At 42.0% G+C, this 288,358-nt stretch overlaps 2 protein-coding genes across 6 annotated transcripts; one reads left to right on the forward strand and one right to left on the reverse strand.

The window, feature by feature from the left end:
- Positions 1–25,288: 25,288 nt before the first annotated feature.
- On the forward strand, positions 25,289–224,836 carry Usp6nl (USP6 N-terminal like). Of its 5 annotated transcripts, none has more exons than XM_045134851.1 (15): positions 25,289–25,347; positions 43,537–43,628; positions 130,225–130,292; positions 132,600–132,682; positions 141,426–141,465; positions 150,390–150,470; positions 181,088–181,195; positions 187,158–187,267; positions 189,983–190,031; positions 191,946–192,066; positions 194,765–194,859; positions 195,578–195,643; positions 195,737–195,836; positions 199,561–199,713; positions 221,601–224,836. In XM_045134851.1, exons 2-15 carry the CDS (start codon positions 43,625–43,627, stop codon positions 223,019–223,021), a joined length of 2,499 nt encoding a protein of 832 aa, XP_044990786.1. In that variant the 5' UTR covers positions 25,289–25,347; positions 43,537–43,624; the 3' UTR covers positions 223,022–224,836. The 5 variants fall into 5 exon arrangements, with proteins under 5 accessions (XP_044990786.1, XP_044990787.1, XP_004662433.1 ...); XM_045134852.1 differs by lacking the exon at positions 25,289–25,347 and adding an exon at positions 35,587–35,603; XM_004662376.3 differs by lacking the exons at positions 25,289–25,347; positions 43,537–43,628 and adding an exon at positions 69,077–69,272.
- LOC101605538 (cAMP-dependent protein kinase inhibitor gamma) lies at positions 74,853–75,634 on the reverse strand. The gene has a single exon (XM_045134855.1). It carries the CDS (start codon positions 75,436–75,438, stop codon positions 75,208–75,210), a length of 231 nt encoding a protein of 76 aa, XP_044990790.1. The 5' UTR covers positions 75,439–75,634; the 3' UTR covers positions 74,853–75,207.
- Positions 224,837–288,358: the final 63,522 nt, after the last annotated feature.

Consider the following 288,358-nt stretch of genomic DNA (forward strand, 5'->3'; position numbering starts at 1 on the left):
TCTGGCTAGCCTGTTGCTAACTGCCAGGGGTTATCCTCTACCTCAAGCAGCCCTGAAGTTTGCAATGTCCTGGCCACTTTTTGATTGTATTTTAAAAAAATACTTTATTTATTTATTTATTTATTTGACAGAGAAAGAGGGAGGGAGAAAGAGAGAGAGAGAATGGGCACGCCAAGGCCTCAAGCCACTGCAAACGAACTCTGGATGCGTGCGCCCCCTTTTGCATCTGGCTAATGTGGGTCCTGGGGAACCAAACCTGGGTCCTTTTGCTTTGTAGGCAAACACTTTAACTGCTAAGCCATCCCTTCAACTTTTGGGGGAAAGACTTTTGTGGAATCAAATCAAATAAAAGACAGCTTTGCAAGAGGGATATTCTAGGAAATTCCCAGACAGGTTAAATGGTGACAATTCTCTGGTGACAAGGCTTTGAGGGAGTTCAGTCCACTTCTGCCCTCACCAGTGGTTTCAGAACACTGCTTTTCAGTGTAATTGGGGATTGTTGTGTTTCAAGACTACCCGTGGAGATGGCGAGAGGAAGATGACTCTCTAGGCAAAGTTAAAACACTGCAAGACTCTCTTCTTATTACAGTGCAGGATTTTTTTTCTTTAATAAACACTTCTAGGGGCTGGAGAGATGGTTTAGCAGTTAAGGCATTTGCTCACAAAGCCAAAGGATCCAGGTTCAATTCTGCAGGACCCATGTAAGCCAGATGCACAAGGGGGGGCTCATGCATCTAGAGTTCATGGGCAGTGGCTGGAGGCCCTAGCATGCCCATTCTCTCCCTCTCTCTTTCCCTTTCTCTCTCTCTCTCTCTCTCTCTCTCTCTCTCTCTCTCTCTCTCTCTCTCTCCCTCTTTCTCTCTCTCAAAATAAATAAATAAAATATATATATATTTTAAAATAAACACTTCTCAACTACTGTAAGCTTTTAACTCTCAGAGTTCCAAAAATGTTGATTCCTCTGGTTTTTGCCAGTTCTCTTAGTGCTTTGCTAAAGGGGAGAAATTTTGTTGATTTTACCATTTCTACTGATGGTACCCAAAATTCTCTTTTTTTTCATTTTTACTTTTTATTATGAGAGAGAGGGAATTAGTGCACCAGTACCTCAAGCCACTGCAGTTGGACTTGCATGCCACTTTGTGCATATCTATGACCTTGTGCATCTGAGTTACGTGGGTTCTGGGGAGTCTAACCTGGTTCCTTAGGCTTTGCAGGCAAGTGCCTTAACCGCTAAGCCATCTCTCCAGCCCTTCTCCCCCATTTTTGTATATGGTAGGTGTACATGTGTGGTGCATGTTCATGTGTTTGTGGGTACATACATGTGTGTGCAGGCCAGAGGCTGATATTGAGTATCTCCTCTATAGCTTTCTACCTTGTTATTTATTTATTTATTTATGAGAGAGAGAGAAAATGGGCACACCAGGACCTCTAGCTACTGCAAATGAACTCCAAACACATGTACCACTGTGTACATCTGGCTTACATGAGATCTGGGGAATTGAACCTGGGTCCTTAGGCTTCACAGGCAAGTTCCTTATATGCTAAGCCATCTTTTCAGTCCATATCCACCTTGTTTTTCGAGACAGAGTCTTGCACTGAACTTACAGTTGGACTAGCTAATCCGCAAGACACACGGATCCTCCTATTTCTACCTCCCCAGCTCTGGGATTACAGCTTGTGCCAACTTTTATGTGGGTGCTGGGGATCGGGTCCTCTTTGCTCACTGCGCCATCTCCTCAACCCAGGATTTATTTTTATTAGCCTCAACGTCCTTCAAATGAAAGAGTCAAGTATTCTCTGAAGTTGTTCCACATGGCATTAAGGATATTGATTTCGGCATGCACTTATTCCTTCATCACTAAACAAAATGTTGCTAATTGTTCAGGCTTTGCATGAGATACAGCGATGGATCAGACACACACAGTCCCTGGTTCTTATCTCAGTGGTGCTTACACTCCAAGTGGAAGAAAAAGTAAAGTGGGAGACAATGAGGAAAGGTAGGGTGAGAGGTATTTAATAGAAAATATGAATTCAAGCCAGGCGTGGTGGTGCACGCCTTTAATCCCAGCACTCAGGAGGCAAAAGTAGGAGGATCACTGTGAGTTGGAGGCCACCCTGAGACTCCATAGTGAATTCCAGTTCAGCCTGGGCTAGAGTGAGACCCTACCTCAAAAATTAAAATAAAAATCAGTGTTGGTGCTATAAGGCAAGACAAATGGCTCCCAACTTGTGCTTGTTTGATTTGTGATTTTTTTGACTTTTTCAATGGTACCAAAGTAATACTCATTCAGTAGAAACTGTACTGTGTATATTCCAGCTAGAAATATGTGACAGGATAGTCTATCATGATGCTGAGTGGCATAGCCAGCTGCTGCTTGCAGTTGGCCACATGACCATGGACATCAACAACTGGTACTGGATTCTATAATGTGGTATACTTGATGAATTACATGAGATATACAGCTCTTTGCTCTCAAGTCGGCTTTGTGTCAGATGATTTTGCCCAACTGTGGTGGTTTGGATACAAATGTATGATATCCCTTATAGCCCGAGTTATTTTTTTTAATTTTTATTAGCATTTTCCATGATTATAAAAAAAATCCCATGGTAATTCCCTCCCTCCCCCAAACACTTTCCCCTTTGAAATTCCATTCTCCATCATATTACCTCCCCATCTCAATCATTGTACTTACATATATACAATATCAACCTATTAAGTTCCCTCAGCCCGAGTTATTTTTGATTTAACTTGCAACTTAAGTGTCCAGCAGCCGACTGGAGGCAGTGTCACTGGGGCGTGGGTCTTCTGGCCCAGCCCTGTGGTGTTTAGAGAGCAGTGTGAGCTCTGGCTGTTTGTGTTTGCTGGCTGTGGGTGGTGCCTCTCTGCTACGGCTCTACGGAAGGGAGCCAGCTTCTGCTGCCATGATGGAACTTCCGCTGGGTTCTGTAAGCCTGAAATAGTCCCTTTCCTGTTGTAAGATGTTTTTGATCCAGTGTCTGTCCCAGCAATGAGAAAATAACTGCAACACCCACCGCAGGCTAGTATAAGTATCTGAGCGTGTTTAAGGTTCAGCTATGATAGGTTGAAGGCTGTGGTAGATTAGATGTATTATATACATTTTCAACCTACAGTATTTCAAAGTTATAATGAGTTTATTGGGATATTACCACATTGTCAATAAAGAAGCATTCCTGTTTGGTTTGGGGGTGGGGGAGGCATGGGAGGAGGGTCTAGCCTCAAGAATGAACTCAGTTTTGCCATGATTAGGGGGAGGAGAAAGTTTCAGACAGAGGGAAGGTATGTGAGGAGGTGTGAGAGCTGAGCTCCGAGTTTAATACGGTGAGGATGTCGGGTTGACTAGCAATGATGAGTGGCTGTAACCAGCGCCACCGAATGAACACTTATAACAGTATCCTGGGAGCAAAGAGAAGTGTCTCCTCAGAGCAGCACTGCGCCTTTTATGTCTACTGTCCCTCACCTGCTCAAGGAAAAGCACTTCACCTGTTTTTGGAAACTGTCCTACCTACTACTTCTTCCCTTGTGGCTCTGGGGAAGCTTTGAACATTCATACTGCAAAAGATGGCACTGGACATAGCAAAGAAATATTCAAACAATAAAGATTTAAACAGGGCAAACATCAAACTTCTAAGTTTTAAATCCAACAACTCTAGTCAGTGAAAAGTCTCCAAGTCTGATAATTCTAACCAGCAACAAGTCTCTGAAGTTCCAATTCCGCCCCTCCGGCTAGGCTACTCACAGTCCTGGAAAACTTCATCTGGAGTTGGCAGCTCTCCTTAGCAGCCATCTTATGGTCCCGGCATCTCCACTGGGTCTCCACTGCAGCCCCACGGTTCATCCTCATGGCCCCATGGGGTCTCCATTCAGGTGACCAGCAAACCTGCTTCACACTGCCCATGGCTGTTTCCAAAACACAAGACTGTGTTGCAAACTCAATGCTCTTCTCATTCCTGAATTTCTTATACTCTACAATACCAGGTAGGGTGCCGGTTTGTTAATCCAGGGGGAAATAAAGCAGACTTTGCAGAACAGTGCACTCCTTGAACAATCAGTCCCCTTCAAAAGAGTCTACATTCTGCCTGTGGCCCCAGTAAAGGTCAGTTGGCCCAATCTCAAAGGTTGCAATCTCTCAATTGCAGCTGAACAGGCAGCAGTTCATCCAAAGATTTTTCTTTCTGGGTCATATCCCTCTGCTCATCCCAGTTCATTTTTATGCAAAGCAACCCTGTACAACTTCTCAGGACACAGGCATAACAGCAAGTTTTTCACATAAACTACCTTTAGCCCAGTCTAAGCAAAGCTCTTTTTCACCCTCATAAGCCAAATCTCACAGTTTATAGTTCTTACTGCATTCAGGTCTTTCAACTCTGACCAGAATAGTCCTTCAAGCTGCACTTATAGCATTTCAAGGCATTTCTTAGGCCAAGGTTTCAAATCCTTCCACATTCCTCTTGAAAATCAGCTCCAAAAGGCCAAAGCCATACAGAAAGGTCTTTAGCAGCAACCCCACTCCTGGTACCACTTTAATGTTGCAGTCAGGTTCACATTGCTGGTAGAAATTATCCAATCAAGAGCTTGTGGGAAAAGGTGGTTTATTTTGGCTTCAAGGCTCGAGGAGGAAGCTTCACAATGACAGGAGAAAATGATGGCATGAGCAAAGGGTGGACATCACCTCCTGGCCTACATAAAGTAGACAACAGGAACAGGAGAGTGTGCCAAACACTAGCAAACGGGAAGCTGGCTATAACACCCGTAAGCTTGCCCCCAACAATACACCACCTCCAGAATGTTTTAGTTTCTAATTGCCATCAGCTGAGAACTTAGCATTCAGAATACCTAAGTTTATGGGGGACACCTGAATTAAACCACCACAATGTGTGACACCAACATCAATTCATTTCTCAATAGATGGAAAAATGTTCTTCAACAAAGAAAAGTTTAAACTCTGCCTTTTCAAATATTGCAAAATCTTATTTCATTTCTACTATGTCAATGGATTAAAATATAGCAAAATTTTCTCTGACAGAGTTAAAATAGCCATTGATATAATAGATAAGGCTAGTGAGAATCTTCACATTGTATTCTTTTCTAAAAACTTAGTCATTAAAACAAAACTTTTTCATTGACAGCTTCCATAATTATAGACATAATAATTGTAGACATGATATCAACCATAATAATTCCCTCCCCCTCCCCTCTTCCCCCTTACAAATCTACCTTAAGAATGTAAGAGCCAGCCAGGCATGGTGGTGCACGCCTTTAATCCCAGCACTCGGGAGGCAGAGGTAGGAGGATTGCCATGAGTTTGAGGCCACCCTGAGACTCTATGGTGAATTCCAGATCAGCCTGGGCTAGAGTGAGACCCTACCTCGAAAAACAACCAAACAAACAAAAAAAAAAAAAAAGAAGAAGAAGAAGAATGTAAGAGCCAAAGAAAGGGGAGGACTGCTTACAACACAATCTTCCAGAAAGACAAAAATAGTCTGGATATCCATGACCTCAAAGAGCTTGGCACTACCTACACAAGATCCTCATAATAGGAAGAAGAGAGGATCACATTGGATTCTTTTTTTTTTTTTTTTTTCTTTTTTGGTTTCTTGAGGTAGGGTCTCACTCTGGCCCAGGCTGACCTGGAATTTTACTATGTAGTCTCAGGGTGGCCTCGAACTCATGGTGACCCTTCTGCCTCTGCCTCCTGAGTGCTGGGATTAAAGGCATACACCACCACTCCTGGCTCACAATGGATTCTTACGTGGGCAATGCAGAAGCTGCAAGTAACATTAAAGAAGGTATATACAAAAGAAAACCCCTAACTGTATTGAGGTTACAAAGATGTCCACATTTATTTCAGCAGTGTTTTTAATGTTGGAGTTACTGCTGTCCTTCCTTAAAATCTACAATATATTGGGCTGGGTAGATAGCTCAGCAGTTAAAAGAGCTTGCTTGCAAACCCTGACTGCTAGTGCCCACATAAAGCCATTTACACAGATGGCATAAATGTCTGCAGTTCATTTGCAGTGGCAGGAAGCTTTGGCATGCTCATGCTTACTCTCTGTCTTTCTCAAATAAACAAATAAAACCTTCAAAATAAAATATTACTCTGAAAAGCTATTTTAACCAAACATTTGAACCACAAGTTTTTAAATAAGAAGGTATTTAATTTAAACTAATTTATTTATTTATGTGTCAGAGAAAGGGGTGAAGAGAGAGAGAGCTTGAGAATGGGCACACTAGGGCCTTCAGCCACTACAAAAGAACTCCAGACACATGTGCCCCCTTGTGAATCTGGCTAATGTGGGTCCTGGGGAAATTGAACCTGGGTCCTTTGGCTTTGCAGGCAAATGCCATAACTGCTAAGCCATTCCTCCAGCCCAAGAAGGTATTTAATTTAAAAAGTACACGTAGACATGCTTAAACATACACCTAAACCTAAAGATACCATACTCCTCATTTTTAAGAGATTAGTGATGAGAACAAGACATGGAAATTGGAGAACTTGCCTGTGTCACCTGAATTTCTTTCCCCTTGGGCTTTCCTTCATGGGTGTGTTCATTATCAGTACTGTTCAGCAACCGCTCCAATTTTCTGTCTTCCAGACAGAGGCTAGGATCACTTGCTGAGCCCCTTGGGTTGGGGATGTCATTCTGGCTTTTCTATTGTGAACAGAATGTGGCATATGTCACTTCTGTGTAGAACACTGAACTGCTGATGTGAGACTATCCGGACATATCCAGAACACAATGGCCAGTCCTGCTCCAGACCACGTCACCTCCATCGGCTCCAATTACCATCCGATGCACAGCAGAAAACCCCAGTTATCCTGTAGTGAAAGTGTCCTGAAATGTAACATAACATAGCAAAGACCTAATCTTCTTATTTATTTATTTACTTATTTGAGACAGAGAGAGAGAGAGGAGAGACAGAGAAAGAGAGAATGGGTGCACCAGGGCCTTTAGTCACCGCAAACATACTCCAGATGCACGCACCACCATGTGCATCTGGCTTACATGGGTCCTGGGGAATTGAAACCTGGGTCCTTTGGCTTCACAAGCAAATCCCTTCACTGCTAACTCATCTCTCTAGCCCTCTTTTTTTTTTTTTAATTTATTTATTTATCTGTAAGAAGAGAGATGTGGAAGGGAGACAAAGAGAATGGGCATGGGCCCTCCAGCTACTGCAAGTGGGTTCCAGATGCATGTGCCATTTTGTGCATCTGGCTTTATATGGGAACTGGGGAATCAAACTTGGGTCTTTAGGCATTGCCAGTAAGCGCCTGAACTGCTGACCAATCTCTGTAGCCCCAGCCCTCTTGTTTTTTAACCAATAAAATTTAGGTTTGTTTGTTAGAGCAGCAAAAATCTAACCCATTCTGACTGAAACAGTATGAGTCTTACAATTGCCAACATCATGATCTGTATTCCTAACCTTGCCCACTACTGAGATTCTAACAGTGATGAAAAATTTCTTAGGTTGCTGTTGTCGGAGCTGGTTCAGAAATGACATCAACAGAGTTGGGAAAACAACTCAGTTGGTAAAGTGCATGCCATACAAGCATGGAGACCTGACTTAAAATCCCCAGCACCCATATAAAGGTTGGGCATGGTAGTATGTACTTACAATGCCAGCACTGAGGAAATAAAGCAAGAGGATCCCTAAGGCAAGTTGGCCAATTTCTGAAATATATTTCTGCAATTATACACTATGTATTTATGCCAAGTGGCATCCTAGAGCATTGATGATTGTAAAATCAAAATATGAAGAAAATGAAAAATGTCGATGATCTTGCAGTGTCAAGTATTCAACCAAACTTTAGTTCTTTATGTAAAAAGAAAAATCTCCAGCTCATTAACATGTAAATTTACTTGAATTTTTAAACAAGTGATGTAAGTGTATGCATACTGTTGTAGACAGCTTCATGCTGCTGGGATGAAACAAGGCGCAGTTTATGGGAGGAAGGGTTATGTTGTGAGCTTACAGATCTGAGGAAGGTCCATCAATGGCAGAAGAAGCTGGTTCCAAACATGCAAGCAGGGAAACAACCAAACATCCAGCAAAAAACCAAAGCAGCAGCTCAAACGGGCAGCAAACAGGGACGCGGGCAGGGCTCGGGCCTCTCTGCATACCTCTGGGGCTCAAAGTCAGATCTTCCCCCAACACACCTTAGGGCTGGGCCCCAGGAGCCACCCCCAGTGACACCTCCTCCAACCAGGCGGCTGGAAACCTAGGTTATAAGCTTTAATTAAACACCTGAGTCTATGAGGGATATACTACCACACATACTAAGGAATTCTTTGAAAAATCCACATCATTAATTTACTACCAGTAAATGTTTGGTTTGTAGACCTGCTTTATATACCTACTTAATTAGGGTCATGTACAGATTTCTCAGGCAAATGAGGTAGAAAACATTTGAAAAGCCCAGCTCTAGCTCCTTTCCTTCCCCCCTCCCCTTTCTAAGCCCTCTTCTGTCTTTTCCCTTTCTTTCCCTCATTCCTCTCTCCTCTTCTTCTGCCCCTTTCTCTTCCTCTTTTTCTTCCCTTGCTTTTCCTAACCTGTTGGCTTTATTCTTTCACATTAATTTTCTCCATTAAGCCACATCCCGAAGTCCAACCTCTGTGCCATTATGGAATTTTGGAGGGACTTTTTGGTATCATGGCCCAGTTAAAAGACCTTGGATTATGGGGATATTTGAACATCATTTGGATTGATTTAAAAAAAAATGTGGAGACTTTTAAAAGTAGATAAATGCATTGCATTTTACATCATGTATGGTTATCAGTTTATGGGGACTGGAGGTGGAATGTGGTAGTTTGATTCAGGTGTCCCCCATAAACTTAGATGTTCTGGATGGTACATTCCCCAGCTCATGGCAATTGGAAAAGTGAAACCTCCTGGAAATGCTGTCTTGTTGGGGGCAAGCTTATGGGTGTTACAGCCAGCTCCCCATTTGCTAGTGTTTGGCACTCTCCTGTTCCTGTTGTCCACCTTGTGTGGGCCAGGGGGTGATGTCCACTCTTTGCTCATGCCATTGTTTTCTCTCACTATTGTGGAGCTTCCCCTTCAGCCCATAAACCAAAATAAACCACTTTTTCCCACAAGCTGCTCTTGGTTGGGTGATTTCTACCAGCAACACACATATGTCTGCCATTGGCATTTCTTCTCAGCTTATCAACAATAATGCCACACTGAAATCTATTAAAGAGAGTTGATGACAGCTATTTTCTCTTCCTTGTCAGCATAGCCTGTGACTTTATTATCAAAAAAAAATAAGTTTCTCCTGTACAGCCTGTTCAAAACTCCACAATCTCCCCTCAGTACTTATTTTTTTTTTCTCTTTTGGCTATTTGGAAATGTGTTATTTCATGAATTATTGTAGTATTTCCTAGGTAGCAAAGTTAAATAGCTGATATGTAATAGCCACTACTATCTTTTATTTTCTACCTAAAAAAAAAAATTGCCCCTTTCCTAGTCTTGGATATTATGAGCCTTCTATAAATTCTACAAATAATAAAAGTGAGCTTATAATATACAACAATTGCCAGATGGAAAAAAATGCAAAGTTGTAATACATCACAGAACTTGGAAAGAGCACTGAGGGCAAGAGACACCACCTGTTTTGAGTCTTTGCTGGAGACCAACAGACATTAGGTTAATATTTGTGTGGGTGTATGTTGTCTGTCACTCTGTGTGCGTGTGTGTGTGTGTGTGTGTGTGCGTGTGTGTGTGTGCACATGCATGCATGCTACTGAGAGAAAGAGAGTGTGTGGGGGGCGGGGGAACAACCAGGTATGGATATCAGGGCACCCACATTTGGGGTTCTCTCTCTGGGTCTCATTCTGCTGCTGTTGCTCTCTTCGACACTCTGGGAAATCCCCCCATTTCTGCCTCCCGTCTCCCCAGCAGCATGTCTGCCACAGCTTCCAGCTTTTCATGTGGGGTTAGGTACTCAAGCCTGAGCAACCCGGCAGACAAGAGTAGCTTTCACTGCTTGATAGAAACATCTAGAAGCAAGCCTGGGATTAGGTTATTGTATCAGGGATTATTAGTCCAAAACTGTCATTGCTTGGGAGAGCACTGAAAATCTCATTCAAAATTTAATTGTCCATTTATTCAGTCAGTCATTTATTGAGTGCTTAATATTAGCTTTATTTTGTAGCTCTGAATGGGCAGGTAAATGACCCACCTAAGGCCAAATGTACAAAGGGGCATATGCATCTGGAGTTCATTTGCAGTCGCACTAGGCTTTGGTGTACCCATCCCCCCCCTTTATCATTCTCTCTCTCCCTTTGCACAGAAGTAAGCAAATGTATTTTTAAGTGAAATTGCAAGTAGTCGTATACTTTTCTTATTGAGATCTTTATTGTGTGAACATATTGCCTGGTGCTCATATTCCCTTTGGGTTATACTCATATGTTTCCTGACCCCTGCCCCATTCCACGGAGGGCCTTTCTCTGTGGGGTTATCAGTATTTACTGTAGGGTCAGGAATGCACCAGTCTCTGTGGTGGTGGTGGGGAACAATACCTTAGAATATACCTTCCCGCGCTGTAGCTCTTACAGTCTTTCTACCTTCCCTCTCTCAATGTTCCCTGAGCCTTGGAGGGAGTGTTATAGGTCTCCTTTAGTGTTGAGCTCTTGGCAGCCTCTTATTACCTGCTGTGGTGAGCTTTGAGTCTCCTCAGTGTCTACCGCCATCTCCATGGAGGAGGTTCTCATAGCCACGTAACTTTTTAAAAGTCAGGTAAAAGTCTTTCCATTGTTGACAGATGTATGTGGATGTGTGTGCACACGTGTGCATGTGGGCACTGAGGACTGAAGCTAGGGCTTCATGCATTCTCTGAACATGCACGCTCCAGTTGAGCTTTACCCCAGCTCCAAGACAGGCAAATTTTTAATGGAAAAGAATTCTATTAGACAGACTGCTGTAACCAACCCTTTATTAACAATTACTTTGCTTCCAGTTTCTCATTTTTAAACAAAGCAGTGGTGAATGTAGATGAATAGGTCTTTTGAAAATTATCTCTTTGAGAAATATTCCCCAGTGTAGGGAGTTGGCTCAATGGCAAAAGTGCTTGCCAGGCAAGGATGAGAGCCGGAGGGGGACGGATTTTCCCTGAGTTCAGCTTCTCAGTACTCACATAAACAGCTAGGTATGGCCATGCAGACAGATCTGTAACCACAGCCCAGTGGGGGACAGAGAATTGCTGGGGTTCGTGAAAAGGGTTCCTGAAAAGCTCTAGGTTCAGAGAACAACTTAGTCTCAAGGAAACGCGTGGGTGAGTGATATGGAAAGACACTGGACCTTCGCCCCTGGACTCAGTGTGTGCACACGGGCACACGCATGCAGGAGGCGGGTTTGTTGACCATGTCTTGGAGGCTTTCCTACCCTGTGTCATCCCCAGCAGTTCAGCTGATGTTCCAACAGACCAGAATTTAACTAACGTTTTTCAAAGTGGCTGAAGCATGAGGCTCTGGTGCCACATCAGTTCTTCCTAGCTGCTCATGGAGGTGACAACGTCTCTGTCTTATTCACCCCTTAATTACCAGCTACTGCCAGTCCAATGTTTGCACCACTGAGTACTTGATAAATAAAACTTGATTGAATGAGCAAATGAACAAACATCTATACATTAATAGTCCCAAGACCGAGAATTAAATTAATTTAAAAAACACATTTTATTTATTTATTTATTTTAGATAGGGTCTCACTGTAGCTCAGGCTGACCTGAAATTCACTATGTAGTCTCAGGGTGGCCTTGAACTCATTGCAATCCTCCTACCTCTGCCTCCCAGAGTGCTGAGATTAAGGCGTGCGCCACCACAAGCGGCTAAAAAAAATACTTTTTATCAGTTTTAGAGAACTGTTTTTCTTGACAGTAAATCATGATCTTTTTCTGCTTTCTGCCTGGTGAGCTAAATCCAAACTCCTTAGTCAGGTATTCGGAGCCTTTCACAGTATGTTCTCAAGTTACCCATGCCTGGGGTTACTCTTTTCTACCTGACACCAGTGGTCCAGCTAGAATGGCTTCTCATCTTTACGAAATACACCTTCCAGGTCTTATGTTATGTAAGCCCCTCTGAACCAGGGCATCCCATTGACATGACCCTGGAGAGCACCACACTGGCTCTCCTGGTATGTTTTCTCCTCTCTGTCACTTCACCGAGTGATGCTCCCCACGTGGAAGAAGCCACCTGCATCACTGTTGCTTTTGATGTTGGTACAGGGATGGGTGTCAGTTCATACTAGGGCCTGAGACAGAGCCCGATATTTGCTAGTTGCCGGCAGCCTTCTTGGGTGGGTGGAGCTGGCACAGTGCAGGCAGAGGAAGCATCTGCTCGGGCCACATCCGAACCCCACAAAGCCATCTTCTGCAAGGCTGGCCGTGATGTTTACCAACAACCATCTTTGTGACTTAGGCAAATTTGAGGAGGGTTGGTTTGACTTACGGCTGTACTGAGTATCTTCTCATTATATAGTGGTTCAGTGCCCTTGTCACTTTCTGTGCCTCTTACCAAAATATAAATTGGTGGAGGAACTTGTATAGTGATTTGTCCACAGTCTCGGTTACAAACTTATTCATTAGAGAGAGAGAGAGGAAAAAAAAAAAGAGTGCCAAAGCTAGATAAATGTCAGTGGTTACAGAGTTAACCTGGGTGAGTGAATTTAACTTATATATGGAAATTTTATAACACAGTTTAAAAATCTTATATTAACAAAAGAACCAAAATAATAAAACTTAGGAGAGAATATAAGGATATTTATGTCTGTGGATTTGCCACTACACAAGTAGAAGTGGCATTAAAAGCACAACAAGGGAAAACATTAAATAAATTGGACTTCATAAAAATTACACAATTTTGTATACCAAAGTACATTATTAATATAATAAAATGGTAAACTGTTGAATGGGAGAAAATATTTGTAAAGTACATGTATGAGAAGAGAATCAACAAAGAACTCTTACAACTCAATACTCTAAAGAACCCAATTAACAATGAGCAAAGACTTGAATAGACATTTTTCCCAAGAACTTATTCAAATTGCTAATATACACATGAAAGATGCTCAACATTATTTGTTATTAGGGAAATGCAAATCAAACCACAAGATACCACTTTGTACGCACAAGGATGGCTATAATCATGAAAACAGGAAATAACAAGTATTTACTGGGGATCTGGAGAAACTGGAACCTTCGTGCACAGTTGGTGGGGATGTAAGATGGTTCAGCCACTGTGAAAGCAGGGGGCGCTTCCTTAGAAAGTTAAACCAGACTGGGGCTGTGGCTCAGCAGTTATGAGCGCTTGCCCCCTTAAGCAGTAGGGTCTGGGAGGGCCCGAGACCACTCCAGTTCAATTCTTCCAGAAACCACATAAAAAGCTGAGTGTAGGAATCTGGGCATGGTCACACACATCTGTAACCCTAGCCTGGGGGGTGGAGGATGGGTGGAAACCCGATCACTGGGGCTTGCTGATCAAAGACAGCAGTTCCAGAATGAGGGAGACACCCTGTATCAAGGAAGAAAGTGTGTGGTTAGGAGATGGAGAACAGCAGCCCTTCTTCCTCTGGCCTCCATGCGTTTGGTACATGCATCTACACATGTGTGTGCATGTACCACACACACACACATTCATACCCCACACAAATGCAAAAAAATCCAAACAAACAAACAGAATTACCACATGAAACAGCAACTTGATTCCCAAGCACGACGCTGAAATAATTACAGTTAAACAAGTACATATACACAAATCTGTAGTCGCATTATCATAACAGCCCCAAAGTGAAAAAAACCCAAGTGTTCATCAACACATGAATAAACTAATTGTGGCATATATATTTACATGTATACGCATAATAGAATATTATCTAACCATAAAAGTCAGTATTGATAGAATGCTTGTGAGCCCCCAAACATGTTCTGTGAAAGAATATAGGCCCACAAATTATGTGGCTCTGTTTGTGTGCAATATTTGGGTTCAATCCATACAGACAAAGATTAGTGGTTGCCAGAGCCTGAATTTGGGTGGGAAATGAAAATAATTGCTAGTAGTTATGGGATTTTCTTCGGGGGTGATGAAAATCTTTTAGAACTAGATAGCACAAGGAGTTATACAACAATGTGAGTGCAATGCTCTTGAATTGTTCACTTGAAAATTGATTTTATGTTATGTGAATTTCAATTCCATGACAATAGCAAAATCTTACATGAATAAGTCAGAGGCAGAAGAACGTACTGACACACACTTAATGCTCAGCTACCCAGTAGTTTCCCAAATTGAATTAATAAATACTCATATCCTCACCTAAGCTTTCAAAATCTGATATGGCAGGAATGTCACCTAGTGTCAGATGTGGTTTACTGATGATAGGGAAGATAGGCAAGGCTTCAAAATACCATTGCCTCACACAGTGGCAAGGTTGACTTTTCATAGATTTTTATTACCTCTTTGGTCCTGGTAAATATATCAGCGGGTGAGGCTCAGTTGGTATTAGCAAGTCTAGCTTCAGGTTCAGAGCCCCCTATAATCTGGTTCTCATTTTGTTGACTTTTGTGTGTTCATTTTTGCTTTTATTTTCCATTTATGCTACCAGAAGTGTGTGTGTACATGCATGCATGCGTGTCTATGCATGTATAGGTCAGAGGTTGAGGCTGGGTGTCTTTCTCACTTCTTCCCCCTACTTTGTTTTTTTGACACAGCCTCTCACTGAATGTAGGGCTCACTGACTCAACTAGATAAGCTTCTAGCAGGACCCCTGAATTCTCTTGTTTCCATCTTGCCCATGCTGGGATTACAGGTGCACACATCAAGCCCTTTCATGTGGGCATTGGGAATCTGAATTCAGATCTTTAAGTTTGTGTGGTAAGCTCTTTACCAACTGAGCCATCTCCCCAGCCCTGCATTATTCTTTAGATATTGTTGCAAATTTTCCTCTGTATTTACATATAGGTATGAGTCAACTCAAAGAAAAACACTAAATAGATAATATAAAATACTATGAGGGGCTGGAGAGATGCCTTAGTGGTTAAGGTGCTTGCCTATTAAGCTGGAGGACCCAGGTTCCATTCTCCAGGTCCCACATAAGCCTGGAGTACAAGGTGGCACAAGTGTCTGGAGTTTGTTTGCAGTGGCTAGAGGCCCTGGCACACCCATTCTCTCTCTCATTCTCCCCATCTCTGTCTTAAATAAAATTTAAAAAAAGAAAAAATATATATTATGTAGATTTGAGGGGAAAAGAACTCAAAATATCAAACTGGACAGCCTAGCATAAAGAAACACACCCCATGTTTGGACGGTAGGGTCCCTAGTCTCTCACTGCTACCCCTGTAGCCCTGGACCCATCAGCAAGCTCCTCTGAGCTGCAGTTGCTGCCTACCTCACTCATAGAGGTTTGCCACACTGGGGCCTGGGAATGTGTTTTACCTAACGTGTAAGAGACCCTGGGTTCAACCCTAGCACTGCCCAAAAGTGCTATATCATATGAGACACTTGCCTTCTTACTGTGACAAAACACCTGATTAGAAAGCAAAGGACGCCAGGCATGGTGGCACACGCCTTTAATCCCAGCACTCAGGAGGCAGAGGTAGGAGGACCACTGTGAGTTTGAGGCCACCCTGAGATGACATAATGAATTCTAGGTCATCCTGGGCTAGAGTAAGACCCTACCTTGAAAAACAAAAACAAACAAACAAAAAATCAAGCTTATGGTTAGAAGGAATGCAGCCCCTCATGGCAGAGAAAGGATTGCAGAAGAAACATGAGGCACCTGGACGTATTCAGATTTTTTAAATTTAATTTATTTTATTTTATTTATTTATTTATTTATTTTTACTTTTTAGAGAGAGAGAGAGAGGGAGGGAGAGAATGGGCACATCAGGGCCTCCAGCCACTGCTAACGAACTCCAGATGCATGCACCACCTTGTGCATCTGGCTTACGTGGGTCCTGGGGAATCGAACAGAGGTCCTTTGGCTTTGCAGGCAAGTGCCTTAACCGCTAAGCCATCTCTCCAGCCACCCCGCTCCTGGTCATGTTCAACCTACAGTCAGGAAGCAGAAAGCAATGAATGCTGGAGCTCTGAATTCAATCCAGGACCCCAGGCCATGAAATGGTGCCACCTACGGTTAGGGTGGGTCTTCCCGACTCAAATGACCTAATCTAGAAACTCTTTCACAGGCATGGCCAGAGATTTGTCTCCTAGGCAATGCTGAACCTCATCAAGTTGATACTTGCTATTGACCGTCATGGATATCACTGGGCATTGTTACTACACAGTGACTGTTTGGGTTGGGTATCATGTGTGTCACTGAGGCTGGGCCCAGTGGAGCTGCATTTCCTGGGGTTCCTTGACAGTATAATTCTGATAAGGCAGAGGTTGTGCCAGGTTGCCCGTATAGGATCAGGAAGCCATCAAATATGTCACTTTCCTTGCAGCAGCTGACATGAGCAGTTTGACCAGCACAAGCTTTTGCAGTGAGGCCAAGTGGCCTCCAAAGGTCATTCCTGACAGCCGCCAGCTTGTGACTCGCAGGCCAGTGATGACACAACGCCCACTGTGACGCTCTGTCATTTTCTCCAACTTCCGATCTCGCCTGCAGCAACTTCCTGACATTGGAACCACAGCTCGTGTGGAATCACTTGGAAGTGCTGGTTTGTGTCAACCCTCAACCCACTTACACTTTCCAGCAACTTTGAACGTCTCTGATTCCCTATATTGATTATATGTCTGCTGGTAGTATGCTGGATATATTTTTCTTGACTAATTATTCCTTGTAATACTATTTTCTTTGAATTTAGAATAGTCAAATGTGGTGGTCTGAATTGGGAAGCCCCTATAAACTCATGTGGTTTTGTAAAAAAAAAAATTAAACATATTTAAAAAATTTTTTTACTTATTTATTGGAGACAGAGAGAGGTAGAGAGAGAGAAAGTGAGAATGGGTGCACCAGAGCATCTAGCCACTGCAAACAAACTCCAGACACATGTACCACTATGTGCATCTGGCTTACGAGGGACCTGGAGAATCAAACCTGGGTCCTTAGGCTTCACAGGCAAGTGCCTTAACCACTAAGCCATCTCTCCAGCCCCAAAATGTTTTATTTTTATTTATTTATCTGAGAGAGAGAAAAAGAGGGGGGAAGAGGGAGAGAGAGAGAGAGAGAGAGAGCGCACAAGTGAGCTACAGGGCCTCTGGCCACTGCAAACAAACTCTAGACGCATTTGCCACTTTGTGCATCAGGCTTACGCAGGTCCTGGAGCCTCGAACTGAGTTCCTTTGGCTTTGAAGGTAAGTGCCTTAACCACTAAGCCATATCTCCAGCCCAACTCATGTGTTTTGACTGCTTGGTCTGAGCTGATGGCAATTTGGCAGGTGGAGCCTTGCTGGAGGAGATGTGTTGATGGGGGTGGACTTAGGGGTGTCAAAGCCGGTTCCCCCTCACCAGAGATCAGCTCAGTGCCTTGCTGCTGTTGTCCACCTGCTGTGGCAGAGGTGACGTCTGGCCTCTATTTGTGCCATGCTTTTCCCTACCATCAGGGAACTCCTCTAGAAACTGTAAGCCAAAATAAACCCGTTCCTCCTTTCATCTTCTTTTGTTTTGGTGTTTTGTCCCAGCAACAAGAAGGTCACTACATCATAACTGTCCATGCTTGTTGAGGGGTGAGACTAACAAGCAGCTAGTGTTAAACACTTTGCAAGCCTAATTGCACCTAGTCCTCTATAAAGACCCTGAGAAGCAGTTTCTATCACTAACCTCATTTGGCAGAGGAATGAACTTTGCCAGGGCATCACATAGGCACCCACATCTCAGAGTTGGCAAGTAGCTGAGGGCCAGGTTTTGAACTCAGGTGACCTGATTTCAAAGAGCGTCTGATTATTCCCACCACCCCTTCTGCACAGTGAAGTTTGTGTTGGGTCTGTAGTACGGTCTCCTTCGAAGGAGGCGATGCAACTTATGGGGTGGCATATGCCTGGTTGGGGATGACATTTAGGAATTCAACACATCAAAAGCCTTGCAGCAAAGTGCATGTCCATGCTAAATGAGACTTTAAAAAAGAAAAACTGGGCGTGGTGGCACATGCCTGTAATTCCAGCACCCAGGGGGCTGAGACAGTAGGTTTGCTGCCAGTTTGAGATCAACCTGGGCTACGTAGTGAAAACCAAAACCTAACTAACCAAACAAATGAAAAATCATGAGTAGCCAGAGAAAAGTTCAGTTGCTACTAAAGGACTTTTAAATTCAAATTTACAGAAAAAAAAAATGGATTTGTGTTAGGAGCTTTGTGGATTTCAAAACTGCAGAATTAGAAGTGTGAACCTATAATTTGTATGAAGTATTAGCAAACATAAGACACAATCTAGATAGATCAAAAGTATAGTTTTTTCTTTGGGCATTTTAGTCTGGTTATTAGCAAATATAAAACACAAGCTAAATAGATCAAAAATAGTTTTTTTTTTTCATGTATAGTCTCATTTTCATTGACTTCTTAGCTTGGCCGCTTATATCTTTTCGTTTTTAGCCATAGTATGCGGGTCTGATTTCATGTGAAAGTCCTATGTAATTGCAAGTGCCATGTATTTAGTTTGAGCAAAGTCATTGTGTTGCTTCCCTAAGCCCAGTAATGTGTCATTCCCCCCTTAAAGGAAAGAGCCAGACAAAATTAGAATCTCAGTAAAAGATGTCCTTGAATAGCCTAGAATCTGCTGCAGCTTTCCCTGGTTCCTCTGCAGTCTGACCTTGTGCACAGCACTTCCGAGATTTTGATGATACAATTTAGTTTAACATTTTAGGTGAAATATAGCTAGATATAGTTTAACACTTTATCTTAACTCATCCCAGCTTCTTGTATGTATGCAACAAACCGCACTAAAGGCAGTGGCTGCAGCCTGCGCTCACCAGAAAGGCTCCCACTTAGGGTCCACTAAGGGGGTGGCCCAGTCGGGACTCCAGGCACCTGAAAAGTGGGCTGTGGGCTCATCGGAGATCGTGCATCCATCACGGCCTCTACAAATGGCTTGGGCTTTCTCCTGGTAGTGTCTGAATTCCCACAGGAAGTACACTAAGAATTTCAGGAACCCAGGTGGAAGCTTTTATATTCTCACCTTAGCAGTCACTCAACATCATTTCCACTCTAGTCAGTTTTGGGGTCAAAAGAGAGCTACAGGGCCAGCCTAACAAGCGAGGGTGACATAAAAGGGTGTGAATAATGAGAGGCTGGGTTCCTTGGAAGGCAACCTGGGAAAACTAGCAAAACACACAGCCAATATAAACTTATGTTCACCAGAGTTTAAAAGTTAATTCAAAAATCACGTACATGGAGGCAAATGTTTTATCATCCTAAAATAGAGACAATAATACCATGAAATTGGACCAAAATTTTCAGTATCTTATATTGTTTTTTTAAATACAATTCTGCTTGATGAGACTTAAAAGTAAACAATGGCATCTAAGAGGTGACCACAGGGAAGCTGAGTATGGGAACTATAAATTCAGCAGGGGGGGAAAAATTCTCTGAGGGTGGCAGAGAGAGGATCCCTAGTTAGCCAGCCTAACCAGAAAAAAAACAAATCAAAACAGAAACAGAGCTCCAGTTCCAGTGAGAGCCTCTGTCACAGGAAAATAAAGGAGAAAGATGAAATAGAGGAAGAAAAGAATGCTTTAGGAAGAAGGAGCACAAAGATTTATAAAAATCAGACTTTTGCCCCCCTGGAGAGTGGTTTTTTCTTTTTGTGAGTAGTATGCGGGGTGTGTGTGTGTGTGTGTGTGTGTGTGTGTGTGTGTGTACGCATGCACACACCCATATGTAGTTTATGCACGTCTGTGCAGTTGAATAAGTTCCATGCACACATTAAAAAAGAAAAAAAACACCCATTTCTCCAGAAAGAAAATTGATCCTTATATATCTTTGTGCTCCTTCTAATGCTTTTTTTCTTCCCTCTGTTTCTTCCTTCCTTCTTCATTTCTCCAATTATTTATCTAGAGGGAACTAATTCTAACCACAACCAAACTGGACCAAAGAGCACAGTAGTAGAAGACAGACGAGTTCTCCAATCAAATGCTATCTGTGTTCTTTTTCTTTAAAATATTTATTTATGTATTTGACAGAGAAAGAGGGAGAGAGAAAATGGGCATGCCAGGGTGTCCAGCCACTGCAAACGAATTCCAGATGTGTGCATCCCCTTTTGCTCTGGCTTACGTGGGTCCTGTCGAACCTGGGTCCTTTGGCTTTGCAGGCAAAACGCCTTAACCATTAAGCCATCCCACCAGTCCGCCCCTTTTTTGTTGGTTTCTCGAGGTAGGGTTTCACTCTAGCCAAGGCTGACCTGGAATTCACTATGTATTCTCAGGGTGGCCTCAAACTCATGGGGATCCTCTTACCTCTGCCTCCTGAGTGCTGGGATTAAAGGCGTACACCACCATGGCACCCCCCTCCCCTTTTTAAAGTATTTGTTTGGGGCTGGAGAGTTGGCTTAGTTGTTAAGGTGTTTGACTGTGGAGCCTACGGATCCAAGTTTGATTCCCCCACCAGTACCCACGTAAGCCAGATGCAGAAGATGGCGCATGTGTCTGGAGTTCGTCTGCAGTGGTTAGAGGCCATAAATGCCCACTCTCTCTATCTGCGTCTTTCTCTCTCTTTCTATTTCAAATAAAATAAAATAAAACAAATGAAAATATTTTAAAATATTTCTTTCTTTGCAAACATAGAGAGAATTGCAAACACAGAAGGAAAGACAGAGAGGGAAAGAGGCAGAGAGAGAATGTGTGCGGCAGAGCCTCCTGCCACTGCAAAGGAACTCCACATACATGTGCCACTTTGTACACATGGCTTTACATGGGTACTGGGCAATCGAACCTGGCCTGTCAGGCATTGCAAGCAAGCGCCTTAACCACTGAACCATCTCTTCAACCCAGTGTCTATATTCTTAAAATAAGAAGACCAAAGACCAAAGAACCTTGAGAATCTCCATATGTAAGACAGCCTCAGATCAAATGGTACACAAAATCTTACAGGCAGTTTCATTACTCATTACAAAACGCTTCTCTTTTAAACTGAAGGATAGCTTACGTGTGTGTGTGTGTGTGTGTGTGTGTGTGTGTGTGTGTGTGCACGCGCACGCGCGCGTGCATGTTCATGTTTGTGAGTGCAGATATGCACATGCCATAGCACACATGTAGAGGTCAGAGGACAGCTTCAGATGTCAGCCTGGGTCTTCTATCTTGTTTTGAGGCAAGTTTTTTCTCTTTTTTTTTTTGGTAGTACTAGCAGGCTGGCCAGCTTTCTGGCATGTCTGGTGTTTCTGTTTCCGTTTTCACTGTAGGCACCCTGGGGTTACAGATGCTTGCACTACATTATCTGGCTTTACTTGGGTTGTGGGGATCCGAACTCAGGTCCTCATTCTTGCGTGGCAAGTGCTTTATCTACTGAGCCTTCTCTCCAGCCCAGGGTAACTTTTATTTTGAGTTATGTGGATGTGGCCTTTTAACTTTTATTTGGTTCATGGATTGATCTGGTTTGTTGTTTTTAATTTTTAATTAATTTATTTTTAAGAAGAGAGAGAGAGATATACAGACGGAGAAAGAAAAAGAATGGGTGCACCAGGGCTTCTAGTCCCTGCAAATGAACTCCAGATGCATGAACCAGTTTGTGCACCTGGATTTACGTGGGTACTGGGAAATCAAACCTGGGTTGTTAGGCTTTGCAGAGAAGCACCTTAACCACTGAGCCATCTCTTCAGTCTGGGTTTATTTATATTTATTTACTTCTTAAAGTTTATTCTTATTTATTTATTTAAGAGAGAAAGAGGCAGAGAGAGAGAGAGAGAGAGAGAGAGAGAGAGAGAGAGTGAGAGAGGGAGAGAATGGGTGCTCCAGGGCCTCCAGCCACTACAAATGAACTCCAGATGCATGCACCTCCTTGTGTATCTGGGTTACATGGGTCCTGGGGAATTGAACTGAGGTCCTTTAGCTTTGTAGGCAAACACCTTAACTGCTAAGCCATCTCTCCAGCCCTATTTATGTATTTTTTACCCCCCAAAAATAATTATATGTAGTATTATTGGAACTGACTTTTTGGCTTAGGAAATTCCAGAAATTACTGCAGCTGGTCAGTATGAATATGTGCAAGGTTTTTCAGAGTTTTTACTAGCCCTGTACTTTCAGGGAACTATCTGCTTCCTCCTTTCCAAAAAGCTAAGTGGATCATATAGCCATGGGTTCCCACTGTGGTCTCAATTTAGGGGAGCCTGTAAGAACTGACCCTCTCATTCCTATTTTGAAGATGAAAGTGAAGGGCACAGAATTTGTCCTTGAAAGTTCTTCTTTGTGTCCTAGATTTTCATGTTCTCACCACAAATTGTACTTCTGGTCATATCTTGTGGGAAACTTTAAATACGCACTTTTACCTTTGGCAATATTTTAAGTATTATCATTAGTATAAAGTATAACTTTCACAAAAAATGAAATATGAATGTCAGTCTCTTATTCCATTATGCTATAGAAGAGGTAGTTCTAAATGGTTGATACTTGGGAGATATTTTAACTGGTGACACACACTGATTATTCATTGCTTTTTAGTTTTTGATATTTTACTGACAGTAAACTTATCATTTTTAAGTTGAAGGCATTTTGGTATCTGGCATGCCACGTGAGTATAATGATGGAGTGAAAATAATGTAAGTTTCAAGGGCAGAGACTGGTAAATATACACCAGGGTTCAAGTCCATCTATTTATGTAAGTTTTTGGTGAAATCTAGCCACCCATATTCTTGTGCATATTGGCTAAGGCTGCTTTTATACTTAGTGTTTTTTCCCCTTTAAAAAAGTTTTTCCATTTTAAGAGGAATAATAGCTTATATTTTTTCTTTCTTTCTTTTTTGTTTTTGTTTTTCGAGGTAGGGTTTTACTCTAGCCCAGGCTGATTGGAATTTACTATGTAGTCTCAGGGTGGTCTTGAACTCACAGTGATCCTCCTACCTCTGTTTCCTGAGTGCTGGGATTAAAGGTGTGCACCACCACGCCCGGCCCTGTTTATTTCTTTGGTAGCCATTGACCCAAATTCTGTATTTATTTTGCTCTACAGATAACATATTAGATTAGGCATGTTGACAACTGTAGGCATAGGCATGATGCCTACCATGTGTCACACACCATGCAGGAGATATAATAAACAAGAGACACAAGCCAAAACCATAATACTTCTAAGATGCTTAATAATAAAATTATGGAAAGCCACTGGAGTTACACTTAAGAACAGTAGAGGTATCATATTGGAAGTGACTGGATGTTGACGTTTTGACTTGGGGAGAAATGTGAGGATTTCTAAGATACTATAGCCAGACTGCTAAATATGAAGTTGAGCCACTGTCCTTATAATTAAATCAGAATAAAAAATTACTCATATAAGCTATGGAAAAACACATCTGAAATTTCTGCTTTATTTTGCCAAATAAACCTGTGGTCAGGTTGTCCCTCCCAAATCCCATTAACTCATTAACTAGTGACTTGGAGTTCTTGTTTATGTTTGCAATGATGTCTCTTGAGCCTCTCTGTAGTTTCCAAGGTGTGTTTAAGTGATGGGAGCTCAAACATCACAATTTAATTCCCTCAGTATCTCTGGAGTGGAGGGACTTCAGAAATTGATAATGTCGCAATGATTTGTGAATCTGGAAATTCTGTAACTTTGGGAGAAGTATTTGGGTGTTCAAAAATTTTCCCATGGCCTTGCAGCTTTTGATCTGCTTTCCACCTTTTCATACATGGGTCCCGTTGTGCCCTTTTGCACATACCAGGACAAACAGAAGGAACCAACCAAAAGCAGTCTCCAGACACCTGGCTTAAATGAACGGAGACCCAAAGGAAAGAATCAATTTCTACTTTCTTAGGAAGTGTTTAAGCGAGGGGTCTGGTTCACTGGAAAAGGGTGTGTGGGTTTCATTCCCAGCAAACCTCACCTTCCCAAATCTTATAAAGGTGTTTGAAGATTTCAACTTTTTTGAGATAGAAGCCTTAGAGGCCATCTAAGACATGATCCGATTATTCACAGATGATAAAGCTGAGGACTGCAACCCTGCCTCCTCCTCCCGTCCCTTTTGTCCCGCATTGCCCATAGCCCGCAGTCACTAGTGCCAGTTTCCAGGGCTTTGGAAAGAGGGAACAGACAGTGCAAAGTTGCCAGCTTTAGTAATTCTAGTTCCTGGAAACAAGGACAGAAACCTTTTAGCTGTGTGCACGCTCTAACTTCTGTAGCTTCTGTTGAATAAATCATTTGACTGTCAGCTAATTATGGTGCTGGAAAGTTTACATCATTCATCTTTTTACAGCAGCCCTTAATGGAAGACTGTGGAAATTAAAGCTCTTGACAATTTCATGACATTAAAAAAAGGAAAGCTGACCTAGAGAAAGATGGGGCAGTGATGAACACTGGGCACGCTTTAAGCAGCGGTCGGATCGTACACGGTAACCCACTTAAAAGTAGTGCGGGTTTGAACGCTCGGCCTGTGTTCCTGAAAATCCACAGCGTGGCTTGTGCCAGAAACAGCCACCATTGTGTTGACCCGGTGATCACTTTGCACTTACTACGTGCATGCACCTGTCCAGAAGCAGGCCATTATCAGCACGAGGCAGAGAGCGCATTGAGTGCAGAGGGCGAGTTGTGGGAAGCAGGGGGGGGGGGAGGGGAGGTCACACTGGCACGTGCGCGCTCGGCCCCCAGGTCTCAGCCTTCCCGTCGACCCCGCCGGTCGTTTCGGGGCGACGTAGGCGCTGGGCCTTGGGCGCCCGAGCTCCGTGCCTCCCCCTTGCCCCCACGCCGAGGGCCTCGGGCACCCTGCCGGGGCCTCCACCTGCAGCCCGAGGGCGCGCGGCGGGAGCGCGCGGCGGGAGCGCGCACGGCGGGGGCGCGCACGGCGGGGGCGCGCACGGCGAGGGGGGGGGAGCGCGGGAGCGGCGCGCACGTGCCGCCGGGAAGGGGGCTGCCCAGGCCGCGCCAAGATGGCGTCGGCCGCGGCCGCAGCGGCGACGGTTGGCGGCGGCCGGTGAGGCAGGCAGGCAGGCAGGCTGGCAGGCAGGCGGGCGGGGCCGGCGGCGCGGAGGCGGGGTCCCGGGCGAGCCGCCCTGGGAGGCGGGGGCCGTTTCCATAGCGGCGGCGGCGGCAGGAGGTGTCGCGCCGGGGAACTTCCTGGTTCCCGGGCTCGGCTTTCGCCGGCTCCTCCTGGGAGGAAACAATGGGGCGGAGGGCACTGCGGTAGCCGCGCCGCCGCCGCCGCCGCCGGACCCGCTCGGCCTGCCCGAGGACCGCGCGCAGCCTCCGCCGACGGCTCCGTGCTCAGGTAACTTGGCCGCCGCCATTCCCGGGGCCGCGGGCAGCTCGGCCTGGACCCCGCGCCGCCGCCGGGACGGCCCCGAGGACGGGCTCCGCGGCGGGACCCCGGGCGAGTGCCGGCGCCCCCTCCCGCCCCGGGGGCGCGCGAGCCGGGCGGGCGGCCCGAGGCGCTCCGCACGCCGCAGCCTCGACGCGGCGGCGGGACCGACTTGGCGAGCCCCGGCGCGGGGGGGGCGCGAGGGCGGGCGGCCGGCGGCGGGAGCGGCAGCGGCAGCGGCAGCGGCGGGCGACTTTGCAAAGTTTGCGCGGCGGCCGGCGGGCGGGCGGGGGTGCGGGCGGGCGGCGCGGCTCGTCCCCGGCGTGAGAACGGCCGCTCGCAGGTGCTGCGACGCCGGGAAGCCGCAGGAGTCTGGGACGCCTCGGTAGTTTGGGGCTTGTCTGTGTGCGCTCCTCCGATCGCGCCCCGTAGCCCACCGATGCTGTTCTACACTCCTGGTCTTCGCGGATTTGGGCAGGTTCGGTGAACTGGGGCAAAACCCAGTCTTTGCAAGGAATACGACGACATGTATTGTGGGGGGGGGGAGTAGGGGGGAGAGAAATAAGCGGGGACACTGTCTTAAGCATTTTGCTTGCTGAAGAAAAAATAATTCCAGTCCTGTACCAGTTCCTTTACAGCTAAATCTTTGAGATAAATACTAATATTTTATAGCTGACAAAAGTTGTACAGGCCTTTTTGGGTTAACCCTGGCCAACTCCTTTCTATATTGAGCCTGTGGAAAATTTTGTCAGGTGTGAAGTAAAGAAATTAAATTATTTTTAAAGGTCATCCTAATAGGAATTAATAAGCTAGCATCAAATGGACAATGGCCCACTTGCTTTTCACACTTGAACTTAGCAAAAACATTTTCATTTGCCATTCTTTTCTAAGAGAACTTGTAAACATGGTGTCGTTCACGATCTAAGATGGATATTATATCTAGTACTGTACATAGGCAACTAAAGTACAAATCAAAATAGAAAAAACATATTAATAAAACTATAGATTATAAAGGAAAAATACAAGTTTAATTGCAAGTACAGGTATCCTCAGCTAATAGAAATGCCTTTGTTAGTTGTGAATTTAAAGAATTACTGGATTGTCCCAAAGGCAGCAAAGTAGCATCATGTGACAGACTTTGAGTTTGGGTCCTGAGTCTTCACATTGGTGGCTGTCCAGCTCTGGATTGTACCTGGTTCTGGTGAGGATAGCCCATTACCAGTTTTGGCTAACTATGTTCTGCCATGCAAATAGCACCTAGTGAGGACATCTGGCCTGGTTAAACAGGTCAGTAGACTTTCTAGATTTGGTTCCAGGTCTCAATTGACTTACGATCCTAATGGAACCAGCAGATCCAATCTGGGCCTCCAGTGCCAGGCAAAGTTTGCCCTGACCTGTCTTTGCCATCTCTGTTAAATTACTGCTACATTTTGTAGACAGTAAAGCGTCAAGAAGCTGGAGAGGTTGACTTAGTAGCAAAGTGAGAACAAACAAAATGACTGGTTAAAAGCTGAGGAATGTTAAGGCAGTTTGAAACTGGCAAAAGATTTAGAATACTACAGCTTTGGGAAATGCTCCTCAGGTCCAGACAGTGAGACGAGTCACTACATTTTGTGGTTTATGTTTATAGTTTCACTTACAGTTGTCTCTTCAGTGCAATTTGTGAGGGGCATATTCCATTCGCAGATCTTAGTATATTTACTCACATTTTCCCCCTTTACAAAGCATCTCACATCTTTACAGTGGAAGTCAACATAAAAATCATAATGTGAAAAAAAAATCTAACTTCTAGCACACTTCCATGTACTGTATGGGGATTGGAAAGCTTGGAAGTCAGTCACAGGTACTTGGGTCCCCATCTGCTCCATGGCATTTACAGGTTGCATCACCTCATATAAATTACTTGGATTTTGTTTTGTTTTTGGTTTTCAAAGTATGGTGTCACTCTAGCTCAGGCTGACCTAGAATTCACTGTGTCGTCTCAGGGTGGCCTCGAATTCATGGTGATCCTCCTACCTCTCCTTCCTGAGCACTGGGGTTAAAGGATTCCTGCACCATGCCCAGTCCTAAATTTTTAAAAGAAGCTTGTTTCTTTGTCAAATTAGGGAGAATTATGAATTCAGATTAGTTTATTCAGTGAATATTTCTTTAGTGCCTTCTATGGCACCAGGAGTTTGTGTTTGTACCTACTTTTCTAGAAGTGGATGTGGTTTGGAAACCTAGGGAGTCTAACTTGGTTTTGAGGAGTTTTTAAGACCTGAAGGATGAGAAGATCCTGGGTGAAAAGAGAAGTTGGGTTGGGAAATTTTTAAAATTGAAGAAAGAGCATCCGTACAAGTCTCAGAGTCAGGGAGATTGTTGTGAAGTTAAATGAGAATGTTTTGGTATTAGTTCCTTACATAGCATATAAGTGGTTGCCCTGACACCATTCTCTGATCAGCTGAATGAAGTTGGATTAGTGACAGTCCATAGTTAGTCTTGAACTTCACACCTCTGTCCACTTTAGAGTTTACTAATTCTCTGTTCACCTATTTCTATACCTGTAACACTGGGATTTAGTGCTAAATAAAATATTCTTTTATTTTTACAGAGATAATGATATCAGGAACACACACACACACATAATGTATGGTATCTGTGTGTGTATGTGTAGATGTGCGTATCTTGTTTGCATGTGGAGGGCAGAGGAGAACATAGGGTGCCTTCCTCTATCACGCATCCAAATATCTTGTTGATGTGTTGTCTGTTTCTGAACCCAGAGCTCCTGTTCTTCTTGAGTCTCAGCCATTCTCCCATTTGTACTCCCTACAGAACTGTTTATGTAGGTGCTGGGGAATTGAACTCAGGCCGGCGCACTTGTTTGGCAGTGCTCTTGTGCACTTGCCAAGTCCACTATATGGAAGTGTGCTAGAAGCCATATTTTTTCAAATTATGTTTTTTAAAAAATATTTTATTTCTATTTGTTAGAGAGAGAGAGAGAGAGAGAGAGCCAGGGGAGGGGAGAGGGAGGGAGGGAGAGTGAATGAATGAATGAATATGGGAGTGCCAGGGCCTCCAGCCACTGCAAACAAATTCCAGATGGCATGCACCATCTTGTTTTCATGGATCCTTGGTACTTGAACCAAGGTCCTTTGGCTTGGCAGGCAAGTGCCTGAACCACTAAGCCATCTCTCCAGCCCTCAAATTAGGATTTTTTTGGGTTGACTTCCACTGTAAAGATGTGAGACCCATTATTCCAGCCCAGAATAAAATTTTGATTTAGTTTTGATTACATATTCTCTTCCATCAGTTTAGACTATCTTATTTAAAAATATTATTTCTCACAAATTATAGGAGCTGTCTACCTAAGATAAAACATTTAATAAATATTCAAGTTCTTCATTTACTTATAATAAGATCAGGATTCACTATTAAGTTTTATGTCTTGCTAGGTGCTTTTGGCTCTAAAGAGATTATTTACTTATCTTGTGATAGAGGTACACCTTGCCCCTGTGTTTTGCTGACATTAATTATACTTTTATCCTGGAATTTTCCTTTCACCGAATCAGCAAGTCAATAAAAAAAAAAAAACCTGCTAGAGTACTGTTTTTCATGAAATAAGTGAAAGAATTTCATTTTAAAGCAGCTTAATGTATTAATCTTACAGTTCATCATGTTATCCCTGATGGCAAATTAATATTTTATATGGAATGAATGTAGAATTTATAAGTCATTTGGTTCTCAAGGCATTTTATTTGTTTTTTTTGGGGTAGTTTAATACTTATTAGCATATCTTAGTAAGATAAGACAAGGTGAAATATTTTGAAATCTGAGTCACAATAGAAAAATTGAAAAGGTGTGGAGGCAAACTGTAAAAATCTTATTTATATCACCTGTTTTGCATTCATTTTCTTTTCTAGGTTCATTTTGATATTTTTAAATGTGACTTTTCCATTTCTTCCTTAGTTTTTCTTTTTAGTTTGGGATTACATATTAATTTACTAATCTTATCCTTCCCCTCCCCCAGGTAGTGTCTCACGCTAGTCAGGCTGATCTGGAATTCACTCTGTAGTCTCAGGCTGGCCTCGAACTCACAGCGATCCTCCTACCTCAGCCTCCAAGTGATGGGATTAAAAGTGTGTGTCACCACAACCGGCTTCATTTGCTAATCTTTAGAGATTACCTAAATTCTAGCATGTATTTTTATTTTTTTACATTGTGCATTTATTTGTAGGTGTATGTGTATGGATGCACTAGGGCCTTAGTTGCTGTAAACAAAACTGGACACATGGGCTGGAGAGATGGCTTAGCGGTTAAGCGCTTGCCTGTTAAGCCTAAGGACCCCGGTTCGAGGCTCGGTTCCCCAGGACCCACGTTAGCCAGATGCACAAGGGGGCGTGTTGCAGTCCGGTTCGCATTGCTGGTAGAAATCACCCAACCAAGAGCAGCTTCTGGGAAAAAGAGGTTTATTTGGCTTACAGGCTCGAGGGGAAGCTCCACGATGGCAGGGGAAAATGATGGCATGAGCAGAGGGTGGACATCACCCCCTGGCCAACATAAGATGGACCACAGCAACAGGAAGGTGTGCCAACCACTGGCAAGGGGAAACTGGCTATAAAGCCCATAAGCCCGCCCCTAACAATACACTCCCTCCAGGAGGCATTAATTCCCAAATCTCCATCGGTTGGGAACCTAGCATTCAGAACACCTAAGTTTATGGGGGACACCTGAATCAAACCACCACATTCCGCCCCTGGCCCCCATAAACTGATATCCATACATGATGTAAAATACAATGCATTCAGTCTGACTTTAAAAGTCCCCATAGTTTTTATCAATCTCAATGATGTTCATACATCCCCATAGTTCAAGATCTTTTAACTGAGCCATAATACCAAAATATAACCTCAAAAAACCCATAATGGCACAGAATAAATATTCACACTGCAAAAGATGGCATTGGGCATAGCAAAGAAACATTCAACCAATACAAGATTTAAAAACCAGGGCAAACATCAAACTCTGTAGCTTCAAGTCCAGCAACTCTAGCCAGTGACAAATCTTCAAGTCCGATAATTCTAACCAGCAACAAGTCTCTGGCATTCCAATTCCGCCCCTCCAGCTAGGCTACTCACAGTCCTGGGAAACTTCATCGGGGCCTGCAGCTCCTCGGCAGCCATCTCATGGTCCCGGCATCTCCACTGGGTCTCCACTGCAAACCATGGCTCATCCTCATGGCCCCATGGGGTCTCTATGCAGGTAACCAGCAAACCCGCTTCACACTGCCCATGGCCATTTCCAAAACACAGGACTGTGTTGCAAACTCAATGACCTTCTTTCCAGCATTTCTTATACTCCACAATACCAGGTAGGGTGCCAATTTGTTAATCCAGGGGGGAATAAAGCAGACTTTGAAGAACAGGACTCCTTGAGCACTCAGGCCCCTTCAAAAGAGTCGACATTCTTCTTCTTGCCCCAGCACAGGTCAGCTAGACCAGTCTCATAGGTTGTAATCTCTCAGTTGCAGCTGAACGGGCAACAGTTCACCCAAAGACTTTTCTTTCTGTGCCATATTCCTCTGCTCACACCAGTTCATTTCTACGCAAAGCAACCCTGCACAACTTCTCAGGACACGGGCATAAGAGCAAGCTTCTCTCACAAACTGCTAGCCCAGTCCAAGCAAAGCTCTTTCTCACCCTCATAAGCCAAAAATCACAGTCCGTAGTTCTTACTGCCTTCAGGTCTTTCAGCTCTGACCAGATTAGTCCATCAGGCTGTACTTACAGTACTGCAAGGCATCTCTTAGGCCAAGATTTCAACTCCTTCCACATTCCTCTTGAAAATCAGCTACAAAAGGCTGAAGCCACATAGTCAGGTGTCCAGCAGCAACCCCACTCCTCCATACCACTTTACTGTTGCAGTCCGGTTCGCATTGCTGGTAGAAATCACCCAACCAAGAGTAGCTTCTGGGAAAAAGAGGTTTATTTTGGCTTACAGGCTCGAGGGGAAGCTCCATGATGGCAGGGGAAAACGATGGCATGAGCAGAGGGTGGACATCACCCCCTGGCCAACAGAAGATGGACCACAGCAACAGGAGGGTGTGCCAAACACTGGGATGGGGAAACTGGCTATAAAGCCCATAAGCCCACCCCCAACAATACACTCCCTCCAGGAGGCATTAATTCCCAAATCTCCATCAGCTGGGGAGCTAGCATTCAGAACACCTAAGTTTATGGGGGACACCTGAATCAAACCACCACAGGGCGTATGTGTCTGAAGTTTGTTTGCAGTGGCTGGAGGCCCTGGTTCATCCATTCTCTGTCTCTCTCTCTCTCTCTGCCTCTTTCTCTCTGTCTCTCTAAAATGAATAAATAAAAATTGAATAAAAAATTAAAAAAAAACTGGACACATGAGTCACTTTTTTTATAGCTCATTTTAAGTAGGTACTAGGGAATTGAGTACCGGCTGGCAGCAAGAAGGTACCTGTAACCACTGAGCCATCTCCCCAGTCCCCGTTATATCTTGTTGACTAGCAATGTGCAATATTGATTGAAACTGCCACTTTCTGTACAATGCAGGCAAGCCCTCTAAGAACATTCAGTTAATTTTTCTTTCATTGTTTCATGATTGTCATGTTTTGGAATGCCTTATATATTTTAAGCTCAGTAGATATAGTTTTATTGTTTTATATTGTTACTCTTCAGTTAGACTTACTATATTTTCTTTTTCTTATTTTGTCTTGCATTACTGACCTTCCATCTGGTGGAATATTTTCCGTATGCCTGATAACTACCCTTCAGTATTTTTTTCAGACTGGATCTAGTATTGAACGACAACAACAAAAATCTCTTGTTTGAAAGTGCCTTTATCTCACCTACATTCTTGAGATGTGTTTTGCTGGATATAGAATTTTAGATTGGTGATATGCTGTATCTATAGGTTATTTGTAGCAAGCATAATGTTTTGGCTTCAACTTTTTTCTGTTCAATAGTGAGCTGCCATTTATTCCTTTTTTGTTAGTAATTTATTGCCTTTCCTGCTACTGTTTTGAGATATTTTTTTTCCTTTTGCTTTTTGGTTTCAAAAGACCCTCCCTCCATCCCTCCTTCTTTTCGATTCTCCCTCTCTTCCTTTCTCCCTTCATTCCTCCTCCTGTCCTCCTTGCTTTGGCTATTAATTGGATATACCAAACATTTAGAGTCTGTGGCTTAATGTCTATCATTGGTTTGGGTAAGTTCTGAACCATTATCACATCACATGTTGCCTTTCTTATTCTCATCTTTCTGTGAGTTCAGTTATACATGTTAGATTTTCTTACTCTATACTTGTTTATTTCTCCTCTCTTAGGCTTTCAATCTTACATTTCTTCTTTTCCAAATCTTGTACATACCTCACTGTAGAGAAAAGCATGGCAATTTACCCCTGAAGTGCGTGTGATAAGTTCTTCTTTTCCCTTGTATTTTCCTATCTCAGGGAATTTTATCTTCTTGTATGCCTGCTTATCTTTGAATGTTTTCTGGTTATTGTGCTGGAAAAGTATTTCTAGAAGTGATTGTAGATTTAGTAAGCTGTTTTCTTGTTACTTTGCTAGATACTTGGGATTGAGAATTATTTATTTATTGGAGAGAAAGACAGAGACAGTCCGACAGAGACAATGGGCACATCAGAGCCTCTAGCCACTGCAAACAGACTCCAGATGCATGGGCCACGTTGTGAATCTGGCTTACATGGGTCTTGGGGAATGGAACCTGGGTCCTCTGGCTTTGCAGGCAAGTACCTTAATCACTAAGCCATCCATGCAGCCCCTAAGAATTTTTTGAATGTATATGATTGGACTGGTTTAGTTTATTTCCATGAACTTCCAATTTATCTTTTCTTTTGAGATTTTTCTAGCTATCTGTCTATTTAAGAGGTATGTGTACGTGTCTGTGTGTATGTGTGTGTGTGTGTACGTGTGCATGCATTGTCACTGCGGAGAACTCCAGAAGCATGCTCAACTTTGTGCATCTGGTTTTACCTAGGTACTGAGGAATAGAACCTGGGCTTTCAGAACTTAAAAGCAAGCATCTTTAATCACTAAGCCATCTCTCTAGCTCCTGAGATTTTGTGTGTATATGTGTGTACACTGTGTGTGGAGACCAGAGGTCAACATTGAATGTCCTTCTGAATCACTTTCTGACTTATTTTTTTTAAATAAATTATCTTTCAAAAATTATTTGTTTATTTAAGAGAGAAAGGGGCAGAGAGAGAGAGAGACAGAGAGAGAGAGAGAGAGAGAGAGAGAGAGAGAGATAGATAGATAATGGGCACACCAGGGCCTCCAGCCACTGCAAACAAACTCCAGATGCATGTGCCCCCTTGTGCATCTGGCTTACATGGGTCCTGGAGAATCGAACCGGGATCCTTTGGCTTTGCAGGCAGAGACCTTAACCGCTAAGCCATCGCTCCAGCCCTGCCTTGCTTTTTTGGAGCCAAGGACTGTCACTGAACCCAGAGCTCACTGATTTGGTTAGACTAGCTAGCCAGTCTGGGGAAATCATGCTGTCTCTGCTTCCTCAGCACTGGGATTACAGGTATGCATCACCATGTCCAGCTGTTTTTCATGTGGGTGCTGGGAATTTGAACTCAGATATACATACTTGAATGACAGACACTTTACCAAATGAGATATCTCCCCAGCTTCAGAGTTTTTTAAATTTAGATTAAGCTTATTTGCAAGATGAAAGAGAACAAGAATGGATGAATATGTGTGTGCCAGGCCCTCTAGCTACTGGAGACAAACTCCAGACACATGCATCATTTTGTGTGCATGTGGCTTAATGTGGGCACAGGTGAATCGAACCTGGGTCCTTAGGCTTTGCATGCAAGTGTCTTAACAGCTGAACTATGTCTCCAGCCCCCAGATTTTTTAAAAAATATTTTGTTTATTATTTATTTGAGAGAGAGGCATATATGTGTGTGTGTGTGTGTGCAGGGTCTCTAGCCACTGCAAATGAGCTGCAGACGCATGGGCCACCTTGTGTATGTGGCCTTATGTGGGTACTGGGGAATTGACCCTGGGACCTTAGGCTTCACAGGCAAGCACCTTAATTGTTAACCCATGTCTGTATCCTCCCTGATTTGTTTTTTTGAGGTCTTGCTTGGAAGCAGAACCTGTCTTCCTTGCTGGATCTTGGACTCTGGACACTTGTCGTCCTGGCGTTCAAGTGTGGCTCTTCCTACTTAGGTACACTTTCCTCTGAGGCACCGGTTTTGGTCAGGCAGGTATCTTCTCCGTAAAGAAGCCAACTTGTGAGCTCTTGTATATCCCCTCCCCTGACACACTTTTTAAAAGTGTAATGCACATACACCGGAGGACATACACTAATCTTAAATATACATGTTGAGAATTCTTTATCAATAACTATATGATCACATTTAGTTCAATATATAGAAGATATATTTGGCATTCCAGAAGGTTCATAACAATCCTTCCCAGTTAATATCATTGTCTCTCTTGCATCAAGTCAGGTGGATGCAATCTTTTATCATTGTAGATTAGTTTTGTATTTTCTTGATTTCACAAAAATGTTATCATAGAATGTATCCTGTTTTGTATCTGTCTTCATTGGTTCAACACTGTGTTGTATCAGTAAACTTCATTATGTTGTTGCTGTGTTTCTTTTCATTGCCTAGTACTTGTACAGATTATTGTTGCTGCCTATAAATTGCCTCCAAACTGGCTAACAATAACAGTATTTGCTTTCTTCACATATCTGCAGTCTGGATAGTGCCTATCTCTAATTCACTCACTCTCTTGTAGGGCCGCTTAAAGGCTAGGCCTGGTGTTATCAGAAGGCGCACTTCCATGTCTGGGAGTTGATGACAGGAGACTTAGATGTGTGGCCTTGCAGTATAGTTTGAATGTCTCATGCCCATGAGCCTTTATGATGGGATTCGAAAGGGAGGACTGAGAGGAGTAGAAGGGTTGGGATGAAGCCACACAGAAGCCATTTAGCTTTGGAGCTTCTCTGGTATTGTTTCCATTGTGTTGTATTCTTTGAGGCCATTCTAATATATTTATAAATTATTTATTTTAATTATAATTCATTTTGAAGCAGGCTCTCACTCTAGTCCAAACTGACATGCAACTCACCTTTGTATCCCAGTTTAGGCTCAAACTCATGGTAGTTCTCCTACTTTAGTCTCCTGAGTGCTGGAATTAAAGGTGTGTACCACGCCTGGCTGCATATGTCTGCATTTTAAAGGTAGGGGAAAATGGACTTGTTTTTTTTTTTTATTTTTTAAATTTTTATTAACATTTTCCATGATTATAAAAAAAAATCCCAGGACTTGGTTTTTTAAATATTATTTTTATATGTTTTTATGTATTTATATTTGAGAGAGAAAGAAGCAGAGAGAGAGAGAGAGAGAGAGAGAGAGAGAGAGAGAGAGAGAGAGAGGGAGAGAAGGAAGAGAGAATAGGTGTGTCAGGGCCTTCAGCCATTACAAATGAACTCCAGAAGCTTGTTCATTTGGCTTATGTGGGTCCTGGGGAATTGAACATGGTTATTTAGCTTTGCAGGCTAGTGCCTTAACTGCTAAGCAATCCCTCCAACCCCTGGACTTGGTTTCTTGATAGGGGAAAGACAGGATTCCAGAAGAGCATGGAAGACCATACTGCAGTGACCATTATTGGGAATACATTCTGCTGTTGGTGGCACAATTGATTGTGTACTCTACGCGGAATAGACATTTGAATTGGTCCTAGATATTGCCCATTATGGTTCAATTGGCTGTGGGCATTCTAACGTGTATTTTGTTGGATCTATCTCTAGGAATGGAATAGTTGTGTAACAGATATATGTATTAGCTTTTTAGTAGTTACTTAGCAAATCATTTTTCCAAAGTGTTGGTACCAGTTTATATCACTGATAGTTTTAATGCCTTGAAACTATACTTAATGTATTTTTTGAGGGGCTAGCTTTTTGTCTTTAAGACAGACAGGTCTGTAATACTTTTGTTGAAATGTAGGTTCTTTTTCTCATTTTTCATGTGTTTGTAATTTTACTTTTCTAGCTAGATTCTTAGTTACTGGAAAATAGGTAGAAGGGTTTGCTTGTGAAGTGATGGGCCAGTTTTCAGAATAGATTTTATGACATCAAAGTAGTTTTTATACTGTACATTAAATTATGCTGAAGAAATTTTGGATTTTATAAAAAATTGTCTGTTTAGGCCCTATCCCTTACTATATTACTTTCTTTATGATCAGTGCTTTATTATCAGTTTGAATTATAAGTTTCTTCCCTAGACTTGCTTGGAAGGCATTTTCTGAGTAGTAACAAAAAGCAAGGTTTCCTAATGGAATATGATCTACACTCTCATAGTTAGGGTTACATTTGACTATTTCTGACATGTTGATTAGAACTGTTTTCCTTTTAAAATCATGCCATTTTAGACGAGTTTGATTTAGCTCATACCCATTTTACTGAGATATTACTGTGAATTGATTTATTGAACCTACATATGCTAAAGAAATGAAAATACTTCTCAGTTTTCCATTAAGATTGATGTCTTAATTTTATACATAATGCACATAAATACATGAGTCATACAATGTTGAAAGAGGAATTAAATACTGTTTCAACTCCTTACTTTATGAGACCAGAAATGTATCATCACTAATAATACAGATGTCAGTTTTACAAGATAGTAGCTTACCAGAGCATCTTTCACACTGAGTCTTACGGCACGCCTGTGTGGTAGTACGGTGGGAAAATTTAACTGGCTTTACAAATGGACAAACAGGCTCCGGAGGGAAGTGACGTGATTGCTAGCGCAGAGCTGCGCCACCTTCCAGCCTTGCTTCAGTGGTTTCCTCATAAGGCTTTATAGTCTACCTTCAGCTTGCTGAATTCCAATGTTATTGACATACTTGCTTCAAATTCATGTATTTACATCCTTTGGCTTGTGAATTTAGTAATTTACATGTAAAAATGACTCAGGATGAGCTGAAGTTGTTAACTTCCACTTCTGCCAGTTTCTGTTAGTACTCAGTTCTGATACATTCTGTTACCTCAGGGTGCCTGGGACCACGTCTTGCTTTGGCCATGTCACCTGGGCGCTTTCTACATATTGTAGAGCTGGATTACTAGTTAGTCAATGAATGAGTGAATACATTTTAGTGCTTAGACCAAATACAAATTTCTTGAATACAGGGTCAGAATTATGTCTACTGTTTTGTTTTGTTTATTGTTGGTTGTTTTTGAGGTATGGTCTTGCCTTAGCCCAGGCTGATCTGGAATTCACTGTGTACTGTCAGGGTGGCCTCGAACTCACGGTTATCCTCCTACCTTTGCTTCCCAGGTGCTGGGATTAAAAGCGTGCCACCACTATTCCCAGCTGTGTCTACTTTTAAAACCATTTCTAGTGGTGTCTGCTGTATTGTTCACTATCATTGCCAGCCTGAAGTTATTAAACTGACTTTTTAAATGTCAGGCTGCTAAAAAGCAGAAATTTTGTGTCCTTCATTGTAGTTTTTATCTGTAGAGCTCAGTTACCATGTATGGTTCTGATATGATGTATCAAGTGCGTATAGCAAGTATAACATTATAAGCCACTTTCTGTTTTGGTTTTTCAAGGTGGAGTCTCGCTCTAGCTCAGGCTAACCTGGAATTCACTATGTAGTCTCAGGGTGGTCTCAAACTCACAGCAATCCTCCTATCTCTGCCTCCCAAAGGCGTGCACCACCACTTCCGGTTTATAAGCCACTTTTGAAAGCCCTTGACTGTATAACTGGTATAAATGAGGAAGATTTGAAAAGGATATTTGTTCTCTTAAATACCTTCAGGTTAATGTGCTGACCAATGCAAAGCTACTAGAATTTGATAAGCCCTTCTGGAAACCTAACAGATTCTCCCTGTGGAAGGAGAAATTTGACCTTACTCTTATCTCATGCTTCATTAACATACACATGTAAACAAACATATGAAAGGAATGAGTTCTCATTTTGCTGTTAGGTCCACCTAGTGCTTTGATCTTATTAGCAGGAAGTATTTTGTTGATTCAGTGAACAGAATAAACAAACCTCCTTTCACTGTAGCTGTGACAGATTTGCTGTACTTATGCTGGGAAAATATTCCAGGCAGTGGGAATGTAGCATTATGTTTTAGGGAGTATAAATTTCTCAAGAGCATTGGTGCAAGTACAGGGTGAGATGTCTATATCACTGAAAGATAACTTTAATATTAGCTAAAGTTATTTCTTCATCTAGAATTAGAAGATATTACCTGGGATTCTGCCTTGACGTATGTAGTAGAATTTAGGAACTGTTTTTTGAATTAAGGGAAGAGTGCTAGAATTATTGTAATGTAAATTCTGCAGAGGATAGGTGCTTTATTGTGTTCATAGCTGTCTGCCTAGACTCTTGCCTGGCTCCTGAGAGCTGTTTATTTCAATGTTTACTGAATACATAGTAAGTTTGTATGTTACCTGCATTACACTTAAAAACTGAACAGTGGCCGGGCATGGTGGCGCACGCCTTTAATCCCAGCACTGGGGAGGCAGAGGTAGGAGGATTGCCATGAGTTCAAGGCCACCCTGAGATGACAGAGTTAATTCCAGGTCAGCCTGGACCAGAGTGAGACCCTACCTCGAAAAACAAAACAAAACAAAACAAAACAACAACAACAACAACAAAAAAAAACAAAAAACAAAACAAAACTGAACAGTGATTATTTAAGTATTGGTTTATAAGCCTTTGAGGAAGTAAATTTAACTTGGGTGAAGTTTCATTTCTTGCTTTTTTTGTGATATAGTTGTATATAGCCCCTTGCAGTGTTCATTCATTCATTGTCAGTAAGCTACTTTGAGATATTTTTGTTTACTTTTGTTTATTTATTTGAGAGCGACAGACAAAGAGAGAAAGAGGCAGGGGGGGGGAGGGAAGGGGGAAGGGAGGGAGAGGGAGACAATGGGTGCACCAGGGCCTCTAGCCACTGCAAATGAACTCTAGATGCACGTGCCACCTTGTGCATCTGTCTTACGTGAGGTGAGTCCTGGGGAATCGAACCTCGAACCAGGGTTCTTAGGCTTCACAGGCAAGTGTTTAACTGCTAAGCCATCTCTCCAGCCCTAGGATTTTTTTTTTTTTAATGTGTGGTAAATGCATGTGTATGGGCTGATGTACTTGTCTGTAGCAGCTGAAGGAGCTCATCGGTTGTCCCCACTCTTGACACTCCCTTGTTTGTTTTTTCCATGTGACAGGGTGTCTTAACTGATTCTGGTGCTCCTACAGGACTGGGTGATACACATGCATGGCTAGGCCCAGCTGTTTATGTGGGTTCTGGAGATTTAAGGCCCTCATGCTAGTGCAGGAAGTGCACTTAGCTGATGAGCCTGCTCTCCAGCCCATTTGAGACATGCTTAATGACATGAGAGAACCTAATACATGCAAATGGATCATTCAGTTACTCTCTATTATTAGATATTTGTTTATAAGTTTTTGCTGTTATAATTAATACTTTGATGAAAGGATTGTTTGGAGCTCCCCCCCCCCCCTTCTCTCTGAGAGGGAATGACATCTCAACAGACCAATTAAGAAAAACCAGCTCTGGGAATTTCTACTGGAAATTGAGCTAGAGTTGTACAGTAGTGAAGGTGATATCAGAATCTTCAGTGGTCAGATAAGCTGAAATCAGAAAGTACAAGTGATACAGTTCTTTGGGTAGCCAACTGTTGTATGCATTGATAATGCATAATCATAAATCTATTCATGTAAAAGCTGTTGTGCCACTGTGGTAGAACTGGGCATCACTTGTTAATTTTTAAAGAAATCAATGAGTCACTATAGTTGTTCTGCCTCTATAATTATGGCTTAAAGATGTATCTGCATGTAACTCATACAATATGTGGCTACATATATTTTGTACTTTTATTTAAAATAATTTCTGGGGCTAGAGAGATGGCTTAGTGGTTAAGGTGTTTGCCTGCAAGTCGAAGGACCTTGATTCATTTCTCCAGGATCCAGGTAAGCCAGATGCACAAGGTGGTGTATGTGTCTGGAGATCATTTGCAGTAGCTGGAGGCCCTGGCATGCCTATTCTTCTCTCTCTGTGTGTCTGTCTGCCTTTCTTTCTTAAATAGATAAAAATAAAAATATTTAAAATAATTTCTGAATTTTGTTGGAATTTTTATATTTTCACATTTAAATAATGTAAAATATAAGATTCATACAAAGCACTCTCTGTAACATTTCATAAAGACTACCACAGTGATGTACATTTCATCCCCTTCCTTAGCTTAACTGATAGAACATTACCAGTCCCTTCCTGGATTACACTACCTATTTCCATCCTGCTGTTGTTTTGAGGAAACCTGTCAGCCTCAAAATGTGGCCCAACATTCCTCTGCTTTTCATTGTAGTATATTACATATGTGTAAGCCTTATAAAACACACGTCTATATTCTGTAAATTACATAAATGATATTCTTTTTTTAAAAATTTTTATTAGCATTTTCCATGATTATAAAAAAAATCCCATGGTAATTCCCACCCTCCCCCCACACTTTCCCCTTTGAAATTCCATTCTCCATCATATTTCCTCCCCAATAAATGATATTCTTATGTTAAAGTATATATGTCTATGTATTTACAGTAGACAGAAGTATATTTCAATGTTTATGAGATTTGTGTGTTGATATACATACTTTTGGTTCATTTTACTGCTTCATAATACTTGATTATAAAAAGAAGGCATAATTCCTAACCTATCTGGTACATATTCTAGTTTTTTGCTATATAAACAGTATTGCTATGAGCATCTCCCTCAATGGTAGGCATTTATTCAGCTTTTTATGGTTATGAGAAGGAAAGGTTACATCCTATAAGGTGCTTTGATATTACTGCTTAGAAGTGTTAAGATAAAAATACTAGTATGGCCAGAGAGGCAAGTCCCTAGGTAAAGAGCAGACACTGCAAGTATAATTGCAAATGGGCTTCTGGGGCAATATGAACGTTTGATCTACTTTGTGTTTTTGTAACTTGGGAATTCCTTCCCTGTCATCAGCATCATTCAGCATGTTCCATCTTTTAGTTCTCCAGGAGGCTAAAAAGATCCAGTAGATTCAATCAATCAAATATCAAGAAAGTGCATTTATCATTGAGAAATTTTTATCATGTATTCTAAATGAAGATTATATGTTGTAGATTTTCCAATTTCTCATTTCCTTGGGATAATTGGATTATCTGGAAATGGAAATAATTTGCTAGTACACAGATGAAGAAGAAAGCATGTGGGTTGTGCTCACATGACTGTTGCAGAGGCTGTGATTGTATCCACTGCTAATTACAGCGTATAAAGCATGCAATGCGTGCCAGTGCTGATGCCATCTCTTTTCACTTTGTAAACATGTACTTCTCATGTCTATTACATGATGTGAGCAGAGTATATAAATGGGGCAGGCATTGCTTCTTTGAAAAGTATTGCCCTAGCTTTGATTTCAAGTAGAGAGGCTTACTGCTTTGCTGTTTTTTTTGATTTATTTAGAAAACAAAGTAGCTGTTACTTTTTGTGATTGCAAGATGTAGCTTATTAGTTTCTGAAGGAAACTACACCTGAAGTAGCACCAGGACAAATTTCATGTTGAGTCACAGTGCTGGAAACTTGTGTATTGGATCTAGACAGACATTTGTACATCTGTGGCTAAGTATACTGTTAGTGCTTAAGCCTCATTAAAATATATTAATTAAGAGAGAAGGATTTAGGGCTGGAGAGATGTCTTAGCAGTTACGGTGCTTGCTTGCAAAGCCCAAGGACCCATGTTCAACTCTCCAGATCCCATATAAACCAGACCACAAAGGTGAGGGGCGTGAAAGGTCACACATGCCCACTAGGTGGCACAGGTGTCCGGAGTTTGATTTCAGTGGCTGAGGTCCTGGTGAGCCAAGTCTCTCTTGCTCTCTCTAAAATAAAAAATAAATAAAAAAGAGGGCTTATAATCTTAGCAAAAGATTGTGTGTATTAGTACTAATACAAATATTAGTGCAAAGTGATATTACACTTGAGTAAAAATAAGTATACATTTTATTTTATTTATTCATTTATTTATTAATATTTATTTATTTGGGAGTGACAGAAAGAGGAAGAGAAGGCAGAGAGAGACAGACAGACAGACAGAGAATGGGTGCATCAGGTTTGCTACTGCAAACCAACTTCAGACACTTGCGCCACCATATGCATCTGGCTTACATAGGTACTGGGGAATCGAGCCTTGAACTGGGATCGTTAGGCTTCACGGGCAAGTTCTTAATCCCTAAACCATCTCTCCAGCCCCTATTTATTCCTAAAAGAACTCCAGACACATGCTCCACCTGTGCATCTGGCTTTACGTGGGTACTGGGGAATCAAACCTGGGTCTTTTGGCTTTGCCTGCAAGTACTCTAACCACTGAACCATCTCTCTGTCCCCAAATGTAAATTTTAATGTACTTATCAAATATATATGTTAAAAATGCTTAGAAATACTTAGAAAAAATAACTTGCAAGAATATGTACCCACATGATTGGATAAATGGGAACCCATATTATACTTATAACTAGGAAAATGTGTATTAGTGGAGAAATTTCAAAGGAGTAGCTTTTATGACCTTTATCTGGTGGCTTATATGAGTAATTTATATGTAATCAAAGTAGATTTAACAGGCATGATGTGCTATATTTACCTTAGGCAGAGTGCTTTTCTCTCTCTCTCTCTCTCTCTCTCTTTTTTTTTGTTTTTTCAAGGTAGGGTCTCACTCTAGCTCAGGCTGACCTGGAATTCACTCTGCATTCTCAGGGTGGCCTTGCCTCCCGAGTGCTGGGATTAAAGGCGTGCACCACCACGCCCGGCCAGAGTGCTTTTTTCTTAACTTAGCAATAAAGTACTGAAAACCAAGGACACCTGCTAGGAAATTTCTATATTGCAGTTACATTATATGTATTATTTACTTCTCAAATTACTTGTTTCAGAGAAAGAGAAGTGAAAACTGAATTTGATATTATAAAGTTTGATTAGTAACCTTTTATATTTAACAGATGATAACAAGAGTGTCTTCTAATGATAGAAAAATTAAAATGCAATTATTATCTTTATTTCCTTTTAGGAAACTTTATTTTAAATATTGATCTTTAGAAAATGTGATTTCTTTTTCCTTTGTTTCCAGAACAGGATATGTATTCCTCTGAGAGACCCTGGACAGTAGATTTTGGCTTAATACTGGATTGGGACAGCACGCAGAGACATTTCCAGCCATGAGTAAGTGTGCTGCTTGGTTTTCTTTCAGCTGCTTCAGGAACATTTGCGCTTTATTACTTTAAATAAGAAAGAAACATAACAAAAATGTGTTGCTAGATAAATTAGAATTGTGTCACCTTTTAAGAGAATAATTTCATGTGCACCTGTCTCTTAAAACAAGGAGAGATGCATTTTTTAAAATTTATTTTTAAAATTAATTTATTTGAGAGCGATAGAAAGAGACAGATAGGTAGAGAGAGAATGGGTGCGCCAGGGTCTCCAGCCACTGCAAATGGACTCCAGATGCATGCGCCACCTTGTGTATCTGGCTTACAGGGTCCTGGGGAATCAAGCCTCAAACTGGGGTCCTTAGGCTTCACAGGCAAGCACTTAACCGCTAAGCCATCTCTCTAGCCCGAGATGCCTTTTTTTTTAAAAAGAAATATTTACTTGGAAGGAGAGAGAGAATATGAATATGAATATGAATTGAGAATGAATGGACATGCCATGGCCTCTCAAACTCCAGATGCACATACCACTTTGCATCTGGTTTTATGTGGGTACTAGGGAATCAAATGGGCCAGTTCAGGCTTGTAGACTTTACAAGCTAGTGCTTTTTTTTTTTTTAATTTTTATTTATTTATTTATTTGAGAGTGACAGACACAGAGAGAAAGACAGGTAGAGGGAGAGAGAGAGAATGGGCGCGCCAGGGCTTCCAGCCTCTGCAAACGAACTCCAGACGCATGCGCCCCCTTGTGCATCTGGCTAACGTGGGACCTGGGGAACCGAGCCTCGAACCGGGGTCCTTAGGTTTCACAGGCAAGTGCTTAACCGCTAAGCCATCTCTCCAGCCCACAAGCTAGTGCTTTTAAGCTAATGAGCCACCTCAGCCCTGAGAGATGCCTTTTTTTGATGTTTGATTTATTCTAAGAAGTAGATGTGATGAGGAAACCTGTTATCAGCTGACTTCTATTAAAGCTTGTATTGATTAGCCATTGGAAAATGATAATAGAAACATGAAGAGGATATTGCAGTAGACCATAATTAGGAGAAGTTTTGCTGTGTAAAGCTTAATCATTGAATAACATGGGTATGGATTTACATAAAGCAAAACAAAGTTCTCTTAATGCTTTATTAGAACAAGGAACCAAGGCTATCCTAGACTTTAAGTAGATTTTATAAAGATTTTCTTTTCTTTATTATAAGGGGATTTTATGTGCAATATTTTCTGTTCATTTCAATAGACTTCTGCATCTGGACAAAACTGAATTTTAGTGTTTTGTGTTGATGGTTAACCTTTTTTGTTCTTTTTTTTGAGGCAAGCCCAATAGACTGGACTTTTTTTTTTAACTTGAGAGTGAGTGAGTAGTGTGTGTGTGTGTGGGGGGGGGGGAATGAATTGGTGTTCCAGAGCCTCCAGCCACTGTAATCAAACTCCAGATGCATGTGCCACCTAGTACACATGTGCATCCTTGTACACTTGCATTACCTTGTGTCTTGCTTATGTGGGATCTAGAGAATCGATCATGGGTCCTTAAGCTTCACAGGCAAATGCCTTAACCACTAAGCCATCTCTGCAGCCCTGGTTTACTTTTGGAGAGAGAGGAAGAATTGAGATTTTTCTTAACTCAGGACCTAATGGCTGTTTGAAGTATAGCTTTTCTGATATGGAACTTTGAGATGGCATGAACATTTCTTTATTAGAATATGATGTTAGATGTAAACTTTTAAATATATTATCTATGTTGGTTATATTTGCCTTCATATAAATTAAGGAAACTCCTCACATCAATTTAATTAATTGTTATTGTGAAATCTTTGGGTCTTTCTTACTAAAGATATTGCAAGAAATCATCATTAATTTTTGAGAGCTTACTGATATTTTGGAGGGGGTTGGTATATTTTGAACAAAAAATAGTTGCTAGATATATTCAAATACAGATGAGGAAAAAGCAGCTCTTGTCATTGCAGTTCAATTTGTGAAATTTTGTGAGAAGGTTTATCTAACATAAACCACTAACTGCTGAAGATGGTGACGAGTTCATGATACCTGAAATAGAAGTGTCAAGTATTTTAACTTAAGAGGCTGGAGGGATGGCTTAGCGGTTAAGGTGCTTGCTGCAAAGCCTAAAGGCCCAGGTTTGATTCCCCACTACCTATGTAAACCAGATGCACAAGGTGGAGCATGTACTGGAGTTCATTTGCAGTGGCTAGAGAACCTGGTGCGCCCATTCTCTTTCTCTTTGCCTCTCTCAAATCAATAATAATAAAAAGTCCTTATATTTCTTGGAAAATAATTTTTATTTTGTGTTTTTTATGTTTTTAATTTAATTTATTTATTTGAAAGTGATAAAGAAGCACAGAGAGAGGGGTGGAATGAGAATGAAAATGGGTGCACCAGGGCCTCCAGCCACTACAAACAAATTCCAGACTCATGTGCCCCCTTGTATATCTGGCTTACGTGGGTCCTGGAGAATTGAACTGGGATCCTTTTGCTCTGCAGGCAAATGCCTTAACTGCTAAGCCATCTCTCCAGCCCTATTTTGTGTTTTTACATGTCACTATTGAATATGTGATTTTTTTTGTTCATTTTTATTTATTTATTTGAGAGTAACAGAGAAAGAGGTGGAGAGAGAGAGAGAGAGAGAGAGAGAGAGAGAGAGAGAGAATGGGCACGCCAGGGCTTCTAGCCACTGCAAACGAACTCCAGATGCATGCATGCAACTCCTTGTGCATCTGGCTAACATGGGTCCTGGGGAATCAAGCCTTGAACTGGGGTCCTTAGGCTTCATAGGCAAGCGCTTAACCACTAAGCCATCTCTCCAGCCCGAATATGTGACTTTTTAATGACAGGTAACCTACATCTTCATTTGTGAGTGCTGGTGTTTGATGCCGTGTCTTGTCCACTAAAAGTCACATCCTGGCTAGGTTGGAGGCAGACGGGGGAAGATGACTTGTTAGGCGCTGAGAAATATAACGCGTGTCTAGTTTTGTTTTTAAAAATATTTTTATTTATTTATTTGCAAGCAGTGAGAGGAGAGAGGTAAAGAGAATGGGTATGCTAGGGCCTCCAGCTGCTGCAAACCAGTTCCAGATGCATGTACCACTTTGTGCATCTGGCTTTACATGGGTTGTTAGGCTTTGCAGGCAAGTGCCTTAATGGCTGAGCCATCTCTGCAGCCCATGTGTTGTTTTTAATTACAATGATTATGCTTCATTTGCAATATTTTAAATTGGCTCTTTTTATATGTCTTTTTTTAAAACTTATTTTATAGTTCCTTTGTGATGCCTTTATCTTTCTTGAGAATTTTTTGCATGATTATAGTCTTCATCAGCTTATTTAATAATTTTAAAAACTTGCCTGCAGTGAATTTATATTGTGATTGTTGATTCTGTTGGTGTTTTTTTTTTTCTTTAAAATCACATTCTGTAATTCAGCAGGCACAATGTAATGTAACTTTCAGTTTTTATTTTTCCTTTGTCTTGTCTCCTTTCTGTTTTGTGGTTTTCCCTACTGGTCCAGCAGATTTGTAATTGTCTCTGCCTGGTGTTGGTGTTTCTAGATCAGAATCAGCTCTGTATTAATGGATCAGAGCTATGGCTACATGGTGACATTGGGGACATCACAGATTCAGTCACTCAGTCAGCTGGCATTAGGTCAGCAGCTTTCTATAGGCTGTAGTGTAGCCTCAGCATGGTTTTCCTTTTCTTTTTTCAGTGTATTTATAATTGAGGATGAATGCAACTCTGGCCCAGGGTTTGAAGTAAAGAGCCTGGTTCCTGACCCCGCTGTGTGTGGAACACTTACGTACAGTACCCGCAGGGTCACACTTCCTGCTGCTTTTTCCTGCTTTGTGGCCCGGCGTAGCTTCAGTTTGTCTCACACTCTGTGTTCCTGTCAGATTTCTGGTCCACAGGAATGCATAGCATGTTTTGGGGCTTAGCTATGTCCTTTTAGTTATTTGTCTTTTTATTTTATCTGTTAAAATATCACTTGTTTCCATGTGTTTGTTATGAAGAAAGAGATCATCAAGGAGAGAACTGTGCCACTGAATTTCATCACCAGTATTAGAATGAAGTCAAGCTCCTTATTTCTCATGTAAGAGTCTTTTAAGGTCAGCTTTTGTGCAGCATCTCAGCTGCTAGGCCCTCATTCTCTTGCGTCACCTGCTATGAGCCTGTTACACTGCTTCACCGGGCCTTGTCTCTTTCTGTTACCTGTCATGCTGTGTATGAGTCGCCTGCTAGTTTGTCCCTGCTGTCTCGTCTCTGTTTTCCTTGAGGGCAGACACAGTGGTTATTTGTAGGACCAAACACTATTCCTGGCATTAAATGAATATTGCAAATTTTTAGGTGTTCCTTAGTAATGTCCTTGAGGTTTTTTTGTAGCTTTTCTGTGTATTCATATTTTTAGATGAAATTCAGGCTGTTCCCAGGAGAAGACAGTGTATGTGTATAGATGGTAGTATAGATGGTAGCAAAAGATTCTGCATTCCAGGTAGAGTACTGTAAAACAGCTGGAAGGGATGACTCCACAGACCATCCTGCAGTGAGGGAATGGAGGCTGTGAGAAAGAAAGCCAGAGGAAAGGAAGTCAGGCTGCCAGTCCTTTATGTTCTAGAAGTGTGGACTTAATCTGTGGCACTTATACATCTGTGAAAGGAGTTTTGTTACAAGGATGACTTAAGAGTTCATTCTGGAAAACTTACTCAGAGAAACGAATGCTTTTGTTAGGTATAAATTAAAAAGGTTCATTACACTGGTAAATTTGCCTTTCCTTTTTTTGCTCTTAGATTTTGATTGTTTTTGAGTTCCGTGTGAATCAGCTGAGTTTATATCCTTTATATTAGTTTGATCATTTTATCTAGCAAAAGACTGTCATAGTGGTAGGCTTGAGTGTGTTACAGCAGTTGACCGTGTGCTACAGTTTCTGTGAATTGTAATACTTCTAAAAAGAACAAAAATCTCATTTTTGAAAAAAAATTAAGGAAGTATAGTAAAGGTGAAAAGGATAGGATCATAGGTCATTAAAATGTAGACAGAATTTCCGAACCTAGATGTGGGCAAGAATGATGGACTAAAGAACCGTTTCTTCAGTATTTGTCGGGATTAAAGGAAAGATCACATGCTTGTACATGTGGATAGATTTTTCTGACAGGGCTTCCCAACCCTTTCCACATAAGACATGGCGATCATTGGACCACAGCACGTGGGGCACAGGGAAGAAGCTTGGAGGTAACCGACTCTTGACACCTGGGCCAGCCTGCCACGGGTCCTCTACACATCTGTCCTACACGGTCTTGGCATAGTAGTTGGGGTGCTCCAGCTAACTGTGAGCTCTAAATTTGTTGAATGCTTTATGGTAATTGTAAGCTTTTCTTCTTTTAAAAATATTTATTTAAGCCGGGTGTCTTTAATCCCAGCACCCAGGAGGCAGAGGTAGGAGGTTCACCGTGAGTTCGAGGCCATCCTGAGACTACATAGTGAATTTCAGGTCAGCCTGGGCTAGAGCAAGACCTTACCTTGAAAAACAAAAACAAAACAAAACAAAACAATTTACATATTTATTTGCAAGCAGAGAGAGAGATAGAGAGACAGAGAGACAGACAGACAGGCAGACATGGGAGACACAGGAGACAGGAGATAGGGCTTCTAGCCGCTGCAAATGAACTCCACATTCATGTACCACTTTGTGCTTCTGGCTTTACATGATAAACTGGGCAGTTGAACTTGGGTCTCTAGGCTTTGCAGGCAAGTGCCTTAACTGTTGAGCCATCTCTCTAGCCCAAGCTTTTATTCTCTGCTGATACATAGTCTGTCAAATTCCGAGGCTGCTTATTTGGTGGAAAATGCAGAAGATGAGTTTGGCATGGTGGCGCACACCTTTAATCCCAGCATTAGGTAGGCAGAGGTAGGAGGATCACTGTGAGTTTAGGGTCAACCTGGGACTATGGAGTGAGTTCCAGGTCAGCCAGGGCTAGTGAGAACTAACCTCAGGGGGAAAAAAAAAAAAAAAAAAAAGAAACTGTGTAAGATGATGCTATTGTCGACAGGTTTTGTGATGGTATTGTGGATTAACTTCAAGCAACAAAAAGTCTTTTTGATTTTTAGAACTCAAATTGTTCTTGTTTCTTTGTTTAACATTTATTCATTCTAATCATTTATTTGATCAAGTGACCCAGATGACATAAAACTGTCAATCAGCGATGTAACTTGAAACTATTATCTGAGATCTGTAATGGGTATTGTAGTTAGAAAAGTTCTATAAGAAGCAATGTCATACAAAAGTAAGTATTTTAAAAAATGATTTTTAGTGTTTATTTATTTACTTATTTGAGAGAGTGAATGAAGGAGGGAGGGAGGGAGACAGAGAGAGAGAGAGAATGGGTACGCCAGGACCTCCAGCCACTACAAAGGAATTTCAGACACATGCTCCACCTTGTGTATCTGGCTTTACATGGGTCCTGAGGAATTGAACCTGGATCCTTTGGCTTTGCAGGCAAGCACCTTAACCACTAAGCATTCTCTCCAGCCCTTTAATTAATTTTTCATAAAAGTTGTACACTTACTCCCTTCTCCCTCCCCCACCCCCATTCTACTGAGGGTCCTCCTAGATGAGGTTATTGCTAGTCATTGTAGTGCCTTACAGTCCTCAAATCAGTCTCTGTGGGGGAGCAGTACCTCAGGCTGATTCCACCCAGCCCTACCCTGAGGCTCTTACAGTCTTTCCACCTCTTCTCCCTCTGATGTTAGAGATCTGATTTAGTCTTGTGTCCTCTGTAGCTTCTGTATCTGTGTTTTGAGGTGTCTTTGGCCCTGGAACTGCTTTTCAGGCTGGCAGTGAGAGAGCAGTACTCATGATGCCTCTTCCTCTGCATTGACTCCTGGACTGGGTGTATGTGGTGGAGGTGACTTGTCTTGTGGTTGACAGTCAGCTCTCTCTTCTCGATATATTAATTTTTCCTGGATCTCCCCATTACTCTCCACAAACAGATATTCAGCCAAAAGTGAGAGCCGCTTGGGGATAAGCATAGTTAGTAGCAGTGGATGTTCTCTCTTGAGTTTATTGGTTTACTGTCTTTGGGAATCTGGCTTAGTTCCCAGTACCAGATATGAGTTCTCCCTTGCTGAGTGGGTCTCATGTCCAATCCAGGAACAGTTGGTTATCTGTACCAGCTGTGTGCCACTATTACAGGGTGTGTACTTCCTGCCCAGCTGGTTTATTTCATGTCTTGGAGGATCTCCTGCTTATCCATTCTGTTGACAACCATTATTCCCCAGCAGCTCCCATAGCACTTTCCAGCACTAGCGGGGCTAGCTAGGAGGGAACTGGTTTCCCTCTCACATCCAGCATGATCTCCTGATGCCCTGTGGCTACAGGCTGTGGTGTCTTCAGCAGTAGGGTCTTACCTTTTAGTTCTCGCGGATAATACAAGTGCTTTGGCAGTGGCCTGCATTATTTTGGGGACCTCATGTATCTCTCATACCAGCAGCTCGTTGTGTGGGGAAACCCAATTCTGGCCCTAGATTTTACCAGCCAAAGCCCATGGTCTTAGGGTTAAGCTGTTTCTGTCTTTTATGAGACTCTTTTTTTCGAGTCCCCACTCCCCCTTATTGAGGGTTATATCTGTAGAATGCGATCCAGGAGGAAGGATTCTGTGCAATTTATTCATGTTGACATGTCACTAGTTTTGATGCTTATTATAGCTTACAGTCAACTGAAGCTGATCACTTTCTTTTAAAAAACAACACACAAAAAAGGCTTGATCACTCAGTGCTTGTCTTGTAAACAGGAGGATACTTAATCTCCGTAACTCAGTAAAAAGCTGAGTGTGGTACCCTGCACTTGCGTTGGAGAAGCAGACGCAGGTAATTTGCGGGGCTTGCTAGCCAGCCAGTCTGGCTTACTTGGTAAGTTTCAGGCCAAAGAGAGTGCCTGTCTCAAAAACAGAACAAAACAAAAACAAAAACAAGAAAAACCCTGGATGGTACCTGAGAGGAAGGACACCCATAGCTGTCCTCTGGCATGCACATGCGTCAGGAGGTATGTGCACGGGTACTCTGGTGGACATGCATACACTTACCCCCCAAAAAAAACAAGCAAAAGGATAAAAAGGTACCACTCAAAGTATGCTTAATTTTATTTTTCAAAAGTTTAAGTTCAAAAACTTACTTTCATTTTCTCTACTTTTGTGTTTTAATCTCTGCTGTACTTTATTTTACTTTCTTCAGGAAAGTTTTACTCTGTAGTTAATTATATGTTATGTTTCCTAAGAGTTTTTTTTGTTTTTTTTTTTTTTTAAGATGTCTGTTCTCTTCTTTTGGCTGGACCATCCAGGAGTAAATCTTTTGCACTGAAGTGCTTGGTCCTGCCTTTTTAAATAATGGAATTCTTTTTTAGGTCATTTCTGAATAGGAAACATTTTTCATTCAACAGAGGAAAAGAAATGGCAGTGAATAATTTCAGTGTAGGGTATTTATGGCTCTCTGGTAGACTAGGAATAAAGATCCTCATTCACTGGAGTTTGCTTCACATTTGTTAGAGCATGTAAGGTTAACAATAATTGGACAGGTGGTAGCTCAGGGATTCTTCTGGTTTTAGCAGATGGAAAAATTTGGTAGTGAGTAATAGAAGTTCCCTGAATATTGGCTAAAATTTCTGTCTAAAACAGTAGCCTACCTAGATGCCTATTCTATTTTATGAAATAGATGTGTGCCTCAGAAGTTGACTGGAAGTTAATGAAAAATTTAATTGAATTGTATTTTAAATACTGGTGAATTATCATTTGATAAAATCTTGAAAGAAATCCCCTAGTAGAGTATAATAAATATCTTTATTAAGACTCATTTATGTTTGAGAAATTTAGATTTTTGGAACATTAAATTTTAAAAGCAAAACATCCACTTTTTAAACTTTTTTCGTTTTTCAAAGTAGGGTCTCACTATGGCCCAGGCTGACCTGGAATTTACTATGTAGTCTCAGGATGACCTCGAACTCATGGCAGTCCTATTTCTGCCTCTCAAGTGCTGAGATTGAAGGCGTGTGCCACCATGCCTGGCCATTTTTTCAAACTTTTGTTGGTAACTTCCATACTTATGGACAATCTGCCATGTTCATAGTCCTTTCCCAGCACATTTTTCCCCCTTTTGGAATCTACCCTCCACTGAATACCTTCTTATTTCCAACTAGTCTTTTATTTTGATGTCATCATTTACCCCCTTCCTGTTATCCAGATCTTGTGTAGGTAGTGTCAGCCAAAATGTCAAACATTCTTAAACTGAATCATTCAGTGATTCTTGTTTATTCTTTTTATTTATTTATTTACTTAGTGGTTCTGGAATTAAACTCAGCACCTTAAACATGCTATGGTATACACATTTCCTGCCACTGAACTGATATCTTCAGCCCTCAGTGGTTCACAGTATAAGAGATGAATTTGGAGATGTTTGGAGACTTTCTTGGCATTTAGTGGGCAAGGAATAGGTATAGTGCACAAGAATTCTTGTTGAGAAACACTGTGTACCACCAGTAAGGTGGTAAAGAATGCCAGCAAAAATTGCTTCTCAGAAAATATATGTGATCACTTTCTTAGTTTAAAGCACTTTATTGTGTTAAATGGGATAGACTTTGTTTTTGGATGATATATTTTTGACTACTTGTTATAGAAAGAAAAATGAGTAGCTATTAATTTGAAACAATAGTGAAGTAAATAGAATTATTTTAATGTTAGGGCATATTCAGTAATAATATTTAAAATTTTAGGAGATAGTTTATATTTTGTATCTTCTCTTGAAGTTCTTTAAACTTAAAAGTTGAAAAATTAATAGATATATTTCCCAAAGAGCTTTGATACATATTTGTCATTTGTTTATAATTCCTCCTTTCCTTCCCTCCCTCTCTCCCTCCCTCCCTCTTTTTTATCTCTCCATGTCCTTCCCTCTCCCTTTCCTCTTTGCCTTTTCCTGTCACCTTCATATACATCTGTAAAAGAGAAATTTATTTGTAATTATAATGCTTTGTAAAAATTTATTTTCCTTTTATTACAAGTCATGTATATTTTAACATAAATACAAATTACCACAGTAACACAAGCTTTGTCAACTTCTAAAATTACTTTTACTAGTTATATATAAATTTGCAAGCTATTACATACTATTGGCTATAATGTTACTGAAAAGTTAAATTACTTATGAGTTTTAAAAAAAATTTAATTTTTTTATTGACAACTTCATGATTATAAAAAATACCCATGGTGATACCCTCCCTCCCCCCCAGTTACCCTTTTGAAAGTCCACTCTCCATCATACCCTCTCCCCATCTCAATCAGTCTCTCTTTTACTTTTGATGTCTTGATCTTTTCCTGCTCTTATGATAGTCTTATGCAGGTAGTATCAGGCACTGTGAGGCCATGGACATCCAGGCCATTTTGTGTTCGGAGGGAGCATGTTGTATAGAGTCCTGCCCTTCCTTTGGCTCTTACATTCTTTCTGCCACCTCTTCCACATTAGACCCTGAGCCTTTGAAGATGTTATACAGGTATTGCAGTACTGAGCACTGTGGTCATTTCTTTCCATCACCATGATACCTTCTGGGTTGTCCCAAGGTTACTGCCATCTGAAAAGAAAAGATTTTCAACCAAAAGTGAGAGTAGCATTAATATAAAGGTGTGAACATTAACAGAAGTGCTTACTGGACAGTTTGATAAGCATAGTATATACATTTGGTCAGACAACAGCAGATGTTACACCCCTAGGTCTTATGACTATCCCTGTTTTAAGTTTTCAGTATCAGGGATGTATTCTCTTCCCATGGAGCAGGCCTACAGTCCAATTAGAGGGCAGTTGGTTTCCTCCATAGCAGACGTGCCACTATTGCACCTGTTGGTTCATTTGGGCTGGCTGGCCAATTATAAGACTTGCAGTGTCCACTGATGAGTATCTTCACTGGTGATTTCTCTTTCTTCCATTGAACTGCATGCAGAATGGCTTCTTCCAGCTTTCTGTCAGTTGGTCTATGTGGAGGAGGTTATCAGTTCAGTTCCAGCAAGATTTCTCAGTGGCCTTGCAACCCAAGTATGTGGAGTCTTCATCAATAGGGTCTTACCATCTATTTCTGGTTGGAAACCAAGGGCCTTGGCAATGGCCTATAATGTTTTGGGGGCATCAGGGATCTCCCTGGCCAACAACTCACTGGAACTTAGGAGTTTTTTTTTTTCTCTTTTTTTTTTTTTGTAGACATTCCATTGAATTTTTGCTTTTAGGGATAGTGAATTGTGTAATATATAAATTTGGTATGTGAATCAACTTCATGTAAAAGTTTTTTTGCTTTAACACAGACTAATGACTTCTTTGTAATGGCTTTTAGGAGTTCTTATTAAATTTTTTTCTGTGAGCAGTTTTACAGTGGCAGTCCTCTTCAATTTCCCCAAGTCCCAGAAACTTGGGTTGGAACACTGGTTTTACTTCTGGTTTTGCACTTGAATTTATGTTAAAAATAGTTTATTCATTAGAGGAAAAAAAACTCTCATTCACATTAGCTACCCTAAAACTGTATTTCCATGTGAAAATATGTGTATGATTTTTATTTTTTATTATTGAAGAGGCTGGGCATGGTGGCGCATGCCTTGAATCACAGCACTCAGGAGGCAGAAGTAGGAGGAGTGCTGTGAATTCAAGGCCAGCCTGAGACTACATGGTGAATTCCAGGTCAGCCTGGGCTAGAGTGAAACCCTACCTTGAAAAACAAAACAAAATCTTACTAATGAAAGGGCAGGGACAGCACAATTTAGTAAATGGTATCTGTTTTACAGTTTATAGTAAGTAAACTTAAAATTGACATTCAAATTTTAATAAATAGTATGTAGGGCTGGAAGGATGGCTTAGCAGTTAAAGTGCTTGCCTGCAAAGCCAAAGGACCCAGGCTCTATTCCCCGGGACCCACGTAAGCCAGATGCACAAGGTGGCGCATGCATCTGGAGTTCGTTTACAGGGGCCGGAAGTCCTAGTATGCCCATTCTCTCTCTTTCTCAGTCTGTCTCTTTCAAATAAATAAATAAAAATAAAAAATGTTTACAAAACAGTATATATCTGTATATTACTACTATTTTTCATTGACTACAAGTAGACATTTTACTAAGGTACTTCAACCTGTCAATATATGTGATGAATGCCTCTGTAGAAATGTCTTCTATTTGACAGTTTCCCAGTGTCTGTCCTTCCTCAAAATTTGTGCACTGAGCTGTATCCCTTCAAAATTAATAAGAAATAGTATTTTGGTAGTAATTATTATATTTTCTTTTTTGGAAAGAGTCAAGGTGACAATGGAGGTAATTCTTTGTAGCCTTTATATAAAGTAGATTAGAAAGGTTTAGGAATACAGGACTAGAATGAACACATGTTCACAGTTCGTCTGTCCCCAGAATCCTTCTATATCAGATACTGAACCACTTACTAGGTTTTTCAAAATGGAAACACAGTATATCATCATGGTGGCCCAGTTAGGAAATCAAATGAAAATGAAAACTTTGAAAAAAAAAAAACACCTTATTTTTTGCTGGATATGGTGGCACATTCCTTTGAGAGAGAGGGAAAGAGAGAAAGAATATGAATGAATGAATTGGCACATCAGGGCTTCAGCCACTGCAATTGAACTCCAGATACTTGTGCCACCTAGTGGGCATGTGCAACCTTGCGCTTGCCTTGCATCTGGCTTACATGGGGGTTCTGTGCATCCCAGCCCAGGTACTCACACTTTTGTGGCAAATGCTTTATCCACTGATCCATAGCCCCAGCCCAGAAATATATTTCTTAACAACTATGTATCTCAGTCATTTATTTTGAACCATATGAGAGTTGGTGGCATATATTTTGTTCTGTTACCCATTTGTACATCATTATATACTTATGAAGAATATGAGTATTTATTTACCTAATGTCTATCTTCCACTGTTGATAGTTTTTCCAATAATGTCCTTTAGGGTATTTTCTTTCTAAAGTACAGGATTCAGCTCAGAGTTATTCATACACTGCATTTGGCTGTCAAGCCTCCTTCATCTCCTCTACTTTGGACAATTTCTTAGCTATTTGTCTTTCATAATACTGATAATTTTGAAGTGACAGACTAGTGGATGATCCCTGTAGTGAATGTAATCTGGCAGTTCCTCTAAAGATCATCCTCACCTGTGTGCCTGGCTTGAGGCATTCTTTCTGAAAGCTTCCTTGAAGAGTAATAAACGTCTTGGTGATCTTTACATTTCTTTCACATTTAGTTGGTGGTTTAAATCAGATGTGTGCCATAAACTCATGTGTTTTTCTTAATGTTTGCTCCTCAGCTGGTGGAAATTTGAAAGGTAGAGCCTTGCTGGAGGAGATATGTTGTTGGGGGTGGGCCTAGGTATGTTGTAGCTAGCCCCCTATCTTGCCAAAGATCAGCTCACTCCCTTGTTGCTATTTTCCACCAGCTGTGGCAGAGGTGACTTACAGCCTCTGTCATGCTTTCCCCTACCATCATGAAGCTACATGAAGCTACAGACTGTAAGCCAAAACAAAACCTTTCCTCCACAATAGCTGCTTTTGAAAGTTAGGTGTTTTGTCCCAGCAATAAATCAGTAATACAATCAGTAAATACAACAGCTTTTAAACAGAAACATTCTCTGTTCCTTCTTTAATTAAAATAAGAGGTTCATGAGCCAGTGTGGTGGCGCACGCCTTTAATCCCATTACTCGGGAGGCAGAGGTAAAAGAATCACTGTGAGGTCAAGGCCACCCTGAGACTACATAGTGGATTCCTGGTCAGCCTAGGCCAGAGTAACACCCTATCTTGAAAGAAAATAAAACATAAAAGGTTCAGTGGAGGGGGGCTAGAGACAGGAAAAACAAAGGAGAGTAGTGGGCTGTGTTCATGTATGGAGGTTGTTAATTCATTCATTTAAAAATAAGGAAATAAAAATAGAAGAGGGAATCGTTGGAAAGAAGAGAGTTCAGGTGGAGGGCCATGGGGAAGAGAAGGGACAAAGGAGGGTGGTATGAGATTATATGAATTTTAAAATAAATTTTTAAATAAAAATCAAAGCCGGGTGTGGTGGCGCATGCCTTTAATCCCAGCACTTGGGAGGCAGAGGTAGGGGGATCGTTGTGAGTTCGAGGTCACCCTGAGACTCCATAATGAATTCCGGGTCAGCATGGGCTAGAGTGAGACCCTACCTCAAAAAAAAACAAAACAAAACAAAACAAAATCAGTGTATTAGCCCATGCTTGCTTGTTTAAAAAGGAGAGCTAAAAATATTCAAATCTCTTGAATAAGTGCAGAATTTATTGTTCTATGTTACTGATTTCTATTTTGCTTTTATTACAAAGATTGAAAAAAAAAAAGGCTCTGAAATAGTTCTAGAATGTGAGATGACCTTGGAAGGGGACATTTGGATTCTTTTTAGCAGAGTTCCCACTTTGAATTATGTTGACCAATATTTCAAGCTACTGCTGAGCAAATTCTTTGAACGATTTTTTATTTTTTTGTTTATTTTTATTGATTTATTTGGGAGCGATAGAAAGAGAGAGGCAGATAGAGAATGGCATGCCAGGGCCTCCAGCCACTGCAGATGAACTCCAGATACATGTACCACCTTGTTCATCTGGCTTACATGGGTCTTGGGGAAATCAAGCTTTGAACCAGGGTCCTTAGGCTTCACAGGTAAGCGCTTAGCCACTAAGCCATCTCTCCAGCCCTCTTTTAAGCTTTTATAGTTTAACCATATTAAATGTTATTGTACAGTGAAACACTTGCAGCTATTCATATGTAAATTAAGATTGCATCACTAAAATTAGCTTTTTTATAGCCTAGTGTCTTTTTGTTTTGATAAATTTTCTTTTTTTTTTTAAATTTTTATTAACATTTTCCATGATTATAAAATATATCCCATGGTAATTCCCTCCCTCCCCACCCCCACACTTTCCCATTTGAAATTCCATTCTCCATCATATTACCTCCCCATTACAATCATTGTAATTACATATATACAATATCAACCTATTAAGTATCCTCCTCCCTTCCTTTCTCCACCCTTTATGTCTCCTTTTCAACTTACTGGCCTCTGCTACTAAGTATTTTCATTCTCACGCAGAAGCCCAGTCATCTGTAGCTAGGATCCCCATATGAGAGAGAACATGTGGCGCTTGGCTTTCTGGGCCTGGGTTACTTGACTTAGTATAATACTTTCCAGGTCCATCCATTTTTCTGCAAATTTCATAACTTCATTTTTCTTTACCGCTGAGTAGAACTCCATTGTATAAATGTACCACATCTTCATTATCCACTCATCTGTTGAGGGACATCTAGGCTGGTTCCATTTCCCAGCTATTATAAATTGAGCAGCAATAAACATGGTTGAGCATGTACTTCTAAGGAAATGAGATGAGTCCTTTGGATATATGCCTAGGAGTGCTATAGCTGGGTCATATGGTAGATCAATCTCTAGCTGTTTTAGGAACCTCCACACTGTTTTCCACAATGGCTGGACCAGATTGCATTCCCACCAGCAGTGCAGAAGGGTTCCTTTTTTTCCACATCCCCGCCAACATTTATGATCATTTGTTTTCATGATGGTGGCCAATCTGACAGGAGTGAGATGGAATCTCAATGTAGTTTTAATCTGCATTTCCCTGATGACTAGTGACGTAGAACATTTTTTTAGATGCTTATATGCCATTCGTATTTCTTCCTTTGAGAACTCTCTATTTAGCTCCATAGCCCATTTTTTGATTGGCTTGTTTGATTCCTTATTATTTAACTTTTTGAGTTCTTTGTATATCCTAGATATTAATCCTCTATCAGATATATAGCTGGCGAAGATTTTTTCCCATTCTGTAGGTTGCCTCTTTGCTTTTTTCACTGTGTCCTTTGCGGTGCAAAATCTTTGTAATTTCATTAGGTCCCAGTGGTTAATCTGTGGTTTTATTGCCTGAGCAATTGGGGTTGTATTCAGAAAGTCTTTGCCAAGACCAATATGTTGAAGGGTTTCCCCTACTTTTTCCTCTAGCAGTTTCAAAGTTTCCGGTCTGATGTTAAGGTCTTTAATCCATTTGGACTTAATTCTTGTGCATGGCGAGAGAGAAGAATCTATTTTCATCCTTCTGCAGATATTTATCCAGTTTTCAAAACACCATTTGCTGAAGAGGCTGTCTCTTCTCCAATGAGTATTTTTGGCATTTTTATCGAATATCAGGTGGCTATAGCTACTTGGGCTTACATCTGGGTCCTCTATTCTGTTCCACTGATCTACATGTCTGTTTTTGTGCCAGTACCATGCTGTTTTTGTTACTATGGCTCTGTAGTATAGGTTAAAATCAGGTATGGTGATACCACCAGCCTCTTTTTTGTTGCTCAGTATTATTTTAGATATTCGAGGTATTTTGTGATTCCAAATGAATTTTTGGATTGTTTTTTCTATTTCCATGAAGAAAGCCTTTGGAATTTTGATAGGGATTGCATTAAATGTGTAGATTGCTTTAGGTAAGATTGCCATTTTCACGATATTGATTCTTCCAATCCAGGAACAAGGGATGTTTCTCCACTTTCTAGTGTCTTCTGCAATTTCTCGCTTGAGTGTTTTAAAGTTCTCATTGTATAGATTCTTTACTTCCTTGGTTAGGTTTATTCCAAGGTATTTTATTTTTTTTGATGCAATTGTGAATGGGAGTGATTCTCTGATTTCATCCTCTGTGTGTTTGTTGTTAGCATATATGAAGGCTACTGATTTCTGTGTATTTATTTTGTATCCTGCTACATTGCTGTAGGTTTTGATCAGCTCTAACAGCTTGCTAGTAGAGTCTTTAGGGTCCTTTATGTATAGAATCATGTCATCTGCAAATAATGATAACTTGATTTCTTCCTTTCCAATTTGTATCCCTTTTATGTGTGTCTCTTGCCTTATTGCTATGGCTAAGACTTCCAAAACTATATTAAATAGAAGTGGGGATGGTGGACACCCTTGTCTTGTTCCTGATTTTAGTGGAAAAGCTTCCAGCTTTTCCCCATTTAGTAATATGTTGGCTGTAGGCTTGTCATAAATAGCCTTTATTATATTGAGATATGTTCCTTCTATTCCCAGTCTCTGTAGGACTTTTATCATGAAGGGATGTTGGATTTTGTCAAATGCTTTCTCTGCATCTAATGAGATGATCATGTGATTTTTGTCCTTCAACCCGTTTATGTAATGTATTACATTTATAGATTTGCGTATGTTGAACCATCCCTGCATCTCTGGGATAAAGCCTACTTGGTCAGGGTGAATGATCTTTTTGATATACTCTTGTATTCTGTTTGCCAATATTTTGTTGAGAATTTTTGCATCTATGTTCATGAGGGAGATTGGTCTGTAATTTTCTTTTTTTGTTCTATCTTTGCCTGGTTTTGGTATCAGGGTGATGCTGGCCTCATAGAAGGAGTTTGGTAGAATTCCTTCTTTTTCTATTTCCTGGAAAAGCTTAAGAAGCAATGGTGTTAGCTCTTCCTTAAAAGTCTGGTAAAATTCAGCAGTGAATCCATCCGGGCCTGGGCTTTTTTTAGTTGGGAGATTATTGATAACTGTTCGGATCTCCATGTTTGTTATAGGTCTATTTAAGTGATTAATCTCATTTTGATTTAATTTAGGTAGGTCATATAGATCAAGGAAATCATCCATTTCTTTTAGATTTTCATATTTTGTGGAGTACATGCTTTTATAGTATTTTATAGTATTGGACAGATTGAGAGAGAGTAAGTATAGGCATGCCAGGGCCTCCAGCCACTGCAAACACACTTCAGACACATGTGCCACTTTGTGTATCTGGCTTTATATGGGTACAGGGGTTGTGAACCCAGGCCATCAGTTTTGTAATCATGCACCTTTAACTGCTAAGCCATCTCTCCAGCCCTTGGTAAATTTTCTTTAGGTTAAAAAGAGACTAAACTAGTATATCAAGATTCTGATTTTAATTGTTTTAGAGATTTAGGGGTCATATTAGATTTTAATGTGAATTGTCAGATACTTAACATTTATAGTTATAACCATCAAAGCTTATTAATTGCAAGGCATAATGAGAGCTAGAAAATAAGACATTTAACTTAAAAGTTTACAATATTGAGACACTGATGGTTAATATCTAGTTATCAACTTGACAGGATTTGAAATCATCATGGAAACAAATCTGGTCATGTTTGGAGGATTTTCTAGATTAGATTAGTTGAGGTGGAAGGAGCACCTAGGCTAACTGTGGGTGACACCATCCCATGGACTGTTTTCTTGGGTTGTATAAAAAGAGAAAGCTGGGCTGGAGAGATGGCTTAGAGGTTAAGCGCTTGCCAGTGAAGCCTAGGATCCCAGTTCGAGGCTCGGTTCTCCAGTTCCCACGTTAGCCAGATGCACAAGGGGGCGCACGCGTCTGGAGTTCGTTTGCAGAGGCTGGAAGCCCTGGCGCTCCCATTCTCTCTCTCTCCATCTGTCTGTCTTTCTCTCTCTGTCTGTTGCTCTCAAATAAATAAATAAATTTAAAAAAAAAAAAAAAAGAGAAAGCTAGGGCTGGAGAGATGTCTTAGCTGTTAAGCGCATTCCCCAGGACCCATGTTAGCCAGATGCACAAGGGGGCCGCACGTGTCTGGAGTTCGTTTGCAGTGGCTAGAAGCCCTGGCGTGCCCACTCTCCTCTCTTTGTCTCTCTGTCTCTCTTTCTCTGCCTCTTTCTCTCTCAAATAAATAAATAAAAATAAATAACAACAAAAAAAATTAAAAAAAAAAAAGAAAGCTAGCTGGGAAGCGTTCATCTCTCTTCTTTCCTGCTGATATGACAGTATGGTGCCAGCTTTTCTGTTCCTGCTATGGTGGAGTCTAACCACAAGAACTGAGTGAGTTATGCTTGGGTTCCTGGATTTGGCTGCTGGTTGTGCTCTTGCTTTTGGTGGTGCTGGTGGTGATTTTTCTCTCTCTACTGGGGTCTATGGAAGGAGGCCAGCTTCTTTTACCATTAGGGAACTTCCCCAGGATCTGTAAGCCTGAATGACATCCCTTTCTCTGGTTTGGTGGTTTATCCCAGCAGTATGGAGGTGAATATAATGTAAATTGGCACCAGGGAGTGGGTTATTGCTGTGTGATGAATCTGACCATGTGGATTTTGGTCCTCTGGAACTTTTGTTTTGGAGAAATGGCCAGCGTGGTAAGCCAAGTTTTATGGACTATTCTGGTGAAAGTTTGAAAATGCTAAGTGCAGAGAGAATTGTATTTGGAGGCTTTGCTTATGACCTTTCAAATGGGAAGGAAAAACGTCAGAACTGGTCTGCTGGCATAAGGCTGGCTGCATTCTGCTGCCCAAGACCAGTGAGTTTGATGAAGGTGAAATTTGTAATGAACTGATGTGCTTGGATCAAGACATGGAACTGAGACACAAGATTAAAATTGGAAACATTCCAACAAACTTAAAATTTATAGACATAGAGACTGGATTTAGGTTCCTGAAGTGGCTGTTGTCAAATGCACTGGCAATCTTAAAGATGACCCAACTCCTTCACATTGAAACAATGGAAGGATGCCCAAGGAAAGACTGAATGGTAGGAATGCAAACTCTTTAGAAAGGAGGTGACTGAAGCAACCTGTTCTTCAAGGTCATGATTTATTTAGTCTCTGAATTAAAAGCATGGCTGTGTTCTGCACACCTGGTATTGGTTTCATAAGCATGAAAAATATATGGAGTGTGTCATGATGTGCACGGTTCAGAAGCTGCTACTGAGACATGACATGACACAGAGTGTGATGATCCTGATAAATATGCCTGAAGACATTGGGAGATGGACTATGGTTTGCGTGGAGACCTGAAGATGTTTTGGATATACCAGGACTGCAAGAGCTACCATGGAGCACTGTTGGCTTGGCATGGGAGTTTTCCTTTGCTACTTCAGCATTGCTGGAGGGGCAGAATTGGAAAATCCAGAGACTCTTCAGTGGTTGCTGGTTATGGATATTGGACTCTCCTTATTATGTCTTATAGCAGTGGGAACGTTTACTCTGTGCTATTATATGTTGGAAATATGTAACTTGCTTGATTTTATAGGACTCACAGTTAAGAGACAGTCTTAAATCTCAGATGAAACTTGGGACTTTGAAAGTACCTTAAACTGATAAAGATAATGGGGAACCTTCGAAGTTGGAGTAAATACAATTTACAATATAAGATAGTCGTGAGTCTGTTGGAGGCCAGGGATGGAATGTGGTAGTTTGACTGTCTGTCTTCACTATGGTAGATTTCCCTTTGAAACTGTAGACTGAATTCATAAGCTGCTTCTGGTAAGGTATTTTGTCTTAGTAAAGATAATATAATTGATACAGTAAGTGTATCATAAGTTTTTAGATGGTTGTGGTCATCTGAATGTAAAATGCCTCCAGTATGTGTATGTATTTTAACAATTGGTTCCCAGTAAAGTTTAGGAAGGTTGTGGAAGTTTTTTTTAAAAAATATTTATTTCAGAGACAGAGCAAGAGGCAGAGGGGGAGAGAGAGAGAAAGAGAGAGGGAGAGAGGGAGGGAGGGAGGGAGGGAGGGAGGGAGGGAGGGAGGGAGGGAGGGAGGGAGAGAATGGGCATGCCAAGGCCTTCAGCCACTGCAAATGAACTCCAGATGCATGCACGCCCTTGTTCATCTGGCTTATGAGGCTCTTGGAGAATTGAACTAGAGTCCTTTGGCTTTGCAGACAAACACCTTAACTGCTAAGCCATCTCTCCAGCCCAAGGTTGTGGAACTTTTAGAACATGGAACTTTGCTGACAGAAGTGGGTCGCTGGGAGCTAACTTTGAGGTTTTATATCCCACTTCACTTGATGGTCTTCTTAACTGCTATAGTGTAATTCCAGCTTCTCACTCTGACCTACCATGCATTCCCCACAAAAATGAAACTTCCTTTTGAAACTGTTACCCAATTAAACCATTTTCCTTCCATAAGTGGCTTTCTGGTATTTGTTCACAGCAAGGAGAAAGTAGCTGATACAATGATTCCAAAATTTACTGGAAGGAATGTGTTGAACCTTCTCACTATTGTGTAGTTACCTTCTCACTACTGAAGTGAAGCACACAGCCAGAAGCGACTGATTGGAGGAAAGTTGTTTATTTCGTCTTATAGTCTGAAGGGGAAGCTCCATCAGCAGGGGTAATGAAGCATGAGCTGAGGCTGGACATCACCTGTGCCACAGCAGGTGGCAAACAGCAGCAGGAGAGTGAGCTAAATAATGGCAAGAGGAAGTTGGCATTAACACCCATAAGCCCACCCCCACAGCACAACTCCTCTAGCAGGGGTCCAAGTCCCAAATTGTCGCTAGCTGGATTCTTAGCATTCAGAACACACGAGTCTATGTGGGACACCTAATTCAGACAACCCAAGGATTGAAAGATAAAGAGCACAAAATACCTAGGACACTTCTGAATGGTACCAGGGAAAAGAGTTTTCTCTCTCAGTTGTCAGGACTTATATAAATTACAGTCAAATTCATGTAATGTCTACAGCATTTCTATTATTTATCTTATCCTTTAAGATAACCATTATGTCAAACACACAAAAATTATATGATATATGTCCTTCAGAGACAAATATATGGTCAGAATTTGACTTATTTTGGCTGGAGAGATGGCTCAGTGGTTAAAGGTCTTTGCTTGCAAAGCCTAGTGACACAGGTTCCATTCCCCAGTACTCACATAAAGTCATATGCGAAATGGCACATGTAACTAGAGTTTTTGTAGTGGTAAAAAATGTTGGTGTACCCATTCCCATTTCTTTCTCTCTCTGAGGCTGGAGAGATGGCTTAGTGGTTAAGGCGCTTGCCTGCAAAGCCTAAGGACTCATGTTCGACTGTCCAGATCCCATGTAAGCCAGATGCACAAAGGTGAGGAAAGCACAAAGTCTCACATGCCCACTAGGTGGTGCAAGTGTCTGAAGTTCCATTGTAGTGGCTGAGTCCCTGGTGTGCCAATTCTCTCTCCCTAAACTAAAATAAATTAAAAAGAATTTCCCTTTTTAGGAGGCAGAGAATTCTTTAAGCAGTTTTCTCTGTTCCGACATTTTCCTTTTATTTTTCTTAGCAAGGGGTGGAGTTGGCATGCTAGGACCTCCAGTCACTGCAGTCCACCTCCAGACATGTGAGCCACCTTGTGTGCACATGCGTATCTTGCACGTATCACCTTGTGCATCTGGCTTGTGTGGGATCTGGGGAGTCATACATGATTTAGGGTTCACAAACAAGTACCTTAACCGGTAAATAGTCTCTCCAGCCTGCACTTTTTTAAAAAATGTGTGTGCACCCATGCAAACATTTGCATGTGTAAGTCAGAGGACAGCCTTAAGAATGTAATCTACTTTTTTATAGGCCTGGAACTTGCCAATGATTCTAGACGAGTGACTAGCCAGTGAACACCAGGCATCATCCTGTTGCCCCCTCTCCTGCATAGTATTCTGTATGTGTGCCACCACTCCCAGCATTTCTAAGTGAACTTAGGAAAACGCAAGTTCCCATGCTTGCCTCATACACATTCTCATTCTGAGTCGTCTCCAAGCCCCAGAATTTGACTTTTTATTTTGAAATAACTTCAGACTTAAGAAAATATAAGAATAGCATAGACAGTTCTCAAATATTTTTACCCAGATTTCCCATGTATTAAGTTTCCACATTTTCTTTTTTTTTTACATTTATTCTTTTTATTTTATTTTATTTGTTTATTTTTATTTATTTATTTGAGAGCAACGGAGAGAGAGAGAGAGAATGGGCGCGCCAGGGCCTCCAGCCACTGCAAATGAACTCCAGACGCGTGCGCCCCCTTGTGCATCTGGCTAACGTGGGACCTGGGGAACCGAGCCTCGAACCGGGGTCCTTAGGCTTCACAGGCAAGCGCTTAACCGCTAAGCCATCTCTCCAGCCCCTCCACATTTTCTTTTGTATCTACGTTGATATATATTTTTTTCTGAATAGAGAATAAATGGATGTATTTGTCCCATTAACATTTTATTACATATATGCTAAAATGTAGGATGTCTTACTGCCCAATTGCAGCGGTGCTAGTGTTGATTATAGTCAGAATATTAACACTGATCATCTGTAGCTTGAATTCATATTTTACCAATTGGCCCCCAAAGTCTCAAAGTCCCCTTTTCCCTTTCTGGTCTGTTTGTCTAATCTGGGAACATATGTTGCATTTAGTTAACCTGACTGTTTTTGTTTAAACTAAACACTTCTTCTGTTTCTCTGTGCCTTTGATGGTCATGATATTTTAAAAGAGTATTACTCAGTTACATAAATCATTATGTGTGGTTGAGTAGTTTTACCAATGCAGTGTATGGTACAACAATGAGAACTGAATGAGAGAAATGAGAAGCTGTTGGCTGCTTAGCAGAAACTAAGGACTAATACTAATACTAGTAAGAAGTATGTTCCAAGTGATTGCTGTATGATTTTTTTTATTGTCAAAATCAATACAAGTTCCAATGAGATGCAATGACATAACTGAAATTTATGGAGACATGAATATAGATGTTCTCTGATTAAATACAAAGTTGATTGGGAGGACAATGTATCCCCTTCCTTGTGTGGAAAGAAGAATAATGGGAGAGAATAAGCTTTTCAACTCTAGTATGTCGCTCAGTGGTGAAGCACTTGTTTAGTAAGTTTCAGAGCCTTAGGTTTTGTTCCCAGGAGGGAGAGAGGATAAGTAAGTTACTATCCAACATTTTTTTTCCAGAAGAGAGGTGCTGGAAACAGATGAAAAAAAAATAAATAAATAAAGACATTAAGTCTTCAACACCTAGTACATTTTTAGAACTGCCCTAGGAAATGAGGTGAGGATCAAGGAATTGAGGAAACTTGAATTGAGTTTGATTTACTTGTTTATATCGAATCTTGAAAGGGTTTTGTTAAAGATCACAGTTTTAATTTGAGATTTAAAAACTGGTCTTTGACTTGTCTGAACTCTTTTGTGTGTTGCCCCTTACACACGGAATCTAGTACTTTGTGACATGTACAGTAAAGCCAGTAAGTAATTGAGAGAGTGGCCCTGTTTTGACCTTCAGTTACAAGTATCCTTTCATGATTGGTTTGTAGCACTGATCTTTCAAAATTAACACCCATATGGTGCATATATTTTGTGTGGATATATGTGCACGTGTTTTAACACCTCTTTTCAAGAGCTGAAAACTTCACCCATAATTCTGAAACTATACATTTTTACAGAGGAGCCTTGGTGGCAGAGATAGCAGGACTTTTGATTTCTAACCTTGGTTGATTCACTGTGTACCTCATTTGAAAAACAGGGACATAACAAACCTTTATCCAAAAGCCTCTGATTTGCTCTGTGGTCCATTTTTATTATTATTATATTATTATTATTATTTTTAACATACAAACATATTTATTTCTTTCAGAGAAAAAGAGAGAGAGAGAGAGAATATGAATGGGTGCACCAGGACCTCTAGCCGCTGCAAATGAACTCCAGACGCATGTGCCACCTTGTGCATCTGGCTTATGTGGGTGCTGTAGAATTGAACTGAGGTCCTTTGATTTTGCAGGCAAACGCCTTAACTGCTAAGCCATCTCTCCAGCTCTGGGGTCCGTTATTTTATATATTAAAAATATTAACATAATAGATAAGAAAAAAAGAAGAAAGTGGGAAAGCTGGTGATAAAATAAAGGGGAACAAATTGCTGGTATAGAATCCTGTTAGTAATATTTAGCCATACTAACCTGGCTCTTTCTCTTCTCTTAGGCTTACTTTGACAAGGACTGCTATGTGATAAATAAAACATGTATTCATTGAGCATTTTGCAACGTGGCTGTTAAAACCAAGCAGGTAGTGGTTTCACTTGTTAAGAGTTCTGTAGTTCATGCCTCTGTGATTGAGACCACTAAATTTCCAGACTTGTCAGGGCATTTCTATATGCATGTGAACTTAGACTGCATTCATATACTGAGAAGTCAGAGATGTATGAGGAGGAGGATAAGGAATTTATAGGATGTTTGTGAGGCACTATATCTTTTATGCAAATCTGGGAGATTGGCGTTAACAAGATAGATTTTATTTTTACCCACATTTTCCTGTTTCAAATAAGAGGTTTTTGAGAAATTGGAAGGAAGTATTAAGGCTTTCAACAGTGCAGGCAGGATATTTTGGTTTCTACTTGAAAACTTGCACATAGCATCTGTGGTCTGTGTTTGAGAATTTGTAGTGCTGTGCTGGTTTTTCCTGTCGGGTTTCTGTGAGACAGTGCTTTCACTGTGCTTGGTGATTTACAGATTGCTTGCATTTTATTTTGTTTGTCTATAACTACTGGCTGTTTTGCAAAGTAATACAGTTTGGGCTTTGAGGATAGGTTTTTCACAAGATGAACGTACTCTCAGGAAGGCAGAGCCTATTCTTTCCTTGTGTCTGATGACTGCTTCTGCGCCTTCATGGATAGCTAGGCAGAGCATTTCTTCTCGGAAGTTGAACTGTGTTCCTGTTGGAGCTTTCAGAAAGCAGAAATGCAGTAAGCCCTGGATGATGAAACCTGTTGGATTTCTAGTGGAAGCAGCTGGAGCCTTTGGCTTGTTAACGAGCAATGATTCAAGTCTTGCAGATTGTAAAGGAGCTGGTGATACCATCAAGGCCAAAAGCAGCTACAGTAAAGGAAGGTAGGAGAAGGAACAGTTGGAGTACTTAAAGGCACTCAGAGGTTCTGATAAGTATTCATCTAAGGAACAGCTGTAAAAAAGAACATTGCTTTAAGTGTAGCTTCTGCTCTTCTGATTCATGAGTCTAAAGAGGATCAGGTAGAGTTGCATTAATTATTCCTGTTTTTAAACCAAAAATTAGCATATTATTTTATTAAAAAGAACAGAGAGTAAGAGGAGGTTGTGACATTGTACTGTGACAGTATTTGTCATATTACAAAGATCCTCTTGTATTACGTATTTTGGTGGTGGTAGAATAATTACTGAAATTCTCTTTTAATATTAAAATATCATCATGACAAATAAGGTTGCAAGCTGGGATTCTGATTACAGGTTGACAGAAAAACTGGTTGTTCTAATTTGTGTGCATGATACTGTAACAGTAGTAAATAAGAACTTAAAGCCGGGCGTGGTGGTGCATGCCTTTAATCCCAGCACTTGGGAGGCAGAGGTAGGAGTATCACTGTGAGTCTGAGGCCACTCTGAGACTCTATAGTGAATTCCAGGTCAGCCTGGGCTATAGTGAGACCCTACCTCAAAAAAAAAAAAAAAAAAAAAAATTTAGCTAGTGAATGGTAGGGTTTTTTTTTTTTTTTTGCTTTTTTAATGAATAATCATGTTTTCTGTTTATGATTAATACTGTTTATATTTAAAAAAACTGGTGAATTTAGAACATATGCATGAGATATATTGATATGCATTTATTTTTTTAAAAATTATATGTGTGACTTGTTAAAGTCAGTTAATGTAGATATGCTTTTGAATTAATACTTGTGTGTTTTACTTTTTAAACAGTTGAAATAATAAATCTCTAAAATAACAATTAGGCATTGATTTTCAATAAATGCAGGCCATCTGGTAAAGTGATGACTGGCAACTTCATTCATTTAATCTGTGGTTTAAATGAGTCGGTTGAGAAATGTACGTGCCAGTCTTCTCTCTGTGAGCATGTAATGCTTCACATGTTGCCGTTCTGTCTCAGATCACTCCATCTATGTGATGTGTATAATGAAAGGTACCTCAGATGATACTAAAGAGAGATTTAAATTTCTTTTCCTTTTGCATGATTTCATTAGTATTTTGAAGTAAAGCTTCTGAGATTCCTTAAGTCCTGTGAAAAATTATTTGGGATGATGGTTTGATATAATGTTGTCATATATAGTTACTCAGTCATATATAAAATGTTAGACCTGAAAGAGACCTTAGAAATATTATTCATTTTATGGAAGAACATGCTATTTAAATGATAATTCAAAAATGCATCTCAAACAGCAGAGAAAGTCATTGTTTATCTTTGAAACGGGACAGTGTTAGGATACTTACAGTTAATTCCTTCCTGTTTTCTATTTCCCCCTTTTTCTGAAGGTATGCTACATTCCTATTTCTGTATGGTAACTTCTGATTATTAGGTATTAAAAACAATGCTTGCTATTTTTACTATTTCAGGAGAATTTAGTTAGTTAATGTAATTCTAATCTGTTTGAAAATGTCAGATTCATGTAGTTTAACCTCTTTTTTATTTTTTGTTTTTACAAGATAGAATCTTACTGTAGCCCAGGCTGACATGGAATTCATTATGTAGTCTCAGGCTGACCTTGAACTCATGGTGATACTCCTACCTCTGCCTCCCAAGTGCTGCGATTAAAGGCATGTGGAGCCACCACATCCACATCTGACTTAGTTTGACCTTTATAAGTACGATTTTTTTTTCCCCTGAGGAAAGGGCTCATTTTAACCTAGGCTGACCTGGAATTCACTATGTAGTCCCAGGTTGGCCTAGAACTCACAGCGATCTTCCTGAGTGATGGGATCAAAGGCATGTGCCATCATGCCTGGCTATCAGAGGTTCTTATTTATTTATTGTAAGCAGAAAAAGGCGAGAAGAAGGAGAGAGTGGAAAGGAGAGGGAGGGAGAGAGAGAGAAAGAAAGAAATGGAGGGAGAAAGAGAATGAGAATGGGTGTGCCAGGGCCTCTAGCCCCCCTGCAAATCAACTCTCGATGTATCAGACACTGTGTGCATCTGGCTTTATATAGGTACTGGGGAGTCAAACCCAGATTATTAGGCTTTGTAGGCAAGCACCTTAATGTCTGAGCCATCTTTCCAGCCCTAATCTGAAGTTTTTATTGGACTGTTTCCTCTCAATTTCGTGTTTTTAGTTACAGTTAGTTACTTGGAATGTTCCCAAGGAAAAGAATAATATTGTATTTCTTTGAAAGTATGTATCTGTATCTTCTAAGTGTCAGGAAACACCAGATGGCTATAGAAAGAATACTACCGGCGCTGGAGAGAGGGCTTAGTTGTTAAGGTGCTTGCCTGCAAAGCCTAAAGACCCAGGTTTGATTTCCTAGTAAGCTAGATGCACAAGGTAGCACATGCATCTGGAGTTCGTTTGCAGTGGCTAGAGACACTGACGTGCCCATCCTTTCCCTCACTTTCTTTCTCTTTCTCTTAAATAAATAAATAAATAATTATTAAAAAAATTACCAAACGATATTATATAATAAGGTAGTGGTATGGCTTTTGCTCTTAGATTTTTAAAACTTGATTCCGAGCTGGAGAGATTGCTCAGTGGTTGAGGCGTGCTTGCCTGCACTGCCTGATGACCAGCATATAATTCCCCAGTACCCACGTAAAGCCAGGTGCATGAAGTGGCGGATGCATGTGGAATTTGTTTGCAGTGGCGAGAGACCCTGGCACATCCATTCTTTCTGTCTCTCTCCTATCTCTCTTTGCTTGCAAATAAATTAAACATTTAAAAAATGTTTAAGTAAGATTTGATTTGGATGTACTTTTCTGCAAGTATGAAGACCAAGGAAGCTAATAGAAAGAATTTTTTTTTCTAAGAAGCTTGTTTTACTAAACTTGTAGTAGTGTTCTTAATCACTTAGTTAACTTATTTACTACTATAGTTTTGCAAAGTGCTGTTGTATTAGCTATTTAAAAGAATGACAGTCCTCTTGAGAAAAGCAATGTTGTATAGACATACATAAAACAATTTAACTACAATTCCTTTATGGTATGAATTTGAGTGAGTGTAGCAAGAATACAATATTTTCAGGTATTGTGTTTATGTTATTATTAATAAATAGAATGAAAAATTGATATGTGAAGAGGTTATCCTGGAATATTGAAATTGAGGATGAAATAGTTATATGGTTTGAGAAGTTTTCATCCATTAGCTTTCTTTGGTACAAGACAGTAAACAAACTTGTTACAGGGTACAAGGGTAAAGAATTATCTTGGAGTCACTGTGGAGATAAGTGAATGAGTGAACAGATATTGTTAAGGCAGTCTTGTCTAAGAAGATTTTAGTAGTCTGAATAATCTAATGGGCTTGTATGTTTTGCTACATCATCATGGACAGAGACATGGATGAGATGATGGCACCATGCTAGGTAGGAAATTCATGTCCCAGTTCTCCTGACTGTCCTCATTAGCTATGTCAGTCTGTAGGGCCAGCCTGTCCTAGGTGGCAGAGCACTCACTACCGAGTAGGCTGGAAATAAAGCCACAGTCTTTCAAATGTGCACAAAGCATGAATGGGGTCCCTAGAGCTGTGGATCTCCACGGAGCACGTTTCTCTTTTACGTCTCATGTTATTTGGACAGAAGTCTTCTGAGAATAGTCCATGTTTGTCTCTTGCCCAATAGAAGTCTGCCAAGTGTGATTGAGGGTCTGTCTTTCCAAGGACAAGGACATGCTTGTCAAATTTCAATTGATACAAAAGTTATCTATATTAATAGGATGCTATATATTATTTGATACGCCATATATATTATGTAATGTTTAACTCAGGTTAAACATATGTAGTTTATCAAATGTTCTAAGTTCTTTCTAGTACAAACTTATGAAGTCCTTTATTGTTGCTGTTTTGAAATGTACAGTACAAAATAATACCTAGTTATGTATTAATGCCCCAGGGTTTCTTGTTCTTATTCCACTGTGATTTAGTACCCATTGATCCCTGTCCTCTCCTTCTCACTGTCCCCAGCCTTTGGTTATCACTGTTTTACTCTCAACTTCTCAGAGATGAACTGTTTTAGATTCTGTATGTGAATGAGGTCATACGATACTTGTCTTTCTGTGCCTACTTTATTTCATTTAACATATGACAAGATTTTATTTTTTTGACTAAATAGTATCCCATTGTGTATATGTACCACACTTATCTGTTCTTTGGTTGTTGGCTATTTAGGTTGTTTCCAGTTTTGAGCTGTTGGGAATACTGCTGCAGTCTTCACATTGGGAGTGCAGATACCCCTGACGTACTGACTTCATTTCCTTTCGATATATGCTCAGTAGTGAGACTACTGGGTCATATGGTGGTTCTATTTTTTTTTTTGAGGAATTTCTGTACTGTTTTTCATAAAGGCTGTACTAGTTTATAGTCCTTCCAAAAACCTAGCGTAACCACACATCTCCCTTCTCCCCTCCCTTCATCCAGGGGGCAGTGGTGGAGATGAAATTGGAGTTGCACTCTGGTGCCCACATGTGGAAGAGACCATATAAAGAAGTTTGCAAGGGGGTGTGATGGTGCACGCCTGTAATCTCAGTATATGGGAAATATGGGCAGGAGGATCACAAATTCAAGGCCAGCCTGGTTATATAGCAAGACCCTATCAAATCACATCAGGGGCTGAAGAGATGACACAGTGGTTAAAGGTACTTGCTTGCAAAGCTTGCTATCCGGAGTTTAGTTCCCACCGGGCGTGGTGGCTCACGCCTTTAATCCTAGCACTCGGGAGGCAGAGGTGGGAGGATTGCCATGAGTTCGAGGCCACCCTGAGACTCCATAGTGAGTTCCAGGTCAGCCTGGGCTACAGTGAGACCCTACCTCAAAACAACAACAAAAAAAACCCCCAAAACCCAGAGTTTAGTTTCCTACTACCTGCATAAAACCAGATGCACAGAATAGCACATGCTTCTGGAGTCTGTTCATAGCGGTAAGAGGCCCTGGCATGCCCATTCTCTCTGTCCCCCTGCAAAGAAATAAGTTTATTTTTTAAAGAAAAATTAAAGCCAAAAATCCCAACCACCCAGCCAAATGAATCTCTCTTGAAGTTTGGAGACAGTGAAGTAAGAGCAAGCATTAACGTTCTGTTGCTATCTAATAGGGCTTTCTAAACCTATTTGTTTTGGGATCTAGTATTTGGACTCCTAATATGCTTTCTGTTGGATCCATCTTTGTTCTCTGTGCTCTATCAGAATGTATACTTGCACCTCACTCAGTCCTGAAAGCCAAACTTACAACAGCCAATGTACTGTATTTAGTCGCATTTATTTGCTGGGGCCTACGCATCACTCATCTTGGTAGAAAGAGCAAAGAACTGGTCAGTTGGTTTTAAGCCAAAATCCTTTCCCTAAAATGGATCTGTGATGCCCCATGAGGGAACCATAGAGCTGCATAGATGGTCAAGAGTTGAGCTTAAAACGGCTTCCAAAAAAAAAAAAAAAAAAAACAAGTGATTTGTCAGCTCCCTCCCTCTCTGCTGAAAAAAGATTTAAAATTTTTAAAAAGTTTAAAAGGACTAAGAAGAACTTGACCCAAGAAGCCAGGGTTAGAAATGAGGCTGGTGCTGGGACAAGGCCCCTGTCCAGATGCTCAGGTGGTGGGCCGGGCCTGACTCAAGCCTCGCCCAGCTGCATAAATAACATCCTATGGTGACAGTGTCTTCAGAATGTGCCCAGCACGGTGTGAAGGTGCTGGGAGAGTGGAGCCTGTGGGTTTGGGCAGAGGGCCTTCCCAGAGTATCAGAGGTCTCCGGGGGCCTCTCAGTTGGGCCGGCTGACCTGGGGTATGGGCTCACAGAAGAGGCCACTAGGCCAGTGCCAGGGCTCCAGTCCTGGGAGGGGACAGCAGGTCTCTCCTTCAGCCTCTGGGGCCAGCGGCAGACTCAGGATGAGGTGGTCGCATCGCTGCTTTCAGGCTGGCTGCTGGCCTCCTTGTCCGGGGTGCTCCCTTCTGCCTGTCCTTCTGTTCCCTTGAGTGCCAGCTCGCCCATGTCTCCAGCCAGCTTCCGCACGCTCACAGCCTCGGAGTCTCCCTGGATGTCAGGGACTGCATTCCGACGGCCTGTCCGGTCACAGGAGATGAAGTCCGAGTAGGAGGACTCGACCTCCATCATGCCTGTTGCATCGCTCCTCAGGCCTGTGGGGTCTTCTGACAAAGTGACAGTAACTACCTTTCCACTGTTTTAATCTCTGTTCCCTGTTTTCATCTCTTCAGAGTCCCCGCTCTCGATCAATTGTGTAGAGATTCTGCCGCCGTCTCGCCGCCTCCAGCTGCCCGGGCCGCCGGCGCGCAGCGCCTCCCGGGGGCCACCTGGCGCCCACCCCATAGTTCTTTATAAAGGATTCATAGACTTTCTTGCTCTCTTTTGACCAAAAAAGATGTAAGAATTATTTAATGAGAAGTTGAGAAACGTCTATATATGATAGATACTATTTATTGTCTACAAAACGCCTAATTCTTCTTTACTAATAAGAGACCTTTGATTTAGATTGGAGTGATCATGTGGCCAGTTAAAAAAAAAAATCAAACCAGGACTGGGGAAATTACTCAGTGGTTAAAGGCACTTGCTTACGAAGCTTGCCAGTCCTGATCCAAATTCTCCAGTACCCATGTAAAGCAGATGTGCAAAGTGGCCCATGCATCTGGAGTCCATTTGTAGAGACAAAAGGCCCAGGTATGCTCATATCATGTGTGCACACAGACACACACATGGTCTTTCTCCTGAGTGTAAATAAATTATAATAATTATGAAATTATATATATTTAAAAAATATAAGATGAATTATATTTTTATATTATATATGCATACTCCATTTCCTGAGATATAAAAAAAACCTGGTTGAAACTTCTGGGAAAGTTTTGAGACAGTTTGCATTTCTTTGTGTCAACCTTTTGCTATTTGTAATGTGAATGCAACTCCTCTAGTTATAGCTGCCATAATGTGACCATGAGAGCCAAAGCAAGTCATTGGAGGAGGAGAAATACAGGTCTGGACTTTTGTGACACCAGTAATAATAAGAAAGATAGGTAAATTCCTTAGTTCTAGGTTTTTGTTTGTTTGTTTATCATTTGTGCTCCAAACAACCCTCTTTAGTATGCTGTGCAGTGTGATAAACATTAAGATGAGAAGTAAAAGTCATTTAAATAAGTCTTTCAGTTTGCAACATGCTGATACAGGTTGCTTTGTTCTGTGCTCACATTGGACATTGTTAGTGAGGAGTAGTTAGTGTCCTGGAACACAGACAGGGTGGGTCATTGTAATGTGGTGAGGTATTAATGACTTGGGAGTCAAAAGACCCATGATCTATTTTTACCACCATGTGACTTTAGGCAAGTCAGTGAAGTTCTCTGTGTCATGGTGTTTTCCATGTATTTTATTATTAGTTCTCTAAACTCTCATATGTCTTTCAGCTGTTTTTTTTTCTTGTTGTGCCTTTGAGTACCAGTATTAATATTCATTTGACTATATTTTTCTATATGCATGTATATGCACTGGTAAATTATTTTGTAGTAGTTTTAGGAAGTTGTTTATTGAAATACTTTTGGAGATTTTTAGTTTACTTCTGAGTTGATACATAGTTATTTGAGTGATTTACTGAAGAGGAAAAACAGCACAGGAGGATAAAAAACAGATGAATGGGGGTGTGCTTCTCAGTCCTGGGTTCGCTCATCTGTTGGCTATGTGCATTAGGTCCTGCAAGTAGAGACAGTGCTAGTAAGAACTTTACAACAGTGTCATGAGGGCTGAATGATACGACATATGTGCGCATGCGTGTACACACACACACACACACACACACCCCAACCCACCCACCATAAGCCCTGTTTGGCCCACTGTAGGGATGACAGTTGGTGGTGATGTACTCCTGATCTCTCAGATAACTAATAACTTTTTTTGTTCAGGACAGTGTATGTTGTTCTATGGAAGTCAGATATAATATAGTGATCATTATTAATCATTATTAAGATTATTAATAAATATTTTATCTGTACTTGGAAAACTTAAGGCAAAGCATTTATTCTTTAAATTTAGAAATGTAGTATTTAAAATTAGAAATATGTGTATGTTTTAGGTAGAATTAGTTGACAGGTTTTATTAAGGCTTTTAGTTCAAATCATGATTAACGTTTTTTCAAAAATTTTTATTTCAAGAAAAATGAGTCCATTTTATAAGCACATTGACCCTAGTGTATCATTTTCTTGACTGTGGTAGAGAGCTTTTGAAGTAAGACAGGTTTTGAAGTAAGGCAGTAAGTATTTACAGTCAATCATAGCTTGAAATCTTAAATTATTTAAAAGGTTATCTTTGAATCACTTAATGTTTAAAATTGAGCAAAGGACTACCTGAACAACACAGCTGTCCCTTGATGTTGTCAGTGAGGTATGTAGCTATAAGAATGTCATTTCATTTCTAACTTGGCAACCACCAGCCACATGTGGATTTTGAATTTGAGTAACAGCCAAGCAACGCAAAATGAAAGAAAACCAGCTTGATGGTTGTGTTTGCAACACCCCGTGCTCTGTAGCCACATTGCAGGAAGTCACTTCCCAACCACCTGCTCGGGTTTGGCTTTCAGTCCATTACTTACTAGCTCGTGGACGTTGGGCAGATCACTAAATTTCTTTGTGCCTCAGTTTCCTTGAGTAGAGCTGGATTAATAGCAGGGAAGAATGCCCTCATAAATTTAATTGTGGATAAATGAGTCAACATTCGTAAAGTGTGCAGAATAGCACCTGGCATATAGTAAAAATGTTTGTTAAATAAACAAATATAAAATATTTATATTTATTCTGCCTTATGGTTATCATTTGGTGCACTAAATATGCACCAATTTGCTTGAATGTATTTTTCACTTTTATATTATGTACAATGTAGAGTGATGTTCTGGGAGATGGCTCAGTTGTTAAAGATACTTGCTTGTAAGGTCTGCTAGCTTGGGTTTAGTTCCCCAGTACTCACTTAAAGCTAAAAAAATGGCTTGTAGTAGGATCACCATTAGTTTGAGGCTACCTTGAGACTACAAAGTGAATTACAGGTCAGCCTGGGCTAGAGTGAGATCCTACCTTAAAAAAAAAAACAAAAATAGGGCTGGAGAGATGGCTTAGCGGTTAAACGCTTGCCTGTGAAGCCTAAGGACCCCGGTTCAAGGCTCTGTTCCCCAGGTCCCACGTTAGCCAGATGCACAAGGGGGCGCACGCGTCTGGAGTTCGTTTGCAGAGGCTGGAAGCCCTGGTGCGCCCATTCTCTCTCTCTCCCTCTGTCTTTCTCTCTGTGCCTGTCACTCTCAAATAAATAAATAAATAATTAAAAAAAAAAAACCAAAAACAAAAACGTGGTTTGTGCTTCTGGAGTTTACAGTGGCAAGAGGCCTTGGTGCACCCATACACACATGTGCTTGCACACATACACTCACACTCCCACATACGTGCATGTGACTATATGCTCAAGATTTAAATTTATTATGAGTGTTCACTTTTGGGGGAGAAGTGTCCTTTGTCAGGCACTTTCGACCTCTAAAATATTTAATGGTATAATCCATATGGAAACCTATTCTTTGCTAGCTAATAATATTTATGTTGAAAGAGAGAGAGAGAGAGAGAGAGAGAGAGAGAGAGAGAGAGAGAGGGAGAGTGTGTGTGTGTGTGTGTGTGTGTGTGTGTGTATGTATGTTTGGGCAGAAGTACCCTGTAGCAGTGGATAATGTTGTGCCTAGAAGCCATAGATTGTTACTAGAAAATTTTCAGTGCTAGGGTTGGGATACCGTCTAGAGAGTTGTTCGTTAAGAAGGACTGTAATGGCCCCCAAACATTACAGGCTTTTGGTTGTCCACTAGAATTAGATGGTAAGACGTTACTGTTGTGAGACTCCACATGCTAGGGCTGCAGGTCACTGCGAAATCAAGCTGGAGCTGAACTGGATGCCTCTTCCCTGTTGACTAGCTTTCAGGATGCTGGGAAGAGCTATGCAGCCTCTTTGGGGAGAAGAGTCATTACAGCTTTAACCAGCAGTGGTGAACCCTCAAGCCACCTGGCTGGCCATCCAGGTCAAATGTTCCAACAGGTGCCATGGTGGCATGTCTTTTATTGGGGAAACCAACTGCTCTCCAGTTGGACTTGAGGCCATCTCCACAGGATAAAATTCCTGCCTGGTATTGAAAATCTAATGAAAAGCTATGGCTTTGGAAATAATAAGCCCTAGGGAAGAAACTGCTATGATGTCTGGCTAAATGAATACATTATGCCCTCCAAACTGCCCTCTAAATACTTATGTCTTACCCATATATTAATGGTACTCTCACTTCTGGTTATAGAAGTTTTTTTTTTCTGTTGTTTTAAATTCAGATGGCAGTGATCACTGAGTGACTTAGAACCCACTGAAGTGCTGAGAAGTGACAGTGGAGTGTTCAGTACTGAGACATGTCTCTCACACCTTCCAGGGCTCAGGGATCATTACAGAAGAGGTGGCAGAAAGAATGTAAGAGCCAAAGGAAGGGAAAGAGTGCTTACAATACTGTCTTCTAGACACAAAGTGGCCTTGATATTCATGACCTCACAGTGGCTGATGCTACCTACACAAGACCTGCATGAGAGGAGAAAAAAAAAGGACATCAAACTAGAAGAGACTAGTTGTAAAGAAGATGGGCTTCAGTGAAGGGGGGATTTTGGAGGGGGAAAAGGAGGGGTGATGGGAGGATTGTGATCATGCTATACAATGGCAGTTGTCAATTAAAAGTTAAAGAAGGGCTGGAGAGATGGTTAAGCGCTTGCCTGTGAAGCCTAAGGACCCCGGTTCGAGGCTCGGTTCCCCAGGTCCCACGTTAGCCAGATGCACAAGGGGGCGCACGCGTCTGGAGTTCGTTTGCAGAGGCTGGAAGCCCTGGCGCGCCCATTCTCTCTGTCTCCCTCTATCTGTCTTTCTCTCTGTGTCTGTCACTCTCAAATAAATAAATAAATAAAAATTAAAAAAAAAAGTTAAAGAAATACTTCATGTTGATGACTTCATCTTTACAAATGGCACATAAGCTTCCTAAGAATGTATAGCATTTTGTTTGTGCGTATAGTAACTGTTCAGCATGTTTATTGAATAAAAGAACCATTAGGTTCTGAAAGACAGTCACTATTTCTATTAAATGAGAACTACTGTACTTCAAATAATCTCTGAAAGTAAAACTCGTTCTGCACCTGTGATGGTGGGTCTCAAATGTACTTTTAAAGCCTGTCTAATTTTGAGTATGTGTCTTAGTGGTGAGGGGCTGGGGAACATTGCTTGTCACTGCTGTTCACTCCTCTGCAACACGGTGGGTGATGTGCTAATCGCCATCATGAACACGTTCTGGATGAGCTGCATTTTTGTAGGATGCTATCTTGGTTTCCCACTTTTGATTTTCTCCTGTGTTTTTGGTTATGTTCTTTCTGTGTTTTTCTTTTTCTTTTGGCTTTTCAAGCTAGGGTCTCATTGTAGCTCAGGCTGACTTGGAATTCACTCTGTAGTCTCAGGGTGGCCTAGAACTCACAACGATCCTCCTACCTCTGCTTCCCGTGCCCGCCTCTTTCTGTGTTTTTCTTGATTATACTCAAATGGTTATATGAATATAACAGGAATGCCATCTGATATTACAAGCAAAACTTAACGTTTTTAAAATGTTTGTAATGATGACATCCAGGTTTGATTAGAGTTATTGCATCTATATGGGAAAAAAGTTGTAAGGCTTAATTTTTGTAGCATGATGTTTTTATGTGTATGCTAAGATATAGCATATCTACTTATTCAGTGGAAGATCCATAATTACTCTATTGGTTGTTTATTTTAGATGGCATGCTTCGTCACCAACATATGTTATACATGCTGCCTGTATTGTGATGATAGAGAAAAGAGTGGGCATTATAAAACCACTAACACAAATTTATATGTGGTCTTACACCATGATTGGACATTGGAGGCATGATCAGCATCTGTGTGCCCTCATGTCTTTTTTTTTTTAAACAAAGGCTTTAAAAATTTTATTTATTTATTAGTGAGAGGAGGTGGAGGGAAGGAGGGGGAGAGAGAATGGGCGCACTAGCGACTCCAGCCACTGCAAATGAACTCCAGGTGCATGTACCCCCTTGTGCATCTGGCTTATGTGGGTCCTGGGGAATCAAACTGGGATCCTGTGGTTTTGCAGGCAAACACACCTTAACCACAAAGCTATCTCTCCAGCTCCGTCCTCATGTTTTTTAAAAGGTAGTGTATGGAATAGCTGGGAACTGAAGGCTCAGAGGCACTACATATATACCTATGTATGTCTGTATGTGTATATATATCTATCATCTGTCTGGTTGTCTATCTACCTATCTATTTGCCTATCTGTCTATCATCTATCTATCTAGAGGTTTTTAAGTGCTATACCTGTTGGTAAGCCAAGGCCTACCATCCATTCATCATTTTGGAGGAAATTATTTCCAAAGAATGCAGTGATCCATGAGTTTGCTTGGTATTTTGGCCTCTTATAGGTTATCATGAGCAGTGAGTGCACATGTAATAGATAACTGGTAAATCATTTGCTTAATTACAGAGAAAGTTATTTTTTATATTATTCTATTACTGAAACATACTGCCCAGTAGACATTATGTATATTCTCCAGAGAATAGTTAGGGTTGTAATGAGTTATTTTACTTAGATTGCGACTTGGAATTAGATGTTTGTTTGCACCACTATCATAATATAATTTAAATGCCATTTAAATGTGCTGAAGCATCTTCATTGAAATAACTTGTTGCCCTTTAAAAATAGGCTGCTTGAGTATCGTTTTTCTCCCTCCCATTTGGCAGACACCAGATGCAGTGATTAATAAAGGTCATTATACTACTTAGTTTTGGAGAGCTTTTAATGACGATTACCTGAACATCTGCTGGTTGCATCACTGCAGTTACCAGAAACAGCTAGCAGAATAGATGCTGAGCCTGGACAATCTGGCTTAGGCTAATGAAGATTATGACTTAGGAATGTTTGATTATTCTCTGAAGTTTCAATCATTGTGAGAAGGCCCTCATCTTTGTGTAAAGTGAACCATCAAAATGTCAGTGAAGCACTGCTTTGGAATGGTTGTTCCTGATAATTATGGCTCTTTGCAGCTTTCTTCTCTCTCAGTTGGTGGGCATGTGTGTAGATCTTCTGGGGAATCAGTTGTTCCTGGATTCTAATTACCATGTAAAACCTTAATTTGGAATTATGTAATTTGAAATAGGGCTGAAAAGAAGGAAAGACTTACCTGGACAGTGCTGGGAGAAAATTGAGAAACTTCATGATTCATGTGATTATGCCTTACAGAATTCTGTGTTACAAAAAGAAACAACCAAGTGCATATTTGGCAGGTGTAACAAAAGCTAGAAAAGTACAAATGGCTAGATACACATGAGTGAGATGGCATTTGCCCAAGACCAGCTAACATTAAAACATGTGATATCCATGTGATCTTATAGTATTAGTAAGAGGACAAATTGGTAAACTTTTGATAAACAGTTTGGTATTTATTTTAAAAAATTATTTGAGAGCGAGAGGAGAGGGGGGAGGGAGAATATGAGAATTGGCACACCAGGGCCTTCTGTCACTGCAACTGAACTCCAGGTGCATGTAATGCTTTGTGCATCTGGTTTTATGTGGGTACTGGAGAATTGAAACCAGGTTGTCAAATTTGAAAATAAGTGTTTTTAACCACTAAGCCATTTCTCCAGTCCTGGTATTTATTTTTTAATCAAAATTTTAAAACTTTTACTTGGCCCACAAGTTCTAGCCTGTGGCTCAGTATTCTGTGGAAATATTGCCCCTACTTATGTGTACAGAGATGGACAGCATACAGACTCTCTTCATGGAAGCATTGTTCACACCACTAGAAACTGTCAGTAGTATGGAATGCCCATACAGTGGTTGATAATAGAGCCAACTGTGGAAGACAGTAAGCCTGATGTATGTGAACAGACCTGGAAAACTAACTGTGATATATTTGAAAGTTAGAAAAAAAAATAATATGCCTTCGTATGCCTTCTTGTGTGTCTATTTATATAGCCTTGTGTATGTATATGCGTGGGTTTATGCTGGACTGTGGTATGGTTATATCTGCTTGGAATGCACAACGAAGAAAGAGTTAACATTGGGGAGCAGGTTTGGGAAAGGGGGAGGAGAGAGATGGGGAATGAGATTTATTTTTGTTGCTAAATTTCTGTATTTGAATATTTACAAGCATGTATTAACTGTCTAAGTAGAAGATGAGTAGCCTATAATGTAAATTATTGAAATGTTTGAAGCATAAACATTTTAACCATTGATGAAATTTCTTAACATTTTCTTTTAGCATCTTATAACCTAGATATAGTATAATAATATATTTTTAGTGACTCAGGGCCTATGAGATACTCATGGCTGCTTGAGTATGGCCAAAATAGGTTAAATGTTTTTTAAATTCCTCCTTATGCTTTTAATGTTCTGACTCTGCAGCAGTTGTTTCTTTTTTTCTTTTTAAATACTTACTTGGAAGCAGAGAGAATTTGTGAGTGAGTATGTGAGCACCAGGGCCTGTAGCCGCTGTCAGCAAATTGCAGATGCATGCACTGCTTCATGCATCTGGTTTCTGTGGATACTGGGAATTGAAGGCCCCATGGGTGTGCTTTGTAGGCAAGTAACCTAACCTCTGAACAATCTCTCTAGCCCCCAAACAGTTATTTCTTACACACTGTTAGTGTGTCCACCATGAATACTTCTTTCCTATTTCTACTTATCTACATCTAGTCTTTAACATGAGAAGGAAAGCATCAACTTCCTTTTAATTCTGACTAAAAATCATTCAGTGAAAATAGGATAAAGTTGATAATGGACTTCCTGGAACTCCAAGACCTAATTGTCTATAATTAACCAAAGAATTGGCAACTCAGACAATGATTTTTATACCAACACACTTTATTCAGACATGAAGGGATGTGAGTGAGGGAGATGGGTAGAGGGTTTGAGGACCAAAGAGGAAGGGAAAGTGACCTGAGAGGTAAGGGAAAATATAGCACATAGTCCAGAAGCTCATGTAAATGAACATGAACCTTGGATTAAGAAAATGTGTGAGAAGGAGTTTAAAAAAGTGTGAGTTTCCAAAGAGATTAAGAAGCCAGGGTGGGAGAGATAATCTTACTGGTGGGAAGACCTAGGCACAGAGTTGTGTGCAGCCCAAGGGCAAGGGAGAAGCTGCAGCTTGCTTTCTCCATGGGCTCAAATGAGATCATTTTAGGGTCTGGGTTCAGGAAGGGGTGGGGACTCACCTAGGATGGGAGGAGGAGCCCACCCACACTTGGGCAGGGTGTTCGAGAAAGATCTGATTGGGTGTTATGAGCATGTAAGGACCAGCATATGGTCCAGGGACAGTTAAGATAAATAAGTTTGTTTTTCTTTGTGTGTGAGAGTAAAATTGCAAAGTCAACCTTTGTAAGCAAAAATCTAAGAGTAAGCTGAGTACAATGACATAGTAAGAGATTACCAGAAGGTGTGTGTGCAACCCTAGATAAGTAGTGGAAAATACAAAAAACCCAGCTGCTCAGCAACCGTTGTCCCAGTCCTCCCGACACTATGACTGACTGAACGGCTGCTCAGCAGTCTGGACTGAGACCTCCGCGAGACGCATCACCGATCCAAATTCATCTGCCCGACACGCTGTCCGAACGACCGAGACGACCGAGACTCGCCTTGAAACACCGCGAACCGAGAAAAAGGTCGGAGCACGGACCCCGCGCCACCAGGTTGTAAAACGTCAGAAATCTCGCAGACCGAGTCTCGCGTTGAGACCGAGTCTCGCGATACTGCGTCCCAAGTCTCGCGATATCAGGTTGTATACATGTTAGACTCATTAGAAATATTCTTGTGTTAGTAGTGATGAATATAATTTGGATATATATTATATTAGCTATAATATTAATTGTGATAGTTTGGATTTGCTTGTGTGTGACTTTCATCCCAGTAAACTCCTTTGCGAGTACACCAGCGTCTGAGTATTATTGACCTTCGTGGGCGGAATCCTCTCAACCAATCATCTTTGAGAGTGCTCGCGACATTGGGTGAGTGGAGTTGTGTATCTGAAGCAGGCAGGGTGAACTGAGGTGTTGGCAAGGGTGTGACGTAAGGTCCCTCCCTTAACGGCCATCCTGCCTACCTGTGGCTAACCTAGCCTCTCACAAAGTAGTTTTGAAGACTTGTCTGTGGATAAAGAAATGAACTTTATTGTTACTAGAATATTCTTTTTTTCCTTTTACCTTTTTTAATCTCTCTTTTCCCCTTATTGACCTTTGGGTCTCAGCATGCTCTAGTTATTTGACATAGTTTAATAAGAGAAGTGCTACTTAATTTAGGCATGCTTTTTTGTTTGTTGGTTTGTTTTTGTTTTTTTCAAGGTAGGGTCTCACTGTAGTCCAGGCTGACCTGGAATTCACTGTGCAGTCTCAGGGTGACCTAGAACTCATGACGATCCTCCTATCTCTGCCTCTGGAGTGCTGGGGTTAAAGATGTGAGCCACCAACGCCCATCTTAGGCATGCTTTTAGAAACAGTATCAGAGTAGTATCATAGTATAGTATACTATCATAGCATGGTATCAGTAGTTTTCCATATATGAGGAAGCAACAAAGGAAAAAAGTAGAGTTGTTTTAGGGCCAAGTTATGTAAGGACAAAGTCCCTTTGCCCTAAAATATTTGTGTTTTCTTTTTTTTTTTTCCATAGTAGCAAGATAATTTTACCTTTGCTGTAAAAGCTTGTGCTGGAGCTGGAGAGATGGCTTAGCGGTAAAGGCGTTTGCCTGCAAAGCCAAAGGACCCCGGTTCGATTCCCTAGGACCCACTTAAGCCAGATGCACAAGGGGCTACATGTGTCTGGAGTTTGTTTGCAGTGGCTGGAGGCCCTGGCATGCCCATTCTCCCCCTTTCTCTGCCTCTTTCTCTCTCAAATAAATAAATAAAAATAAAGTTTTTTATTTTAAGCTTGTGCTGTTCTGAGGCATATAAGTTGGACTGGGGTTTTATCTTAAAGTTGCTGTTTTATTTATTTTTTATTTTTTATATTTCACAGAAAGAGGCAGAGCAAGAGAGAGAATGAGAATGGGTGCACTAGGGCTTCCAGCCACTGCAAACAAACTCCAGACACATGTGCTACCTTGTGCAACTGGCTTATGTGGGTCCTGGGGAATTGAACCGGGGTCCTTTGGCTTTGCAAGCAAGCACCTTAACTGCTAAGCCATCTCTCCAGCCCTAAAGTTGCTGTTTTATTGTACTAAAAATGACTTAAGGCTATATACTTGTTTTATTTTATTTTTATTTATTTGAGAGAGTAAAACATACAGAAATAGGTAGGGATAGAGAGGGGGGGGGGAGAGGGAGGGAGAGAGAATGTGCACACTAGGGTCTCCAGCCACTGTAAATGAACTCCAGATGCTGCGCTCCCTTGTGCATCTGGCTAATGTGGGTCCTGGGGAGTTGAACCTAGGTTCTTTGGCTTTGTAGGCAAGTGTCTTAACCTCTAAGCCATTTCTCCAGCCCAACATACACTTGTTTTCAATAGCTTTAATCCTTTATTTATTTTCAAGTAGACAGAGAGAGAGAGAGAGAGAGAGAGAGAAGGGGTCATTGGTACACCAGGGCCTCTTGCCACTGCGAACACTCTAGGCGCAGGTATCACTTTGTGCCTCTGGCTTCACATGCTCTTGCAGTTGGGTGTGCATTGCTGGCAGAAAACACCCGACCAAGAGCAGCTTGTGGGCAGAAAGGGTTACAGACTTGAGTGGAAGCTCTGTGATGGCATGGGAAAACTATGGCATGAGCAGAAGGTGGACATCACCTTCTGGCCAACATGAGGTAGACAGCAGTAGCAGGGGAGTGTGCTGAACACTGGCAAGGGGAAGCTGGCAGTCACACCCCTAAACCTGCTTCTAGTAATACTCTGCCATTAGGAGTCTCTACTTCCCAAGTTGCCACCAGCTGGTGACCTAGCATTCAGAAAACATTAGTTTATGGGGAACACCAGAATCAAACCACCACACTTGAAACCACCACATTTGAGTACTGTGCAGTTGAACCCTAGGCTAAACTTGGGCCAGCAGGCAAGCAAGTGCCTTTAACTGCTGAGCCATCTACCTTGCTCTTATACTTTTTTTTTTTTTTTTTTTAAGCATTGAAGTTCTAATTCTCTTACTTCAGAATAAGATGTAGAACTTATTTTGGTCAGTAAACATTGCTTTCAAGTAAACCTAAAGTATTTATACTTTTGTTTTTAATTTTCTTAAACTCCCAAAGAAACTAGCTTGTATGTTATACCTACTGCATACATAGTGTGTGCATGCAGGCACACACATGTTCTTAGGAGGAGTAGGCTTCATTACTTGGACAGTTTGTTAATTGAGAGGTTTTCAGTAATTTAAAAATTGTACTGCTATGATTATAGAAGTACGTAACCAAGCTTGACTTGCTGGTGTATATTACTTTTTGATGATTCTTTTTCCCAAAGTAGTTAATAACATGCTAGCATTTAACCTAAATGTGTCACCTAATTATAAAACACACACCTAATATTAAGTAATGTACTCTGTTCTTAGGTTGTAGACATTATTCTTCGAACTTAAACATTAACAAAAAAACCGTAGGGGGAAAAGAATCATGTTTTTGTTGTGTATTTGTAGCAGAGTAGGAGTAGATCTCTTTGAGTTTAAGGAGTAACTTTATTATGATCTTACTTTCAATTTGATTAGGATTAAATGATATGGTTTAATATCAAGTTAATGAAGGAACTAGAGCGGCAGTGCATAGGCATATGGAATTGTTTGAGGAAGTTCATGGAGCTTGATGAGGTCCACGAATGGAGAGTGGTAAGAAGTGCACTTTCAGAATCCTGTAGCACTGACTTGGACCAGACTGGCAAGGGTTGTTGTTAACATGTTAGGATTTGTGTTACAGGTTTCTAGGAATAGATATCAAGAAAGTTGCATACCAGATCAGCATTCAAGAAGTGCCTTTCCAGTTTTATCTGGAAATGTCTTACTTTTGTATTTAATTTTGAAGAGTGCTTTCACAATTTATTGAAATTCTTCAGTTGCAGATTATTTTCTTTTAGCATTTTTAAGGGTGTTACTTTATTGTCTTCTGATTTCCTGTGTAGGTTTAGAAACTTGTCATGAGTCTTATTCCTGCAAGGTTACCTGAGTTTCTGTTTAACTACTTTTTAAGATTTTTTTTTATTTGACCTTTAATTTTTGGAAGTCTTATTCTGAAATGTCCAGGCAGTTTTCCTAATACTGATCCTAGTTGGGGTTTATTGTGCCTTTGAACTTATTAGCTCTTCAAGAACTGCATCTTTCCCAATACTCCTAAAAAGTTTCTAGTGTTCTTTTATAATTGTTCCCCATCCCACTCCTACTTCATTCCCTAAGTAAAACTGATCAACTTCCTATTCTTATATATTATAGATTGTGCTTTAAGCAGTGTATGTGTGTGTGTGTGTGTATACATACATACATACATACATATATGTATATGTATGTGTGTATATATATATATATATATATATATATATATATATATATATATATATGGAATCATATAGTTTGTATTTGTTTGGCTTCTTTCAGTTTTCCTTTTTGAGATGTATTAGTATTGTCATGTGTAATAATAGTTTCTTTTAATTGTTGTGCAATATTCTGTTGTACAGATAATCCTCTCCTGTTGATAAATGTTTGGGTTTTCTTTGGTTGGGGATATGACAAGTAAAGGTATCATGAATGCTTAGAAAAATAAACTATCTTCTGCATCTTCATACCCATCTTCCCTTCTGGGACTCTGTATGTTAGACTATTTTTTTTATATATTCTTTCATTGTTTTAAGTCAGTATCTTTTGTTTTTCTTTTTTGATTTGGTTGTATGTGAAGGACAACCTTGGCTAGACTGGCTGGCCAGCCTTGTGCTCTGCCACCCCAGAATTGGGGTTGCATTTCTTCATACTGTGAGTTATATTATACCAATATATTAGTTTCCTGACTCTTGCTCCACCCTTCAAGAAGATTGCTGAACTTCACCAAGCCTGTGTAGGAGGACATAGTTAATGTTTTTCTTCCCTTCCCCTCCCCTTCCCTCCCATCCCCTCCCTTCTCCTCTTTTCCTTCCCCTCCCCTCCCTCCCCTCCTGAGTTGTGAGTGCAGCAGTGAGTCATGGTGGGGGGGCCGGATTTTTACATATTCCACAGCAACTGTTATCCGCAAGCAGTATTTTAAGAACTGGTATTTAAACCACTCAGTTGCTGTGTATGTGGCACAACTATGACCACATTGAAAACAGAAATTCAGCATAAAGCTGCATTATTTCCTTATTGTGAAGATGATTAAGATTGACACATTAGGATTTATGGTAGTATCTGTTCATGTTTTGAGCCATACACTTGAAGATGACTCATTATTCTGACTCACTTGTTTAAGTTCACTGTCATTCAAAGGCCCTTTCATTCTACTTTTTTTCCTTGTTTTTATTTCTCACCAATGAATAGAGTTATTGTAGAAAGTCTCATATTGATGAATATAACCTTTGTTGTTTTTTTTTAATTGATATGTATATGCCATACCACTAAATACATTAAATACTTTTACTAATGATGGCTGGCACTCTGTTGCTTAGCCTTGGCAGGAAGTGTAGTACAGTGAGAGTTAGTAGTATGTAGCAGTAGTGAGACAACAGACTCTTGTTAGCCATATGAATGTATAAGTACTGCATTATTTACTTTAGTGAAAATGTACATCCCTTATACAGGAATGTACTAGATTTGATTGTATCAATTGACATATTTTGGGAAGTACTTTCAGGCCTGGTAGAGAAATAATCACACTGGCAGTTATTTCAAAGAACATTTGAACAACAAAACTTTCAGGGAAGGAATAGTTTTAGGTTTTATGATAGGATCTGACTTAAGCTTCTGGTAGAGTAAATTAAAACAATCCATTGAGAAACTGAGTTCTGCTACACTATATTTAGATGTCAGCATACGGTTAATTGACTGGGATTTGGAGTCAGAGAGGTCAGAATTCGATGGTACCACCTTTGATAGCTATATAATCTTGGACCATTGGCCTATCAAGTTTCATAGTTTTCCTCATGTTTGCAGTGGGTCTTGTGTCACCACAAGGATTAAATTAGGCAATTCTTAATCATTTAATCATTTGATAACTTTATTGAGCACCAATTAGGCATCAGGGTCCTCCTATGCTAGGTATTGGTAAAGTAGGAAATAAAGTGACAGAAACTGATCTGTGTCTGTCATGGAGAAGATTGAAAACAAGCAATGTCATTATGAATTTTGGTGTTTTCTTTGAAGAGAAATGTTTAAGATTTCATCAAACCAGAGACTTCTCCACAGAGGTAGCTGTTAGTTTGAAATGGGAAAAGTGATAGGATCCAGTCACGTACAAAGATTTGCAGACAGAAGGAATAGAATGTGGCTGGTCCCTAGGCACTAAGGGAAGGTCCTGTAATGGACTGTCACTGAAAACCTTGAAGGAAACAAGTAGCTTTCAAAGCAAGTGCATTGAAGCTCATGTATGTGGTTTAGAGAGGCCCTAGGTCCTTGTGAAGACCTACTGAGTGTTTATTGCGCTGTTCACCATTGTTTAGTTGTTTGGCTTTCATAACAGCATACAAATGGCAAATTAGGACACAAATTGATGAAAATGGTTTGGGTTTAATAAAACAGAACTTAAAAATGATCAATGATTGTTAGAGATACTTTTTCAGATGTACTGAAGTATAATTTACATAAAATAAAATCCATTTGATGTAGACAGCTTTGCTGAGTTTTGGTAATTATACCGTTACACAGTTACTACCACCACCACCACCACCACCACCACCACCACATCCTGATGTACTAAAATTCCATCACGAATCCTAGAAATTCTTGTTTGCTTCTGTCAGTATGTTATGCCCACCAGGCTTAGACAACTACTGATCCTGCTTTTTGTTACTGTAATTTTGTATATTCTAGAATTTCATGTAAATGGGTTTGGCTTTTATTTGTGTTGATGTATGTTATCAGTAGTTTTTTCCCTTTCATTCTGTGTGGCATTCCAAAGTACAAATTAACCACTGTTTACTTACCTGTTCATCAGTAAATTGACATTTGAGTTGTTTTCAGTTTTGTGCTATATGAACATTCATTTAATTTTTATAAACATATGTTTTCATTTCACTCTGATACATATTTGGGAGTGAAATGCTGGATAGTGTGGCAGAGCTGAATATCTACTACATGTGGTCATATCTAAGAGGTCTAGGTACTCCACATCCTTGTCAGCACCTGGCTCTATCAGTTTTTCTAACTATTCATGGTGCTATCCCAGTATGATTTTTATATTTTGCATTTCTCTAATGACTAGTGATATTTAGTATCTTTTAATATTTATTTATTGTTCATATATCTTCATTTGTGATATGTCTATTGAAAATAATTTTTTGCCCATTAAAAATGGACTGTTATCTTTGAACATGAGTTGTAAGAACTCTTTGTATATTTTACATACAAACCTTGGATCAGACACTATGTTTATATTATAAATATTTTCCCCAATATATGATTTGCCTTTTCTTTAAATTTTATTTATTTATTTGAGAAATGGGGGGGAGAGGGAGCGAGATCGAGTGCACATCAGGGCCTTTAGCCACTGCAAATGAACTCCAGACACATGCACCACCTTGTGCATCTTGCTTATGTGGGTACTGAGGAATCAAACCTGGGTCCTTAGGTGTCACAGGCAAGTGCCTTAATTGCTAAGCCATCTCTTCTGCCCTTGTCGTTCATTTTCTTTGTGGTATTTCTTACAAAACAAGTTTTTAATGTTGATAAGATTTTTTTTCTTTTTGGTCAGGGTCATAAAGATATGTTTTTCCCAGAAACTTGATACTTTTCACTTATATAGGTAGATCTGTGATTTATGCATGTTACTTTTTGTATACTATGTAAGATAATGGCTAAAGATACTCCCTTCCCATAGAGATACCTATTTATCCCAGGTCTATTTATTGAAAATACTGTCACTTCCCCATTGAGCTACCTTGACTACCCTTGTAATCTTTTTATTTTATTTTATTTTATTTTATTTATTTTATTTTATTTTATTTTATTTTATTTTATTTTATTTTATTTTATTTTATTTTATTTTATTTTATTGAGGTAGGGTCTCACTCTAGTCTGGGGTGACCTGGATTTCACTATGTCGTCTCAGAGTAACCTTGAATTCATGTCAACCCTCCTACCTTTGCCTCCTGAGTGCTGGGATTAAAGACGTGCACCCCCATGCCTGCCTGTGTTCTTTTTTAAAGCAAGAATCTAAGACTGATGCAGAGCTTATTCAAATGTACTGAAATGTATTTTTAATTATTTATTTATGAGTTATTTCAGTCAACTTCATATGGCTGGGATGAACCTCCATGTCAGACACAGGTTATAGGAGGAATGGAATTTATTTCAGGCTTACAAACCTAGGGGAAGTTCCATAGTTGCAGAAGCAGCTGGTCCTCTTTCACAAGTTCATGCATAGAGAAATACCACCAGCACCACAAGCAACCATACTTCAGGAGCCCCAGGCAGTGCTCAATCACTGTGCATACATTAGGCTGGAATTCTAGATCCATCCTCATACTTTAGGGCTGGACCCTAGGACAGTGATACCAAGTTACAAGGTTGGGGGACATCCATTTAAACTACTACATTCCACTCCCGGCCTCCAGAAATTAATAACCATCTCACATTGTATATTTTATTTCACCTTCAAAGGCCCCTTCAGTCTTTACCAACTTTAGATAGTTCCAAATTTCCAAGTCTCATCTGAGATTTAAGATAGTCTTAGTCATGAGTCCTGGAAAAACAAAACAAAACAAGTTACACTTTCAACATATAAAGACAGAGTAAACATTTTCAACTGCTATAAGGCATATCAAGAAGAGACCAATGAAAACTCAGCAGCCACCAAGCAAACATCAAACATCTGCAGTTCAAGTCTGATATCATAATCAGTGACTGACATTCTCTGGATTTTCCAGTTCCACCCCTTCAGCTGCCCTGCATAGCCAGGGAAGACTTCCATCCTGAGCCAACAGTGCTCTGTGGTAGCCCTTGCACAATCCTGGTATATCTAGAACATCTTTGGATCTTCATGCAAGCCACTGCCCATCTTCCAATGACTCCACTGGCCTATCAGGGTCATCAGGCCCTTCCTGTGTGCTGTGTCTCAGCAGCTGGCTCCTGGAACTGTGTGCAGTTCATGACCCACTCCATGCATTTTTCATGCTTCTGAAACCAATACCAGGTGTGCTGGATACAGCCCTATTATTAATTCAGAGTTGAAATAAATTGCGACCTTGAAGAGTAGATTCCTTTCTTTCAGTCAACTCCTTTCAAAAGAGTTTGCATTTTTACCATTCAGTCTTTCCTCAGGCATCATTTCCATTTTTCAAAGTAAAGCACTTGGACCATCCTTAATCATGGTAATATCTCCTTAACAATAGCAGCTTCAGCAACCTGTCTCAGTGCCAGTAACTTAATATTTTATTTACTTTTTTATTTTGAAATAGAGATAGAGAGAGAGAGAGAACACGGACATGCCAGAGCCTCCAGCCACTGCAAACGAACTCCAGATATATGTGCCACCTTGTGCATCTGGTTTACATGGGTGCTGGGGAATTGAACCTGGGTCCTTTGGCTTCTCAGGCAAGCACCTTAACCACTAAAGCCTTAACTGCTAAGCCATCTCTCCAGCCAAGTGACAGTAATTTTAAACTTGCTTGTGTTTTTCAAACTTGAAATCTTTTTTTTTTTTTCCAAGATAAGGTCTCACTCTCTAGCCCAGGCTGACTTGGAATTCATTATGTGGTCTCAGGGTAGCTTCAAACTCATACCAATTCACCTACATTGCCTCCCAAATGCTGAGATTAAAGGCATACGTCACCATGCCTGGCTCCCAACTTTGTCTTAAATTTCTCAGTTCCATATCTTGAGCCAAGCGCATCAGTCCATTACATCTAACCTTGATCAAACTCTCTGGTCATGGGCAGCAGAACACAGCCAGTCCTTATGTCACTAGCCCAGTTCCAACAAAGTTTTTGACAGTCTTTCCTTCCCCTTGAAAGTTCTTAAGCAAAAACCTCCAAATACAATTCTCTCTGCACTAGCATTTTTTGGTTGTTGTTGTTCATTCTTTCTTATTTATTTGAGAGTGACAGACAGAGAGGAAGAGGCAGGTAGAGAGAGAGAGAGAATGGGCATGCCAGGGCCTCCAGCCACTGCAAATGAACTCCAGACGCGTGCACCCCCTTGTGCATCTGGCTAACGTGGGTCCTGGGGACTCGAGCGTCGAACCGGGCTTCTTACGCTTCGCAGGCAAGTGCTTAACCGCTAAACCACCTCTCCAGCCCTGCACTAGCATTTTTTTACACTCTTGCCACCGTATTCAATAAAACTTGGCTACCACTCTGGACAGCAACTTCAGTTGCAAATACCAAGTACATGCCCATTCCTCCAAAACAAAAGTTTCAAAAGACCCAAGTCTGCATGGTCAAATTCATTGCACAGCAGCATTCCACTCTCTGCTACCAGTTCTGTTGCAAACAGCCGCAGGTTGCTGGGATGAACCTCCAGACTAGACACATTTTGTGGAAGGAAGCAGGGATTTATTGAAGCTTACATGTCCAGGCGAGTTCCATAGTGGCAGAAGAAGCTGGGCCCCTTTCACAGGTCCACGCGGAGAGAGAAATACCACCCGCAGCATCATAAGCAAGCACGCTCCAGAAACACCAGGCAGAGCTCAAGCACTCTGCATATCTTTGGGATGGAATTCTAGATTCAACCCCACACCTTAGGACTGGACCCTAGCGTTCTCCAGTGACACCAAGTTACAAGCTTGAATAAAACTGAATCTATTGGGGCACATCCATTCAAACTACCACATGTGGGAAGAAGAGAGTATGGACAGGCACACCAGAACTTCTTGCCACTGCATGTAAACTCCAGACACATGTGCCCCTTTGTGTATCTGGCTTTCCATGGGCACTGGGGAATTGAACCCAGACCAGCAGGCTTTGCAAACAAGTGCCTTTGACCACTGAGCCATTTTCCTAGTCCATAAATCCATTTTGTATTTTCACTGTGAGTATACATTTTAAGAGGTTATGTGTATATTGAAGGTGGCTCCTTCTTGCGACTAATTCACGATAATAGTTCTGGTTAGTAAGGTAGAAGCGATGGTGACCTCTTAGCATTGTACTTGTAATGGAAGGAAAGTCTGTATACCACTATTGATACATGATTATTTTTAGGAAGGTACATTTGAGCTAGATTACAGTATCAAATATGGGTTTGATTCTGGTCACATACTAAGAGAAAAACTGTATTTGTAGAAGCAAAATCTTCAGTGACATTTTATTTTATTATTATGGTTTATTTTTGTTGTTGTTGTTTACCAAGGCAGGGTCTCACTCTAGCTCAGGCTTACCTGAAATTGACTATGTGGTCTCAGGGTGGCCTTGAACTCACAGCAATCCTTCCACCTCTGCCTCCCGGGTGCTGGGATTAAATGCATGCACTACCACGCCCAGCTTCCTGACAATATTTAAAATAAATATGCTACTTTTCATTTTTTATTAGTTATAGGCTTTCTCTCCCACTTTTCAGTAACATCCTTATTAAATGCAAACCTAAAGAGCTACCAAAGCAACTCCTTTATTTTGTATGTATTCCTTTATCATTTCCTTCTACCTAAAATGTCACTGGAAGCCAGGAGTGGTGGCACACACGCCTTTAGCCCCAGCACTTGGGAGGCAGAGGTGGGAGGATTGCCATGAATTAGAGGCCACCCTGAGACTACATTTCAGGTCAGCCTGAGCTAGAGTGAGACCCTACCTTGGTAAACCAAAATAAATAAATATAAAATGAAATATTGTCAGGAAAATGTAAGATGCAAATGAATTGGCATCTGTGATCAGTGTGGAATATGACAAAAACACTGTAGTATATTTTGGATCTTAAAGGTCAGTAATGACCATATAAGCCTGCTATTTACAATAGATCATATAAGGCCAATATGATAGAGAAAGCGTAGAAATCACAGACGATTGTGCTTTCATTTTTTTTGTTGTTTTAAAGGGAGGATCATTTTAAACAGAGGAGAAAATAGCATAAGTGAGAAGTAGCTGGAATGCAGAGAGAGAGAGAGAGAAAGAGAGAGAGAGAGGGAGGTAGGGAGGGGGAAGGGGGGAGGGGCAGACCCTTAAGTTTAGGAGTTTAGATGAGGTGCCTTGGCTTTTAAAAGGTTAATTTGTTAACCTATATTCATGGTGTATGTTAACAGGGTTCAGTGTGGTGTCTCTGCATGTAGACATGGCATATACTGATCAAACCCAAGCTTTTCCCAACCATACCTACTTACATACCTTTTCCTCTTTCTAGCAGTCACTGTTCCACTTTTACATCGCCATGTTTTAGCTTCGACATAGGCAGAACATGTTGTTTGCATTCCTGTGTCTTAATGTCATCTAGTTCCATCCACTTTGTCACACATCACAGGATTTCATTCTGTTTATAGTTGAATGCTCCTCCATGGTGTTCGCTAATTTTTTTTTTCATTCATTTGTTGATGGTCACATAAGCTAGTTCCATATCATAGCTATTATAAATCATGCTGCAATTAAACTTGGTTGCACAGATTTCTCTTTGGCAAGTTGATTTCATTTCTTTTGGATATACTGTCAAGAGTAAGGTAACTGGATCATATCATAGACATAGTTGTTTTTTGAACTCCTATAGTATTTTCCAAAATGGCTTACTAATTTATTTTATTTTTATTTACTTATTTGAGAGAGAGAATGAGCATGCCAGGGTCTCTTGCCACTGCAAGTGATCTCCAGATGCATGTGCCACCTTGTGCATCTAGCTTACAACTGGGGAATTGCACTTAGGTCCTTAGGCTTCACAAGCAAGTGCCTTAAACACTAAGCCATCTTTGCAGTCCCCTAATTTACATTCCCATAAACAGCAGTGTACAGAAGTTCCCTTTTCTGCACAGTCTGACCAGTCTGGATTGCTTTTGTGTGTGTTGTCCCATGTAGGTGTGTGTGTATTTAGCTCATGAACTTCCCCATAATTCTCCACTCTTGATCTCTTTGTTTTTCATCCTATGCATGATTGGATTACAGACTCTTGCCACAGCTGCTGGCTTTCATGTGGGTTATGGAGATGTGAACTCAGGTACTTACTCTTGTGGGGCTATCTATCTATCTATCCTTCCTTCCTTCCTTCCTTCCTTCCTTCCTTCCTTCCTTCCTTCCTTCCTTCCTCCTTCTTTCTTTCTTTCTTTCTTTCTTTCTTTCTTTTTTCCTATTTTTTGGTTTTTTGGGGTAGGATCTTACTGTAGCCCAGGCTAACGCCTCTGAGTGCTGGGATTGCAGGCTAGCACTACCATGCCTGGCTGTTGTCTTGATAATAGTTATCTAGATAGGTGTGATAGTGTCTTATGGTAGCATTGATTTGCATTTCCTTCATGTTTAATGATAGTGAGCAATTTTAATTAATTTTTTAGCTAATCTTTTACATTTATTTCCATATATGTTTATTTGGGTTATTTTTCTTCTTTTTCTTTTTCTTTGAGGTAGGGGTTTCACTCTAGCCCAGGCTGATGTGGAAACACTCTGTAGGGCCTGAACTCACGGCGATCCTCCTACCTCTGCCTCCCGAGGGCTGGAATTAAAGGTGTGCACCCCCATACCTGGCTTATTTTTCTATTTTTTAATTGGGTTACTTTTGTTAAGTTTTTGTGTTTTGTAGACACTAAGCCTCTGTTGGATGCCTAGTTGATAAATGTGTTTTATTTATTCTATAGATTATTTTTGTACTCTGTTGGTTTCCATTGCTGTGCAGAGCCTTTTTAGTTGTATGTAATCTTGTTGATTAATCATTGCTTTTTTCTTGAGTTTTGGAGTTTTAACCATAAAACAATTGCCTGTTTCAATGTCTTGTGTTTTCCCTATGTTTTCTACTAGTAGACTCAGTTATTACATTTAGGTAGTTGATCCATCCTAACTTTTTTTTGTTATGAGAGAGAGAGTTGGCATGCCAGAACGTCTAGCCACCGTACTCAAACTCCAGGTTCATCCATCACCTTGTGCTCATGCATCACCCTGTGTGTCTGGCTTAGGTGGGTCCTGGGGAGTCAGATCTGGATCCTTAGGCTTTGCAGGCAAGCACCTTAACCACTAAGCCATCTCTAGCTCCATCTTGATTTTTGTACAGGATGAAAGAAGGGGGTCAACTCTGTGGTCTGTGTATTGGAATCTTTGGAATAGCTCTTTAAGTAGAACTTGAATTCAGAAGAGCGAACATAGAGTAGTGAATAGGTGTAGTCTGATAACTAGAAGCCCTGAAGCTTTATGCTAATATTCATCAAAGGTTACCGTGCTTTTATTTAATAGCTCACTTTTTATTAAAATGAAATAATAATTTTTAGATTTCCCTGGGCATAATTAAATAAACTAATTTAATTTCTTTGGTTTTTGTTTTTGCTTTCTATGAATAGGCAATCTAAGGAAATGCTGACCATGGGTTTTGAGAGTTAACAAAATAACAAAATCTTTAAAGTTTTAAAAAACTTTATTTAAGTATTTGAGAGAGACAGAGAGCGAATGGTTGCATCAGGACCTCTAGCTGCTGCAAACAAACTCCAGATGCATGTACCACCTTGTGCATCTGGTTTACATGGGTCTTGGAGAACTGAACCTAGGTCCTTTGGCTTTGCAGACAAGTGCCTTAACCTCTAAGCCATCTCTGCAGATCCAATGATGAGATCTTAATTATAACTTCCATAGTCTAGAAGAAGAAATGATGGGGGCATACGTATTAGGTCATGTAAAGATTTTTTAATTTATTGACAGGCCATAATGAGTTTATTGTTGGCTCTCTGAATCAAGGCCTAAGCTGGTATGGCCTACAGTTTTAGCTTATTCAGAAGGTTTTCAGTGACTAAGATGAAAATTTGGGTTATAATTATTGGATGGGAATGGGGAAGGCACAAGTTGATAGACATAGCTAAAATGTAGCTCTGAAATTAATATTTACAAGATCTTTGCAAGCTAGAACTATGGACCAGAACAGAGAAGAACTTCTGCGTAGACAGAGGAAGCTGCTAAAGAGTGCTGAGAGACTAATGTGCGTGCTAAGTCACCTTGCCAGCCGGGGCGGGGGTGAGGCAGCGCGGACTCAGGACAGCTGTATGGTGGTTTTACATTAGCCTTTTTTTGGGTATCCTGCTGAATTTTGGAAGCCAAATTTTAAACTTTTTTCTTTTCTTTCTTCTTCTTCTTTTTTTTTTTTTTTTGTTTGGTTTGGTTTGGGGTGTGTGTGTGTTGTGTGTGTGTGTGATGTGTGTGAGTGTGGTACTTATGTGCCATTGCATGCTTGTAGCGTCAGCAGACAACTTTCAGGTTGGTCCTTGTCTTCTGCCCCTTCCATCTTATTTGAGTTAGGCTCTCTCTTGTTTTCACGGTTGTTGTTGACTGTTGTGCTTGCCACAAGTTTCTGAGCTTCTGGAAAATTCTCCTGTCTCCATCTCCATCTCCCAGTCTGTTTGGAGTACAAAAATCTACCATTGTTTTAGGCTTTTAACATGGGGCATGGGGGATGAACTTGGGTACTCAAACTTGAGCAGCAAGAGCATTATCCATAAGTCATCTCCTAGACCTGGGAATCAAAGTTTTAAAGGGGATTTTAATAAATGTCTTGTGTTGAAAAGTGTGAATATTTCAAAGATTTGCATTTATAGACCTGTCAAGCTGAAAAACCTAATTTTGCTGTAGTCTGAAATAAAGACATTTATAATTATAGAGCATTTTAAGGTGGAATGGGCTAACATGAACTTGTGAGATTTTCATCTCTGGAAACATTAAAGGAGAAACTGAGTAATTACCTAGTAAGAGATATTTTGAGGGAATATTTATGGAAGTTGAGCTTTAAGGTCTAGTCTTTTTAGTTTTAAAAGAAATCTGTGTGTGTATGTGAGTGTGGGCACGGGCAAGCTATGGCACATTGGAGGTCACACACCACTGGTGTCGGTCCTTGCCTATGTCTTGATTAAGGCCGAGTCTTACTGTGTGTGCTAGGCAGCTGATCCATAAGTGTCTATTGTTTCTCCTGGCTCTGCCTCCCTTCCCACTGTGGGAGCTGGGATTATAGACCTGTGTTCCCACATCCAGCTTTACATGGGTTCTGGGCTTCCAAGTGGAGCTCAGGTGCTCATACTTGCATGGCAAGCACTTTCATCCACTGAGCCATCACCTCAACCCACCATTTTTTTTTTTTTAAAGTTTTTCTAGGTAGGGTCTCACTCTAGCCCAGACTGACTTGGAATTCACTGTGTAGTCTCAGGGTGGCTTCAAACTCATAGTGATCCTCCTACCTCTGCCTCCCAAGTGCTGGGATTAAAGGTGTGCACCACCATGCCTGGCAAACCTTTTTTTTTTTTTTTTTTTTTTTTTTTAATTAACTTTTGCTTACTGAGACAACTACCCAGTCAATTTTATTAGTTAACTTTCTCATCAAAATTTTAGTAATAATAAATACTTTATATTTGTATAACACTTAAAAGTTTTAAGATGTTTTCATGAACATGATTAAAATGAGATCTTCACAAGAATTTTATAAAGTTGGCAGGAAATGATTCTATAATTTATTAGGCAGTTGTAGCCTAGTGAGTATGGATTCTTGATTCTGATGATCGATGCTCAGATCTTGCTCTGCCAAGTGCTTTGTGAGGCATTTGGAAACTTTAGAATGCATTCTTTTCCTCTTGTATAAATTAGTGATTAAAAATAGTGATTGAAAGATAGGGTTGTTTTAGTTTACATGTGATAGCATGCTTGAGAAAAATATGTTGAGAACATAACATGCTTCTCAAAACAGTACCTGACAGGTGGACATTTAGTAAATATTAATTCATCAGACATCCTTTTTCTTTTATAGATGAGGAGACTGAAGTTTAAGCAAGTTGTAAATTGCCTAAACCAACATCAGTAAGTAGTAGAGAAGTTAATAAGAATTCTGTTCAGTTAGACAATCAGAAATGGGCTAAAATTGCTGGCAGATGAATCCATGTTGCGGGATAGCCTCTGTGAAACTGTTGATGCTAGATTTTGGGAGTGTTAGAATTTGCATATATTTATAATGTACATGAATTACATTCATAATTCAGTAGGAAAGTCTTTCTAATGCATGTTATAACCATATTTTCCAAAAGAGTTGTAATGGTTTATAGCATTAAAGAAGGAAGTAGACAGTTAACTTCAGTTTCTGTTGGCATTCTATTATATTTGCCAAGCAATTTGAACTTCTGATTTCTAGATATGCTCATATTTCTGGAGCAAATCTGGAAAATTGCAGAAAAATGCAGTTGGCTCTTATTCATAATACTGAAATAACAAAGAATGGTCCTGCTTAAGTGTTGTTCTAACTTCAGATAACCTCCTCTTCTAATTATGAACTGCTCAGTAGTTTTCTTTGCATGTTCACAACAGTTTGCCTTATACTGTAACATGATTGTCCCAGTAGATGGTACTGTGTATTCTGAGAAGGATCGCCCCTTATCCTTTCTCTCTAAGTACCTGTGGTGAGTATATCTCTTATGAGAAGGACTCACTGACTTGTAAGGTTTGGCCTTGAAGTCAGGTATCTTGCCTTCCATATATGCAGTTTGTGAAATGGTCAAGCAATGATGATTATAAACTAAAGGACCCCCTATATTGGTGATATTAAAAACAGTTAAAAGTAATTTATTATTCAACAAAGATATGTGATCTGTTTGTAAACAAGTTTATTAAAGCCTTCTGTATATGTATATTAATTTCTTGGCAACCTTGAAAGCTTTATTCTTGAAAAGCAGTGTTGTTGGCAAACAGTATTTGGCAAGATCGGTATTATGTGGAAAGTAGATGTATAAAGGAAAACTTATTCTGGTTATTTTTACTTTTATTTATTAAGTTTTTGAGATAGAGTCTCACTGTAGCTCAGGCTGATCTGGAATTCACTATGTAGTCTCAGGGTGGCCTTGAACTCGCAGCAATCCTCCTCCCTCTGCCTCCCAAGTACTGGGATTAATGGCATGCGCCAGCACACCCAGGCTTCAGAAGTCATTTGTTAAAACACAGTAAGTGGAGTTCTTAAAGACATTTGTTTCAAAACAACTCATTTGTTTCATCTGGTAAGTAAATTGATCAGCAAGATTTTAGTGTGATCTGCAGAGACAGATTCTTCTACCAATTTTAGTATTTAGCATATACTTGTTTTTGAAATACTAGAGCCTGCCATTAATAGCATAAAATGCAGTGTCTTTAGCATTTGTATATCCCTTAAGTTTCATAATTTTAGCAAAATGCTATTCTTTAACACTAGTATTACAACAGTCTAGAGATGTTTTTCTGGATCTACTTTTCTGTTCATATATTTTGAGAAGATGGAACACAGATGCTTACTCTCCCTTTTCTGCTCATTACATCCATATCTCTGTCTGCATGGCCTGTTGGAAGACACACTATTAATTGGTATTCTTTCGGCAACAGGAGAAAAGTAGTAGCTTTGAACTTGGTCATTGTTTTTATCTCTTAATTTTTATCCTTTCTAATGGATGGAGCTTGCTTTTCTTATTTTTTAACTTTTTATTGACAATTTACATAAATACAAACAATATAACATGATCATAATTCCCCCTCAGACCTCCCTTTCCCCTTCCCACACCCCCTTTACAAAATCCCCCACTTAAAAAAACACGTTTTTATTGACAACTTCTATAAGTATATACAGTAAGCCATGATAATTCCCTCTGACCACTCCAATTCTCCCCATCCATCCCCCATTGAATCCCTTCTTTCCACTTAGTCTGTTGTCTATTTTGATGTCTTATACTCCTGTATTAGTTACTTTCTCATTGAAGGGACAAAATACCTGTCTGGAAGCAGCATAAAAAAGGAAGGGGCTTAATTTAGCTTTTAATTTCAGAGAGGCACATTTTATCATGGCAGGGAAGGTATAGTGACAGGAGGGAAGACTGGCTTATCACGTGGCAGCGAGGCAGCCCAGGAAGTAGGGCTGAGCTATAAAGCTGCAAGGCCCATACCCAGTGACCTGCTTCCTCCAGCAGTGTCTGCCTCCTGCCCTTCCCCAGCCTTCCAAGACGCCACCAGCTGGGGACCAAGTGTTTAAGCAAATGGGACCTTACTGGGGATATTTTACAGTCAAACTATAACCATTGTTTCTATTTCTTTTCATTTATACCCACATTTTAATAAGTGGAGCTAATGAATGGAGGAAGGCATTAAGTTTCAAAAACCTGAGCACTGGCTATGGAGAAATGTCTCAGTGGATAAAGCAGATCCCAAGCCAATGTAAATGCCAGGTGGGCGTGGTGGTCCACCTATAATCCTAGCACTTGAGAGGCAGAGATAGCCAAATTGGCAATGTTTGGGGTCAAGTAAAAGAACCTGCTTCAGTAAAGACAGTAGAGAGTAATCCAGGAATATACATGACATCTGCCTCTGGCTTCCACACCCACTCATGCACTCCCCCACAAATGCATCCCCAGGTACGTACGTGCACACCACACAATACATATGCAGAATTCAGGAGCTGAGCTGACCTATTCTTCCCCCATGGTACACACCTCAGAGGTGAGTGGAGGTATGATAGAGCAGAGTAGGCCGTTAATGTGGAAGGAGCTATGCTGGATGGTTTTAAATATGCATCTTTTTCCCCAGGAGAGATATTTTTTTTTGTTACTAACATAAATTATCTTTCCAGTTGTTAAGAAGTTTGGTTTTGTGTTTTGGTTAGGTGATAATATACATGTTAAACAATTCAAGCGTATTAAAGGTGATAGAATGAAGTATAAGTACCTTTTCCATTCAGTTACTTAGGTTTAAATTTTTTTTTTTTTTTTATGAGAGAGAGAGAGAGAAAGAATATGGACATGCCAGGGTTTCTAGCCATTGCAAATGAACTCCAGACATATGTGCCATGTTCTGCATCTGGCTTAAGTGGCACCTGGAGACTCAGACCTGGGTCCTTAGGCTTCGCAGGCATGCACCTTAACCGCTAAGCCATCTCTCCAGCCTGAGTTTTTTGTTTAATATTTTTGTTTATTTGAGAAAGAGGCAGAGGCAGACAGAAAGAGAGAGAGTATGGGTGCACCAGGGCCTCCTGCTATTGCAAACGAACTCCAGACATGTGTGCTACTTTGTGCATCTAGCTTTATGTGAGTACTGGGGAATTGAACCCAGGTCGGCAGGTTTTGTAAGCAAGTGCCTTTAACTGCTGAGCCATCATCTCCCCAGTCCCAGTCACTTAGTTTTAATTTCTCTTGGAGACCTACTGCATAACTGTGAGTTTAGAACCTTGCTTTGTGTGTTTCTTCCTCCACAGTACACTTAGACTATAGTTTAGAGATGACTCTAAACCAGCACATAAAATATTGCTTCATGATTTTTAGTAGCTGAATTGGGACGGGCATTTATGTAATTTTAAATCTTTCTTGCTGCATTATGAAGTTGGTGATAAATCATTACTTACTGAAGAATTTAGATTACTGTTATAAGTACATTCTGTTACTGCATGTAATTAATGAGTTGGAGACAGCGTTTTCTTTCTTTGTGGTACTTGGTGATTCAACCTAGAAGGCTAAGCAAGTATTTTACCACTGAGCTACATTCCTAGTCCCCCTTTTTTACTTTGAAAGATTGTCTCAAATTGCCCAGTAAGGTCTTTTCAAAATTTATTTATTTTTAAGTAGAGAGTGAAAGAAGGAGGGAAGAAAGGAAGTGGAGGGAATGGGTGTGCCAGGACCTCCAGCCACTACAAACAAACTCTGGATGCATATGCCACTTTGTGCATCAGGCTTTATGTGGGTACTGGGGAATTGAACCTGGGGCATTAGGCTTTGCAATTAAGCACCTTTAACCACCAACCCATCAGGCCTTACATAGTGCTTGAACTTGTCATCTTTCTGACTTGGTCTCCCAAGTAGCTTTTTGTATGTTTGTTTTTTGAGAAAGGATTTTACCTTGTTGCTCAGGCTGTCCTGGATCTCTTGTCAGTTCTCCTGTGTCAGCATCCCAGTTGCTAGGACAACTGTAGGCATGGGCCACTGTGTCTCACTTGAAAGTGCTTTCTTGGTCCTGTTTCCATAATGAAAAAGATGGTATACCTTTTACCTTGCATGTTTATGATCAGTGTCCTTGGAGTATGGCGGTAATTCATGTGGAAATTGGTATAACTCATCAAGTATAGCTATTTGGAAGATTCTCTTTCCCTATTGGGTAAAGAATTCATTTAGGATCTGCTTGAGCCTTGTGTGTAAAGTTTTGGCCATGTGATTGAGAATGGAACTGTGCTGGTTTGATTCAGGTGTCCCCATAAATTCAGGTGTTCTGAATGCGAGGTTCCCAGCTGATGGAAATTTGGGAATTAATACCTCCTGGGGGGAGTGTATTGTTGGGGGCAGCTTATGGGTATTATAGCCAGTTTCTCTTTGCCAGTATTTGGTATACTCCCCTGTTGCTATTTTCCAGCAGATGTTGGTCAGGGGTTGATGTCCACCCTTTGCTCATGCCATCGTTTTCCCCTGCCATCGTGGAGGTTCCTCTCAAGCCTATAAGCCAACCCCCCACTCCCCAAGCTGGTCTGGTTGGGTGATTTCTACCAGCAATGTGAACCTGACTGTAACAGGAACTTTGGTTTGAGAATGAAGTAACCACCCCGCCCCCAAGGCCCCTTGAGCCTCTAGCTCAGGCTGACCTGGAATTCACTTTGTAGTCTCAGGGTAGCCTCAAACTCATGGTGATCCTCTGCCTCCTGAGTGCTGAGAATAATGGCGTGCACCACCATGCCCGGCTTAAGAATGAAGTAACTTTTAAGATCTACAGACTAGATGTCAATTAGAGGGTAGTGGAAGCCTTTTCTCATCCTAAATATGTATTGTTAATTTATATAGGTGCTATAATGGGATATATCTTAATAAAAGTAATTACTAGTAAGTCATTCAAAATCATTTACACTTTTACCTTTGGGGTGGGGCTTTTATTAGACATTGTCTCATGTGGTTCAGGCTGGCCTTGAACTCTTGTTCCCCCTACGTCCCACCTCCTAATTCCTGAGATTACAGTCATGCATAACAACACAGGGCTCATATTTACATATTTTATAGTGTGTGTGTGTATATATATATATATATATATATATATATATATATATATATATATATATATATACATACACATACATACATACATACATACATATTACATAGTATATAGTATATATATTAAATGATGAAACTGTTTAAGACTTGCTGCAGTTGATCCCAGGTTTAGTGGAGAATAGAGATATAAATGAAACAAGATAAATCACAATTTGCTTATTGTGAAAACTGGCAGATGTAATAGTGTAATCCTATGACTCTTCTCTAGTCTTAAGTATGTGGTTTTAAAAATATTTTTAGAACTTTTATTTTATTGATGCGTGTGTGAGAGAGAGAAAAAGAGAAGAGAATTGGCATACCAGGGGATCTAGCCATGGCAAATGAACTCCAGATGTGCTACCTTGTATATCTGATTAAAGTGGGTCCTGGGGAATTGAACCTGGGTCCTTAGGCTTCACAGGCAATCGCCTTAATTGCTAAGTCATGTCTCTAGGCCTCAAGTATGTTTTGAATTCCCATGAAGAGTTAAGTAATTGCCTAATCCTAAAATTTAATAGAAAATAAGCATTAGGAAACTTCCAAAAAACAAAATTGAAAACTAAAACATAATAACAATGAAAAATGAGAAGACTCAAAAGAGATTCAATAGCCAACTAACACAAGTACTAGAAAAGGTATATTAAAAAGAAGGGGATAAAATAATTAAATGTTTAAAAAAGAAAAGATCCTGAGTATGAGAGCATAAATATATATGGAAACATAGATTCTACTACTGCTATTTTTCTTAAGTGTATATTCTCTATTGGGAAGGTATGTGGTAGATTATGTGAGTGTTTTATTTTTTTAAAAATTATTTATTTGTTTATTTGAGGGGGCAGGGAGGAAGAGAGAGAGAGAGAGAGAGAGAAGGAGAGGGAGAGGGAGAGGGAGAGGGAGAGGGAGAGGGAGAGGGAGAGGGAGAGAAGGAGAGAGAGGGAGAGAATATGAATATGAATGGGCACATCAGAGCCTCCAGGCACTGCAAACAAACTCCAGATGCATGTACCACCTCATGCATCTGGTTTACGTGGGTTCTGGAGAATCAAACCTGGGTCTTTCGTCTTCACAGGCAAACACCTTATCCACTTAGCCATCTCTCCAGCCCTTATTGTATTATTTGTATTTATTTTTAATTTTTTTTACTGACAACTTCCATAATTATGGACTATAAACCATGATAATTCCCATTCTTGTCATTTTCCCCTTTGCAACTCCATTCTCCAACTTTCATTTCTCATTTCCATTTCCATTTCTCCCTCTTTCAATTAGTCTTTTTTATTTTGACATCTTCTTTTCCTCTTATTATAAGGGTCTTGTATACGTAGTGCCAGGCACTGGCAACTGGCAAGGTCATGGATATCCAGGCCTTTTTGTGTCTGGCTGGGGCATTGAGGCCGTTGATATTAAGAATTATTATTGAAAGTTGTGTATTCTTGCCATTCTTGTTTTGTAGTTCTTCTGGCTTTTCCTTTACTCTCTTGTATTAACTATTATTTGAATATGTTTTTTTTTTCCCTGTTTCCTTATGTTTGTGCTTTTCTTCTCTTCAGCATGGAGGATCCTTTCAGGTGTTTTCTGTAGAGCTGGTTCAGTGTTCATATATTTCTTTTGCCTGTTTTTGTTGTGGAATGTCTTTTATTTCTCTGCAATTTGGATGAATAGCTTTGCAGGATAAAGTAATCTTGGTTGACAGTTGTTATCTTTTAGAACTTGGAACACATCGTTCCAAGCCTTTCTGGCTTTTAAAGTTTGTGTTGAGTAATCTGCTTGTGATCCTGATGGGCTTGCCTTTGTGTGTGACTTGATTTTCCTCTCTGTTTTCAATATATTTTCTTTGGTTTGTGTTCTTTTCCCCCCTATTTTTATTTATTTATTTGTGAGAGAGAGGTAGAGAGATATGAGAGAGAAAGATACACACACACACACACACACACACATACACACACACACACGCATATAGAGGGGTGGAGGGAGAGGGGGCAGGCAGAGAGGCAGAATGGGCATGCCAGGGCCTTCAGCTCCTGCAAACAAACTCTAGACACATCCCCCCCCCTTTGTCCATCTGGCTTATGTGTTCTGGGGAATTGAACCTGGGTCCTTTGGCTTTGTAGGCAAGTACCTTAACCACTAAGCCATCTCTCCAGCCCTGATTTGTGTATTTTGTAGCTTAATTATAATGTGACAGTGAAAGGTTCTTTCCTGATTTTGTTTGTTGGTCCTTCTAAAAATATCCTGGGTCTGTATTGACATCATTTTCCCTATTTGGGGGAAATTTTCATCTGTGATTTTGTTGAAAATACTTACTATGCCTTTGGAGTGAAGTTCTTCTCCTATGCCCTAAATTCTTTAAAAAAATTTTTTTTTAATTTTATTTATTTATTTGACAAAGAAAGGAGGAGAGAGAGACAGAGAAAATGGATGTGCCAGGGTCTTCAGCCACTACAGACAAACTCCAAATGCATGCAATCGCTTGTGCATCTGGCTTTGTAGGCAAATGCCTTAACCACTAAACCATCCTTTCAGCTGTGGTTTTGTTTTTTTTTTGGTTGTTTGAGGTAGGGTCTCGCTTTAGCTCATACTGACCTGGAGTTCACTCAGTCTCAGGGTGCCTCAAACGTACTGCTGTCCTCCCATCGCTGCCTCTCAAGTACTGGGATTAAAGGCGTGCACCACCGTGTTCTTATGTGTGATCTCTTCATAGTGTCTCGAAAGTCTTGTAATTCCTGTTCATGCCTTCTTACTAGTTTATCTTTTCTTTGTTGGACTATATTAGATCTGTCACCTGGTCTAGTTTAGATATTCTGTTCTCTCCTTCATCCATCCATTCTACTGGTGAGACTTTCCACAGAGTTTTCTATTTGACTTACTCTGTTTCTCATTTCTAGTATTTCTGGTGGATATGTTAAGAATATCAAAACACAAGTTAGTTTTTGTTAAGTTTATTACCTTTCTTTATGATAACAAACTAATTTCTAATCCTCAAATCTTTACAAATGTTCCCCACCCCATTTTTTTGATTAGGGGGATTGACCCCAGGACTTAGCATATGTTTGGCAAATACTTAACCATGGGGTTACTTTCCAGTGCTCTTACTTCCTTGTATATCCTCAACTCATGTTCTAGTAGTAGAGTATCCAGTTGTGATGGGTCGAATATGAGAATAAAAGGGAGTAAAGAAAAAATGGTAAAAAAAAAAAAAAAATTGAATACCTGTGTTTACTACCCGACATTTCTGTTGAGACAGCTATAAAACATCTGTATGCCAGTTACAGTAGACTAGATTTTTATTGCTACATCATTGCTTTTCTCTTGTTGTTGAAATTGTGAGTTCCTACCATTATTTTAAGGCCTTTGTCACATGATTTATAGGTAAACCCGTTTCTACCTTTGGTATTAGCTTTACTATAGCATTTTAAATGTGTTTATCCACAAAGAGAGGGAGAGAATGAGTTTGTATGGGTATACCAGAGCCTCCTGCTGCTGTAAACAAACTCCAGATGCATGTATCACTCTTGTGCATCTAGCTTTATGTGGGTACTGGGGAATTGAACCCAGGTTGTCAGGCTTTGCAAGCAAGTGCCTTAACCACTGAACCATCTCTTCAACTCCTTCCCGTAGCCCCGTAGCATTTTAAAAGCAACTTATTACGGTACAGTACCTTAACAGTGTTAGCAGTCTTGGTTCCTTCAAGACATTGTGACCTTTTTTTGTTGTTGTTGAGGAACTGTGCTTTTATCTGTTTTTGTATTCACGACAGGTACAATGGTAGTAAATAATGCTCAGTAATTTTTGAATTAATGAATGTGTACTAAAAGCCCAATCCCTCATTTTTCTAAGAAAAAAAAGCCAATCTTTGTATTTTTTAAAAGATTTTTATTTTTACTTATTTATTTGAGAGAGAGAGAGAGAGAGAGAGAGAGAGAGAGAGGGAGGGAGGGAGGGAGGGAGGGAGGGAGAATGGGAGGGCATCTCTGTATCTGGCTTACATGGGACCTGGAGAGTCAAACCGGGGCCCTTAGGCGTCACAGTCATGCGCTTTAACCACTAAGCCATCTCTCCAGCCTGATCTTTGTATCTTTCATCTGTTCTTTATTCACTGGCACAATTGGCTGGCTACTTTTTATTCCCAGTGGAATTTTTAGGTATTCATAGAGATATTTTGTTTCATGAATTACTTTTAAAAAACGTCATCTAACAGTTTTCTATCTAAAAGTTAGTAGGATTGGGGAGCAAGTATAGCTTTCTAGTGTTAAAAACTTAAATTGTGTTGGAAAAATTAAAATTTCTGACTTAAAATGTCAATGTGTCCTATCTTGATATTTCTAAAAATATATTTTGTAATATATGTCTGTTGGTAATTTAGAAAAAATATAATGAAAAAATAAAATTATACATTATTTTTTACTCTGAGGTATTATTTGTTTACATTTAATTTGTCATTGATGCAATTCATTAATCTTCTTTTTTTTTGGTCATGTTCCACATGGCACAGCTCTGGTGAAATCTACTGTTTATGAACTGTGCATACCACATCTAGAGAGGTTAGTGTGTGTGGCTTTAGTAAGTCCCTCAAGTCATGATTGCTTCCAGGACTTTACTATATATATTTTGTTGTTGTTGTTGTTGTTTTGTTTTTTTGCTTTGTTTTTGTTTCAGTGCCACCCCCCTTTCTGGGCTTTTGTGTACTGTGATAATGTGTGGAGACAGGGCTGCTTTACCAGAAACTACCTGGCCAGCAGGGCTCACTCACTAGGTCAGTGGCCTTCTTTTACAATGCCCCAGGACAATAACTATTGTTACATATTATGGTGTTTATGAATTGCATCAAAGTTAAAACTGATGGATATGAAAGTTTCAAGTGCTGAGGATGATATGGTGACTCCGAAGACCCTTGTATCCAAAGAGAGGGCCGTGGAGAAAGAACTGAGCGGAAACAGCAAGGGAGGTAAAACACCTGAAGGAAAGCTGTACCACTCAGGTAGTAAGCTTTAAGTCTAAAGATACTGTAAAATTGTCAGATGCAGCTAAGATGTCAAATAAAAGGTTGTCCTATCTTTGTGTTATTTCTCGGCTTCCCTGGTCAGCACCAGTTTTTCACTCAGCTTCCTAGCTCTCTAGACTTAACCCTACCTTCCCTGTCAGTATGCAGGGCCTGTGCTGTCCTGGACAGGCTTCCCTGCAGTGCACGGCCTAAGCACATGGTTGGTCTGTAAGTACTCTTGAAACACAGTGACTAGATACATTGTGGCCACTTCTAGAATTAATTTTAAAAATTGTCTTCTTATAAAGCCCTGACAACTTTATTTCCTATCCTGCTGTTAACTAGCAAGAATGTCCAAACTGAAGATTTGCTTCCTGGTACTAGACATTTATTGAAGGTGTAGTAGTATTAATGGATTGTATGGCAGTGCAGGTTTCGCACCAAGTCAACTGAAAAATGCTTTTGCTTATAAGAGTTAAGAATCTATATCTGCTTGGCTTTTCAACAATGCATGTTGGTATTTATAGTGATTTTCAATTGCATGGGAATAAGTTTTTAAGAGGATGCTTTCTGAAGTAGCTGTGTGCCCATGGAAGCAGAGATACAGTAAACCCCCTGTCCTGGAAATGCAAGATTTTGGGTGCAGTTAGGGTTTAAATTCCATAAAGTTGCAGGAGATCACAGGCCTGTGGACTCTAGCTTTTAGATCCTTATCCCAATTAACAAAGAATCGAAAAAAAAAAGGACTCTGAGAGATGTAAATATGAATTTTGAGGCTTATTTTAGGGAGAATTAGGATCCATGGGTAAGGCTAGCTAAAAGACCTGAGCCAAAAAAGTTCTTCCCCTTGCTTAGCTGGAAAGGAGAGGAGAGATAAACATGAATGCCTAAACCAAGAGATCCCATCTAAATCTCAGAGGTCAGAAAAGGAAGAGAGAGAGAGACACACAGACAGAGACACACACACACACACACACACACACACACACACACACAGAAAGAGACAGAGAGAGATTACTCATATAGTAAAACTAGAAAACACCCAGTTACAAAGTACATGGAGAAAACAAGCAGGAAAATGCCCAAGCAAAATCGTATGTCCCCCTTCCAAGCCAGGCTGGGAAGGAGAAAAAGAGACTTAGACACTTGTGTTCAGGTGAAACCACAGAATGAAGGGAGCCAAGACAAAGAAGAAAAGTTACACATGTCGTCAGGCTCATTTATATGGATCAAACATCCCATGAGGAAGTGTCTCCCCATCAGATCCAGGTGTGTGAGGGAGAGACCAGATTGTTTGGTGGACCCAAAAGCTGACCCAGGAGAGGCCAGCCCACCGAGGCGTGCTAAGCTGAGGAAGAAGTAGGAAGCAGTTTCAGCAGGTTCTGGTCCTGCCAAGGCAGGCAGGGTGGCGTCTGTGTTGTCTTGGACCTCTGTCTGGGTTTGACCACCTGTGAAAGCTGTCTGGCTCCTGTTTTTTACTTTCAGCTCTGTGAGCAGTGTTGATTTTGCTTTATGAAAATGTCTTTGGGGGGGGGATACTAAAGCATTGCATAGCATTATAAATTGGTAGTGGTAGATATGATGGAAATACTAGTTTTTAAAAGTTCGATCTATTTTAGAGTTAATCTTAGCTCCAGAGAATGTAGTTGTTATATATAGAAAAAACACAAAAAGATGTTGAAAAGATTTTGAACAAAATAAGTGCAGAGCTGGATTCTACTGAGTAGATTATAAATTACAGACATGGGTACAAAGGCCCTTTATGTGGAGATCATATTTTCTTGTTTCCTGCCCAGCATCTTGTAACTAGTCAAATATTATTAAAAATAAAAGCTTTATGGTACTTAGTAGTATGTGCAAACAATATTGAGCTGCTTCAACTTAATATTTGGAAAATCTTGCTTACTTATTTATAATAAGCAGGATCCACAAAAGTGCACTTTATATTCTTAAAACCCTTTAGCAGCTTTATGACAGTGAAATTAGCAAAACTTTGGGAACTGGTATATCTTGAAGTAGAAGAATAAGTAATTTCGAGCAGTCACTGTTTTTAGATCCTGGACAAGTTTTCCTTTTACTGGAGAAGGATTGTCACTTGCTGAGATAAAGCCAGAGCATGTTGGCTTGAGATCACTGAAATCAACTAGCCACTTCTGGTGATGTGTGCCTGTTTCTTAGTGGCTTATAATTTATTAATTTGGAAATATATAAACACTTTCTTTTTCTTTCTCCCTTATCTCTTTAAATTTTCTGGCAATGTACATGAAAACATACTTTGGAGTCTTCTGGATAAATGTTTGAATTGAAGCTTCCATGTCAGTGTAGTGTAAGACAAGTTGCTTTACTTGTGTTTCATTTTTATCATCTGTAAAATGTACAAATACTTGGTAGTTTCTCTAAAACATAAAGGCCAGTAGGGTTGTTTGAATATGAAACAAGATGTGGATACACCTGTAGTTAAAAACTGTTGTGAGCTGTTACTAAGTATCTGTTCATCCTGTATCACTTCACTTTTCTGCATAGCTTTCTTTGTCTCTTCAACTTGGAAGTGCATACTTTTATTTCTTAGTGACTCAAAGGTATTTCCTTGCTTCTTGACTTTACTTAATGCCACTTTGAGGATTGCCTCACAGATTTTCTTGACAAACTTTGGCTTGTTTTCATGCTGTTTTGTTTATTCACAGACCCATGTTGGCAGATTAAGAAAGGTCCTAATCCTTAGTACATTGGTCTGGATGTTGCTGCTAGAAGTTAAGAAGCTGTGTGATCTTTCAGGTTAATTTACCTAATAATTTTCTTGTGTGTTTAATAAGCAGCAATAATACCATAGTTATGGTGTGAGATTAGATAAGATAATATGTAGTTTATATCACCCAGTACAAGTACTTGCTGCTGCCTACGAGCCAGCCAGGCATATTGCTGACTGACTCATCTTGTCTCCTAGCAAGGGACTATCAATTTGTGTAACACTTTCGGTAATTGTTATGAGCAAGTTCACTTATTGTATAAGTCACCCAAACACATTTATAGCACAATAGGAGTAACAGAATGTAAGAGATGCAGTTTCATAGTAAACATACATGCATACATATATGAGATACTTACGTGTAATGTTGCTTGGGATTTATTAGGTAAGGTGTGTTGAATGCAGCTGTATGTTGTAAGAATTTTGTGCTGTGCTTGGAGCTTAAAAAATATATTTAGGGCTGGAGAGATGGCCTAGCGGTTAAGCGCTTGCCTGTGAAGCCTAAGGACCCCGGTTCGAGGCTTGGTTCCCCAGGTCCCACGTTAGCCAGATGCACAAGGGGGCGCATGTGTCTGGAGTTCGTTTGCAGAGGCTGGAAGCCCTGGCGCACCCATTCTCTCTCTCTCCCTCTATCTGTCTTTCTCTCTGTGTCTGTCGCTCTCAAATAAATAAATAAAAAATATATATATATATTTAATGGAGGGCTGGAGAGATGGCTTAGCAGTTAAGCACTTGCCTGTGAAGCCTAAGGACCCCAGTTCGAGGCTCGATTCCCCCGGACCCATATTAGCCAGATCCACAAGGGGGCGCATGTGTCTGGAGTTTGTTCGCAGTGGCTGGAGGCCCTGGCATGCCCATTCTGCCTATTTCTCTGTCACTTTCAAATAAATAAATAAAAATAAACAAAAAAATAAAAAATATATATATAATGGAGATCTGGAAAGATGGCTTAGTAGTTAAGGCGCTTGCCAGTGAAGCCTAAGGACCCATGTTCCAACTCTTCAGATCCCACGTTAGCCAGACGCACACATATAGGCAAGCTCAAGGGAGCACAAGCCCACTAGGTGGCATAAGCATCTGGAGTTTGATTGCAGTGCCTGAAGCCCTGGTGCACCAATTCTGTCTCCCCTCCCTCCTCCTTTCTCTCTCACTCTCTCTAAAAGAAAAGAAAAGAAAAGAAAAAGATATAATGGAGTGACATTTTCTGTGTGATGAGAGTACTTTTTATTTATTATTGGCCATTCATTGTTTTTGGGCTGCTGGTTTTTGATGGCATTGTGATCCATTTTGAAACAGGTAAAATAATAATTATATACCTCAACGCACAAGCTTCTCAATTGTAGCAGATAGTTTGTGTCCATTTTAGTATAGTTTGGATTTAATATATTATGTTTTTATTTAATTTTAAATAGAAAATTTAATATTGGATTGTAAACCAGGTTTGCCAAACTAATTGTGGAATTATTTATTCCCAGAGTGATTAGTCTGAATTTTGTTCCCTTTGTTTTGCAAGAATCTACTATAGAGGTTATAGAAAGGAATGAGTTGGCAACATAATTGCTATGCAAGCATGAGGATCAGAGTTTGGTATCCCAGCACCTGTGTAAAAGCCAGTCATGGTAGAACATGTGTGTAATCCCAGCACTAGAGAGGCTGAGGCAGGAGAAGCTCTGGGGCTTGCTGGCTACCACCCAGTGTTGACTTCTGGCCTGTACACACATGCATGTGCACCTGTACCCACACAACATGTAAACATGCATACACATACAGAAATAGAATCTCCTGTACCTGGTGTGGTAAGCCTGCCTTTAGTCCCCAAACCAGTCTGTGCTTTTATGAGACCCTATCTTAAAAAAGCAAATAAAGCTGGGCATGGTGGTGCACGCCTTTAATCCCAGCACTCGGGAGGCAGAGGTAGGAGGAGCGCCATGAGTTCAAGGCCAGTATGAGACTACTGTATTCCAGGTCAGCCTGGACTAGAGTGAGACCCTACCTCAAAAACAAAAAAACAAAACAAAAACAAACAAACAAAAAAAGGCAAACAAAACCCCAAACAAATAGATAAACAAAAATCCACTATAATTGCTTATTTTTGTTAACATCCACTGAGGTAGCATTTGGGGGTCAGTTTTCTAGATAGGGTCTCACTGTAGCCCAGGCTGACCTGGAATTCTCAGGGTGCTGTTGAACCCACAGTGTTCCTCCTACCTCTGCCTCCTGAGTGCTGAGATTAAAGGCATGTGTCACCACATCTGGCTACAAATTTGATACAAACTCTCATTGCAGTGAATATAACTATATACACATTTAACCCAATAACCCAAGAAAAGTCTTGGAAAAAGTAAGTAAATGAAGTAGGTCCAACAGGTTCCTTCCATAATCATGGAAATGAATTCTGAGGGCAGTTGGTCAAGTAAAAGCAGAAATTATTTCAGTAACGTCGACCTTAGTATCCATTAGGTGATTATTGTGTCAGAGTTTTGTAACTTTTTGCTCTATTCTGTGGTTATCCTAAAATACCTAACTGAAAACATAATAGAAAAGCATAATTCCTTATAATCACAAACATTATCATGTATCAGTGGTTCTTGAATTCATTAAAACACCATTAATCTTCACTTTACACAGGGACTATTTCAGGAGATTAGAAGACAATATAACTGTTAAGAATTCACAGGAGAAAAAGCTGGGCATAGTAGTACACACTGTGTCCTAGCACTTGAGAGGCTGAGCAGGATTGATAGTTGCAGGCCAGCCTACACTACATCTTGACCCAGTGTCAAAAACTTAAACTACAACCATAAAAGAGTCTTAGGAGAAAAGAGTCTTAGGAGACATGGATTTGTTTCTAAGGAAAGAGACATAAGGACCAGAGAGAGGCAGCAAACAGCTTTAAGATCCCTTAACCAAAGACATGGTGGTTACAAACATGGCTTTGAAGTAGACAGCCTTCCTCTAAGACCTGATCTGCAGCTTACTTCCTGTCTGACCTGAACTGTCTAACCTCTGTACACTTCAGTGGTCTAGCCTCCCATGTGTAGCAGATTGTGTGAGCAGTGAGATTATGCATGCTGAATGCCAGTATCTTCCAGATAGTAAATTTCCAATAGACAGCTTTTGGAACATCCACAAATAAGGAATTGCTACAAACCAGACTTGTGCCATCTATTAAAACAATCATACTACTAGAAAATCAGTTAAGGTTTGATCATAAGTTTGTCAGCAACTGTAGGCAAGGTAAAGTGAGTAAAATGACTCACTATGTTTGTCTAGGTTGTTAGTATCTGTTGTTGGCAATGTGTCATCCAACCCTGCCTCCAAATGTGGGAATTACACTGATATTCAACAGTTAGTAATTATGTTTCTCATCAGTGGTGATGGTATTTAAATATTGTTACATTACTATATCGTCTTAATGTGAGTCATCTTACAAAGCAGAGGAGTTACTGGTCTGGTTTTGAGGGTTCTGGAAGTCAGTCATGACTTCTGTTTCTTCTTAAGGAGTAAGGCACAGGAAGCTGATGGATGGAGATAAGCTGCCCCCTCCTGTGGCTGATCAGAGGGCAGGTTTGCAGCTCCTTCAGCCTGCCTGACTTGCATGGCTTTACTGTTGCATAGCTAAGACAGCCAGGCACCCTCAGGCCTTCCCAAAGGTTGATACCTTGTTGACAGGAGAGAGGGCAGCGTAGAGAACAGGCCCCCCGAGATCGGCTGAGAGAGAAGGCAGGGTGTGGGCAGCCTTCCTCACACGCTTCCTTCAGACTCCTGACTTTTAAAAGCTGCCAGCTTGATGGAAACACACACAACCAGGAGAGCCAAGCCTTCTTGTAGAGAAAGTGAGAATGAGAAGCCCAGTGGAGGAGCAGGACAGAGGAGGGAGGCAGGAGAGGAGTGGGTGGAGGACAAACACAATGGGCAAGTCCCAGGTGTCCTTTGTTGTCCAAGGGCTTCCTTCTTCTTTGAGGAACTTAAAATAATCAGAAGTGCTAATAAAAAAAAAGACTGTGACTTCTCATGTCTAAATTTTAGAGTAAAAATTTAAATACTACCTGGAAATAACAATGTTGAATAATATGTGAGAGAGTGCTCAGGTATAGTTTGGGGTTGGGGTGATAGCTCAGCTGGTAAGAGAACCCAGGTAAGAACACTTGCTGCAAGTATGCAGGCCTGAGAGTTCTCAGATCCACGGAACCCCGTGGGTTCGGCCATGCACCCGTGTAACCCCAGTCCTGCCGGGAGCAGAGACCAGAAAAATCTCTGGGCTAAAGAAAAGCATAGCTCTGCTTTCAGAAAGTGACTCCATCTCAGAGAAATATCCAGGTGAGCTATAGAGGAAGGACACGTGCTCTTCTCTTCTGGTTCCGTACACCTGCGAGTATATCTGCGCATATGTGTGTGCGTGTGTACACACACACACACCCCACTGCCATCACCACACATACTACATATAGAAAAATATACCTTTTGTGGTGAAGATATGACTAGAAAATCGCTGATCACTCTAATTTTAAACATAAGTCAGTATATTACATTTATTTGGTTGACTAATTAATTTTGAGTAACTGTGTGAGAGAGTTGGGGTGGGAAATGAATGTGGGGGTGCTCCATGTGCTCACCTGCAGTGAGATGCTTTCTCCTGTGCTGGCCAGATGGTCAGGTGTCCTGCTTTGCTGTGTGTTGTTTTTAAATATACTTGTTTTAAGGATTAATTTAATTTATTTGAGAGAGAGAAAGAAAGGGAAAGAAATGTGGGGAAGGGGGGATGGGTGCGCCAGGGCCTCCAGCCATGCAAATGAACTCCAGATGCATGTGCTGCCCTGTTTATCTGGCTAATGTGGGTACTCAGGAATCAAACCTGGGTCCTTAAGTTTCACAGCCAAGTGCCTTAACCACTAAGCCATCTTACCAGCACTGTCATGTGTTCTTATTTCCTCTGGAATCTCTTACTGATCCTGGAGCTTGCAAGTCTTGGGTCTTTGTTCCATTGGAGAACTGAGGTTACAGATGCATGTGGCCACACCCAGCTCTTTTTGTGAGTCCTGGTGATGGAACGCCCCCTCAGGCCCTCATGCTTGCACAGGAAGTGCTTTTAGCCACTGAGCCATCTCTCTAGCCCCTTGAGTAACTTTTTGATGTGGTGAGCACTTGGCACTATTACAAATACCAGAGAGAGTTAAAGGTGGATAAGACGCTGTCCTTATTATAGTTGATGGAGGAGACATACAGATGTATTTGGTGAAGTAGTGTAGGTACCAGAAGTAGAACACATGGATCAAAAGCGCTGGCCAGTGTGGGCACTGGTGAAGCAGAAGAGATTGAGATGGAGAAAAAAATCTTCTCTGAGTCCTTGTTGACAATTGTTTATAGAATTTAAGAATTATTTTAGGAAGTAAATAATGGAATAATTATTTTAGTAGCAAGTAATAGCAGACTTCCCAGGAATTGTTATTAAAACTATAATTTTTATAAAAAGTATTGCTATGCTAGGTGCTCTGTGTTTTTAAGTTACTGGTTTATCCTGTTCTTACTAGTCTTAAGCATGTGTGCTTACAAACAAAGCCAGATAATCTGGGCCCAACATAACCCTATCATTTATAATCAGTTGGTCTCTTTATGTACACAGCGTGGAGAGCTGTGGGGATTCTGTGAAAGGGTAGCTGTGGTGGTGGCTGAATGCTGATGGGAAGGCAAAGTATCTGAGACAAAGAAGGGAGCAGATGTAGGCCATTGGCTGCTCTCCGGAGCCTGGTGTGCTGCAGGCCTGTGAGGCACTGTGGGAGAAAGAACTTTGCTACCCCTTCTCAACCCTACCCACTGAGCACTTGGGCTTCGAGTGGGAATTTGATTGAAGAAATGTATTTTGTACTGAAAATTTGAAAACGTGGTATAATAGAAATATTGATAGTAATATTGTTAATAGAAGAAATATTTTGAATGGAAAGTTATAAATCATTTATGTTGGCAAAGTTAAAGAGTATTTAGTCATACTTCTTGGGGTTCTTTTATTAATACAACATTGTGTGCTAAACTAGAGAAATAGGAAAGTGGATAGTGTGAATGGAAACATGCGGCTGTTTGGGAGAGGCCATGTCGTTATTTCTGAGGACTTTGGGTGTATGACACTGGTTATATCCAGCATTCACTGGCTTCTCTGCCCTTTCCTGGTTGCTTTTACTATTTTTATAATTGTAGCTTAGATTAGGATCTTTTGTTGTTGACCCAAAGTGAATGCAAGAAAGAGGGATGAAGGCCAAATGATTCTAAGGTTGATATGCTAGTTGAAGAAAAAAGAAGGCAGTAGATGCTTTTTTTCTGAAGTTGCACATTTTTTTGAAGACATTGATTTAATGTGGGATTAATAGAGTTGTGAGAGATAGAAATGAGACTGGCGTTGGATTGTGGGTGACTTCCCAGTAGAGTGAAGGAGCCAAGAGGAAATCCTGGCCTAGTTGTTCTTATCCCTGGTGATGCCCTTTCTGGCTTGGGATATACTTGGGTGCTATTTCAGAATAAGTCATCTCATGGGGGCAGATATAAGTAGCTTTTTAGGTATTCATGTTTCATTTCATGTTGCACAGCATTACCAGTTAAAGTTAGTGGTCACTTAGGGTCTCTGTTGATGAAGCCCTGTCTTTAATTAGTTGGTTTGTTTTTAGTTGTGCTTTGATGATGATCTGTTTATAACTTTGCTTAGGCATTCCAGTCTTGCATTTAGAGCATGACAAAATAAGTGCTGACATTTTGAGCACTGAACATTTGAATGAATCCTTCCATCTGTGTGTGTGTGTGTACACATACATACATGTGTAAGCCAGAGAACAACCTCACATGTCAAAACTTCCTCCTCAGGCTTCACCTCCCTTTTTGAGACAGGGTATCATTGCTCTGGAACTCAATTAAAGTAGACTGGCTGGCCAGCATATCCTTGGGATCTCCCTGTCTCCGCCTCCCCATTGCTTGCATGTACCACTTGGCCCCTTTCCCATGTGCTGAGAAGTGACAGAGGAGTGTTCAGCACTGAAACATCTTTATCACCCTCTCCAAGCTTCAGGGTCCATTGTGGGACAGGTGGCTGAAAGAATGTAGGAGCCAAAGGAAGGATAGGACTGTGTAGCACACAGCTTCAGGGTCACTGAGATGAACTTCCAGACCAGGCACAGTTATGGAGGAACGGACTTATTGAAGTTTACAGATCCAGGGGAAGTTGCATAACGGCAGAAAAAGCTGCCTGCTTTCACAGGACCAAACAGAGAAAGAAGCATCAGCCTAAAAGCCAAAAGCCACACAGCACAGCACACTTCAGGAACTCCAGCTAGGCACACTTTGCATACCTTTAGATTTAAATCTCAAACCCACCACCACACCTTGAGATTCACCCAGTGACACCCCCTCCAGCCAGGTGGCTGCAGATGTAAACTACAAACTAACAAAACACTGAATATATTGGGGCACATCTATTTAAACTACCACAGGCTGCTTACCATGCAGTCTTCCAGACACAAAATACCTTGGCTATCCATGACCTCACAGTGTCTGATACTATGTAGGTAGTACGTAGGACCCTCATAATAAGAGGAAAAGGTGATGACATCAAAATAAAAGAGACTGATTGAAGAAAAAACCTTAAAAACAGAGACTGATTGAGAGGGGAGGGGATATGATAGAGAGTGGAGTTGTGAAGGACAATGTGGGGGTATTATCATGGCTTATTGTGTATAATTATGGGAGTTGTCAATAAAAAAGTTTAAAAAAATGTTAAAGTGAAGTATAGAATTGGCAATAAAATGTCACTGGTTTTTTAAAGATTTTATTTATTTTTGTATTTATTTATTTGAGAGAGAAAGAGGCAGCTAGAAAGAGCGAATGGGTGCACCAGGGCCTCCAGCCACTGCAAATGAACTCCAGATGCATGTGCCACCTTGTGCATCCAGCTTTATGTGGGTCCTGGGGAATTGAACCTGGGTCCTTTGGCTTTGCAGGCAAGTGCTTTTTAACTGCTAAGTCACCTCTCCAGCCCTTGGTTCTGTTAAATAAAAGTATTCTGGCAGTTTTCTTTCTTTCTTCCTTCCTTTTTTTTTTTTTACAAGGCAGTTGTAGTGGTCTTGAATATAATGTCCCTATAGCCTTAGGTGACACCTAGGAATGTCTGCAGCTTGTGGTTTCCTGGATCCTTTTTAAAAATTATTTATGTACTTATTTATGGAAGAGAGAGAAAGAAGCAGTCAGAGAATGGGCACTCCAGCACCTCTAGCCTCTGCAAACAAACCCTAGTTGCATGTACCACCATGTGCATCTGGCTTAGGTGGGCACTGGAGAATTGAACCTGGGTTCTTAGGTTTCACAGGCAAGTGCCTTAACCACTAAGTCATCTCTCTAGCCCCTCTTGGATTCTTTATGATTTTGTTAAAATTATTCTGGTACTTGTTACAGAAGACATTTGTAGTTTTGAATGTAAGGTCTCTATAGCCTCAGGTATTTTTTTTTTTATTAAGTTTCCTACTTAGTCCCTACCTAGTAGAGCACATGGGTGGGGTAGATCTCTGCTGGAGGAAGTATGTCACGGGGCAGATCTTGGGGTTGAGTCCAGCCTTGTGTGCACACAGTCGCTATTCACCTGTCTTCTGTGGTTGTATGATGAAATGAGCCAGCTTCCTCCACTATGGTGAATCTTCTCCTGGGGCTTGTAAGCCTGAAATTAACCCTTTCCTCCCATAAGCTGCTTCTAGTCAGGCGTTTGCTCCTACAAGAGAAGCCAACTCCATCAGTAACGAAAACTTTAAAAAACATTTTAATTTTATTTTTGCAAGCAGAGAAAGAATAAGAATGAGAATGGGCACACCAGGGTCTCCAGCTGCTGCAAATGAATTTCAGATGCATGCACCACTTTGTGCATCTGCCTTTATGTGGGTACTGGGGACTCAAACCTGGTCATTAGGCTTTGTAGGAAAGCACCTCTACCACTGAGCCATCTCTCCATCCTCCAGTAATGGAAACTTAGTAGTATTAAAGTTGAAACTGTCACTATAGAGAAGAGAGTCTAGATTGGGCTCAGTTCCAAATATAGCCAAGGCAAGTAGGGATTTATATTGGCAAATGAGTTTGAAAAAGAGACAGATAGAACAGGAGTCTTACTTGGGCAGGGTTGCCAAGAAGAGTAGGAATCTGACCAGAATTGAAGAGTGGTCCGACATCAGGGTGGTGGTGATGGGAGGGTTGTGCCACACAGACAGAAAGGATGAAGTCAGCACAGGGCCACGGTTGTCAGGTCTCCTGAGGGAGAAAGCCAAAAGGCTCTGACTGACTACAGTTTGATCAAGGAGAAAGGAGAGAGAATCCGTACTTTTTGTTGTTTTTCTGTAGCATCTTCTCCTTGTTTTTCAAAGCTTTATAGCAGTAGCAAACTTTGAATCTTATATATTTATGCTGTTGAGACAAATGACCACAAACTTACTGGCTTTGATCATGTACTCAGGACAGATTTATTATCCTATAGTCTTAGATATTGGAAATCTGAAATCTGTTTCACTGGGCAAGTTGTCAGCAAGGCTGGTTTCTTTTGTAGCCACAGGGGGAAAATTGGTTTCCTGTTCTTGTCTAGCTTCTAGAACTGCTTTCTTTCCCTGGCTGGTGAACGTCCTCACAGTACTCCAATATCTTTCTTCCTCTTCCTTTGGCCTTTTTGCCTGCTGTGCCAAGGATCCTTGCCACCCATCTTTTTAACCCTGTCTCCCCTTCTCAGTATTCTTAATTCAACCCAATGTGCAAACCCTTTTTGCCCTGTGGGATGATAGTCATAGGTACTGGGGATTAGGATATGGGCATTCAGTTGTTTAAAGGGGGAAGCGTTATTCAGTCTACTTGCCTTTAATGTGTTCCCTTGTAACATCTAAAAGTATATATTTTTTATTTATTATTCCTCATACATGGCATGAGATTCCAAAGTTATCATAATCTTTTGTTTGAATTTTGAAATTTTCAGATTTTGTTCTTCATCACCTTCTAGCCAATAAGCTAGTCTGGTTCTTACTCCTAGGTATATGACTTGAAATTTTCTCCTTTCTCTATGGCTCTCAGATCTTTGCCTTTGTTGGATATTACTACTCCTTTAAATGGAGCATAAACCTAATTCATTAGTGTCTAAATGAAATGTCATTAGCATTTCTAGGCCTATCTTCAACAGGACTGTTATTTTTGCAAAGTGCATTTCAAAGCCCAAGTTTCTACATATTTAAGGAAAACAATAAAAAAGAAAGAATAGATAAAAGAGAATAAAAACTTCATTACAGATAGGTGTTATGTTAAAAATGCCCAAACCACTACTGTAACAAGTGCTTGCAGTCAGAATCAGGGCTTGACATTTTCACATTAAAAATTATGCTAAGATATAAAATGTATTTGAAGAGTGGTATTTTTGCCTAGCTTTAGCTTAATGATGTACATAAGTTTTTCTTTGTTGTTCCAGACAAACTTGTTAAAGATACTAAGAATGTGCCTTAATGTTAAAGCACAAAAGTAGGCATGTTAAGAAGCTGTCTGCTTAGAGCCCTGTTTGTTATGGATGGAATGCTGGGTGTAGGCTGCTGTGGCTTGTGCTTGGGATCTAGACTGAAAGACATGTTTTACCCTCAACAAATACCATCTTTGTTTGAATATCTATAGTACATGTTACCACAGCAAGTTTTTTTTTTCCCACCATCATTTAGCAAAGGATAGAATGCATCTCAAGCTGTTTTACTCCCTTGTGCTTGTTTCACAAATAGTTGCGAAGTAGACCTGCCTTAGCACTTTATTTCAGTTAATTGAAGTGTATGCGGGGCACCACTTAGCCTTCTTGGTGTGCCCCATCCTTCTCACGGGAATGAGCTTTGGAGCTGGTGAGTTTTTGTATGGGGACTGAAGAAGCTGTGAAATGCCAGGGCAAGACTGGTCATCTCGCAAATGGGGTGTGCTTTTACAGATCACATATACATACATACATACATACATATGTAACACTCACCTGTCAAAGCATGTGTAAGGAAAAAATGGTCCCCTGTCAATTTTATCTTACTTGATTGAAATTGAAATTTAGGTAATGTTCTATTTACAGTTCATTGAGGGACATTAGACAGACTTTAGATATAATGCCTGCTTTTAAAGAATACAGTTCAAGGGAGACTTTGGTTTTAAAAGTTTCAGGGTATGTAAATGAATCTAGAGACAGCAAAAGCTTATAGTTTGTGATTTTCTTGCATTAATTTGTGCTGTTTTCCTTTATACTTAATTATAAGACCTTAGTGAAGTAAGAGGGCTGATATTTAAAGTAGTTATTACCCATATTTCTCCATATGGGTTTTCTTTTTAAGAATTGGAAATTTTGGGCTGGAGGAATAGCTTAGTGGTTAAGGCACTTGCCTGCAAAACCAAAGGACCCAGGTTTGATTCCCCAGGACCCATGTAAGCTAGAAGCACAAGGTGGCACATGTGTCTGGAGTTTGCAGTAGCTGAAGACCCTGGTGTGCCCATTCTCTTTTCCTATCTGCCCTCCCTCTCTCAAATAAATAATGAGTTAATGTATGTATGTATGTATGTATGTATGTATGTATGTATGTATGTATGTATATATGTGTAAGCCGGGTGTGGTGGCACACACCTTTAATCCCAGCACTCAGGAGGCAGAGGTAGGAGGATTGCCCTGAGTTTGAGGCTACCCTGAGACTACATAGTGAATTCCAGGTCAGCCTGGGCTAGAGTGAAATTCTGTCTTGAAAAACAAAAACCAAGTAACAACAACATACATATATCAGAATAGGAAATTTTTCATCAGGTATACTCACTGTAACAGTCATATTGAATTATACTGCTTATGAGAGGAAAGGGTTTATTTCAGGCTTATCAAGGCAAAGTTTCCTGATGACAGGGAATAGATGGTAGAGCAGAGGCTAGACATCACCTCCTTGCCAAGATAAGATAGACAACAGCAGCAAGATGGTGAGCCGAATTTTAGCAAGGGGGAGATGGCTATAACACCCATAAGCCCGCCCCCAACAAGGCTCCATCTCCCAAATTGCCATTTAGAACACATAAGTTTATGGGTGACACCTAATTCAAACCACTGCAGCAACAAATAGTGCTTTCTTTCAAGTCAAAATTTTCCAATTTATTTTTATAGACTTATGATGAAAGGGAAACATAAAGTTATGAATTGATAGGGTAACTAACACAGCTATTGCTCAATACGTGCCTGCAACTTTGTGTGTGTACTTGCAGACAGACACAAAGTAGCTTGTTGGTGGTGTTTATGATCAGTGTTTTGGGGCAAATTCTTTGTTCTAACAAAGGAATTTCTAAATCAGAATGAATCCAAGGGAAGTATTCTAGTGTGAATAAATTTCACTGTAGTGAGCCCTACACAAAGATACTGCTCTAGAAAGATACTGCTCTGCAGATGACTGCCTGGCAGTGTGAATTGCCAATGTTCCTAACTACAGCAGTAAGAAAGATTAGTATTAAATTTTTCTCCCTGTAGTGAAGCACAATGGTAAGAAATTTTCAAGGGAATTTAGAGGTTTAAAACATTTACTTGATTAGAATCAAGTACTTTGGTCTTGTTAAAGTACCTGGCCTTTCTCTCAGGAAAAGGGGTACAGTTTCATTCAGTTCTCATGTGATCAGGTTTTCCTTTGCAAAATTGGCAAAAGTCCCTAACCTGATGGTGGTCTGGGTAAAATGGTGGATTGCCCATGTTTCTTGGGATTCTTGATGTTTTCAGTTCTAACTCTGTTTATAACTTCTCATTGTTACGTTAAAAATTTTTGTTGAAACTGCTAGGACTGGTAGTGGGAATAAAGACCTGATATATGAAATATTTTTATTGAATTTGGCCAAATCAAAGAAATTCATGTTTAGCAGCTCTGGTAGTATGCAGGCAGCTCGATAAGTAGTCAGGTTCCCTAGTCTGAATTGACTTTCTGTTGTTCACTTGCTTTTCTCCCCTTTCTTCAGTAGAAGTATAAGGATATTGCTTCAAAGCTGTGCAGAGAGGAGTCAGAAGGATTGACAAAGGCTCTAAAATCCAGAATAAGATGATGATATGTATATGATTATCTTAGACCTGTTTTGTATTAGTTCATTGTAGAAATTTGAACAACTATTGTATATTTGGTTATTATATTATACCATTCTAGTTACTTATTTACAGTTGTACTGAAGGAGAGTATATTAACATATTAAACTCTGAAAAAAGTAATTACTAAAATATTTTTCTCTGAAGAAAAACAAAAGCTTGAAATAGCCGGGCATGGTAGCACATACCTTTAATCCCAGCACTTGGGAAGCAGAGGTAGGAGGATCGCCGTGAGTTCAAGGCCACCCTGAAACTGCCTAGTAAATCCTAGGTCTGCGTGGGCTAGAGTGAGACCCTACCTCAAAAAGCCAAAATAAATAAATAAATAAAATAAAAAATAAAAGCTTGAAAATTTTACCAGTTCTCATTTTGCTATTTTTACAATTACAAACAACTCAGTGCTTGTTTGCATATCTCCCAGACCTAAATCCCTAGAGATGTGGTGTTGGATAGACAACATGCCTCCTTTTCAGAGTTTTGGTGCATATTAGCAAGTTACTTTCCAGAAAGCTTTTTATTTGCATTTTTAGCTTCAGGAATGCATCCGTGCTCTTGTCAGAATTATCAGTGCTTTCTTTTCTTGGGGTGAGGGACTAAAAGTCTAGTATAGATGCAAAGTGGTCTTTTAAACTTATTTCTTTAGTTACTAGGGAGTCTTAAGTTTACTATGGCTTAGGTTTAGATTTTATTTTTGTTAGAGCTATACTTAGTGCAAGGAATTAGCGGTCATTCTTGTTTTAAAAACAGCTGACTCCTACACTTCTTAACCACCAGCTCTGTGGGAATAACTGCTCTCCACTACCCTGACTGATTTATTTCTTTTTACTCCCATGTGCTAGATACCATGATACCACTTTCAGCATTTCAGTTTCGGATATTGTGATTGGCTTTTTGCTCTGGAGAGTGAAGGTTTAGTTCTCTACCCAACACTCACTCCGTGCACATATTCCTTCAGTTCTTTCTTCCCTGTTTTTAACCTCACTTTGCCTCTCTTTCATGACCCCTGTTTCCTAGGCATGTTAGTTGGTTTTCCATCATGGTAAGAAGATATCTGGGATAAGCAGTTTTGAAGGCAGAAAGATTTTCTTGGCTTACTGCTTCACAGGGTTCAGTCTGGTCAGCTGGCTCCGTTGTTGTGGATCTGTGCAAGGTAGAAGGAAAGCGGGAGGGAGACGAAGGGTGTTAGGACAAAATAGACCTTCCTAAAGCACACCTGAAGTGACGCACTACCTCTCATTAGGTCCTATCTCCTAAAAGCCTGTTGAGCTCAAAATTTGTCAATAGGTTAGTCCCTTGATAAAATTATTGTGCCTATGATCCAGCTATTTAACAATGGTGCTGTGGTCCAAGTCTTCAGTGGGCAAATGTGAGGAGCAAGAAGCCCAAATGAGAAACAGTACAGCAGCAAATACAGTGGGTTCCAAGTACCTGGCAGAGAGTAGTATGTCTATGCAGCAGGCAGGACACTGAGCACTTTTCCGTATCTTGTCATATGTCCCATGACAACATTGTAAATTGGATGTGTTAATAATCTGACACCAATGATTAATGAGGCTTAGATATATGAACTGATTGGATAATGTCACAAAGCTAATAAAAGCAAAGGTAAGATTCAAATCCAACACAACACACACATACACACACAGAGAGAGAGAGACACACACAGAGAGGTAGGGGTCTTACTCTAGCCCAGGCAGAGTGCTGGGATTAAAGGTTTGGACCACCACGCCTGCCTTAAACTATTTATTTATTTGAGAGAGAGAAAGCGACAGAGAGAGAGAGAGAGAGAGAGAGAGAGAGAGAGAGAGAGAATGATTGTGCCCCAGGGCCTCTAGCCACTGCATACGAACTTCAGATGCATGTGCTCCCTTGTGCATCTGGCTTATGTGGGTTCCGGGGAATCAAACTGAGTCCTTTGGTTTTGCAGGCATATGCCTTAACCACTAAGCTGTCTCTCCAGCCTGTCTTTTTCTTCTTGATACTAGATGTCTTTTATATTGATATATGATTGTCATTGTATTTTTATTATGTTCTTGGAATATATAGTCATGCCAGTTTTATGTTATGATCTCTCCTTTTGTTTTCAGGTTTGTGTTTTTTAAGTCTCAATAAGAAAGGAAAGGGTGTATGTGCATGTGCGCACATGTCTGTTAAAACTGGAGTTTTTTATAGTAATTGGGAGGTCATTATAATAGTTGAGACAGTGGGTAACTGGCCTGAATGGCTAAAGGAAACATGATTTTCATAATTTTGCAAACTGCTAAAGTATATCCTGTGCTAATTTATTTTGTGGAGAAATTGATTTTTAAAACTTTGTTCATATGTAATATCAAGGAACTTAAAGTAGTCAAAAGTAGCTTTGATTTAATTTGTGTGCATGTGTGTGTGTGTGTGTGTGCACATCTCTTGCTGCTACAAGCAAATGTGCACTGTGTTTCAAAAGTTGTACAGATTCCTAAACAGCTACACTGGCTGAGGACCATGTGTTCAAGCACGTGACTCTATGGGGATGTTTCACACTCAGACCACAATAATGACTTAGATTTATTGTTGGTTTGAACTTTATGCTTTGTTGATTTGCTTTCTTTGGAATCTGTACATAATTTTGAAGCAATCCATCAGTTCTTACTCTAAAATTGCACTTAATTCGTCATTTTAAGTGTATGATCTTACTTTTTTCATTTTAGACAATGTTGTATTTATTTGTTTTGTCTTAGTTTCATGATTATTATTCTGTGAATAACAGCTCATCTAAATTTGATCTCTTCCCAGATTCAGATCAGGATGTGGCTCTCAAACTTGCTCAGGAACGTGCTGAGATAGTTGCTAAATATGACAGAGTAAGTATCCATATTTACTCGTTGAGTAAATTTTACTAGAAAAAAATGTATAAATAGAAAGGGACTTATTTTTTGGAAAGCTTAAATTACCAAAGCAGTTTGTTTATTTTATGGGAACATTGAGTCCTTCTTTTTTTCCCCTCTGACTTCATCTCCAAATTCTCTCTTCACTCCTTTTTGCCATTCTTCTCTCTTGCTGATTACTCTCTTGCGTTCTCTAACACCCAGGCCCGAATCTGCCTTGGACCTTTTGCACTTCCTTCCTGGATCACTTGTATCCTGGATCTCCTAACATCCCGTTGCCCTGCCTCTGCAGACCCTACTTTGTCAGTGAGCTCACTGACCTCCCTCCTACCCTGGCACTCTGTATCTCCTTTGTGTTCCCGCAGTACTTACCTCATTAGCATTTTCTTTATTTTCTTGTTGTGTGCACTCTGTTACAGAATATGAACTCTCCTAGGGTAGGATCTTACTTTGTTTGATTTACTCTTATATCCTAAATACCTAGGACAATCTTTGGTAATAAGTAAATGCTTGAGGGGGCTGAAGAGACGGTTTAGTGGTTAAAGGCATTTGCTTGCAAAGCCTGCCATTACCAGTTCTTTTCTCCAGTATCCACATAAAGCCAGGCGTACAAAGTGGTACATGTGTCTAGAGTTCCTGTGTAGTGGCAAGAGGCACTGGCATGTTACTCATATTGTTTTCTTTCCTTTCTCCTTTTTTCTCTCTGTATCTCTCAAATAAATCTATTCCATAAAACAAATACTTGAGTGAATATGTAGAAGTAGATAACTTTTTATACATAGTTTATGTGTGCTCTTATCAGTTTACTGTGGATCTTAGATTTTGTATCTATACATGTATATTTGATTTTCATTAGCATTTGTCCTTATGTAAGCATGGAATCTGGTTTTTGATGTAAAAAAGCCACAACTATTGACATTTTCCATATTTCCTTATTTATTTTACCCTACCTCCTGAGATTAATGCATTATAGTAGTTATTTATAAATGTTTCACCTCTGTATCACTTGAACATAGTTATATATCTTTATTTATTTTAAATGTTACTAGTTTTTTTTTAAATATTATATTTATTTGAGAGGGAGAGAAAGAGGCAGATAAAGAAAATGGGCATGTCAGGGCCTTCAGCCACTGCAGATGACCGCCAGATGCCTGGCTTATGTAGATACTGGGGAGCTGAACCCGAGTCCTTAGGCTATATAGGCAAGTAAGTACTTTACTAAGACATCTTCCCACCCCTCTGAAGTTTTGCTTGTTTGTGAGTAACAGGAGACATAGGTAGTATTCAGTCATGTTCTAAGAATTCCCCATTGCTGTGATTAGATACTTGTGTGATCCATGAAAACTTAGTTAACTTCTTTAACTGTTCAGCTATTATACAACAGATAACTAGCGCCATTCATATATATACCTCCCTGCACTTCCCCTCCTTGCCCATGAAATTAACATGGGCTAGGACTTGGGGATCCTTTTGTGTGATAATACCGATTTTGAACCATCCTTTCCCATAGCATGTTCATAGTCTACATAGAGGAAAACACATGAACTGCATTCTATATTATGTGGGAGTTTCCACAAGACAGTTGTATATGAATCTAAAACTTGAGAATTGCTAGAGTTTCATTTGAGGATTCTACACTCATTGTTATTAGTTAACAGTCCAAGAATAAGTGATACCTAGAGTGTACATAACAGAGGACAGAGCTCTGGGCATGTCAGCAATTAAAGTTACCCATGGAAAAGTCATATGAAGAAGAGTTGGAGGGCATGAAGAGAACTGCAGCAGAGCTGAGGACAGTGTGGTGGAAAATGGGAGGAAAGCGTGAATGCCGCTGACAGGCAGGCGTCACATTCTCAGTAGATAAGGTTAACGAGTGCTGTCTGGGCCTGACAACTGAAAGGTCATTTTGACCTTGTTAAGCATAGACTCAGGGCCAGTGTTGTAGGGAAGTAAAACAGTAGTGAGACATGGGGCATAGCCTCTCTAAGAAGTGTGGATGAGAGGTATATTCTAAGACATGTTCATATTAAAACTTTCAAGTTTATCAGTTCCTTTGTAAGTGGCTTGCTTGTCTTCCAATATCCCTTTTTTTCTCATTGGTTTCCCTCAGAGGACTTAAATTTTAGCCATATGTCTGTTTTTGCTGGTATACACTGTCTTCCAAAGCAAGAACAGTGATTATATTGCCAAAAAATAGATGGCTTAAAAAATGTTCTTATGTCTTGGTCTGTTTACTGTTTTACAAGTATTCAGTTTTCTAAGTCTCCTTGTTTATTGTTTTAGGGACGAGAAGGTGCAGAGATTGAGCCCTGGGAAGATGCTGATTACCTGGTTTACAAAGTCACGGATAGATTTGGCTTTTTACAGTAAGTCACAGAAATTGGAAGCTAACATTTTTGATGATATTATTTCATTGCCCACCTGTCATATTTGACTGTCTTTATTTTTAATACGAATTTTGTGCATAAGATTCCAGAAGTAATCCTACAGTGTGTTTTCTTTTTCTTGGTGTACTAAATTTCTAATATTTTTTTAACTACTGTAGCCAAAATTGAAGTAAAGTTAAGACTATAACCTTGACTATTTTTATATTTTGGTAAGAGCATTAATAATAAATGAGTTGTATCAATAATGTAACAGAATTAAATGGATAAGTTTGTATTTTAAAAATAATTATAAAACATTTAACTCAAGAAAAATGAAATTTTAAAATAATTAGCAATTATTTTAATTTTAAAATACTTTTAAATTAGCAATTATTTTAATTTTAGGATATGTAACAAGAGAGAAAGGGCACGCCAGGGCCTCTAACCACTTCATACAAACTCCAGACATATGTGTCCCCTTGTGCATCTGGCCTACTTGGGTCCTGGGGAATCAAATTTGGGTCCTTAGGCTTCACAGGTAAATGCCATAACTGCTAAGCCATTTCCCCAGTCCCCTTGTAAGTCAGATTTTAAAGGACAATTTGAGTGTTAAGATTCTTAAAATTAGTAGGTCCCAAATTTGTATATTAAGATCACTGTGAAATGAAGGGGAAAAATATTTTTTTCGGTTCTGTACTAAATTTCTGGGTTCTGAACTAAAATTTTGTTTCAGAAAATGGGATACAATTCACTTCATTTTGACCATACTGTGCATATCTAATTAGATTGAGCTACTGTAATACTTCTTAAAATTATTACATAGGAAAACATAGTATTAAAGTACATATGAAAAACTTGGCTTCCCAAAAGTCTTTTAATTACCTAAATTTTCTTGTTGCTTGAAACAAATCGGTGGGCCTTAGAAACGTGGGTCTTGTCCAAGATCATACCTGGATTTGCCTTTCCAAAAGTTGTAATTAGATATTTTGTATTTGTCTTTTATTTTGGTCTGAGATCTGGTTGACTAGTGGGAAAGAAGTTAGTAACTTAGCTGGTTAGTAATCATTGAGTAGTTTGTATGTGCCAGACACTGTTGTGAGCTCTGTACGTGGATTAAACTATTTGCTCCTTTCCAAGGTCTTTGGTGGAAGATGCTCTTTTTCTGTCTCCCTTGGCTTGTAGATGATGACCCTGTGGCACAAAGCAGTCAAGGAAGGCGCCTGAGGGACAGTGAAGTGTCCAACTTGGGCTTGACCTGGGCAGTCCCAGTGCAGAGTGCTCTGAAATGCTGTATTGTATGTGCTTGTTGCGTCTTCCTCTAGTGAGAGGAGTACCTGGAAAGAAGGTGAAAGGGCTGTAGGAGTATCTGCAGAGGAGGGACTGCTGAAGAGGCCACTTCTGTTGAGATGTGTACCAAGATAGCCAAGGTCACCTCTTCTGTGAAGAACAAACAGACTGGTATCAGTTCTCATACTCATTCTCACACTCCCTTTTTGGTTTTGTAATACATATTTACTCCACAGTGCAGTCCTAAAGCAGGCAATCCAAATAAGAATAATGAAGCATATAAATTGCATTTAATAAAGCCTAACATTACACAAATCCAAGTCACTGATTTTTGCTACTATCTCTAAATTTAGTAAAGCACTTTCTGCAAAGATTGCTGCTGGTGTCTTTTATTGTATGGCACAGTAGATGGGACTTTGTTTCTCTACTGAATAAAGTCACTTGATAAAAGCACTTAGATACTGCTCGCCGTCACCCTTGATCAAGAGAGATTTCTTTCTGTTATCTTATTAATTTGTAAGTTTTTCATTGGTTGCAATGAAATTGGATTTTAAGCTCAATGTCAGTATAATAAAAGAAAAAAATAACCTTGAAACTTCTTGAAAGCTGTTAAGTTAATGTCTATGTTTTCAAAATTTAAACTTTTATGATATATAAAGTAGTGAAAATAATTAACAGAGAAAAAGAACAGATTCATAATAAATACTAAAGCTACTGCCAAACCACCCTGGCCCAGCGCAGGACCGCCAGTGCCTTGTCCAGCGCTTGGCAGTGGCTGCCATCCCAGCCCGAGCCCTGTGATAAAGCTGTACCTGCAGGATGGACTAGCTGAGCTTGCTTGGGAAATTAGAGAACTCTATACATTTATTTATTTATTTTTGGTTTTTCGAGGTAGGGTCTCACTCTAGCCCAGGCTGACCTAGAATTTACTATGGAGTCTCAGGGTGGCCCCGAACTCATGGCAGTCCTCCTACCTCTGCCTCCCAAGTGCTGGGATTAAAGGTGTGCGCCACCACGCCCGGCTATTTTTGGTTTTTTTTTTTTGAGGTATAGGGTCTTGCTCTAGCCTAGGCTATCCTGGAATTCACTATGTAGTCTCAGGCTGGCCTCAAACTCACTGTGATACTCCTACTGCTGCCTCCTGAGTGCTGGGATTAAAGGTGTGCCACCATGCCTGGCAACTTTAAACATTTCAATCAAAAATAGCCACTGCTTCTCTGCCCTACAAAGAATGCCTAGTATTTGGTTAATGTTAGATAATGTTTTTAGGTCACAAGTTATTAATAGGTGAATTAAAAGGAAATTGTACTAAAGTTAGCGATAATAATCAGATTAACACTAACATCAGATGTTCATCTACTTATCCAAAATTTTATATTTATAAAATTTAGCACATTGTTGTTTACCATCGACTCTGTAGGTTTGCAAGAACCAGAATAAAGATGTTTTTGTTTTTCAAGATTAATCTCTTTTGATACAAAACTTGAACTCCTTGTGCCAATATTATATATGAATTTCAACAAGATTGAATCTAAAGTTAGATAAAATTTAATTCAAAACCAAAGTTGGAGAGATGGCTCAGTGGTGAAATACACTTGCTGTGCAAGCATGAGTGCCTAAGAGAGCCTGAGACTGCCCAAGCTGGGTGTGGCCACACGTGCCTGTGACACCAGTCTTACAGGGGAGCAGAGACTTGGGAATTGCTGGAGCTTGCAGAAAAAATGGCAAGCTGTGCAATCAGTTAGAGTCTAGTTCAAAAAAGAATAGGCAGAAGAGCAATGGAGTAAAACATGGGATTTTCACTTTAGCTACCACAGCACACTCTGCCTCAGGCCAGCAAATGGAGTGCTGCAAGTGCACGTGCATGTGCGCACTACACACAGCACACAAACCCACACTGAAACTGGGTCGTTAGGACTGGGGAGATGGCTCAGTGGTTCAAAGCACCTGCCACCCTGGTTCAATTCCCCAGGACCCATGTAAAGCCAGATGCACAACATGGCATATTCATCTGGAGATCATTTGCAGTGGCAAGAGGTCCTCATGAGCCCACATTCTCACTCAATTAATTTAAAAAAAAAAAAGATTACTCAATATATTTAACACACTGATGTTAGTAAGTATTGAGTTTTCAAGTGAAAATTTATCGTACATTTTACATAAATATTCTACCAGAGTTAGAGCTGTTCAGAAATTAGACACATACACTGTAATTAGCAACTTATGTAAAGTTTAATACTAGATGAAAAATGTACCCAGCTAAAGTGTTTATTTTCTCTGATGGTTGTGCTGCTCTCAGTTACTATTTGTATGAGGTATACCCGTCAGCTGGTATTTCTTCTGAGCAGCACATATAGGTACCTGTCTTAAAAGTCCTGTTCCCTAAAGCAAAGGATGACAATCTGCAACGAGCCAGATATTAAATGTTTGGGCTTTGAGGACCATTATGTCTGTCATACCTACTCAACTCTGCTACTGTAGCATGAAAACAGTCGCAGACAGTATCTAAATAAGGATGACAATTCCATTAAAACTATAAAACAAGGGCTGGAGAGATGGTTCAGTGGTTAAGATGTTTGCCTGCAAAGCATAAGGACCCAGGTTCAGCTCCCCAGTACCCACGTAAAGCCAGATGCACAAGATGGCACATACGTCTGGTGTTCTTTTGCAGTGGCTAGAGGCACTGGTGTGCCCCCCCTTTTTTCTCTGTCTCCCACTCTCTCTCTCTTAAATAAACTACAAAACTAGGCAGCAGGCCACACTGGCCCGGGGCAGTGGTCTGCTGACCAAAGGATATGCTGCAGTGTCATGCAGACTGTCCCTTTCTCCTTCCTCTTCCCTTCCTTTCCTGCCCCTTTACCTCTCCTCCACTTCCTTTTGTGTGTAGTATTCATGTATGTGCGTATGCGTGTTCATTTGTGTGTGGGTGGATGTGCACGTGCAGGTGCCTGCACAAGATTGTGCATGTGGAAGACACTGGTTAACATCAGGTGCCTTCCTCAACCACTCCCCACGTTATTACCACGTATTTTGGTATTTTGACGTAGGGTATCTGTCTAGCCCAGGCTGACCTAGAATTCACTATGACCACTTTATTATTTTTTAAATATTTTTCTTATTATTTGAAAAAGAGACAGGCAGATCTGTAGAGAGAGGTGGGGGGGGGGGAGAAGGGACATGCCAGGACTTCTAGACACTGCAAATGAACTCCAGATGCATGTCTCACCTTGTGCATCTGACTTTATGTGTGTACTGAGGAATCAAACTCAGGTCCTTAGGCTCTGCAAGTAAGTGTCTTAACCACTGAACCATCTTGCCCGTCTATTTTGTTTTGTTTGCTTGCTTGTTTTGAGACAGCATCTGTCACTGAGCCCAGAACTTATCATTGTGGCTAGACTAGCTAGCCAGCAAGCTCTACGAATCCTCCTGTCTCTGCCTCCCAGTGTTAGGATCATAGCCTTGTTCTGCTGCCCTGAGCATTTTTGTGGCTGCTGTAGATCCCAACTCAGGTCCTCAAGCTTGTGGGGCAAACTTTTTATCCAGTGAACTATCTCCTCAGCTTCCCTTCCTCTCTTTTCTTTTAAGGAATATTTAGGTGTCCGGTAAAGATATATCAGTGCAAGTAGGCGTGTGTTCATCCTTGCATCTACACATTCATTCAGCAGTATTTACTAAGCACATTCAGTGTCTCTGTGTGTGCTTTGAACATCACACAGAATTCTTGATAAGGTGACACCCTGTGTACTTCTCAGAAGGTTGTGAATTTCAGCATTTGTCAACCAGAGAGGGAAAATTGTCTGTGTTGAAAATAAGTGTTTATACATAGCAGATTCTATATGAAAGACTTGAAAATACAGAAAATCTGGCCAAAATCTTGCTCTGACATCCCATTTATAAGTTATGAGGACTTTATATTCAATACCCAGAGTTTCTTTTCTACTTGAGAACTGATCTCTCAGCCCCTGTTCCTTCCCTTTATTATGCTCTCCCACTAGCGGAAGAGCATCATTTAAATGCACCGGATTGGATGGTAAACATTTCTGTGTCAGCTTAAGCAAGTAAATGAAAATGTTACTTTTCTTATCTGTGAAGTGAGGGATTTGGGCTCTCTCTGAAATCTCTTTTGGCTCTAACACCTTTTTCTCAGTGCCATTGCTAGGCTGAATGGTTCACCTAAAGACTCTTCAGAGAAGCAAAAAAGCACTTTTGGGTCCTTGAGTACTAATACGTTCTTAAAATTAGTCTTAAGAGAAACCTAAAGCATGAAAATTATGTGTGTGTGTGTGTGTGTATGATAAAATATCTATACTATTGAGAAGACTACTAGAAACTGTTTATATGTAATATTTTATTCATATATTGCTGACAGCTTATATGAGTCTTAAAATATTTTAACATTAGAGCTGCTATCATATATATACTATACCAGATGAATGGATTTTTTAAAAAATATTGAAAATATCTCTTTTTGATAGTAGAACATTTTTTACTGTAAAGATCATAAGTAGACTTTTTAAAAAATTCATAATTCCACTGGAAGTCACTTATTCTTTTTTTCTTTCTTATTTTTATTTTTATTTTTTTAGGTAGGGTCTCACTGTAGGTCAGGCTGACCTGGAATTCACTATGGAGTCTCAGGGTGGCTTGGAACTCACAGCAATCCTCCTACCTTTGCCTCCCAAGTGGGATTAAAGGTGTGTGCCACCACGCCTGGATTTTTTCTTTTCTTTTTTTAATTGAAGATTAAACCTAGACCCTCACACATCCTAGGCAAGTACCCTACCACTGAGTTATATCACCAGCCCTCTTTTTACATTTTTATTTTGAGACAAGGTTTCACTAAGCTGCCCAGGTTGGCTTTAAACTTGAGATTCTGTCTTAGCCTCCTGAGAAGCTACAGTTATAGTCCTATGCCACAGCTCCATTTTTATTTTATGCTAACTTTTAAACAGTTATTTATTATAGGCAATAGTTGGATTTAAGATTGAGGTAGGGTTAGAGCACAGATTGATCTGTGGGCCATATCCAGCTCACTGTCTGTTTTTGTCAGTTTCATGAGAATACCACACTCAACTTGCATATATCTTTGACTGCTTTTGTATTACAACACCAGAATTGAATAGTTGTGGCAAAGGCTATATGGCCCACAAAGTCCAAAGTGTTTACTATTTAAACATTTATCTTTACTTGAGTCGCTGAATTCTTGTCTAGAGCAGTGCTATCCAACGGAAGTTTTTACCGTTGTAGTCAGCTCCATGTTAATGGAGTGAGCATCCAAACCAGACATAGCTTATAGGGGAAGGGTTTGTTTCAGCTTACAAATCCAGGGAATGTTCCATAATGGCAGAAGAGGCCGGCCCCCTTTCACAGATCCTAGCAGAGAGACACCACCAAACAACCAGCACTGCAAACAAGCAAGCACAAATGGGCAGTAACAGAGCAGAAGACAGTCAGCCAGCTGCAGGACCCAGGCACAGCTCAGACCTCTCTATATACCTTTGGCCTTGAAATCAGATCTGCTCCCTGTGACACCTCTTCTTGGCTGGAAATCCAAGTTATAACACTTGAGTCTATCGAACTACCACATTCTGCCCCTGGCCCCCAATAGATTCATAACCATCTTATATTGTAAATTGTGTTTAGTCCAACTTCAAGGTCTTCATAGTCTTTGCTAATTTAAGATTGTCCCAAAGTCCTCTTTTAAGTGTGAGTCCTATAAAATCAAACAAGTTATATACTTTCAACATATAATGGCACAGAGTAAACATTTACATTGTTAGGGGGCAAAACAAGGAGAGACTGGACCAATGCAAAATCAGTAACCATTAGGAAATATCAAACATCTGTGGTTCAAGTCCTCCATCCATAACCAGTGAAGAGAGTCTCTGGTTCCAGTTCTGCCCCTTCAGCTGGGCTGAGTAGCCAAGGAAAACTTCCATCCAGAGCCAACAGCACTCCATGGTTCATAGTCCTGATATATCCAAAACATCTTTGGGTCTTCATTGCAAACTACAGCCATCTTCAGTTCTATACACTGGCCCTTTTGGCCTTTAAAATAGGAATATCCTGTTTCCCACCCCTCATCTCCGCACAGGCTCCTGGAACTGTGTGCACTTCATGACCATACTTCTGTGTATTTTCATGCTTCCAAAATCAATACCAGTTGTGTAAGGCAAAGCTGTATTGTTAATCCAGGGCCAAAATAAACTGACCTTGAAAAGCAGGTTCCTTACAAAAGAGTTTGCATTTTTACCATTCAGTCTGTCCTGATTGGAATCACCTCAAGCCTTCTCTCCTTTGTTGCAATGTAAAGCAGTTGGGCCATCCATAATCATGGTAATATCTCCTTAACAACAGCAGCTTTAGCAATCAGGCTTAGTGCCAGTAATTTTGAACTTGCTTGAATTTTTCCAATCTAAAATCTTACATTTCTTAGTTCTGTATCTTCTACCAAGCACAACAGTCCAGAATTAAAACTTAACCTTGCTTAAACTCTCTGGGCATGGGCAGAAGAATGCAGCCAGCCTCTGAGCCATTAGCCCAGTTCCAACAAAGTTCTCTCTGGTCTTTCCTTTCCCCTTGAAAGTTCATAAGCAAAGACTCCGAGTAAAATTCTCTCTTAGCATTATCAGAATAGTTCATAAAACTTGGCTTGCCATTCTGGAAGGTGTCTTCAGTTGCAAGTATCAAATCCATACCCATTCCTCCAGAACAAAAGATCCAAAAAAACCAAAGTTCATATGGTCAGTTTCGTCATGCAGCAATGATTCCACTCCTGGTACCAAATTTTCTATTGTAGTCAGTTCCATATTGCTGCGATGAACCTCCAAACCAGACACAGCTTATGGGGGAAGGATGGTTTCATCTAGGGGATGTTCATAATGGTAGAAGAGGCTGGCCCCCTTTCACAGATCCAAGCAGAAAGAAATCACCAAACAGCTAGCATCACAGTCAAGTACAAATGGGCAGCAAAACAGCAGGGAACCTACAGCCAGCCACAGGGACATAGGCAGAGCTCAGACTTCTCTATACCTTCAGGCTTGAAATCAAATCTGCCACTGTGACACCTCTTCCAGCCAGATGGCTGGAAATCCAAGTTACAAGATTTAATAAAACACCTGAATCTTTGGGGGAAGAGACATACATTCACGCTACCACAACCATCATGGAAATGTTCTATATGACTTTCATACACTTAGGTTGTAGCTGGTAGGGTGTACACTTAAATTACCATTGCGTAGTGACTACTGATTGGACAGTGTATGTCTATAGATTTGAAGATAGAAGATACTGTGGTTGCAGAAGAGTTACATTTTTTTTTTCTTCAGTTGAATGGAAACTTCTGTAACTTGTGGTGACAGATACTGTATATCATCTGTACCTATCGGTATAGAACTAGTTAAAAAAAAGTCTGCTCAAATTACAGCTGCTTCACATATGTTCTTTCTCTCTGTAGTGAGGAAGAGCTTCCATATCCTAACGCCGCTGTGGAACGGGTAAGTCCACTTCTTCATATGTAGTTACTGGTCAGTCTACTTCTTTAAAGGAATAAAATCTACTTTTGAATGCTGTATTAATACCATCATTCTTAGAATTTGACCCTAATTATATCACTACTAAAAATGAGTAAGCTAATAGTGAAAAATGTTTGGGACGATTTATGAGTCTGCTCTTTGCATGAAAGTAGGAAAGACAGCATTAGAGAAGACACCAGCACTCTGAAGTGTAGACCCAACTTTGCCAGACTCCACCTGTCTGAGAAACCAGCCTTTGTAGCAGAAACCCAGGGAGGCCACTTTCAGAAAACATCACAAGGGATTCTTTGCAGCCTCTGACTAGTAAAGCACCATTCTAGACCAGTAACACTTTGGAAAATAACTATTCCATGAGCTTTTAATGAATTTCCTGCAAGTGACAACATTTTCCATACTCAGCTGTGTTGGCATTTTAAGGACGTAGACAAGCTTGTCACAGTAAACCTGTCACTTTCCTCACTACTTAGCAAGAAACTAACTAGTTCCATACCTGGGTGTGCATAAGAAGTCGGGATTTAATGCTGGATGGTTACTCAGATTCTCTTTCCCTTTCTTCAGGTTTTCTGTCCCAAAATGAATTGTAAAATGAAGGCTAAGCTGTCCATTAGGGGTGTTTTGCTTGTGCATGTTCTGCAGGAGAGGGGCTGAGTTCAGATAATGGAGGTGAAATTAAGAATTCGGAAATACTGTGGAAAATCCAAAATCAAACTTTTATGAAAATTAGAACTGTAGTAAAATCTTAAGATGTAGATAGAATTTCCATTTTACATAAATAAAGATTTCTGGGCTGGAGAGATGGCTTAGCAGTTAAGCGCTTGCCTGTGAAGCCTAAGGACCCTGGTTCGAGGCTCGAATGCTCAGGACCCACATTAGCTAGATGCACAAGGGGTCGCATGTGTCTGGAGTTCATTTGCAGTGGCTGGAGTGCCGATTCTTTCTCTCTCTCTGTTGCTGTCAAATAAATAAATAAAAATAAAAAAAATTTAAAAAAAGGAAAGTTGTTTTAAAAAAAAGAATTCTATGGATACCTCATACATTGAAAAAATACTAGGTTCTCTGGCAGCACCATACCTGGATGCTTTGGCAAAAGGATTTCTTTTTACAGCCACGTCAAATGGAGCTTGCGTGTCCTGCACTGGACTAGTGAGGTTTGGAATGCCAGGGCTGAGTGAGGCGTAGTGTCAAGCCTTTGAGAAGCTCACTCTCTAGTGACTAGAGGAAGTTACTTAGGCATTTGGGTGGAACTGATTGGTGGTGTTTGGGGACATTAGTGTTGGTGAGATGACTGGTATGTTAGTGGTAGGGAAAGCAGATTCTTTGCAGCTGAAGACTGCACAAGGAGGGAGCAACTTCTGGAGAGCATGTTGTGCGTCCTGCCTCATCGAGCCTTCTGTCAGTCTGCTTAGGTGTCAGCACAAGGAATTACTCCTGTCCTCTGACTCTGGTCTAGTGCTCTGACTTTACTAATCTGATCCACTGATACCAGCACAGGACCCACATTTCCTGCCTTCTCTCAGCTCAAAATTCATTGTGGCCAATACATGTGGCTTCTTACAATGGCTCCACTCCAGTTTTTAGTATTGTTTTTTCCTTTTCTCTTCCTGCCTTCCCCCTTTCTCTCCCTCTCTCTTCCCCTTCTCGTCTTCACTTTCTTCCTTCCTCTGCCTTTCTGCAATGGCACAAAGGCCATATTTCAAATTTTGAATTTTTATCTTTTCCTTGGTCTAAGAATAACAGTGCTCAAATCTGTCCTATTAGCACTAAATAGGAGCTCTGCTCTTCTAGATGTTGACTCTAAAACCTGATAAGTTACCTTTGACTTCCATTCATGCCCCTTATCTCATCTGTCAACAAGTGCTCTGAGCTGTGAGTTCCCAACATATTAGGAATCTAGTATAGACTTCTGCCCATCTTTACTTCTGCTACCCAGGTCCACTGTGATCTTTCTTCTGAGGTTCCTGCTCTTGTCCTTCGCCTCCACCCTCTAGCCTCACTTGTTCGCCAGTGCAGCCAGAGTGATTCTATTAAAGGAAGTGAGGTTGTGGCACTTTCTGATTAGAACCGTATGGTGCTCCCCTGTCCCATACACATTCAAACCTTCTGTGATCTTGTTCTTTTAACCTCCGCCCTCCTGCCGCCGCCTCTTGCTCATGTGCTGGCTCCATAAGGTCTCTTGAACATGTGGGTCAGAGTCCTCTTCTCAAGTCTTTCCCCTGCTGCTTCCTCTCAAGGTGCCCCCCTCTTTCCCAAGGCTCACTCTTTTCAGTTCCTTCAGGGACTTATTTGTGTCACTTATAAAAAACAACAACAAAAAACTATCCCTGGTCATCTTATCTAAAATTGGGAACTTACCCCTGGTGTTAATTATCTTCCTTCCTCATTTTCTCTTTGGTACATAACACTGTTTTACATGCTACTTAATTGTTTTTCCGAGATAGGTCTCACTCTAGCCCATGCTGACCTGGGATTCACTCTGTAGCCTCAGGGTGGCCTCAAACTCACAGCAATACTTCTACTTCTGCCTCCTGAGTGCTGGGATTAAAGGTGTGCACCATCACACCCAGCTCTATTTTGCATATTTTTTATTTTGTATGTTTTTCTCACTAAGATATAAAACCTTCTCCTCCCTCCTCCCTTCTTTATAACACTAAATGTATGTATTTACAGAAAGGCAGACATTGTCCTTTTAGTTGTCACAGTGTCCTGTGTTTGAGGGTTAGAGAGAAGACTTAAAAGTGTTGTTGGTTTTTAAACCAAAGTTGGGAAAACAAAAACCTAGCAATGTAATATTGACTCTTTTTTTTTTCAACTCCTTCCTCCCTCTTGTAATTTCCAAACTAGTGATTTAGATCATTCAAGATACATGAAGAAGAATATAAGCTTGAAAAATCTATTTTCTTAAATTTTTGTTTTATGAGACTTGCCTATATAATAAAATAACTCTTGTCCAAAGCAATTACCCTGGTAATTAATTGGCAGTTTAAAGTGTTTAATATAATAAGGCACTACTAAAATGTGACCTACATATACTTTAATCATTTATTTTAAGTAAGACATAATTGTATATTTATTTGTCAGTCTTTTACTGAGGCAAGGGAAGAGTTTGGAGACTACCATTTAGATTCCTTTCCCATGACCCTTTCATACATACCTGTAGTTCATGATGGCTTTTTTTTTTTTTTTTTTTTTTTGGCTTCCTTAAAGTAGGACAAGAGCTTGGGCTTGTGTAAAATAGTTTAAGGTTGGAAACTTTTTAGTTTATCAGGTTTCCCTCCAGCTTTTCTTTCTTATGGTAAGTTCATGTATTATATGGTATCCACCTCAACCTAATGGCCAAACTCTACCTTTTATAGAATGCTAGTACATGTTACATATATCTTTTAAAATTTCATGCAGTGAGTAGAAATGATTGCCTTACTGAAGTGTACAGTCTACAAAGCATGCATGCCGTTAAGTCTTGTGAAGTTGCCACTTAGGAAGACCTCGTGTATTAAGGAATAGTAGCTTTGGTTCTAGCTTTGCCTAAGTTGTTTTATATAAGGCCATTCCCATTTAAAATAGAGATAGTAATTCTCCCTCATAAGAAGACTAATGTGGTGTTTTCAGAGTGTGTTGGGTTCCCACAAACAGGCATTTAAGCAAGTAAACATTTGTTATATTTACTCGGTAGAAAACAATATTACTAATGGATTATATTGTTTCTTTAAGCTTAATAAGTAGGAAAGGTAATGTAAATTACTCATTTTCATATATGCAGCTGTTATTTAATATAATGTAATATTTTACATGATATACAGAATATTGAAGGCTTTTTCTTTTTTTTTTAAATTTCACATGGCTCAGAATCTTACTCAGAATACATCACTGATAGACCTTCCCGTGGCAGGGTTGTGTAAACATAGAGCCGCTCCCCTCTCCACTACTTGTCCTCTCCTGACCTCTGCTGGTGAGATGGAGGCATTGGTGACTCCAGTCACCTTCATCTTCACCTTGAGTCCTAGTTGTATGAGATGCAGAAAACCAAAGTGCTTTTACTACTCTCATACTTTTCATAGTATGGAGCACTTCTGGTTACCAAGACACATTTGAGTTTTTCCCAGCATGCCAGGCAGTTCCCCAAGTGAATCCTCAATTTTGACATTTGGGTTCAGACCCAAAGTTTAAGGGCCCACTCCCGCCAGAATGCTCCCATATCAAATGCAAATCAAAAGCCCATGTTGTCATCTGTGATCCTAACCAATGGTGTATAAATCAGAGGCTCTCATGACCACTTCCTGGGTTTGATGATTTACTGATTATCTCATAGAATGTGCTTTACTTAGTTACCCAGTCATTATAAAAGGAAACAATGTAGGAACAGCAAAATGGAAGATGCATGGATCAAGGTATAGAGCTCCCATGAACTCCTTGGGGGCAATACCCTAAGAACTGGAATTTGTCCAAAGCCTGGGGGATTTGAATAGAGGCTCTATGGCAGAGGCATCATCAATGATTGACCCAGTCTATGGTGTTTTAGATCCCGGCACTGGGGCACACCAGAAATGTATTTCTTAGGCCCGGTGTGTTGGTGTACGCCTTTAATCCCAGCACTTGGGTGGCAGAGGCAAGAGGATTGTCATGAGTTTGAGGCCACTCGGAGACTACATAGTGAATTCCAAGTCAGCCTGAGCAAGAGTGAGACCCTACCTTGGAAAAAAAAAAAAAATAGAAGAACCATAAAGCCTCTGAAGACTTAAATTTGAGTGAAGTTCTAAAATGTGTTATTCTGAAAGAGACTATTTAATAATCCAACCATACATTTCTCCACATTTAACTTGTACTGTCTGAATTCTTAACCATATCAATAAGAAACAAAGGTTTGAGACCAGACAGAAGGCAAACTATGTTGGCAATACAACACATAGTTGTTGAATGTTGTTTCATTCCTCTACGGAGCAAAAAGAGTTACCTGAAACCACTGGAGCATGAGGCGTAATGAAGACGACGGCAGTTCTGCTCTCAGTCCTTTCCCTCTACGTGCTGTCATAGAAGAGGACAGTGCTGACTTGGAGAGGACATCAAGTTAAAATAATTGGTTATCATATCATGAACTTAGAAGTGTAGCCCTTCCCTGAAAACAGTTCCTGGGAAGCCACATATATAGCAATCTTATTTTACTCATTTGAGGCAATGGAGAGATACCCATGGAATGCAGAGTTAAAACTAATATACTATTTTCTTTAGATATGTGTTATTCTGACATTTTGAGTAAAGTAGAAATTTTTACGCTTAATTTTATAAATTAAAATGTGTTTATTAGCACATTTACTACTCAGAACCTAGCTTTTATTTTATTTTTAAATATTGTTTATTTACAAGCAAGGTGTAGGGAGGCAGAGAATGGGCACACCAGGGCCTTCTGCCACTGCAAGCCAGCTCCACATGCATGTACTGCTTTATGCATCTGGCTTTACATGACCTAAGGAATGGAACCTGGGTTATCAGGCTTTGCAAGCAAGCTCTTTTATCCACTGAGTCATCTCTCTAACCCCAGAACATAGTTTTTGAATACCACTTTCCATTAAAGAGAAAACTTTTCTTAAAGCAATGGCTGCTGATTTAAAATTTCTTATATAACAACCCCTGTTTTATATGATGAAATTGAAAGAGAAGCATACACCTTGGTCCTCGTGGTCAAGGATTATACTTTAATAATGAAAGGATTTGAGCACTTATGACACTTATTCCAAGTATTGATACTGTAACAATAATTGTCATACTTTTAATTTTGTAGGTGAAACAATTAAAGTACAGAAGAATTAAATAATTTACCCCCAATGAAGGAGATTAGAAGAGGCAGAACCCTGATTTGAATCCAGGTCAGCTCTGGGTCCTTACTCCATGACACAGATCCTAACAAAATAGTTAATTTCTCTTGGAACATGGAGGCATTTGAGAGAGGCTCCTGACCTTGGACATAGCTGGATCTTGAGAGGTTGCATATGATTTTGCCAAATGGTAATGTCTTAGCTTTCTCATTGCTCCAACAGAGTATCTGGAAAAAGAGCAACTTAAGGAAGGAAGGGCTTATTTGGACTTGTAGTTTGAGGGTCAGCCATGGCAGCAGGAACTTGAGCAGCTGGTTGCACTGCATCCACCCTCAGGAAGCAGAGAGGGATGAATGCACTCACCTTGCTTGCTTTTATTCAGGCATGTGCCCCATCCCTTAGAAAGGTGCTGTCCACAGTTAGGGTGGAGCTTATCATCCATCTCAGTTTAACCCAGTTTAGAAACTCCTCATAGACATGCCCTAGGTTTGTCTTCTAGGTGGTCTTGATCTTGTCAAGTTGCCAGTATTAACTATCACAGATGGTGAGGAAAAGCATCACAGGCAGATGAATAGCAAAGCTTGTCCAAAGAGTCCTGATAGAACATTTATGTTGGGAATGACTCACAGTTGAGGATGGGTAGATTATAAAAACAGAGTGAAGCTGGGTGGACTGTATTGAGAAGGGCCATTATGTATGCTGGGTTTCTTTGTGGGTAACGAGTAGGTACTGAAAGATTTTAAAGTGAGATGTGCAAAAAGTTGGTAGCAGTGCAGAGAATGTATTGAAGGCTGAGAAGTAGTGGGGAGCCATTATTTTTTTCATAAACAACTGCTTGAGTGGGACAGAGGACAGGTTGCAAAAAAGAAACAGGAGTAGCAGACTGTAGTTTATGTTTGCACACTAACATAAAGGGGAGAGCAAAACATCTTCAAGGTACCAGCTGGTTGAGTTTAAAGGGTCTGTTGAACTTTTAGGTTAAGATCTTAATATACTGTTCTACTTTTTGTCTTGTTGTAGGTAGATCTATGGCAAGTTGAGGCATTTTTGCACATATTTCTAGGGCACTTAAGTCCACAGTTGGCTTTAGTTCTTGCTTTAAATAATTGGTTGAATCGTTAGCTTCAGTATATTTGGCAAGAAAATGTGTTTTAATGATGATTATAGATGGATTGGAGGGGGAAATACTCTCACATACATTCAAGTCTTGTACAGTTGAAATGACAACACTGTGGAGTTAATGTTTAAGCTTGACTGAACCACTGCTGTATAATTTTAAATCCCTGGATCTTGGGACCTTATTCAAGGTATAACCTTTCATATATTACAAAAGAAAAACATGCTGGGCATGGTGGTGCATGCCTTTAATCCCAGTACTTGGGAGGCAGAGGTAGAAGGATCACTGTGAGTTTGAGGCCAGCCTGAGACTACATAGTAAATTCCAGGTCAGCCCAGGCTAAAGCAAAACCCTACCTTGAAACACCCACCCCCCCCAAAAAAAGGAAAACATAAAAGCCCTCAAAATTGTGTATATGTATATATTTTATCCTTGCTGTGGGAGATTGAATAGGCATTAAAATTATGGAATACAAAGTATATCTTTCATATTTTTATTATTTTGGTTTTTCAAGATAGGGTTTCACTCTAGTCCAGGCTGACCTGGAATTCACTATGTAGTCTCAGGGTGTCCTCAAACTCACAGTGATCCTCCTACCTCTGCCTCCTAAGTGCTGGGATTAAAGGCGCGTGCCACCATGTCTGGCCAATGCATGTCTAACAAAAAAAGAATGATTAACTTCCTAAAGTAATTTGTTTATAATTCATACTCGTAAAAAATGAAAGCCAGCAAGAAACATGCTAGATCTTGGCGAGGTGGTGTGTGTTACTATTTTTGGTTGGCTCGAATTTTTTGGTGTCTTACTGTTCATGGGAAAGGGATTATGCTTTAAAGAAGTCAGGGGTGGAAATGCAGAACAAAAAATAAATGGCATCCTAGAGTAACTCAGCTTTCCACAGCTTGGGTTTCTCTAAAGTCACATTTAGCAGAAACATTAATTAGATTTCAGTGCCCCACTGAGTTTTAAAATTAAACATTTCTGGAGCCATCTGCAACATTTTATCACTAATAATATAATGAGGACTATGCTTAGCCTTTTGAAAAATGAAATTACAATTCTTTTGCTCATAAGTAATCATCTTTTATTATGAAAAACTCATCACAAAATTTAATGAGTAATTAAAGAGTTTTAAGAGTATATTTAACAGTAAATTCTATTAAAATACTCTCTTTGGTGAGGATTTTTTTTTCTAAATTCAGTACTTTCTTTGGGGTTTTATGCTTCTTTTAGGTCTAAAATTATTGGTGGTAGGTGTGCACCATCTGAATACATAACACCTGCCTATTTGAGGCTGGATTGAAGCCAGTCAGCAAAGAGCCGCAGATTTCTTCCAGGAAGCGTGATTGCTATGCTAGAACAGAAGACCCTGGCGTCAGAAGTGGTGTGGCTAAGATGCCTGCTGAGTCCCTCCCTTACTTTCCTCCCTAGAGTTGCTGCTTAACCCGTTGTGTCTATTTCCTACTGTAAATAAAAGTGAGCAGACCGCCTCATGAGGTTGAAGGGTGCACACGTCCTGGAGTGTAAGATGTATTCCCAGGTACTTGCTGCCTTTCCTAGTTGTCTTCTATCTGGAAATCAAAATGAGGAGCAAGCGTTGTCTTTCTCACCCTCTCTACTCCCCAGATTCACTTTCCTGAGATGCACAAGACTTTTGCCCACTTTAGCAGCCTAGACTTCTGGCGTTTGCTTCTTAAAGCCCTTGAAACTTCTGCAGGACCCTAGGATGCTGCATGGTCTCAGAATATCTATTCACATCTGTTTCCAGTATTTTCCCCACATTATACTATGTAAAACTTTTGAATACTAGTGATACAATTCTAATATAATATTATTCAACTAAAACTTAGGTTTTTTGCTCTAAAATATGGTATAACTTCTTAAAAGAACATTTTTGATTTTTTTGTAATTTATAAGTGAAGCTTTGAATAAACATTAACAATAGACTTATATTTTATTTCAGCAAAAGCACTTGGAAATTGAGAGAACTACCAAATGGCTGAAAATGTTGAAAGGATGGGAAAAATACAAGAACACTGAAAAGGTAGTTAAAATTAATGTTATTTCCATATGAAATCATAAAAATTCAATTAGGTTTACACAGTAAGATTTCCTTCACTTACAGGAATGTTAAATTCATGTTCGTTTTTGGAAATGTAGTTTAGAAGAAGGCCTTGCTTTAGGAGTCTTTATGTTGTAAATAACGGCATACCCCATTCAAGTTGCGATTAGCTACTAGAAGACTTGTGTTGGAGGTACCAAGGTAAGGCGTGGTTGAGGTCAGCTGCTCCTCTAGGCTGCCCGTAATTCTGAGGGTAGCCATCATACTTTGGTATGCATCCAAAGCTCCACATGGGGCTGGAGAGACTGCATGGTGGTTAGAGCACTTGCCTACAAAGCCAAAGGACCCAGGTTTGGTTCCCCAGAACCCACGTAAGCCAGATGCACAAAGTGATACATATGTCTGGAGTTTGTTTGCAGTGGCTGAAGGCCCTAGTGTGACCATTCTCTCTTTCTCTCTTGCTCAAATAAAATAAATAAATAAAAATTTAAAAGCTCCATCTGTCCCTCTTGTTTTATCACTTAGCATAGTAAGACTTGTACTCAAGAGTTGAGATTTAATAAAATTAATGCTTTTACTGTTTTATCAAGGACACTCTTTTTTAATATTATTTTGTGTATAATATAATAGGTTATACTCTTCCATCCCCTCACTCCTGACCCCACCATCCTGGGAGCCCTCCCCCGTGATGTTATAGTATCCACTGTGGGGCATTAAGGCCTCAGTTCTTGTGGGGTAGTGGTGGGAGGGGGTGTGTCTCAGGATATTCCTACCCACTCTGTAGGTCTTAACAATCTTTCTGCCCCTTCTGCAGTGTTCCCTGAGCCATGGCAGGCCTGTTGGCAGTCTGATTTAGTGTTGAGTTCTTTGTAACGTCTGGCTTTTGCTTTGATGGGTTTTGATTGATCATCATGTCTGTCACTATTGCTCTGAAGCTGGTTGTCAGGCTAGCTGGAAGAGCAGTACTCATGGCGCTGTTTCCTCCACAATTTCTCCTGGGCTCTAGCAGATATGGTAGAGGTGGCACGTCTTGTATCTTTTTGTCTTATCTGTGAATCTAGGTTCTCCTCCATTTTCTCTACCATCTGTAAAATAAAACAGATTCTCCAACCAAGAGTTTATCAAGGTCATTCTTTTTTTAAAATTTTTTAATTTTAATTTTTTTATTTATTTGAGAGTGACAGAGTGAGAAAGAGGCAGATAGAGAAAGAATGGGCGCGCCAGGGCCTCCAGCTGCTGCAAACGAACTCCAGATGTGTGCGCCCCCTTGTGCATTTGGCTAACGTGGGTCCTGAGGAATGGAGCCTCAAACCAGGATCCTTTGGCTTCACAGGCAAGCACTTAACTGCTTAGCCATCTCTCCAGCACTATCAAGGACATTCTTAAGTGACTTTTCGTTTTTTTGTTTTGTTTTTGTTTTTGGTTTTGGTTTTTCGAGGTAGGGTCTCACTGTAGCTCAGGCTGACCTGGAATTCACTATGTAGTCTCAGGGTGGCCTCGAACTCAAGGTGATACTCCTACCTTTGCCTCCCGAATGCTGGGATTAAAGGTGTGCGCCACCACACCCGGTTTAAGTGACTTTTCTTAAACCTGGTGCAGTGCTGTTGCTGTCTTAATTCGTACCTAGTTATAGCAGTTTTTATCAACATTGGTTTCCTCCTGTTACTGCAAAAGTTATCACAATGAAAACAGAAACAAAAGTTCTAGTCATATTATGAAAATAGTTTTTACCTCATACTTTGGGAACCACTGCCATCTAAGTGTCAATTCCTTCATCTGTAAAGTAGTGATAATTATGCTCAACAAAGAGATGAAGATGTAGTGGGTTAATGCATGCAGGGGTTGTATTTAGCATTTGTAGCAGACAGCTTCAGGTTCACTGAGATGAACTTCCCAGACCAGGCACAGTTTTGGAAGGGATATTTATCAAAGCTTACAGATCCAGAGGAAGTTCCATAATGGCAGAAGAACCTGGCCTGCTTCCGCAGGACCAAACACACAGAGAGAAGCACAAGCCTAAAAGCCAAAAGTCACACAGCATAGCACACTTTGTATATCTTTAGTTTGAAATCTCATCCCCTGCCACACACACACACCTTAAGATCCTCCCAGTGAGACTGCCTCCAGCTAGGTGGCTACAGATGCAAACTACCACAGCATTGTACTTATGGAAAATATTGACTAAATGTTAACTACCAGTGTGAGGTTTTTAAGAGAGTCAGGTCCTCCCTCCAATCTTCCATAGTCTTACAACAAATGCAGCTAAGTTAACTTTTAGGACTTTATAAGCCCATTCCTTATACTTTTTACCTATGAACACCCCAACCACACACTTTCTGTATAAATAGAAATTATTATACACAAACATTTGCCAACAAGAAATGTAGAGATCCTTGGGTTCTGGTAGGTATGGTATAGAAGCCATATATAACAGAGAGAGTAAAGGAAAAAAGTCAGAATATTCCAAGTTCAAACTACAGTCTGCCACTCATTAACTGTATGACTGTGGGGAAGGTATTTAGCCTTTTTCTAACATACTATGCTCATGTATGAGGGTTCTGTAGAGGAACAGAACCGATAGAATGAACTGTATTAAAAGGGAATTTGGGCTGGAGAGATGGCTTAGCGGTTAAACGCTTGCCTGTGAAGCCTAAGGACCCCGGTTCGAGGCTCGGTTCCCCAGGTCCCACGTTAGCCAGATGCACAAGGGGGCGCACGCATCTGGAGTTCGTTTGCAGAGGCTGGAAGCCCTGGCGCGCCCATTCTCTCTCTCTCCCTCTATCTGTCTTTCTCTCTGTGTCTGACGCTCTCAAATAAATAAATAAATAAATAATTTTTTTAAAAAAGGGAATTTATTGGATTACCTTATGGAAGTCTAATAATAGCTGTTGTAGGCCTGAGAGTCAAGGAACCCAGCAGCTGCTCAGGCCATGAGGCTGGATGCCTCAGCAGTCCCAATCCAACACTGAAGGCCTGGATGATTCCTGGAGAGCTGTAGTCTTCAGTCCACGCTGGAAGGCAGCCAGCAGCCAGCAGCCAGGTGGGAGGAAAGGAGTCTTTTCTTCTAGAGCTTCCTTAGATAAAACCTCCTCCCCTCCCCCAGAGAGGCACCCACTCTGGGAGAAGGACTTCCTCTCTCAGTTAATCCTTCCTGGAAGCAACCTCAGAGACCCACTTAAGAGGAATGTCTGTGGATTACTGTGGGTTCCTGGGTCCTCCCTCTGGGGCCAGCCACAGTTCCTCCAAAGGCATCCCAGGCAACCGTGGTGGTGAGTGCACAAAAGTAAAGACGTTCTGGAGACAGTTTCTGTGAATAGCTCTTGGTTTATTGCCAGGGAAATGGGTTTATAAGCAGTTGAGGGTCCTAAGGGATTGGATGTACAAAGTTGCTTTCTGATGCCTAATTAGCGTATGGGGACATTCATTCCAGCATGTAGGCAATGGTACAAGGGGATGGGCTTTGCAAGGCGCTGGCTGATACCATATAAGGAGTTTCCTAGGCAACTAGCCAAAGGCCACAGGGTTTTGGGCAAAGCATAAGTCTTATCTGAATGTCCAGGTATCCTCTGCTTGGAGAGGGAGTGGTCTTAACTTCCTGCTGATCTCAGGGTTCAAGATTTTGTCTAGGATCCTGGTTCACTGTACCCCCAAGAATGGGGGGAAGAGCTCCCCTGCTGGTCCAGTCTCCAAGATATGACTGGGGGTTCAGGCTGCAGCAATCCCTCCATAGCCCCGGGCCTTCATGTCAGACAGCCTAGGTTTGCTTTAACCCAGGGCCCTGCCTATGTCCAACAGGTTACTAAACAGATCAAGTTGACAACAAAATGTAACCATTGTTATGAGGTTTGATATCGTACAAGTAAGACCATCAGCTCATGGAATGTGAGGCAAAGTTTTATTGGGTAAAAAAGAAAAGAAAAAAAGAAGAAAGTCTGGTATATCAAGTCTGCACCCCAGAGTTGGGAACTCGGGTTGCAGCCCCGAACTGTTCAGAGTGTCAGCTTTCATTGGAAATAACCACATGGTGTTTATAGAAAAAAACAAAACAAAACAGGATGGGAGTTAAACCATAAATCAATTACAGGAAGTGCCTCGCCTCGGGGAGGGGGTGTCAGGTAGGCCTGCAACCAGGAATCGCCCACTGTCCTGCTTATATCTGTCCTTATGGATGTTGCTCAACAATGCAGGCCCAGGGTATTGCTATTTAGACTAGCAGAGCCTCCTGTTTATCTGCCATGCCCATCTGCTTAAACAAGTGTTACATTCCATGTTTTTATGAGGTCCTACAAGGAAGTGACTTCTGTTTTTCTCTAAGCTAGGTAAAAAGAAATGTAGAGAAATACAACATTTTGCTCACTTTACGCTATCACAAATTCACCCCTTGTCAACTTAACACCAAACCATATCTCTCTACATCATACTTGATTTCCAAATGAAGACAGTAACAGTCATAATTCTGCCTAACATGGTATAACTATCCCACATACAACCAGAAATGCACAGCCTTCCCCCCAACACAAAGCAAGGTTCCTTGAGGAATGCTTGGTCTGTAATATAATAGGTCTAATATAAATTCAACAACAGTTAGCTAGTGATATAATCTTAATATTGCTGTATATATGTACAAATACTCTTAACAAGGTAGGGCAAATTCACTCATGGCAATTACATAGTCCTGATTTTTATAACTGGTCATGGGGGCTTAGCTGCTATTTGTAACTGCCTTCTTCTACTACCCATTCTGTATTTCCTCCCCCTTCAACAAGCACTTCAGCAGGTCTTGGTTCTTTACCTGGAGGGGTGACCCATACCTTCATTCCTGAAGGATCTGGGCCATTTATCACACTGCCTCTATTGGGTTGTTGCAGCTGTCCATTGACTTTGATAACAGGGCATGTTTAACACCAAGAGATACCCAAGAGGATCTCCTGTACTCCAGACATACTTTTCCTTACATCCATTGTGGAGCAGCAGTCTGATTTCCCCATGGTAGTCTGGATCAGTCACTCCTGCTACCATTGCAACTCAGCCTTTTCACTCAAGGGCATCAGGAGCCCAAAGTGGCCAGGGGAAAGTCTTAGCTTCCTATTCAATGGAATGTTCTTTGTGCCTCCTGGCAAAAGCATGAACCCTCTGGAACCAAGACCTCTAGGCCGGCAGAGTGTAAGGTTGTGGGAACAGGAAGCAAAAATTTGGCTAATGGGTCACTTGGAGTGATGGTAAATGGGACCATTCCCATTCCCACCCCTTAATTCCTGGACCCATGAATCCGGGCTATAGGAGAAACAGTAACATATATAGGATGCTGATTCAGAGCATATATAGCTTGCTGGAGGACACTCCCCCAGCCCTCCAAGCTATTGCCACCTAGTTGGTGCTGTAGCTGTTTCTTTAAAGGGCCATCCCACCATTCTGTCAAGCCACTTGCTCCAGAGTGGTGGGGCACATGGTAAAACCAGTGAATTCCATGATCATGATCCCATTGCCATACTTCCCTGGCTGTCAAGTGGGTTCCTTGGTCAAAAGCACAATGCTATGTGGAATACCATGATGGTGGGTAAGGCATTCTGTAACCCCACGGATGGTAGTTTTGGTAGAAACAATGCATGCAGGAAAAGAAAATTCATACCTAGAATAAGTAAGAACAAAAACGTTCTCCTTTCCTTGATGGAAGTGGTCTACTGTTGTCAACCTGCACCAACTTACTGGCTGGTCAGGAACGCTACCATATCAGGGGCTCAGAGTTGGTCTCTGCTGCTGGCAGATTAGGCACTCAGCAGCAGCTGTAGCCAGATCAGTCTTAGTGGAAGTTAATGTTGTTGGGCCCATGTATATAGCCTGCATCCCTGCCACCATGGCCACTTTGTTCATGGACCCATTGGGCAATAGCAAGGATGGCTGAGGAAAGAGGTTGACCACTGTCCACAGAGTGGGTCAGCTTATCTACTTGATAATTAAAATCATTCTCTGATGTGAGTTCACCTTCTGATGAGCATTAATATTGGACACAAGTATCTTTATATCCTTTGCCCATTCAGAGAGTTCTATCTGCATACACCTTCCCCAAATGTACTTTTCACCAGTTTTCCAATTGTGCTCCTTCCAAGTGTCAAAACATCCAGCCAAACCATTGGCCACAGCCAATTGAGTCAGTGTATAACCACACATCAGGCCAGTTTTCCTTCCAAGCAAAGTATACAACCATGTGCACTGTTCGTAGTTATGCCCATTGTGAAACTTCCCCTACACCACAGTCCTTCAGAGTTGTCCCAGAAAGGTGCTGTAATGCTGGGGCTGTACACTTCTAGGAGGTGCCTGCGTAACATGCTGAACCATTTGTAAACCATGCCCTGGTCTCCTCTTCAGTCAGTTGATCACAGGGTACACCCCATGATGTCATAGGTACATGCTTAGGGACAGAAGGCACTGTAATAAGAGTAGCAACCATATGTATTTGGGCAACTTCCTCATGTGACTTATTTGTACCTTCAGGGCCTGGTTGAGCCCCATCTCCTATATATCACTTCCACTTGATGATGTAAATTGATGGCCCATTGTCAACCTTTCAGTTTCCACTAGGCCCAGTAGCAGGCCAAGAGCTGTCTCTTGGGCTTACAGGAACACCAGGACTAATCAGCCAGTACTAAAGAGTCATACCACTGTGAGTATTGTTTGCCTATGCTGTGTAGTAAGGTAAACATGCTCACCTTGCCTTTGGTGATTCAGCTCAGCCACTTGGCCCTTGTTACTCCAAGATCCAACTAGACCCATTACATTTAAGTCACTTAATGCAGCAACTGTGGTTCCCACTGTGATGTTGTCTTACATATTATGGCAATACTAGCGACGTTAAGCATGCCGGTGCTCCCCACACAAATCTGTTTCTTATAGTCTTAGTGAAGGGCCCAGCTTCTAGACCCTCCCATTGTGGGGGCAAAGATGAGTTTACATGCCAAATCCACTCCAGCATTCCAAGTTCTCTTTTAACCCCTTCATTAACGTTAAATCAAGCTTGAGCTCACTCACAGTAGGCCTCTTTTGAATCTATAATGCAGCCAAACAATCAAATAAACTCTTGGCACCTCTTTCAACTGCAAGAACTGCAGTGTTAAATCTAGAATCTCTGCTCAGTGGGCCGATTACAGTAAATTCAGCCTGATGTAATCTTATATTCCATTCCTTCTTCCATTATCCTATACCCTTAAAATCCATTCCCACACATATTCCCCATGCTTCTTTCTGCCTATGCAAACTAGAAAAGTCATGAAGTTCTTTGGGAGTGTATCTCACCTCCTTTGGTGTCCCTCTTTGAATCTCGCCTTTTTGAGGCTGCCTAGCCCCTGGCTAGAGCCACTGAGGAGCCAGTGCACCTCCTGCTGCTTCCTCAGACAGAGAAGGACGGCAAGGGTGTGTCATAGGAATCAATACATTAATGGGAATAATCAGGCAAAATCCACTTGAGAGAGAGGGAGAGAGCCCTTACTCACCTCTGTTAGGTCATGCCAAAACCTGACATAGGCCCTTAACTCAGACTGTGCTGAACTTACATACCTTTTACAGTGCTTTGTCTGAATCCTCCCACTTGGAGCGGGGAGAGACTGACATCCGTAAGTGCACGGTTCTGTCAAATAAGATTAAGAACAGGCAGCTGTTCCCGAGACAAGGCAGTTATATGCTGTCCAAAGGGGTCAGGCTCAGTCTCGGAATTATTGTTGGCTGCCATCAGAGGACTGTCCCCCGCTACAGTTCCAGAAGAGGGGAGTGCAGCATCTACCACTTCGCTGGAAGTCTTAGGAGCATTTACATTTCTTATAGGTACATTGATTATATTCCATCTAAGCTAGTATTATAAGCTAGAAACATTAGATATGTGGTATTCCTTCAGCAGGTGGAGAGTGCAATACTTCATGGGGTGGAGGTGGGGATGCTGCTGCTAAGGCAGAGAGGTCAGATTCTCATTCAAAACAGCTTCAATATCCCCAGATTCCTCAGGGTCTTCCCACACATCCCCATCCCAAGTCATAGGATCCCACTCTTTTCCAATCAGTGCCCCCACTTTCACTTCTGTAGCCTGTGAGGCTGGAATTTGAGTATCTGGTAGAGAATATCTAGATTTTTAGAACTGAAACTTTACTGAAAAGAAGCTTCAATTAGTATTCTGTTGCCTATATGTTCTCACATTTTACCTGCTACCTTTTGAATATCAGGCTTTACTGTTATTGACTTGTTTTGTTGTTTGTTGTTTGTAGTCAAGGCTAGTCTCCAGCTTCCCTAAAGCTGGTGTTACACATATGCACCATTACACCTACGCTGGACAGTATTTTATGGGGTCCGTTAAGTGAAGTAGTTTCTGTTAAGAGCATTGTGATTTATTGGTTCCAATACCATTGTGTGTCTAAGCTTAGTCATAGCACAGTACTACTACAGATACATATATGCATTGCTTTGTTGGGTAACTAACTTAAGGGCCTTTGAGACCATGTCTTAGCCAGCATTTTATTTTACTGACTAAAAATTTAGGCATTATTAAAAGTATATTTCTCAAGGCTGTGTGTCTTACCAGATTAGCAAGAGACTCCCTGTCCAGACTCCTGTCATTGTTATATCCTTTATGCTAGCCTTTCCTTTTCATGTCTGCTATTCGAAGATCAGGAGGAAATGGAACAGAGTTTTTTTTTTTTTTTTTTTTTTTAAGATTTATTTATCTATTTAAGACAGAGAGGGAGAGAGAGAATGGGCACGCCAGGGCCTCTAGCCACTGCAAACAAACTCCAGATGCATGTGCCACCTTGTGCACCTGGCTTATATGGAACCTGGGGAATCAAGCCCGGGTCCTTAGTCTTCAAGGCATATGCCTTAACCACTAAGCCATCTCTCCAGCCCTAGAATAGAGTTTTAAGTAAGGCAGTGGGGCTTTGTAGGTAGCAGAAAATGTTTTAGGTCTAGATTTGGGAGATGCATCCTGTTTGAGGCAGAGCCAAAGGAGTAGGTGCAATGAAGGAAAATAGGGGAGAAATGATGGGCAAAAGCAGTGCAGAGAGGAAGCCTTGTTTCCTGACATATACTTCAAGTTTTGAAAGTCCAGCAGATCTGATCCTAACTTGCTGAAAAATTTACTTACTGGCAGCAAAAATGATATTTATTGGCACATTTATCTCTGTTATGAGGTCACTAAGGTTAGAAAAAGGTATTGAAAAACAGACATTTCATCATTTTGTTTGTTTTTTGATAATAGATTTTCAAATGTATCTAATGTGTCTACAGGACTAAAATAGCCTATTTAATAAGCTGACAAATGAATAGAGTTACTAGAAATGAAAAGTAGACTTCATACAACCTTAAAAAGAGATTATATATAATCCATAAAACAAAAAGTTTTAAATAATTTTAAAAGTGGTGCTTTTCACTTTGGAATATTAAGTTGTTAAAAATTATGGTTGTTAAGACTATGTGTTCTGAAGTCAGACTAACTGAATTCCTCCCCCTCCTCCCCTCCCCATCCTCTGAGACAGGGTCTCACATTGTAGCCCAGGTGATCTCATGGTGATGTCCTGCTTTAGACTCACTCCCCATTGTTGGGGTTAGAGACTTGAGCCATTATGCCTGGCATCTTAGTTTTCTCATTTGTTAAATCGATATGATAATAGTACCTGCTCTTTAAAGATATAGTAATATATGGAATAAAGTGACCTAGAGACATATAAGATGGGCTCATAATAGATAATCAGAAAACAATAACTCTTGTTATTAATGTTGTTACTACTTAATTCATTATTATCCTCAATTTTTGTACCCATCTTTATTTCCCCTTCCTGGTACATTCATATGTATTCTTCAGTCTTGACTAAATATATAGCCATTTTTTCTAAAGAAAATTCTTCACATACAGAGTTAGTTCTTCTTTCCTCCCTTACCTGGAATAGCACTTCAGAATGAGGGCAAGCTAATAAGAAGTGACCCTCCAACAGATTCACTGCCCTTACCATCACCCCTTTGCTGTGTGTGCACTTGTGCACCCTGTGCACATGCATGCAGATGCCAGAGGAGGATGTTTATCTCCTTCTCTCATTCTTCCTCCTTATTTCCCCAAAACAGAGCATCCCTCTGAACCTGGAGCTCACCAGTGTGTGGTTGTGAGACTGGCTGTGCAGAGTTCTCAGTGATCCTTCTCTCTCTTCCCGCCCAGGTGGGGTTCTAGGCATACATAACCATGTCCAGCTACTTACATGGGTGCTGGGGATCAAATTCATGCCCTCATGCTTGTGTAGGAAGCTCTACATACTGACCTATCTTTTCAGTACTACCTCTAACATCTTTATCCCTAATTGTTTCTGGATGCCCTTAGAATTGCATATTGTGGCTCAGTTCATAAAGTGCTCACCACATAAGCATTGGGTACTGAGTTCAGATCCCCAGTACCAATAAAAAAGCTGGGGGAGGGGGTAGAGGAGTGTATGCAAAAAAAAAAAAAAATCCTGGGTATATCAGCACACACCTGTAATCTCAGTGCTGGGGAGGAGGAGACAGGAGAATCCTTGGCTCTTACTGGTTGGCCAGTCTAGCCAAATCTGTGAACTCCAGGTTCAATGAAAGACCCTCTCTCAAAAAAGATGGAGAGCAGGCTGGGGAAATGGCTTAGCAGTTAAGGCCTATGAAGCCTAAGGACCCTGGTTTGATTCCCCAGGACCCACATATGCCAGATACACAAGGGGGGATGCATGCATCTGGAGTTTGTTCACAGTGGCTGGTGGCCCTGGTACACTCTTTCTCTCTGCCTCTTCCTCTGTATCTCTCTTTCTCTCAAATAAATAAATCAAATATTAAAAATAAATTAAAGAAATAAAAGGTGGAGAGCAATTGAGGAAGACTCAATGTTTACCTCTGACCTCTACATACATGTACATACATATGTGCTCAAACATCTCACCATACACATGCTAAAACAAAATAATAATTCATATAAGAGCTAATCACCCCAGCCGATGCCTCCAGCAGAACTAGACATTGTTGCCTACCATTGATTTACTCCTCTGGCCTGATGAGGAGTTTGTGGGGTTGTTTGTTTGTTTGTTTGATTTTGAGTCTTTTTTTTAACATGACCTATCAGGACATGAGTTCAGCTCTGCCAGCAGTTACAATATATGCATGTTGTGTTAGAAATGATATTCTGTTTTAATTATCTATATTGGCTTATATGTTTGTTTTCCCAAGTACTTTTGTAAACACTGCAGAACTTTTTCATATTTGTGGTGGCAATATAGGAAGTATTGGCCACAAACCAGGTATTTATTACAGAATTTTTTAAACAAATTAATGATTGTTGAGAGAGTAAGGACAGTCAGCTCTCACTTTCTGGGGCAACTTTAATAAGTTATACTTCCTGAGAGGTAGTATGGTTTAGCAGAGAGACACTGTGCTCTGGGCATAAGAAAATGGAATTCTGACCTGGCCAGCCACTTTTCCGTACCTCTGTTTTCTCCCTGGCAGGTGGATATGCCATGCTTGTATCACAGGAATGTTAAAGAAAATGGGAAACTGTGGTTTGTTAATTGAAAAGTTATCAACAGGTACCAACTCCTCTGTTTGTAGAATAAACACGTTTCATCATAACTGTTTTACTTTGATGGACTATTATTGTGTTTTAAAATTTTTCCAAGACTTCTATGATCATTGAAAATGTGTATATATGTGTGTGTGTATATGTATGTTTATATGTATATACACACACATGGACTGGAGAGATGGCTTAGCAGCTAATGTGCTTACCTGCATAGCCCAAGGACCCAGTTTTGATTCCCAACTATCCATGCAAAGCCATATATACAAGGTGGTGCATATATCTAGATTGTTTCAAGTGTCTAGAGACCCTAATATGTGCATTCTCTCTATCTGCCCTTGTCTCCCTCTCCCCTCTATTCCCCCTCTCATAAAGAAATAAATAAAATTTTTAAAATATTTTAAAAGTTTATAGTCAAGTCATTTATATAACTATTCAAATATACTCACCTCCTCAGTATCTGGGGGGGGGGGGCTGATTCCAGGACCCCCACAGATTCCAGAATATTCAGGTGTTTGAGTCTCTTTTATAAAATATTTGCACATAACCTACTGCCATTCTCTGCTGTACTTTAAATCACCTCTAGGCCAAATATAAAGTCTGAGTAGTTGTAATACACAATTGTTTAATGAGTAAAGACAAGAAAAGTACATTTTCTTTTACATTTGCAAGACAAATTTTTTCCAAATATTTTTGATCTATGATTGATTGACTCCACAGATATAGAGCCATGAATATGGAGGGCCAACAAGATATAAAAAACAATGTATAGTTTAAAAATTATTACTTTAGAATATCATAATTTATTTATTTATATTTATTTATTTGAAAAGAAGAGAGAGGCAGACAATGGGCACCCTAGGGCCTCTAACCACTGCAAAGAAACTCCAGACATATGCACTACCTTGTGCATCTTGCTTACATGGGTTCTGGGGAATCAAACCTAGTAGGCTGCTCAGGCACGCTCCTTAACCACTAAGCCACCTCTCCAGGCATTTATTGATTTATTTATTTTAGTTTTTTGAGGTAGGGTCTCACTCTGACTCAGGCTGGACTGGAATTCACCATGTAGTCTCAGGGTGGCCTCAAACTCAAAGCTATCCTAACTCTGCCTCCCAAGTGCTGGGATTAAGGTATGTACCACCACGCCCGGCTTCATAATTTAATTTTTTCTCAATTTTTATTAACATCTTCCATTATTATAAAAAATATCCCATGCTAATACCCTCCCTCCCCCTACTTTCCCCTTTGAAATTCCATTCTTCATCATATCCCCTCCCCATCTTAATCAGTCTCTCTTTTATTTTGATGTCATGGCCTTTTCCTCCTCTTATGATGGTCTTGTGTAGGTAGTGTCGGGCACTGTGAGTTCATGGATATCCAGCATAATTTGATTTTTAATAAGTCTAAAGATGCTGGCAAAATAGTGTGCTATGGGCATGGATGGATGATCTGTGTTCTTATAAAGTAGAAAAAAATCTTAATTTTTTCTTATTAAGTAAAAACTTTGTATGGACACGCTATCTGTTGGTACCATCATTTTCTTCCTCATTGCCCCTATTCCATTGAGGACACGCCTTGGAGGGATTGCTGGTATTCATCCTGGGTTTGTGGATTAGGAATTGTGAGAGCAACAGTCATGAGGGGGAGCCTCTGGATATTCTCTCTCACCCTGTAGTTCTGACAGTCTGTCTGCCTCCTCTTCCACAAAATTCCTTGAGTCATGGTAGGTGTGTTTTAAGTCTGCTTTAGTTAGTGTTGAGCTCTCAGCAACTTCTGGACTTCTGCTTTGGAAGGTTTTGAGTGTCCTCAGTGTTTGTCTCCATCATGCTGGTGCAGGTTATCAGGCTTGCCATGGAAGCAGCGCTCTTGCTCATATTGCCAACTTCTCTGTTGTTTTACCCGGGTCTAGCTGATGTGTGAGGAGTGGTTTTTCCTGCCAGAGTGTCACCTACCTTCTTTTGTCTTGTTGATAGATTTTGGTTGTCTTCCATTATCTCTGACTTTTGAAGTAGAAAAACAGGCTCTCCAATGGCGAGTGAGATCAACAGAGGTTAAAGGGGTTAAACATCAGTAATTTAGAGCAATTTTGAAGGGTATAGCCTCTCTTGGCCAAAAACTAGTAGGAACTTCTCCTTGGAGTCCATAATCATTGTCTCCATGGGATTTTCACTCGGTTCCCAGTTCCAGCTGTGGGTTCCTTTCCATTAAGCAGACTCTTAGACAATCAAAAGACCATTGATTACCCAGCTAGGCTGTGTGCCACCATTGCACAGGTAGGTATGACTTGTGAGGCTGGTTGCTTTTGTATAGCAGTGTCCCCCACGCTGTTTTTGGCCATTTTCACTCAGCAGCTCGTGTAGTGCTTTCCAGCTCCATTTGTGCTAACCATCTGGGAACTGGCTTCCTTCCAGATTCCAGCCAGATCGCTTGATGTTCTGAGTTAGCAGCATGTTGTCTTCAGCAATAGGATCTTACCTTTTACCTTAAGAATCCGGAACCTCAACAGCTCAATATGGGTTATAACTAATTTCTGGTACTGGGAGTTATAAGCCAGAACTTTTTTTTTTTTTGGGGGGGGGGGTTAGGCTTCATCCCACCCTCTCCAGGGCCTTTCTTACCAGATGATCCCCCCCCCCCATATTCCTACTGAGGGTTACAACTTTTAGTTTACTTGACCAGGAGAAAGGTTTATATGGTACCAATTTATTTTGGATTTAGTTTTCTGTATATTTCCCATTCCCCTCCCCACAAACTCTTCTATCCCTGTTATTTGTCCCTTGAGTTGACTGTCAGGTATACCTGCAGTTCAAGCTGTTCCAGGTTAGGAAGCACAGATGAGGGAGAACAATGTAGCGATTTTCTTCCTGTGTTTGAGTCGCTTACTATGATCTGTTCCAAGTCGGATCATTTTCTTACAGATTTCATTATATCATTTTTTCTTATTGCTGAGTAGAGTTCCATTGTATATGTGTATCACATCTTCATTATTTCTCAAATGATGGGCATCTGGGTTGATTCCAGTTCTTAGTTAATGTGAATTGAGCAGCTATGAACATTGTTGAGCAAATATCCCTGCAGTGAGGAATGGAGCCTTTAGGGTAGATGCCCACTAGAGGAATAGCTGGGTCAGTTGGTAGCTCTATTTTTTTCCTTTTCAGGAGTCTCCATATTGATTTCCATAGTGGTTGTACAAGTTTGCATGTGTACAGCAGTGAATACGAATCCATATTTCCCCACATCCTCACCAACATTGATTGTCACTTGATATATATTTTTTAATGCTAGCCATTCTTCTGACTAGAGTAAGGTGGAATCTCATAGTTATTTTAATTTACATTTCCCTGATGGCTAAGGATGTTGAACATTCTCTTAGGTCAGTATTAGCCATTTTATTTTATTTTATTTTGTTTTCTCAATTTTTATTAACATTTTCCATGATTATAAAAAAGTATCCCATGGTAATCCCCCCCCCACTTTCCCTTTGAAATTCCATTCTCTATCATATCCCTTCCCCATCTCAATGAGTGTCTCTTTTATTTTGATGTCATGGTCTTTTCCTCCTCTTATACTGGTCTTGTGTAGGTAGTGTCAGGCACTGTGAGGTCATGGATATCCAGGCCGTTTTATGTCTGGAGGAAGCGCATTGTAAGGAGTCCTACCTTTCCTTTGGCTCTTACATTCTTTCTGCCATCTCTTCCGCATTAGACCCTGAGCCTTGGAAGGTGTGATCGAGATGCTACTCAGTACTCCAGTCACTTCTTTCCAGCACTATGATACCTTCTGAGTCATCCCAAGGTCACTGCCACCTGAAAAGAGAAGATTCTCTACCCAAAGTGAGAGTAGCATTAATATAAGGGTATAAATATTAAGAGAAGTGCTTACTGGGCAGTTTGATAAGCATTTTTCCAGACATCAGCAGATGATATACCCCTAGGGCTCATGACTACCCCTGTTTTAAGTTTTCAGTATCAGGGATGTGTTTCCCCCTATGAAGTGGGCCTCCAGTCCAATTGAAGTTGGTTTCCATCATGACAGACATGCCACTATTGCACTCGTAGGCTCATTTGGGCTGGCTGGCCAATTATAAGGCTTTCAGCATCCACTGTTGAGTATCTTTACTGGTGGTATCTCTTTCTCCCATTGAACTACATGTAGAATGGCTTCTTCTATCTTTCTGTCAGATGGTCTACATGGAGCAGGTTTTCAGCTCAGCTCCAGCAGGATTCCTCAGTGGCCTTGCAGCCCAAGTATGTGGAGTCTTCAGCAATAGGGTCTTGCCATCTATTCCTGGTGGGAAGCCAAGGGCCCCGGCAATGTCCTGTCATGTTTTGGGGCATTCAGGGACCTCCCTGGCCGGCAACTCACTGGAGGTATCCCATCCCTGGCACTGAAAATTTTCTAACAACGATCTGTGGCTCCTGAGTGTTCCATTGTCAGAAACCAGAGGATTCCATATGATTTATTTGCATCCTTTTTGATTTTGATTAGTCCTCCCTCTACCTTACCTTTACTCAGTCTCTTCCCCTGACCTCACTTCTTTCTTAGAGAATTCCCTATTCAGTTCTCTGCCCCATTTTCTACATGGGGTTGTCCAATTTGTCCAGTACCATTTGTAGAAGATATTGTATTTTCTCCAGTGTATCTTGTTGGTTCCTTTGTCAAAGATCAAGTAGCTGTAGTTACTTGAACTACAGTCTGTCTGTTTTTATGCCAGTACCATGCTGTTTTTGTTACTGTGGATTTGTAGTATAGCTTTAGAAATGGGTATGTTAATACTTCCAGAGGTTTTTCTTTTGCTGAAGATATTTTTGGATATCTGAGGCCTTTTGCCATTCTGTAGGAATTTTGATACTATTTTTTCTGTCTCTGTGAAGAATGGTGTTGGAATTTTTATTGGCATTGCAGTAAGTCTGTATACTCCTTTTAGTGGAATTGTCATTTTCACAATATTAGTTTTACCTATCAAGGAACATGAGAGGCTGCCATCTGCTCAGCTGAGTCCTCCTCAGTTTCTTTCTTGAGTGTTTTTATGTTTTCATTTTGTAGGTCTTTCATATCCTTGATTAATGTCATTGTAAGGTATTTGGTCTTTTCTGTGGCTATTGAAAAATGGGATACCCTCACTGATTTCTTTCTCTGTATATTTGTCTTGCATATAGGAAGACTACTGATTTTTGTTTGTTGATTTGGTATCCTGCCACTTTGCTGAAGAAACTTACCACCTTTGTAAATTTTATGGTAGTGTTTTGAGTCACTTACATATAGGATCATGTCATTTGCAAATAAGACAAGTTTGATATCTTCCTTTCTAAGTTAGATATTTTTTTATCTTCCTCCTGTCTTATTGCTTGGGCTAGGACTTCTAGTACTATGTTGAAGAGCAGTGGTGAGAGTGAGCACCAATCTCAATGGAGACACCTGGAGTTTTTCCCCATTAAATATTATTTGGGCTTTAGGTGCTTTCTATAGCCTTTATCATGTTGAAATACAAACCCTCCATGCCTAGTCTCTCTAGTGTTTAATCATAAAAGGATGTATTTTGCCAAAGACCTTCTCTGCATCAATTGAAATGATCATGTGATTCTTGAAATTAATTTTATTTATGTGAAGGCAGGCATGGTGGCCTTTAATCCCAGCATTCAGGAGGCAGAGATAGGAGGATTGCTGTGGGTTCGAGGCCAGCCTGAGAATACATAGTGAATTCCAGGTCAGCCTGGGCTACAGTGAGACCCTACCTCTAAAGACCAAAATAAATAAATAAATAAGTAAATAATTTATGTGGTTCATTAGATTGACTGATTTCCATATGTTGAACCATTCGTGCATCCCTGAGATAAAGTCTGACTGATTGAGGTGGATGATGCTTTTGATGTGTTGTTGAATTAGATTTGTGAAGAGTTTGTTCAGGATTTTTATATCGAAGTTCATCAGGGATATAGTTCTATGGCTTTCTTTTCTTATATCTCTGACTGGTTTTGGTATTAGGGTAATGCTAGCTTCATCGAAGGAGTTGGGAGAGCATTCCCAGTTCTTTCAGTTGAAAAATCTTGAGAAAAAGTGGTTTCAGTTCTTTAGGGAAGGTTTGGTAGAACTTGGCTGAAAATCCATTAGGTCGTAGATTTTTATGTTGGTGAGGTTTTAAAAATTATTATTATATTTTCTATCTTGATGGATATAATATGTTTGTTTAGGAGATTTAACTGCTCTGAATTTAGTTTGGGTAGATAGTATGCGTCAAGAAATTCATCCATTTCTTCCAGGTTATCCAATTTTGTGGAGCAGAAGTTCTGGAAATATGTCCTGATGATTCTTTGGATTTCATTGATAACTGTTGTTACCTCTCCCTTTTCATTTCTAACTTTGTTAATTTGAAACTTCTCTCTCTCTCTTTTTAAATTTTTCATTTGATCAAATCGCCAGAGTTTTATCAATCTTGGTCTTTTTTTTTTTTTCAAAGAATCAGCTCTTGGTTTCATCAGTTTTGTTAATTGTTTTCTTAGTTTCCAATTCATTAATTTCTGCTCCGATCTTGATTCTTTCTATCTGGAACTCTTAGATTTGGATTGTTTTTGTTTCCAATGCCTTTAGATGGATCATTAGATTATTAAATTGAGATCTCTTTGTCTTTGTTGTGAAGACATTTAACGCTATGAATTTTCCCCTTAGGAATTCATTGTTTCCTGTAAGTTTTGGTATCTTGTGTTCTTGTTATTCAGTTCTAGAAATTTTACAATTTCCTTTATATTTCTTCCATCACCCATTTATTATTTGTGTGTTATTCAGTCTCCCGGAGCTGGTATAATTTCTTTTATTTCTCTTATTGTTAATTTCTGGGAAGATATGGGGACTTTTCCTGAATTTATGGAGGCATGTTATAAGGCCTAATATACAATCTGTTTTGGAGAAGGTTCCTTGGGCTGTTGACAGGGATGCACATTCTGTAGAATTGAGGTGGACTGTTCTGTAGATGTCCGTTAGGACTAGATGATCTGTGGTGTTGTAAAGCTTTATTATTTCACTGTTGAATGTCTACTTGGATGATATGTCTACTGATGATAGTGGGATATTGAAGATTGAAGTCCCCTAATATGATAGTGTTGGGATTTATTTCTGGTTTGTTGTCAAGTAGGTTTATATTTATATAAATTTGTGTGCGTGTATGTATGTGTGTGTGTGTACACACACACACATACATACACACACACACATAGTGATTCACCTGTGTTTGTTGCATATAGATTTATGATTGTAATGTCCTCTTGTTGGATCATTCCCGTAAGTAAAAAGTACCCTTCCTTGTCCTTTTGGATTACGTTTTGTTTGAAGTCTGTTTTTTTCAGATATTCATATAACAACACCCACCGATTTCCATTGCTTGAAAACTAATTTTCCATTCTTTCACCCTTGAGGAAGTATCTGTCCTTAGTGGTGAGGTAGATTTCTTGAAGAGGGCAGATAGAAAGATCCATTTTTTTTTATTTATTTATTTTTTATTGACAGCTTCCATGATTGTAAACAATATCTGTGGTAATTCCCTCCCTCCCCCCACTTTCCCCTTTGAAACTCCATTCTCCATCATATCCCCTCTCCTTCTCAATCAGTCTCTCTTTTATTTTGATGTCATGGAAAGATCCATTTTTTTAATCTACCCTGTTAACTTGTATCTTTGGGTTGGTGAGTTCAGACCATTAATATATAAGCTTATAATTGGGAGGTTCCATTTAATCCCTACCATGTTGGAGGTTTTATGGAGTCTGGTGCTTTTTTGGTCTTTGTGTTTTCATGCCTGCTCGAGGTTGGTTGCTGTGTTCTTCCTCTTGTAGGTTCTTCAGCTTGGTTGTTCAGCTCTTCTGGGTAGTTTTCCCTGAAGCATTCTCTGTAGGTTTGGCTTTGTGTTGAGATAATCATAGAGCAAGCTTTTATCATGGGTGGCTTTTCTTTCACCCTCTATTATGAAGGATACTTTCATTGGATACAGTAATTTGGGTTGAAAACCATAGTTTTTTAGGCTTTGAAGTACTCCATTCCAGGCCCTTCTGGCATTCAAGGTTTCCATGGAAAAATCTGAGTTAGTCCTGATGGGACTGCCTTTGTATTTTATTATTTATTATTTATTTATTTAGAGAAAGAGGGAGAGAGAATGGGCATGCCAGAGCTCCAGCCACTGCAAACGAAGTCCAGACACATGCACCCCTTTGTGCATCTGGCTAACATGGATCCTAGGGAACCAAACCGGGTCCTTTGACTTTTCAGGCAAATGCCTTAACTTCTAATCCATACCTCCAGCCCTGCCTTTGTATTTTATGAGTTGTTTCTCTTGTTGCTTTTAGCACTTTCTCTTTGTTTTCGTTAAGAATTTTAACTGTGACGTATCTTGGAGAGTTTTTTCCTTTGGTTCAGTCTCCTCAGTGTTCTTTGAGCTTCTTGTATCTGGATGGGTCTATCTGTTGAGAAGTTGGGAAGTTTTCTTCAATAATTTTGTTGACTATGTTCTCCATCCTTTGACCTGAATTTCTTCACCTTCTGATATACCCATGATCTAGATGTTTGGTTGCTTTAGGATATTTCACAGTTCTCTCAATGTTCTGTTAACATGATTTTTTTCACTTATCAAAGTTTTTGCTCTCCTGAACAGTTTCTTCTGTCTTATCTTCCAGATCAGTGGTTCTATACTCGACATGATTAACTCTGCTAGTTAGAGTTCCTAGAGGTGCTTTTACAAGCTCTATTTGATTTTTGCTTTCTGTATTGTGTCCATCTCTGTCAAATTCCAAATTCAGATCATGGTTTGATTTTGTTGATTTCTTCCTGAAATTCATTCTTGCATTTAATCATGTCTTAAGCTTAATCAGCTGGTTATTGAGAGCTTCTATTTTTTACTCACCTTCAATTCATTTATCTTACTTTTGAGGTCTCTCTGGTTTTCCTCAATTAAGTTAAACCTAGTGATGAAAGCTGTGTGCTGTAAGAGATTTCATTGCATTTCATGTATGTGATCGTTGGCTTTTTGATGATTTGCTTCCAGTTCAGCAAGTCTCTTGGTCAGCATCACATAGCTTATTGTGCTTTCATTTGGGGATTCTATTTCTGTTGTCTCCTTTATGTTGTCATTGGAGACTTCGTTGTGGGACTATGCAGTCTTTGTGGAGACCTCTCATCTCATTTTGTTGTTTTACTTTTTTTTTTTTTTTGCATTGGATGTACCCATCTTGGGGTAAAAGTGTTGTTTTGTTAAGGAGTAAGCAAGAATTTGCCCTTGTAGAATCTTCATTGTGTGTTCTGTTTTGGGTGTGAACTGGCTTGTCATGGAATGGCAGTGTATCCACAGAAGCTTAGGTTGCAGGTGTAATCAGCCCCAGGAGTGTCTGGGCACTAGCACTGCCTGCCACAGGCTTGGCAGTTTGGGTATTCCAGTCAAATGCATTGTCTCCAAGCTGGGAGAAGGAGTGGGAACCTCCTATGTGTGGGGTTGCCAAACACACCTGTTATAAGTCCTTCCAAACCCACCATGGGCCAGGCCTGAAGAATGCTAGCAACCCTCCCCTGATCTGAATTCACAGGCCAGAATCAGACGGGCACCTCATCTGGTCCCGGTGCATAGGTCTCAAACATACCTTTACTTCACCTGCCAGAGCACACAGGCCCTAGTCACACCTGCACCTCCTCTGCCCTGAGCATGCTGCCAGTTATCCTAGTCTGAGCCACAGGCCCCCATGCCTCACCCAGCCTGAGTGCACAGGCTCCCAAACGTGTTGACACCACACCCAGCCTGAGTGCACAGGCTCCCAAACATGTTGACACCACACCCAGCCTGAGTGCACAGGCTCCCAAACAGGCCGACTCCTCACCCAGCCTGAGTGCACAAACAGGCTGGCACCTCAACCAGTCCCAGCGCGCAATCTCCAAACACACCTGTACCTCACCAGCCCTGAGCACACAACCTCCATGCAAGCCTGTCTGAGCATATATGCACTAAACACACCTGTACCTCACCCACCTTGAATGCACAGGTCCCAGCATGCTGACACCCCACTCTCCCCAAGTACAGAGGTCTCCAACATGCTCAACCCCCACCCCCAGCACTCCAACACCTCAGTCGGTCCTAGCGCACAGGCCCCAAGCATGCCTGCAGTTGAACAGGGCCGAGTGTACAGGCCTCAGGTGTGCTGGCACCTCACCTGCTCTGGGCACAAGGTAGTCTCAGAGTGGCCTCAAACTCTCGGCGATCCTTGTACCTCTGCCTCCCTGAGTGCTGGGATTAAAGCGTGCGCCACCACACCTGACTCAATGCCATAATTTTTTTTTAAATTTTTAAATTTTTATTAACATTTTCCATGATTGTAAAAAAATATCCCATGGTAATTCCCTCCTTCCCCCCCGACACTTTCCCCTTTGAAATTCCATTCTCCATCATATTACCTCCCCATCACAATCATTGTACTTACATATATACAATATGAACCTATTAAGTACCCTCCTCCCTTCCTTTCTCTTCCCTTTATGTCTCCTTTTTAACTTACTGGCCTCTGCTACTTATTTTCATTCTCACGCAGAAGCCCAATCATCTGTAGCTAGGATCCACATATGAGAGAGAACATGTGGCACTTGTCAATGCCATAATTTTTTTTTTTAAGAACTTGAAACGTAGATTTTATCCTTTATAGGGAAATTCAGCAACATTTTCTTTAACAAAAAACAAACAAACAACAACAACAACAAAAAACAGCTGATCAGTAACAGAACGTGCATGGGAACGTTTTTATAAAAGCTATTAATATTCCTATAATGAATTTAAAAGTAAAACTAAGCAATATGAAGCCCAGACTTCCCTAAGGAGTGTTCTGATAATGCCGTAATTTTTAATAACAGGTAATATCTTGAATTTGTCTCTGGATAAGTTATTTAACTTCTTTTTTTTTTATCTCCCAGCCCAAATAGTTTTCTTTTTCAAATTTGTATTAACAACTTCCATGATTATAAAAAGTATCCCATGGTAATACCCTCCCTCCACTTTACCTTTTGAAACTCCATTATCCATCATATCCCCCTCCCCCCAATCAGTCTCTTTTATTTTCATGTCATGATCTTTACCTCCTCATATGATGGTCTTGTGTAGGTAGTGTCAGACATTGTGAGGTCATGGATATCCAGGCCATTATGTGTCTAGGGGAAGCACGTTGTAAGGGGTCCTACCCTTCCTTTGGCTCTTACATTCTTTCTGCCACCTCTTCCACATAAGACCCTGAGCCTTGGAAGGTGTCATAGAGCTATTGCAATGCCGAGTACTGTGGTCATTTCTTTCCATTACCATGATACCTTCTGAGTTGTCCCAGGGTCATTGCCATCTGAAAAGAGAAGATTCTCTATCAAAAGTGAGAGTAGCATTAATATAAGAGTATGAACATTAACAGAAGTGCTTACTGGGCAGTTTGGTAAGCATAGTATATACATTTAGCCAGACACCAGCAGACGTTATACCCCTAGGGCTCATGACTATCCCTGTTTTAGGTTTTCAGTATCAGGTATGTATTCCCTCCCATGGATTGGGCGTCCAGTCCAATTAGAGTGCACTTGATTTCCACCATGACAGACTTGCCACTATTGCACTGGTTGGCTCATTTGGCCTGGGTGGCCAAATATAAGACTTGCAATATCCACTGTTAAGTATCTTCACTGGTGGTATCTCTTTTCTCCCATTAAACTGCATGCAGAATGGCTTCTTCCAGCTTTCTGTCAGCTGATCTACATGGAGGAAGTTATCAGCTCAGTTCCAGCAGGATTTCTCAGTGGCCTTGCAGCCCAAGTATGTGGAGTCTTCAGCAGTAGGGTCTTACCATCTATTCCTGGTGGGAAACCAAGGGCCTTGGCAATGGACTATAATGTTTTTGGGGCCAAAAACTCAGTGGAAGGTATCTTACACCTGGCACTGAAAATTTTCTAGCAACCATCTATGGCTCCTGATTATTCCATTGTCCAAAAAAGTAAGATTCCATGTGATTTATTTATATCCTCTTAGATTTTGATTAGCCCTCCCTTTACCTTTCCTTTACTCAATCTCTTCCCCTGACCTTATTTTGGGCCTTTTCACCCCCATTAATCTGTTCTTCTCCATTTATATATATATAATACCATCCTATTAAGTACCCCCTCCCTTCCTTTCTCTTCCTTTTTATATCTCTTTTCTAAGTTACTGGACTCCTCTAGTGAGTTTTTTCCTTCTCACACAGAAGCCAAATCATCTGTAGCTAGGATCCAAATATGAGGGAGAACATGCACCACTTGGTTTTCTGGGCCTGGGTTACCTCACTTACTTTAATCCTTTCCAGATTCACCCATTTTCATGCAAATTTCATAACTTCATTTTTCTTTACCGCTGAGTAGAACTCCATTGTATAAATGTGCCATGTCTTCATTATGTAGTCATCAGTTGAGGGACATCTAGGCTGGTCCCATTTCCTAGCTATTGTGAATTGAGTGGCAATAAACATGGTTGAGCAAGTATGTCTAAGGTAATGAAATGAGTCCTTAGGATATATGCCTAGGAGTGCTATAGCTGGGTCATATGGTAGATCAATTTTTAGCTGTCTTAGGAACCTTCACACTGATTTCCACAATGGCTGGACCAGATTGCATTCCCACCAAGAGTGTAGAAGCAAGGGTTCCTCTTTTTCCACATCCTTGCCAGCATTTATGGTCATTTATTTTCATGATGGTAGCCAATCTGATAGGAGTGAGATGGAATCTCTATGTAGTTTTAATCAGCATTTCCCTGATGACTAGGGACGTAGAACATTTTTTTAGGTACTTATACGCGTTCGTAATTCTTCTTTTGAGAACTCTTTATTAGTTCCATAGCCCATTTTTAATTGGCTTGTTTGATTTCTTATTATTTAATTTTTTGAGTTCTTTGTATATCCTAGATATTCTCTATCAGAAGTATAGCTGGCAAAGATTTTTCCCCATTCTGTAGGTTGCCTCTTTCCTTTATTCACAGTGTCCTTTGCCATACAAAATCTATGTAATTTCATGAGGTCCCAGCAGTTAATCTTTGGTTTTATTGCCTGAGCAATTAGGGTTATATTCAGAAAGTCTTTGCCAAGACCAATATGTTGAAGGGCTTCCCCTACTTTTTCTTCTAGCAGTTTCAGAGTTTCAGGTCTGATGTTAAGGTCTTTAATCCATTTGGACTTAATTCATGTGCATGGAGAAATAGAAAAATCTATTTTCATACTTCTATAGATACATATCCATTTTTCCCAGCACCATTTGCTGAAGAGACTGTCTTTTCTCCAATGAGTATTTTTGGCGTTTTTATCAAATATCAGGTGGCTATAGCTACCTGGACTTGCATCTGGGTCCTCCATTTTCTTCCATTGATCTACATGTCTGGTTTTGTGCCAGTACCATGCTGTTTTTGTTACGATGGCTCTGTAGTATAGGTTAAAATCAGGTATGGTGATACCACCAGCCTTATTTTTGTTGCTCAGTATTATTTTAGATATTCGAGGTTTTTTTGGGAATCCAAATGAATTTTTGGATTGCCTTTTCTATTTCTGTAAAGAATGGCGTAGGAATTTTGATGGGGATTGCATCAAATGTGTAGATTGCTTTTGGTAAGATTGCTATTTTCACAATATTGATTTCTCCAATCCAGGAACAAGGGATGTTTTTCCATTTCCTAGTGTCTTCTGCAATTTATCGCTTGAGTGTTTTAAAGTTTTCATTGTAGAGATCCTTTACTTCCTTTGTTAGGTTTATTCCAAGGTGCTTTGTTTTCTTTGATGCAATTGTGAATGGGAATGATTCTCGGATTTCATCTTCTTTGTGTTTGTTGTTAGCTTTTGTCATGGAATGTCCTTATTTCTCCCTCTATTTGAATGGATAGCTTTGCAGGATAAAGTAATCTAGGTTGATGGTTCTTATCTTTCAGAACTTGGAATACATCACTCCAAGCCCTTCTGGCTTTGATAGTTTGTGTTGAGTAATCTGCTGTGATCCTAATGGGCTTGCCTTTGTAGGTAACTTGATTTTTCTCTCTAACTGCTTTCAGTACTTTTTCTTTGGTTTGTGTGTTTGGTACTTTGATTATAATATGGCGAGGAGAGGTTCTTTCCAGGGTTTGTCTGGCTGGTGTTCTAAAGGCTTCCTGTATCTGCATTGGCACCTCTTTCCCAATTTGGGGGAAGTTTTCTTCTATGATTTTCTTGAAGATGTCTACTATGCCTTTGGAGTGAAATTCTTCTCCTTCTTCTATACCCTGAATTCTTATGTTTGATCTTTTCATAGTCTCCCGAATATCTTGAAATTCCCATTCATACTTTCCTATTAGTTTGTCTTTCTCTTTGTTGGACTGTATTAGATCTGCCACCTGGTCTTCTAGCTTAGATATTCTGTCCTCTCCTTCATCTATTCTACTGGTGAGATTTTCTAGAGTATGTTTTTTTTTTTTTTTAATTTCATTAACTGTGTTCTTCATTGCTAGTAATTCTGACTGATTTTTCTTTATTATTTCTATTTCCTTATTTATGTCTTGTATTGACCTCTTTATTTCATTCAATTGGTGTCCTGTGACTTCTTTGATTCCTTTGTTTTCCTCTTTCACTCTTTGACTTCTTTGAACATATTTATAATCATTCTTTTGAAATCTTTCTCAGACATTTCCTCTAACTCATTTTCACTGGAAGTCATTTCTGATGAATTAATGCTTTTTGGTGGATTAATATTGTGGTGATTTTTGGTGTTTCTTGTGTATATATTTTTGCCATCTTGGATTAATTTAATGCTTGGATTTTCTAGTTAGTTTCAGTATTATTAAATGTATCAATCAATATGATGTTATATATCTTCAGGGTAGGAGCTTAAGGTGTTAGGTGGTGGCTCTCAAGACTCTCGGAGTATCTATAAACGTGACCCTAGGTGTTGGGTTTGCCTGCTATGAGAGTATTCAAGTAGGCTGAGTGAAACAAAATACAGGAAGGTTCTAAAGTTGAACTAAACAATGTACACTTTTAATGAAAAACAGCGCAGAGTATTTATGCAAGAGCATGTATTATGACAACCAGATCTTCTAACTGTTCCTTAGGGTGTGTGGTGCCCCACACCCTTATTCCTGACAACAAGGAGATTAATATTTCTGGTCTTTGAGCATTCCAAGTTCCAAGTCAGCTTGTGACCAAGTGAGACCCTTCTCTAATGTATAACAGAAGAGGAAACAAAGCCACTATAAATCAAGAAGGAATAAATAACAACCCCCAAATATAGCTTATTTAAGAATGGCAAATATGACCATCCATCAGATTTAACATATAATTTATCCTGATATGGAAGGTGCAATTAGCACTTCTGGTTCAGGCCTATATAGCGGGTACTGAGCTGGTGTAATCCCAGTGACCTATTGGGATGATTGTGGTTTCAGTTATGCTGTGCTCCTGCTTGGGTCCCTGTTAGGTGCCCTGTGGATTCAAGTAGGCTGGATAGGTTGTTGGATCACTGCTATTTGCTGGTGCTGGGTGCTGTGATCTCTCTTCTGCTGGTCTCTGGCACTTGCTGATGCTTGTGCTGGTGGTGGGGAGGGGAGGCTGCCTGTGGTGGCTCTAGTTCTCTCGCTGGTCCACGTGATCCTCCACCTTGTGATCGGCTCCTCTGTTGTTCACTGCAGCTCTCCACGTTTCTTAAGTTTGTGAAGAGCTCTGGTGTGAGTGGAAAATCCCCTCACCTGGCTTTTCCTGCAGCTCAAGCCGAGCCTGGCAGCTGTGGCCCCACCGACAAGGTGCCGCTGCTGCTGGAGCCGCTTCTGCCGGCCTGTGTGAGCTCTGGTTACTCTGGAGCTCTCCTACTTCTCTGCTGCTGTTTTAATTTCTTACACACCTCACTTTTTAGTAGAAGTGTGTTTTGGTTTTTTTTTTGGTTTTTCGAGGTATGGTTTCACTCTAGCCCAGGCTGACCTGGAATTCACAATGGAGTCTCAGGGTGGCCTCAAACTCACACCAATCCTCCTACCTCTGCCTCCTGAGTGCTGGGATTAAAGGTGTATGCCACAACGCCCGGCAAAGTGTGTAGTTTGCTGTTTTTGTCTGTCTTTTGCCACATTTTCTATGCCACCATCTTAACCAGTACTCCCCTTATTTAACCTCTTTATGATTTAGTTTCCATATCTGCATAGTTGAGTTGTTGGTATAATTAAATGAGATAAACATAGCAAGTGGCTTAAAATAGCTTCCTGCATTTAATAAATGCTCAGTAAGAGTTGGAGTTAGTTGGTACTTTGAGGTTTTTAGATAAGGGCAGTATACCACTATTTCTTTTCCAGTTTTTTTCCACATGTGCCTTATTTTAAAACTTAGCTCTAGCCAGGTATGGTGGTGCATGCCTTTAATCCCAGCACTCCCAGCACTCGGGAGGCAGAAGTAGGAGGATTGCTATGAGTTCAAGGCCACCCTGAAACTACATAGTGAATTTCAGGTCAGCCTGAGCTAGAGTGAGACCCTACCTTGAAAACAAAAACAAACAAAAAAACCTTAGCTCTATGGTAGCATAGGAACCATTGATTTTTTTTTTAATTTCTACCTTGAATTTTCTGTATTTTTCTTAATTTAACCATAAAAATTTGATTTTTTTTTTCTTAATCACAACCTTAAAATATTTGTAGATTGAGCATCCCAAATGTGGAAACCTGTGCTTTTGGCACATTCACATGTTGCTGTAAGTAGTAGTTGTACATCTGACAAGTTATAGTCAAAGCCCCAGCACACTGGAATATTGACTAAAATTACCTCCAGACTTCTTATGTGTATGTGATCATACATAAAACAGAAAAGAATTTCCTGTTTAAATTGGGGTCCCATCTCTTAGATATCTCATGTATGTGCAAATATTGCAAAATCTGAAAAAAATTAGCAAAATCCCAAATTCTTTAGGTCCTAAACATCTTAATCATATAGGTGATTATGTACTAATTCATAAGTTGTTATTAAGGGTTCCTGTCATAATTTGTTAATCATTTTTTTGTTTAGACATGCGTTTTTAACTTTCAAAGTGTTACTATGTTCCACATTGTATGTAATGACCTTAATAGATTTATGTTTTTTTAAAGCATAAACCACCATGTCCTGTAGTATTTTTTAATTAATTATTTTGTTTATGATGGGGAAGGGGCAGGAGAGTAAGAATGGGCACACCAGGGCCTCCAGCCACTGCAGACAGACTCCAGACACATTTGTCACCATGTGCATCTGGATTATGTTGGACCTGGGGAATCAAACCTGGGTCCTTAAGCTTCATAGGCAAGTGCCTTAACTGCTAAGCCATCTCTCCAGCCTGACTTACATGTTTTTGAGTAGACTTGAGGAAAAATATAAGGAAATAGAGAGATATATTAAATGTTAAGGTTGTTAGGGCAATTACAATGCACAATTTGAGGACCTAAGAAGTTCAGTTTAATTCAAAAGCAGTGGTTTAGAGGGAACGTAGCTTAGTGGCACAGTGCCCGCATCGCACGTGAAAGGCCTGGGGCTTGAACCCAGCATGGCGAGTGTTTGGGTGGAGACTTTGTCTTTCACTATGGCAATTTGTTACTCTTCTTGTCTTCTCAGAAATATTCAGTGTATTAAGAAAAGGGTCAAAGGATGACAGCTGGATTAACACGTCTGAGACCACTAGGAAGAAACTCTGTCTAGTGTGAGGTCAGGGAGATAGCCGGTGGTAGGAAGGAGATTAGACAGTGCTTTCACCACTCCATGACAACCCTTTTGGCAGAAGGCCACTTTTTGTTATTTGGATTACCTTCTAGGTGTATTTGCAGAGAGGGGGCAAAGTATGTACTAAGGGAGTGTGTAAATAAGATCTTAACAATATATAGGAACTTTGGCTTTTTGTGCCTAAGGAATACTTTTTTTTAATTATTGATTTTTTATAAAAATAAAAATGTTGCACATATAGACCCTTTCTCCCCTGCCCCAATTCTGCTGAGTGTCTTTGGTGGAGTTATTGGTATTTCTAAGGGATACGTTTTTTAAAAAAAAATTTTGTTGAGGATGTTAATACATGGGCATGCTATATTCTGACCATATTCCTTTCCCATTACCCTTTTGTGTCTCACTCTAATAATCCTAATAAGTACCATCTTCTTTGCAACTAGTCTTTCTTCTGTTTTGATGTCTTATTCTTTTTGTCCTCCTTTGTCCTCTCTGTCTAGTGTTGGTGGACTTAGAAATGTGCAGGTCTGGCCAGGGGAGATGGCTTAGCAGTTAAGGTGCTTGCTTGCAAATCCTGATGGCCTGGGCTCACTTCACCAGTGCCCACAGAAAGCCAGATGCACAACGTGGCCATTCATGTGGAGATGTGCAGTTCATGTGAGGTGGCAAGAGGCCTGAGTGTGTCTATCTTTTCTCTCTTTGTCTCTCTTTATCTTCCTCTCTCTGCTTGCAAATAAGTAATTAAATATTTTTTTAAAAAATCTTAAGGTGCAGACTTTTCATGGGTAATGACAACTACTGTGAGGGCATTAATGTGCCAGTCAGTTCAGAGCTGGAAGACAGCGACTCAGTGAACTCCTTCTACTGTGGCAGGCACATGCTTTCCACCTCCTTCTCCCAGTGTTTCTTGGGCCTTGGACAGCGTAATAGTTATACCTCACTGATTGGCACTCTGGACAGCCTTGTATTTTCAGCTTTAATGAGTTTTTAGTCTCCACAGTGTTCACTACCATCTTGATGAAGCAGCCTCTCTGGCTAGCTCTGAGAGCAGCAGACATGCTGACTCTGACCTCCTGTGCAGTGTTCTGAGGGTGCACTCAACAGTAACAGTCTGCTAACCTCCTGACCTTCTTGGTGTTTCTTTGTTTATTCTCTCCTTCTGTATCTTTGTCTCCCTTTAGGATCTTAATTTAAAAGAGGTGACAAAATTTGAGTGTATCAACCAATTAAAAATGTTTTAATTGCCATAAATATTCTAAAGATAGAAAGCTAACAGATACTGAATCAGTGGAAGGGACTATTAAGCATCCACCAGTTTGTAACCTGTTTTCGTTTTCTTTCATCAGTTTCATCGACGAATTTACAAAGGAATCCCACTCCAGCTTCGTGGTGAAGTCTGGGCTCTCCTTCTTGAGATCCCCAAGATGAAAGAAGAAACCAGAGACCTTTATAGTGTAAGTAGCTAAATTATGACTTTGAAATTAAGAACCAAAGTAATTTTAGGGGGCTTTTAAAGATGCAAGACACCCATATCATCACTCGCAATTATATTTCACTGAGATTGTTGATGGCAGTCTATTCAGATGTCAAATAAATTCTTCGTTAAAAATGTGATCTTTATCAATTAGCAACTACTGCTTTTCAGATATATAATGGTCAATCAAAATATGTAAGTGGAACTGGAGAGATGTCTCAGTGGTTAAGGAATTTGCCTGCAAAGCCTAATGACCTGGGTTCATTTCCCCAGTACCCACACAGAGACAAATGTGCAAAGTAGCACATGTATCTGGAGCTCGTTTGCAGTGGCTAGAGGCCCCAGTGTGCTTGTTCTCTTTCTCGCTTGTTCTCTCTCTCTCTCCCTGTCTCTGTACTTGCAAATAAATAAGTAAATAATGTTTGTTTGTTTGTTTGTTTTCAAGGCAGGTTCTCACTCTAGCCCAGGATGACCTGGAATTCACTCTATTCTCGGGTTGGCCTCAAACTCACAGTGATCCTCCTACCTCTGCCTTCCGAGTGCTGGAATTAAAGGCGTGTGCCACCAAGCCCAGCAGTAAAAATATTTTTAAAAATACTTAAACGAGTCCTCAATGTTGAGGCACATTTATGGAGAAAATTGAGTAACACTTGATCATACTGTCAGTAGACAGATTTGCAATATCATTTTTGGAGTTTATGTAAAATAATAATACAATTCCACTTATCTAACACCTGCCTTTATATGATTCTTTTCTTCTGTCAGACTGACAAAAGAAGAATTTGCCTATAAAATTATTAAGGTATCCCCAAGTATTACCGTTCATGAATACAAAGTTAAACAATTTACTGAATGATCAATAATGTTTTCCTTGAATTATTTAGTACATTAAATCCACCCCATCACAGCTATATCCTTTTTAAGCCTGTTTGTATTAACCCTTGAAAGGAGTGAGAAATTACATGTTTGATTTGTAGACTCATAGGTTTTGAAATATGTTCTTTAGAAAATGTATATAAGTAGAATAAGTTAAGAACAAACTAATGGAAAAAAGAAAAATTATATATGGTTTAAACCCAACCAATTGACAAAGGTGCTTTGGTCTCTCTATATTTTTCACTCAGGTGACGTTTTGTCAAGATGAAAGGTAATAAGTACTAGTTAACAAGTTACTAATTTTATGAGAATAGAAGAATTAATTTTAACCTTTGGTTTTTACAGTCAGATTCTGTACCCCTGAGCTATTCCCCCTGGTTTTGTTATGTTTTGTTTTTCCGAGGTAGGGTCTCACTCTAGCACAGGCTTACCTGGTCTCAGGCTGGCCTTGAACTCACAGCAGTCCTCCTACCTCTGCCTCCTGAGTTCTTCTGGGATTAAAAGTGTGTGCTAAGGGGAGTGGGGAAATGGTTTAGCAGTATTGGCATTTGCCTGCAAAGTCTGAGGACCTGGGTTCAATTCCCCAGGACCCACGTAAGCCAGATGCACAAGAGGATGCATATGTCTAGAGTTCATATGCAGTGGCTAGAGGCCCTGGAATGCCCATTCTCTCTTCTATTTGTCTCTTTCTGTTTCATAAATAAATAAATAAAATATTTTTCAAAGTGTGTGCCAACACGCTCAGCTCTATTTTTAACCTTTTTTTTTTTTTTTGGCAGTTTTCATACATGATCATAATCCCCTCTCATTACTTTCATTTGTCTCCTTTCCACTATACCTTTCCACTAAACTCCTTTCTAGCTACTCCCTGTGAGTAGAAAATTTTAAAACTTAGCTCTGTGGGCTTCACACAGACTGTGAGTTTATGTTTCAGGGTACTAGTGTTCCAAATTATGTTAGACTACTGATGAGGTATTTACTACTAGTGTCATAGTTTTAGACTCTATATGAAAAATAAAATATACCTAAGAGAACATACATAAAACATAACCTGAGAACTTCATATGGTGTGCCCTGCACATAATAGGTGCTCAATAAATACCTGTTTAGTTAATGAACATACAAAATAATGAAGATAAAAAGTGTTTAATTACCTACCACATTTGTTTCCTAGTATTGCTAGAATGAAGAGCTGAATCTAGGTGCCTTATAACTGCAGCAGTCTGTTTGTCTGTTCTAGAGGACAGACATCGGCAGTGAGCGTGTCTACAGTGCAGTGCTGCCAACCCAAGGCTTTAGGGAAGAATTCTTTCTTGCGCTTTCCCAGCAGAACTCCTTAGTGTTCCCAAAGTTGTAGCTGTGTCACTTCTGTTCCCCGTTGTGTGAGCTTCTTCCCTGAGTGCCTCTGTCCTGACGAAGATGCCAGCATTGGATTATAGGTGCTGCTTGAATATGCGGTCTTCATCTTAGCTCGTCACATCATCAAAGACAGTGCTTCTTCCTGAATAAGGACACATGCACAGGTGCTGGATGAACATGGATTTGGGGGACATTCTTAAAACTAGTATGCCTGTGAATACTAGAACTACAGTTTCCAGTTATATTTTAACTGTGTTCTACAGAGAATAAAATCATCCAGTGTCCAGTAAGTATAAGAGAATTATTTAAGGGAAAGCAGATAGTACAACAAAAGATATTATGACCATCAGTGCTTTCAGGCTCCTAATTTTCAATACTCTCCAGTATTACACTTACTGTTTGAATTTCCCTAGCATCATCAATTAACCAGCTCTTCCTTTCCTGAACACTCTTTCTTTCTCTCTCTGTCAAGTGGCCTTTGTCCCTGTCCATACAGCTGCATGAACTGGGTCTTGAGCAGAAGTAAACCTGACTCCTTTCAACTTATCAAAGGAGAGATTGTGTGGAACCTGGGATATTGTGAGCATTCAGCCCTTCACCTTCACTGGATGATGTCTGTGTCCTTTCTTAGATCAAAACTCTGTGAGGTGCTGAGGAGCACACAGAAATAACAAAGTACAAAGTTAAGCTGTTAGAGGAGACATGATTACATAGAAATGTTTATATACTAGTTAATGTGTGACGGAAAAGTAGTAAAACGGTAAGTTGGCTGATTTGAAAGGAGAAAAAGAAACTACTTTATTGTTCAGGAAATTTTGATGGAATAGAATGTCTCTGAGAGGGCCTTCGTTTCTTAGTAAAGAAAAAGAGGGATGGGTAGGTTTTTAAGGCACTTTGCATATACCTTTCCTGATCTCCTTCCAGTCTGGGTGTAATTGGTTGTATTTTAAAGCTTGTTACTACATTTGAAAAATATTTGCTTTACCTTCAGGAGAGCTGACCTTGTTTGAATGCCTTTATGTTTGAATATTATTTAAATGCTCTGCATGAACTCTCATTTAGTAGTTAATTTGATATCACTAGACAAGTTACTATTCTTTTTTTCTTTTTTTCATTGTCATGACCTTTTTTGCGAAAGACTTTATTTATTTTATTTTATTTACAAGCAGAGACAGAAGATAGAGAATGGGCATGCCAGGGCCTCTAGCCACTGCAATGGAACTCCACATGCATCCCAGCTTGTGTGTCTGTCTAGTTTATGGAGGTACTGGGGAATCAAATCTAGGTCTTTAGGCCTTGCAGGCAAGCACTTTAACTGATAAGCCATCTGTCCAGCCCATCTCTCATTGTTTTGCTAATGAAGCCCAGCTAAAGCTCAGGGTGTGCCCATGTCTGAAGATCAGATCATTCCTGGGTAGACAGCACCAGGAGTCAGTGTCACCCTCCCACAGGTCTTATCTCTGAAGTGTCATATTCTGGTTAAATTTATGTCCCTAAATAATTACCAATGGGAAATAAGCCCCAGCCTGACTTTCAAAGGGACCAAGTATTAGGTCATAACAGAAGGATGCTTTCTTTTTTTCTTTTCTACCATTAATTTCTTTTTTAAAATATTTATTTATTTGACAGGGGGAGGAGGGGAGAGGGAGAGAAAGAAGAAAAAGAAAGAAAAAGGAGAGCAAGAGAGAGAGAATGGGCATGCTAGAGCCTCTAGCCACTTCAAACAAACTTCAGATGCATGTTCTACCTTGTGCATCTGGCTTTACATATATACTGGGGAATTGAACCTGGGTCCTAAAGACTTTTCAGGCAAGCACTGTAACCATTGAGCAATCTCTCTAGCCTTCCTGTTAGATTTCTTACTTGCCCTTCAACTCAATACAGAGAATTTCATGACCATACCCAGCACAGAATGAATTATTTTCTCTTTTTCACAGTCCATAAAAAGCTGCTGTTTGGCCCCAGGGGTGAATGATTCACTACTATTATTAATGTAAAATTCATAGAAAAAATACAGTTGTAAGGCTATAGAGCAAGAAGAAAACATAAAAGACTTGTGAATATCATCAGTGAAATTAAACAGATACTGCCTCATTCAAATAAGTATAGGGAACTATATAAAGAAACATCCTAGAACAACAAAGACTTACAAATATAAAACTGGAAGAAATGAAAAACTTAATTGAAAATAACAATTGAAATTTTTTTCTACAAATTCTATTTTTTTTTGTGGGGGTTTGTTGATGTAGGGTCTTGCTCTAGTCCAGGCTAACCTGGAATTCATTATGTAGTCTCAGAGTGGCCTCAAACTCACTGCAGTCCTCCTACCTCTGCCTCCCAAGTACTAGGACTAAAGGTATGAGCCACCACACCCAGCCAGAAAGTTAATTTTAAAGGTAAAGATAAGAGAACTAATACAGAAAATTAGCCATTGCTTGGACTATCTCATACTGTAATAATCAGAGTTCCAGAAAGAAAATGGGAATGGAGCATGGGAGGATAAAGAAATCACGACGGAACTTTTAAAGAGTTCCCAGAGCTGAGAAGCCTGAGTATGAGTTTGTAAGATGAACCGATGACGGGGCTGGGGAGATGGCTTTGTGGGTAAAGGCACTTGGTGTACAGGCTGGAGCACCTGAGTCAGTCCCAGCACCCAGGTGAAACACTGGGCGTTGCACATTGGAGCCCCAGTGCTGCAGAGTGGGGCATCAGAACAGGGACAGAAAGTTCTCACCAGCTTCTGGAAAAGGAAAAGAGATTGCATATAAAGGGAAAAGATTTCTAGTGTTAACACAAGAGGCAAAAGGAGACAGTAAAGTGTTGTCTTTTGAATAAAAAAAGTTTTCAACTTAGAATTCTAAAGCAGCTGAGCAGTTGATACAAAGTGAATCATCAGACATTCAAGGCTTCAAAAATTTCATCACACTCATTCACAGAAGCTACTGGAGAATGTGTTCCTCCAGGGCCAGGGCACAAGTCAAGAAGATGTGAAACCCATGAACTCAAGTTGAAGCAAGCCCGGGAATCTCGCAGGTGGTGAGGGGGGGTCCTAAGCCCCGAGCCAAGCAGCAGCCCTGTGGGAATCTCGCAGGTGGTGAGGGGGGTCCCAAGCCCCGAGCCAAGCAGCAGCCCTGTGGGAAACCGCCCAGGCAGCAGCACCTCCTGCTGTTCTGGAAGAGTCTTAGAGAAGTTCATAGCGGTTCTGTTTGAATATCACCAGAGAGTTATATATTGTACATTGGATTAGGGGTGAAATTATATCCAAGGATATAGAAAATTATGTCAGTCAATAAGCAAGGCAAAATTAATTCCAAGAGCAACAAAAACAATCGTGCCAAAAGTAGAAGACAAAAGCCTATTAACTGCCTGGTTGTTGTGGAAAGCATTGACATGGTCTTAGTAATATATAGACTCCAAAAAGTCCTATTTCAAATGGAAAGCTCGGTTGCCGACACTGTGGGAAGGAAAGAACAGAAAATAGTAAGGGAAGAGAGAAGGGACCACAGTAGTATAGACGGGGCATGGAGGGAGGAAAGGTTTCTTTTGTGTACCTTCTTATATTGCTACATTTTTTTTAAGTCATGGGAATGATTTTCCTAAACAAACAAAAAAAAGTTTTTAATGAGAACCATTTTACTGTTTATCATAGAATTTCAACAAGTGATTTTCATAAAAATGTACTTTTCCCCCCTCTTTTTCTTCCTCAGAAATTAAAACACAGAGCACGAGGTTGTTCACCTGATATCAGACAAATAGACCTTGATGTCAACCGCACATTTAGGGACCATATTATGTTTAGAGACAGATATGGTGTTAAGTAAGTAAAGATTAATATTAAGAAATATGATAAGCGTTACAAATCTTTATCAAAGTCTTTACACTAAAATGTATATAGAATGTCTTGTATAAATTATAATTTCAATCTCGACCCTAAAGGATTTTTCAGATCATTTGAGTCCATGTTGAATGAAAATTAGGTTCTAGTTTCATTTAAATTTTTAAAATTTTGACATAGTAGGTGCTATGAAATTGGTAAATGACAGTTTTATGATCTAAAAGTTCTTATAACCATACAAACTTTTATTAAATGTTATGAACACTAGGGAGGCTGAAACAGTTGACAAGTTTGAGGATAGCTAAGGGAGACATTATCTCTAAAAAATTTTGTATTAAAAATAATTTAATTAAATAAAAATTATAGAAATGAATGCTTATATATGTGTCTGTATGTGCATGTGTAGCAGACAGCTTCAGGTTCACTGAGGTAAACTTCCAGACCAGGCACATTTATGGAGGAAGGGATTTATTGAAGCTTACAAAAACAGGGGAAGTTCCATAATGGCAGAAGAAGCTGGCCTGCTTCCACAGGACCAAGGAGAGAGAGAAGCACAAGCCTAAAGCCAGGAGCCAAACAGCACCGCACACTTTGTATATCTTTAGATTGAAATCTCAACCCCCCAACCCCACACACACACCTCAAGATCTGCCCAGTGACACTGCCTCCAGCCAAGGTGGCTGCAGATGCAAACTACAAAGTAATAAAACACTGAATATATTGGGAGCCATCAATTCAAACTACCACAGCATGAGTGCACATGTGGTGGACTGTCAGTGATAAATTTATGTCTCTAACCTTGGACCTCATGCATAAATAAAACTTAAAAGGAAAATAAATGAAATGAAAAGTTACAGAACATTTGTTCTGTGAGTACTATTGCCATATGATCACTATAACAACTGTATAAATGAAAGGTACAGTTGCCAACCTGAGAAACGGAAACCGGTAGGAGAACTGTGTCGGCTTGACACAGAGCAGACTATCAGGAGAGCAGGCTGGATGGCCGGGCAGGAGCTGCATCTGCTGCGCAGTGGCACCTAGGCCATTGTGTGGACAAGAGGTTGTAGTCTAGCCAGCTTGCTACTCGTAGCCAACCGTCGCAGTCCCTGCTCAGCGTGGTACTCACACACATCTCCTTAAACCACTCTTCATCTCCAAGTGAGACAGTAACAGAGTCTTACTTCTGTCTGACATGCACCTGCTATTCTACTGACAGCTGAAAACATGTCTACCCTTTCTCCACAGATGGGCCATCTTTTGCTCTGATATCCTATAACTTAGATGTTGTGATATGAAATTAAAAATTACTACTTTTAATATGAGATAAGAGAAAGAAAAAAATTATTAACATACAAATATTCATACTAAAATAAGGAAGAATTACTACTAATAATTAGTCTTATCTATGATTAGCCATATGCTATAGCTGGTATTTATAACTACCTTCTTCCATATTCTCTGTGCCCTCAGCAAGTACCTTAGCTGATTGTAGTTGTTTACATGTAGGGTGACTCAGACCTTTGTTCCTGAACAATCTGGATTGTTAGCAGTCTGTCTTGAATTGGGTTGCTGTAGCTTTCCATAGACTTTATTTATTTATATATTTTTTAATTATTTTGGTTTTTTGAGGTATTGTCTTGCTCTCATCAAGGCTGACCTGGAATTCACTGTGTAGTTTCAGACTGGCCTGAACTCACAGCAGTCCTGCCTCTGCCTTCTGAGTGCTGGGATTGAAGATGTGCCCCACCACGCCTGTCTCCATAGACTTTAGTCATGGGCTTTGCAATATACTAAGAGATTCCAAGATGCTCTCCTTTATTCCAGGCACACTTCTCCTTATATCCATTGAGTACTAGCAACAGTTTCCCTCCTTAGTAAGTGGGATCAACCATCATAGCCACTGTAGTATCTCTTCTGTCTGTTAGAGTATCAGGAGCTCTTGGTGGCAGAGGCACAGTTATGGTGGTAGTTTCAGCTTCCAGCTTGGTGGAATCATTGCATTGTCTCCTGCTGGAAGCATTTCTTTTTATGTTTTGTTTTGTTTTGTTTTGTTTATTGTTGTTGTTTTGAGATTGTCTCACTGTGTATCCTAGACTGGCTTGGAATTTGAGGTCCTCCTTTCTCAGTCTCCCAAATGCTGGGGTTATAGGTGTGTGTCACCAGACCAGGACTAGGTGCATTCCTTCTTTCAGAATTAAGATCTTTCAGTCAGTAGAGGCTAAAGTTGGAGGAACAATAAGCAAGAGTCATGCTAGTGAGCCATTAAGGCCATAGTGAGTAGTGCAGTGCTCCTCCTTGCTAGTGTGGAAGCCTAGACACCAGAGCTTCTGGGAGCTTATTGGTCCAGCCCTGCCTCTAGTTAGCTGTGAATATAACCGAATTTGCGAAAGGTCATGCCACCATGTGTTAAGCGAGTGGATGGGTTCAGAGTAAGAGAGTTGAATAAAAGAAAACAACAGACTTAAGAAACTTGGAAACCTTTGTGCTTCTAATAGAAAGTCTTCGTGTGTCAGAAGAATGTTACCAACTCTCAAATTTAGACTGCTTTCAGTTTGATCTTGGGATAATTTTTTTTATTATAGTAGTAATTGTATCTAGATTATTTATTTGTAAAAAGCCTTTTTTTAAGTTTGTAATTTTTGAAAGTATGTGAACTCACTAAATTGTGCTTAATGTAAATACTTATTTTTCTAGGCAACAATCCTTATTCCATGTTCTTGCTGCATATTCTATTTATAATACGGTAAGTTGGGACATGCCTGCCCAGTGCTTTAAGTTACATTCTGAGGTACTAGAGATTGTTTTTGGTATCACCTACCTTAAAAGACCCTTCTTGGCCTATTTCTTTGTCTGAGATGCTCTGCAGGGTCTCTGTTAGCTTTTATGCTCCCAGAGTACTCTAGCACCTTAGAGCAGAGCTGATTTGGAAGAGTGAAAACGTAGATATAATCACAGGGTATCATCAGTGAGCCTCACTTTTTCTCTCTTCCTTCAAAATGTTCTGTTTTACTACATTTTATGTTCTTTGTGGTATTTTTGTTTTTGCATACATAGACCAGACAGAATGGAACAGAAAGTTGGTGGCCTGCTAACAGCACTTAAGTTAGCAGGTCAAAATACCTTTTTATCTGCTAGGTGAAATGTAATAAGAGTAGATTAAAACTAAATCATTTTTTTTTAATTTATTTATTTATTTATTTGAGAGCGACAGACACAGACAGAAAGACAGATAGAGGGAGAGAGAGAGAGAGAATGGGCGCGCCAGGGCTTCCAGCCTCTGCAAACGAACTCCAGACGCGTGCACCCCCTTGTGCATCTGGCTAATGTGGGACCTGGGGAACCGAGCCTCGAACCGGGGTCCTTAGGCTTCACAGGCAGGCGCTTAACCGCTAAGCCATCTCTCCAGCCCCTAAATCATTTTTTAATAGCCATGCAGCTCCTAAGGTATTTACCCTTCTGAGCAGCGAAGATAAGTTAGAGCATGACCTAATATGGGTGTTAAAATCTTTGTACTGAGTGCTAGGGAGGACAACCTTTGAACTTTGGGATACATAAATTTAGTAGAAACTAAAACCTTTAAGTTATAAGAGCAAAAATTCTTTCAAAATAGGGAAAGTTTAAAAGGGATTGATTGGGCTGGAGAGATGGCTTAGTGGTTAAGGTGATTACCTACCAAGCCAAAGAACCCAGGCTTAATTCCCCAGGATCCACATAAGCCAGATGCACCAGGTGGCACATGTGTCTGGAGTTTTATTTGCAGCAGCTAGAGGCCCTGGAGCGCCCATTCTCTCTCTGTCAAATAAAATATTAAAATAGAAGAGATTTATTGTAGGAGCTCCCTGCAGAAATGAAGCAGTAGCTACGTCTCTTGGAACTGGGAGCTAGAAAATATATTGAATGAGACATGTAACTACACTTTCTTACTCTAGGCCTGTAATATGTCTCAGCATTTCTGGGACCTGATTGTACTGGCATTTCTCTCTCCAGATTGTTTCTTTTGCCTTGTTCATTTATTCCATGGCTTAAAACTCATCCACAAACTCAGTGTGGCCATTTTGTTTAAATACGTAATGCCATGTAGCTGCAATCTCTCTGGCTTTGTTCAGATTTCCTAGAGAGAAAAGGCTGTATAACCAATTAATTACTCTTCAGGGATCAGGAGTCATCAGCTGCTCCATCGTGGTTACCATGATTCAAATGTGAATCTGTAAAGGCCACATCATAAGCATTAGATATGGGGAGAGAGGTACAAGCTGGGTGGGTATCACAAAATATATCTACTTAAAGAAACAAGGAGGAAACATCAACAAGTGTGCCAACATCTGAGCAAAGGGGAGGAATGCTAAACTGAGAAGCATACATAAAATAAAGTATAAATATTAGCACTTTTAAGAGAAAGCATTGTAGGATCAGACAAAAGACACTTTTTAAGCCTTTGCTGTATCTGCACTTTGATTTCTGAAGAGCTTTTTTTATAATGATATGTACCATGATGCTGTAAAGATTGTGATACTTCTCTAGAATTGCCCACCAAATGATGTATCTAGGCATTTCTAATATTTTTATCTTTTTGAAAGGTTTTGAATGTTTTTTTCAATGTTTATTTACATGTGATTTGATATTAAGCTCCCCAGTCTATGTTCCCTCTGCTCCTTAGGAAGTCGGGTACTGCCAGGGGATGAGTCAGATCACAGCACTGCTCCTCATGTACATGAATGAGGAAGACGCCTTCTGGGCCCTGGTCAAACTCTTCTCAGGACCCAAACATGCCATGCATGGTAAGAAAAACTCCTTGTGCGGGGCGTGGTGGCGCACGCCTTTAATCCCAGCACTCGGGAGGCAGAGGTAGGAGGATCACCGTGGGTTCGAGGCCACCCTGCGGCTCCATAGTGAATTCCAGGTCAGCCTGAGCCAGAGTGAGACCCTGCCTCAAACCCCCCCCCCCAAAAAAAAAAGAAAAAGAAAAACTCCTTGTAAGCAGTAAAGAAGGGAAGGGAGAAAGGCATATTAAAACAAAGTCAAAGATGCATGGTGGAATTAAGAACAAATGTAACCTCTCACACCTTACTCACTTTATTAGTATTTCTGACTAATTTCTTCTTTCATTTGGTTTATTGAACTTTTCTAAACCTTTTTGCTCACACTGAAAGTTTTCTTAGTCTTTTTACCAAAGTGCATTATTGGACCTTGAAAGCTTGTTTGGAGGTTCTAGCAGGGGAGCGCAGCTACGCGTATACCCTTGACCGAACACCGGTCCTCCTCTGTTCGGGGAAGGTCGTCCTCTTCGACCAAGCGCGCAGCTTCGGGAGGGACGCACATGGAGCGGTGAGGGAGGAAGGGGACACCTGCCTAGCCAGCCAGATCAGCCGAATCAACCTTGGCGATCAATGGGGTAACAGATGTTGCAGCCAGATCGCCCTCACATCCCAAAGTGCATTATTGGAAGTTTAAAATTATTTTGCCCTCAGAGAAAAGAAATAAAAGTTTGGAGAAATTTAGGAAAAGCTATATTATTGGGAGAAATAAAAGATGCCTGAAGAGAGGGAGAAAAAAAGCATGTCAGGGCTTCTTGCAGCAGCAGATGACCTCCAAATGCATAGACTGCTTTGTGAATGACTTTACATGGAGTATTGAACTGGGGCTGGCAGGCTTTGCAAACAAGTACCTTTAACCACTGAGCCATCTCCCCAGGCCTGGCTAGATATTTTGACATACATAATTGTTTGTTAAAAAATACTAATTATTTATATATTTGAGAGACAGAAAGAAGCAGAATGATAGAGAGAGTGACTGTGGGCATGCCAGGGTCTCTTGAAAACAAATACCAGATGCACATGCCGCCACTTGTATCTGGCCGATGTGGGCACTGGGGAATCACACCTGGGTCCTCAGGCTTTGCAGGCAAATGCCGTAACCACTTAGTCACCTCGCCAGCCCAGACTGGCCTTTTTTTTTTTAATGAGAGGGAGAGAGAATGAGAATTGCCACGCCAGGGCCTCCAGCCACTACAGTCAAACTCCAGATGCGTGCACCACCTTGTGTGCATGTATGAGCTTGTACGCTTGTGTCACCTTGTGCATCTGACTTACATAGGACCTGGAGAGTCAAACATGAGTCCTCAGGATTCGCAGTTAAGTACCTTAACCACTAAGCCACCTTTCCAGCCCCTCATCAGTTAGACTAGGCTGGCTGGTCAACAAGCCCCAGGGATTCTCTCTTCTCCTCCCAGTTCTCACCACCATGCCAAGTATTTTTAGTGGGTTCTGAGGATCAAACTCAGGTTCTCATGCTTGCAAGGCAAGCAGTTCACCTATTTAACTATCTTCCCAGCCCAACAAAATACAGTGTTTGGTATAACATGATCATATAGTACCTGCATGCTTTAGCTGATATGAAATGTAGCCTATAGAAAGGATTAAAAAGGTCTGGAGAGATGACTTAGTGGTTAAGGCACTTGCCTGCTAAACCTAAGGACCCAGGTGTGATTCCCCAGTCCCCATGTAAGTCAATACACAAGGTTGGCATATGCATCTGCAGTTTGTTTACAGTTTGTTGTCTTTCTCTCTGAAACAAACAAATAAACAAATTAAAAAATCCTTTAAAAGCCTGGAATTGAAATCCTATCTCAAAAAAAAAAAAAAAAAAAAACAGCAAGAAGGTGATGAGAACTTTGGAAATACGATACTAATGTAATTGTTAATGTAAACTTAGAAAACATAACAAGATGTGTAATTTGTTAACAGTCAAAATTAGAACAGTAAACAAAAACTTTAGTCATTTAAGCTTTGGTACAAGATCTTTAAAAGAAAAGATAAACTGGGCGTGGTGGCACATGCCTTTAATCCCAGCATTTGGGAGACAGAGGTAGGGGGATTGCTGTGAGTTCGAGGCCGCCCTGATACTCCATAGCGAATTCCAGGTCAGCCTGGACTAGAGCAAAACCCTACCTCAGAAAACCAAAAAAGCAAAAAAAAAAAAAAAAAAAAGAAAAGAAAATACAGCTAGACGTGGTGGCGCACGCCTTTAATCCCAGCACTCAGGAGGCAGAGGTAGGAGGATCACCATGAGTTTGAGGCCACCCTGAGACTACGTAGTTAATTCCAGGTCAGCCTGGGCCAGAGCGAGAGCCTACCTCGAAAGAAAAAAAGGAAGAAAAAAAAGAAGAAAATGTAGCCTTTGATAAATGAATGCAGTTTCCATTTTCTCATATCATCATAGATTTTCATCATAATTTAGAAAGATTTTATTGTCTTTAACAAATTTGCAAAATAAAAGTGAACATCAGCCAACAAATCATAGCAAGATATTTCATTGCCCCAATTTATATACAGTTATTTCCATGGTGGAGAGAAGAAACACCCTGATAACTAGTGGGTGTTTGTTTTTATTTTTGTCAGATACAAATGAAATGTTGCATTTCTCTATGGTGGAGGGGTTGTTGTTATCTGAAGTACTGTTTTTATGTTTGCATTCTAGGCTTTTTTGTTCAAGGTTTTCCTAAACTCTTGAGGTTTCAAGAACATCATGAAAAAATATTGAATAAATTTCTATCCAAACTGAAGCACCATTTGGTAAGTAGCTGTGTCATTGACATAAAACTCATTTATACCAGGAAAGTTACAGGAATCAAGTTCATCTGTGATGCATTTTTTAAAATATTTTTACTTATTTATTTATTTATTTATTTATTTGACAGAGAAAGAGGGAAAGAGAGGAAAAAATGGGCACGCCAGGCCCTCCAGCCACTGCAAATGAACTCCAGACGTGTGTGCCCCCTTGTGCATCTGGCTAACATGGGTCCTGGGAGTCAAAACTGGGTCCTTTGGCTTTGCAGGCAAACGCCTTAAATGCTAAGCCATCCCTCCAGCCCTGCGATGCATTTTTTAAAATTAATTTACAGTGCTATCCATTTCACTTACTATGTAGTCGAATTCTCGGTTGTTTGAATATCATTAGATTTATAAAACTGGTCCTTTACAGATAGATGGTTTCTCAGTTATTTTGAAGGTTTTTAAATTGTTCAAAAGGCTTTGTAAGTGTTGCTTATAAGATGTGTATATGTTTTGCAGCTCATGAAAATCTGAAAGTGTGTAGTAAGTTGTTATTCTTGAGGTGATCTGGAGAAGTAAAATTTGAGGAGAAAAAGAAAATAGAAAAATAGGAAGTATGAAACATTGTAATGAGATGGCTTGATGCTGAGCTACCTCTGACACCCTTCTAAAGTTTAGTATTATATTGTCATGTTTCTTTTAATACAATACAGAAATTATGAGGTCTTTGTTTTTGCAGGATTCTCAAGAAATTTACACAAGTTTTTATACAATGAAATGGTTTTTTCAGTGTTTTCTTGATCGGGTAAGTATTTTTATAAGAGTCAATTATAAAATTAAAACTCCAAGGTTAGGGATAGTGTTAACTTTATACTGTCTGGCTTTGTTCTTATTACAGACTCCCTTTACCCTGAACCTTAGAATATGGGATATCTACATCTTTGAAGGAGAGCGAGTTCTTACTGCCATGTCCTACACCATCTTGAAATTACACAAAAGTAAGAAAATGTTTAACTATAAAGACTGTAAAAATCAATGCTTACTTTAACTTTCATTTCTCAGGCTCCTCTACTCCACATTCATTGTTCATTAATACTAGTGGTTTTAAAAAAAAGTCACGAAAACTTGCAGAGAATTGTCTTAATTTACTTCCATTGGTTCTTTCATGATTAGAAGTACATTGAGCAGTACATTGAGCGGTCTATGATTCCTTTCTCCTTATGTTAGTTTCACTTCCATGCTCTCTGGTAGAATGTGTTCTGTGTTAAGTGTTGTTTTCCGCTGGGACTAACCCTTACTCTTTTTATCAGTCTGAATCTCAAGTTTGTAATAAGAGAACATAAAGAGCAAAGAAACCAGCCCTCTTAGTTAAGGAGACCAGAAAAACATTTCTTCTTTCCTGCTTCTTTCATCCAGGAGAAAGAGCATCCATCTGCAAGCTCTGGGTGGGGCTTGACTCTCATGGCCTCTGGAGCAAGTATACTTGGTGGCTGTAGTTACATAGGTACACAAGTTTATACATACACACACATATAATTTATTATTCTGAGAGGAAAAGAGAATAGGTACGCCAGGGCCTGTAGTCACTACAAACAAATTCTAGACACATGTGCCACCTAGTGTAGTGTATCTGGCTTATGTGGGTCCTGGAGAGTCAAACTGGGATCCTCTGGCTTTGCAGGCAAATGCCTTAACTGCTAATCCCATTTCTTTCTTCTTTCAAGTTTTTTTTTTTTAAGTAAAAACAAAACTGATTTTTTTTTTCTTTAATATGCACTCTAGGGCCTCCAGCCACTGCAAATGAACTCCAGGTCATGTGGACACCTTGTGCATCTGGCTTATGTGGGTCTTGGGGAATCAAACCTGGGTCCTATGGCTTTGCAGGCAAGTACCTTAACCACTAAGCCATTTCTCCAGCCCCTGAACACTTTTTAAATCTTCATTTATAGTATTTCAAGGACTCTGAAATTTGTTTTGTTTGGTCTTACTTAAAAGCAAGAAATGAGGCTGGAGAGATGGTTTAGAGATTTGTGTTTGCCTGCAAAACCAAAGGACCCAGGATCAATTACCCAGGACCCATGTAAACCAGATGCACAAGGTTGTGCAAGCGTCTAGAGTTTGTTTGCAGTGGCTGAAAGCCCTGGCGTGCCATTCTCTCTGTCTCTGTCTCTCTCTCTTTGTCTCTCCCTTTCTCTCTCTCTCTCAAATAAATAAATAAAATCAAGAAATGAAGCCAGGAGCGGTGGCAAACACCTTTAATCCCAGCACTCGGGAGGCAGAGGTAGGAGGATTGCCATGAATTCAAGGCCACCCTGAGACTCCATAGTGAATTCCAGGTAAGCTTGTTGTAGAGTGAGATCCTGCCTTTGATAAATGAATGCAGTTTCCATTTTCTCATATCATCATAGATTTCATCATAATTTAGAAAGATTTTATTGTCTTTAACAAATTTGCAAAATAAAAGTGAACGTCACTTGAAACCCCCCCCCCAAAAAAAAAAGGATTTTCTGTATGAATATGGAGACCCGTGTTCCTTTTTATTTATTTATTTATTTGGTTTTTGGGGGTTGGGTCTCACTCTGGCCCAGGCTGACCTGGAATTCACTATGGAGTCTCAGGGTGGCCTCGAACTTAGGCAATCCTCCTACCTCTGCCTCCCAAGTGCTGGGATTAAAGGCGTGCACCACCATGCCCAGTTCCATGTTCCTTTTTAAAAGTCTCAACTCAGTCTGAGACATTGTGACTCCTCTTGTACTAAACAGAGATGTAGATCATTAAAAGTTTTGGAGTATCAGTTAGTACTTCCAGTCCAGGCCATACTTTCACAATTACTGGATAATCTCCTCTCTTACATTGTTCTTGAATGGTGTGGCTCAGCATCTTAACTAAACTATAAGCCGTTTGAGAGCATGGAGCCACATTCACAGTTTATCATGTAGATTGTTTGTCATTTACTTGGATAAAGTAAACACAAGAGGGCTGGATTAACCATACTTCACATAGGAATGAGAACGCTTGGTGTGAGGTATTTTTATATTGTTTACTGTGTTCAAGAGAAGGCTTCAGAAATGTGTTTCGTGTCCCTTACACTAAAGGATTCCTCTGCACACTGACAGCCCATTGTCTTCCCAGACTCAGAGTTCTGTTAGCACCAAGTGAAATCCCATTCTCTTTCTCCTTTTTACGTTTTCCTTTTTTTTTGTTTGTTTTTTGAGGTAGGGTTTCAGTGTAGCCCAGGCTGACATAGAATTCACTATATAATCTCAGGCTGGCCTCAAACTCACAGCAATCCTCCTACTTTGGCCTCCCAAGTGCCGAGATTAAAGGTGTGCACCACCACACCTGGCTCCTTACTTTCTTTATACCATTTCTCCATGATTGTAAATAGATCATAATATGTTGTAAAAGTGCAGTTTTATTAAATATTAATTTAATGTTCCCCAAACAGTGCAAAGGTAGAAACATAGCTGTTTCTCCATGGTGCTCTTCTCCCTCTTACTTGACTTACATGATGACCCTTGATTAGCTTTGACAAGTCAGACACTTTCTCACCCTTTGTAAGTAAAGTTTAAGCACAGCAGCATAAGCTGAGAAAAGATCTGCTGCAGTTTTTCTTGAGTCAGGAAACAGAATTCAAAGACTTCAATGAATTTTATTTACCATGATAGTAAGCATCAAGAACAGAATGGTAATTGAGGGACAGGGGTAATTAAGAGATGTTAGTCAATGACTACCAGGTTTCAGTTAGACAGTAGAAAAATTCTGGAGATCCGTTCTGTAGCATAGTGTCCATAATTAATAGTAATGTATAACACACTTGAAAGTTGCTGAGAGTAGATTTTAAATGGTTTCATCACAAAAACAAGTATGTTTGGTAATATGTCAGTTGGATTGATTTAGTCATTATAGAATGATATGCCTATATGAAAACATTGTGTAGTACATCAGAAGTTTTTACAGTTTCTCATTTGTCAATTAAAAAAATAAAAACACAGAACAAACATAAAAATCTCTTTCTGAAGCCAAGTGTGGTTGTGCACACCTTTAATCACAGCACTCCAGAGGCTGAGGCAGGAGGATTGCCATGAGTTCAAGGCCAGCCTGGGGCTACAAAGGTAAGTTCTAGGTCAGCCTGGGCTGGAGTGAGACCCTATCTCAAGGGGAAAAAGAAAATCTCTTTCTGGGCACTTTAGTCAGTAGTTGGTGGAATCTTGTGAGTCTTTCCTCTGTTTCTTTCTGATTGCTATAAAAATACTCAATGTTAGCAGAGGTTCATCACAGAGTGGTGGAAAATGGGAAAAGTCAAAACAATATAAATGCTAATTATTAGAAGAGTAAGTGAACTAAATGCTGGCATCACTATCAATGATGGTATAAAATGAGAAAGATTATTTAAACCCTTAAATGGGAAAATGTCCAGTTCAACTTGGAAATTTACAATCTAGTTTGTAAACTGATAGTGTTAATGTTTAGAATGGTTACCCTTAAACTAATATGAAAACATTTGGCTGTATATATCTTTCTTCCTTCCTAGTAAGATTACCCTCTGACTACTCTATTTTTGTCTGAGTATTAGTGATATTTGTAATACCATATCTAAGTTTTATATGTCTTTTTTTATGTTCCTTTTAAAAACATACTACTCCCAAATAGAGTTTATTATCTTTTGAACCTAAATAGTACTATGGACTCAACATTTGTATTTCTCTTATCTTTTCTTAGAACATCTAATGAGGTTGTCTATGGAAGAACTTGTGGAATTTCTTCAGGAGACTCTAGCAAAGGATTTTTTCTTTGAAGATGATTTTGTAATAGAACAACTTCAGGTTTCTATGGCAGAACTAAAGCGGGCAAAATTAGATCTCCCAGAACCTGGTAAGCAGTGCCCTAACATTGTACACCAGATTATAGCCTGGATTGAAGGACGTGGCTCAGTTAAAATGGGCTGTGGTCTTTCAGAGCTCAAGCTTTGTACAGACTTGTGGGGATGCGTTGTCAGTCAGCGTCTTACCAGCTGTATGTGGTTTTTATGTTGCATTTTAGGAGAAAGCAAGTAAACTTATTGGTTAAATCTGCCCCTCCTAGTAGAATAACTATATTATTACCACTCATTGATAAATTTGGTTGACAGATTATATTAATTTGAAGAAGCGTAGTGTGACTTAAACGAGCACAGCAGCTGGCAGTGTCTCCTTCGTCCCCTCGTTTATGAAACTGCCCAGGAGTAGAGCTCTGGAGCCGCCAATACCTTTCCTAAGACATGAGTCTGCTTTTTGTTTTTGTTCCCCTGAGGTAGGGACTCACCGTAGCCCAGGCTGACCTGGAATTCACTCGGTAGTCTCAGGGTGGCCTCGAACTCACAGTGGTCCTCCTACCTCTGCCTCCCTAATGCTGGGATTAAACGTGTGCGCACCACATCCAGCTTTGAATCTGGTTTTGCTGAGTGCTGACCCAAGATTCTTTCAAGATACAGTATAGAAAATATATTTTGTGTACTTCAAAACTTATTCTAGTACCTGCTACTAGGTTTTCTGCCAGGAACTTTGCTTTGAGGAAAGAAATGTGTTCTTGCTTTTGGAGTACATACAGGAGAGACAGAATTTACACATGAAACATAGCACAGGTGAGTACAGCACTTAGAGAGCTAGGTTCCAGATCCATGGAGGGAGGGTCAGGAAGGATGGTAAAAGATTAAGAGACAAAGATACAATAGGAATATTTTTTTTAAGAGTTGACCAACTATTCTTGATAATGTATCCTGCAAAGGTTATTTTTACCATTTTTGTTCTTTGACCTTGTGTGGTATGAGGCTAAGCAAGTGAAGATCATGGGTGAAATGAAAAAATACAGCAAGTTGATTATTTATGCTAAGTGGCTTTCCTGACGAGTCTGTGAAGAAGGGAAGTGGAGGTTATACTCAAAGAAGAGCAGATGTTGCCTCCAGTGAGAACCAGACACCTTTGCTTTTACTCAATGGAGAGGGTTTAATCAACACTTCTGAGTTTTGGAGTTGTCTAAATTGATTGGAAAATAATTCCTTATAGTAGTAATTGAGTTTGAGCATAGGCCTTATGAAACTCAGCATTTCTAAGTGAGGTCAACACTTCATGTTCAGTATAGTGATGTACATTTGCTTCTAAATCTTTCCTGAAACAGGAGATGTAATTGGAACAGCAATTACTGTACCCTTAGTATTGTAACATTTATATTTTAAATGGCTTGTCCACACTTAAAAAGAGTTTTTAAGGCAAATTTTATTAAAAGATATGGGCTGGAGAGATGGTTTAGCGGATAAGGCGCTTGCCTAGGAAGCCTGAGGACTCATGTTCGATTCTCTAGATCCCACATAAGCCAGAAGCAGAGGTGAGACAAGTGCAAGGTTGCACATGCCCACTAGATGGCACAAGCATCTGGAGTGCAATTACAGTAGCTGAGGCCCTGGTGCACCAGTTCTCTCTCTGTCTGTGTCTTGCTCTCAATAAAAAAAAAAAATTAAAAAGATACATACTAAGACAAAGTATGCATTGTAGAATTATTTAAGCCCAAGGTAAAGTATGAAGCCTGTTTAGTGAATTAGCAGGTAATATTTTTCAAAATACTGTGTGCTGCATACTATAACCCATTATTTCATTTAATCTTTTAAAAAAATAGGAAATGTGCTGACATTTATTTCATAGTAGTTGCAGAAGTAGTTTGTAAGATGTTTTCACTAAGAAAATAGAGATGAAGAGTGGGACCAGGGATAAAAGGAGAAAAATGGGGAGGTAATACCAGAAACATTGGCTTGGTGTTTGACCATCACACTGGCACTTAAGATGTGTTAAGGTTGCCCTAAATTTTCTAGTGTAATAATCTCTCTTTCCTCTGTATTTCTACTATTATAACACTTATTTTCAGAATTTTTTTCTTTCCGCTCTAGCCCAGGCTGATGTAGAATTCACTATGTAGTCTCAGGATGGCATCGAACTCACAACAATCCTCCTACCCCTGCCTCCCGAGTGCTGGGATTAAAGGTGTGCACCACCACACCTAGCCAGAATATTTTTGCCCCTTGACCTGCCCATTGTCTTTCTCTTTAAATTGCAAACTATATATTGAACACTATGGTAATTCAATGAGTGTCATCCTTCCTTTTAAAGGCGTATACAGGGGGCTGGAGAGATTGCTCAGTAGTTAAGGCACTTCCCTGCAAAGCCTAATGACCCAGGTTTGGTTAACCAGTACCCATGTAAAACCAGACGCACAGAGTGGCACGTGCATCTGGAGTTTGTCTGCAGTGGCTGGGCGTCCTGGCGCGCCCATTCTGTCTCTCAGCCTCTACCAGGCATGTTGCCGCACGCCTTCAATCCCAGTCCTGAGGAGCCAGTGGTAGAAGGATGGCTGTGAGTTTGAGGGCAGCCAAGGAGTACATAGTGAATTCCAGGTCATCCTGGACTAGCCATGAAGCCCTACCTCAAAAAATATATATAAAATAAAACAAAAGCATGCATGAATGTATTAATGTTTTTGATTTCTTATTTACCACATGGGTTTGTGTACCCATTAAAAATGTTTGGTGGAATATATACAAGTACATGATGGTGTTAAATTTTTAATATTTTTGATGGTCAGGTAGAAAATCCCTTTTTTTAAGCTTTATTTTTATTTATTTCTTTAAGAGAGAGACAGAGAGAGGGAGAGAGAGAATGGGTGTACCAGGGCCTCCAGCCACTGCAGACGGACTCCAGACGCATGCGCCCCCTTGTGCATCTCGCTTACGTGTGTCCTGGGGAATCAAACCCAGGTCCTTTAGCTCTGCAGGCAGACTCCTTAACCACTAACCAGCCCTAATCCCATTGTTTTGATCCTTTTTAGTCTATTATCCTTTTATATTTATTGGACATTTTAATTTTATTTTCTGTGAGCTTCCCTGTTTACTCTTTGCCCATTGTGTATTGGTATACATACAAATTCTTGCTAAACTAAGGAGAATCACTCATTAGCTTGCTGTGTGCTGTGTGTTAATAGATCTTTTCCTGTAAGCTTTTCTTTATGGCTTCTTGCTTTAGTAACTAATATAAATTTTCCTTCATGAATATTCCCCCCATTTCTCTTACAACTTTTTTGAGTTTCTAACTGATTAAATAATTGTTTTTAGCAGGTTTACAGAGATATGGTTATGATTAAGTCTTATCCCATCTAAAATTACTTTTTGCTTATTGAATATGACTCGCTTCGCTTGTTTTCCAAATAGGTAGTTATTGATTTTTTTTAAATTTTATTTATTTATTTATTTATTTGAGAGCGACAGGCACAGAGAGAAAGAGAGAGAGAATGGGCGCGCCAGGGCTTCCAGCCTCTGCAAATGAACTCCAGATGCGTGCGCCCCCTTGTGCATCTGGCTAACGTGGGACCTGGGGAACCGAGCCTCGAACCGGGGTCCTTAGGCTTCACAGGCAAGCGGTTAGCCACTAAGCCATCTCTCCAGCCCGTAGCTAGTTATTTAAATTAACAGGATTTACTACATTATACCTTAGTGTTTTATTCTGTTCTACTGGTGAGTTGCAAATAGTTTTGTTTCTTTGTTTTGGTTTTTTGAGGTAGGGTCTCACTGTAGCCCAGGCTGACCTGGAGTCCACTATGGAGTCTCAGGGTGGCCTCGAACTCACAGCAATCCTCCTACCTGGATTAAAAGCATGTGCCACCACACCCGGCACAAATAGTTTTAATATCTCTTAGAACTAACTTTTTCTCATTACTTTGTGTTATTTAGTCAGACTAACAAAAAGGATCCTCTAGTGCTCTGAAGTTGTATTGATTTGAAGACTTATGTTGCTTTTTTTTTTAAATTTTTTATTTATTTATTTGAGAGCGACAGACACAGAGAGAAAGACAGATAGAGGGAGAGAGAGAGAATGGGCGCGCCAGGGCTTCCAGCCTCTGCAAACGAACTCCAGACGCGTGCGCCCCCTTGTGCATCTGGCTAACGTGGGACCTGGGGAACGAAGCCTCGAACCGGGGTCTTTAGGCTTCACAGGCAAGCGCTTAACCGCTAAGCCATCTCTCCAGCCCCACACAAGCACTTTTAACTACTGAACCATCACTCCAATCCCCCAGACTTAAGAACAGCTTGTGAATACTCTTCAAAAATATACTCAAGTAGGGAAATGTCTAATGACTGCCTGCCTCCCAACACACACCCATCACTCACCTTACTGAATAGTTTTAAGGTGAAAATAAGGGTATCGGAATATTTTACTCTGAACATTGCAGTCTCTGTGTCTTCAATAGGAATCTTAACCAAAGTACCATTGCCATGTCACAGAGTGAGGGAGTAACTGTGGTTCTCATTTTATGCCATTTCTGTAGTTAATGCTTCCAGCTGTGCCCAGACTGCCTTTTTGTATGTTTGATTGGTTATTTGGGGTTTTTTTCTTTCTCCCTCTTTCTCCCTCTTTCTCCCTGCTCCCTCTTTTTGTTTTTCTTTTTTTGAAATGGTCTCTCTGCACAGCCAAGACTAGCTTGGAATTCACTATTTAATGCACACTAGCCTGAGACTTGCACCAGTACTCCTATGTGAGTATCTCAAGTGCTGGGATTGTAGGCATGAGCCATTGTTTGTGGGTCAGGCTGCCTGTTTAGTTATTTTGGTTTTTTGTTTGTTTTGCATCAGCCTTCAGTCAGCAATCATAATTTCTGTTTATCTGTGATCAGATAAGATCAGGCACATTCAAGGTGGTATGAACTTAAACACTTGATATTTACCTAATGTGCTTCTTCAGTCTCTTGATCCCCTCCTCTCTGCTTTTATTCATTCCTGTATGTCATCATGACATACACTCCATCTTTCCCTCTCCCCTGCCTGATCACCCAATTATTTGTGTGTGGAATGTCCCATATTCTAGGGTTTATCTGTGTTTCCTTCCTGGTGTCATTTAACTTGTTGATCTCCAGCTGTGTGTTCTGGAAGACACAAGTTAAATATTGGTGTTAAATTAATTTCAGACTCAACAAGAGGCAATATTACTGTTAGCAATAATAATAGAATTGTTATATAATAATAATAGAATGGTTATCACCTGATTATTTAAAAATGAAACGGAACTGGGGAAAAAACTTAGTGGATAAAGTCCTTACTACACAAGCATGAGGATTGGAGTTTGATCATCAGAATCCATGACAGTCAGTTACTCTAGCTCTAGGGCGGGAGGATAGACAGAATCCATGACTGGTCAGTTACTCTAGCTCTAGGGCGGGAGGATAGACAGAATCCATGACTGGTCAGTTACTCTAGCTCTACGGGCGGGAGGATAGACAGAATCCATGACTGGTCAGTTACTCTAGCTCTAGGGCGGGAGGATAGACAGAATCCATGACTGGTCAGTTACTCTAGCTCTGGGGCGGGAGGATAGACAGAATCCATGACTGGTCAGTTACTCTAGCTCTAGGGCGGGAGGATAGACAGAATCCATGACTGGTCAGTTACTCTAGCTCTAGGGCGGGAGGATAGACAGAATCCATGACTGGTCAGTTACTCTAGCTCTGGGGCGGGAGGATAGACAGAATCCATGACTGGTCAGTTACTCTAGCTCTGGGGCGGGAGGATAGACAGAATCCATGACTGGTCAGTTACTCTAGCTCTGGGGCGGGAGGATAGACAGAATCCATGACTGGTCAGTTACTCTAGCTCTGGGGCGGGAGGATAGACAGAATCCATGACTGGTCAGTTACTCTAGCTCTGGGGCGGGAGGATAGACAGAATCCATGACTGGTCAGTTACTCTAGCTCTGGGGCGGGAGGATAGACAGAATCCATGACTGGTCAGTTACTCTAGCTCTGGGGCGGGAGGATAGACAGAATCCATGACTGGTCAGTTACTCTAGCTCTGGGGCGGGAGGATAGACAGAATCCATGACTGGTCAGTTACTCTAGCTCTGGGGCGGGAGGATAGACAGAATCCATGACTGGTCAGTTACTCTAGCTCTGGGGCGGGAGGATAGACAGAATCCATGACTGGTCAGTTACTCTAGCTCTGGGGCGGGAGGATAGACAGAATCCATGACTGGTCAGTTACTCTAGCTCTGGGGCGGGAGGATAGACAGAATCCATGACTGGTCAGTTACTCTAGCTCTGGGGCGGGAGGATAGACAGAATCCATGACTGGTCAGTTACTCTAGCTCTGGGGCGGGAGGATAGACAGAATCCATGACTGGTCAGTTACTCTAGCTCTGGGGCGGGAGGATAGACAGAATCCATGACTGGTCAGTTACTCTAGCTCTGGGGCGGGAGGATAGACAGAATCCATGACTGGTCAGTTACTCTAGCTCTGGGGCGGGAGGATAGACAGGGTCCCTGGAGCGGTCTAGTCGACTTGGTGAGTTTCAAGCTGATGAGAGACTTTGTCTCAAAAAGAAGTGGACAGTGTTCCTGAGGTTCCATGAGCACACACACAGGGTTATTTTTTTCTTAATTAACAAGCAGAAGGTGGGGCTGGAGAGATGGCTTAGTGGTTAAGGCATTGCCTGCAAAGCCAGAGGACCTAGGTTTCATTTCCCAAGACCCATGTAAGCCAGATACACTAGGTGGTGCATGTGTCTGGAGTATTTTTGCAGTGGCTGGAGGCCCCAGTGCACCCATTCTTTCTCTCTCTGCCTAGATCTCTCTCTCAAATAAATAAATAAGCAAAAAAAAAAAAAAAAAAAGGAAAGAAAGAAAGAAAGAAAAAGAAAAGAAAGAAAGAAAAGAAAAGAAAAGCCCCAGCAGCAAAAAGCCCCAGATGTGGTAGTGCATACTTTTAATCCCAGTACTCACGAGCCAGAGGTAAGAGTATCTCTATGAGTTCGAAGCCAACCTGAGACTACATAGTGAATTACAGGTCATCCTGGGCCAAAGTGAGACCCTACCAAAAAAAAAAAAAAAAGCTTTATAATAAGCAAGTGATCCTTTTAACTAACTTGATGGCTTTGCTTCTATTGGAAAGCTTTGCCTAAATCAAATATTTCTTTAGAGGTTGCAAATCAGTGGTTCTCAAATTCAGTGGTTACTCTTACATTTTGTGGCAGATTTTCTTCTGTAACAAAGGAAAGAGAAGCTTCAAATGTAGCTCCTTCCTTCCTTGTGTTCTTCACTGATTTTTTTCTTGAGCTCATCTTAAAATGAACTGTTGAAATTTCCTTATTCTTTGCTGTTACACCTTGAGTAACCATATCTCTCATCAGCAGTTTCTTCAAAAGATTTCCAGATCTGTGTCCTGGCCATTTCTGGTTCCAGCCTGTCTGCCTGTGCCATGCATGGGTAGGCATATTGCCTGTTTCCCCATCAGACACTGCAAACCGAATGTCTGTAACTGAGTTCTCTCTCTGACTTCTGTGTTGTTCCTTCCGTGGTAAACTGCTCAGCACTCACTCGCCCTTAGTCACTTCAGCCGTCCTCCTTTCAGCTTCTTCTTCTAGGACCCACTTGGTTACAGTGCACTTGTACCCGAGTTCTCGTTGCCTTGGCCCTTATATCCTGTGAACATGTTCTTCTCAGACCATCATTGGCTAAACTGGGAGCTCTGACTCCTTCGTTCTCCATGTCCTCTTCAAGTCAAGGAGGTGGTAGGAAGAAGGCAGTGCTTATGGGAGGAAATCCATAGTCTTTGACATATTTCATTATTAAGTCAATTTTTTCATTAACCCTTTGAAATATAATGATTTTGTTGTGTTTTTTGACATATGTTTATGGGTGTGTCTACATGTGGTGGCCGGAGGTCATTGTTAAGTTTCTTCCTCAATTACTGCCTACCTTACTTTTTGAGACAGAGTCTCTCATTGAACCTAAAACTTACTTAGCTAGACTAGCTAGTTAGCAAGCCTCAGAGATCTTCCTGTCTGTACCTCACCAGCATTGGGATTACAGGTGTTTGTCACTGTGCCTGACTCTCACATGGGTGCTGGGGATCCAAGTGCAGGTCTGCATGCTTGTGTGGCAAGCACTTTACCACTGAGTCATGTCCACGGCCCCTAGAATACATTTTGTTGGTGTATTTGTTTTGTTGTCTTGTTTTGTTCTTTAAGGATAATGTTGAGTATATGGTTTATTTATGTTTTTAAAATTAGATTTATTAAAATAGAAAATATTAGAATAGAAAATTGTGAAACCCAGTTCTTAATGTAGTTTTAACATTCTCTTCTAAAGGAATTAATGTTTAATTTTATTGTAAAGATGTCTACAAATATTTTAACATTGTATTTATAAATATAATTTATCCAATTTTCTTTAAAATTTTTCAGTTTGGAAACAAATTTTTTCTGGTTCTAAAACAATTCGTAACTGCTGAAACTGACCCAGTGTAGAGCACTTGCTTAGCATTCCCTGGCCCTGTGGTTAAGTCCAGCCCTACAAAGCAGAATAAACAAAATAACTGAGAACTCTAATTCAAATTTAAAACTATGTTGAATCTTACATCTCTTAAATGTTTTAATACTATTATAAGGGCCCAAGAATTGCTGAAGAAAGACCCCAGACTCAAATTGTATGTAAAAACAAGAACATTTATTCTGCATAATCAGCCAGCATGCGGGGGTCAACCATTTATACAAAATAGCAACCCTGAGAGCAGCTCCTTTTAAGCACAGCTAGAGGAATTTTGGTGGGTTTCGTCTTTTCTAACATGATTGGCTCATTTGAACAGTAACTGTACTTGTATTCTTTTGATTGGCCCTAAGATTTTGGCGGACTAGGATTAGGGAATTCCAGGTGGGTTAGGTAATCTTTAAAATGATAGGCTAGGCAAACAGCAGTTACAGTTGTGCATCTCTGACTGGTTGGGGCAGAAGGCACAAAAGGGACATGTCTGGGCATGTCCAGGAACTAACAGCCTCTGGGCTGCTATCTTCCCGGCCACATGTCAGGGCAGGCTCTTTCTAGAAGTCCTGCCTGCCTCTCTGGGACACAGAAAGTTAGCCCGACTTAGAGTGGCGCCTTACTGATGATGCCTGTCATGGCGTCAGTTTGGTCCTTTCACTATCTGTGTTTACAATCAAAAGCTTAGAACAATAATCTATTTACATGTGTTAAATTGGCATTCGAAGACCAACTGTGGTCAAATTTTCTTAAATATGCAGAGTAAAAACAAATTATTTAATGCACAGACATGCAGAGTAGTCCCATTCACATTTGATTCATTTAAACTTCTGCATGCATCAGTATAGGCCTTTGGGAACTGAAGGTGTTGATAAATTCAGAAGCACCGCATGACATATACACTGGGCTCTGAGCTCTTGGTGACAACAGGAGTTCCCTGCGGGTCTGTGTTGTCTCCGTGTTGGCGCTCACTTGACGTGTTGTCAGAGTCCTGACACCTTGGCTTTTCGCTGAACGCCTCAGTCTTCAGGAAGAGCTGGCTGTGTTTTGCCTTTGTTTGCTCTTTGTTCCTGCACTCTTCTAGGTCTTTAAACATGATGAAATTTTAATGTTCTTTTCATGTGTTTCTTATTTGATACAGCCATAATTCTTACATTAATGACATTTATTTTCATTTTGAATAGTTTTCATTGTCATTCTGCCATCATTATTACTACGAGTAGCTTATGGGTGAGGAAATCTAAGCCTATAGTCATGAGCTGGCAAGGATAGGTGTTTCAGTTGCTATGGCTTGAATTTGCCTTTGAGAATGCTTCTCCTCCAACAGTGCCACTACCAGTTCTCTGAATGATGTAGTTCTCCATGACTTCGGCTTCATCGCCTTCCTCTTCCCCTGCCCACCTGAATCTATGAATCCCTGGACTTTGTTCCTGTCCAAACGCTTGTGCTCCTGCCTCTCCTTCCAGTACGTGTTCCTCTTGGTTGCATTCTTTCTGAAGAACAGGGACCGGCCTCGCTAGTGCTAATGCAGGGCCTGTCCTATAACAGACATTCTTTGATGAATGAAATTCTAATTTTCTTTAGATAATAAAAATTTGCAAACAGTTTTTTGGATGATGAATCATTCTATATCATATCACACACATAAATCAGTTTGTTATATGTTAAATACATTTTCCTTTATGAGGGCTTGAATTGCACTTTTGTTTATATATTGTAAATTTATGTTCTACATACTTGACATTTTTTACATGTTTTTGAATTGAAACTCTAAGAAACACAAAGTACACATTTTTGGTTTAGTTTTTTGTTTGTTTTTTGAGATACGGTCTCACTCTAGCTCAGTCTGACCTGGAATTCACTATGTAGTCTCAGGCTGGCCTCAAACTCATGGTGATCCTCCTGCTTCTGCCTCCCAAGTGCTGGGATTAAAAATATGTGTCACCACACCCAGTTAAAGTACACATTTTTAAAATTACATTTTTCACAAAGACTTTATCTATCCTTACATAGGAATATAGTTAGAAGTATATTTAAATTGTCCCCTCTGTTTCCCTTATCTTTCTAATTTTACCTTAAAGTAAAAAAGTCAAACCTATGAGCCTAGCTATAATACTTAGAACTTAACTTAGTATAATTTAGAACTTGTAATTTAGAAAGCAAAATGTATTTCTTTCTTTTTTTTCTTTTGGTTTTTTGAGGTAGGGTCTCACTCTAGCCCAGGCTGACCTGGAATTCACTATGGAGTCCCAGGCTGGCCTCGAACTCACGGTGATCCTCCTACCTGTGCCTCTCAAGTGAGTGCTGGGATTAAAAAGGGGTGCACCACCAAGCCCAGCTCAGAATGTATTTCTTGAATCACCTTACTAAAGGCTAGTATAGTATTTTAATTGTATATCAGCCTTGCTAATAAATGGTACATTACACAGAAATAAAACTATTTGATCTTTTAGAAATATATTTGAAATCAATAATTTTATGAAGATAGTTTAAAATTTGGTTAACTAAGTATTTGATCCAGAAGGGGATAGGAAAAACTCTCTGGATAATAGAATGGATTTCCCAGTAGTGGCCCACCTACCATTTTTATTCAACACTGTTGGAACAGTCTGAGAGCACATGCTGCCTTGTTGAGGTAAGAATGTGGCTCAGAAGGGAGCACACCCAGCACTCTCATCCCTTGTTGGGTGCAAAGAGCTGCTAATGCCTCTGAGGTATTTCATCTCTATCCTGTAATGGAGTGTGGTGGCCACTGGGTGGTGACAGAGATCTGAGTAAGAACATAGATGGACAGGCCTGGGGAGACTAAAAAGGGACCCTTTCTTTTATCTTCTTAGAGAGGTTAGAATAGTCTACTGTTGGTACTTGGTGGGTGGGGGGGGGGGTGTAAAGACAAAAATGCTAACAACAAAAAATAAATGAGTACGCCTTTCTAAAATATACCAATTTATATTTATTTTAGGGAAAAGCAGATTATTCTGAGTTGTTTATAAAAATACTACTTATATGACTGAACACTGGTGAAAATACCATTAGTATGATGTCTTCACAAAAGAATATGAAGCTTCTTTACCATTAATTTGGTCCATAATTCTTTGACTCATATGGAGGAAGAAGGGAAAAAATAAATTTCAGACATGAAACTGAGCAGAAACATTAGTGGAGTGAGCACAAACATTATGTATGCCTGATGTAGAGGTCCAGATTGAAAGCATGGATAGTAAATACTAATACTGATGGCCTTTGTATCTGTTTTAATATCACTTGTGTTAGACCTTTTTAATCATGGTTACTTGAGGGCAAAATAATATGTGTAAGCCAGAAAAAAAAAAATCCAATAGTACTGCGTGGCTTTCTGTGTGTATGTAGTAAGTCAGGTAAATTCAAATCGCTCTAAGAGAGATTGTACCGTGCTCCGTGTTTTTTTTTTAAACCTACTTCTGGGTAGTCAAGAATATTTATTAACATATGATAGCATATTGGTGATGGCATTTGTTGTCCTTATGGGGGGGTCTACACAGTGTTTCTTTGGTTCAGTAAAAGTTGAATATTTAATCTACGCAAAGGAATCATAATCACAGAAATCATGCTGCTTAACACAGAGGCATTGTGTCTGCTGTTGGCATTAAAAGGCCTTTGCCCTGCCCAGCTTTTGTGATACTTACATAATTCAGTCTCACCGAGACAGTACTTAGAGCCGGTCTCAAGGAGGCTATCCCTGCAGATAGGTTCCCTAGGACCACTTCATCTTCAGCCTTCATGAATCCTGTAACCCTCTGCTTTTCTCCCTTCTTTCTAGTCCTTGCTGCTCTCGCCTACTATGAACTCTCCTTCTTGTTCTTATTCTTTCTTTACTTCTCTGTCCAGTTCTTCTTTCTTCGATCTTTTCTCCACACTATATTCCTCATCTGCCACATACAGTTTTGTTCAGAGGGCCTCTTAGCACCTTCTCTGAGATGTAAGCAACATATTGTTATTGTGACATAGCTGAGATCTGTGGGAATAGCTTGACTGTGACATAATCCAACCATGTTAGTTAGAGTCAGTAAATACTTCAGGAAGATGGAAGCTGACAGAACTACCACGAGCCGTGTGTTGATCATCCACTGTACTCTGTAGCATACTTCCTAGGCACTGTCATAAGTAGGAGCAAACTGAAACCATCTGTAACTAAGCGCGTCTTAGCACTGCCTTCCAGCCGTGGCACCTGTAAGGACCTTCCCTACTGTGTACAACTTTGAGGCCTACCTTGCCTGACTGCCTTATTTCACATTTGGAGGAATTGGTTTCTTAAGTACTTATATTTTTAGAGTTGTCTTGGTATAGCTCTGTCTAGTGCTTCTTCCCATCTTTACTGAATAGCTTCATAGGAATAAAGAAGCCATTCTCTAAATGTTTTAAAGTATTGGCCATTTGCCTTCTTAATCACAGGATTGTCGTTTATGAATTAAGTAGATGCTATATAGTTTTGTTTGCTGGATTTCCTCCCTAATCTATGCTGTATCTATTTCCTTAACTATATGAGTTGTGGATATGTGTAGCCAATAAGTTTCTCACCTACCAGTGTGCACAAGGTATCACTCCCCTAATTCATCTCCTTATCACTATCTTAAGGTACTCTGCAGGAATACAAAGGAGAAGTCACCAGGCTCTAGGGGAAAGGGGAAATGGGCTACTGTGAGGCTCCTTCCGGGCTACTTTAGAACAGGCACAGATGTTGTTCCCTATTTCGGTCTCTTATCCATTCAATAAATAAAACATTCTTTTCTCTTTAGTCCTTATATATTGTTGCATGGAATATTTATCAATCTTCCTTAGCGAAATTTCTGTACTTGCCTGACTATAAAGTAGTGTTAAATATAAGTTAAGTGTTTTTTTTTAACTTTGTTATTGGAAAATTAACTTGTCCATATATGTGTAGCATTCATATTTTGCTTTTGTTCATTTCTGAAGTTACCACTTCAGTCTCTCAATTACTTTCCAGTCCTTAACATTTCTTCTCCTAAGAAGTAGATACCTTTTGCCCATAATTCCACATTTTACTGTATATACTAAGTTTTTACTGGTGCCTTTTATTTAAAGGATTTAAGAATAATAAATTATGAATATTGCAGCATATGGATAGTCTGTCATGGATATACTCATGGATATTACCATCTCTTTTGTCCACTTTCTTTTTTAATTTATTATTTTTATTTATCATTCTATGAGAGAGAAAGAGGCAGAGAGAGAGAGAATGGACACTTTAGGAACTTAAGCTGTTGTGAATGAACTCCAGATGTGTGCATTACCTTGTGCATCTGGCTTGCCTGGGTAGTGGGGAATCGAACCTGAGTCCTTTGGCTTTGCAGGTAAGCATCTTAACTGATAAACCATCTTTCCAGCCCTCCCTACCTTCTTCCTTCTATCCTCATTTCAGAGGTATTTGTTTTACTTTTTTTTTCAAAATCCCATTGCACTGGATTTTTATTAAACATTCATGCCTTCTAGCTGCCTCTTGGTCTTTCTTCCTTATCTTGCTGTGTAACTTACAGTGAGTGATTCGGTGTGTGAATGAAGAGAACCAGGGAGCACTTACATCTACCTGAAATATGGAAGCAGTTTTCCATTTAGGTTTGACTTCCTAATTTAGTTAAATGCTGTTCAGAGGAACTTGAAGGAAGGTGAGAAGAAGACATGATTATGACCAGCTTTGTAATTAGACTATGGATTCTGGTACTCCTTATTTGATAAGGTGAATTTGAGACCACTCTCTCTGAAAAATTACAGAACCAAACAAGAATTAAAGGGAGATGATAAAAATGTAGTTCAACTTTTTGAAAGGAATAAAGTTGAAAGTTAGATAATCTGGTTTCAAGACCATTGAACATGATATCTCTCAAGGCAAGAATCAATAAAGGATCTTTCTACCCCCTTTTTGCTTTATTTCCTGGCCTTGGCAGGCAAGAATGGGATCTGATTTAGTGTTGAGCTCTCTGTAGCCTCTGGATCTCTGATTTGATGGAGCTTGAGTGACCGTAAGTCTATCGCCATCTCCTTGGAACTGGTTTTCAGGCTTTCCTTGAGCCTCAGGGTGCATGGCACCATGTCTCCCCCACCTCTGCAGAGACTTAACTGATGTCACTCAGTCCCCACAGTGAATACCAATGACCCCATCAAGGAAGACCCTCAGCAGAACTGGGGCAGGGAAGAGGGGATATAAGATTACAACCTTTAAAAAATCAATTAAGGGCTGGAGAGATGGCTTAGTGGTTAAGCGCTTGCCTGTGAAGCCTAAGGACCCCATTCGAGGCTCAGCTCCGCAGGACCCACATCAGCCAGATGCACAACGGGCGCACGCATCTGGAGTTCGTTTGCAGTGGCTGGAAGTCCTGGTGTGCCCATTCTCTCTTTCTCTCTGCCTCTTTCTCTCTCGCTCTCAAATAAATAAATAAAAATAAACAACAAAAAATTTAAGAAAAATCAATTAAAAATGGATTGATAAATGAATTAATTGAAAAATGGACTTGTGAGCATGTAGAAAAGGTGATCGCTTAAGCTTAGCTTAATAGAGCTAAGAATGCCATACCTCATTGATTAGGGTGAAAAAATGTTTTGAGCCTAGTGTACTGAAGTAGGGGTAAAGCATTTGTCAAGGTCTTAGGATACTTTTGGGATTGTGCTAAAAATCTTATATCAAACCTAAAGGTTAGTATCATCCTGCCTGTTCTGAGTTTTTAAATTTTTATTTACATATTATCCAAGCAATACATGTTTATTATAGAAAAATGTGGTAGCAAAGCAAAAATAATTATCTAAGAAAACTATTTTATACCTTAACTAGTACTAGTTATTCCATTTAATCACTTTTGTGGATATAACTGTCATGTTTTATATAACTGGTTCATGTTAAAAAAAAAATACATTAGCAGGGGCTGGAGAGATGGCTTAGCGGTTAAGCACTTGCCTGTGAAGCCTAAGGACCCTGGTTCGAGGTTTGATTCTCCAGGACCCACGTTAGCCAGATGCACAAGGGGGCGCACGCATCTGGAGTTCATTTGCAGGGGCTGGAGGCCCTCGTGCACCCATTCTCTCTCTCTCTCTCTCTCTCTCTGCCTCTTTCTCTCTGTCTGTCATCTTAAAAAATACATTAGCATGGCAATAGAATGCTTCTTATTTATTTATATTATATATCTTAGTTCATATTTAAAATTTTTATCTCCTGATTATACAAATTCTCTACATGAAACATATGTGTAATTCTTCTAAACTAGTGCAATTTTGACCATCCATGTTTTCCTTTGGTTTTAAGTGGATGTGTGCTCATTAGTGTCCTATTTACCACCTGCCAGGGCTGATAATATTATCAAATGGGATAATAACTTTTGTTGAATTATCCAATCAGGGCTCTTATGGAATTGTCAGAGTAGACCTAAGGGAAAGGTCCCAAGTTCAGGTTTTCTGTTATGTATGTCTTTGTTGTCGTTTTGTTTTGTTTTGTTTTTTGAGGTAGGGTCTCACTCTAGTTCAGGCTGTCCTGGAATTCACTATGTAGTCTCAGGGTGGCCTCGAACTCTTGGAGATCTCCTACTGGCTGGTCTTTGTCTTCTTGATGATCGTGTCTTTGTTCTAGTCACCATTCTTCAACGGGGAGAAGGTGTTCATGTATTTACCTGAGATGAAACAGTTCACTATTGTAGAGCTGATTTGAAGAAAGAAAAATAAAACTTTGGGGGATACTAGATGGATAGTTATGTGTGTGCATGTTTACATGTATGCAAGTGTGTGTACACACAAGTGCATGTGGAAGCCGGAGAAAAACTTCTGGTACTGTTCCTCAGGTCCTATGCACCTTTTTAGAGGCAGGGTCTCTCATTGGCAAGGCTAGGCTAGGCTGGCTGGCCATCAAGCCTCTTGTATGTACCTGACTCCACTTTCCCAGCACTGGGATTACAGTGACACATTTTCAGTTCTGGGGATTGAACTAGGTCCTTGCACTTGCAAGGACAACACTTTGCCAATTGAACCATCTCCCCAACCCATGAACTTTATTTTTATTGCTTGTTGGTCTGTAACCTGATGGCCTGAATGATTAAAAGTCAATGCTCTTGACTTAGGCTTCATTTAAGTCCACTTTTTTGGTTTCATGTTTCACATGTTGACTAGTCAAGAGATAAACTGGTAATGCTTTGTTTATAAATCAAAGAAAACCCACATGCTAAAAATTTAAAGTTATTACTTTTCTATATATCATAAAATAACTCGATCATAAATTGATATATGAAAAATGTTGACTATATGAACTGTTACTGAGTGGTATTTTTCTTTTTAGATTTATTTTATTTTAATTTGTTTATTTGAGAGCGACAGACAGAGAAACAGGCAGAGAGAGAGAGAGAGAGGGTGCGCCAGCGCTTCTAGCCAATGCAGTCCAACTCCAGACACAGGTGTCACCTTGTGCATCTGGCTACATGGGATGTGGAGAGTCAAAGATGGGTCCTTAGGCTTCACAGGCAAGCGCTCAACCACTAAGCCATCTCTCCAGCCCTCTTCTTGGTTTTTCGAGGTAGGGTCTCACTCCAGCTCAGGCTGACCTGGAACTACACTACAGAATCTATAGAGTCACAGGGTGGCCTCAAACTCACAGCGATCCTCCTACCTTTGCCTCTGCTGGGATTAAAGATGTGCGCCACCACGCCCGGCTAGAGTGGTATTTTTCTACTGTCATTAAACCATCAGACATCCTTCATCTGGTCATTCCATCTTAGTTCACGTCTTAACCACATTGAGCAAGCACATGGATTCCACCATAAAAATATGTCCAAAGAGCAACTTCTTCTCACTGCTTCTACCCTGGTAGAATGCAGGGTGCAGAGTGAAAAAATCTGGAATCAGGTTTGGATTTGAGTCCTGGATCTGGTGCTTACTAGCTACGAACCTTTGGGCAAATTAATCTCTGCCTTGGTTTTCTCACATAGGAAATGAAAAAAAAACCAAAACTGTAGTGACCTACATGAAATGTATATTACCACTAATGTGTTGTGTTTTGATTAATAGCTGTTACACAAATGTGTTTGGTAAATCTTAGAAATTGTTAATCTCATCATCATCATCATTCATTATTATCACAATCTAAGTCTGACCAACAATTTAAGTTATTTTCTCTGATATATCTCAGATCACTGCTAAAAAGTCTGTATAATTTTCTGGTTAACTCAGAACAAAATGCCAAGTCACCGTCATAGTCGATACCCTGTGTGAGGTGATTCTACTCATTGCCTGGCCTCCTCCTAGGGCTTCTCTGCTTTCCTCATTCTTGGGCCTTGGTTCAGAGTCTTGTTGTTGCTGGCACCCTGCCATGCCTACCCTATTGCACTCCCAATTTTTAAAAATTTTTTGTTATTTATTTATTTATTTGAGAGTGACAGACAGAGAGAAGGGCAGAAAGATAGAGAGAGAATGGGCACGCCAGGGCCTCCAGCCACTGCAAAGGACCTCCAGACGCGTGCACCCCCTTGTGCATCTGGCTAACGTGGGTCCTGGGGAATCGAGCCTTGAACCGGGGTCCTTAGGCTTCACAGGCAAGTGCTTAACCGCTAAGCCATCTCTCCAGCCCCCAATTTTTTTTTTAAGTAACCAGTTACAGTTTATTTTTGTTGTTTTGTTTTATTGTGCTAGAGGTAGCACCCAGAGCCCTGTGCATGCTGCACAAGTGCTGCACACTGAGCTACTTCTCCAGCCTGCCTCCTTCAGTTCTCTTCTGTCACTGTGCACAACTGGATACTCAGGGTCTGTCTGAATAGTGTCTAAGGCCTGGGACTTGCTTTATTTTTTCATTTGCAAACAAATTCACTGTCATTACACAATCACTTGCAGTACTTTTATGTACAGATAAAGAAGTATGAATGTTGATAGTAAAAGTTCAGTTCAGTTAAAACCATGGAAAGTTACTCTGGGATTTGATGAAAATGGCACACAGTGGAAGGCAGCAGTAGCCTGAGGCAAGTGAGCTCACTTCTCTGAGCCCCTGCTGCAGCCTTTTAAGGCCCAGGCAGCCATCTTCCTTCTGCCTTTGGGAGCGGGGCGGGGCGGGGCGGGGCGGGGCGGCCTGGCTGAGTGGAGGAGGTGGAGCTTCCCCCACTGTCCCGGAGCAGCTTTGTACTTTTACTTGTGGGACTTCATGTGAAGTTGGATTTGGATTAAAGAAAAGACTACTTTTAACAAAGGTCATTTTTAGCACAGGTTTGATGCTAGAGCTTATTTTAAGGGTATTGTTTTCTTATTCTCTGCCCCCTCTTCAGAAAAGCACAATGAATTTTTGTTTAAAAATAGCCTAAAGAAGTATATAAAACCATTATATACTAGTTAAAAATATACACAGTAAAATTTTCAGAAAACAATAAAATAGTGGTATTCTCCCCAAAATGTCCTAAAGAAAATTATAATATATGGAGAAATAATAAGACTGTCACCACCCTGTGAGCTATGTGAAGAAAGAAAGATTATGTCTGTGTGCTCACTACTAACACACGTGTTGGTTAACATGGCACATTATGCAGCTTGTATCTAGTAGCACCAAATAAGTTGTCACTTGAAAATAAGATTTTTTGAGCTGGAGAAATGGCTTAATGGTAAAGGTATTTGCCTGCAAAGCCAATGGATCCCAGTTCGATCCTCCAGGGCCCATGTAAACTGGATGCACAAGGGGGTCCATGCATCTGGAGTTCATCTGCAGTGGCTGGAGGCCCTGCTGTGTCCATTCTCTCTCTCCCGCTCTTTCTAAAATAAATAAATATGTTTAAAAAAAAAAGAAAATAAGGTTTTCTATCTTCATATATCTGTTTATTTTCAAGTGACAACTTATTTTGGAATAACAAGTGAAAACGTGTTAGAATATTTAAATGTCCGTGTGAGGTGTGCTTGGTGTGTGCACATGTATGTGCCCATGCAGCACCCCATTTACTCCTGGAACAGAAGGTTGGGGGTCCTGCTCCATAGCTCTTCCACTCATTCATTCTTTATTAATAACTACTTAATTTATTTGAGAGCGATAAAGAGGCAGAGTGAGAGAGAGAATGAATGGGCACACCAGAGCCTCCAGTCACTGCAAACAAACTCCAGACACAAGTCACCTTGTGCATCTGGCTTCACATGGGTACTTGGGACTTAAACTTCAGTCCTTAGGCTTTGCAGGCAGGCACTTTAACTGCTGAGCCATCTCTCCAGCCCCCTTCCACTCATTCTTACTTGAGCCATAGTCTTTTAAGAATTCCAGAGCTTGCTTTTATAACTTTTTTTTTTTTTCTTGAGTTTCTGCTCACTGTGAGACTGGAGTTGCAGATGTGTGTGGCCATGCCCAACTGTTTATGTGGGATCAAAAGATCCTCATGCTTGTACAGGAAGTGTTCTTAACTACTAAGCCATCTCTTCAGCCCACATGTTTGAATTTCTAAAACTGTTATTGTTAGATACCTTTTTTTTGTTGTTGTTTTGGTTTTTCAAGGTAGGGTCTCACTCTAATTCACTCACTCTAGTTCAGGCTAACCTGAAATTCACTATGTAGTGTTAGGGTGGCCTCAAACTCTTGGCGATCCTCCTGCCTCTGCCTCCTGAGTGCTGGGATTAAAGGCGTGCACCACCACATCCAGTTTTAAATACCCATATTTTAATAGACCGTTTTAAAAACCTATTTACTAAATGACCAGTGTATTGCACCTTCTTTCAATTCTTTGTGAATCTGTACTAAGTATTTAAAATATAAAACCAGGGTTGGGGAGATAGCTCAGTCAGTAAAGTGCTTGCTGTTCAAGTATGGGAGCCTGAATTTGGACCCTAACACCCCAGGTAAAAGTCTGGTGTGGCATCACATACCTGTCTCGGAGCCAGGGCATCCCTGATACCCTGTCTCAAACAATAATGAAGGAGGCTAGAGAGATGGTTCAGCAGTTAATGGTGCTTTCTTGCAAAGCCTGGTGGTCTAGGTTCAATTCCCTAGTACCCACGCACAGCCAGAAGTACAAAGCGGTGCAGATGTCCAGAGTTTGTGTGCAGTGACAGGAGGACTCGGTCCATGCTCATCCATTCTCCCTCACTCTCTCCACCCTCCCTCTCCTTCCCTCATCCTTCCTAGCTTTCTCAAATAAATAAATATTTTAAAAAATAAGGAAGACTGAAGACGAATGATATCAATTTCTGACCACATGCATGTCATATGTAAACACACATAACAAAGGAAATGTAACACTGTATGTGTCTAATGTGAGTTTCATTTTTTCTCTCTTTTTACATTTCAAGTAGATTTTTTTAATATACTAAATTTCAGAGAGAGAGCACTTGTTCTTTTAATCTAGAAATTATACTGTGGGAGATACCTAAGATAATAGTAATTTGGGGAGGATGTTGAGACTACAGTAGGCTCTCAATTGACTTTTAAATTTGACAGACTTGCTTAAAGTTGTTAGGAAAAGTTTTACTGAGATTTCCAGACTACCTCAGTTGATTTAGACTAAAGTGAAAGTGATATGCTAAGACACTCAACTACTGTCCTCCAGAGTTTGGTTAGGAATGATAACATCAGCTTTATATTCTTGAGAAAGCATGAAACAACATACAAAAATCAGATGTTAGGGCTGGAGAGATGGCTTAGCACTTAAAGCACTTGCCTGCGAAGCCCAAGGACCCAAGTTTGACTCCCCAGAACTCACATAAGCCATGCATCTGGAGTTCAATTCCAGTGGCTAGAGGCCCTGACATACTCATTCTCCCTCCCTCTCCCCCTCTCTTCTTGCAAATAAATAAATAAATAAGTAAAAACATTTTTAAAGAATCAGATGTTAGACAATGCAGGATTTATACCTATAAGTTTTCAGACGTCATTCAATGCACAATCAATGTGCAAATAAAATTTGAGATTAGATACATTTTAGTTTCGTTCTCTCTAATAATTACTTCCCATCAGTCACTGGCATCTTGTGATGTAAAAGTCTGTATTGTGTTTTAGTGCACATATGAAAAGTAAGCAATTTCAATTTATCCCTTTGACTGTTTTTTGTTTTTTTGTTTTTGTTTTTTTTTTGGTTTGGTTTGGTTTGGTTTGGTTTTTTGAGGTAGAGTCTCACTCTAGCTCAGGCTGACCTGGAATTCACTATGGAGTCTCAGGGTAGCCTTGAACTCACAGCGATCTTCCAGTCTCTGCCTCTTGAGTGCTGGGATTAAAGGTGTGTACTATCACGCCAGGCAGAGAGAGATTGAATGGGTACACCAGGGCCTCCAGCCACTGCAGACAGACTCCAGACACATGCGCCAGTTTGTGCATCTGGCTTTATGTGGATACTCGAGATTCAAGCTGGGTCATTAAGCTTTTCAGGCAAGCACCTTAACCACAAAGCCATCTTTCTAGCCCTGTATCCTTTTTATTCATATATTTGCTTTACTTATGAATTTATCTTTCCTTCTAGGTAAGGAAGATGAATATCCAAAGAAACCTTTGGGGCAACTTCCCCCTGAACTTCATTCTGGTGGTGTTACTCACATGAGCAATGGACAAAGAAGTGTTGGCAGGCCCAGCCCTCAGATAAGCAACAGAAGAGAATGTGGGTCACCACCTCATAAAAACCATGAGCACTCACCTCACCATCAGAGCAGACTGGGTACTCCAGAAAGAGTCAAGCAGCTAAGACGGAAGTCAGAGGATGAGGATAGTAAAAACCTGAAAGATGAGGCAGATCTTCAGAGGAAACCATCATCAGGCCCACAGGACAGTTCCAGGCAGTATAACCATGCATCTGCTAACCAAAATAGCAATGCAACTTCAAACGTCAGGGGGGGATTTATGCCCAGGTGGAATAAACCGTCAGATACTTCAGCCACTGACAGAGCTGCCAAGTATGTCACTGAAAGCAAAAGTCGATCTGTGCACCCCACTCTTACAGTCACCACCCCAAGTTCTGGTGATTCCCGAATGTCGAACTCAAGGCAGAAGATGAAGGCTTTTGATGCCAGTGATGGAAAGCGGGGCTCCAATGCATCACAGTACGATAATGTGCCTGGCAGTGAAAATGAAAATGGAGCCCCAGTGGAGGAGGCTCTAGAAAGGGCTTACTCTCACAGTCCAAGGAGCATCATTTACCCTAACAGCCCAAGAAAGCATGCTGAGCCAAGTTCTAGTCCGGCAAAAGTACCAAACAGGTTTACCTTTAAAGTTCAGTCTCCTAGCTATGCAAGGTACTCATCTCAGTTAGAAGGGGAAGATCGTGGGGCCGCATATCCACCCTCCTACAGTAATCCCCCTTTTTACCATGGGAATTCTCCTAAACACATCCCCACTACCCACACCAGCCTTGGGTCTCCACAGGTCAGCCCTGGGGCTCAAATGAATCCTTCCAGGAGACCTCATGCTTCTACTCTTTCAATTAATATTTCCCCAGAGAGATCTTACAGCCGCCCAACTCCTATTGTTCTACCATCTAGTCGGATAGAAGTCCTCCCTGTCGATACTGGTGCTGGGGGCTACGTGGGCAATTCAGGGTCACCAGAAAATGGAAAATTCATCATTCCTCCAGTGGATTATTTGCCAGATAATAGAAAATGGCCAGAAGTTAGTTATACTTATAGACATGAGACACATGGACAATCATGGACTCAAGATGCTCACGGTAGTCACTTAAGCAGTTTTCCTAAATATACAGCCTTTTCACATACACCTTACCAGGATCATACCCTCCCAGCAGTTTCCGTAGATAGTCCAGTGCGGTGTAAAACTTCACCAGCCATAGAAGATGCTGGTCCAGCTGGCTATCAATATGCAAGACCTTCACCTCCAGCATATCACTATAGAAATCAGGAGGGACTTTCTATTCAAGAGTCAGTATTGCTGTGAGAGTTCACTCACTGAAGACAAGAGAATAGAAACCATAGGAAGCCTATGCTGCTGTGTTTATAATTGCCAAAGCAGTATTTCATACTCCTGTAAAAGCTCGCACAGTTCTCATGTACATTAGTAGTGAGGGCGTGGGGATGTTTCCATCCCATGAAGATAGATGCTGCTTAAGACGAGCATTTTAAATTTCTCACCCCGAACCTCTGAGGAGAACCTAACCTGGAAGCATAGCAGTAGCATTTAGGGATGCCCGCACACTAGTGGTTCTCGGCTCGCGTTCATTTAGATCTTTCTCCCCAGTCTGACACTGTGCTGTGCTGGCCCATTCCATTTTGACTAATGTTACACAGCACTGAAGCGCTGTAGAAGAGAGTTCTAAAGGGTACATGTAGTGTGTCTTTTAACAGTGCAGATATCTGTGTACACAGATTCAAACACAGCTGAAAAAAGCATTTTTAAAAACTAATTTTACTCTAGATTCATAATATATAACATTCATTTTTTTTTCTTAACTTGTCTTTTAGCTTTTTACCACTTCATGTTTTTAACTGAAGTCGTAAACTGAAACTAAGTTTGCCCTAGTTTTTTCAATCCAGCATCTCACAAAATGTCTGTCATTCTTCAACTGCTGCCTTTTTACTTCCATCTGAAAATTAAAGACATCGGAGAGGAAGGCTATCTACATAATGGTGCTTAAAACTGGGGCAGTGACCCTATGCTTGTGGCCAGAGGTGCAGGCCTCAGTTCCTCCTCCTCCAGACCAGGCTTTACCTGGCTGCCCTTCCCTCTGGTCTGGCGTTCTGCTCAGCATCTGCTGTCCTGCAGGATGCACAGGGCGCAGCTGCAAGAGAAATTACGGCGCACTGCTCACGGCCCCACGAGTCATGCAGGGCTCAGGCCGGGGAGGAAATGCCCTGAGGTTCGCGTGAAAGCAGGGTTAAATGAGGCTCCTTCTCACTTGGCATCTCACATTATAGAGGTCTCCTGGAGGGCCCAGAGAGACTGCTTACCTAGTCTTTTTCTGACATTTTCTTATGAGAATATAATCAATGGATATTGCTATATTTAGTGGGCCAATACATTATCCATATTAAAATTGTGAAAAAAAAATCCTGTTTCTTAACAGGCATCTAGGATTTGACCTTTTTTAAGAAAAATGTAATATTTCATAGTTAATTTTTTTTCTTTTTTAGTAAACAAAAATTCAGTTTCATGATAAAAAATAGAATCAGTGATATCTTTAAAAATATCCTACTACACTACAGTTACCAAAACAGTGACAAAGTTTATGGTTCTTCCTATTCCAGGTTTGGGCTTTAAGATTTTGAGGTACAAAAATATGTCTTAAAATGAAAGTAACATTTGTTTAGCTAGTGAATGTGACAATATTTTTATGTACATAATGAGTCTAATGTAATTTTAATCAACATGGTAATGACGTTATTAAGTGGCAAGACAAATGCAGTGTATCAAAGCTGAACACTACACGGGGACTCTCAGCCCCTGAATGACTGAGCTCTGGATTCAGACATGTGCAAGCTGAGAAATAAATGTATGTAGACATGTAGCTGAAGACATTAATTCCAATGTTTAAAATACGATTCTGTGACTTGTAATAAGCCAGGCTGTACAATTTAGTCTTGACAGCAGCACCTGGGCTGCTGCAGCCATCGCGTCAGAAGTAATGAGTGCTGTAGACTGTCTGTGTATATACGCCCACACTGTGTAACACACGCTATTTTCCTATGTCACCATGACTTCTGTCTGTACACTTTTTTGCTGTGATTGTCCTAACACGCTGACGGTGATAGTTTACTTTGCCCCGTGTCTGCTTTTCTTCCCCTGGCGAGCTGCACGCTGGAGCCCCCACGGCTGCTCTTCTGGGCGGCTGCGGTGTCGGCCACAGTGCTCCTCTGCAGCCACGAGTCTACATCATGTGTTCTCCTTTCCAGTTAGACTGTTTCTAGAACTCTATCTCCTTCCCTTTATTTAATGACATCATGAATGGCAATAAGATAATATGATTTCAGTCTTCCCCGTTATAAAATATGGTTCTCTATGTTAGTTTTTTGAAGTAGGAAATTTTAATTTGAAATTATTTTGTCACCATACAATTTTATTCTTTCAAATTTATTTTTTAATAAAAGACGAAATAATGCTAAAAGAAATAATATTAGCAAAGTGGTTTAAGTGTATTTATGGAAACATACTTTGTGAGGATATCCTAGCTTGGGAGACCAATGCTGTTGTGTAGCTGCACACACGTGGTATGTTGCTGTTACAGCTTCATGACAGTTTTGCCCAGCAGAATAAGCATTTTAAGTGTGGTAATTGTAGATTGCTTAAGAATGACTCATGCTGCTCTTTAGAGCTACCTGGTGAACTTAAATTTTATTTTTCTGCTTATTTCATTCCCAAGACTAAATTATAATATCCTGGATAGAGCCCCAGTGTCAACTGTATTTCCTTATAGACTGAGGTTTAATCATGAAGCTCTCATTAAGAAAAAAATCCCTGAAGCCGGGTGTGGTGGCACATGCCTTTAATCCCAGCACTTGGGAGACAGAGGTAGGAGGATCACCATGAGTTCGAGGCCACCCTGAGATTACCTAGTGAATTCCAGGTCAGCCTGGGCTAGAGTGAGACCCTACCTTGAAACTCCCCCCCCCCAAAAAAAAAAATCCCCTGAAATTTGTTTTATGTTCCCATCATGGCATAGCTCAAAAATCCTTTTCTAGGTACTTGCTATTAGTACCAGACTGGCCTTGAACTTACAGCAGTTCTCATACCTCCCAGGTACTCAGATTATAGGCATGTGCCACAAGGTTCCGTGTGTGTGTGTGTGTGTGTGTGTGTGTGTGTGTGTGTGTGTGTAGAGAGAGAGAGAGAGGATGGAACCCAGGTTCCAGCGCATGGAAGACAAGCACTCTACCAGTGACTGTACTGCTGCTCAGCTCTTCAAAACTTACTAACAGGTAAATGTTTCAGAATTCAGAAAGTGATAGTAGGAAAATTCGGTGGAAATTCACTGAAAAACTTTACTAGCCCTCTCATGATTTTGATGAACTGGTACTAGTTGTACTTAAATAGCTTGAACGGAAGGTGGTACAGCGCTCTTTGTCTGGATACTCCTCAGTGAGACTTAGCAGTACAGCTTGAAGGTTTTCCTTCAGCGACAGGCTTTTAAAAGCCCCAGCTTTTTGTCTTAAGAGATGAGAAAATGCTGACTAGAGTCTGATCCCTCATTTGACCAGCCAACATCTTACTGAGCTTCCAGAATACACAGAGACTGTGCAGGAATTACTACGAACCTAGAGATGGAAGGTTGTCATCTCAATACTGAGTTTTCTAATTTGGGAACATAGAATGCCTCTCCATTTAATTTCGCTCAGCAGTGTTTTGTGGTTTTAATACTTTGTGCTCCTATACTTTTTGCTAAATCTAGTCCTGTTTTGTTGTGTGAATGGGGCCGTTTTCTTCAATATGTGCCCTGAAACATTATGCTGTACTGTCAAAGAAGAGGAAGGGTCAAGATGGATGTCTGTAGTTGCCCAGGGTGATGGTAGCTGGGGAACTGGCACCAGTATCAGGTAAAAAGGATCGAGGAGAAAGCCAGTTATGATCTAGTGGCAGAGCGCCTTGTTGTGACATGTAAGATTTTAGGATTGACAGATGGTGTCATCTGACAGGCACTGGCTATCCAAAGAGATCTTGTTCTCACCAGCACCAGGGACACAAAGTCACTAGAGAGTGCCCACCTGGGAAAGATGAGAAGCAGCGGCTGGCAGGCCGGCAGCCACCCGCAAGGCCTTGCCTTGAGCAGCGCTGGCTGTGGAGACGAGCCGCAGTGCTGTGTGCTTGTGTGAGTCGGCGTGGTGGTGTGGACTGGAGGCCGGGAGATGTGCACACAGCACAAGGTTGTTTCTCACTAGTGGTGTGTCCTTTCTGGGCCTCTCTGTCCTCAGTTGTAAAATAGGGACAGAGGGGGTCGGCAAGGACTGGTTCTTAGTACCTGAGTGCCCAGTGACTGAAGTTGGCTGGTTGGGTTTGAACTCTGCGTGTGTGCCAGCCTCCATTCTGGTCCTGCTAGACATCGGGATGTGGCGAGGTCCTGTCCTCACCGAGCTCTTCTGATCCACCTCCTCATCTTTAAAGTGAAGATCGTGTTTTTTACTTTGTAAGACTGAGTTATTTTGTACAAAGCGCTTGGCAGAGTGTTGTCATGCCCTGGTAACTTGTGATATCTACCATCACATGCCACCATAGCTCTAGGCTTTAGTGGTCAGAAGGAATGTGGCCTTGTTTCCATGAGGCTGAGAGTCTAGTGGTGGAGCCGAGCTGAAGGCAGTCAGCGTGCACGGTTCGTGTGATCTGAGTGGTGTCAGGTCCTGCAAGAAAGAGCAAATGTCGGCCGCATCAGTGCGGAGGGAAGGCCTGTGCTGTGAGGCTGCGAGGTCCGCTTGGATTTGACCAGCAGGAGCTCCCTGCTTGTGCTGTCTCCTTAGAGCCACAGTCAGATCACAGTGGCCCCGGCACAGATGGGAGGTGATGAGGCTCTCGGAAGGTTTGGGTGAGTTGAGGTGGACAGTTAGTGACGAATAGATGGAGTAAGTCAGGGATGGAGAGGAGGGCTGCTTGTGCTATGATGACGGACACTGATGAGAAATCTGACCTCATTGTCGAGGACCTCTGCAAGTAGTCCTTGGTGTTGCTTCTGTTCCTTTCTGTACTCGTAAGTATCAGAACACCAATTCTTAACCCTGCTACGCCTCAGACTTGACTTGACTTGGAGAAAGTCATATTTGGAACAGGAAGCAGGCAGCACGGAGGCACTGAACTGCCTGACTGGGAGGAGCTGTGGCCAGGACAGGAAGCCCGTGTCCCCTGGTGGGAGAGGAGACTTGTCTGTAAGTTAAGCATGAGGTAGCAGAGAGTGGTGGCTCCCACAAAGCTACATCACACCCTTGCCCACTTTAGTGGCATCCAGAGCCATGAGTGCAGTTAAGTAGTCACCACAAGCCCAGAGATGACTCTTGAGAAAAGATGGGACTTGAAGTGGAATGTGACAGATGTGGCCGTGATAAGAGGAGACTGGCTTACAAGAGGTGAAGCACCTGTCAGGCTGCAGTGTGAGTGCAAAGCAGGCAGAGCTGGTGTAGGTGTGACCGGACACCACAATTATAACGACAGCCTTCGCAAGCCCGTGCCCACTCCGAGCACCCTTAGCCACTCTCTGAACGGAGTCAGCATGGAGCTGTTCGGATGTCAGTTTGGTACAGTGCCTTGGAGGGGACCAAGCCTGCACGGTAGCTTGAGTTTTTTTGCTCAACATGACATTGGACAAGTCATATTCCCTTTTTCACTTTTCTGGAAGATGTGGGATAGACAAAAGTGGAGAAGACCATAGACCTCATCCTTGGCTGGAACTCAGAATAGAGGGCTTCCCAAGCTACTGCTGGCCAGGCCCACCCCAGACCAATTAAGTCAAAACCTCTCAGAGGAGGGCCTAGGAATTAGGTTGGCTTTTGTTTTTAAGTTAATCACTGATACAGTCCAATGTTTCATGATTCAACATTTCATGATTCAGTAATCTAATCCTTTCAGCCTAAATTGTTCCTTGTAATGCAATTGTATAAGAATATTCGGCAAGAAATGGGAGCCTTGGGCTTTAAACCCTCAAGGAGAAACTGAATGACCTACCGCTGTTAACAAGCAAAGTGACTTGGCCCATGGAGAAAAAGGGAAGTGTCTCTCCACAGTTAATTCTTTATTCTTCTGGCTCCCTTATCTTTTTTCTGTTATTACTAGGAAACCACTTTAAAATCCTATTAGAGGATTTTTACTTTTAGGTTGGCTGTTGTGTAATGCAAAGAGCATGTGCTGAGAAACAAACTTGGAGGAGAATTTCAGCTTCTGACAGCCAGGCTAGACCCAGGCGCATCAGTCAAATGGGGAAGCTAGAAAACCCTCCCTAGACCTAGGGTACCTAGCAGAGGAGGAGGAAGAAAGGGCTCGCATCACATTTGAAGAGTAGCAAAAGGGTCCTGATCAAGAAGCACCAGGTTATTAAACCTGTTTTACATCTCATTCATTAGAGAAATTCAAACTGATGGTTTGCTAGATAAATGTTCATGCCCTGGTTAAGGAGAGAAAAATAGTATTTCAAAAATGTATACATTTTCAGTGTCAGTATTTTACAGATGTAATTTGGTCAAGCAATACTATTTTTATGAACAGAAATATAAGAGAAAAAATGTAAGTAAAAGAAAGTTTTGAGCCGGACATGGTGGCTCGTGCCTTTAATCCCAGCACTTAGAAGGGAGAGGTAGGAGGATCGCTGTGAGTTCAAGGCCACCCTGAGACTACATAGTGAATTCCAGGTCAGCCTGGGCTAGAGTGAGATCCTACCTGAAGAAAAGAAAATGTTTTTTGCACCATTCTTTGTAATAGATTAAAAACAGAACCTTATGGACTTGAGAGATGGCTTAGCAGTTAAGGCGCTTGCCTGCCAAGTCTAAGGACTCATGCTTGACTTCAGATCCCGCGTAAGCCAGCATGCAACGTCACAAATGTGCACAAAGTAGCACACATGTCTGGAGTTTGATTGTAGTGGCTGGAGGCCCTGACACATCCTGTCTTGTGCATGTGCTGTCTTGCATTAAAAAAAGCCAGGCATAGTGGTGCACACCTTTAATCCCAACACTCAGGAGGCAGAGGTAGGAGAATTGCCATGAGTTCAAGGCCACCCTGAGAATACAGAGTGAATTCCAGGTCAACCTGGGCTAGAGTGTGACTCTACCTCAAAAAAAAAAAAAAAAAAAAAAAAAACCCCACAGAACCTGAGTATCCATCAATAGATGATACAGATTAAAATATGATATATCCATATATGTAGGTACCGGGCATGGTGGTGCACGCCTTTAATCCCAGCACTTAGGAGGCAGAGGCAGGAGGATCACCATGAGTTCAAGGCCACCCTGAGACTACATAGTGAATTCCAGGTCAGCCTGGGCTAAAGTGAGATCTTACCTTGAAAAAAAAAAATAGAAAATTGTGTGTGTGTGTGTGTGTAGGCACATAGGTAGGTAGGTAGCTTTATGTGCATTGTCATGGAAAAGAGTGGAGAGAAAAGCCATAAGGCTATATTCCTTGTGGTCTTTTGTTGGCCTTCCTTCTCTGGCTTTGCCTCAGGCAACCCTGAAGCCTTATGGTGCCAAAGCTTGTGTGTGGGATAGAGTAGAAGTTGATGACTCTGGACTTGGGGACGATGGGCCCTGAGGAAGGTCGTGAGAAGTTCTCTTTTCAAAGAGAAGAAAATTGTAGAACAGGTGACCGGTACCTGAGAAGAGGTGCAAAAAAGGAAAGGGGGAGGGCAAAGACCCCTAAGCAGGGAGAGGGCCGTGTCCCAGGCAGGCGCTAAGAGTTGTGACAATGAGGCCGAACACGTCCTACTTGAGTCAAGCTTAATCCTAAGTGAGCATTGACCATAATTTGGGGATCCAGCAAAACCATTCCTCAGTGAATTGCTGGTCTTTCCTTGGAACAATTCTTCTTCCCTTACTGTGTTTTTTATCTGAAGAGGGAAGGAGAAAATTTGGGGAGGTGTTGATGCAAAACATTCAGATCTCATATCAAAGGTGATAAGGGATAGTTTATTGTGGAACCAAATATGGGTGACCATGGCCGGGAACACAGATATAGGTCACCTCAAGTTCTGTGCTCCAACATGTTAATTTCATGAGTTTTTTTTTTTTGTTTTTTTTTTTTTTGAGAGCGACAGACACAGAGAGAAAGACAGAGGGAGAGAGAGAGAATGGGCGTGCCAGGGCTTCCAGCCTCTGCAACGAACTCCAGACGCGTGCGCCCCCTTGTGCATCTGGCTAACATGGGACCTGGGGAGCCGAGCCTCAAACCGGGGTCCTTAGGCTTCACAGGCAAGCGCTTATCCGCTAAGCCATCTCTCCAGCCCGAGTTTTTATTTATTTTTTTTTTAATTTTTTTTTTTTATTTGAGAGCGACAGGCACAGAGAGAAAGACAGATAGAGGGGGAGAGAGAGAATGGGCACGCCAGGGCTTCCAGCCTCTGCAAATGAACTCCAGACGCGTGCGCCCCCTTGTGCATCTGGCTAACGTGGGACCTGGGGGAGCCTCGAACCGGGGTCCTTAGGCTTCACAGGCAAGCGCTTAACCTCTAAGCCATCTCTCAGCCCCCGAGTTGTTTTTTTTTTTTTAATAGTTACAGAACAAAAGAAAGTTATAAACAAAGCCACTTTTCAAATACATTGGGAGCATCAGGTAGAACTACAGCCAACTGGAAGGAGGATCTCTGTTACAGAACTCAGATGATGTCCGATGACATTCTTAGCCTTTGGCTTAGTGGAGGCTAGTGGTCTGTTAGTACATTCCAAAATAGTTTCACATTGTCACCTGATAGTCACTAGGATGTTAGGTTGGACACAGAAGGGGACAATACGTGGCTATCAAGGGGTCTAAAGTTAGCCCAAGATTATTTGGCTCTCAATCTGCAACATTCCTTCTGCACAATCACAGAAATTCTATCAATCAGTCAGCCTTGGAGGATGTTTGCAAGTAGGAAGAAAGCCAGTGGTTACAGACCCTGGGATCCTGGAGGCCCTAGAACACCAAGTGTCAGCCACGTTCTTGTCAGCCAAGATTGGTATGGCCCAGGAAAGGATACACCAGTATTTTTACCATTGAAGGTAAAGGTCAAAATGATGTCCAGTGACTAAGGCTTTGAAAACAGATAGTAATACTTTAAAGGCACATGTCTCAGAAATAGGGCAAACTTAAAACATGGAGAGTATCTTCGATCAGATGTGTCATATTTGCTTTGTGCTAAATAAATCAATGTTGAGCTTAAAAGCTGCTTTTTAAAAAGCATGTCTGGGAAGCCAGTCTTTTCAGCCGTGGCTGGCCCTGATCAGAAACAACAGGACTGCATGGTTTGGTTCCAGAAAGGAGATGGAGGAGGTCAGAAACCTGGGTTGTGCCATCTTTTAAATCACTAGATGGTTCACTAGATTTCCTGGATCATCAAGATGCTCTCTAAGAGACTGAGAGGGAGAGGGGATATAATGGAGAATGGAGTTTCAAAGGGGAAAGTAGAGGAAGGGAGGGCATTACCATGGGATATTGTTGACAATTATGGAAGTTGTTAACAAAAAAAAATTTTTTAATAAAATAGAATTATCCAGTCACATAAAAAAATGCTAAGATACAGGCACAGGCACAGGGTGATCTGTTTGCATTGTGTTAAATATATAAAAAAGAAAAGGAATATAACATGCAACAATAAATAAACTTAAAAGTCTTAACAGTCATGGGCTGGAGAGATGGCCTAGCAGTTAAGCACTTGCCTGTGAAGCCTAAGGACTCCGGTTTGAGGCTCGATTCCCCAGGACCCACGTAAGCCAGATGCACAAGGCGTTGCATGCATCTGGAGTTCGTTTGCAGTGGCTGGAGGCCCTGGCGCACCCATCCTCATTCCTTCCCTCCCTCCCTCCCTCTCTCTCGCTCTCTCTCTCTCTCTCTCTCTCTCGTGTGTCACTCTCAAATAAATAAAAATTTTAAAAATCTGACAATAGTGAGTTGAACGTATTCAGCACGTTCGCACGTGTGTGATGCATGCATGTGTGCATGTACCAGTGGAGACCAGAAGTCAGTGTTGCATGTACTCCTCAGTCACTGTGCAGCTGATGTGAGACAGGGTCTCTTCACTGATTTCAGCTGGACTGGCTGGCGAGCAGACCCCGTGGAGACGGGAGGCTTTGGCACTGCCGGCACATGTCAGGTTCTGGCTTTGGGATACACGGAAACTGGAAACAAGCTGTTTCTTGGGCCTAAGACTTACTTAACTCCAGGAGAAGCTGGTGGTGTCTGTAGTAATAAAGGGGGAACGCTGGAGCAAGAGAAATAAAGGTGAGCTCTAAAACCCTGGGTAGCCCCCGTATTTAGCTTTTAAACTCCCGTAGAGCTGGGGGTGTACTGAGTCCGGTGCTGGTCTAGCATGCACGAAGCCCTAGGGTCCATCCCAGCATCAAGTAAACTAGATGTGGCCGGGCACTGCAGGCGGAGGCAGAACCAAAAGTTCAAGGTTAAGGGCTGGGGAAATGGCTTAGCAAATGAGAGTGCTCACCAAACAAGCATGACCTGAACTTGATCCCAGCTTCCATGTAAAAAGCTGGGCAGGGACACACCTGCCTATAACCCTAGTCTCAGGGAGTCAGAGACAGAATAATTTCTGGGGCTCCCCAGCCAACCGGTCTAATCCAAAAAAGCAGAGTTCCAGGTGTTAGGGAAATATGGCAGAAGAGCAATAGAGGACACCTGACTTCCTGTGGCTTGTGCATGGATAGGTATGAGGCACGCACATCTGCACACACACTACATACACACCAAAATAAAATTTAAAGGTTCATGGTCATCCTCAAATACATAGTCCTAGACCAGCCTGGGATACCTAAAACACCATCCTGAAAAAAGAAAAAAAAAAATTTATATTGAGTTTCGGTTTTTTCTTTAAACCTCTTGTACAGACTAGATAAAGGCCGTATGGGTCAGCATGGTCCACCCATGCCGTACTAAGGAGCCCTTGAACCAGCGCATGTCCCAGACAGTCTGGAACATGCGGTTTAGAGAAAATTAAACTCTTTAGCCAAGCCGGATACCAAGCTTCTGCCCAGAATCAATATAATATTTGAAGTCCTAGAGACTAATAAACATACCATAACTACTAATTTATGGATAAGAATTTGGAAATAACTTCAGAGAAGGAATCCTGGCTTGGAGCCACTTTTGAAAAACCAGATGGAATATGTGAGTTTAATCAGAGGCCTGAAACGAGTGTATTTTTGTCTTAACAATCTCATGTGAACTATGAGTTAGGTCTGATACAAACTTAATAAATGAAGTAAGAACTGATTTGGCACTGATTGTAAGAAATTTGGGCCAATACAAAGAAATCTAGTTCTTTTAGGGTAATGTTTGCTGGTGGGCAGCAGGAACACATGCTCATACAGAATTTAGTCAACTGGCAATTTGTGAGGATCAAGAGGCCGTAGGGAAACCAGCCTGACCCAGCAAGTGTCCCACAGCTAAAATGCTGTGCCGGGGCCCCTCAAGATAACCCCAGTTCATACCCAACGCCATCAGGCTTGGTTCAGATTCTCAGTGGTCTCAGATGATGACTCATTTTATGGAGGAAACAGGCCCCAGAACTGTGGAGGGACTCACTTTCTCATGACTAGACAGACCTCATCAGTCCCAAGGGTATTGCTGTTCTCATTGTGCTGACATTCCTGAGAGAAGCAGTCTAGGAAGGTAGGACTCCTTTTGGTTCACGATTTTAGAGATTCCAGAGCATCGGAGTGGCGATGGCGGCAGAGTCACAGCCGTGGGAGCGAGGGGCTGGGACTGCACGTCGTGGAAGAGCAGCATGGAGGGAAAGCCCTTGCTCTCCAGGTTTGCCCCCCAGGAATTCACTTCCTTCAGTTGGGCTCCACCCAGATGTTTCACAACCTCCACAAATAGAGCCACCAGCTGGAGAGCAACTGTTCAAACCTAGGAGCCTGTCGAGGACATTGCACATTCAACTAGTAACATGAACTCCTGTTGGATCCCTAAGGAGGGTGAAATCAGCAAATCAACAGGAAAGAGGTGTATTCTAGCCGACTGGCCCCGCTCCCTGCTCAGAGCCCCGGCCTGAGAAGAAAGGACAACGGAAGGAAAACCCACTAAGCAACACAGCCTGTGATGAACGTTCAAGAAGTGGTATTTGGCCCAGGTAGTAGAAACGAAAGAAATGCAGCAAAACTCAAGGCTTAATGGTGTGTGGCCGTAGACCGGTTATCTCAGACTGACGCTTCTCTTCAAAAAGAGAGTCAGCAAGCTCTTGAGCTGGGGTAAATAGTTACCTCTGGGGATTCCTGGAGCAGCTCCCAGCAAGTCCAGGAAGTAAGCGTCTACTGACACTTTCTCCTTAACACCATTTCTTCCTGTCTTGCATGCAGTTGGTCCAAACTAATTTAACAATAGTTTTTAAGTGGACAACACCCACTCCTTGTTTACCTCTGTGTGTGTGTTTCTACAGGAAAAGGAGGTAATGAAATTTAGCTTAACCAAGCTGTGGGTTGGAAGTTATAACCTACCTAATTCCTTAATTAAGCTATCAATTAAGTCTGTGTCTATGCCACCTGCTATGCCTGGGCCTTGTGCCATTTGGAAGCGCCAGCGCCGACAAGCCTGTCCCCACGGAACCGAGGGCCCCAGTCAATCTTCAGCCACTGCTCCCCTCCTCCCCCACAGCCTTCTCCTTAGGAATTGTCTAAGTCCACTTGAGCACAGGTCACTCAATTCATTTCTGAGGTTACCGAGTGTCCAAGATGGCCAGCAGACTTGAATGTTTCCACTTCCCCAAGGGGAACATTATGTACTCACCGTCTCTCTGACAGCAGCCAGCCACATTTTCTGCCTTGAAGGCCCCTGAGCATCTCCTTCAGCCACATGGAGCAGCATGAGGTACAGAGCTCAGAGGGAAGGTGTGTGCAGGGGACCCACTGAAAAGTTATCTTGTAACCTAGATGAGTGTCCGGCAACATTTGTAGGCTGAATACAGGCATAATAACAAAGAGAAGCAGTAAGAAAAAGCTATTCTATCTAAAGCATGGTGTCACCCCAAAATGCCTTAGTTATATGTGGCTCTTGTCTTGAGCATCCACCGTGTTACCTCCTGTGGGGGTTTGATTCAGGTGTCCCCCATAAACCTAGGTATTCTGAGTGCTAGTTTCCCTAGCTAATGGCAGTTGGAAGTTAAATCCTCCCGGAGGTGGTACATTGTTGGGGTGGGCTTATGGGTGTTAGAGCCAGTTTTCCCCTTGCCAGTGTTTGGCACATTCTTCTGTTGCTATTGTCCACCTTATGTTGGCCAGGGGGTGATGTCCACCCTCTGCTCATGTCATCGTTTTCCCTTGCCCATCGGGGAGCTTCCCCCTTGAGCCCAAAAGCCAAAATAAACTTCTTTTTTCCACAAGCTGTTCTTGGTTGGTTGCTTAACCAGCAATGTGAACCTGACTGCAACACCTTCTGAGGGGAGAAAGAAACTGCTTTCATGGGATCCGAGGTGGTTGCTTGGTTTTCCAGTGGAACCTGTGGCTCTGTTTGACTACAGAGTCAGGACTAAAGCCTCTAGGCGGAAGGAACAGGAAGCCCACCTGTTCTGAGGCAGGAAAGCATCTGTACAGGAAGAGCAGGAAGCCAGGAGGGCTGTGTGAGGGTGTTGTCACGTGACCCAGTGCCTGACAAACAAGGGAAAGATTTGTTTTGGCTCAGAGTTTCAGAGGTTTCAGCGTAAGTTCCTTGAGTTCTGTCACTTCTCAGTCTGGTGAGGCGGAAAGGCTATCACGGCTGGGCGATTGTGGCTCCTCTCATGGTAGACCGGAGGCAGGAAAAAAGAGCATTCGCGAGCTCAGACACTGCTCTGCAGGGCGTGCTCCCAATGCCCTACTTCCTCCACCTAGGCCCTACCTCCTAATATTTCCAGCAAGTCCCCGTCACCATCAGTTTATGAATCCACCATCGAGTTAATCCAGATCCAGCCTTCATGATTCAATCACTTACCCCAAAACCCATCAACTGGCAACCAAACACTAATATGGGAACCTGTAGGGACATTTCATGTCCAAACCATAACGGGCTAAACAAAGCATGGGACAGGAAATAAAGGAGGTTCAAAATAGAACCAAACTGCTAGGCCATTCGACCATGAGGTGTACTTGGCTTTCGTGTGAGAAAGACGGGAGGAATTTTAGCAAAACATTGGTGTGACTTCTACCGTAAGTTCCCTACCTGCTGGTTAAAGAGATGCCAGTGTAGCAGGTGGCAGCAGGGAGATGTGTGGGCAAACGGTAGCTGCTGGTGACGTGAGTTGATGGTGTCTCAGGCAGGGTCAGAAGAGCGAGGAGTGAGGTCAGCTGGAGTCCATACTGAAGCATGCTCTTGGTTGGACGTGGAGTGTGAGTCCAGGTGTTTGGCTTTGGAGGTTTGTTTGGTTGGACAATTTCTAGGACAATATGTCTTTCACTGGGATGATGCAGATGAGGGGTGCAGAGGGAATGACTGTGGTGGCTACGCTAAACAGAGAAAACAAGGACGTCCTATGTAAGAAGTGTCAGGCACAAGGGGAAGTATTGAATCTTGACCACGGCATGAGTATCTTCTCCATTTCAGAGACAAGAAAAACTGTAGCTGTAGCTTTTCATGGCCCTGGCAGGCCTCACACAACACAGCAAAGATCAACTCTGATTTTCATCTTTCTGATCTAAGAGCACAATTTCCAGGTTGGTATTGTCTCCTTACACTCTTTTTTTTTTTTTTAAGCAGAGTCTCCCTCTAGCCCAAGCTGACCTAGAATTCACCATGAGGCCATGCTGTGTGATGAGAAAAAGGGAAAGAGAGAGGGACTCCTGGTGTACCCCATTAATAAATGTATTGTTCATTAATCTGCTGCCAAGTAGCAATTCTCAGGTTGGCCTCGAACTCACCGTGATCCACCTGCCTCTGCCTTCCCAGTGCTGGGATCAAAGGTGTGCGCCACCACACCCGGCTCTGCTCGTTATACTCTTAATGGAGACACAAGTTCTGTCCTTTCTTGTTCTGAGCATGGGAGATCATCAAGCTGGAGCATGTGGCAGGCTGGTGATCAGGTGTGGGAGTCTGTGAGCTCTTCCAGAACCTGGTCTGAGAGTGAGTTTGGCCTGTGATAGTAGAAGCCAAGCAATAAGTGCCCAGAGGTGAGGTGTATCCAATGATCAGGTAGTAGTTGCAGTTAGTGTCCAAGTAACGTCCATAACAAGACAATTCTGCAGTTGGAGGACCTGAGTTAGCAACTAGAGGGTGGGCAGAATGACGTGAGCTATAAAGGAATGACACACAGTTCTAAGGAAAGTTTGAGACCAGATGGGCTCATGTCCCTTCCTGAGTGTACTTTGCGAAAGTGACGGAGGCCATGCTGTGTGATGAGAAAAAGGGAAAGAGAGAGGGACTCCTGGTCTACCCCATTAATAAATGTATTATTCATTTAACTGCTGCCAAGTAACAAATCACCCCAAATCACCTTAGTGCCCCAAGCAGCCATCACAGTTTCTGTCTTGTAACTCAGGAGTACCGTAGCTGCATGAACTCTGCGCAGGAGACGAAGGGCTTCCTCAGTCTCAAGTCTGCACTTGGACTGGAGCCGGGACCCCTGAAGATCTTAACCTTGGGCTTTTATCTCAGGGGTAGGGCTCTGCTTTCGGTGTTTGTTTCTAGTGTGGCGTCTTCAAGATAGTGATATTTCAAAACACATATTTTATTTACTTGAGAGGGAGAGAAAGAGGTAGATACAGAGAATGGGTGTGATGCAAGCAAACTCCAGATGCATGTGAAATCTTGTGCATCTGGCTTATGTGGATCTTGGGTCCTGGGGAATTGAACCTGGGCCCTTAGGCTTTGCAGGCAAGTGCCTTAACTGCTAAGCCATCTCTCCAGCCCAAGATAGTCATACTTTATCTGATGACTCAGGGTCTCAAGCTGTGCATCCTAGAGAGGAACCTTGAAGCCATCTGCATCCCCTCTCCACCTTTGTTTTTTTCAAGGTGGGGCCGCCCTCTAGCCCAGGCTGACCTGGAATTCATTATGTAGTCGCAGGGCAGTCTCAGACTCACAGCAATCCTCCTACCTCTGCCTCCCGAATGCTGGAATTAAAGGTGTGTGCCACCAGGCCCGGCTCTCTGCATCCCTTTTCTAAGATAGCCTGAAAGACTGGCTTAATTGTGCTCCTGCTACAGCTGCTTGTCAGAGCACGTGCCCACAGCTGGCCCTCCTTCAAGGGCTGAGGAGTCAGACTCCACCTTTCCCTGGGAGGTGTATCAAAGACTTGGTTGGCATGTTTTATATGCCACAGAAACCCGAGACACAGTCTGAGATCTTCCTAATTATGCCCCGTGTCAGTGGAAATTCTCTTGGTGCCTGCCCTGCCTGGCAACCTGTGTTGTGTGCAGGGATGGCGTAGCATGCAGACAAATAGCTACATTTTCTTACACTAAACAGTCCATCTGTTTGCTCACCTCAGAAGCTCCCACCTTTTCCTGTGCCCTGGGACGGCATATCTCCGAGGAGACTGTAAAGTGGTCAACCCCCAGAGGCACAAAATTTCATAAGAAGATTGAGCAGGGAGTGGGAGCGTGGCCTTGACTTTCATTTGCATTTGGTTTGGAATTTTAACTGAAGGAAATGTACGTGTGTGCGAGGCAGTGGCATTCCAGGCTGACCTGTCTCCAGCTGCCGCTGAGTGTGGTGAAGGTGCAGCGGGCACGCCGGACCTCTCCGTCTAGTTATCTCACAGTGAAGGGCACTTGGAGATCACTGTACAGAAATTGGACTATACATATATAATTGTGTTGCTACAGGGGAGTCGGGACATTTAGTGAATCCAAATGTACTTCCAAGCAGTATTCAACGGCCTCCTGTAAAGAAATTGACTCCGCCTGACATCGGCTAATGAGGAAAATCTGTTCTGGGGAGTAGCTTGAAGGGGCCGGTGTCGCTAGCTGGTCAACTGTAGCCACCTCATCCAGCCCAGTCTCCTGATACTGAATTGAGTTTACTCGACATCCATCTTTCACAGGGGCCCAAAGTGCTGGGCAGGAAGCAAGGTGGAGAGCACAAGCCGCTGAATCCTTGCTCTCTGCAGGAGTCGAAGGTCTGCGGAAGCCAGACTCTGCATTTCCCGGGTGATCTGCTCCACCCACACTGGGGAATTTTCCACTTCGAGTCCTGGTGTCACTGACCTCCTACTAGGCTGGGCAGCTTTGCCTGAGGCCAGGTACTAGGCAAGCCTTTCCTCTGCTGACTAGTAGCATGCAATCCATTAAATGTGGCAGGTGAGGGCTGGAGAGATGGCTTAGCGGTTAAGCGCTTGCCTGTGAAGCCTAAGGACCCCGGTTCAAGGCTTGATTCCCCAGGATTCCCAGGGCCCTCATAAGCCGGATGCACAAGGTGGTGCATGCATTTGGAGTTTGCTTTCAGTGGCTGGAGGCCCTGGCGCACCCATTTTCTCTCTCTCTCTCCTCTCTCTTTCTGCCTCTTTCTCTCTCTGTCGCTCTCAAATACATAAAAATAAACCAAAAAAAATTTTAATGTAGCAGGTATTGGGTAAAAATAAGTGATTGGGGGGCTGGAGAGATGCTTAGTGGTTAAGCACTTGCTTGTGAAGCCTAAGGACCCAGCCAGGTTCGAGGCTTGATTCCACAGTACCCACGTAACCCAGATGCACAAGGTGGCGCATGCATCTGGAATATGTTTGCAGTGACTGGAGGCCCTGGCACACCCATTCTCTCTCTCTGCCTCTTTCTTCTGTCACTCTCAAATAAATAAATAAATAAGTAAGTAAATAAAAAATAAAAAGTGATTGGGGTATATCTCAGTGGTAGAGCACTTGCCTAGTATGTATGAGGGCCCTAGGTTTGCTCCCCAGTACCTCAAACAAGCAAAGCTAAAAAGGAGAGAAAGGGAAGGATCAGTGTTTCGAGGGGAACCTTTACACGTGGACATAATCCCTTCCATGGCTTCCTTTTGTCCCCTTCCTCTTCTCCCTTCCACTGACTCCCTCTCCTTCCCCACTAGCCTCTCTTCTATTTTGATGTCTTTTCTTCTTGATCCTCCTGTACCATCTATGACAGGCTGTTGCTGAACTAAGCACTGTATGTCTTGTGCAGGGAATGACTGTCACTATGAGGTCGTGAGTACAACAACCACTTCATGTCCAAAATACAGCTTTCCAGAGCACTCCTCCCGGTCCTCCGCACTCCCATTCTTTCTTCAGAAGTGTAAACTTTTCTTTTCTTTTTCTTTTTTCTTTTTTTTTTTTTTTTATTTTTGAGGTAGGGTCTCACTCTAGCTCAGGCTGACCTAGAATTCACTATGTCATCTCAGGCTGATCTCGAACTCACAGCGATCCTCCGACCTGTGCCTGCCGAGTGCTGGGATTAAAGACTTGCACCACCACGCCCAGCTAGATAAAACTTTTTAACTTGAGACACTGATCGCAATATAAGATAGGCAAGTTCTCTCTGTGTGTGTTTGTTTTTTGAGGTAGGGTCTCCACTTTAGTCTGGGCTGGCCTGGAATTCACTATGTAGTCTCAGGGTGGCCTCAAACTCACGACAGTCTTCCTTCCTCAGCCTCCCAATTTCTGGGATTAAAGGTGTGCACCACCACACCAGCCCAGCAAATTTGTTTATTTTATTTTATTGTTACAATTGTTAAAACAGATTTCCCAGCAACTAGAAGTTACTGTCCTGCATTGCACATGCCCCCCAAACATGTCACACTTTTCATATGTTGCTTAATCATAAGACCTATTTGCTGACAATCATCTTGGGAGTGACAATTTGGAGAGCTGCTCACAGTGTGACTTTCAGACAGGGGCCATTCAGAGAACAACTTGTTCACCGTCTGTAATGAGGTGAGAGCAGAAATCAGCAGCAAGCTTTTTAGAAACTTTTATAGTAACTGGATAGTCATTTTTATATGTTGTTTGAACCTAGTAATAAAGTTTGCATTTCTTTGTTACTTTCGCATTCCTAGAAATTAACATTCGGAGTATCTGCAATATGCTGAAAATTGTACAAGCAGGTCCTTCCCTTTACAAGGTAATGCTTCCACCAACATAAAAGCTCCAGCCAGACCTTTCTAGCATCAGGCTCGGAGCACAGAGATTATCGCAAACTCCCACTACCAGACTTCTAGCAGGCTAACCCACGGGGCAGTCATTCCGGCCCTTGGCCATTGCTTTATCCATCTGTTAATGTTATTTTGCTGAGTGAGTGCAGCTTCGCAGAGCCATGTTTCTGCTGAAGAGAAATGCACTCCTGACCCTGCCTCACATCCAGGGATCAGGAACATGGGTTTGGAGAGGCTCCTAAGGAGTCTGAAGGTAAAATCTATGCCCGTTGGAGCTGGGTGTGGCTCCGCTCGTGTCCCTTCCATCCTGGTGCAGGGCCCGCAGGTCTTTGGAACCCTTTTTGAGCATGGCACCACTTAGGAGTGGTGACAGCCCTTAAGAAAGCAAGGGCCTGGGAGCCACGAAGAAAGTGGGTTTCCAGTGTCTGGCTTTTGTCCTCCGCAACTGTGCTGGTCACATGGAGTGTGTTTCTTCCCACTTCCTTTCTGAAGTGTTCTCCAGTAGAGGGCTTCAGTCTTAACAACGGTAATTTGGGTAACAATGGTAATTACTTCTATTGGAGTTTTTTAAAGGTGATCCTTCTTGCCCACCTTCTCTTGAGACATACATCAAGTTCTGATAAATTATGTCCTTCAGATCAGTGTGGTATTAATTCCCCCTTAAAGCTATTAACGGACAATGTAAGAGGAAGTTAAAAAAATACTTCTAGATCTTGCTAATTTTCAGTCTAGGATAACTACAGGGCTGGTTGTTTGTTTGCTTTTGTTTCCATATAGTAGTTGTGGGGGTTGATTCAGGTGTCCTCCATAAGCATAGGTGCTCTGAATGCTAGGTTCCCAGCTGATAGAGATTTGGGAATTAATGCCTGCTGGAGGTGGTGTGTTGTTGGCTACGGGCTTATGGGTGTTATAGCCAGTGTCCCCTTGCCAGTGTTTGGCACACTCTCCTAGTTCCTGTTGTCCACCTGATGTTGGCCAGGGGGTGATGTCCTCCCTCTGCTCTTGATGCCATTTTCTCCTGCCATCATGGAGCTTCCCCTTGAGTCTGTAAATCAAAATAAACCTTTATTCCCACCCCCCAAGCTGCTCTTGATCAGGTGTTTTCTACCAGCAATGTAAACCTGACTGCAACAGTGGTAAATAATCAGCTTTATGGATCTGCACATTGCATATGGGGGCTGGGCATAGACAAAGCACCACACACCTGTCTCTGATTCTGGAAAGTGGGTGACAAAGGAGGTGCCCTGGACAGGAGCACAGAGCCCTGGCACAGGAGGAGCCTGGCTGGCCCAAGAGTGGAACCCCATTCTTTTTTTTTTTTTTTGAGGTAGGGTCTTACTCTAGCCCAGGCTGGCCTAGAGCTCACTATGTAGTCTCAGGGTGGCCTCGAACTCACGGCGATCCTCCTACCTCTGCCTCCCAAGTGCTGGGATTAAAGGCGTGCGCCACCACGCCCGGCATGAAACCCTATTCTTATGTCCCTGGAGACACGGGGCCAGAGATATGCTCACTCTTTTGTTCTTAGAGTTCTGTTTTGTGTGAAGTGTTCTTCACCAAGCTGGCATTGATAAAGTTGTTTGAAATACAAATGTTGAACCCTTGAGCTTTGCCTTTAAAACTCCTCATTTTAGAGTGTGAAGAACAAAAGTGCATAATTTACATTTTGTGTTTCTTATGTGTTCATGTTTTTCTACCCTTTCTTGATCTCATGTCTACATTTTATAAAATATTTTGTTTATTTATTTGCACAGAGGGTAGGAGGGAGGAAGAGACAGAGAGAGACAGAGAGAGAGAGAGAGAGAGAGAGAATGGGTGCACCAGGGCCTCCAGCCACTGCCAACAAACAGATGCATGCAGCACTTTGTGCATCTAGCCTCATGTGGGTGCTGGGGAGTCTAATCCAGGTCGTTAGGCTTTGCAGGCAAGTGCCTTAACTGCTGAGCCATGTCTCCAGCCCCTATGTCCATATTTTAAGAATCTATAAAAAGTTTCCTTCACAGCTTTTTATCCTGCCTATCCATCCTATATTTATTTTTAAATTTTTATTTACTGGTTTATTTATTCTTGGCTTTTCAAGGTAGGGTCTCACTCTAGTTCAAGCTGACCTGAAAGTCACTGTGTAGTCTCAGGGTGGCCTTGAACTCACAGCAATCCTCCTACCTCTGCCTCCCGAGGGCTGGGATTAAAGACGTGCACCACCATGCTTGCCTTTCCATCCTATATTTATACCTCTCCTCACTCATCCATTTACCCACTCACCCACCCATCCATCTGTCACCTCGCAGACATCCACTCTGTCATCGGTCTACATGGCCATCATTTGTCTGTCTATCTGTTGCCTCTCCTGAGCCTGCATGTCCAGGACCCCTCAGGTTTTGGCTGCCAGCGGAGCTCTGCTTCATCTTTTCTGAAGTCCCCGTCTGCTTACCAATGCTGTGAGCTCTGCCTGCTCAGGCTTCAGCCCTCCTGAGCTCTCTCAGGTCTCAGTCTGAGGCTTTGGGTGCCTCAGGCATGCCTGTCATGGAGCAAAACACTATGTCACCATACCTTCCCCAAGCATAGTGTGTCAAATACAGACCGAGGTTTCCTTACAGTCCTACACCATGACAAAACCATAGTGACCTAGAGAGCCAGGGACCAACAAAAGTGGTACGTCACAGATAAGCTAGAGACCCACTAGATGAGACTCTTGGTGAATCTGCCTTCGGGGTGGGGGGGGGGGCTCCCATACAGGAGCCCATGTGGCCTTCATGGGAAGGGAGCTACCTTCCTACCCTGAGAGGGTTTGGGGTATGTTCCTTACTCAGGTCTAACCCAGCTATGAGGTCCACAGAGTAGCCTCTCTGTAGTCTGAGGCTAGAGTCCTTGTGCCTCATTTCCTATCTCAAGACCTTCTCTTCTCTGGTGGTAGTACTGGCCAGTGCCCTCTTAGTGCACCCAGCTGAGCCTCAGGAGTTTTCATTTGCCTTCAGGGCCTTGACAAGGGCTGAACAAGCCAAGGAGCGTGGAGCTCTGGAGTTCACGAGATTGTGGCTAGCTATGTGTTCTCTCTGAGCCTCCACGTGCTCATCCATAAAATGACAAAGCAGTGCTGTGAGTGCTTAATGTCATGTTGGGTAAACTGAGGCAAGCAAAAATGTGAGCTCCCTTAGGAAGAAGGAAAGTTTATTCACAAAAAGTGGAGCTCATGGCAAAAAAGATTAGTTTAGCCTGGTGTGGTGGTGCACACCTTTAATCCCAGCACTCGGGAGGCAGAGGTAGGAGGATCACTGTGAGTTCAAGGCCACCCTGAGACTACATAGTGAGTTCCAGGTCAGCCCAGACTAGCATATGACCCTACCTTGAAAAACAAAACAAAAAGTAGTTTATTTATACTAGCTTGATGTGGCAAAAGGTGCCAGGAACCCGAACTTTCTCTGTCACCCTACCGAGGCACAGTGAGAGTCCTGCAGTCTAGCTCATTTGCTTGGTCCATACGGCAGTCACCCAGACAGAAATCAGAGGCGTCCTGAGACGACAATATTCCTATGGCTTCAGAGCAGTCCATGTAATATTCTTTCAAAAGGTTGTGTTTCATTTCTGGACTCTGCCCGTATCTTTATCAGATGGAGAGGAATAGACCTGTCCTCTAATGGCCTTGCTGAAGATAGTTGTATGGAATGCCCAGGGCTCCTCAGTCTTCCTTCCTTCTTCTCTCCTGAGTCATGTGCATCTCCTGCCCTAGCATAGCCCTGGCATGAGTGTTAGGAACCTAGCCTGTCTTGTTTGGTAGTACATGCTTGGCAAGTACACTTAGTTATACCTCCCTCCCCCTAGGGGACTTCTGATGATGGGTTTATTTCTCATCCTACCTTATCTTCCTCCCCCCGCCCCTGCTGAAGCAGTTGAAGCAGAAATTCCCATTTGTCAAACTCTGGTCCCCTCAGGCAGCTTCCATGGCCACACTGGAGATGGAATTCTAGGCCTTAGATACAAGTGCTGCACCACCGAGCGACATCCCCCGCGCAGAGCTGATACAGTATGACTCTAGGGAGGTATGATTCCAGACAACAGAAAGACAAGAAAAGTCAAGCTCCTTCACAGTGCAGCTCAACTCTAACTCTGTGGCAGGTTCTCCCTGAAGCTAGCTGTTGCAGTCAGGTTCACATTGCTAGTAGAAATCACCCAACCAAGAGCAGCTTGTAGGAAGAGAGAGATTTATTTTGGCTTATAGGCTCAAGGGGGAAGCTCCATGATGGCAGGGAAAACGACAACATTAGAAGAGGGTGGACATCACCCCCTGGCCAACATCAGGTGGACAACAGGAACTAGGAGAGTGTGCCAGGCACTGGCATGGGGACACTGGCTATAACACCCATAAGCCCGCTCCCAACAATACACTCCCTCCAGGAGGCATTAATTCCCAAATCTCCATCAGCTGGTAACCTTACATTCAGAACACCTAAGTTGAGGGGGACACCTGAATCAAACCACCACGTTCTGCCCCTGGCCCCCATAAACTGATAACTACCCATGATGTAAAATGCAATGCATTTAGTCCCTCTTTAAAAGTCCCCATAGTTTTTATGAATTCCAGTGATGTTCAAACATCCCATAATCCAAGGTCTTTTAACTGAGCCATAAGACCAAAAAAATCCCCCCAAAACCATAATGGCACAGAATAAACATTCATACTACAAAAGATGGCATTGGACATAGCAAAGAAATATTCAGCTAACACAAGATTTAAAACAATCAGGGCTAATATCAAACTCTGCAACTTCAGCAACTCTAGCCAGTGACAGATCTCCAAGTCCAATAATTCAAACCAGCAACAAGTCTCTGGACTTCCAATTCCGGCCCTCCAGCTAGGCTACTCACAGTCCTGGAAAACTTCAATGGGGCTGGCAGCTCTCCTTAGCAGCCGTCTCGTGGTCCCGGCATCTCCACTGTAATCCACGGTTCATCCTCATGGTTCCACTAGGTCTCCATGCAGGCAACGAGCAAACCTGCTTCAAGCTGCCCATGACCATTTCCAAAACACAAGACCATGTTGCAAACTCAATGACCTTCTCTTTCTTGTACTTCTTATAGTCCACAATACCAGGTAGGGGGGCAATTTGTTAATCCAAGGGGGAATAAAGCAGACTTGGAAGAACAGGACAGTCCTTGAGCATCCAGGCCCCTTCAAAAGAGTCTACATTTTCCTGCTGCCCTAGGGCAGGTCAGATGGCCCAGTCTCAAAGGTTGTAATCTCTCAATTGCAGCTGAATGGGTAGCAGTTCATACAAAGATTTTTTTTTTCTTCTTCTGTGCCATATCCCTCTGCTCACACCAATTCATTTCTACACAAAGCAACCCTGCACAACTTCTCAGGACAGGGGCATAACAGCAAGCTTTTCACACAAACTGCTTCTAGCCCAGTCCAGGCAAAGCTCTTTCTCACCCTCATAAGCCAAACCTCACAGTCCATGGTTCTTACTGCATTCAGGTCTTTCAACTCTGACCAGAATAGTCCATCAAGCTGTACTTACAGCACTGCAAGGCATCTCTTAGGCCAAGGTTTCAAATCCTTCCACATTCCTCTTGAAAATCAGCTCCAAAAGGCCAAAGCCACACAGTCAGGTGTCTAGCAGCAACCCCACTCCCGGTACCACTTTACTGTTGCAGTCAGGTTTGCATAACTGGTAGAAATCACCCAACCAAGAGCAACTTGTGAGAAAAGAGAGGTTTATTTTGGCTTACAGGCTTAAGGGGGAAGCTCCATGATGGCAGGGAAAACGACAACATGAGCAGAGGGTGGACATCATCCCCTTGCCAACATCAGGAGGACAATAGTAATAGGAGAGTGTGCCAGGCACTGGCATGGGGAAACTGGCTATAACACCCATAAGCCCACCCCCAACAATACACCACGTCCAGGAGGCGTTAATTCCTAAATCTCCATCACCTGGGAACCTAGCATTCAGAACACCTAAGTTTGTGGAGGACACCTGAATCAAGCCACCACACTAACCCAGCCACATCTTCAGCACACAGCCCTGCCAAGGACAAGTGGAGCATCAGCTGTGTTCTCTGTCCTGTGAGGGTTTAGCAGGGGACTAAAGCCTATTCCTTCTGCCCACATCCAAGCCTTTCTTGTACATCTTTACCTAGTGTCCACTTAAGGTCTACAGGGAAGATAACTCTTCGGTGTGTACTTGTGGTATGTGTGTATGTGTTCACATGCATGTGGGTGCACATAGTGTGTGTAAAGGCCAGAGGCTGACATCAGATGTCTTCTTCAGTTGCTGAAAGGTGGTTTTTGCGAGTTGAGGGTCTGTGGGCTCTTTGTGGATAGCTCTCAAGAGCAAAGTCAGCTTTTGGCACCAGAAATTCCAGTATGAAACATTCCCCATGAACATTATTGGAGACAGAGCTCCCCTCCCCCCACAAAGCACTTAGTTCACTGAACTTGACACTTGAATGTTGAGTGCAAGCAGGCCCAGACAGGGTGGCCCATCTTTGCTCTCCTTGGGGGAAGGTCTGGGAGCCTAGTAGCTTTTTGGTGAAGCTACGTTTTGGTTTACCAAGAAATGGCCTTGGGGCTGGAAAGATGGCTTAGAGGGTAAGGTGCTTGTGTGCAAAGCCTAAGGACTCAGAGTTGATCCCCCAGGACCCACATGAGCCAGATGCACAAGGTGGCACATGCATCTGGACTTCATTTGCAGTGGCTAGAGGCCCTGGTGCGCCCATTCTTTTTCTATCTATCTATCTGCCTCTTTCTTTCTCTCTCGCGTAAATAAATAAATACAATATTTTTTAAGTTAAAAAGAAAAAGAAATGGCCTTTACGTTGACTTGCAGCCTGTCCTCCACGTGGCTGGCAGGGAGCTTCTGAGGCTGCTCAAGTCTTCTAGAAAGTAGGTACACGGCTGCTGTGCAGGGCGCCGAGCTGCTGCATTCCTTGAAGAGTGCGCTGCTCTGCGTCCTTCAGGGTGCAGTGATATTACGGTGGGGACTTTGGGGTTTTGTTTGCTCATATGTGCTCTCGGAGCTCAGCATCATCGCACAGGGTTTACGGGGCCTCGTAAAGTCGCAGGTCTCTGCCTTCATGGCCGCTGTTTGTGGACGAGAAGTGCCGCCTGGGGAAATGGTCACTTGGCCTTCTGATTGGGTGAGGGATGAAGAGCTAGATTTTCCTCCTTCTAGAGCCCTTGCCAGCCTGGGCGTCTGCTTGCCGACGTCACCAGTGCTTCTTGATGTGTGGGGATAAACCGTGAAGCACGCACGCAGTGTTCTTTCCAGTGCTGGGCAGATGTGTCTGCCAGCTGTGACACAAGCACTTTGTGACCAGAGGTTCAAGTTCAGAGGTTAGGCTCCCCACTGGGGGGGCTACCAACAGGCCTGGCGAACATGTGGGCTAGGAATCTGGTGTCAATTAGTGGAGGCTGCCGTGACAAAGTACCTTTGATTGGTGGCTTACACATGATGGGCAGTTATACCCCACAGTTCTGAGGGCTGGAAATCCAAGGTCAACGTGACAGCATTGTGGGGTTGTGTTGGAGGCGCTGCTTTTTACAGTCGGCAGTCTCCACTCTGTCCGCATAGCATACAAGAGGAGAATTGTCTCTCTGCCCTTCCTCAAAAAGAAATCTCCCAGAGGAACTACTTACTCCATTTCCCCCCCCCCTTTTTTTTTAAATTTTTATTAACATTTTCCATGATTATAAAATATATCCTATGGTAATTCCCTCCCTCCCCACCCCCACACTTTCCCATTTGAAATTCCATTCTCCATCATATTACCTCCCCATTACAATCATTGTAATTACATATATACAATATGAACCTATTAAGTATCCTTCTCCCTTCCTTTCTCCACCCTTTATGTCTCCTTTTCAACTTACTGGCCTCTGCTACTAAGTATTTTCATTCTCACACAGAAGCCCAGTCATCTGTAGCTAGGATCCACATATGAGAGAGAACATGTGGCGCTTGGCTTTCTGGGCCTGGGTTACCTGACTTAGTATAATACTTTCCAGGTCCATCCATTTTTCTGCAAATTTCATAACTTCATTTTTCTTTACCGCTGAGTAGAACTCCATTGTATAAATGTACCACATCTTCATTATCCACTCATCTGTTGAGGGACATCTAGGCTGGTTCCATTTCCCAGCTATTATAAATTGAGCAGCAATAAACATGGTTGAGTGTGTACTTCTAAGGAAATGAGATGAGTCCTTTGGATATATGGCTAGGAGTGCTATAGCTGGGTCAATGGTAGATCAATCTCTAGCTGTTTTAGGAACCTCCACACTGTTTTCCACAATGGCTGGACCAGATTGCATTCCCACCAGCAGTGCAGAAGGGTTCCTTTTTTTCCACATCCCCGCCAACATTTATGATCATTTGTTTTCATGATGGTGGCCAATCTGACAGGCATTTTCCCCCTTTTTTATAAGGTAAATAGGCCACATTTGAAACATTAAATAGTATTTATCTGTCACACACCTAAATTCCCTCCCTTTTCCGTGATACTTGTCTCCTTTTTAAAATTAAAAAAAAATATTGTATCTATTTATTTGAGAGAGAGAGAGAGACAGAGGAAGAAGCAGACAGAGAGAGAGAAAGAATGGGTGTGCCAGGGCCTCCAGCTGCTGCAAACAAACTCCAGGCCCAGGTGTCCCCATGTGCATCTGGCTTATGTGGGTCCTGGGGAATTGAACCAGGGTCCTTAGGCTTCACAGACAAATGCCTCAACTGCTAAGCCACTTCCCCATTCCGTGTCTCCTTTTTTATTAGATGATGGCAGTTTAATCCAGTTCCTCTATTGGGTATGTTAAATACAGCTGAAGTCATTTCAAAAAGTGATTTATAAGACTGGATGGACATCTTATTTAGCTTTTGAAAGTGTTAAATTGCCTCATAAAATATATATTGTATAAAGGTATTTCACCTCTGATGATCTTTAAAAATTATAAAATTTTTCATGTCTTCATATTTAAGCCAAAATGTTACTATATAATACAGATTTCTTGTTTAAGTTCTGTCAGCAGATCTTTTGTTCATAGTTTACTCTCTGTAGCCTCATGTTCCTTAAATATGTAAACTTTACTTTTTGTTAATATCAGACTTTTCTAGATGTCAAAATATTAAAATACTGTAATCTGGTTTATACAAAGTCCATGATGTTTGGCTATCAATAAGCATGCGTCACCATGCCTGGCTAAAACTCTGTAATTTTAAGATGGTTCTTAGCCGAGTGCGGTGCCACATACCTTTAATCCCAGCATTTGGGAGGCAGAGGTAGGAGGATTGCCATGAGTTTGAGGCCACCCTGAGAATACAGAGTGAATTCCAGGTCAGCCTGAACTAGAGTGAGACCCTACCTCCAACCACCCCGCCCCAAAGAAAAGATGGTTTTTATCTTGTTCATGCTGATTTTGCTAGACAATGATCACTATCTCATCCAGGAAGTACACTGCCACTCCAATGGACACTCTCAAACTTAAACTCTCTTGTGTTCCAACTCTTCCCCAGATCCCAAAATGCCCCTCTACCTGCTTGATCCCAAAATGCCCCTCTACCTCCTCTTGCCCCAAACCCTCTCTCTCACCTCTGAATGCTCATCCTCCCTTTACACCTGGCATTTTGACAAGAGTAACAAGCTCCTCAATTCTCCCTTCTGTCTTCTCATGGGGTGCCCAGAACCCATCGCCCTCACCTTCTCTATAACAACTGTCTGCCCCTGACTGCCCTGAAGGCAGCTCAATACGGGGATGCTATGAGAGAAGCCTCTGCTTGGCTCAGGAGCAAGTCATCCCAACACGCTACACTGGTGCTGTTGACATCACCACTCTGCCCCCTCTGGCCACCATGAAACCGCCTCCTCACCACCTGCCCTGAAGACAGACCCATCGACTGCATTATCCAGCTCCCCCATAAGAGCTCATCACCCTTATGGTCGGTGTGAAAAAATTAGCCCTCGTTTCTTATCATTAACAAAAGGCTGGCATGTTAGGTCAGGACAAATGGAGTCACAGCAAGATGGCGACAGGGCATAAGGAAGTGAGTCATCCACATTCCTCAAGGAACCACCAGCCATTATTCCTTCCTTGCCTGACAAGGCCCCAGGTCGAGGTTTCCTCCCGCTCACCTCTCAGATCGCCTGGTTACTGTTCTGGTGTCACACCCTGGCTGTCTTAGATCTCCCCTAAAGAAAACTTTTTCTTTTTTTTCTTACTTTCCCCTTCCTTGACTTTCCCAACTGAAGAGCTCTATATGGCCCACTCTCTGCAATCCCAAGTTGACTGCTCTGCTCTTGAGTCAGTCCTGGCAGCTCATGTTTCTCCTGCATAAAAGCTTCCATCTTTGCCTCAGAGTGCTCTCCGGGGTCTTGGTCACTCCTGAACCTTACAGTGGGGAAGGCATGGTGGCAGGGCCGTGAGGCAACTGGCCAGTCCATCCTGTCGAGAAGCTGAAAACGTTGTCTCCTAGGTGACTCTAAGTCCTGTCAAGTTGATAATCAGTGTTAACTGTCACACCATCCATATACCGGGGGACTGTCAGCACTGCCACTGGGTAAAGGGAGCTCAGAAGTGTGTGGCCCTGAATTGGCTATGGACTTGGCCAAGTCCGCCCCCCCCCCGCCCATGTTCTGACCTCTTCTAGCTGGCAGTGCTCCCAAGGGTCACAGCAGAAAAGTGACCCCACTTCCAGTGATATGCACTGAGCAGGCAGGAGTGAGAGGGGCAGCTCGGGTTCCTGGCAAGGGTCGTTTCCAGTCTAGTGGCTCCGCCAGGCTGCTTCCCTTCCAGGAGTGTCGGTGAGGGGAGTCCAGTGCCTACCTCGGGAGGACTTTGGTATCATGCATGAATTTTTCGCTAGATGGACTCATAACATGGTGTCATTATTGGGGGGAGGGGTGGAAAGTAGTAGCTGGGGGACCAATCTCACTGGAGGGTGTGTCCTGCGGGGCTGTGTCTTGTCCTAGCGCTCGCTCTCTGTTCTCCCTTTCTCTGCCCCCAGCCATTTGAGAACACGGGAAGAAGGTGGACACCTGCCAGCTGGTCTCTGGCCTGAGCACCCGCACAAGATGGAAAGGTAAGTGGCTCTAAGGAGAGAACACTGGCCTCCTCAGCACTGGCCTCCAGCAGCCGGCTCCAAAGCCTGAGAACCCCACTTTCCAAAGGGCAGTGCACACAGACACTTCTGCCTGCCTCTGCACCTTCAACAGCAAGTGCATTGACCAGGACTTTCTGGAGGACACGTGTATGCACACATGCACACAGAGATGGAGAGAGGGAGGGAGGCTTAGGTTGACAATTAGCTTTCCCTACTCTGTAGGCTGAGAAGTCCTCCAAACAAAAAGTCTGCACACTGAAGACCCAGGAGGCCCTGAAGGCCTGAAAACCAGGAGGATTTTCAATTGATACAGGAATTTGGGGTGGCTTTGAGAGTGACAGGGCTTTTCTTGGTTCTTGGTTGGGTTGTAACTCAGGAGTTAGGGTGCTGGATGGTCATGGATACACACAACTTTCATGGAGTCAGTGGCCCCCAGGTTCTTATCTTAGGGATTTTGATAAACACAGACCATACAGGGTGAAGTTTAGAAACGTAGAATTTAAGAGAAGGAATGGCAGAGCTCCTGTGTAAGTGAGGGGGTGGAGGAGGAGGGGCGTTCAGAAACGGGAAGCCCACTGGGTAACCATGATTGGAGTCTTTATGGGAATTTACTCCACACTAGACGTCGGTGATGCCCTGCCAGGTTTCTAGGAGAGGGAGTAATCAAATTTACATTCCTAGAAAGTGATAAGGAAAAATAAGATCCTAGTACTTTTTTTTTTTTTTTCCCCCGAGGTAGGGTCTCACTCCAGCTCAGGCTGACCTGGAATTCACTACCTAGTCTCAGGGTGGCCTTGAACTCCCTCCTACCTCTGCCTCCTGAGTGCTGGGATTAAAGGCGTGCACCACCACACCTGGCTGAGATCCTAGTACTCTTATGTGCATCTTCCAGTGAGGTTTTAGGGGAAAAGAGATCAGGGAGAAAAAAAAAAAAACAGATTTCCCCTTACAAGCTCAAGGACACTCCTTTTACTTTTGGGGGCCTTTTACCCTTCAACTGCCTCACAATGATATAAGGCTCAGTTCAAGGGAAGAAGGAATTGTAATGGGGGGTTAGGGATCTGGGAAAGTCCTTGAACCCCAAACCCTAGTTCATTTCTAATTTTAATTGAAGAATTGAATAAAAAGGAAGGTTGAGAAAAGGATAGTGATTAAATAATTACGTTTATTGAGGGAAGCACAGAGACCAGGAAAGGCATCCACATGGCTAGAGATCCCGTATGGAGGGCTTGGAAAAATAGTGGAAAGAAAAGAGAGAAGAAAGTCAAGTCGCTCCTGCCGTGTGGGAAGCCGGAGGGGATAAAGAACCCATGTGGAGAGTAAGGGCTAGGGGGCCCTCCTGGCTCAGGCCCAGAAGAGGGAAAAACTCACCCACAGTTGAAAGTTCCCAAGTGATCAGAGAGCCTGTCCGCCCCTTGCAAAGGTATTTATGACCTTATGGTGGTGGGCTGTCTTCTGGCTCAGGTGAACCAGAGGGACAGCTGGCTGGTTAGAGCTAGGGGCTCTCTCAGGAAGAGGTTAGCCCTGGAACAATTTTAAATCCCATGAAAGCCCTTCCTCCCAGATGGGGTCTTGGTTGTTTGAGGAAAATCAGGTCTAGGGAACTAGACAGGAGATAAGAAGTCAGATCATCTTTGATTTACAACAAGTGCAGACTTTCCTGCCTTTTATACCTTCCGAGGTCCAGTCACCCTAACTGTTCCCCCCTCACTGGATGAGATGAGAGAGCCTAGCTGAAGAAGAGACAAAGGAAGCGAAAAGGAACAAATTCTTCCTTCCTCCACCTCTTGTAGTCAGCACCCCCTGCCACCCCCATGCAACGATGATCCCCCATCCTGGGGAAAGGCATTTGCTTCTCAGTCCACCAGCCCAAACGCTAGTATCATCCTCAAACACCCCCACAGGCAGACACACCCAGAAGAGAGCTTTGACTAATCGCTTGGTGGTCAGTCAAGTTGACACACCCACCTCGCAGCCCCCCATATATCATATCTGGTCATATATCACCCCGCTGGGAAAATAGAAGCGTGCTCAAGGTGGCATGTAGGAGGAGAGCAGAGAAAACAAGCTGTGCCCAGGATGCTTGGCCTGGCTGGCGCTTGGGGCGCTGTGGTGGAGCTCTCACATCATTTGTAACCGTGAACCAGCCCGCCGAACCTGATCCGGTCAGCATCCTCAAGTGTGCAGGCAGGCGGGGGAGTGTTCCAACGGGAAGGGAGCCCTGGTGAACGCCTCAGGACAAGAGGAGAAGCCTACCCGTACTCACTGAGGCAAGAGACACCAGTAGCCTCATTTCAAAGAGGCCAACCAGGGGTTGGAGAAATGGCTCAGCAATTTATAGTGCTTGTTTGGAGCCAGGCATGGTGGCACATGCCTTTAATCCCAGCACGTGGGAGGCAGAGGTAGGAGGATCACCATAAGTTCAAGACTACCCTGAGACTACAGAGTGAATTCCAGGTCAGCCTGGACCAGAGTGAGACCCTACCTCGAAAAACAAAAATAACAACAACAACAAAAACAAAGTGCTTGCTTGCAAAGTTTGTCACCCTGGTTAATTCCCAAGACACCCACATAAAACTGAACAGGTTTTATAATTTGCAGCAGCAAGACCCTGGCATGCATGCACATGAGTACATGTGTGCATAAACACACATGCATGCGCCCAGTTAAATTAAACAACAACAACAAAAAAAGAGGGCCGGGCATGGTAGCGCATGCCTTTAATCCCAGCACTCAGGAGGCAGAGGTAGGAGGATCGCCATGAGTTCGAGGCCATCCTGAGACTTCATAGTGAATTACAGGTCAGCCTGGGCTAGGTCGAGACCCTACCTTAAAAACAAAACAAACGAACAAACAAAAAAGAAGAAGTCAATTAGGTGGGATTAACAATGATGCCAGGCTATCACTGTCTGAATTATTATCAAGCCCCATAATACTTGGGTAGGCTTGTACCACATAAATCCCAGGCCATTTTCTTCCTAGCTCTGAAATTAATGCTGAACAAGCCAGTGGGGAAAGATGATGCTGTTGTGGTAAGTAAGGTGTCCCCCATAGACCCATGTGTTTGTGATTGAGCCCCACACTTCATCCTCAGCTGGTTGAGCCTTTGTGGAGCTAGAGCTTGCTGTGGGAGGGGCATGTTACTGGGGGAACACCATGGGCTTGTATAGTCCACTTCAGCTTGCCAGCGCTGGCTCAGCTCACTTTCTCTACCACCTCCCTGCTGATACGTGACCATGTCTGTCAGCTTCCTGCTCGTGCCATCCCTTTTCCTCCATGCAGAACTTCCACTTGGGACTACAAGCCCAAATAAACCCTTTCCTTCCATAAGCTGCTTCTGGTTGGGCGTTTGTCCTAGCAATAAGAAGGAAACTGCTGCAACTATCTATAGGCGGTATATTTGTGGTCCGTGCCCCTCCCCTGGATCTATGTGCTGAGACACAGGCAATGCAATGGTGTCTGAAGGTAGGTCCTTTGAGAGATGATTAGGTACTAAGGGTACAGCCCTTTAGGAATAAGGTTCAGGTTCAAAAATTAGAGGACTGAGAAAGTATCTTACACCCAAGATTTTTATTTAATGGCCAGCAGAAAATGGTAGGACCAAACGTGCAAGGGGTCAAAAAGGCTTTTGAGCCCTGAGTGAGGGAAGGGGCAGGTTTAAGGGGCTTGGAGGGGAAGGGCAAGATGGCAGTAAGAGCATGGAGGCTGGCACGGGACATGGGGGCTACAGGGCACAGGGGGCTCTGCCTCTCGAAGAAGGGTGGTGAGGGGGAAGAAGTCCTGGCATGAGGAGGAAGAGGCTGCTCCCTTCCCACCACATTGGCCACAGGCACATAGAAGACAATCCAAGATCCAAGAAAGAAAAGTACAATGTTCTCCGTGTTGGCCTTATTGCCAAAAGAGGAGGACTTCGAGAAGGAAGCAAGCGACCCTTTATGAGTTTAGGAGAGAGAGAAAGGGCCCTGGGAAAGTGAGTCACGTAGGAAATCATGAAGGAGGACCAGCTCTGGAGACACAAACATGAAGCAAAATGGGCTGAGGCCATTCTGGGAAGCCACATTCTGGAAGTGTGCTTTGAGCAGATAAGGAGCAGAACAAAAATCTCTGAAACCATGAGCCCTGGAGGGGGAGGATGGAGGGGGAAGAGCAGGGGTGCAGGCGAAGGAACGCTCATGCTGTGTGGAGGGGCCCCTGGCTATGGTGGGAGGAGAAAGATCTTTGTGGGGGGCCTCAGGGGGGAGGGCGGGTGGAGTCATGGCACCAATTATGTGAACCTTGGGTTCAAGAAATAGAGGTTCCTGACACAGTTTCTTGGGATGATGATTTTATTTGATTGCAAGAGAAAATGATGGGCTCAGAAGTGAAGAGGAATGCAGCTTCAGAACCCAGCAATAGGGAGGGGCAGGTTTCATGGGTTCTGAGTGAGATTAGAGCCCTGACTAAAAATACAAGACGTCTCATCTTCCATTACCTACCTGGAGATACAGCTAGAAGATGGCTGTCTGAACCAGAAAGTGGGCCTTGCTGTATACCAAATCTCTAGACACCTGAATGTTCAACTTCCCAGGCTCCAGAACTGTGAGAGATCAATCTCATTGTTTCTAACCTGGCAGCCGATGGTGTTTGTTAAGTAGCCCAAGTGGACTACGACTTTGTAAACCTTTCCTTGCCTTATGGTTCCAAAAACAGGTGCACCAGCTCCAGATGCCGTGTGTGCACTCAGGTCAGAAAAGGGGGTCGTGGCACCTCTCTCACACATCCAAAGTGGTAGTCTTACTCCCTAGACCAGGGAGTCACTCCCTGTCTTTTTCTTTAGCAAGAAACCAAAAGTTTTCACAGAAGTTTTTCTGACCAACTTCCCGTTGGGACTCACCGGGAATAAATGGATCTTATAGCCCACCGCCGTGGCAAGTGTTCTTGAGATGGCGAGGAGAGGACTGTCACTACCCACTCTCTGGTGGTGGGCACGAGGCCAGAGCGTAAGAATCGAAAAGGGGAGAAAGAATGTCATGTAGACGACTAACAGGTGGCTTGTCTGAACTTATTTTTTAAGAATCACATCTCTAGATAAAATATTTGCGGCTGAGATTCCTTTATGGTATCATCTTTGGAGAACTCGGCAATTTTTCCCTGGCTGTCTTATGTAAACCAAATTGCTTCTACAAATGACATCATTAACATCCCGGCTGAGCAGCCCTGCGGTGTGACCTTGGCTTGCCACCTCGGAGGGGACCGCTGAGCCCTGCGCAGTTACCAGCTGTTCTGTGCAAAATACGCAGCGGAGAGGAGAGGAAGCAGGTGGCCCCGGGCGTTGGGGACAAAGTCCAAGGTATGAGGAGGGGCCACTCTCCTTCCACAAAGACATCCTTTCAACATCACGGAGGCTGGGCTTGTGAGAAGGTCTCTGGGAGCACAGGGACAAGTGGCAGTTGCCCGTGGTAACAAGGTGAGCTTCATTCCTGATTGGACAGCTCCGGGAAGACGAGGGCAGTGGTGGCTGGCTGCTCTGTGTTTAGGTAGATTTTTTTTTTAATTATGCAAAAGACGAGAAAACAAAGGACCAAGAGGCCATGCGCAAGGCTTTTGTTTCCTCTGTTCATTAGAGAAGTTCTCTGCACAGCAGACTAGTGGAGATACTGAATGAGCATTGTTTCAGGTATTTCTGAGCTTAGAAAAGAGGGCAAGTTCAGGTGGCAATTTTAAAAGATTTTAAAAAATATTTATTTATTTGTGTGTGAGAAAGAGGGAGAGAATTGGCGCACCAGGGCCTCCTGCCACTGAAAATGAACTCTGGACTCATGCATCACCCTGTGCATCTGACTTAGGTGCGTTCTGGGGAGTTGAACCAAGATCCTTAGGCTTCGTGGGCCAGTGCCTTAACCACTGATCTATCTTTCCAGCCCTAGGTGGCATTTTTGTTTGTTTTTGTTTCTCGAGGTAGGGTTTCACTCTAGCTCAGTCTGACCTGGAATTCACTATCTAGTCTCAGGGTGGCCTTGAACTCATGGTGATCCTCCTACCTCTGCCTCCCAAGTGCTGGGATTAAAGGCATGCAACCACCACGCCCAGCTCTAGTTGGGAATTTTTAAGGGAAAGGTTGTTTAGTGAGTTTGTCAGCACATTGTTTTGATAAGGAAAGCCTATGGTAGTTTGAAAATAATAAACATGTTTGTGTTATTTATTTTTTTATAGCTGTGACAAATTTCTTGACAGAAGCAACGCAAGGAAGAGAGGTTTCTTTGAGCTCAGCTTCAGGATGGGAACGACAGGGCAACTGGAGTGTGAGGCAGCTGGTCACTCACTCCATGGCAGCTGTCGCAAGGACAGAGCTCAGGCCAGATGTGGAACAGGCCTGCCTCCCTCAAACCTGCCCCTGGGGCCTAGGTTGGCCACCTGGTTTCCATGTCCAAAAGGTTCCACAGTCTTCCAAAACAGTGGCACCAGCTGAGGGGGCAAATACTCAAACACATGAGCCTGCGGGCGTCATTTCACATTCAAACCACAGCAGCGTTAAAGTACTAATAACCAGCTGTGGTCTTGGGTTTATTTTCTCCGCCAGTTAAAGAACTCGAGGGCAGGGAAGAGTTTGAGAGAATGCAGCTTACTGTTCACAGTTTTTTTCCAGACCACAGAAGCCGCACTGTCAATTGGAACTGCACTTTGGTGGAATGGGGGAAGCCCTGCCCTCCAGAGTCTGTGACTGGTCAGCTTGCACGAAGCGCGGGCGCTGGTTGGTACCTGACGCATCTGGCACGGCCGCCCAGCCAGCCAGCCCGCTGCAGGCAAATTCAGGGCGGCGGGGATCGGGAGGGAGGCGGTGGAGTCGCCTTCACCACCCCGGCTGGAATGGAGCCCCCTGCCAGGGGCCAGCCCTCGCCGCGGGGTCCGAGGGCCCGTGTCTGCGGGACAGCGTGACCGTGCAGCTCTTTCTCCCGCACAGGAAAGAAATGTAAGCTGGTCTGGGCCTGGCCCGGCTCTCTGACACCTCCTGTCTGGATGCAGCCTTCATTTCTCCGCCGGATCAGTCACTGGCAGGAGCCTGCGGCCTCTCTCTCCCACAACCCAGGACACGCTGCTTCTGGGGAGAGCCGGCAATTTGCAGAACCCCGAAGCACCGCTCCGACCTCTGATGAGGGCGGATGGAAAGTGGAGCTGGAGAAGATGAAGCGAATTCCAAGAGTGAAGAATACGGAGCAGCATGAAGTCAGGCAGCTGAAGGTGCCGCTTTAAACAAATGGTCCAGGGCAGAAAAGAACAGAAAAAAAAAAAAAAAAGATCAAGCCTTTCTGAGCTCAAGGGACACTTGCCCTCCTGTCCAGGGGAGGACCAGTACACAAGCACATCTATATGTTGCAAAAGACATAGTCCTTTAGTGGTATCTCTTAACGGTTCTAGAATGTTCTTTTCAGCAACCTGAAGTGGGGCTGTTTGGTTATGTGCACTTTGCTTTATTTGGGTCTATCTTGGAGACTCTGTTAGCATTGCTTAATGTGAACTGAAGCCTGTTGGCGTCCTCCGGCAGAACCTACTTAAAGCAATAGGAAACTTCCCTTGAGTTGGCTTTCTGCTTGTTGCGTTGATTGTGACCACTGGTGCTTGGGCTCTTAGAGAACTAGTTAAGTGATAATACGTCCTGTCCGGCCCCTCTCACTCCCAGCCACAGCATATCAAGTCTCTGTGTGTGTGCCCGCCGTTACAGAGTGCTTTAGGTGTGCGGGAGATGGTCGGGGACAGCTAATTTCCCTGTCAGGGCTGCCTGGGGAATTGGGTAAGAGCTGAACCCCGGGAAGACCTGACTTCAACACTGCCTTTGCTTTGGGACAGAAAGCTCACAGGGTCAAGTGACATGGAGCCAGCCCCTCCTTTCTAGACTGTGGGATTGGATTTCTCTACCAAAAGGCCCCGCGGTCATTTCTAGGGTCCTTTCTCCTTAGAGGTATGTGCATAGCTCAGACCTGCATGTGTGTGAGCAAAGGGGCAGGTATAAGGAATGGGAAGAAAAGGGCAAGCTGGTCCTGCGCTGGCATGCTGCAGTGTGGAACTCTGAGAAGCTAATAATTTAACATTGAAAATCAGCCTGAAGCCTAAGTGGTAGGATGGGGTGTTTAAGAAGGCATCGACGGGATTTGTAGCATTTAAATACACATCAAATGTGGGCCTCTGTTACCTTGTCCTGAATTAATGTTGTTTTGAGGTATGATAATAGTTTTATTATATTTTTAAAGATCGTTTATGAGTTACAGTTACAGATTAACGCACAGATCAAATGAGATTTATATCAAAGTTATTGGGGGTAGGTGTGGTTTATATATACCAGTAAGACTGGCTGTGAGCTGAAATGATTGAAACTCAGGGCAGGGACCATCCTTGTGCTTTTACGTGTGATGTGCATATGTCCTTCAATGAAGTGTTCTCTGTGCCTCTTGGACCTGGATGGGCCTCCTTTGTTGTAGATTTGGAAATTTTTCTCCTTTTACCTGATGATATTATCGATGCCCTTGGCCTGTAGTTCTTTCCTTTCTTGTATGCCCATGATTGAGATGTTTGCTTGTTTTGAGGTGTCTATCCCACATTTCACCTCATGTTCTGTTCATATGTTTTCTTGAATTTGCCATTGATTTTGGCCTCCCAATCTATTTCTTCTGTTTTGTCCTTAGGCCCTGATAGTCTGTCCCCTACTTGATCTATTCTGCTGATGAGGCTTTCTTGGGAAACTTTTAAATGAGTTATTTCATTTTTGTTTCCCATTAATATCATTTTTCTTCAGTGTCTCCATATCTTTATTGAATTCCATTTTAATTTCTTTTTTTTTTTTTCAAGGTAGGGTCTCTCTCCAGTGCAGGCTGACTTGAAACTCGCCCTGTCATTCCAGGCTGGCCCACTTTCATTTCTTGGTTTGGCTTTCTTCCCGCGTGTGATCATGATCTTACTGAGGTCATTCCACTGACCTTGAGTTCCTTTTATTAATTTTTTTGTTTATTTTTATTTATTGAGAGTGACAGGCAGAGAGAAAAAGAGGCAGAGAGAGAGAATAATGGGCACACCAGGGCTTCCAGCCACTGCAAACGAACTCCAGATGCATGTGCCCCCTTGTACACCTGGCTAATGTGGGACCTGGGGAACCGAGCCTCGAACCAGGGTCCTTAGGCTTCACAGGCAAGCGCTTAACCGCTAAGCCATCTCTCCAGCCCTTGAGTTCCTTTTTTGTTGTTGTTCTCATCCATTTCATTCAGCCAACTATTGAGTTCTTTTTTTTTTTTTTTTAATTTATTTCCGAGGACAGAGAATGAGAAAGAGAGAGTGAATGAGTAGACATGACAGGGCCTCTAGCTGCTGCAGATGAACTCCAGATGCATGCACCACTCTGTACATCTGGCTTTACGTGGGTACTGGGGATCAAGCCTGGGTCATTGGGCTTTGCAGGCAAGTGCCTTACCCACTGAGAAATCTCTTCAGCCTCTTGAGTTCTTTTTGACTCTCTTCCATTTTATTCAACCATCTATTGAGTTCTTTTGTTGTTTATCTTTTTTTTTTTAATTCAGCTATTTGTTTATGGCCTTGTTAAGTTTGTTGAAGATGCTTATTGTAATTTCTTTTTGGATGTCTGGAGTTTTCTATAAGTAGTTTTCATTGGAAGTTTCCAGTATGGTACTAGGCATTCTTGGTGGGGGTATCTTGCCTTGTTTTCTTCTGTTATTCATTTTGCATTGGCATTTGCCCATCTGGAGCTAGTCCTGTTGTCTTGCTGGGAATGTAGCAACAGCAGCTTCTGTGGAGCCTGTTGTTGAGTGGCCTGGTCAGCATTGATCCATGTGGGTGTGGGATGGCAGTCTTTTCACTGGTTTAGGCTGGGCACACTGGAAGCTGAGCTGCTCCTCCTTGAGTGTGCAGTCTGGGATGGATCCTGGTTGGCCTGTCCTACTCAGTGCCCAGGCTGTGGACTGTGGCCAACTCTGGAGCCTACTCCAGCCTCGCAGGTGGGCAGGCCGGGGAGTGAGATCAGCTCCAATCTCAGTGAGTGGGGACTGAGGTTGTACCTGTATGGGAAGGGAGTGCTCACCTGGACCCTGAGCCATCCACTCAGCGCCCGGGGCTGGGAGTGTGATCAGCTCTGGAGTCCCTACCCTGGTCCATTCCTTTTAAATTCAACTTTGCTCAAATTCTCAAGACATGGGGAGAATGTAGCCAGCTTCTGTGCCATTAGCCCATTTCCAACACTGTTCTTTCTTCACTCGGAACCCTCACAAGCCAAGCCCTCACAGTCCACAGGTCCCTCAGCACTTGGGATTTTCAGACTCTCCCCGGAATGGCAACCTCATGCTCTGCTTACAGCACTGCAAGGCTTCTCTAGCTCAGAGCACCAGATCCTTCCCTGTTCCTCCCACAGGCAGGTTCCAAAAGAACAAGAACCATATAGTCAGGTCATCATAGCAGGTTCATTGCAGCAACTACCTCACTTCTAGGTACTTTAAAAAAAAAAAAAGAGCAGGGCTGGAGAGATGGCTTAGTGGCTAAGTGCTTGCCTGTGAAGCCTAAGGACCCCAGGTCGAGGCACGATTCTCCAGGACCCACATTAGCCAGATGCACAAGGGGGTGTACACGTCTAGAGTTCGTTTGCAGTGGCTGGAGGCCCTGGTGTGCCCATTCTGTCTCTCTATCTGCCTCTTTCTCTCTCTGTCACACTCAAATAAATAAAAATAAACAAAAAAATTAAAAAAAGAGCAGCTAGCTTCTTGTTGCTGGGACAAAACATCTGAACAAAAGCAGCTTATGGGAGGAAAGGAAAGCCAGAAATCTGGCTGTAGCTTCATCATGGCAGAAGAAGCTGGCTCACTTCATCAGACATCCCTAGTGGTGGTGGGGTAGAGAGGGAGAACAGCAAGAGTAAGCTGACTGTCAGCACTCAGGAGGGCTGGACTCAAGGCCTGCTCCCAGTGGCACGCTTCTTCCAGCAGGGCTCCACTTTCTGGGAACTGAGTAGGAGGCTTAAACACAAACACTTGAGGCTATGGGGACGTTTACGTTCAAACCACCACACTGGTGTTGTTCTTGTTGTTGAATTTTTGTTGTTTTTTTATGTAGATGGCTGATTTTTTCTAGACCACTGGACATGATGTTATGGGGTAAAAGAAACTTCTGTGAGTAGGCTTTTGGTAGCATGATGGTAGAGTGGAGAGGATGGAAGTGCCTTGTGTTTCAGTCTCTCTGTGAACCTCTGCCCTTGGGCCGCGAACTTCACGCATGCTTACCAGTGGTCCCTGCTCAGGTGGGCAGGGTGGCTCAGGAGGAATGGCATCAGCCATCCCTGCCCCCAGGCCAGTAAGGCTCTGATGAAGTCTTATAGGTAATCTCAGTTAACTGGGGGCAAAACTTGTTAAGAAAGCTGATGGTGATAGGAATTAGGAGTAAGTTCCCATTTTGTAGGCAGTTATCCAGGGTTATAGACCCCAAAAGATTGTCACTAATGACAAGTCCAGAGAAGAGAATCCAAAGGCTAAATCCCCAAAGCCCTGACTCACTATGAGTCACCTAGATGTCAGCTAACCACCAGCCCTTGTGCCTTAATTCTTTTTGTATTAAGAGCTTGATGTACATTCAAAATAACCAATCCAGACCACCCTGACCTTATGCCTCCTTTAAATCCCCAAGGGTGGAACCCCCATACACACTCAAGGTAACCAATGTAAGCCACCCTGGCCTGATGCTTAATTAATACCTCTGAGGGTATAAGGACCCCTGTTGCCAGTTACCAAGTGGGTTACCTGATCAGGGCCCCACCCAGCTGGTGGACTTTTGCTTTGCTTTCTAAAAATAAAGCTCTGCTTCACTTGTCCTTCCACTTTGTCTACACCTGTCATTTTTAATTTTTTTTTGTTCATTTTTATTTATTTGAGAGTAACAGAGAAAAAAGTAGAGAGAGAGAGAGAGAGAGAGAGAGAGAGAGAGAATGGGCACGCCAGGGCTTCTAGCCACTTCAAACTCCAGACGTGTGCGCCCCCTTGTGCATCTGGCTAATGTGGGTCCTGGAGAATCGAGCCTTGAACCGGGGTCCTTAGGCTCCACAGGCAAGCATTTAACCACTAAGCCATCTCTCCAGCCCCACCTGTCATTTTTTTGTGGGTTGAAATACAACTGACTTGATAGAGTTACTCACTGTCTTGGACAGTTCTAGTAATCATTGAGTGGCTTGCACTCTACTCCCAACCAGAGCTGAAAAAGACTCCATCTCTCTTAAAACCAGCAACAATGACATTTCAAAATGATTCTTTCCCAGCCTCCTGGTGTAAATACAATCACGAGGGAATTTTCTCCACTATCGGCTGTACGGACCTAACTGAGTGCTCTCCTGTAAGACTGGGGTCCCCTACAGCTCTTCTCAGACTGGTCCAGACCTGCCCTCTGGCAATCCTTCTTTGAATTCTGGGTTCTGGCATGCTCCTGGGCCTCTGCCCTTGTGTGATTATGTGCCAAGCACCCTGCTAGAGCTTGATTTAGAATCTGTCATTCCACATGGCTGGCAACAGTGGCCTTCTTTCATGGTGGAGAAAATTTAGACTCACTGAAAATTCAAGGATCTTCCTGGGACCCCAAGCTACCAGGGCCATGGGGAGATGGCCAGTCCTGTGTTTGTCCTTTCAAAGTGCCACCTTCATGGGGGAAGTGACTCACGATGGCTTCCTGGGCAGCAATTTCAGGAGCAGCGCAGCCAGGGTGCACTTTGCCGGGGGTCTCTTCTGCTCTCTGGCTCCTTGTGTGAGCCAGGGAGGAGGAGACCAGGAGAACCCTCTATCCTCAGCTGCTTCCTGGTAAATGAGGGGAGAGAATGAAAATGCGAGGCGTCGACTCTTGCATTTCCAGCAGTGGTGGTTGTTGTTTTGTTTTCTTTCTTTCTCTTAACACTGACCCACCAGCTCAAATCAGGAGCATGGAGCTCTGGGACTAAGGATCAGCATTCCTGAAATCTGACCAGCGACGTTGCTTAAGTTCATGCCAGTTGTAAATTTTGCTTATTTGTTTATTTGGACAAGGTGTCTCTGTGTAGTAGTTTCAACTCCTGCTCCTCCTGCGTCAGCCTCCCCAAGTGCTGGGCTTTGATCTTTTAAATAGTTCCCAAGTTTGTGGATTTCACCAAAGGCTCACGAACACCTTTGAGTTAGGACACTGTTATTGTCCCCATCTCCAGAGGAGAAAACTGATGTTAAAAGGGTTCCAGGATACAAAAAGAGTTAGGGGCGGAGACAGGATGAGAGTAAATCTAGTGACTAAATTCTGTGCTTGCTTCATGGCAAGAGCTAACCTGCGCCGCGTCCCCTGGCGCCTTGGTGAAGGCATACTACACTGCTCCCAAGTAGAGCTGCTCAAACCTGAAAGGACTTTGCTCTTGCCTCAGGGGTGAATGTGCACCGGCTTGGTGGAAGCTGACTGCACTTCCACATTCACATTCCACTCTATGGGAAGAAAGGGAGAAAAAGAAAGGACAGGGCAAGCAATGTCCCTTAAGAATAAAACGGAGGGCTGCAGAGGTGGCGTAGTGGTTAAAGCACTTGCATCTTGACCCAGGTTTGATTCTGCAGGACCCACGTAAGCCAGCTGCACAAGGTGGCACATGCATCTAGAGTTTGTTTGCAGCGGCTGGAGGCCCTGGTGTACCCATTCTCCATCTGCCTCCTTCTCTCTCTCTCAACTAAATCAATAAAATAAAAAATTGTTTAAAAAAGAATAAAACAGAGCCTGCTCAGGAGGCTGGGTGTCTCTTCTGCTTACATCCCACAGACCGTCATTTAGCACCCTGTCACACACATGGCCAGGGAGGACAGACTGAGCCCAGATGAAACCTGGTGGAGTTGGGATCTTCTTGAAAGGGGTAAAACTCGGAACAGATCATGACAGAGTGTGATCAGCTGGTTCCCAGGGCCACACAGAAGTCTAACTGGCCTCCCTCCAGCAGGCCCCTGCTAGTTACCTTCAGCTTCTCCGTCCAGCTGGATGACCCCGATTTTCCAGCAGAGCACGATCTTCCCCCTTCAGCCCTCATGGGAGTGTCCGTATTCTGGCTCCACATTGAGAGGTGCCTTGCTCCATTTCTACCCTTCTCAACTGTTTCTCAGTAGTGGGGTAGGCACTGGTCAGGATGCAGGAGATGCCTCCATAAAGGATGCCCTGACCCCCAGGTCACTGGAGACTCCAGGGCCGCAAGGCCTTCTAGTCCCTGAGTGTATTCTGTCCCTCTAAGGTTGACTTTGATCATTGCATCCTATCTGTATTTCAGTCCATGTGAAAAAAGAATGAGAAAAAATATAAGATAAGGAGTTTCCCTGTGAAAATGCTCTGTAATGTGTTCACACCATTTCTTGTCATCCATGAGCCAGAATTTAGCCAGTTACACTTAACTGCAATGCAGTCTGGGAAATGTAGTTTATAACTCAGATGACCTGTGTCCAGCTGCCCTTAGTAAAGGCCTAAAAGAAGGAAGGGAAGGTGTGATAGAGGGGTTCAGATCACTGCCTTAGACTGTCCATGGAAACTGAGGTATATCTGAGGATTCCTTTCCTGGAATCTCTGCTTGTCCAGGCAGGTAGGTATTTTCAGTAGCCCTGAATCCTACTCTGCAGCTCATAATTCAAGTCAGACCAGATACAAGAGCAGGAGACAGAACGATTGTCCTTAGGATTCTGAATTAGAATCTCACCTGCACTAGTTCATGGCATGACAGCCCACTATTTATTCAACAACAGTTATTCTTTTAAGGGGCTTATGAGCATCATCTTATTTGATTTTCACAAAACCCTGTGAGGCAGGCGTAATGTTAGGAAACTGCCCAAGACTGTAACGTGGGAACTTTCTCACCAACCTTCTAATCCCAGAGGCTCCTAAGGTAGGTGTGAACTAGTCCCTCAATAAGAGGCGGGAAGTTGGCTTCTTGTATCTCAAGGACACCCATGAGCATGTTGAATAGCTTAACGAACTTGGAATATAGTGGAATTAGTGCATCTTAAAATTTAGCAATCTCGGGCTTAGTGGTTAAAGTGCTAGCCTGCAAAGCCTAAAGACCCAGGTTCAATTCCCCAGAACCCACATAAGCCAGATGCACAAGGTGGCACATGCTTCTAGCAATTGGTTGCAGTGGCTAAAAGCCCTGGCACACCTATTCTCTCTTTCAAGACCATTATAATAGGAGAAAAAGGTAATGACATTAAAATAAAAGAGAGCCTGATTGAAAGGTGGAAGGGACATGATGGAAAGTGGAGTTGTGAAGGGGAAAGTGTCAGGGGGAGTATCATGGTTTATTGTCTATAATTATGGAAGTTGTTAACAATAAATTTTTTTTTTAAACCAGAGAAAGGCTGGAGAGATTGCTCAGCAATGAAGGTGCTTGCTTGCAAAGCCTGATGGCCCAGGTTCAGTTCCCCAGTACCCACATAAAACCGGATGCACAAGATGGTGCATGCACTTGGACTTTGTTTCCAGCAGCAAGAGGCCCTTGCATGCCCATTCTCTCATTGCAAATAAATAAATAAAACATTTCAAAATAGCAGTCTCCAAAGCAGTCATCCTGTGGCTCTGGGACTTTATAGCAGCTCTCTGGAATGACAATATTTGACCTTTCCTCCTTATTTATTTTTATCTCACTCACTAAACATTACTATTGGGCACGTTTTATAATATGTACCCTATACTCAGCACAGTAGAAAGTGTATTTAGTTTATAAGTAAATATTCCTGAATGGAAGTACTTGGCAGACATTTGCCTGGAATGGAAGGCAGTGTTCCTTCAAGCTTGGAGATAGACTTCTGCCTTCCAGTGCCTCGTCTGCCTTCGCTGCTTCCCCCTCCGACCCAGGCCCGAGATGGACGCAGGCGTGGATGGCTGTGAACACTCTGTGGCAGCAGCATTTTGCACCCAGGCCAGGGTGTGTAATTCCTCCCGACACCCTGCAGCAGCTGAGAAGGCTCAGGGGCTCGGCCTAGCTCGGGCTGCACAAGTGTTCCAGCAGCCAATTACAGATCCAGGCAGAGCTTGGGGAGGTGCAAACATTTCCCGAGGCTCCCCCAGGCTCTCCTTGCCAGTGTAAAATGTATCTCTCCAGGGCACTTTCTCTCTCCTTCTCTTCTATCACTCACAGACTCTCTTTCTCAGAAGTCTCCAGTAACCCCCACCAAAAGAAAACAAAACAAAACAAAAAAACACAACAAAATGATGCCTTTTCTTTAAATTGGCAAGTCCTCTCTCCTTGGATCCAGAGTTGCTTTTTTAAGTGAAGTACCAGCAAGATCCCTTTCCTTCTGCCTCGGTCTGCGTGGGCCACTATAGCAAAACGCTACAGATGTGAACTTCAAGCATTTATTTCTCGCAGTTGTGGGGGCTGGAAATCAAGCTTAAGGCACTAGCTAATTCAGTTCCTGGCCTCTCCCTTCCTTCTTTTTCTCATAGGCCATCAGGTTAGGGCTTCGCACCTGTCTCACCTCTTTTATGTTCACCACCTAAAAGGCCTGCTTCCAAACACAGTAACATTAGGACTGAGTGGGGGCTGGGCACCGTATTTGGCCATAACAACCTCATAGCATTTCTCTGTTCATGAGCAATGATGGTGGGGTCATTGCTGCCTTCCTGTTTAATTGTGTTAGCCCCAAACTCATATGCTCACACCTGAAACCCATACCTCGGTGCGTGATCATTTGGGAATGGTCTTTACAGAGGTAATTAGTTAAAATGAGGCCATTAAGGAGGTCCTCGGGCAATATGACGGATGTCCTTATGTAAAAACATGAACTTTCATGCAGACAGACACATAAACACATGCATGCACATGTATGCACACGCAGGGATATGTTATGCAAAGCAGGCTGTTCTAGAAATAAGGGGAAGGGCAAGAAACAGGTCTTTGCTCCTGCCATCAGAAGGAACCAACTGCCACTGCTCTTTGAGTTTGGAAAATTCCATGCCCAGAAACCCCCCACCTTCAGTTCCGTGCTGGTTAGGACCTCTGTATGCTCATGAGAAGAGTGTCCGAGTTTCCACCTTTTTCTGCAAACTAACTCCAGACACATGCGCCGCTTTGTGTGCCTGGCTTCATGTGGGTACTGGGGAATCAAACCCGGACCAGCTGGCTTTGCAAACAAGCACCTTTGACCACCGAGTCATCTCTCCAGCCCCCACTTTCTTCTGTGTAGGGGAGCTCATGGGTGTCCGAGATATTGGAACGGCTTCCTCGGGTGATGGGATGAGGGGGAGTGTGGTCTCCGGCCTTCCTCCACTCATACTCCCATGCAATTTCCAGCATTTGTTTCTTTCTCTTTCCTCCAGACCCAGCCTCATTCTCCAAACCGAAGTCCCCTGGCGGAGCTCTCGTGGGGTTAGGGTAGATGGTGTCTCCTGAATGCATCACTTCATTGCTCCTGATTTGTGAGTCACTCATTGAAGAGCTGAGCGCTGGACATCAGCACTGTCCTTAGTGACAGAGTGAGTCTTCCCTTCACAGACAAGGGCTGCCCTATCTGGCTGCCTCTACCGCTCTGGGGAGAGTCCTTCTCCCTGGGTCTAATCAATAGCATGTCACAGAGAATTGCCTAGACTTGATAATGTTCACTTCATTAACGATTCCCCATGAGTACTGTTTCTAACTTCTGAGATGCTCATCTTCTCTACACTGAATCTTCTCTCTCTCTCCTTTCTATCTGGTACAGCATGGTATTCCAGCAATCACTGGTGGAAAAAAAAATCCCAGCAACCATGCTTGGAAATAGTTGGGGAGGATAAATGTCTTACCTCAATGAGCCAAGGTCTGAATTCTACCCAGAATGGTACCTTGTTTACTGTGACCTTGAACCCTCACTGGCCCTCTGGGGATCTCACTGCTGTTCTGTGAAGCACAGACCTCAGTAGTGCCAGGCCTAAGTGCAGTGACAGCGGAATGAGTTAATCCTCACGGACGCCTAGTAAACCTTACTACATGACCTAATCACCTGGTGATTTAGAGCTACTTGGTAAGTACCTGCTGCTGGCACAAGTACGTACCGCCCTCTTGTTCTTCCCTTCTGCCCAACTGCAAATTGAAACACTTCAACAGTCACGTCTAAAGCCACAACCCTTGCTGGATATTTCAGTCTGGATGTAATCAGGAGACAGAAACCATGCAATAACTTGAACAAGGGAAGGCAGGTGTGAACAACTACTGCTAAGTACAGGTGAAGCTGGGAAGAGAAATCTAACCGACACTCGAGAGTCAAGGGCTGGTTTGCTGGAAGGACAAACGTGGAGGACTACGTATTAGACTGTCATCACTGTGACAAAACGCCAACCCCGGGGGCTGGGGAGATGGCTCGGCAATTAAAGGTGCTTGCTTGCAAACCTGCCTGCCCAAGTTCGATTCCCCAGCACCCACGTGCAGCCAGCCGCAAAGTAGTGCATACATCTGTCATCCCAGCGCCGCCAGGGCCATGGAGGAGAAGGAGGAGAACTCGCAGGCAGCGGTAGCGGAAGAGATCGTGTCATAGAAGGGTGGAAAGAGACACCCAAGGTGGATCTCCACATGGACGCCATGGCCCACACACAAATCAATAAAGGGAAAAAATTAGAAATATCTCCCATAAACAACTTAGGGGGAAGAAAGATTTATTTTGCTCATGGTTTCAAAAGCCTCAGTTCACTGTGTGGTGGAGCAGAACAGCTCCCATCACAGCGGCCGGGACGCAGAGAATGACACTGGGACCATGAGCCAAGGTAAGCCCCCACTTCCCGCAACGAGGCCCTGCCTTCTGAACTTCCTGTTGTCTCCCAGAATATCCAGCGAGGGACCATACATTCAACATACGAGCCCCCTCTCCCAAGCTCGCCTGCTTGTCTCTAGCTCGTTGGCAAGCTTCCCTTTCTGTGGGCAGAATCAGCAAACGTGGCAAATACAACTTTCCAGAGGCCACTGCCCATTCCAACCGGGCTAAAACTGTGGTATTTAAGATGCGCAAGGTGGTGCAGGCATCTGGAGTTCGTTTGCAGTGGTTGGAGGCCCTGGAGCGCCCATTCCCTCTCTCTCTCTGTTCCTCTGCCTCTCTCTTGCTCTCAAATATATGAATACAACTTTTTTTGTTGTTGTTGTTTTTGGTTTTTCGAGGTAGGGTCTCACTCTGGCCCAGGCTGACCTGGAATTCACTATGTAGTCTCAGGGTGGCCTCGAACTCACGGAGATCCTCCTAGCTCTGCCTCCTGAGTGTTGGGATTAAAGGTGTGCACCACCATGCCCGGCTCTAAAATATTAAAAAAAAAAAAATCACTGTGGTATTTACCCACAAGATAGAAAAAGCAACATGATGCAATTAGGAATTATGTTTCAGAAAACTGCTATTAGCATTTCCTCAGTGCTTAGTGACAGTAAACCTTGTTCATTTACCTAGCGTCCCTTTGCACGTCTTCTGTAGAGAGATGTTTATTCAAGCTCTTTGCCCATTCCTGCGCTGTGTTATTTGTTTTTCTTTTTTTTTTTTTCCCTAAATGTTTGCTGCTGCTCTTGGCCGCTGCGGTGAAGAAGTTTCTGTCTGCTTTGCGCAGCAGCATCTATCAGGTAAGGGCGGCAGACAGCCCCTCCCACCGCGCAGGCTGCGGTTCTGAGGTCCTTGCTGAATACTCAGTCTGGCAGAGCCCACTTCTGCGTGGCCTTTGTTGCCACACTGACCAAGTCATCCCCAGAACAAAGGTCAAGTTTCCCCTATATTTTTTTCAGGAGTTTTGTGGTTTGCGGTCTCTTTGGTATGACACAAGATAAAGGTACAGTTCTAATCTTCTGTTTTTGCATCACCAGTGTTCTCAAGAGCAGTTGTTAGAGACTGTCCTTTCCCCTTTGTGCGTTCTTGGCACCTGTCAATATACGTGGGTTTATTCCCTGGCTCTCTATTCCATTCCATTAGTTCTTTATTTTTTCTTAGCCTTTTTTTAATAGTTACTTCTTTTTATTTTATATATATAATCGACAACTTCTATACTTACAGACAAGAAACCATGGTATTTCCCTCCCCTCCCCCACTTTTCCCTTCATATCTCTGCTCTCCATCATAGCTCCTCCCTCTCTCCATTAGTCTCTCTTTTAATTTGATGTCATCATCTTTTCTTCTATTATGAGGGTCTTGTGTGGGTATTGCTAGGCACTGTGAGGTCATAGATATCGAGGCCAATTTCTGTCTGGACAGTTGTATGTAAAGAGTGGTACCCTTCCTTTGGCTTTTACATTCTTTCCGCCACCTCTTCCCAATGGACCCTGAGCCTTGGAGGGTGTGATAGAGATGGTTCAGTGTGGACACTCCTCCATCCCTTCTTCTCAGCATTGTGTTGCTTTTTGGGTCATCCCAGTGGTCCTCGCCATCTGAAAAGAGAAGCTTCTCTAACCAGAAGTGAGAGTAGCATTAATATATGAATATGAACATTAAGTGTAGTGCTTCCAGGGCAATTTGGTGAGAGTAATATATGCATTTATCCAGACAAGAGCAGGCTTTATACCCCTAAGGCTCATGGCCTCTCCTGCCATAGGCTTTTGATTAGGTTTTCAGTACCAGGCATGTATTCCCCCCCCCCATAGAGTGGGCCTTCAGTCCAATTAGAAAGTTGGTTTCCCCCAGAGCAGACATGCCACTATTGCATTTGTTCAGTCATTTGGCCTGTCTGGCCAAACTTGAGGCTTCCAGTGTCCACTTTTTTCAACGCTGATGACTTCTGTCTCCCACAAGGCTGCATAGAGTGCAGCTTTTTCCAGCTTTCAGTTGGCTGGGCTACAGGGAGAAGGTTTTTGGCTCAGCCCCAGCTTGATTTCTCAGTGATCTTGCTGCTCAGGCATGTGGAGTCTTTAGCAATAGGGTCTTGCCATCTCTTTCTGACAGGACACCAAGGGCCTTGGCAATAGCCTATGATATTTTGGAGGCAATAGGGACCTCCCTGGCCAACAACTCACTGGAAGGTATCTCATCCCTGGTACTGAAAAGATTTTAGTAACAATCCATGGCTTCTGGATGTGCCATTATTCAAGAAAGTAGATTTTCATATGTCTTATTCAGAATGTCTTGAATTTTGATTGACCCTCCCACACTTCTTTTATACAATCTCTTCCCCTGAACTTGCTTAGGTCTTTCTCCTCCCTGTAATCTGTTATACTTTTTTTCATAAATATAGACAATATACTGTGCTCATGATCCCCTCTCACCACTTTTGGTTCCCCTCTCCTGAGCCCCTTTCTCCACCAAACCCCTTCTTATTTCCAATGGGTCTCTCTTCTGGTTTTTTTTCTATTTAAAAAAAAATTTTGTTTATTTATTTGAGAGTGACAGAGAGAGAAAGATGCAGAGAGAGGGAGAGAGAGGGAGAGAGAGAGAGAGGGAGAGAGAGAAAGGGAGAGAATGGGTGCACCAGGGCCTCCAGCCACTGCAAACAAACTCCAGATGTGTGCACCTCCTGGGCATCTGGCTAACGTGGGTTCTGGGGAATTGAGCCCCAAACCAGGGTCCTTAGGCTTCACAGGCAAGCACCTAACCACTAAACTATCTCTACAGCCCTCTCTCTCTCTTTTTAAAATTTTATTTATTTAGTTATTTATTTGAGAGCTACAGACAGAGAGAAAGAGGGAGGGAGAAAGAGAATGGGCACACCAGGGCCTCCAGCCACTGCAAGCAAACTCCAGATGCATGTGCCAACTTGTGCATCTGGCTTATGTGGTCCTGGGGAATTGAGCCCCAAACCAGGGTCCTCAGGCTTCACAGGCAAGTGCTTAACCACTAAGCCATTTCTCCAGCCCCCTCTTTTGTTTCGATGCCATCATTTTTCCCTCTTATTGTGAAGATCTTGTGTGAGTAGCATCATCCAGTGTGAGGTCATAAATATCAAGGCCACTTTGTCTCTGGGTGACAGTATTGTAAGCTCTCCTCCCCTTCCTTTTGATCTTACATTCTCGCTACCACCTTTTCTACAATGGTCCCTGAGCCTTGGCGGGTGTGATAGAGAGTGTTCACTTAGTGCTGAACACTCCACTCTCCCTTCTTCTCAGTGCTTTAGCCATCTTTGAATCACCCCAGCAGTCAGTGCCATCCAAAAAGAGAAGTTTCTTTAACCAAAGTGAGAGTAGCACAATAGACATAAATATAAGTATTTAGAGGGAAGTTTGGTGGGCATAATATATCTATGTAGCTAGAGAACAGTACTAGTTTCTCCCCTAGAGCTTATGACCTCCTCAGCCATAGGCTTTTGAGCAGGTTATCAATACCAGGCATTAATTCTCTCCCATGGAGTAGGCCTCCAATCCAGTCAGAGAGCAGTTGTTTTCCTCAAAACAGACATGCCACCATTAGTACCAGTTGGTACATTTCACCTGGCTAACCAGCTCTAAAGCTTGCAGGGTCCACTGCACGGTAAGCTGTTGATGACTTTTCTCCTCCCAAAGGCTGCATCCTGCATAGCTCTCTCTTTCCAGCTTCCTGACAGCTAGTGGACAGGGAACCGACTTCCTCTCAGCTCCAGCCTGATTCCTCAGTGACTTACAGCCCAAACATGTGACGTCTTCAGCAATAAGGTCTTACCATCTAGTGCTGGGGGGCAACAGAGAACTTTAGCAATAGTCTGTAATGTGTTGGGAGCACCAAGGGCCTCCTTGAAAGTTGTCTCACTCTGGCACTGAAAATTTTGGAACAACAATCTGTAACTTCTGGGTACAACATTATCTACCTCCACAGGTACTTTTGCCCAAACTGTCTTCAAAAAATTAAAATATATATATATATATATATAATCATCAAAGAAGTAGGTTCCTATATGGTTTATTCATAATGTCTTTTTAAATTCTTTTATTTTATTTATTTGAGGGAGAGTGAGAGAGAGAGAGAGAGAGAGAGAGAGAGAGAGAGAGAGAGAGAGGGAGAGGGAGAGGCAGATGGAGCGAATGGGCACACCAGGGCCTCCACCTAGTGTAAACAAACTCCAGGTGCATGCACCACCTTGTGCATCTGGCTTGTGTGGGTCCTGGGGAATTGAACCTGGGTCCTTTGACTTCACAGACAAATGCATTAACTGCTAAGCCATCCCTCCAGTCCTTATTCATAGTGTCCTAACTTTGACTCCCTTGCACCCTCGCCTCTCCTCCCCGCCTCCTCTTAGATCCCACCCCCGGTTATTCTGTCTGGTTCTTTACTTTTTTTTCCTTTTCTTTGCGTGGGTCTGCGTGTTTGCACATGTGTGGGCACTTGAGTGCGCATGCATATGGAGAACTTGACATCAAGGGTCTTCTATAGTTGCTGTCCACATTGTTCTTTGAAATAAAATTTCTCATTGAACCAGGAACTCATTGATTTGGCTAGACTAGCTGACCTAAGCCCTGGGATGCCTTCTGTCTCCATCTCCGCAGGACTGGGATGCCGGAGGATGTATGTGCCGGGCTTTCCTGTGGTGCTGGGCTCTGAGTTCAGGTCCTCGTGCATTTACAACAGCACTCTAAGAGCAGCGCCGTCTCACCCCCACCCCTGCCAGCTGTTATCTTTTTGTATCTTTTTTTTGTTTGTTTGTTCAAGGTAGGGTTTTGCTCTAGCCCTGGCTAACCTGGAACTCACTATGTAGTCTCAGGGTGGCCTCCAATTCACATCAATCCTCCTACCTCTGCCTCCCGAGTGCTGGGATTAAAAGTGTGTGCCACCATACCCAGCATCTATTGTTTTTGGTTTTTGTTTTTGTATCTGTTTTAATGCCAGCCCCAAGCTGAGCCAAGGTGGTTGTTGTTTGGGACAGTCTCTCTGTGTAACCAGGGTGTAAACTCTCCATCCTCCAGCCTCAGCACCCCCACCCTGCTGGAATCACAGAAGTGAGCCTCGATTCTGGAGCACATTCTGCAAGAGAACTTGCGCAGTCACAGAAGCACGGTACCGCGCGGTTCCCTCTATGCAAAGTGGCTAAATGTCCCTTAAGATGGCGTAGGAACCTCGCTGAAGCAGCCTAAGGAGAAAAAGCCAAGATAACGCCAGCAAAATATACTCTTCTACCAAAAAGTGAGGTGTATAAGAAATTAAAATGCCAGCCGAGAAGTAGGAGAGCTCCAGAGCCCACACGGGCTGGCAGAAGTGGCTCCAGCAGCAGCACCAGCAGCAGCGGCACCAGGTCCGCAGGGCCACAGCTGCCAGGCTCGGCAGGAGCTCTTTGCAAACTCAAGAAACATGGAGAACTGCAGTGAGCAACAGAGGAACAGATCACGAGGCAGAGGATCACGTGGACCAGTGGGAGAACTAAAGACACCATAGACAGCCTCCCCTCCCCCACTGCCAGTGCCCAGCTCCTGTGAACAGAACAGCGGTCCAGTGACCCAGCCAGACTATGTGAACCCACAGTGCACCAAAGAGGGACCCAGGCAGGAATTCAGTATAACTGAGACCAAAATCATCCCAAAAGGTAACTGGGATTACACCAGGTCAGTACCCACTAAAAAAGCCTGGTATATAGGCCTGAACCAGAAGTGCGAATTGCACCTTCCATATCAGGATAAATTATATGTTGAATATGATGGATGGTCAGATTTGCCATTCTTAAATAAGCTATATTTTGGGCTTGTTATTTGTTCCTTATTGATTTATAGTGGCTTTGTTTCCTCTTCTGTTGTTCATTTGGTCACAAGCTGACTTGGAACCCTCAACAGACCAGAAATCTTAACTTCCTTGTTGACAGGATTAAATGTGTGGGGTACCACACACCCTAAGGGACAGTGATTTTGTTTGATGATCTGTTTGTCATAATAACTACTCTTGCATAAATACTCTGTGCTGTTTTTCATTGAAAGTGTACATTGTTTAATTAAATTTTAGAATCTGCCTGTATTTTGTTCCACTCAGTCTACATGAATACTCTCATAGCAGGCAAACCCAACACCTAGGGTCACTTTTGTAGATACTCTGAGAGCTGTGAGAACCACACCTAGAGCCTTAAGCTCCTACCAAGAAGATATATAACATCAGATTGATTGATATATCTAATAATACTGCAGCAAACTAGAAAATCCAAGCATTACATTAATCCAAGATCCAAAAATATATACATTATAACACAAAAAACACCAAAAATCAAGACAATACAAATCCACCAAAAGTATTAATGCATCAGCAATGACCCCTAATGAAAATGAGTTAGAGGAAATGCCTGAGAAATATTTCAAAAGAATGATATAAATATGTTCAAAGAAGTCAAAGAAGAAATCAAAGGAATGAAAGAGGAAATCAAAGGACTCAAAGAAGACACAGGACACCAATTTAATGAAATAAAGAGGTCAATACAAGACATAAAAAAAAAAACAAAAAAAAAACCATAAAGAAAAACCAGTCAGAATTACTAGCAATGAAGAACACAGTTAATGAAATAATAATAATAAAAAAAAACTCTAAAAAATCTCACCAGTAGAATGGATGAAGGAGAGGACAGAATATCTAAGCTAGAAGACCAGGTGGCAGATCTAATACAGTCCAACAAAGAGAAAGACAAACTAATAGGAAAGTATGAGTGGGAATTTCAAGATATTCGGGACACTATGAAAAGATCAAACATAAGAGTTCAGGGTATAGAAGAAGGAGAAGAATTTCACTCCAAAGGCATAGTAGGCATCTTCAAGAAAATCATAAAAGAAAACTTCCCCCAAATTGGGAAAGAGGTGCCAATGTGATACAGGAATCCTTTAGAACACCAGCCAGACAAACCCTGGAAAGAACCTCTCCTCGCCATATTATAATCAAAGTACCGAACACACAAACCAAAGCAGCTAAGTGAACTGGGAAGCAGAGGAGAGAGTAATGGCTTCCTGGGTCCGAGGGGAGAGGAAACAAGGAGTCAACTGTGAGAAAGTTTCAGTCATACAAGATGACAATGCCGACAGCTCTGCTGTGGCCGTGTGCACACAGTTTAGAGGATAGTAGTGGGCATTTAAAAATGCTCAAGAATGAGCTTGGATGGTGGCACATACCTGTAGTCCCAGCACTTGGAGAGGCTCAGCCAAGTGGACCTTGAGCTCCAGATTACCCTGGGCTGCAAAGCAAGACCTGTCTTAAAGATATACCAGGGGCTGGGGAGATACCTTGGTGGAGATGCCCAGGGGTGGAGAGAAACTTCAGCAGCCCAGGTGTTTGCCTCACAGCCAAAAGACCTGAGTTTGATTCCCAGCACCCATGGCAGATGCACAGTGGCTCGTACATCTGGAGTTCATTTGCAGTGGCTGGAAGCCATAGCACACCCATTCTTTCTGTCTCTCTCCCTTCTCTCTATCTCTCTGCTTGCAAATAAATTTATTTATTTATTTATTTATTTATTTTGTTTCTCGAGGTAAGGTCTCATTTGAGCCCAGGCTGACCTGGAATTCACTCTGTATTGCCTCAAACTCATGGCGATCCTCCTACCTCTTCCTCTTGAGTGCTGGGATTAAAGGTGTGCGTCCCCACTCCCAGCTAAATAATTTTTTTCATAAAAGATGTTTGTTCATAAAGCCTATTGACAAAGGTTCAATTACCCCACACCCACTTAAAGCTGGATAAAAGTGGCAAGTGTATCTGACATTTGCTTTCATCAGTAAGAGACCCTGACATGCACATGCACACAAAAATAAATACTATCAAGAGGGCATGTGATAGAAAATTTTAAGCTAAGGATTGTATACCAAAGAGAAAAATCAACTTTGAGACCCCCTCCTTTAACCCTTACACTTACGAAGTGGCATCCTGATTGCAACTACATGGTATCTCAAAGGCACAGCCACAGGCAGACCCCCCAGTACAATGGCCTCCCATTCTCCAAACTACTGACCACCAAGGAATTTCCTAATTTCCCTGCCTATGGCCCTTAGTCAAGAACCTTAGGAGCTTAAACCCACCAATAATGTAAAGAATATAGGATGGTGTCAAACTGTCCATTAAGTTATGTATAAAATAATCTGGGGCTGGAGAGATGGCTTAGAGGTTAAGGAGCTTGCCTGAAAAGCCTAAGGACCTAGGTTTGTTTCCACAGAACTCATGTGTGATAGTTTGAAGGGAGGTCCCCCAGTAGATTCCAGAGGTTTATTAAAGCTTCTTGGATCTCTAGCCACCTGGTCACTGTGGGGGTGGGTCTGGAATTCCAGCCCAAGATCTGCAGAGTGCGGAGCTCTGCCTGGAGTTCCTGCAGCATGCCTGACTGTGAAGTTGGTGGTTGCTTTTGGCTCTCTCTGTCTCTCTGCCTAGTCCTGTGAAAGGAGGCCAACTTCTTCTGCCATTATGGAACTTCCCCTGGATCTGTAAGCTTCAATAAATCCCTTCCTCCATAACTGTGCCTGGTCTGGACATTCATCCCAGCAACCTGAGGTTGACCACTATGTCACAGAAGCCAGATGCACAAGGTGGCAATGCGTCTGGATTTATGTTACCATGGCTGGAGGCCCTGACATGTCCATTCTCTCTCTTTCTCTCTTCTGCCTCTTTTTTGTCCTTCTCTCTCTCAAATAAAAAAGTAAAAATAAAAATCTGAGTGACCAGAGCTTGAGGTCCCTAGCTTAGAATGCCAACTCCTCTGGGCCTGAGCTCTCCAACCTCTCTGGGCAATGCTTGCTGCCTTGAACCCCGAATTTCTACAACAGGTAAATCTTACAGTAAGTGTTGTTGCTCCCACAAAAGATAAAGCTAAAAGCAACAAACAAAAACACAAATGAGCCAACAGGCCCGGGAAAAAACTTTTGGAGGTGATGAACATATCTATTACATGATATTTTTAAAATCAATCATAACTCAATAAAGCTATTTTTAAAAGTATTTCTCAAATAAGGATGTGTATTTAATAAATCTTCATGATTTATTATCATAGTATGTTAGTAGGCCTTCTTGGATATGAGGACTCTTCTCTCTCTGTTTTTTTTTTCTTTTTTGAGTGTGTGCGTGAGTGCAGATGTGCATGTGGAGGTGAGAGGACGAGTTTGTTCCTTGCTGTATTCACCAGGTTAGCTGGTCAGCGATTCGTGCTGGGGTTACAGACACCCACAACAGTGTCCAGCTTTATGTGAGCTCTGGGGGTCTGGACTCAGGTACCCAGGCTGGCATGGCAAGTGTTGTATCCACTGAGCCATCTTCCCTCCCCCAGGATTCTTCTCTTTTCATAGTACTGGGAAAATGTTAGGCAAGTGCTCCTCCACTGAGCTGCATCCCAGGCCTTTCTTTGTGATGGTTTATGTTAAAGAAAGAAAACTAGGAAAGGAATCAACCCAGTCTAATACTGATCTTATTAGGAGCAAAGTGGATGGCTGGAAAGAAGGCATCTGCACCTCAAGCCTGCTGACTGGAGTTTAGGTCCCCAGCACCAGCGTGAGGCCAGATGCAAAAGTGGTGAACCAGCCTATGACAATGGACATGGAGCCGTAGGATCCCCAAGCTCCTGAGCCAGCTCGTCTGGCCCTCCCAGGGGCAAAGCAACAAGAGAGACCCTGTCTCAGACAAGGTGCAAAGAGAAGACCAGTAGCCCGGAGCTGTTCTCTGACCTCCACATGCAGACACACACACACACACACACACACACACACACACACACACACCATGTGCACAATCACATCCACACACGAATACAATATTCTAAAAAGAACAAAGTCCTACAGAAAAAACATGTATTCTCCCACTGCCTGTCACCACCCCCATGTCCACTCCCGCTTTCCCCTTATTTGGTGGGAGTGGGAAAGGTTGGGGACAATCACCTTACATAATAGACACCTGAGGACTTTCCTCTCATCTGCCTTAGGCACACCCAGGAGGAGTTGGGGAGAATGTGTTTAATTACCGAGAATCACAACTTGCAGACACTAATGACCCCTCTCCGTCTCCTGGCTGTTACAATCCCCCAGTGGCCTGGGACTGGCTTCGCTTGGGCCCAGGAGAACTGGGAAGGTTTAAGGAGAGGCTGGAGCAAGCGTCGCTCATAGCTCGCTGCGCCACGCAGATCTGCGCCCATCAGCAAGTGCTGTGAAGATGCTCCCTGGTCCCCATGCTGGGTAAGCAGTGTTTATTGGTTCTTTGTTGCTGGACTTCACACTGAGAATTCCCACAGGTCTGCAGCATTTCCCAGCTTTTACTGTAATTTGCTTTGTGGAACACAGTTTGGAAAATGCTGCTGAAGATATGAGAGGTTTCTAAACATTTTTAAACATTCAGATATCAAAATGCCCATGGTTTCACAGCCTCTTATCTTATACTGGCGATCGACTTTTGTTATAAGTCAGTGTTTTCTCATAAAAATATCACCGCAGACATGTGCATAGGCACAAGCACATCTATATACATTCACACAAGCACTGGCAGGCTTTATCCCATCACAGCAGCAGCTCTCAGGGGTGAGGTGATGGATGATTTATTTCATTGGCGCGTGTTACTGCCATTTTCAAAAATTTCGGGATTATTTGTCCCTTTTGTATTAAGATGAAAGTGACTCTGAATTGATTTTTATTATTGCTATTATTATTTTGGCATTTAACACCATCTGCCAGGTGCCACTCTGCGGGAGGACCGGGCACATTACTGGCCTTCCCCACGAAGGTGACTGCAGAGGGGTGTCACCCATGTCAGATGTCTTGATGAGGCAGCAAGGACGCAAATGTCAGCTGGGGAAGTCCCTGACCTGCTAATGGGCAGGACCCGCTTTCCTCTGAAGGGGGATCATTGTTGTGTTTTCCCAGCTGGTGAAGCCTCGACCTTCTTCTGACAATTCGTGTCAAAGGCTGCCATCCAGAGCTGTCCAAACCTGACAGCAAAAGATAGTGCAGCCCCGTCAAAATTGCAGACCCTGAGGCTCCCATCAAAAGTTAAAGGGGGCTGGAGGGAGAGATGGCTTGGCAGGCAAGGCATTTGCCTGTGAAAGCCTAAGGACCCAGGTTCAATTCCCCAGTGCGCACCTAAGCCAGATGCACAAGGTGGTGCTGGAGGCCCTGACATGCCCATATCCTCTCTGTCTTCCTCAATCTTTCTCTTAAATATATAAAATTAAGGGCTGGAGAGATGGCTTAGCGGTTAAGCGCTTGCCTATGAAGCCTAAGGACCCCGGTTCGAGGCTCGGTTCCCCAGGTCCCACGTTAGCCAGATGCACAAGGGGGCGCATGCGTCTGGAGTTTGTTTGTAGTGGCTGGAGGCCCTGGTGCACCCATTCTCTCCCTCCCTCTCTCTCTCTCTTTCTCTCTCTCTCTGCCTCTTTCTCTCTCTGTCTGTTGCTCTCAAATAAATAAATGAAAATAAACAAAAAAATTAAAAAATATATATATATAATTAAAAATTTAAGAAAAAAAGGTTAAAGGTTTTAGAGCTTCCTATGGAAAGACTCAAAAGCCTCCTTCCTCCTTGTGCCCCCTCCCCTACTGGAGGCTCTGCTTGGCTGGCCGTGCTGCTCCGTGGGGAGCAGGGCTCTGGCTGGGCAGCGCGCAGGCCTTAGAGGGAAGCCACGGCTGGTCTTTGGCTGAATGGATATGTTAAGCCCATCAACTTGGCTTCTAATGAATATATAAACATATACATTGATTAAAGCCGATCTCTCTCTCTCTCTCTCTTTAACTCAAAACTCATCAAGTTGACAAGAACAGAAAATCCAGTGCTTTCCACAGATGGGTGGTGAATACTGGGCGTACACAAGACTAGGCAAGATGACCAGAAAAAGGAGAGAAAGCCCCGCGCGTAGGGGGCTGAGGGATCTCTGTCTGTGGGCTGGGGCTCAGGCAACACCACGGAGGGGGTGGCGGAAAGAACACGAGAGCCGTGGTCCCTCACGCAAGCCAGAGACGCTTCCCGATAGACATGGTGGCAGACACTGAGGAGACTCCAAACCCATCAAAGCTGAATCTAAGAAGCTGTTGAGAGCTGCGCACTTAAACGAGATGTTAATAGTGTTTTTTTTTTTTTATGTGGGGGAAAGACAGACAGAAAAAAGGGCAGACAGAGAGTGAGTATAGGTGCATCAGGGCCTCCTGCCACTTTGTGCATCTGGCTTTATGTGGATACTGGGGAATTGCACCCAGGCTGTCAGGCTATGCAGGCAAGTGCCTTAAACCACTGAGCCATCTCTCCAGCTCTACTAAACAAGACTTTTTTTTTTTTTTTTTTTGGTTTTTCGAGGTAGGGTCTCACTCTGGTCCAGGCTGACCTGGAATTCACTCTGTCATCTCAGGGTGGCCTTGAACCCATGGCAATCCTTCCTCCTACTTCTGCCTCCCAAGTGCTGGGATGAAAGGCATGCACCACCATGCTCGGCTTAAACAAGACATTTTTGTCATGCCTTTCAAGGCTCAGGAAACATTGCAGAAGAGGAGTGGAAAGAATTTAAGAGCCACAGGGTGGGAAGGAGAACTCTGGGGCGTTGTCCTCTGGTCACGACCTGAGAAGGACATTCATGACCTCACAGTGGTTGTCATCACTCCCACGAGACCTGCAAATTTCTGAGCCCATCAACATTTCCATGTGGAAGACAAAGAAGGAATAAGACATCAAGGCGGAGGAAGGACGACTTGGAAAACTCAGGGGAATGGAGGCGGGACAAAAGACATTAATGGGACAGGAATGCAATCAAATTACACTATGTTCATGTTCTCAATAAAAAATGTTAAAACAGCCAGGCATGGTGGCACACACCTTTCATCCCAGCTCTCGGGAGACAGAGGTAGGAGGATCGCTGTGAGTGTGAGGGTAGCCTGAGACTACATAGTGAGTTCCAGGTCAGCCTGGGCTAGAGGGAGACCCTACCTCGAAAAAAAAAAAAAAAAAGTAAAGAGAAAGGTGACTTCTTCACTAACAAGGAAAAGACCCTTGTTTCAGTTATGTTCCACGGTTACATTTAGTTCAGCACTGTGGTAGTTGGATTCAAGTGTCCCCCATAAACTTACGTGTTCTGAACATTAGGTTCCCCAGCTGATGGCAATTTGGGATTTATTTATTTTTATTTATTTATTTGAGAGTGACAGACAGGAAGAGAAAGAGGGAGAGAGAGAGAGAGAATGTGCACACCAGGGCCTCCAGCCCTTGAACTCCAGACTCATGCTCCCCCTTGTGCATCTGGCTTACGTGGGTCCTGGAGAATCAAGCCTTGAACTGAGGTCCTTAGGCTTCACAGCCAAGTGCTTAATCACTAACCCATCTCTCCAGCCCCTCAGTTTGGGATTTGTAACCTCCTAGAAGTGCTTTATTGTTGGGGGAGGGTCTATGGTGTTGTAGCCAGCTTCCCCTTGGCAGTGTTTGGCACACTCTCCTGCTGATGTTGTCTGCCTGGTGCTGGCCAAGAGATGATGTCCATGCTCTGCCCGTGCCATCATTTCCCTGGCCATCGTGGACCTTACCCTCGACTCTGTCAGCCAAAACAAACCCTTTCCTCCCACAAGCTGCTCTTGTGCAGACGTTTTCTGCCAGCAACGTGAAGCTGGCTGCAATAAGCATTTAACAGCGGTGTTTCAATGTTCACCATAGTCTCAGTGGCAGCCAAGGATCCCGGCACGAATGCTGCACATTCACCTCACTTTGAATGAGGTCTGTCTCCTCCTGGTGGGAGCTGGGGCTTTTCCCGGGCTGTTGAGACACTGAGCCTTTGCTTTCAGTCTCCTGCCACGCGTCCTCACGGCCTTCCCATTCCAGGCCCGTCCTTGAATCTTGGTGTCAGAATCAGAATTCTCCTTCTCCCCTCTCACTCTCCAACCTCAGAAGCCAGAGCCTACAGCTCTGCAGATGACCACCTGGGAGGAGGTGAGATGGCCTCCAGCAGGACACAGGGGTTTGCTTGGCCCACAGCATTGTGTGGGCATGGCGCAGAACCCCTGTCCCCTTCCCCTTTTCTCTTTTTTCTTTTCTTCTATCTTTTGTTTTCCTTTCATTTCTCTCCTCTCCTCTCCTCTCCTTTTTCTCCTCTCTTCTCTTCTCTCTCTCTCTCTTTTTTTTTTTTTTTGAGGTAGGGTCTCACTCTAACCCTGGCTGACCTATAATTCACTATGTAGTCCCAGGCTGGCCTTGAGCTCTTGGTGATCCTCCTACCTCTGCCTCCTGAGTGCTGGGACCCTTCACCTTTTCAAGCCTCTCCTTCCTGAGGTCTTTTGAGCTCCCTCTGATGCAGCCTCCCATGTGCCTGACATCTCTCGTGTGAACATAGTCACATGTTGGGGTGCCATTTCTTTCTCTTTCATAGTCACAGAGATGGCCCTGGAGGGGCACAGACGCAGGAAGCGGCATCCCTTTGAGCTCACCAATTTTAGAAGCTCCTCCTCTTGCCTCCTTCCACTCTTCTGTCTCCTTCAGCCTTCTGTAGCCTGGGGCAGGTCGTCTCTCCGAACCAGCAACACCACAGATCCCCAGACAGAGACACCCCAGCTGAGGCCCTGCTGGTACCTATCATGGCTCTCCACATCTTGAGATGGGGGTCACTTATGGTTTTCTTTGTGGGCTGTTTGTGTGTGTGCATGCACAAGCGCCATCCACCCTTTTTCGGACGAGGCCTCTCCCTTTTTCAGGCAAGGTGACTGGAAATCCCCAAATAGGCTAGGCTGGCTAGCCAGAAAGCCCCAAGGATGTCCTTATTTCCACCTCCCCAGCACACAATTGCTGTGTGTGTCACCACGCCTGGCTTTCTATTTGTTTAGGTTCTGGGCATCAAACTCAGATCCTCACGCTTGGGAGGTGCTTTACTGCTGAGCCATCCGGACAACGCCTCGAGATTTCAAAGCATTAAGACAAAACTGCTTTCGCTCCAAGTCTTTATCATTTGTTTGATTTGATTTGACTTTAGGGAGAGGTGGGGGTTGAATCCATGACCTTGAGCATGCTAGGCCAGTGTTCTACAATGAGCTATATCCCGGCCCTTAATTTAAGTTTCAAAGTTACATTCATGTTTGCAATGCTAGGAGTTGAATCCAGAGCCTCGGGCCCAAGTCTTTTATTAGAAAGCTTCTTGGGTAATTTTCTTGGCCAGCTAGGAGTGTGAACCACACATTCTCCATGTTGATCACACAGCTGTAAGGAATTTCTGATGTGTGCGTCATATCCCTGAGGTTCTGTGACCAATGCTGGACTGCCACTTGGCAACAGGGTTCCTAAAAGCTCCCAGCATGCTCTCATGGACAGCCAGTGCCTAGCTGATGACACAAACGCTCAGCCAGACTGTGAACTTGCGGAGGCCAGAGACTACCTGCCAAGGCCCAGTTCCCAAAAGGCACAGGGCCACAACATCACAATAGGCTCTGAGAAATATTTTGATGTTCATTTTTTTTTAAATCAGAAGGGGGAAAAAAAAAATCCAACTTTTAATCTGAAGAGAATGTTGTCATAAGTAACATCTATTCATTTTTGTACCAAAAGATCATGCAATGTAATTGTACTTGTTTTGGGGGGAAGAAGGGCCCTGAAGGTCACTGGGTGGTCCCAGTCTGCTTCGCTGCCGGCTACACCTGATGTCCCATCCGGAGCTTTGCGGCCAGAATGAGAGAAGGACTCAGAGCGTCAAACCTGGTGGGCGTGGGCGCTGGAGTGCTCATGGGAAGTCCATGAGCTAAATCCACGAGCGACGTGCAGAGGTCAGGCTACGGGAAAGGCAATGCACGCGAGGCAGCAAGAAAGCACCTGAGAATAAGACCCAGGGCACGAGCAGGACACAACAGTTTCCGGGCACCTCTGTCTGTCTGTCTGTCTGTCTGTCTGTCTGTCTGTCTGTGTTCTCTCCCTTCCTTCTGCCTTCCTTTGGCCCCTCCCTCTCCTCTCTACAAGAGCTGTTCCTGTTATTCAGCCTGATGCAGGAGAATTGAGGGTGGATGCTAGGGTAACTTCTAGAACCAGTCAGTTATCCAACAGGAGAACTATTCCTACAGTTGTCCTAGGTGAGCCGAGAGAGGGGCTGGGCGCGGAGCCGGGGCATGCGCAATGTCACCGTCTACGCTTGCCCCAGGCTGGCACCGTGGACTGGCACCGTGGACCGACCCTGCTTACTGCCCGGCTTCCGCAGCTCGGCGGGGCCCCAGGGATGTTCGAGGAGGCAGGTGGCCATCCTCCTGGGATTCTCCCAGCCGGCCCTGGCGTGGAATCAGGGGGCAGAGATGCCAGCTTACTGGCGTTCCTTCCTGGGCGCAGACGAGCCTTCCTGAGGAAGCAGGGGTGATCCTGGCCTCAGTTCATTTAAAAATAACTGAAACAAGAAAGCAAACTGTCTCTAGTCGCTTGGGGTCCCAGGGGGAGTGACCTCAAGCAACGGTGCTGAGCTTGGATTTCCACAGCTAGCAGCGAGGGGAAAAGCGCCAGGAAGCTACACTGAGCCCCTCCCGGGAGGCCTGGCCCCGGGGGCACGGGGGCACGCGCCTCCTTTCAGTGGCCGGCCTGAGAAGTCCACGTAAGGCGAGCCACGGGAGGGGGGCATGCATGTGTGACTTGCTCATCAAAGAAAGACAAAAACATGCCCCCCGCTTACATGTTGGGAGTGTCCTGCCTGTTTCAAGGCGTGGAAGCCAGGATGCGTCACAGTTAGGCTTGCTCCCAGGAGGGCCGGCGGAGGACAGGTCTCCTTGATATCAGTAGGA

Source organism: Jaculus jaculus, chromosome 15 (genome assembly GCF_020740685.1).
Source record: "Jaculus jaculus isolate mJacJac1 chromosome 15, mJacJac1.mat.Y.cur, whole genome shotgun sequence".
NCBI lineage: Eukaryota > Metazoa > Chordata > Mammalia > Rodentia > Dipodidae > Jaculus > Jaculus jaculus.

Excerpts from the sequence above, each read along its gene's own strand:
- Usp6nl (XM_004662376.3), top strand. The coding sequence starts at position 69,200 with ATGATTCAAGTCTTGCAGATTGTAAAGGAGCTGGTGATACCATCAAGG. Across the intron at positions 181,196-187,157 it reads AAACCAGAGACCTTTATAGT|AAATTAAAACACAGAGCACG; the intron begins GTAAGTAGCTAA and ends TTTCTTCCTCAG. Across the intron at positions 195,644-195,736 it reads TTCAGTGTTTTCTTGATCGG|ACTCCCTTTACCCTGAACCT; the intron begins GTAAGTATTTTT and ends TTCTTATTACAG.
- LOC101605538 (XM_045134855.1), bottom strand. The coding sequence starts at position 75,438 with ATGATGGAGGTCGAGTCCTCCTACTCGGACTTCATCTCCTGTGACCGG.